The 288,358-nt window shown below is 39.8% G+C and overlaps 12 protein-coding genes and 1 pseudogene across 42 annotated transcripts in view; 4 read left to right on the forward strand and 9 right to left on the reverse strand.

Annotated features, from left to right (window-relative positions):
* Window positions 1-13,765, forward strand: part of cast (calpastatin) — a 46,229-nt gene extending 32,464 nt beyond the window's left edge. For 15 of the 20 annotated variants that reach the window (XM_028577012.1, XM_028577015.1, XM_028577010.1 and 12 more), the window contains 25 exons: window positions 141-227; window positions 462-533; window positions 612-743; window positions 832-891; window positions 1,009-1,113; window positions 1,249-1,365; window positions 2,049-2,141; window positions 2,243-2,359; window positions 3,970-4,089; window positions 4,187-4,291; window positions 4,440-4,556; window positions 4,673-4,786; window positions 7,443-7,544; window positions 8,012-8,116; window positions 8,282-8,398; window positions 8,617-8,730; window positions 8,863-8,970; window positions 9,070-9,174; window positions 9,290-9,382; window positions 9,609-9,653; window positions 9,757-9,894; window positions 11,645-11,731; window positions 12,033-12,056; window positions 12,389-12,495; window positions 12,602-13,765. In XM_028577012.1, the coding sequence (XP_028432813.1) occupies window positions 141-227; window positions 462-533; window positions 612-743; window positions 832-891; window positions 1,009-1,113; window positions 1,249-1,365; window positions 2,049-2,141; window positions 2,243-2,359; window positions 3,970-4,089; window positions 4,187-4,291; window positions 4,440-4,556; window positions 4,673-4,786; window positions 7,443-7,544; window positions 8,012-8,116; window positions 8,282-8,398; window positions 8,617-8,730; window positions 8,863-8,970; window positions 9,070-9,174; window positions 9,290-9,382; window positions 9,609-9,653; window positions 9,757-9,894; window positions 11,645-11,731; window positions 12,033-12,056; window positions 12,389-12,487 (2,376 nt within the window). In that variant the 3' untranslated portion in view covers window positions 12,488-12,495; window positions 12,602-13,765. Of the gene's footprint in view, window positions 1-140; window positions 228-461; window positions 534-611; window positions 744-831; window positions 892-1,008; window positions 1,114-1,248; window positions 1,366-2,048; window positions 2,142-2,242; window positions 2,360-3,969; window positions 4,090-4,186; window positions 4,292-4,439; window positions 4,557-4,672; window positions 4,787-7,442; window positions 7,545-8,011; window positions 8,117-8,281; window positions 8,399-8,616; window positions 8,731-8,862; window positions 8,971-9,069; window positions 9,175-9,289; window positions 9,383-9,608; window positions 9,654-9,756; window positions 9,895-11,644; window positions 11,732-12,032; window positions 12,057-12,388; window positions 12,501-12,601 lie in introns of all 20 variants that reach the window. The other 5 variants (XM_028577011.1, XM_028577013.1, XM_028577024.1 and 2 more) reach the window with 5 other exon arrangements.
* Window positions 13,766-14,221: 456 nt separating this feature from the next.
* Window positions 14,222-16,990, reverse strand: cd8a (CD8a molecule). 2 transcript variants are annotated; one of them, XM_028577034.1, is made up of 6 exons: window positions 16,713-16,990; window positions 16,083-16,409; window positions 15,883-15,990; window positions 15,686-15,793; window positions 15,378-15,417; window positions 14,222-15,000 (listed from the first exon to the last, which is right to left on the reverse strand). In XM_028577034.1, exons 1-6 carry the CDS (start codon window positions 16,747-16,749, stop codon window positions 14,949-14,951), a joined length of 672 nt encoding a protein of 223 aa, XP_028432835.1. In that variant the 5' UTR covers window positions 16,750-16,990; the 3' UTR covers window positions 14,222-14,948. The 2 variants fall into 2 exon arrangements, with proteins under 2 accessions (XP_028432835.1, XP_028432834.1); XM_028577033.1 differs by having other exon boundaries at window positions 14,223-15,000; window positions 16,565-16,988.
* A 6,724-nt stretch (window positions 16,991-23,714) lies between these two features.
* On the reverse strand, window positions 23,715-28,526 carry cd8b (cd8 beta). The gene is made up of 7 exons (XM_028576535.1): window positions 28,372-28,526; window positions 26,710-27,060; window positions 25,481-25,570; window positions 25,083-25,169; window positions 24,904-24,937; window positions 24,735-24,785; window positions 23,715-24,583 (listed from the first exon to the last, which is right to left on the reverse strand). The coding sequence occupies exons 1-6, from the start codon at window positions 28,424-28,426 to the stop codon at window positions 24,776-24,778; spliced, it is 627 nt and encodes a 208-aa protein (XP_028432336.1). The 5' UTR covers window positions 28,427-28,526; the 3' UTR covers window positions 23,715-24,583; window positions 24,735-24,775.
* Window positions 28,527-33,693: 5,167 nt separating this feature from the next.
* zmat1 (zinc finger matrin-type 1) lies at window positions 33,694-42,423 on the reverse strand. Of its 2 annotated transcripts, none has more exons than XM_028576127.1 (7): window positions 42,247-42,423; window positions 39,678-39,784; window positions 39,489-39,572; window positions 37,460-37,595; window positions 37,014-37,307; window positions 35,428-35,518; window positions 33,694-35,217 (listed from the first exon to the last, which is right to left on the reverse strand). In XM_028576127.1, exons 1-7 carry the CDS (start codon window positions 42,383-42,385, stop codon window positions 34,233-34,235), a joined length of 1,836 nt encoding a protein of 611 aa, XP_028431928.1. In that variant the 5' UTR covers window positions 42,386-42,423; the 3' UTR covers window positions 33,694-34,232. The 2 variants fall into 2 exon arrangements, with proteins under 2 accessions (XP_028431928.1, XP_028431929.1); XM_028576128.1 differs by lacking the exon at window positions 42,247-42,423 and adding an exon at window positions 41,455-42,044.
* Window positions 42,424-42,938: 515 nt separating this feature from the next.
* gnrh2 (gonadotropin-releasing hormone 2) lies at window positions 42,939-43,709 on the reverse strand. Its single transcript, XM_028575867.1, has 3 exons — window positions 43,572-43,709; window positions 43,365-43,448; window positions 42,939-42,977 (listed from the first exon to the last, which is right to left on the reverse strand). The coding sequence occupies exons 1-3, from the start codon at window positions 43,704-43,706 to the stop codon at window positions 42,939-42,941; spliced, it is 258 nt and encodes an 85-aa protein (XP_028431668.1). The 5' UTR covers window positions 43,707-43,709.
* A 7,402-nt stretch (window positions 43,710-51,111) lies between these two features.
* ptpra (protein tyrosine phosphatase receptor type A) lies at window positions 51,112-77,064 on the reverse strand. Its single transcript, XM_028575497.1, has 22 exons — window positions 76,372-77,064; window positions 67,345-67,391; window positions 67,016-67,097; window positions 66,463-66,906; window positions 62,527-62,626; window positions 62,256-62,329; window positions 61,679-61,815; window positions 60,728-60,818; window positions 59,993-60,069; window positions 59,856-59,892; window positions 59,632-59,729; window positions 59,014-59,133; window positions 58,623-58,789; window positions 58,382-58,517; window positions 58,118-58,267; window positions 57,872-57,965; window positions 57,650-57,726; window positions 57,348-57,482; window positions 56,622-56,747; window positions 56,305-56,456; window positions 55,516-55,651; window positions 51,112-53,785 (listed from the first exon to the last, which is right to left on the reverse strand). The coding sequence occupies exons 2-22, from the start codon at window positions 67,363-67,365 to the stop codon at window positions 53,711-53,713; spliced, it is 2,529 nt and encodes an 842-aa protein (XP_028431298.1). The 5' UTR covers window positions 67,366-67,391; window positions 76,372-77,064; the 3' UTR covers window positions 51,112-53,710.
* A 1,307-nt stretch (window positions 77,065-78,371) lies between these two features.
* On the reverse strand, window positions 78,372-92,020 carry idh3b (isocitrate dehydrogenase (NAD(+)) 3 non-catalytic subunit beta). Of its 4 annotated transcripts, none has more exons than XM_028576025.1 (11): window positions 91,891-92,019; window positions 86,038-86,211; window positions 85,664-85,784; window positions 85,481-85,541; window positions 85,255-85,387; window positions 84,632-84,765; window positions 84,369-84,471; window positions 84,094-84,240; window positions 83,705-83,799; window positions 83,507-83,567; window positions 78,372-78,926 (listed from the first exon to the last, which is right to left on the reverse strand). In XM_028576025.1, the coding sequence occupies exons 1-11, from the start codon at window positions 91,966-91,968 to the stop codon at window positions 78,849-78,851; spliced, it is 1,185 nt and encodes a 394-aa protein (XP_028431826.1). In that variant the 5' UTR covers window positions 91,969-92,019; the 3' UTR covers window positions 78,372-78,848. The 4 variants fall into 4 exon arrangements, with proteins under 4 accessions (XP_028431826.1, XP_028431828.1, XP_028431825.1 ...); XM_028576027.1 differs by lacking the exon at window positions 91,891-92,019 and adding an exon at window positions 88,913-89,040; XM_028576024.1 differs by lacking the exon at window positions 78,372-78,926 and adding an exon at window positions 79,100-80,860 and having other exon boundaries at window positions 91,891-92,020.
* Window positions 92,021-95,451: 3,431 nt separating this feature from the next.
* wdr1 (WD repeat domain 1) lies at window positions 95,452-105,809 on the forward strand. Its single transcript, XM_028575678.1, has 15 exons — window positions 95,452-95,593; window positions 96,801-96,922; window positions 98,163-98,253; window positions 98,353-98,500; window positions 99,012-99,192; window positions 100,076-100,153; window positions 100,393-100,473; window positions 101,016-101,249; window positions 102,546-102,633; window positions 102,833-102,989; window positions 103,607-103,694; window positions 103,846-103,956; window positions 104,085-104,258; window positions 104,394-104,538; window positions 105,238-105,809. Exons 1-15 carry the CDS (start codon window positions 95,578-95,580, stop codon window positions 105,342-105,344), a joined length of 1,821 nt encoding a protein of 606 aa, XP_028431479.1. The 5' UTR covers window positions 95,452-95,577; the 3' UTR covers window positions 105,345-105,809.
* A 9,821-nt stretch (window positions 105,810-115,630) lies between these two features.
* On the forward strand, window positions 115,631-211,686 carry slc2a9l2 (solute carrier family 2 member 9, like 2). Of its 2 annotated transcripts, none has more exons than XM_028575242.1 (12): window positions 115,631-115,741; window positions 120,236-120,337; window positions 124,144-124,304; window positions 126,243-126,367; window positions 128,010-128,155; window positions 136,515-136,647; window positions 141,416-141,603; window positions 143,787-143,897; window positions 156,870-156,971; window positions 157,961-158,036; window positions 185,101-185,228; window positions 211,229-211,686. In XM_028575242.1, the coding sequence occupies exons 1-12, from the start codon at window positions 115,703-115,705 to the stop codon at window positions 211,469-211,471; spliced, it is 1,554 nt and encodes a 517-aa protein (XP_028431043.1). In that variant the 5' UTR covers window positions 115,631-115,702; the 3' UTR covers window positions 211,472-211,686. The 2 variants fall into 2 exon arrangements, with proteins under 2 accessions (XP_028431043.1, XP_028431044.1); XM_028575243.1 differs by having other exon boundaries at window positions 120,239-120,337.
* LOC114553835 (protein NDRG1-like) lies at window positions 153,117-154,907 on the forward strand (annotated as a pseudogene).
* Window positions 211,687-273,887: 62,201 nt separating the features above from the next.
* Window positions 273,888-275,267, reverse strand: drd5a (dopamine receptor D5a). The gene has a single exon (XM_028576823.1). It carries the CDS (start codon window positions 275,265-275,267, stop codon window positions 273,888-273,890), a length of 1,380 nt encoding a protein of 459 aa, XP_028432624.1.
* A 2,173-nt stretch (window positions 275,268-277,440) lies between these two features.
* On the reverse strand, window positions 277,441-283,802 carry otop1 (otopetrin 1). Its single transcript, XM_028576396.1, has 6 exons — window positions 283,103-283,802; window positions 282,737-282,873; window positions 282,357-282,415; window positions 282,049-282,179; window positions 279,748-280,655; window positions 277,441-278,908 (listed from the first exon to the last, which is right to left on the reverse strand). Exons 1-6 carry the CDS (start codon window positions 283,470-283,472, stop codon window positions 278,738-278,740), a joined length of 1,776 nt encoding a protein of 591 aa, XP_028432197.1. The 5' UTR covers window positions 283,473-283,802; the 3' UTR covers window positions 277,441-278,737.
* Window positions 283,803-286,650: 2,848 nt separating this feature from the next.
* The window catches only part of tmem128 (transmembrane protein 128), a 9,539-nt gene continuing 7,831 nt past the window's right edge, over window positions 286,651-288,358 (reverse strand). For 3 of the 6 annotated variants that reach the window (XM_028575826.1, XM_028575827.1, XM_028575824.1), the window contains one exon: window positions 286,945-287,326. Coding sequence is in view for 1 of the 6 variants with exons in the window: in XM_028575827.1 (XP_028431628.1) it covers window positions 287,305-287,326 (22 nt within the window). In the remaining 5 variants the exon portion in view is untranslated. Of the gene's footprint in view, window positions 286,744-286,944; window positions 287,327-288,358 lie in introns of those variants that run through there. The other 3 variants (XR_003692394.1, XR_003692393.1, XM_028575825.1) reach the window with 2 other exon arrangements.

A 288,358-nucleotide genomic window follows, 5' to 3' on the forward strand; every position in this document is an offset into this window, starting at 1 on the left:
CCCTCTAGTGGAGAATCATGTTGCTGTTAAAAATGGCTAAATTAATCAGATTATTGGTGTGAAAACAATCTGATACGTCTAGGTAATGTGTTATTATCTGGTGGTGACGCACTCTGTTTTTTTTTTTTTTTTTATCTTAGAAACCAATGAGCACAGACGATGCCCTGGATTCTCTTTCAGATGGATTCATGGCTTCAACCGTTCCAGCTGCACCCAAAAAGCAAGAGGTCAGAGTCTTCAAGCATGTGGCACTCAGCTGCTAGTCCATTCTCTAGCTTTACACCCCATAGACCGTCTTGACAACCGTTCATACCTAAAATTTCCAGTTGGGCATGTCTGTTATAGACCTTATGAGCCCCTGAATATACACATACATTCTTGAATGAAATTGAATGAATGAAAGTGCTTTTTTAGTAGTCTAACAAATTCCCATCTTGTATTCTTCTTCATGAAATATGTAGAAAAAGGACTATGTTGAGAGTGTCAGTGCCTCATCTGCTGGCCCTGCTAACTTTGCACCAGCTCCTGTAAAGGTAACGTCAAATTAACTTTGAAGTCTCTGACTGAATGAGCTAAGAATTTTATTGTCTAATGTCAGGTTTCTGTTGCAGAAATCTGGAATCCCTGCTGCCGTTCCCCCTGTGGCTGTGTGTCCTGCTCCTCCAGCTGATAAAAAAGCCAAGATAGAGAAGGCTACGGATGATTTCTCTCTGGAGGCTGGGCTTCCCTCTGCTACTGCCAAGGTACAGTAAGCTCACACTTCCTTTTCTTCCCTATTGGCTGTTCAAAAAAGTTGTTGTTCTTGAACGTTGTCTCTGTTTGCTGTTGTAGAAAAATGTACCTCCTGTGGCTGTTTGTCCTGCTCCTACTGCTGATAAAAAAGCCAAGACGGTGAGATTTCGAGGAGTTTAAGTAGACAAGATACTTCTTCCCTTGTCCCTATGGCCCTTTCCTGTTTCCTGTGACAGATTAGTAGATTCTTAACTTCCTGTCCTGTTCTCTCCTCAGGATGGCTCTCTGTCTCTGGATCCTTTCAGCGCTCTCAGTGACACATTGCCAGCAGACAAACCAAAACCTGAACTCCCAAAACTCAGACCTGAGGACATCGTCTCGGTAGGAGCACAAACACTCGCGGGCAGAGTTCACACAGCTGCTGTTAGCTTATCGGTAGCATTTGTGTGTCAGCTCCTCACAGAAAGACTCCCCCGGCATTATTATGTCCTCCTCTTTTCCTTTTTTTTTTTTTTGGAGGACAAACTCAAGAAGGAGAAGGGCGTGTTTGTAGGAGAGAGGGAGGACTCACTTCCTCCACAATACAGGTTTAATAAGGACAAACTCCAAAATCTGCCTGCTCCTAAACCTGAGGTGAGACTCGGACAAATTCACTTTATGGCCCTTAAATGCACAATATGTAATGAGTATATCTAACTGTCTATGAGAGAGAGACAAAGAGGGAAAGCGAGGGAGAGAGAGTGCATCAGTTGTTGAGCGAGCTAGAGAGTGAATGAAGAGAGGGAGCGCCGAAAAAATCAGTTATTAACAGGAATGAAAATTTATTTTCACGGCAGTTATGGTCTAAAGCACAAATAAACACAGACACACACACACCTCCACGGGAAAGTGTCACATTGCCAGATTATGAGTGAATGCAGAGCTTCATCCGTCTGTTTCTCTGTGTGTCTGTGTCAGTATGTGCTGAGGTGCAAAGTGGCGGTTGGGAATAAGAGGGCTGCACAACATGTGCGCTGTTATAGGCTTGATGATGGGCACTCGGGGAGCCCAAAGGCTCTTTGAAGACCTTCCAAAACATCCCGACTGACATAAAAAAATAGAGGCAGGGTCTCCGCAGATACAGATACCACGACACATTTCTAGTGGGTCATTTAAATGATTGAGAGATAATTTTTGTATTAGTCTTTACATATTTTTTTTAATGAAAATCCATTACATATTGTACCTTTTTAAAGTATCACTGTGATACGAATACAGTAGTACAGAACATTGATAATATATCTCTCTCTCTTTCCTCTGTGTCCTTCCACCTGCAGCCCACCATAGATGCTGGTGAAGCTCTGGACTTTTTGTCTGAAGGCTTCACGACCTCCTCAGCAGCGCCTGCTGTCCAGGCTCCTCCTGCAAAGGTACACTGTAGATCTGTTACTGGTAACTGCAGACACAATTGTAAATTGCAGAAATACAGTATCTACTACTCTTCAAATGTTGTCTCTGCTTGTTTTTATAGAAAGCCCCCGCAGTTCCACCTGTGGCTGTGTGTCCTCCTGCTGACAAAAAAGCCAAGATGGAGAAAGTCAAGGATGATTTCTCTCTGGAGGCTGGAATTACTTCTTCTACTGGCAAGGTACAGCAAGCTCACGCCTCCTTTTCCTGCAAGCATCTCTTGGCTGGTCGAATCACCCAAAACAAAGCTTTGTCCATTGAGGATAAAAGTCCATATGATGGACTGATAGTCTCATTTTGGGATTTTTTTGAAAGCATCAAAGTAAGCCAGGTGCAAACAGGAACATGTAGCAATAAGGCAGGATGCAGATTTACCCAAAATATGGTCACGAGATTTCCCAGAACTAAAACGGGGACACTTTGCGCGTGACTACAGTGCTCGTGCACGCACATGCTTTTTAACGTGAACATGTGCCAGCCCAGGTCAGACATAGACACAGACAGATTAGACATCTTTCTACATTCTACGTTTAGTTAATGATCAGGCTATAATAAGACCACGTCGGCTATGTAATCGCTGACAACCGGGACAATTTCATAGTGGTTGGTGTAAACCGGGACATTTTAGCGTCCCAACAAGGCTTTTGTCAGGACTCGGGACACGCAACTGAAAATAGGGACTGTCCCGGACAAATAGGGACTGTCCCGGTCAAACCGGGACGTCTGGTCACCCTAGCCCAAAACAAAAAGGCTATATGAGTCTACTGCCATGCTAGCAGCTCTGTGAGGCTGTGCTTTGGCACAGTGGCTCTTGGAGCGTAATGCTAACATACTTTTACCTTTTGTTTTTAAAGCACTCCATGGTCAAGCCCTTCCGTATATTTCCGATCTCCTGTATACTTACTCTGCCACCAGGGCACTCAGGTCCACAACCCAACAACTCCTCGTCATCCCCCGGACACGCCTAAAAACCAGAGGGGACCGAGCCTTTTCTGTAGTAGCCCATAAACTCTGGAATTCCCTCCCACCCCATATCAAATCATGTAATACAATTGCTAGTTTTAAATCAAATCTGAAGACGCATTTTTACTCATTTGCTTTTAACTCCCTTTGGTTCCTAGTTTTTTATTTTTTTTTTTAAGATTCAGAGCTATGAACTGAACTTATTATTATTTTTTTAATCTTTTTGTATTTACAAACGTTCCATTGTTGTTTTATTCTATGTTGCATTATTTAATTCTTCCTTTGCCTAACTATATTTATGGTACCTCGCACATATGATTATGTATCTTTAAGGCATACTGTTTTTGCCTTCCCTGTTCTACCTGTAAAGCACTTTGGGTCAACTGTTGTTCGTTTAAATGTGCAAGTAAAATGACTTGACTTGACTAACATCAGCATGCTAACATGTTCACAATGACAATGCTAACATGCTGGTGTTTAGCAGGGTATACATCTTACCGGGCATGTTCACAATCCTAGTTTAGCATGTTAGCATGCTACCGTTTGCTAATTAGAACTAATCACAAAGTACAGCTGAGGGTGATAATGGGAGTAGTATTCAGTCAGGGATCAGCAGACATGAAGAGCCACATTGGTAGCATTGCTTAAAACACAGAGGTTGAGATAGTTTTAAGTTAAATGATCAATGGCAGTTAACTAACTTCCTATGTAGGCCCTCATCCATTCCTCATTATAAATCTGGTCACAGATATATTTGTAAAATTAACAAATACAGCTACAGATAGCCATTAATATAAAGTTCAATGTCATCTCTGTTGTCTGGTGTAGAAAGTTGAGTCCTGTGCAGTTCCCCCTGTGGCTGTGTGTCCTGCTCCTCCTGCTCCTGTCACAGTGAAGAAAACTGCTGCTGGAAAGGACGCCACTGAAAGCAAGCTCAAGACTGGTCAGGTGAGATATGTCTTGTCACTCTTTTACGGGAGATGCCTTTTATTTCAATCGTTAAACTGACAGACCAGTAGAACACAATCTCCTGTTCTCTCCTCAGGATGGCTCTCTGTCTCTGGATGCTCTCAGCGCTCTCAGTGACACGTTGCCCGTAGACAAACCAAAACCTGAACTCCCCAAACTCAGACCTGAGGACATCGTCTCGGTAGGAGCACAAACACTCACGGGCACAGAGTTCACACAGCTTTTGATTGCAGAAAGCCTCCTGCTCTTGGCTTATCGGTAGCATTTGTGTGTCAGCTCCTCACAGAAAGAATCACACGGCATTATTATTGTCCTCCTCCTTTTTACAGGAGGACAAACACAAGAAGGAGAAGGGCGTGTTTGTAGGAGAGAGGGAGGACTCAATTAATCCAAAATACAGGTTTAATAAAGATGAACTCAAAAATCTGCCGACTTCTAAACCTGAGGTAAGACTGGGAAAAAAAATCTATTAAATATTCTTAAGGGTGTTTGGCTCTTAAAAATGTTAAATAAACACTAATTGCGTATTATTGATTTATTCCATCACTCTGCCCTCCTGCAGCCCACCATGGATACCAGTGAGGCTCTGGACCTTTTGTCTGAAGGCTTCATGACCTCTTCATCAGCTCCTGCTGTCCATGCTGCTGGCATCACCCCCTCAGCTCCTCCTGCACAGGTACACTCTGGAGCTCTGACTACTATCAACACTCTCTGATGAAAACAATGACTGACGACAGCGTGCTCTGTGTTTACTAGGTCTAGAGAGATGTTCCATCATTTCCGGTTTTCATTTTTTGCGCGACTATACAGATTAGTGCCGCCTGCTGTTACGTGAACTGAACGTACTGTATTACTGCCTGGTGAACGTTACTGTGAACTCGTTCATTCTGGTGTCTGTGAACGGCACACGCTCTCTCAGTTTAACTTCGTTCAATAGGGTGCCAGATTTCTATAGAGCCTTCCAGGTGAAAACCCGGCTAAAACACACCATAAACAGGCCTTAATATGCAGAGGTTGGTAGTAACGAGTTGCATTTACCCAGGGATTCCCAATTACGTTCACATAAAAGAGGCAATGTTTGCACAACATGACCAATATCCACATATTTTACATAAGAAGAGCAATCTATAATTCTACATAAATATGAAGAACACAGACACGGTTTTACAGGCAAAACGCAATACAGTCGCTGCTTCTTAAAAAAAAAAAAAAAAAAAAAAAACTGCTGTCTGCATTGGCAACACACGGCTCAAGAAGCCAAAAAATAGCCAATATGTAATTCCCTCCCATTAAAATCTATATATTTCATAAATATATCCATCAGGGAATGTTCACGGGGTTGTCTGGCTCTAAATGTTTTTTGTATGATCGCATCCCTCTCTCCCCCTCTCGCTCTCTCCCCCTCTCGCTCTCTCCCCCTCTCTCTCTCTCCCCCTCTCGCTCTCTCCCCCTCTCTGTCTCTCTCTCTCCCCCCTCTCTCTCCCCCTCTCGCTCTCTCTCTCTCTCTCTCCCCTCGCTCTCTCTCTCTCTCTCTCTCTCTCTCTCTCTCTCTCCCCCTCTCTCTCTCTCCCCTCTCGCTCTCTCCCCCTCTCTCTCTCCGCGCACCGAGCTCCGCCTGATCTTCTATAAGAACGGTGATGCCGTTATCAACCGAGTATTGATTGGTCAGTAGGCGGTGCTTTTACAGCGGTTCATTTCTGATCTCCAACCTGCTCCCGACCAGGTTAGGCGTCCAGCATAAGTTACCACGGCGATTGAACCCGGTATCAAGTGATCCACCTTTGTGATACAGAAAACCCTGGGTTGAACCTGAAGTTACCTTGTTAACCCCAAATCTTGCTTCATAGTCCAGGCCTCTGGCCTCATAATGAAAGCATGTTTACCTTAGTAAAAGTGCCAAACAGCAGCTCCATGACCTTGTTCTAGTTCTGCCTGCAGAGCCTGGTAAAAAAAGTATAAAGGTTTGGAAATTTGTGTTACTTGCTTATTTATTTTTTATGTATTATTTTATTGATTTTATTTTTTAAGTACTTGAATTTACCTGGATTATTTTAATTTAAGCTATTTTGTAATTAATTAATTCATTTTAATTTATTTTATTGATTGGATGAACTATAATTTGCCTAAAGATGATTATTTTGTATTTTTGTCCATCTGATTTAATGCTTGTGTTAAAAAATAAATCAGACGTTACCAAACAGTTAATCAGTACTTGAGTACTTTTTTACTCTTACTCAAGTAATTATTTGGATGACTACTTGTTACTTTTACTTGAGTCATATTATTCTGAAGTAACAGTACTTTTACTTGAGTACAATTGTTGGCTACTCTACCCACCTCTGTTAATATGTAACGGAAAAAACTGTCTGGCAACACCAGCCACCAGTGTCGCACCGCCGCATGCGTCATCAAAACAAAAAGCAGCATGGAGGCGACGAAGCAGCAAGAAGGCTTCGTATGATCATTTAAACGAGTTTTATGACAAGGTTGGTGAGGATGTGAAAAATCTTATAGTTCTGCGCAAACTTTGCCCGCCGGCTTTCAAAAAGAAAATCTGCACTTGAGTCACATCCACAGCAAACCTGAAACGGCACGTTGAACTGATTGGATATGAAGATGAAATTTGACGCATAATTTCAGTGTTAAAACTGATAAAATAATTGCTGTCTGTGGTTCTCTATGGGCTGTGGCAATAATTTTGAAAAATAATAGCTCGTGGCAACACATGGAAAAAAAGAACTGTGAACTAGTTAATTTTTGGAACAGTGAACTTAGTTCAAAATTTGGATTTATGAACTATGAACTTTGAACTAGTTCATGTAGAAAGTGAACTTTCCCAACACTGCTCAAGTCGGCGTCGCTTCGGTGTGTTCCGAGGCACTTTTTGGGAGCTGACTGCTCAGTCCGATGGTCGGCCATCGGATTGGTGTGTCAGAGCCTTTAGCGTAGGATCAATAATGGAACCGGGGAAACCGCTTTCCTGGCTCTGTCCAAAAGTAAAACAAATCAGCCTACCAGCGACTCTAAAGATCACTGATTTTTTTTTTTTTTTTTTTTTTTAACCCATACAAAAACCGGAGTTTAAACCTACACGTTGAGCCGGGCTAGCTGATTCCTTCTGTTTCCAGTCTTTATGCTAAGCTAAGATAAAGGTCTCCTCACAGAGTGAGAGTGGTATCGGTCTTCTTTTATAACTCTCAGCAAGAAGCCAATTAAGTGCATTTCCTAACATGTTGAACTTTTATTTTTAAGACTTTGTTTGAATCAGCATGTTGCGCTTTTTTCAATTCCTCACTTTGTTATTGCTGAAAGCTGTTGTCTCTGTTTTTCAGACCAAAGTAGAGGATTTGTCAGCTCTGGATCTCCTCTCTGGAGATTTTGTTGCTCCAACTAAAGCTTCTGGAGTTAAGGCAGAAGGAGTCAAGACACCACAGGTAAAGCTTTGGCTTCTTTCTACTTAACTCACTTATTTTCTAAGAATAGCAGGAACACGCCACTGTTTTTTGAAATGGGGTTTATTCAGCGTTTCCCCAAGATTTAGATAGGTGGGCAAACACATTTTTGTCTCAGCGCATGCATTGTCTTAGCCGCTAGTTTAGCTTAACATAGTGAATGAAATCCTTTGTTGCCAGATAGCATGTCGTGAGTAAAAGTGAGCCAAAAAAATAAATAAAATAAACCTTATTATTTCTTGTGGCCTGCATATTCACGAGTACAAATAGCAATGCAGATTAAGACTTGGCGATTTCCAAGGCAGATTCATTTGGGACTATATTGGGGCGAAGCCCTGCTACTTGGGCGCAGAGATATCACGCAACACCTGAAAACCCCCGGGCGTGTTCCTTAAGCTTACCATCAGCACTATCACAGTTACATTATATGCTTCCTGTTCTCTCCTCAGGATGGCTCTCTGTCTCTGGATGCTCTCAGCGCTCTCAGTGACACGTTGCCCGTAGACCAACCAAAACCTGAGCTCCCAAAACTCAGACCTGAGGACATTGTCTCGGTATGGCACACACACACACACACACACGCACACACAAACACACTGTCAATGTTTCATGTACACATACATGGAATGCATGGATTTGGTATCAGAAAATTATATCAATGCCATTCTTTTGTTTATTTCCATGTGTGCATTCTTTTTTGTTTCTTCTCTTTTTCACAGGAGGACAAACTCAAGAAGGAGAAGGGCGTGTTTGTAGGAGAGAGGGAGGACTCACTTCCTCCACAGTACAGGTTTAATAAGGATGGACTCAAAAATCTGCCTGCTCCTACACCTGAGGTGAGACAAATTCACGTATAATTGAAAAGATGTAGTAATTGCTTTTTGGAAAAGTTTCTTTTTTTTCTCTCTTTTTTTCTTTGGCAAAACATTCACTACATTATGTGCATTGATACGGCAAATATCTCCGCCATATTTAACCTTATTACTGTGTTCCATGAATATATTTTAATCAGAGGTCCTCATCATTTCCCTTTCATTCTCTCCTCCTCCTGCAGCCCACCATGGCTACCGGTGAGGCTCTGGACCTTTTGTCTGAAGGCTTCATGACCTCTTCATCAGCTCCTGCTGTCCATGCTGCTGGCATCACCCCCTCAGCTCCTCCTGCACAGGTACACTCTAGAGCCAGCACCGCAGCTCTAAATAATAAAATATGATGCACATATACCTCTTTGCAACTTTGGAACTTTAGAAATTTAGAGTCCTACGCCGATTTTATACACTCTATTCTGTCACTCCCTCAGCCCTCTGCAGACTTTGCTCTGGATGCCTTAGCGGGAGAATTTGTTTCCTCCACTGCCGCTTCGACGGTGAAGTCCGCTGCTTGTGTTCCCACAGGAACTGCCCGAGAGGTAAACACAAGAACAACTCAAGCCTTTTTTTTTTTTTTTCGTACTCTCTAAAACCCTGCAGATACATTAGAACCTTTTTGTCTGTGTTTGTGCACTCAGCTGTCCGGAGGAGCAGGCAGTGCCTTGGATGCTCTGTCAGACACCTTGAACGATATCGCACCCGCCCCTGAACCTGTCCCACTTCCCGCCAAAGACATTGTCAAGGTAGCCAGCGTGCTTCAAAGGCATAGCCAGCACAGGAGAGAATATTTTCAATTTGTGCTTTGCGATTTGATAAGAAGTTGCCAGTGACTTCAGCTGATTTGTATGGTTGTTGCAGGAGAAAAAGGTTGTCGAAGAGAAGCTGATTAAGATTGGGGAGAGAGACGACTCGCTGCCACCAGAGTATCGACCCACTGAGAAAGATCTTAAGGTAATAAAACTCTTATTACTCTCTCTGTTACTGTTGTCAGTACTGCTGGAGAGTTATTTGTTGGAAGTGCATGCTTAAACCAATTTAAAAATTATATTTGACTTATCTAACTTTGAATCTGGGGCAAAAATATTGTGTGAGGGTGTTTTTCAGTGTTTACTGGGACATGCTTGTTAGTAGTAGTAATTCGACTGTGTGTCTAATGTTCATCATTTTTATTTTAAAGAAAGCAACAGAAGCACAGGCAAAAGCAGCTGCCACACCCAAAGGGGTAAAAATGCACACACTCACAGATTATGACATTAGACAGACGTGCACTGTTAAATGACACAGTATACAACATGCAGGTGGTTTGATTTCCTGTCTTTCTGCAGAAGACTATGGATGATAAAACAGCCATGGACCTGCTGTCCAGCGACTTCTCTAGTGCTCCCAGGACCACTGACCCAGTCACATCACCTGCTGGTACCATAAAGCTGAATCCTCCTGTCCTGGACTCAGGGCCCCTGAAGGTACCACAGGAAAAAAAAAAACTGCAACACATTTTGACATGTCATAGTGAGAAAAGCACAGTTGTAACTAATATTGGTAACATTTCATTTAGGAAAAAGAGGTATTTTGCATGTAGACTCGCTGGAATGGCTTCCTGGGACACAATATTTTTTAGTTCCCACTGTGCATTTCCTTCTAGGACAGTAAAATGTCTGCTGTGAACAAGGCCCATTATGGTGCTATGCAGTGCCCTTTGCTGTTATGTTTCAGTACTGCACTTCCCAGATATCACCTCAAACAAATGGCTTTCTTCAGATTATCTTTAGATACAACCTTTCATAACGTTGGGGCTTCAGAACAACAATGTACACCAAATTAGCATTGAAAGTGGCAAGCTGGATATTTATGTATGCTGAATTGTTTCAAATTCTGTCTTAAAGCTATAGTGCATACTTTCTGTCGCCCCCATGAGGAATTCTAAGTAATGACAACAAAACTTTCAGAGCGTCCACATGACACAAGCCTTACGTGATTGCGTGCAACCCACCCCCACCCCACGGTTGGTAATAGCCAAGGAGGACACGGCAGATTAAAAAAACATGATGGACTCTTCAGAAGAAGTCATTATCTTTACTTGAGTTTCTGCGCAGGAAAGTCACCGGACAACACAATCTTCTGAACATAGCCATACTGAGAAAGACAGAGGGCTAGATTTACTAACACTAGCGCAGTTTGCGCTGCGTCTGTTTATGCGAGTTTGGTAATAGCGCACGCTATGCTTCCACATTTTGCGTAGTATTTATCAACCCTGACACCCATCAGGCAATCAGCGTCTTTCTCCGTCCACTATACCGTAAATTGCGCTGTGGCGAAGCGGTACTTGTGCTATGATATGGCTGAGTGCAGACTGCGATATTCCCACTGCTGATGCTATGACTGTTTGAAATGATCTTGATGCCAATATTTGTAACGTAGCGAGGAGTTTAACAACTGCTGGAATGGGATGTGAACGCTGAGTGGGAGATTCAATGTCCTCTTTGATTTCTTCCAGTAACTCTAATATTGCATGGCTGCTTGATCTGTAACGCTAAATGATGTTGTGTTCACTGACAAAGTGTGATTCTTGTGTTAAAAACATTTTCAGCCTCGCCCATGTCTTCGTCTTGCTCAAATTCCTGTTGCCATTTCACCAGCGGCATAAAGGTCTACGAGGAAACTCGATTGCGGCTGGTTCAGACCTGCTTTTAAGAGGCGGAGAATTTCCCCCGCAGAATAGAGACGCGCTCTTACTGACAGTCTTTGTAAATACCACGGAATATATAATTAGGCGCACTTTGCGCTTATCCTCCCACCTTTTTGGGTGGAACTCCCACTTTCCCCGCGACCCTCCCACGAACGCATATTGAAAGCGCAACTTGTCTCTTCTCGCTCATGTGGCAGACAATCTGCGATTTTACCCAAGTGCGCCCTGTTTGTAAATAGCCCGCATCGGTTACGTCCGTCTTTGCGACCAATCAGCGCCTGGAAACAGGCGCAAACGGCTTGATAAATCTAGCCCAGAGAGAGTTGTGTGGAGCTGATAGTCTTAATTAGCTTTGTAGCAACTCATTTGGCGATGGCTTGAATGTAACGGTCGTTCATTAATATCAAAAAGTTACTAAACTGTATTAGTTCAGTGCATGAATGCATTAAGAGCTAATCATGTTTGATATGTTTGTTTATCACTTATTTAGTTATGTATGTATCTATTTATTTATTATTCTTTCCTAGCCAATGGCTGGTACTGTCCTGGAGTCCCTGTCTGATACCCTGCTCCCAGACGCCCCAGAGTTCAAACCTAAGACGGACAAACCAAAGGTAAAAGAAAGACCCGAGTGAGATCGGGATGTAAGATCGCTCTATCAAATGAAATTACTTACAGTAAAAGTTGAAAGAAAGTGAAAGAAAACCAAATGTAAATGTAGAGCTTGACATTTAATGGTAGCAATGTTCTATTAACCAATGGCAGTTCGTAAGTATTGATGTTACACACTGTTAGTCACATTGTTACATGGCGCCCTCCGCAGGTTGTTTACTAGCATTTACTGTATCAGTGGTCACCTACTCATGGAGCAACGAGCAGTTGTTGAGCCTAACCAAGGTGCCGACTTTGTTACAGGGCAAGAGCAAGTCAAAGTCTAAAGTAAGCAAACTGACTGCTGCATGTAGACTTAAAAAAAAAATGCAGTAGAATATGCACGATGCTGCACAAAATAAATCTGTGCACTCATAATGAAACCAAATCAAAAATCTCCATCGGTGGAGCCTGCACAAAGCTGCATGTGATGCTCTCTGCTGTCTCTGCTTTGGCTGATGTTAATTCCACAAAGTAATTGCATTACATTTATAGAATTATTGATGCAACGGCGCTGCTTTTTCTTTTCCTTGCTATATATATATATATATATATATATATATATATATTTTTTTTTTTTTTTTTTTTTTTTTTTTTAAACTTTTAACTTTGTAATTCAGAAACACCATGCAGAGGAGCCATCTGCCGCTGACCAGCTATCAGATCAGCTGAGCTCAGACGTTGTGCCAACATCTACAAAGAAGGGAGGCAAGAGCTAGACCACTTGGTAAGGTTCGTTGTAATCTATTGCACAATTGTACGTGATCAAAGATGCTCAACATGATAAGGAGAAACCTCTTTCCACTGACTGCTGAATATGTCACATGTTGCAGGTTGTCTGCAGAATTTGCACCCCCACCCCCGCCCGGCCACAGGGACGCATCAGTGAGGGAGCTGCTTTCTGAATAATGATTCTATTTTTCTAAATCGTCGAGAATGTATACTGGATTAAAGACAGACCTAGACGTACCCATACGACACAAGCCCATAAGACACACACACACACACACACACACACACACACACACACACACACACACACACACACACACACACACACACACACACACACACACACACACACACACACTCTGCATGCGGTGCCTTTTTTGTTTCACATGTGTTTAAGGAAGAGAAGATTTAGGTTTCAGTCTTTGGAGGAAAAAAAAGATTATAAAACAAAATGGAGAATGAGAAAAGAACGGGCGTAAAGTAAGGAGGGAAACTTTGGGGAATGAGAGAAGATTAAGTCAAGTGAAAAATCTTTCGTTTTGTTGGTTGATGTGTTGAGCGTGCTGAGGGAAGGAAGGCGTTCCTCGTCAGAGTCCTGTATCTACACATCAGCTGAAAGTTTTCCAATGAAACACTAATATCACAACATAGTGCCTGGTAAGCCTGGTGGTGTTGTGGCATTGGTTGGACCAGCGGTGACCGTCAGCTTACGTGGGAGCAGTACGGAGTGGGTGTAGGATCGGGATGTTTGTGCAATTTTAATGTACACAGAAAATCCATGTTTTCTATCATGATGTGGTCTGATGCCATAAAGACACTAGTGGACAGCTTAGTTTGCTTATATTTTGGACAATACATAGTTTACATAATTAAATATGTGGAGGATTTCCAGGAGGTGTTCTGCTTAATTCTGTATCCCTTGCAAATGCATTTTACTTTCTGTAACAAAAAATATGCTGGTGTCCAGAAGTGCACTTAGTGAACCGAGGTGGTTACAAGCTTTTACGATGCCCTTGTTTGTATACTGTACAAAAAAAAAAAAAAAAAAAAAAAAAAAGGAAGAAGAAAAAAATGATTTTTGTTCCATATACGACAACACTGTATAATTTACAAAGGGCTTTCAACTGTAAAGTTAAAAATCAATGTACTGGCCCCAAAGGTTTTTTTTCATGTAAAGGTGTTATGTGTGAGTGTGAGTCAAAAGATATGAGAGGTATTTTAGATGTGGGAAGACTAATTAAATAAAATAAAATCCAAAAAAAGTTGTAAGGGTGTAAGGTGTAGTTGCTATCTGTCGAGTCTGGTTTCTACGATTTTTACCGAAACAAAAACTAACGTGGACTGTCTTAATATGTAAAGGAAAGCTAAATAATAATAACCGCTTTCTTAAAAGGTGCAAAGGAAGTGTGTGTATATATTAGAATGAACAGAAACATAATCTACTCCAGGCTTAGTGGGTTTTCACTCTGCATACAGTCATAGCAGCCCACTTCCTTTTTACTCGGAGGGGGCTTACAACAAAACAAATGTCTTTCGCTCAAACTTTATATTTCTGTGCCGAGACCCTGAATAACTGATGGGTATGCAAATGCTTGGGTTGGATGTGTGAAACAAAATGACATGCATATAAAAATGAAACGTGAATAAAGACAAATACAATTAGTTGTTTGAGTAATAATATATTTTATTTTAGTTTTAAAATATTTCAAGCTACAAAAACTCAGAAAGTGGGATACTTTCTAAAATGCTGTACATCCAATTTTACAAAAGAAAAACAATTCCTCCTAACTTTGAAACCATATAGATATTTGAATTACAAGACATTTTTGAAAAATAAAATGATTGAATCAAAAGCTTAACTAAATAAAATGTTTCAACATTTCAAGTTATCCTGCTGAAAATAAAATCAGTGCAATTTCTTTTTTTTAAGTGGTTATTCAATATTTACAAGTTAAGGCAAGTTAAGTTCTTGTTTAAAAAAATTTCACAAAATCTTAAGGACTGTACGGTTATTAATGTCAAAAAGTCTTTGTAGGTAGACTGATGAAAAAGCCAGTGTGAAATTGGCTTTGGCTCTATACAAAAGCAAAATGAATTATATACAATTGTTTGCATGATGTTTAAAATAAATGTAAATCAGTGCTTACTTCATTTCATGTTATTTCAATAGAAGAGTTCAATCGTGATGTGATGGCGCAGCGTTATCGGCCGCAAAACAACATTCAAACTATAGATGTTGGCGAGCTTTGAAGATATTTTATAATTTGAAACCTTGAACCATTTTAAACACTTCACAAATAACTTTTTTTTTTTAAGTTGGCAGCAACATGTTCACCAGATATGTGATTAAACTGAAAAATGATTAAAAAAATTATCTCTGCAACAGTAACATTAGCCCACAATAGAATTGCCGTTTAAAGCAGTGTCCATGAAATTACCCCATTTGGATTAAACTTGTCGTTTGTCCAGTTTAAGTTTTTCAAGATCCCCCGACCGTCGTCTATATGAGATAAAACAAGGTATTTAAAATTAATAATAATAATAATAATAATAATAATAAATTGTTTATTTCTGTGACTCAGTTCTGTTGTCAAAATGGAAGTACAAAGGAAACGCAGAGCTGTAGCTACAATTGAGGGAACTGAGGTTATGTCTTCCATAATGTGTTAAAACTTGACATTTCTTTACAACATGTGAGACTGGATTTAAAAAATAATTTCAATAATAATTAAAGTAATTTCAGTTAGTTCAGTTAGCTGCATTTATGAACAACGTTTGATTTTCAGAGTCCTTTCCTTGAAAACGCTTTATTAAATTTTTGACTAATTGACCTCAGTATTCCTAAAAGAATTAAAAGAAAATAAATAAATAACTTACTTTCGTTTGTGATGGTGTGGGCATCTCCGTGTCCTTATATCTACATAAAATTCAAAGTGTTATTAAACACGTTGCAAGTCATTACACACACACACACACACACACACACACACACACACACACACACACATCACAGCCAAATCATCCAAGTTTTAAATCAAGAAAAGCAAATAAAAAAATAATAAAAATGATTAAAGAATTTTGGGAAACATTTGCTGCATTTAAAATAATTTTCAGCTTCCCAAAGACATTTATTGACTGCATATGAAACTTTGTGCAACAGCGTTCTAGATATCCGATGAACTTACGGTTGCAGTACACGGTGGTGATGATGAGGAGTAGAAGAAGAAGGCCACAGCCGCCGGCCAGTGGGCCCAGTATGATTGGGGTACAAAACATTTGAGGACTGGTTTCCCCTGCAAAGCACATGCTCATTTACCACCAGCGTCATACATATGAAGATGATAAGGGCTCACTACACACAGTTGTGATTGTGAACAATTACCTTGGCCGTTAATGTTGTTACAAACACATGGCGTAGCAGTTGTGCATAGATTTTGTTTGGTGGTGGCGGCGGCCTGTGTTGCTTCCACTACTGCAACTTCAGCTTTTTCTGAAGGGAGAAGAACAATGTGATAGGAAGTGATTCTGAAAAGCTTGAATCATATCATCATCATAAGACCAAATGTATGAAAAAAAACTCACCTCCAACCAGTCGGGTTGTTTCGCCAAATTTCAGTATACTGCCTTTGAGAGCCGCACAGCTGTAAACGCCGCTGTCCTGAGCTTTGTTGAATGACTTCAGTGTTAGGATATCTTGCTGCATCTTTGAATGACTGAAGGTAGACTGGAAGGAGTCTGTGGTTGACTTTAGGAGACCATTGTTACTGAAAGATCCAATGAATTCCATGGCAGATGTGTCCAGAACTCGAAACCAGATGACCATGCTGCCACTGTCCAGAGGCTTACATTTGATTTCAACCTCAGCCCCTTCCGTTACACGTCTCTCTTCACCAGCTCCTGAAGTCATTTCTAAAAGACGTGATAAAATATGATCAGTTATATCTCTCACCTCTCCGTTTTTTTAGGTAGGCAACCAAACAGCAAAAGATTAAGAAACAGACCACAGGACACTTTAAAGCTGCTACACGACAGTGAATAGACTTCAAAATTCAGGTTAAACTTACTTTGACAAAACACCAGAATCACCAGAATCTGAATCCACTTTTGGTCCATTTTAATGTTGCAGACGACAATAGCTGCTAAACGCGTCTTTGTGGTGTTTGTTGGAGCCTGCTAGGAGATAATTGAGTGAGATATCAAACCACGCCCCACCTGTAACCTTCTTCTCTGCTGTGTCAAATGGGATCATTGCAGCAGAGTGTTGCAGAGACCTCCTGCAAGCATGGTCGTGGTCTGCAAGATGTTTGAAGTGGAGCCCACCGATCTGCAATTCACCTTTGCTTCTTGGTTTGAAACATCGAACAGCATGACTTTATCCACCAGCTTACTGACACACAAACGCAGCAGTGCAAAGTATGTAGGCTGAGAAGGATGCAAGTAAGAAGTGTGAAAAGAGGCAGCCCACTTTACACAAACACAACTCAACACTGTTTCTGCACAAATCACATGGTGAATTTTAAGAAGTGAAAATATCACGAGACTCGTCTTTACACCCAATGCGGGCCTGTTGTGTCGTCGAGCTGCAGGGGTACACTGCTCTGTAGCTGACTTTGACCTCCCTCCTGTGTTTTATGGGACATGGAGGAGCTGTGAAAGGATTAAAATGATCCTTTGGAATTCCAAAAAATACTTGATTTTCTTGGTGGAATTACTTCTTGTAGCTGCAAATAATAGATCTACACAGAGTAAAAGTATAGTAAAGTATAGTGGCAGATTAAGGTTAAAATAATCTTAAAATAAAAAAAGGCAAGTGCAAGCAATGTTACACAAAAGTAATACTAGTAAAGGGATATAAAAGGTAATAACAATGCTATATATCCTAAACAATGTGCACTGATCTTTATGGGAATTCCTGGAATTGTTGGGTCTTTGTAAATTATAGTGTGGTCTAGACCTACTCTATCTGTAAAGTGTCTTGAGATAACACTTGTTATGATTTGATACTATAAATAAAATTGAATTGAATAAAATTGGATTGATCTCCTATTCTGTCTGCAGAAAGACATTAGATTTGCTGTGAGGTCCCTGCCTGCTGTGTGTGTAGTGTGGTTTCCTGGGAGAAGACAAAAGGCAGAGTAGTGTAGGACATCAAGAAATGGTGCACACCTGAGTAGCTTCAAGTGGTTTCTAACCTCACTTTGTCTTTTGTTTACACCTAGTCCACAAAATGCATCTATTCTATTCTATTTTAGCATAAGTTGATAATACATTTAATTTTGAACCTTTATTCATGTTGGACTTAAAGTATTTGGCTTACACGCTTACCTGTTTTAAGAATGTGTTAGGTAGTAAGAGTCTAGTCTAGTTATGCTGATTATAGCACTCCGTCTGGCGCATTGAAATAAACCTGTCAAATTGTAACATCACCTTAAATATTTTTTTTCTAAACTTATCACAATTGTATGCTAATCCAAAAAAGTTTCATCCATGTTGCACCGCTAACCACACCCGACACCCGACACCCAATGTAACGCAATATAATGCAGTCCAACATTAGTCTCGCTTTGCCAGACCTTCCTCCACAGTGCTGTGGAGGAGGGTCTGGCTAGTCCTCATAACATTCCGGGATGGGAGAAAAACGTGCTCTGGTTCATTGGCATTTCTTTAAACCAATCACGTCATGGACTGCTCTAAGCACCAGACAGAGCCACGGTGCCGCTGCAAAATAGCCTCAGGAAGGAACTTGTTTTGGTGGAACAACAAAAGTTGTTTTAGTCGTGCAACAGAAAACTCAGATTGGACAGATAGTCTAGCTAGCTGTCTGGATTTACCCTGCAGAGATCTGAGGAGCAATTAACCATAATCCTCATAAATCCACCAGAGTTTAAAATTACAACACAAAGAAAGCCTAACTTAACGAACATCCGGCCAAAAAGAGTGAAAACTAGCGGTTTCTGACGGCAACGGAGCATTCCCAGAAGTGGAACATCGTGGATGTAATCTAGTCTAACATCAATGTAGCAAGGTGAACATTTTAACCACTAGATGGCAGCAAAAGCAGGATTTATAGCTCTGTCATTGATTAAACAGTAAATCACTGAATCATGAGTCACAAAGCTGCTGCTCTGTAAGGCCTGAAACTTTAAAGTGTGTTGCATTACTGGCCACATCCCAACCAGTGATGTCACCGCAGTGTTTTACCGTTGACAGCTGAGGGGGAAAACGCTGATAGAAAACAACTGCTGTGCGGAGAAGTGCAATAACTGGCCCTCAAATAGATTTCATCAGGGTTATTTCAAATGAAATGCTTTTGGCTTGGACTTGGAGATTTCAGCTTTTTACCAGTCGCAACACTTGTATTGTTGTGTGTGTGTGTGTGTGTGTGTGTGTGTGTGTGTGTGTGTGTGTGTGTGTGTCATTAAGGCAAAATGTGGTCCTGGAGACAACTACTGTAGCAGGAACTATGTTTGCACCACAGAAGAGGATTTGAGTACTTTGCCAGGTGTTTATATATTGTCTGTCTGCGGCCAGATTTTGTCACTGCAATACATTAATACAGTGCAAGATGCAGTCACAAAACTTTACAAAGATCAAAATGAAGGCAGAGTTTGAAGATGCAAGGGCGCCAAAGTAGAAAATAATTTTTTCTTTTTTTGTGCATTTACCTTCTAAATGAATGGCTTACACTACAGGTTCAGATTACTGGACATGTTGGACATCTGATGTATTGTGGCCCATGTAAAGCTGTATTGGACTGGTAAGTAAAAAGTTAGCACACCCAATAGAGACGTAAATAGAACCCAGTATGTAAAACAGCATTTTCCATTAACAACAACGTACATAGCTTCTACATTAGCAACAATTAAGCACAGTGCTATCTGTCACTTGATGTGAAAGCTTGTCTAACAGTTGAAGGGAAGTGAAACTCCCTTCAGATGAACTAAGAGCCCGTCCTATTTCCTGTTCAGTGATGGAAAGTAAATGCACCGATTTAGTAATGGTAAGTGGGCGATTTATCTGTTCCATGGGTGGGAGGAGAGAGACAGAGAGAAACCAACAGAGGGAGACTTAAATGACAGAAAGGGGAGTGACAATATTGTGTCTCATTTACCTGTACTGTAGAGCATTTTCTTCGCCCCGCCACACAATTTCCTCAAAATGCAGATGCTAAATATTAACTTAACTTTGGTCTTTGTTATTTAATACATTATTTTGACACCCACTTCAAATGAAACCATGATGGAAACCAGGTTCAGGTGTCAGTAAGCAGGGGATTCTGTTGATGCTTTGTGTTATAGGGAAGACCCAGTCAAATCGCTCTCAGTTGGCCCACTTTACCTTTCCATTTCTCTGTTTCAGGTTTGAGTCACTCACAAACACACCTGCATGGGCTTCCCTATCTTAGTCACACAGGGGGGTCTCCAACCTGAAACTAACATATATGTGTGTGTGTGTGTGTGTGTGTGTGTGTGTGTGTGTGTGTGTGTATGTGTGTGTGTGTAGTGGGTGACCAGGGAAAGCCAGTGAGAAAGAGAGTACCCTGTACAGTACCATCGCATAGCTTGACATTCAAATGAATTTAGAAGAGAGATTTTTACAATCTGAAAATAGCAACTCCTTTAATACCAGTAAATCAACATCAATACCAGGTGCTTGTTCACCATTTCTTCATCACTTTGACTGACGCGTCACTGCTCTGTTGCTGTACTGGCGGTTCCTGGCATTATGGGATATGAAGTTATGAAAAGGAAACCAAGCGCAACAAGAGGACTAAGTAGAAATGGAGAGCTCGGAAATGGAGGAAGTTTGAACACATGCAGGTGCCTGTACACAAATACATGTTATCTTACTGTTAGCATTGCAGATGTGGGTTTCTGGAAATAATTTCCATATTTATACTTACCTTTTGCTAAGAAAAAAACATGTCTAATTGGGAAGTGGGAAAAGTTGATTGTGTTATGTTTGATTTATTCAGAAGAAATAATTCACAGTTTTTTTTTTATCATATGTGAATATACTGTGTGCAGGGTACTCATCCAGCAGACCCTTGTTCAGTTTGTGACTTTTATTGTTAAACGTGTGACAAATTAAACCTTTAAAAATATACGAAAGTTGATCCTGTGAAGCATAAGCTGACATATTACACAATATGTTGTCTACAGGATTTCACCACACGGTATTTGTATTATTCGACATTGTTGCTTTGCATTCACATAAGCAGTTTGTGTCCTTAATATGCTGGTGTGTCTTGTTTCATCATTTAAATGTGAAACTGTTGCATTTTACAGAACCTATCACTGATATATCTGATACGTCTTTTATATGTAATCTTTATAATCATGAACATGAACAAACTATCTCATTTTTAAATGTTTAGTCCCACATTCCACATATATTATCACATATGCCTATGTGAAACTGTGTCTCACATGATGAATTCACAAGTGTCTTTTGTTATATATATATATATATATATATATATATATATATATATATATATATATATATATATATGTATATAACTATACATTAAAATAAAAAATGCTTACAATAAATTGTAGTTACATGTGATTATGCTTCAGTTTAACTGATCTGCCACATATTGCATATTGCATATGCTCCTTTGTCTTTTATGCTTCTGTTGTTCTGAGATGAACTGACTGTTCAGCTGAAATTGTGACAGAAGTTAATGTCTTCATGTACAATTTATTAGTGTAGGGTGTATTTTTGTTTAACATTTTAAACTTTTAAGAGATATGAAAAGCTTTTATTGTTTTCCAGAGGGGACATTTGGTTGTTGCAGCAACACAAAGACAGAAATAAATACAGATAAATAGAGAAAGTAAAAAATAAATAGTAAGGCGTATATAAACAAAAATAGAAGTAAAAAATAAACACTTAACATTTAAACACCAATATTAACATACATATGTTTCTCTATGGATTTAACATGTTAACAGATCATTTTATTTACTATAATGTTATTCTTTTATTATATGCACAAATAAAGAACTACAAATAATGTGGAATATACTTATCAGAGGAAGATGCAGGAAACAACACACACAAAATATATTGTGTACAGTTCTCTACATGCATTTCAGTCTTGTGTGTTAATTATCCACACCTTGTCAACAGCAGAAGTAAATCATATGTATTAGACGTCCTACACATCCACTGCTGACATTTGCATTCATTCATGTTTCCTGGAACTGAAGAACACAAAAGAATTATTTTCTCAAGCATCGACATAGAGTGATTATAAAATACTATACATGCAGTTGTTAAATTATTGGGGAGACCTGGCATAACTCAAGTTGTATGATGCAACAAAATCCTACCATCATAAAGGTTATAATATTCTATTTTCTTCTTTAAAAGGGTTGATTCAACTTTATCGTCTTTTTGGAGGATGCATTTTGTGGTGCTGGTGTACTGTATTGTGTTATACTGACAGCTGGTAACTCTTGTTATCTTGGTTGTAAAACATATAGTAAACAGTTTTACGTGAAAATGAGTGTTGATGAAGCTTTTTTTGTTTGATTTTGTTCATTTAACTTAACCCATGTTGTATTTACAGGAATTCATCAAATGTGTTCCTTTACTGTCCTTATAATTGACTACAATAGTAACTTATGATATAAAAATGAACAAATACATACCCTGTCCCTCCCACACATACACACACACACACACACACACACACACACACACACACACACACACACACACACACACACACACACACACACACACAGTTAAAACCATGGGTTACATTTTACTTGAAGGTATCTACATAAGAGTGACACGACACTTTCATGAACATGTCATAAACATTATAAACAAGTCATAAACATTTATGACATAACACTTATGTCACTAGGTGTCATTTGGTTTTTGTCATGACAAGTTATGGTTAGGGTTAGGGTTAGGGTTCATGTGTTATGACAGTGTCATGTGTTTGTGACAGTGTCATGTCACTCTTATGTAGATACCTTCAAGTTAAGTGTTACTAAACCATGTACACTGTAATCAAACACATTTGGTAATATAATTTTATAATATTGTATTATAGCATATAAAACACACTGTAACAGGAGATGTCTTGAAGTTTTCAGGGTTCACTGTTAAATGGAGAGATGTCAGAGTGAAGAGGCTGCCCATGGACAGGCGCCCCGAGCAGTGAGGGGTTAGGGGTTCGGTGCCTTACTCAAAGGCACCTTAGCAGTGCCCAGGAGGTGCACTGGCATCTGTGCATCTACTAATCCACACTCCCTAACACTATTTTAGATGTCTTGAAGTTTTCAGGGTTTATTTCTTACAGTACTCATTTCAAAAGTGTAACGCTCTTTCTGTCTTTCTCTCTGTCTCACTGTGTCTCTGTCTATGCTTGTGGTTCGGTCTGTGGTATTTTTGTGGTCTTTTTGTTTCAGAGACTAGATGAAGAGCTCAAAGCTGAGCGAAGCGATAGTATCTCAGTGAACACGGCTCTGTCTCTTCTCTCTCTCCAGCACACAGGAAAGGGTCGCGCACACTCCCTGAGACCCGAACAACCACCAACTCAGTCGTTTCTTCACACTCCTCAAACTCACAGGTGTGCATATGTTACTTGTGTGTGTGTGTGTGACACAGAGAGAGAGAGAGAGAGAGAGAGAGAGAGAGACAGCACACACTTTGCTATAAAATGACTTTGTTGCCTGTATTTAGGATTATAACAATAAAGCATGTTGGCACGTACAGGAGGCAGTTTAGCAGAAACTGAATGTGATGCAAGTTTACACATCAAAGGTAAAGGAAGAAACCAAACTCTGTCACTCACCTACTCAACTTCCGCCAAACACAATATTGACAATGGATGTGTTCCAAACCTCTTTCTCTTCTTTTCCATACGCGTGAACAGAAATTGTTTACATGTACGATGCAATATTGCAAGCATTCTGAAACAGGACTTGTTAGTTATCTGAGCACAAGTCAAAGCTTTCACTGGAGACACACACAGCATTTGACCCTGAGGTTATACCTGTATCATTCCTGCTGTTGCAAAGGTGTCCCTGAGCAAGGTGTCAACGCTTTACTAATCTGTGGGTAACTCTACCTTTTGGCATTTATCTAGATGTAACGAGGCACTGAATCATTATAAAAAAAAAGAGAGAATTTTTTTATAGGATAATAGGATAACTTGTATCGCCTATAAAAAGAAGAGTTACCACTTGATTGAAAATATACAATTTTATTGATTAAAGAGAATTATGCTCACAGAAAACCCACTTCACAGTGCAGTTTAAAACAAAACACTTGGCAATACTATGAATAACAAATAAATACTGAAAAGAGAGCAAAAAGCAAATGAACATATACTGTATTTCCATGTAGCTGTTTAAAGATCTATGTGTTTTGTATGTAAATAAACAGATTAGGTGTGGGCTTTGAGAAAAAGTACTGCCGGTTTGGTTTTGATTTAATAATAATAAACTAAAAACCAAAAGCTACAGATCACAGATCTGCTGAAATGAAAAAGCACCTGGATAAATGATGATGTCATCTGCATATTGACAAATCAAAAAATATTATAGAGCAGAAGTTACAACAAAGAGCTTATTATAATTACATGTGGTGAAGCTATTGAGCTGTCTTGTAATATATGTAACAAAATAAAAAAGGCAATATATGAAGAAGAAGAAGACATACTTTATTAATCCCTCGGGGGAAATTCAAATGTTTCACTGTTTATGCACATTACACACACACATGCCCGAAATATACACACATATGCAAACAGGAACTATACAAAAGCATTAAATGGAGAGATGTCGGCGTGAAGGGGCTGCCCATGGACAGCAGTTAGGGGTTAGGGGTTCGGTGCCATGCTCAAGGGCATCTCAGCAGTGTCCAGGAGGTGAAGTGGCATCTCTGCTGCTACTAGTCCACACTCCCTAATGCTATTTTACATGGTTGCTGCTCTTGAAAACATATAACTCTTCTCTGACTGGCGCACATTTCACTGTTAATAAAGGTGACGTCAGCAGAAGGTTGTTGTAAGCAGAGGAGATCTTCAGGGATCACTTTAGGGAGCATTCCAGCTACTGCAATGACAGAGGCAAGTGTTAGTGGATGTGAAAGATTTTCAATATTCATACACTGCATTAACATTGGAAACCACCACACCGGGAAACAGTTTTGTATGGTAAATGTTTTCTATATAAATAAATACAATGACACACATTAGGTACATACTTTGATTCAGAGATTAGCTGTAGATGCAGTGTTTGGGTCATCTATCGCCTCCTTCATGGTGAAACACAAAGAAAGAGATTAAAGTATTGGACGGAATCCAGAAATTATTATTTTTTGATTATACAGAAAAAATAACTGATCTTTTCAACATTTGTAGTAATCTACCTACTTCACAAAGTGGTGCCGACATTTTTTGGGGAGCCCTATAAGCAAAAACGTGTACAAACAAAAGGAAACACTCAGATATACAACCAAATATTTTTTTTAACTCTTACATTTCAAAGCTATTCAACAACTTTGACAACCATTTGTGAGCATAATGTGCTGTATCGACCAAGGACTACTCACGGCTGAAGTAGTACAGTGTGCAGATGAGACCTAGAGCAAGGGCCGCAATAAGTCCAACCAACGGCCACAGAAACAGGGAGCCACAGCCTAAAACAAACATAAATGGTTTTATTTAAATAACTTATAACTTGTTGCATTGTATCGGCAGGTGATATAATCAATCATTAGATAGTTTCTTCTTTTAGTACAGCCGGTTGTATTTACATCATCGCAATCTAGTAAAATGCACAAGATTTGTACTTTTACATTACATATTCACTGACAAAAATGCTTACTGTATATATCAGACACATATAACATCAAATTTGTAAGCAGCAGAGCATCATACTAATTACGCACCACCACAAACGTGCGCATGTGCTATTTTTTCCTTTAAAGAAAAATCCTTAACAACTTACCCTGTGAAGAATTCTTCTTAGAGCAGCGACAAACTGACTTGACTGGTGGTTTGGTTGGTTTTGCCTTAGGAGGTAATGTTGGAGGGATCACTGTTGGATAAACACCAAACAACCATAAAGACAAGTGATGACTAAACAGCAGTGAAGCGAGAGTGTAAAGAGAGAGAATCAAGGAGAACCTAGTAATTTCTGACCTGTTCCCATTTCTCCAGCTTTATCCATCATAAAAAAAACTATCCTGACTAGGATCTCATCAACCAATTCTCTCAACAAATACTGTACATAATGTATGCTGTTTGCCTGCATGTGACTCTCCAGTACAGTCCTATTAGGGCTGTGGACAGTTCAGCTTAAATACATTCACATATTGATGAATAGACGCTACACACGTATCTAAATAGCTATGATACATCTATTGTAAGTATGTCATTTTCATTTTATCCATCATCTGGAAAGGCGGCACCAGCCAGTCAAAAGGAAGTGTTCAACCACAATACAAAGTAACACCTATGAAAACTATAATATTTATCATTCATGCCTGTTACATGTGTATTGTACTGTATCCTATTATTTAATGTATATTCTGTATGTGTGCTGTGTGTCTGATATTTTGCTGCTGTAACACCGTAATTTCCCATTTTTTGGGATCAATAAAAAATAAAATAAAAATAAAAAAATAAGATCTATCTATCTATCTATCTATCTATCTATCTATCTATCTATCTATCTATCTATCTATCTATCTATCTATATCTCTTAACAAAAGCAACAACAGCAGTCACTGTGTTGAGTGCTATCAAGGTTCTCTAGTGTCCACTGAGTCTATGTGGTTGTATAAGACAGCCGCACCGAGGTTTGCAAGACAAACTTTTAAGATTTTGGTCAGAACTAATAACTCCGGAGAAAAAGGATAAACACATCATAGAGTTATAGTATAGTAGTGGAGAGTTATACTGTAAAACATAAGAAGAGAGGGCGACGTGAGACAAACTTCTTTCGATTAACTCAACATGGTACATAGCGGCACATAATTATTTGTAGTCACAATGTCATAGATCACCAGATTTAAATGCAGAGGTTTGGTATAGATTGCACTGAGCCTCTAAAATATTTAGTCCTCGTCTGCCACCTTAATTCAGACAGATGCACTGAAACTCTCACAGCTGCTTGATATTTCACTTCATATTTAACTAATGTAAATGAAGCGCTTGAGATTTCAGCATACAAACCTCCCGGCAGAAGAAGAGTCCCAGGCTTCCATATTTCTTTGTTTTCTTTCCTGCTCTTGAGAACACAAGAATAAATCCCTGCGTCCTCTGTTGTCACATTGATGATGCGTAGCGTAAAGGACGGGCCCTTCGAGAAGAATTTGAATCGTGCCGTGTCCACATTCAACCCATATGTAGGACGTACGATGGTACATTGGCCTAGGAACTCTACTTTGCCGTGGTTGGAAATACTGCGGAACCAGTAGACAGAGTCACAGGAGATGTTAGCGCAGTCACACCCAATATCCTCTGTACTGAGGATCTTGGGATAAAGACTGTTGACGGGTTCTTGCAGCAGGATCTGGCTCGAACCTAGGAGAGGAAATAGAGGGATGTTTGAAATTTCAACAGGCACATGCTTGTACAACTCATTAAGTCCTGTATGGGACTTTAGGGTCATATATTGTTAACAGCCGGGGCTCTAACACACGACAACAAAGTCAAGGCCAAATGCCCAAACTCCCAAGAATTGTGTATTTTCTCAAAAAGGTTACTTTTTTGGATGTCTCAAGACAAATTTTCCATCATTTGGTGTTCAGAAATGTTTAAGGAAAAGCCTTAGGCAACAGCGCATGTGCAGTCTATCCTACTTAACAAAATAAAAACTAATTGTAAAGTTAAAGCACAGAGAAGTACTTGTGCTTCAAGCAAGGCAGAGTGAACAAACATAACTAGAAATACAGCATAGAAACACAACTATCACCAAAAGTGTTGCAAGAATGGAAATGAAGCCAAACTATGAAGAAACATATTTTAAACTCTGTGAAGGTGACACTTTGAAATTGCCAAATAGGAAGACATTTGACTTGGCATTTGATTTGTTTTCAGTCAGGTATGTAGGCATATATATATACCTGTTGCAATCACTAGTCTTATGAAATACCTAAAGGTAAGCAGAAATTCAAAAGCTTCCATTATTCGAAAGGTTAAGGCTCCCTGTTACGTCGTTTGGATGATCATTCCGTTCTGCCCAACATGTATGAAATGCACAAATTGCGTGACGTTCAAGAACACACCAAATTGATTTCATGTTTATCCAACGAGTTTCCCTATACAGTAAAAATATACAATCCATTTCAATGCCTTGATGGAGCTAGGATCTATATAAAAAAAACAAAATAAATGTAAATAAAAAAATGTATATAGACCTAACGCAGAGCACATACAGGTAGTGTATTGTTACCCTCATCATTTATCATCACTGAACCTTTAATCCAGATTGTACACATTACATGGATGTCGTTGCATAAGATCAAAAAATTATACTAGTACAATTGTTTAATTCAGATATATGAAATTATATTAACTGGCAGTTTGAGCATTACAGTTATAACAAATGAACAAAAAAGCTATGGCGTTGTACTTAGTGTGTTTAAACCTTCCGCATCATCTATTGGACTATTAAAAACAAATGTCACCATTCAGCACAGGCTACGGTTATGACTGCATTTAATAAATGTAGACATGATTTAAGTTAAACATCAGACAAGCTTCAGTTCTGAGAGTGGACAACAACATATCCCTCGCTACAGGCCCCTGACTGAGGTATGATGTTGAGAACGCATCAGAACGCCTCAGAACGCCTGAGGCTTACGAAACATCTGAGAAACTTAGTGGTCTTACCTGATGTCCACAGCGATACCGTCAACAGTGTCCACGCCAGCGGCAGCAGAATCATTTTGTCCGGTCTCAAGTGTGTATACCAGCCGTGTCGCTTGACTAATAGCTGAGGGACGGTGCTGATAGTTTCTTTTCCTGCTATCGGTCTGTCAGAAATGATGGGAGGAACTGAGCTGACAGGGCCCTGAGTCGTCAAGGTAACACCCCAGTGTGACACACACACACAGGGCCTATCAGACAGGGCCATACACCAGCCAAGGGACTTACACACACACACACACACACACACACACACACACACACACACACACACACACACACACACACACACACACACACACACACACACACACACACACACACGAAGTTTGAATTTTAAATGTGCATAAAACCTAACAGACAAAGCAATGCTAATCATCTGTCTTGACATTCTTGACTCACTTAAAAAGTACATACATACTCAACAAATAACAATTGTGTTTACCCCTCAGAGATGCGGGTTGTTAAAAGAGAAAGATGCAGTTCAACATACAGTGATCATGACAAACAGCTGAAATTGTGGTGAACTTTTATCAGAACTATGATAGCACATATCAAGCAATAAAGCAATAAAAAAGTTGTTTATTCACAGAGCAGACGTTTGAAGTGCTGTGGTCTCTGCCCAGGTGCGTGACCTAGAGCTCAGCAGAGTTCTACATTATGCAGCTTTGCTGCGGAGCACGGCGAGGGTGCACCAATGTACAGAGCCTAAACTTCAGGTACTGGGAACAAAGGATCAGTGAAACATACCCTAATCCACATTTCTGTAGATTACTGTTAGATATTCACTGGTGCGTGTGTGTGTGTGTGTGTGTGTGTGTGTGTGTGTGTGTGTGTGTGTGTATACAGCTTTTCAGTTCTTTATTATCACTTATTTAACTTTGCATAAAGTATGGGGTATAAAATATATCAAGACACAATTAAGAAAGCACTACAACAAAACCCGGCTCGATTTCTGTGTGACAAACTGACGCAAAGCATTTTGTCAAAACAAATCATATTCATTAATATTATCGCTTATCTTCTGTTAAAAGCTACATTTGTTTCAATTCATTAAGGAAAAAATGCAGTAAAAAAGTTCAATAGTGAAATCCTTCATTGTCAATTATTCCAACAGACTGAACATATTTCTCAATTAGTTTAACAAACTGAATATGTTTAATATTTAGTATGGCATTTTTGTCCTCTGAATTTCTCCAGTTGATAATGAATGTCCCCAACTCATTTCTTTTTTGTGTTAGGCCTATACATGCTTAAAAATATCAAATGACGACATGTACTTCCTAAATTTCCTAATGACGTAGAAGGTAATTTCGGCACAAATCTATTATAGGCCCCAACTGTCTTCATTCTGTCCTTAGTGATAACGCAGGGGTGACAGATCGATGTGTACAGTATGCATGCATGCCAGTTCAATTTCATTCGCCACTTACTGACACGACACATGAAAAAAAGACTTTTAGAAACACCTGACTTTGGAACGAGTCTGTTAGGGCTGCAACTACAAATTTTTTTCTGCATTGAGTAATGTGTCTAATAATCGATTAACCATGTCAGAAATCAGTGAAAAATGACCATCGCAATCTCCAAGAGCCTAAGGTGACGTCTTCAAATTGTTGCCAAATATCAGTCAACAAAGGCACTTTATTTACAATGATATAAAACAGAGAAAAGCAGCATTAATGGCATTTTTGCACAAGTGAGAATAAACCGGGTTATCCAAATTTGTGTCAATGAATTGTCTAACAACTGAAAAATCGATTAATAAACTGGTAGTTTTAGCATTAAAATTTGTATGTGGATATTCCAAAGACTGAGGCTGACACTGTCTTTTCATCAAGCCTGAACCTGAATATGTGAACAATATTGCGATTTATGAACAGCAATGACTTACGGAGGTACGCTGCATTAGAAAGTGCCGAGGAGGAACTGAAGATTTTGTTGCAGTTGATATCTTACTTAAAAACCAAATTTTATGTTCTTTACTCCACATTAAAAGTAATACGTCCCATTTATTGGCATTTCTAGTTATTTTGCCATTCTGCCCTTAAAATGAGGACTGACTGTCCAAATGTCGGATTATCCTCAGAACTGCCTTAATAAAGAGGATTTTCTGGCCTTGGCTAGTTGTTTTATTGTTAACCTAATTTGCGCTTAAAGAGTGTTTTCTGTGGAATTTTTTGTCTCAGGATTATTTTGTGTGTGCATGAAAGGTTAGGGTGTAGAAAGGTCTGGTGGGGGTCTTAAAGTAAGAGGATGTGGGTACCCTATAGCTCTACGGGGGTCGGAGACTCGAGCGAGACAGGGAACGAGACCACAGGATTCTTTGAAAACAGGAGATCTCAGGGGGCTTCAGAGCTGCTAGTTACACATCGCTGAGCTATCAAGCTTTTGTTGGTCTGACTGCTCCGAGTCAAAAGCAGCCTGCAGAGAAGTTTGCCTCTTATTTCATTTCCCTGCCCCTCTCATCAGCTATTTTTTAGTTTAGTATTTTCAGATAAGACACTTCATGTCCATATTATTGTAAGCGTCACAGATTTAAGAGTTTGTTTGATTGTCATTGGCAGCAACGTTTTAAACAAATACTATTTAAAGTCGAGACCTCCATTCAGAATGTTTCGCTCGTTCACGTTTCCTCTGCTATCCACACCGGTACCTTGAACAGTAACCAAGCTGACATTGAAGTTTTTTCAACAACGACTTAACTTTAAAACTCACTACGAGCTGCGTGCATGTTTTTGATGTATAACACTATTTTGGCTTGAATCTTGTGTTCTCCTGTTCCAAAGAGTCACATATTGCGCACCATTCTGCTCTCAGGATCAGCAATAAACCACACAAATGCCAGACTCTACAGTTAGTCCACGCACTGTAACACATCTTAAACAAATGTTTTTTTTAAAGATATTTAATCTGCAGGCCTGTTTGAGCAGGTTTTTAGTCGGTTATCAGAGTCCATAGTGCAAGCTAACCTAAAACCTGAATCTTCTGGAAATCTAGTTTTTAACATAGCCAATTAAGCCCTCTGTCAATTCATGAAGCTGCCTTAGATAGAAACTTGCGAAGCACTTACTGATAAAGTTTTGCAATGTGGTCCAAATAACAGCACGCATAAGTATGCTGTGCCAATAAGATCAAACAGAGTCTGGTCCAGCCTAGGCATTTACACTGTTCAGGACCTATTTAGAAATATGTTCTAAATAAAAAAAGCTATATTTTGAGTGGATCCTTATGAGTCAAGAGGACAGTTGGAAATTGGAATTAATTGCAACAACTTTGCCTTTTTTCAGTCACATTTAAATACTGTAGACTGCCTTTGTTCAATTCTTCAGACTGCATCTGAACATAAATTTTGAAGTTTGTAAAGAGCTGTCCTCATTTGAACCTTTGCACCTGTCTGACCCCAAATACTTTGTGAGCTGCTAGGATGTGCAAATCCATCCATAACACATGCAGACAATGCACTCTAGACTAGGGCAATGTCAACTCTTATTTTTTCAAAATAGTTTTGATGTGCAACAGACAACTTATTATACAACCCCAAAATCAGAAAAAGTTGGGACAGTACGGAAAACGCATAAAAGAAAGTAGTGATTTCTAAATGTACTTTGACTTGTATTTCATTGCAGACAATACAACAGCACATAATGTAATGTGTTCCTCATGATTTTTATTGTTTTTCAAAAAAAAAAAAAAAAAAAAAAATTCCTATTTTGGTTCTTGCAACACATTTCAAAAAAAGTTGGAACAGTAAAGTATTTACCACTTTGTAATGTTGCCATTCCTTTTCACAACACTTAAGACGTTTAGGGACTGAAGACACCAAGTGATGAAGTGTTTCAGGTGTAATTTGTCCCATTCTTGCTGCAAACAAGTCTTAAGGTGGGCAACAGTACGGGATCTTCGTTGTCGCATTTTTACGCTTCACAATGCGCCATACATTCTCTATTGGAGACAGGTCGGGACTGCAGGCAGGCCAGTCAAGTACCCGTATCCTTTTCCTCCGCAGACAGGACTTTGTAATGTGTGCAGAATGTGGTTTTGCATTATCTTGTTGAAATATGCATGGACGTCCCTGGAAAAGAGGTCTTCTTGAAGGCAGCATATTGTGCTCCAAAATCTCTAGGTACTTTTCAGCATTAATGGTGCCATCACAGAAGTGCAAGTTACCTTTGCCAAGGGCACTGACACAACCCCATACCATGACAGGCCCCGGCTTTTGGACTTGTTGCTGGTAACAGTCTGGATGATCCTTTTCTTCTTTGGTCCGGAGTACATGGTGTCCATTTCTCCCAAAAAATACCTGAAATACTGATTCATCTGACCACAGTACACGTTTCCACTGTGCGATGGTCCATCCCAGATGCCTCCGAGCCCAGAGAAGTCGACGGCGCTTCTGGACACTTAACATAGGGCTTCCTTTCGGCACAGTACAGTTTTAACTGGCATTTGTGGATGTAACTACGTATTGTGGTACTTGACAAAGGTTTGCCAAAGTAGTCCTGAGCCCATGTGGTGATATCGCTTATAGATGAATGACAATTCTTGATGCAGTGCCGCCTGAGGGATCGGAGATCACGGTTGTTCAGCTTAGGCTTGCGCCCTTGTCCTTTACGCACTGAAATTCCTCCACATTCCTTGAATCTTTTAATTATGTTACGTACTGTTGAAGGTGAAATAAGCAAATGTCTTCCTATATTTCTTTGAGGAACATTGTTTTTAAACATTTCAATAATTTTCTCACGTATTTGTTGGCAAACTGGCGATCCTCGGCCCATCTTTGCTCCTAAAGGCCTAGACCTTACTTGGATGCTGCTTTTGTACCAAATCATAATTACAATCACCTGTTGACATCATCTGTTTCAAATCACATCATCATTTAACCAATTTACCTGATTACTAGCCCTAAATTGCTCTTGTCCCAACATTTTTTGGAACGTGTTGCAGGTCTGAATGACAAGAAAGGATGTATATTTACAAATTAAATTAAGTTGACCAGGCAAAACATGAAGTATTTTATATATATATATATATATATATATATATTGTCTGCAATGAAATACAAGTCAAAGTACATTTAGAAATCACTACTTTCTTTTTTTATTTGTGTTTTCCATACTGTCTCAACTTTTTCTAATTTGGGGTTGTAGTTGTATCATTCCATTATTTACAACATACACATTAAACCTGTCTAGGCCATCAGAGATGAACTCTGATAAGCTTCTTTCAACTTGTGCCTCTGAGTTAAAGCACATAGCTTAAAGAAAAATAATGACTAAGCTTCTAACATCTATAAGCTTTTATTTGCTTTACTGATGCTCTGAATGAAGCTCAACAGTGCCAACCACAGGCTGCTAAAGGGATCACAATCTATCAAGTCCTTGCCAGAAGCACAAATACAGCAACATATTGATGTATTAAGAGGTCAAGAGGACTTCTTGATAATCCAAAAGATAGGCAAAAAAATAAGACATCTTAAATATTACAGCCAACAGCTAATAAAGATGTGCAAATTAATTCAATCTAAGATATTAATAAGTGTCGTAGTGAAAAATAAAGCTATTATAGTTGTGGATGTGTTTAAGAAACCCCTCCAAATGCAATTCTTTCATTCCTTACAAATACAAGTTGACTAAACATGGCTAGCCAGCTAGCACGTCTATGGAGAACAACACTATGGGGCTGTCAGAGCAGATAGTAAAAACTCTTTTGTTAACTGCTATAAAGATTATTTTAACATAGACTGTTTATGAGAAGTCATGCTCATGATAACTTAATGTTTTGCCTAAATGTCAGCAGACAAAGTTTAACAGGGCCTTCTGAGTTTAACAGCCCAGGATGGAGTCATCCCACAGCTTCTCCTCCTCTGTCCTAGTGTCTACTTTCTCCTTTGTTTTCTTCTTCTCTTTCCTGTATTTAGGTTTGGCATGCTTGTCCTGTCCATCTTCCCCATGCTCAACATTTCTTTCAGCCTGAATATGCACGTCAGTCTCTTTTCTATTGCCCATCGTGTCTTCTGGCATTAAATTGTCCATCACCCTTTCCCCTCCTTCCGCCTCAGAGTCCTCCTCCCGGGATTTCTTTTCTCGCCTTCTCCGCTCGCCGTGATTTTTTCGCTTTTTTCTCCTCCTCTCTTGCTCTGACTCTCCAGATCCCTCTCTTCTCCTCTCTTCTGAGTCATTATCTCTTTCCCTCCTCCGTCGCTTCCTCCTCTTCTCCTCCTTGTCTGAGTCCTCATGTCTTGCCTTCCTGTCTCTTTCCTTCCTGGATCTTCTAATCCGTCTCTTTCCTCTGCGTCTGTATTCACTGTCGTCACTGTCACTTGTGCTACTGCTATAGGAGGAGGAGTAAGATGATGAAGTAGTATACGAGGAGGAGCTTGACTGCTTCCTGTGCCTCCTTCTCTTTGTGGGCCGACTAGTGAACAGTGGAGAGTCTGAGCCTGGGAGGACTGGAGGAGGGCAGCTGTAATCCCAGCCACGGGACGGCCAGGCAGGGCCCTCGTACGGAGGACGCCACCCTTCAACTGGATAGTAACAGCCGGGGCGGGGGTGATGAGAAGGGTTAGAGGTGGGAGGGAGGTTGGGCATAGGTTTGTTCAGTTGTATGATATCCCCCGTGTTTAATGCTTCCTCCTCTTCTTCTTCTTCCTCCTCATCCTCTTTTTGAGTGTCACCCAGAGGGAGGACTTGACTGGCCTTGGGGATGATTCCACGCACCTTCTGAACCTGAATGTAATCTGCCAGTTCATCTGCAAACGTGTTGTAGTCTTTTTGTTGGGATTTGCACAGATCAACAACCTTCTTCTCCCTGGTCAAGAACATGTAAACAGGAATTAGGATGCTATTCAATTGGTGTAAGTATCAAAGAAGTCACTTAATAGAGCTTTCATTTTGCCAAAGATCTAGAAAAACAAGTTGAAGTACAGTATAGCAGTGATTACATTTTAAGTGCAGTATAAATTATGACACAATGACAATGGACATGAAGTGTTTGTCAGGAAATTTATCTTGATCTTACCTAATCTGGTGTTTGTTTCCCTGCATGTGGGCCTGGTACATCTGCACAGAATTAAATTGCACGCTACACATCTGACACATCAGGGAGTCGGCTGTAAATAACATAGAGGTGGGAAAGGAGGCAAGACAGCATCAGTGATCACATTTTATTATTTACAGCACAGCACAATGTTTCACAAACTGTGATCCAGAACATGAATGTTGAGACAGTGGATGAATATAAACATTTACGAACCATCATTGACAGTAAATTATCTTTTGAGAGCAACACAGATGCTGCCTGTAAAAAGGCCCAACAGAGACTTTTCTTCTTGAGGAAGATGAAATCATTCAGCGTGTGCAGGACTCCGATGACTTTGTTCTACCAGTGTTTTATTGAATCAGACTTGACATTTTGTATTTTGGTGTGGTATAGTGGTCTTCCAATGACCAATAAGCGTGAGCTAACAAAGCTGGTAAATGTAGCGTCTAAGGTGGTTGGGGTACAGCTATCACAGCTGCAACATATATATGAAAAACGGGTCAGGGGTAAGGCTAACCAAATTTTAAACTGCCCTGACCACCCACTCTTTGGGAGTTTAATCTGCTCCCCTCAGATCGCCGTTTTACGGTGCCTATGTTAAGAACTAAAGGTGCCAGGGATTCTTTTATTCCTGTGTCTATTAGGAACCTGAATTCACTTGAGTGACATCTTTTGAAATTTTTATACAGTAAATGTAATTTATTTATTAATTTATTCCCGTCATTGTTCATTATAACATAGTGACCTGTGTACTGTCCAATTGGATTCTGTCATTGGTTTTGGGGAAGGAGTGTCTCCATTGACGGTGTTAATGTGTGTCCTGTGTTGTGTTTATAATGTTGCTGACATGTGTATGTGTTTTTCTAGATATCCTGCTGCTCACCAAATTTCCTTTTCTAAGGATAAATAAAGTGGAACTTGAACTTGGTAAACGGCGCTACAGATCACAAATTCTGATGGGTCACAGATTTCGGCATAAAACCGGAAAAGCCTGTGTTAGTGTATCCAGCCAGGTAAAGGGTAACAGTAGATTAATTTTTATAGGCCTAATTGTATTCTAATTGTACTTCAGAAGTTATCTGCTGTAGTTCTGGCTGATACTGGGGCGGTGCCATCATAAAAAAGAAGGATATTAAACGAAGAACAACTAAAAGCTAAAAGGGAAAGTAAAAGACGACGGGCGAAGAGTGTGTGCGTGACAACAGCTTTTCATTAAAAACAACAATGGCGGTCGTGATAGACAGATGGTTCATCCAGTCACCTGAACAGGTGATGCAAAGATAACGTTGTCGGTAGCCTAACTGTACTAACGTAACGGTTACAAACAGGCTCTGTAACGAACGACACTCTTACAGATTCTGTGTTGTGTTTTTAGCTGAGCTGGACCAGAGAATATTCGGGTAAAACAGTTGCACGATGTTGTTTTGCCCTCATTGTTCTCTGTGTAGCTTGTTGGAAGTGATATAATGTGGCGTTTTATGTGGAGTGCGCACTGCGCCGGACTCCTGGGGTCTGATGCCCTTTGTATTATTACTGCTTTGCGGACAGCCAGGAGCGTGTGTTACCTTGTTGGACATCGTCTCCGAGCTCTTTGAGCAGCTCCTGTCTAGCCTGATTCCTCTGGTGTTTGCGTCCATTGTAGTGCTGCAAAGCCATTTGGGGATTGTTGAAGGAAGCAGCACACAGGGCACAGTACTTGTTAGGGTCCTTCAGATCAACCTCTGTGCTTGGGGTAGTTGTGGTGGCTGTTGGGTCCAGAAGATGCTCCATGCTACCTTTTGGGGCTGATTTCTGGTCAGCATCATCAGGATCCCGAGTCAGACTTGGTAAAGTACGCACCTCCGTGTATCTGTCTATAACTGCAACGAAAAATCATCAATTTAAGTTAATTTGGGTTTGAGCTAGCTTAAGCAGAGAGTTAAATCATACTGTCGACAGAATTTACTTTTAACGTGTAAATATTAAAATTCAGATCACTACAATACGTTTCCATCACACAACCCACACTTGCCTGGGGGCTGAATGCCTTGTTTACGAAGATTTTTTGCATGGACTTTGCCTTCATAGTGTGATCTTGCCACCACGTGGGAACTAAACACCATGTTACACAGCTCACAGAAATGGTCCTTATTAGTAGTCATGATCCGCTGCAAAAAACAGCCACAAGACTTGTCAAGAGACAGATATATGCTTCTTGACAAAGTATGTAAACTGAAAACAAAACAATGAATAAAGAACGAGAACATCTTCTCTGTGCACCTCTCTCTTATGTGATCATATTTTATAAAGAAGGATATCACTAAAGCTACGGCCCTTATTAGAATGCTTACCATGAAATGCTTGCAGCATTATGGTTTAGTAGCGCAGTGCCCGTTGAAAATGTGCCTGTTTGGAACGGGCCAATTGCTTGGCCTGTGGTATTGCTGCTTGTAGAATTCTTCTAAACCAAATTGAACCCCAAAATTACTTAAAGAAGGACCCCAAACCACTTAATATGCAACTCCACTGTATAGCCTATTACTGACTTACAGTGTACTTCTAAATTAGAGGACATTGTGCTACTATATTTACCTGCAGATTATGAATGTAATCACAAAATATCACAATGAAAATGTGGAGTAATCAGACATTAGTGTCATGGACTCATGGCAGTGTGCTACCCACCCGGCCCGTTATGAGAGCTAATCAGCACATATCTGCGTTCATCAACCACCAGAACTGGACCGTATGTGTGTGTGTGTGTGTGTGTGTGTGTGTGTGTGTGTGTGTGTGTGTGTGTGTGCGCGCAGAGAGAGAGAGAGAGAGAGAGAGAGAGAGAGAGAGAGAGAGAGAGAGAGAGAGATGTCTCGTGTCGTATGATCGTTCATTTAACATTTCAGCAGAGGTGTTCATTTCCATACAGGTTTAGTGGCTTGACAGTTAACGGTGAAGTAGGGGATTTGATTCACGGGGTATTTTGGCGACGGTAATGTTATTAGTGTTGTAAGGTAGCAGTAGACTTAAAGGTCCCATGGCATGAAAATTTCACTTAACATTAATATGAGTTCCCCCAGCCTGCCTATAGTCCCCAATTGGCTTGAAATGGTGATAGGTGTAAACCGAGCCCTGGGTATCCTGCTCTGCCTTTGAAAAAATGAAAGCTCAGATGGACCAATCAGGAATCTTCTCTTTATGAGGCCATCAGGGGGAAAGGTTACCTCCCCTTTCTCTGCTTTGCCCGCCCAGAGAATTTGGCCAACCCATGAGAGAGAGAGAGAGACATCATGGCTTTCAGACGAGAAAAGTGGCAGCTGGTCAAGGCCACACCCCCACCCTCCACCTTGTCCCCCCTCTTTCCTCCTCAATAGCTACAGACACAGAAATGGCACATACTAAGGAAAGCTCATTGTGGGACTGGTTCTAGTGGCTGTAATTCTGCACCTAGGCTGAATTTCAGGAAAGAGACTTCAGATACAGTATTAGGGGACCATTAAGGTCTATATATAAGCATCCAAAGAGCACCATGTCATGGGACCTTTAATTAAGCTGGGGTGAGTCTGATGAAAACTGATGTGTCTGCCCGGTTCAATTTTCTCGCATTGCACAGCGCTGTGAAGGAATAATCTCTGAGATTACGTTATGTTCTGCCAGCTCACAGCAATTAAATACAATTGCAGGAAAATACTCCCCCCCGCTGTTGTAAAGTGTTCTGCATGTGGCGTCTGCGTGTGATGTGCAGGTTACCTTCCCCCCCAACATGGACACACGTATACAGATATGTCTCGCTGCCACTTGTTGTCTCTAGCTGGTTGTGCTTTTGCATTTCTAATCCAAACGTCAAATTTGGCACTGCACTTACTCGTGCCCGTAGCAAGACACCTGTCAAGTTTGAAATCCATTGGACTAACGGTTCGAGAGATATGCGCATAACACACAGACAGACGTTCCTGCAATTTATAGATAGAAGATAGATAGATGTTGATTCTTCTGTCATTGTTTAATGTTACAGATTAAAGATTGCACCTACATGTGAAGTGTAAAATGTCTAAATGACTGCTAACCTGGGGTGCTGTGGACTCTTTGTTCATCTTTTCGCCTCTCTTGGCCTGCAGGTACACCTTGAGTCTCTGAGCGTGTTTTTTTCCCTGCAGTGGGGGATACGGGAGACATTATTACAAAGGCTCTGACCTTGCGAGGGCAATAAAACTGAACCGCAGTTCCATGACTAATGCCTGGAAAGTAGCACACACCTCGTAGTGGGACAGCCGCTGAGAATCAAAGAGCAGCACAGCCTCACACACATGGCAGTAGTCGTCGGTGAGGAGAGCCTTTAGTAGCTCCTCTTCACTCGTGTCTCCTGTGTGGCAGTATATACTCACCGTTACAATTGAGCCAGAATGGAAGATTATTTGAGCATGATGAACAAACAACAGGCTATATAATCAACATATTATATTACAGTTATTCATTAATTCATTGTTCACTTACACAGTTCTATATAATGCAAACCTATATTAGATAACATACAGTTAAACTACTTAAAAATCAGACTGGTGCTTTTGTGCCTTATTTATTTTAAAATATGAAGACAAATTACTTGACTTTTGAAAAATTAAAAGCTGCAGAATTAAATGCTAATTCCTACAATTTCCATTGTCTGAATGTGAGAAAGGTCTCATTCAACATTCAAAATCAGTTTGTCTTTGTAGGCCAGGAATTCTGCACATGACAAAAGTGAGAAAGAGATGCACCCATCCCCTTAGACCATATTTAAAGCAAGATGTTATCCATTGTATAACATTATATATACACATATGTATTAAAGGATTATTTGGGACAGCAGTAAACTAGGTCCTTACAATAATTAAAATTCCTAAATTGCCATAAAAATTGCTACTATTATTCAAACTCAACACTTCATATCCTACAGTTCGATACAACAAAACCACACTTGTAGCATATTGCTAACATGGGAGAAAATTGTGGTTTCATGCTTGAGTAAATTAATTATACTTAGTCAATGTCTGTCTAATAAATATTAATTTTTCATTGCAGTTCTGCATTGATGCAGCCTTCTCATGCAGGAAGAGGTCAGCCGCTTTGCCATGATCGCATCAATAAAGTATATTGTGCTCTGCTAATTTTCACTTGAAACTAAATGTGTAACATCTTGCAACAACACTATGGATGAGTATTATTCATAATAGCTCAACTGTATGGGGAAAGATTTGGTAATGAGTCTGGCTATCTTTCCAAAACTGCTGTTTGTGAATTTTCATGTTTAGATATTATATTCAAATGAAATCAATAAACAGGAACTGAGATGTTACTGTGACACTCAATCTGTTTACATGCTTATGGCAATTATTAATACATCTTCATAATTTGTATGGTTCGACACAATATGCTGTATTGAGCTAATCAAAGGACATGACTGGTGGCGACTGAAAATTTGTAAATAGAGCTGAAATAATAATTTGATTACTCAAATAGTCAGTCATAAAAATATACTGATTTTAAATCAATTGTCTTATATTAATTTATTCAGTAAAAAAAATATTTGTTATTGTCTCAAATGCAAGATGTGCTCGCTTTTGTTTTATATACACAATATAATTGTACATTATATATTTGATTCTGATAAATTTTCACTAAATAAATCACTGACCAATTATCAAAAACTACTGTTATATTAATCAACACTGAAATGACCATTGCAGCCCTATCTAGTGTGAAACTGAGGTTATGAAAAATAAGGCATTGGAATAAAGAGCTATGTAATACTTTCAAAATATCTTGAGTTCCAATACTAGTATGATGGCAGAATTGTAACTTTCTCCAATGTAATGCAGTACAACAATTATGCACTAAAATACAGCATTTCCCTCTGTAGCCTATCTATGTAAAATATATCTATAGCTCAAATAAACTAAGCACTGCCATGAGGACAATAATGCACACTTTGATATGTAAAGCTACAGCCCGAAATATTCATGTCTGCGGATACATTTCAAATACTGTACTTACCAAATGATAATCACAGTAGCAGTTATCAAGAGAACAGAGATTGTGGGTACTGTATCTCAACGTTATATGTTTGAATATGAGATTTTCTATTCACACCCTTATCTTGAGAGTTTTAGTATTCTACTGGTAAGCGAGACCACCAAGTGCGGGACAGATGGCCATTTTAACGTCAGTCTGAGAGCCTTCAAACTCACCACCAACCTGAAATTACATATTTTTACGCAACTACATTTTAGACTGTACATTTTGCCAATAGCTAGTGTATTGCAGTCCATTGCTTTGACTAATTCAAGTTACCAGCTGTTGCCAGAGAGATGATCCAATTGAATGTCACCCATACCCAATGGTAAAGCTAGTTATTGGTTGGCCTCCGCTACCAAAACATGCTAGCTGCCCAACCAGCTAGCTAACCTTAACCACTGGTTTGTGACTGGCGTTAGCTGCTTGGGTTGGGGCTGAGTTTGCAGACACTAGTTCGCAACACAATTAGCAACTGGCCAACTATTTCCGGACCTCGGAAGACGAGCAACCTCTTGACTTTGTATGGTTTCACTATTAGTGTGGTCAAAGGATTTCGTGGGCGATAGCTTTTACGAGTCATGTACGCACGAACCGGTTTAACTCCAAAGGTTACAGCTAACGTTATATAGTTGACATTAGCGCATTTAGCTAAGAAGCTAAATCAGCTCATTCGATTGTCGAGCTGGCTAGCCAGTTAGCTAAAAAGCTAACGTTGGCTCGGCATTAGAGGACACCATACGGCTGCATTTTCACGTTCTAGACAAAACTCACCTTTAACCTGGGTACTATCTATTTTAGTGTTTATTACTTTGTCAGCATCTGTGACAGAAGCCGCGTTAGGGGTACTAGTAGTGTTATTTAGAGCGTCTGACTTCGCAAGCAGCGGAGTACAGACACTTTTGCCGTCCATGTTTTGCCCTACGGTTTGGTTCTTGCGCAGTGACGTCACGTTGGTGTTTGCTGTGAAGGAAAATCCTGCCTGCATGGATGTGTTATACATCTATGGATAATCTTCTTTTTACAGTCACTGGGATAATCCTTAGAAAAGTATAATTTAAATGTCATACAAAATGATCATTTGCGAGACACAGCCTATAAAACCACTGGGTTAATATATGTATTTCATTTTTTTTTATTGAATGTAGGTATCCCCATGAAAAAACTAATTGAAAAATTATCAAAATATAGCCTATTTGATTGATTTTTTACCATACACATATAGACAATCTTGGACATAAAAAATGAAAAAAGTTCATATCAAAATAGATACTTTATTTTGGGACATTACAATGTCAACATTTGTTTGCCACAGGGAAAATCAATGTATGTTGGAAAACAACTTTACTGACAAACATAACAAATAGAAGAGGTCAGATGATCAACATAAAGCTGTTTCACGTCAGGAAAAGGACACTGAAGAAGAAGGTCCACCAGGTAGAAAAGCAGTGTAGAGTGGAAAGTTGTCACTTTTTCTTCTGGAGCTCTCTGGCTAAAGCATCCAACTGTGAAAGGTGATACATGAGAGTCAGATACACTATACTTAATAGACTTAATAAATAGCTATACTACAACTTCTGTGTTTGTGTGAAGACACATTCTTGTAAAGACAAAACAGATTAAGACTCCCTGTGCTGTAGAGTAGATGATGTGATTATATTATCTTGCTCCAAATTTGTATACGAAAAACATTGATCATGTGTTGATCAAAGAAATTATATTGACATGGGTTTTATATTTGGTAAATAACACATTAGCTATTGATCAGCTAATTACCTATCTACCATAACTGGTTAGCACACCCCTTTGATTACAGTGGGACATTAGGCAGCTCATATTACTTTTATTTATTCAACCTGCAGCACTGGATAGGGTACCATTAGTTCACTTACAATAATGTTTCTCAGAATACTCCTCCTCTGGGGTCTCAAGTAGCTGCATTCTCCTGCCTCACACAACTTAATCTCCTCTGAAATCTAAGAAACAAAGAGAGTGAGATCCAGAATATGAGAGAATAGTAAAGAGGTGAAGAATCTCTTCAATCTTAACGGGAAATGTTCACTGAATGAGAAAACTGGCACACAAACACTGATCCTGACCTCTGACGTGCCGAAAGAGTCCAGCTCTCTCTTGCCTCCAGGGTACCAACCATGGGACCAGTGCTGGCCGTTGGACAGCTGAGCCCCCACACATAGCAGCAGCCCAAACAGCAAAACCAGTCGAGACACACACATGGTATTCTCACCTGAAGGCAAAGATGGACACTCGATTGGCTCTGACTATAAGAGGCTATTATCTTTGATTCTTTGGTATTTAACTTAGAAAAACAAATACATTTGCAAAGCGTTTAAATACCATATTATATTTTCCATCATTAAAATTTGGAATATAGTTTTTGTGTAGCAGAAAGATTGAACTGAAAAGGCATCCTTGATTTAGCTTCTCCTGCAATAAAAACTCAACAGAATAGACCATACTGTAAATAGGGTAGAAGGGTCTGTCACCACAAAGCTCTAATTATTTTTGCAATAATATCAAAACACTTGGGCTAAGATATAATAATGCTATGAGTTTTAACATTTAGACTGAATTATTAATTTTTTTCTTCTCCATTTTGCTCTCATTTGACGAGTAAAAAAGTAAAATGCTTGCTTGCGACAAATCAGCTAAACACGTTATTGCATTTAGAACAACATTGTTACATGGGATATCATTTCAGGGATTTTAATAAATAGACAGTTTTCCCCAACTGTGACAATTATAGATACATGGAGTTCTTAGGACAAAAGTTAAACTGCTGAACTAAAATCTCAATTATTAAAATATCAAATCTTCAGGTCTCCAACAACATTCATTGTCATATTTATTCTAATATTTCCAATGCCTACTTCAGACTGAGCACAGTAAAACTATGTAGAAGTGTAAGTAAGCATCCTTACCTTAGTCTCACAACGTTATCACTACAGGTGTCCGTTGTCGTACTGCCAGAAGCTCACTCTGCTAAAGGTATCTCACAGTTTTACAAGTGTATTACTGTAGAGATTGTCTTCAAACTCATCCTCCTCCTCAATATATGTACCCCTCCCAACTCACATTTCCATTATCATTCCCTAATTGCCCCGCCCATCACTGACCCCTTTGGTCCCTCTGTTCCCAGTGGTGAAATGACCGGTCCCTGGGGACAAGAGGTCCAGAAGACATGGCCAATCCAAATTATCACCTGCAAACAGCACTGACAGCCCTGGGATGCTCATCTGCTCGCATACATCCCCCTAATCCACGTCCAAATACTCTCACTCTGGCTGAATAACAGATTTAAGTCATTTAATTAGAAGAATAATAACAAACGGAACCATTCACAATTTCTCAGGTACATTAAAGCACAGACTTAAGGAAGTAAAATATGGAAAATGTCTCAAAAGTGCTATTTAATGCATACAATGTATAGAGTAAAAGTAGAGGGCCTGAAAATGTGTGCTGGGGTTTCATAGCCTAGTTTCTGGCTTCTATAGTCTGGGCCCTGACGACATTTATGTCCATCTGATAGTATTTCACCGTATCGCTTAGATCAAAGTACAGTAGGTGCTTGTCAGAATGTAAAACTCACGATTATTTAACACGATTACTCGTTGACTTCTGGAAAGATGTTGCAATTATTGAACTTAAAAAACTGTGGAAAAAGTTAAATAAATAACAGTAAAAAAAAAAACACACACACACACACACACAACTGTGAAATTTGCCTTAATACTTTTCCTATTGAAACTTTATTTTTTCATTCAGAACACGAGAAAATATTTACTTGCAAAACGTAATGAGCTAAATAATTGTTTTTCTCAATTATTCTGTTTTTTGTGATCATTGGGAGCCAAAATCATAAATTCCGATTAATTGCACAGCCCTAGATCCAATTTCCTCTTTTTTTGCACCTGTTTTGACCACAGTGACCCACCACATCCTCCCTTCAACCCTGTTGACCCTTCCGTGTCAGGGGAAACAGGGGCATCTGATGACACGGGAACAAACACAGTGGATTCCTGTCCAGGCCACTGACGAGGAAAGGTATTTTAGATGCAGAACCAGTTCTTACTCAGGAAGTGACTGACAGCGTGACATGTTGACTCAGTTTAACTGCCACCTTGAGCGTTGTGACACAGGGCTGTTTGGTGCCACTGATTGGTTGAAGCGAGATTACTCCAAGATGAATCACCGATGAGACATGACCACCTGTCAATGTGAAGCAAGAGTAATTACCTTCAGAAGTATGTGAATGAACCTTTACAAATGTTGCATATACTCATAGGTGGTTGTTATCTGCACTTTTTTCTTCTTCTTGTTAATAGTGTAGCACGTGAAGGTTTAACATCAGAGGTCTGACCATCCTGTCACCGTGTATTTTCTCCTGAGATTTCACAGCATTAAATCAACGAAAATGTCTTCAAGCTTTTAACCGATAAACACATTGGGGTGCATCTCTTGCTGGTATGCATGTCGAATTAACCCTCTCATGATTTCCTCCACACGGGCCTCTGCAGATTGAGCTTGACAGTAAAAGGTTTGTCACTAAATAGTGTATTAATGTATGAAAGAAACCCGTGGATCAGCGTTTTCCTGATCCTCAATCATTCCATCTTAAAAGGGTACTCAGTGATTCACCATTGCACTTAAAATTAAAAGTCACTTAAACTTAAAGTTTAGGGACTCACAAGAGACATAAAAACAGGATGGTCAAAATCGAAGCAGCAAATGCCAGGATTTCCAGACTTTAAGTTTCCAGTATGAGTCAAGCTCCAAAATCCCTGGATCCTACATTTCCCTTAATGCAACTTGAAACCATCTTTTTTCTTTCAACCTCCTAAATGCTCAGTTCTTCAGGCTTTGTGTTAAATCATTTAAGTCTCAAGCTGACCCCGATGACGTCATCACCAGGGTTATTTCAGCCTGGTCTCACAGCGCATTGGTGGCACGGAATGTGTGAAATTTCCGTGTGGCCACCACGGAAAATAATGCCAAAGTAAAGTCAATGAGAAGATAACGTAGCATTAACAACGACTACGGTAGCGAGTAGTATGAAAGCCCGAAAATCCGCGTAAGTAGGTTGGTTGGGGTGGTGGATGGGTCAAACACAGGACTTTCACCCACGAGACCGGGGATAATGTCCCATTCTTGTTTTACTAAATGCAACCGTCCCGTTTTTCTTTTCCTAAACTCAACTGTAGAGATGGCCTGATACCATTTTTTGCTTCCCGATACCTATTCCGATACCTGAACTTGCGTATCAGCCGATAGTGAGTACTGATCTGATACCAGTGTGTCTAATGTTTTAACCGCTGTATACTACTATCCCTGTATGGATGTGATATGATTTATATCTCTGTTGTCGGTCTGGCTCAGGTTAAACTCTTTCTGAAACATGAACAAACAAAAACAATGAATGCCACAGAACTTTATTTTATTATGCAGTTTGACAGTCAGTTATAACGGAAAAAGAACTAAACTAACTAACGTTAAAGAAATAAACTACTTTAACGTAGATTTTCCTTAGGTCTTAATTGCGTGGTATCGGATCGGTGCATAAACTCCAGTACTTCCCGATACCAACGTTTTAGGCAGTATCGGAACCAATACCGATACTGATACCGATACTGTTACCATCTCTACTCAACTGTCCCGTTGTTGTCCCGTGTCCCGTTATTGTTTTCCTAAACCCAACTGTCCCGTTGTCCCACCTCAACCTTTTCCTTAACTTAAGGGGCCGTGTTCATTTCACGGAATTCTTCCGTGGGCCCATCACGTAATTGTCAGCGATTCCGGTAAACTGCCACAGATTTTGAGTTAATGGGCCCGGTTCATTTCACGGAATTCTGTGAGATCAGGTTGGTTATTTTTTTCAAACAATAGAAAAGTCGTCCAGAGCTGCAGCAGACATTATACAACTGGCTTAGTACTAGTCCTTGTGACGAGTAAACTGAACGGATGTAATCACATTATTTAGGATTATACTTTTCATCCCGTCTATAATTAGAAATATCACAACAGTGTTGCTGAGTTGGTATGCTACTTTTACAAAACCCCACCAACCTGAATAATAACAGGTTCATTCAATAGGGTTATACCCTAACGTAAATGTAATGTTTCCTAAAATGTCCATCCATCCATCTTCTTCGTCCGCTTATCCGGTGTCGGGTCGCGGGGGGAGCAGCTCCAGCAGGGGACCCCAAACTTCCCTTTCCCGAGCAACATTAACCAGCTCCGACTGGGGGATCCCGAGGCGTTCCCAGGCCAGGTTGGAGATATAATCCCTCCACCTAGTCCTGGGTCTTCCCCGAGGCCTCCTCCCAGCTGGACGTGCCTGGAACACCTCCCTAGGGAGGCGCCCAGGGGGCATCCTTACCAGATGCCCGAACCACCTCAACTGGCTCCTTTCGACGCAAAGGAGCAGCGGCTCTACTCCGAGCTCCTCACGGATGAGTGAGCTTCTCACCCTATCTCTAAGGGAGACGCCAGCCACCCTCCTGAGGAAACCCATTTCAGCCGCTTGTACCCTGGATCTCGTTCTTTCGGTCATGACCCAGCCTTCATGACCATAGGTGAGGGTAGGAACGAAAACTGACCCGTAGATCGAGAGCTTTGCCTTCTGGCTAAGCTCTCTTTTCGTCTAACGGTGCGATAGATTGAATGCAATACCGCACCCGCTGCGCCGATTCTCCGACCAATCTCCCGCTCCATTGTCCCCTCACTCGCGAACACAACCCCAAGATACTTGAACTCCTTCACTTGGGGTAAGGACTCATTCCCTACCTGGAGAAGGCATTCCATCGGTTTCCTGCTGAGAACCATGGCCTCAGATTTAGAGGTGCTGATCCTCATCCCAACCGCTTCACACTCGGTTGCGAACCGATCCAGTGAGTGCTGAAGGTCGCAGGCCGATGATGCCATCAGGACCACATCATCTGCAAAGAGCAGCGATGAGATCCCCAGCCCACCAAACTGCAACCCCTCCCCACCCCGACTACGCCTCGATATCCTGTCCATAAATACTACAAACAGGATTGGTGACAAAGCGCAGCCCTGGCGGAGGCCAACCCTCACCTGAAAAGAGTCCGACTTACTACCGAGAACCCGGACACAGCTCTCGCTTTGGTTGTACAGAGATTGGATGGCCCTGAGAAGAGACCCCCTCACCCCATACTCCCGCAGCACCTCCCACAGTATCTCCCGGGGACCCGGTCATACGCCTTCTCCAAATCCACAAAACACATGTAGACCGGTTGGGCATACTCCCAGGCTCCCTCCAGGATCCTTGCGAGTGAAGAGCTGGTCCGTTGTTCCACGACCAGGACGGAATCCGCATTGTTCCTCCTCAACCCGAGGTTCGACTATTGGCGAACCCTCCTTTCCAGCACCTTGGAGTAGACTTTACCAGGGAGGCTGAGAAGTGTGATACCCCTATAATTGGCACACACCCTCTGGTCCCCCCTTTTTAAAAAGGGGAACCACCACCCCAGTCTGCCACTCCTTTGGCACCGTCCCAGACTTCCACGCAATGTTGAAAAGGCGTGTCAACCAGGACAGCCCCTCCACACCCAGAGCCTTGAGCATTTCTGGACGGATCTCATCAATCCCGGGGCTTTGCCACTGTGTAGTTGTTTGACTACATCAGTGACTTCCGCCTGGGAAATCGACGACAATCCCCATTATCCTCCAGCTCTGCCTCTAACATAGAGGGCGATTAGTCGGATTCAGGAGTTCTGCAAAGTGCTCCTTCCACCGCCCTATTACCTCCTCAGTTGAGGTCAACAGTGTCCCATCCTTACTGTACACAGCTTGGATGGTTCCCCGCCCCCCCCTGAGGTGGCGAACAGTTTTCCAGAAGCACTTTGGTGCCGACCGAAAGTCCTTCTCCATGTCTTCTCCAAACTTCTCCCACACCCGCTGCTTTGCCTCTTTCACGGCAGAGGCTGCAGCCCTTCGGGCCCTTCGGTACCCTGCAACTGCCTCCGGAGTCCTCCGGGATAACATATCCCGGAAAGACTCCTTCTTCAGTCGGACGGCTTCCCTGACCACCGTTGTCCACCACGGTGTTCGTGGGTTACCGCCCCTTGAGGCACCTAAGACCCTAAGACCACAGCTCCTCGCTGCAGCTTCAGCAATGGAAACTTTGAACATTGTCCACTCGGGTTCAATGCCCCCAGCCTCCACAGGGATGCACGAAAAGCTCCGCCGGAGGTGTGAGTTGAAAGTCTGTTGGACAAAAATGTATTCCAGGTAATTCATTATTTAGTGGAAAGTGATCAGGGGTGAAGATGTTAAACACTGATTGACAACCCATATATCTATAAGGTACATACACAACAATTGGCAATTGCACCACTGTACCATTAGTCTTCATTGTAGACTGAGCTGTAATGATCTGGTAGTCCTAAAGTGAAACAAGCAAAAACAGTCATTGTCTGAAAGTTGTAATGTAACTGCACCTTTGTTTATCGTTCCATTTCAATACATAAGAAATACAAATGATAAAATGTCAAGCTCTTTATTAGGTTTGAACAGTATCTTGCTAAGAAAGGCCGTTTGGCATTATATAATTATATATAATTTTATTATATATATAATTATATATACATATATTCAAATGTTGAATAACAAAACACTAGAAACAAACATTGGCAAATTAAAAAATAGGATTTGCTTAAGACAACTATACCAAATTAAAAATGGCCGAAACAAAACATCTCTAATACATTTCAAAATGGTCCCGATACAGTTCATTATACATCTTTTTTAGGTTTTAGAAGGGGGGGCCGGGGAAGAAAATATAATAAGCAAGGCAGCAGACAGGAATGAAATATAAATAACCTTACATTATGTACAAAAGCGAGTGGGCCTTTGTCCTAGGACAAAGTAAAAAAGGAAAAGAAGGCAAAGAGTGGACAGCAATGAGTGGAGCTGGACAGGAGACATAAAGGACATTGGACTCTAGTCTTCTTCCAGTCTGACGCTCTAGAAATGGAGATGTATTTTAATTCTCCGGGGCATTCAAAACACTCCACTGGTGAAAAGCTCCAGGAATAAAGGCATATAAAACACAACTATTTGGTTTCCCTTGGTGATTATGCATAAAATATGCAATTGTTTTTGTTGTGGGGGAAAATTTATGATTTTCTGTTGAACATTCGGGTACCCACAATTGATTACTTGTCATGGATACCACATTTCAGCGATATAGAATTAAATTAAGCCATTTAATCAAGATGGCATTCATTTAAAAAGTGACCTCAATGTTAGTTTGATCTGCACAATTAAGGAATCTACAGATATGTGACTAGAGGGAATGTAAAAGGAAGGATGACTGACCCACTCTTGGTTTTGGCCCTATTGATTTGTCATACAAAGAGGTGCGTCGTTGGTCTGCAGGGGACAGTTGAGAAAATACATGCGAGTTGGGAAAATGCGAAGGACAGCCTTTAGGAGGACAGTGGTTGCAGCACATATTTGATGTAATGTTTTTGTTTTTGAAAACCTGCAAGTGAGGCACTTTTTAAGTTCACTATAATAGCAAAATAGTGGGTCTCATGGGTTGGCACAGTGTCATGTTTTGCTGTCAAATTGCAGTGAGACAGTCACGATTCAAGCACACATAATAAACCCATGTAATGTAAGCACAGACAGAATTGGCAAACAAAAAGCATCCCCTCCTCTGTTAACTAAAGACACTGTATGTGACAAAGTACATAAATGAAGAACATAATTGCACCTAACGAATAGTGCAGACACTTGTTATGAATGGAATGAAAGAAGACCTGAAATGACAATGACGGTGCACGAACAGCCAACAATTTCAGTGACTGGTCAATACTTTAAGTCCCTACAGGGGCCTTACAGAAGGCTTGAACCGGGACTTTGAGACCTGAAAGAGCTAATATAGTTGCCATATTCTGATTTCAAGGACATATCATCATTCTGACCTCATCTCTCATTTGTTCCATATTTTTAAGGGCGTTGCTTTTGGTGCAAATAGTGCATGGGTGTTCAACAATTAACATTGACGCATTACCCTTCCTAAAAAAAAAAAAAAAAAAAAAAAAAAAAGAATATTGATAGTTGTCCACTATCAATAAATTAGGATTGATTGTGCTCCTCGCGTCAGGAAAAAGTAATTAAATAAGGGACTGTTAGTGTGATTTAGACTGTTGTGGGATGCAATTATGTACCATAATGGGGCTGTTCTCTGTTAAAATAAACATTGAAATAGCTTGAAAACTCTTAAAAGAAATATCATTTTTAATATCATGTCAAATTCTGTTCAAATCCATACAAGGCTTCCTGTCGGAATATTCTTCTGGTGGGGAGTCAAACCATTTAAATGTGAGTCAGCTTTGGAGATGAACTCATTTCAATTTGTAAATTTAAACAATTCTGCAATCAGTCACTTCCTGAGCTGAACAAGATGACATGACTGACCTGAAGCCCTGCAGTTAACGGACATAATTTATCACAATTGAGTGCATAGCCTCAATGTGACCTAATCTGGAAAAAAAAACAAAAAAACCCCACTGTAATTCAAGTGTTGGTGTCCTCACAGGACAGCCATTATAAAAAGAAAAACAGAGCAAACATGGCACACCTCCACTATTTAAGTAACAATGTATCCATTTTTGAGGAATACGTTAGCAACAGCATTCAAATGAAAAGACATTCTTCGGCATCAGTTTTCATGGTGGGAAATAAAAAGGGAATCATTCTTTAAAAAAGTGATAGTACAGCGTAAAGATGCAAGGCTGATATAAAAGATGTAAGAAATGAGAGTTAGTTTAGGCAGACTCAAAGGACACCCCCTACAGAAAAGAAATGCTCAATACAATCTACAAGAAATACTGACGTGTGTCTGTAAACAAGAAAAGAAATATGCTGGGTATATAACACGTTGTTTTCTATGATGCAATAATGGGGTAATACTTGCAATTGTGTTATTTGTGTTTTGGCTTGTCGACATGATCAACATTGCTGCAGATACTGTAACGATACTGTAAATAAAATGAAAATAATTTTAGAGATTCAACATAAAAGCTTGACCAATTCTCCTTAATATATGCTGTAAAAAATGTGTATTTATTTCTACTTCAGTAATTTCCTGTTATACGGTAGTCCAGTAGTGTGTTGGTTACAGATCCTTGAACAGTAAAATAGCGGTCTTGTACTGAATGTCTAAACATGGTTTCAGACTCCAGAGCTGCATTACCAAGGGAGTGAAGGACTTTGGCACTCAGCAGACAGAAGACAGTGATGTCTAAACAGTCTTCTCTGCTAGCTTAAGCTCTAGTTCAAACAAACACACACAAATGAATGGCTCCTGGATTTTTGTGTGTGTGTGTGTGTGTGTGTGTGTGTGTGTGTGTGTGTGTGTGTGTGTGTGTGTGTCTCAACCTGAGTCTATGAGCTACTTCACAGAGATTCTGATATCCAATTGTGAACTTTGAACCCCTGAAACTTAAAGGGGATACATTTTCAAGTGGCTCGATAGATGGAACTAAATATGTGTCAAGACAAATGGCTCTGCTTGTGTGTGTGTGTACTGTATGAATGTCTACGAGTACAAAAAAAAACTGTCCGATTTTGTCTGTAAATGTTTAGGGTTCTGCTACAACACACATTGCTACAGCATGGCTCTGGCCAAGCCAACATGTTTTTAGTCTCTGTCCCTAAAAAGTAAAAAAACAAAAATCCAAAACATCATTGCCTCGACTCTGGATTTTTTGCATTAGCCTCCAAAGCGTTGGATTTATATTCATATATATTTATATATTTATATATACCAATAAAATACATTACAGGTGCCACCCAAAAATGCAGCCAAACTCAAAACTGTGTCTGAAACCAAAGTAATAAGATGCAACACAGTTAAGTATATATACATATGGGGGAGATAGCAAATAGGGGTGAAGGGCTGTATTAACAAGACCAATATTACAAAATATTCAAGAAGGCATCTCCGTTATTTTGTCTGTCCGACTGCGCTGCCCTGTCCTCCGGGCCAAGGCCTCGGTTCCCTTTTCCTGCGGGCAGTTCATCCCATCCACAGATCGAGTTGTGATGAGTCTTTTCTTTTTTTTAAATCCATCAGATGGGAATATGCAGCTTTCTGCATGGTAATGTATGCGTGTGTGTTCTGGTGCGTGCATATGCTTGTATGAAGTGTATGCAGACATCCATCCATCCATCCTTCCATGGCAGGTTCCTACTTGAAGTTGGCGTAGTCAGAAAAGGCATCGATATACTCCTGGACCACTTTGTAGCAGAACTCGTACTGCTCCTGAGGACGGGGAAGGGCACAGGAGAAACATGTCATGTCAGTTGGAACTACTAACACTATAATTTTCTGAAATCTGTCACATATCAATCAACAGTGTTTTCTGTTGGAGATGGTAAGTCCCTTTGGGGTGGACTTTGGGCTTTTTCACTTTGAAAACCTATAACGTGCACAAAAAAGATATATAACACGATAAAGTTAAGGGAAAAAGCCAAAAACCACAATATGAGCACTTTTTAATGCATATTAAATGTTCCTAAAACACTGTTTTGCACCTAGATGTCAAACAAAGAAGAATATCACGTCATATCTCATTTGAGTGGGTTACGTGTCGAACTATTACTTGGAGTCCAGTAACTCCCGCTTGTTGCCAAGCAGCTGGTCTCGGCCAGGAAATAGTCCAGCCCATAACTCACCTCGATACAGTGAATTGTTGTTTTTACACTTTGGTTTTTGTATAGAATAATCAAACGAGATATAATGTGTTTGTTAGAGCCAGGATAGCCTTTACCCTGTTTCCAGTCTTTATGCTATGCTAAACTAAGCAACTACTGGATCCAGTTACATATTTACCTTACAAACATGAGAGTAGTATCAACCTTCTCACCTGGGATCAAGTGTCTATGTGTATTGGTTCCACCGTTTAAAATAAAAAGCTGTTTAATGACTAGGGCTGGGCGATATGGTTGAAAACTGTATCATATAAGTTTTTCATATCGGTCGATATCGATAATTATTGATATTTTTTATGAGCTATTTAAAATAAGGACCAGGAGAAAAATATATTAAATTTAAACATTTTTATTTTAAACTTAACCCTGCTCTGATTATAATCCCCTCAGTTATAAAAGCAGAAATGTCAACACAACCATGGAAAACACTCAAATAATTAAAATGTAAACAGGTCAGTGGTAAAACAAGTTTATGGTATTACCAGTGTTGGTCTGACGACATTGGTCTGACTACGGTCAGACTTATAAAATCCCCAAAACTCCCATACTGACTTTTCCTGTTTTATCAACGATTTCCTCGCTCGCTGCAGCACTCACTTTCCACTCCACGCCGGTTCGGTTATTGAAGAACACGAGACAGCGATGTGGCGCAACCAAACATGATACTGTTACATGATTGGCTGTTAGAGTGTCACTCCCCACGTTGCTAGGTTGCCTGAGAGTGAGTGCCTTTGTTCATGCAACCAAACTTGATTCACAACCTCTGGTTTCTTCTGATGAAGAAAAACAAGTTGTCGAACGTTTTATTGACCGCATTTTCTATTGATATTGATTATGTGTCTATCGCGATACATATCGTTATTGTTTTATCGCCCAGCCCTATTAATGACATAAATCCTATTTTCAAATCTCTACCAAAATCTCACTAGTTGCTCCTTGGCTAGAGCCCAATTTGAATACCAACATTAATGGAAATATCCAAGTTGTTGAGATACCCTGTGCTGAGAAATACACTTACAGTGGTGAAAATAAATCCTCAGCAGTAGTATTAAATCAAGCTTTTGGTTTCATAATTCAGTCTGTTGCTTCTTGAGGAAAAAAGGGCAACATATGCATTTTTAGAAAAGGGATTATCACAAGTTCATGAATAAATGTGAGGAGAGCAAATGTCTCACTTTTTCAAAATGTTCTTTTCAGAGATTAACTAGTTTCTTATTGGGCCCTTATGATAAAAGGAATCATCTAAAGTTATTTCCTATTAAGGTTCAAAGGGCCACTCACCAGTGTCTGCACCATGTGTGGTCTCTGCAGTCTGAGGCTCTTGACTGTCTGGAAGACATCCAGGATGCCCTCTGCCTTCACCCTCTCCAGGACTGTACTCAACGCACAGAAAGTCCCCGTCCGGCCAGCACCAGCACTACACACACACACACACACACACACACACACACACACACACACACACACACACACACACACACACACACACACACACACACACACACACACAGCGTGACTTACACCAACCCATTGTCCAGAGTATCTTTTTAATAGAGCACTGACAGCACAAAACCTAAAAGTGGCACAAATAGAAGCACTTGCCCAGTATCTCATAAATTAATTATGTCCTCTGCCAATGCACAAGTCTGTTAAAAAAATATAATGCGCGCGCGCACACACACACACACACACACACACACACACACACACACACACACACACACACACACACACACTGCAGAACATACATCAGCATATGCATGTGTAACATAGACACAGAAGACTTTGTTGCGAGAACACGTTAAAAAAAAAAAGAGCATAGCACTATTTCTGGGAGCAGTTCAAATGTCACAAGGAAGAAGAGAACAATTCTCCTGAGCTGTTTTTTCCTGTGATTTAATAGCTGCGACAATGTCCCAGACACAAACTCGCACACTTGATTGCAAGAAGCATTTCCGTGTGCAACAGTAACACAAAAGAGCAATATAATTATCTTATTATCACCGGCTTTGTTTCCTATTTGTCCGTACGCCGGTACAGGTTAAAACATCAACAAGCGGTGTGTTTTACCTGCAGTGCACAGTTATGGGGTGATTGCCAGACTGCTGCTGTTGTTTCTGCACAGCAGCGATTATGTTGATCATGCCTTTACCGTCAGCGGGGATGCCCACCTCTGGCCAGCCATGGAAATGGAACTGACGCACCGCACGAGCCTTGTTCTCCTGGAAAGATGGACGAGGGCAAAGAGGAAGAGATTAGTTAGTACTGCAACCATTGCTGTTGGTATGTTGTTAGGGCTTCAAAAGGCACAATATTAGTTGATAACATTTGTCCTGTGGTGTGTTTGCATTGGGAGCGTCTGCTTGTTTCATTAAGTCTTTCGTTACCCTGTTGTTGGTGACCAGGAGGTCACGCACTGTGTAGCTCTCGCTCTCCTCCTCCCTTTTAATCTCGATGGAGATGTCCCCAAAGACCACCACTCCATCACTAGGCCAATACTGAGCGCACTTTTCCTGCAGGACCCATAATGGAGATGGTCAAATTACCAAGCTTTAACGGCATGCTAAGATTCTGAACATGTCAAGGAAATCTAAAATGTTAATGTCATCTAAATCTCTGGATAGTAATCATACAATTCTGCAGATACCCAAACAGTAATAACTATTAAAAGAGAGAAACTAATTCAAACTACCGTAATTGTTAATTACATGAGCACGAGAAGGGAACGGACATCAAATCCACCATGTTTGCTGGAAATAACTGGATTCTAAACTTCCACCGCTGGCCATTAAAGATGATTTCCTGGTATGACTGATCAACGTCAACAATTCCCAACAATTACTTTGCTGTAGCATTTCAAAACATCTGGATAACTTGGTCACTAGTACTTTAGATCACATTTTATTAAATATATGACATCATTAAGAAATGCTGGATATCCACTAAAGATCCAGACATTTTGCTCAGATTATTACCATGTTATACAAGACTGGTGGCGTCAAGTTAGCATTGAGTAAAGTGTCCAATATCAATATTCTATTTTAGCCAGTTATTGACCGGATATCTAATACGAGTGTTTGTATCCGCACACATCCACACAGAGACACACACACCTGCCCTCTCTCCTCCAGCTCAGTGAGCATGACTATGGAGCAGCTTCTCCACTCCCAGATCATCCTCCAGAAGTCCTCTATGGTGTGCTGCAGGGGGCCCTGGCTCGCCATGTAGGAGTCCTTCTGGCGGTAGCCCTGTGACCAGAAGCAGGAAATGGCAGGAAGGGATGTCCACGGGGAAGGGACGGATGAAAAGGAGGATACAAAAATAAACAGGAGGGAGAAATGCAGACTTTAAATACCCGATCGATTGCTTGCATTAATGAAATGATCCACTCTTATCCAGTTGCTATCACACTCACATCAATGAAAGAGGCATTGACGTAGTCTGTGTTCTCCTCTCCTCGTTTGACTGGAATGATCACTCTGTTGAACTCATCTGTCAGAAGCAAGGAGAAACATTAACTAAGCTTTTAGAGTCGTCTCAGGGACTATACATCTGCCATTTCATTATGTGCATTATGGTGCTCATCACTGTGTGCAGCCACATTGATACTGTATAAACCCACAGCTGCATCACTCACATGGAATGATCTGCAGGACTCGGTTCTTCTTCATGTTGGCGGGCAGGTTCCCTGTTCTCATCTTGTCATTCTGAATCTTGATGGATGTCAGTTTCTATAAAGAAGAGATCACAACTTAAGCCTTAGAGCTTTTTGCTAAATAAATATGTCAGAAGAACTTTGGATACCGATTGTTCTCACCCTAAACAGTTTAGATGCAGAGGTATGATACATGTCTCTTTGGGAGATTATAACACACAAACAGACCTTGAATTCAGCCTCCAGCCCACTGCAGCCAGCTCCAGGTGAGGGGGAGTATAGTTTGGCTAGGTGGGACTCCAGAGAAGTCACCTCCAGCTCTGTGTCTCCATACAGGTAGTGCTCTAACAACGCCTGGAAGATGAACACATACTGCATCTGTGGGACAGAGAGAAGGTGGTGAAGAGAAATTGGAAGCCAAAAACAAACAACCGCTGAAAAAACTGCATCATGGGGGGAGACTGAATTCATGCGTGTCGACACTGGACTCACATCAGTCTGGACCATCTGACAGCGCTGGGCTCTGATCCTGGTGACAAAGCCAAACACGTCCACCTTCCTTTCAGTGTTCATCATGTCCAACATGGCATCGATCACAATGAAGGTACCTGTCCTCCCCACGCCCGCACTGACAGACAGAAACATGACAGGTTGGGAGTTGTATGTGGCATGCAAACAAAGACACACAACAAACTAAGCAAAAGGCAGAGAGTGTAAGCTTCGATCCACTTACCTACAATGGACCACAATGGCCCCGGCATACTGGGGGTTATAATTCTTGACTTTCTTGAGGAACTTGAGCATGCCAATAGGGGTGAAGGGCACCCCGAAGTCCGGCCAGCTGGTGAAGTGGAACTGGGTGACGAGCCTCTGAGGCTTCTTCCCAGACACATCTCCCACCTGAGATACAAATACAACCAGGTCATAGACCAAGCCACGACAAAATTAGTAAATGACAGCATATCCAAAGTTTCAAACGTATTTTTAATATGTAGTGTGTGCCCCGATACTTTTTCAAAAGATGATTGTAGATACAAACTACACCAGTGTTTCTTGTGTACATGTGGAGGATGAACACAGAATTAAACATGTATATCCTGGTATCCACCGTAACAAGATATTACCTGTTGGATGCAGAACTTGCGGATTGTGTAGTCCACCAGAACCATTGTGTCCTCTACAGACACGCGGATGTTCCCGTATGTCCAACAGCCCTGGTCCGGCCAGTACTGGGCACACTTACACTGAAACACAGAGAGTGATTTAAGGTCGAGCACACTCAAAGCGGTGTGCAGTAACAGCCTAATGTAATGTCACTCTTATGTAGATACCTTCAAGTAAAGTGTAACCCAATATTCTAACTATGTTGCATCTATGACAGAAGGAGTATAGTGAAAAAGCAAAGAGAGATTCAGGTGAACTCGTGATTTGAAGACTCATCATGCTTGCCCTCACACAACGATTCACATGGGGGGTTTAAAAAAAATTCACAGTTTAACTAACTTTACAGATAAAAAATTTACTTTGAAAATAAAGACATGTTAAACATGAAACCAATGCGGAGGTTGAAGGTGATTTTGGTCCCTGGTGCTTTTAAGCAGGGTTAACCACTCTTTTACATCTCAACAGAGGATGTATATTCTGTCCACAATGCATACGTGTCGTTTGAAGCTGTTGTATACTGTAATCTTATAAGACACAGTGTATAAACACAAGCATCATCATCGCTCCTGCTCCCCTACCTCTTTTCTCTCCTTCAGATTGGTCACCATGACAATGGTGACTGTGTTCTGCTCCCAGATCATCCGCCAGAAGTCATTTACTGTTTCCTCCTTGGGCCCTGAGAGGCCGAGACAGATACAGAAACTCAAAGGACAAGTTATAAGCTAATAATCATGTAGTCTGTTTGGTAATTAAACTACAGCATTGTTTTTTTTTGGGCTGCCAATGAAGGCACAATCCTTACCTTGAGCTGCAATAAACTTATTTTTCTCTTGGTAACCCTGCGAAATAAAGAAGTCAAGAAGTGATGTAAGGATGTGACACAATATATTTAGAGCAGAAAAGTCTTTTTTTGTGGCAAAATGCTGCGCTTATACAAACATTTATAAAGGAGGCGTTGACGAAGTCAGAGTCTGGGACTCCCTCCAGAGATGAAAGATGCACTCTGGAGTGATCATCTGAGAGAAAATGAAGAGAAGGAGGAGCACAATGAGTAGGGGTGGTGGGGAGAAAAAAAAAATCAATACAGCATAGTATTGTGATATTTTCCATGGCAATACTGTATCAATACACAGCCGCCAAGTATCGATCTATCGTTATATATATGTGTTGGTCAGTTTGTCTGCTTGACAATTCCATTTTGCAGCAATAAAATTGAAGTGAGATGTCCAAACAGAGAAATGTATCTTTTTAGATAAAACCAATGTTGACAAAGTTTTCCTTTGGGGACATCATTTGAAATATTTGAAGTTGGGAAAAAGGTAACACATTGCAATATATCGCAGACTATTGCAATATGTTTAAAATTGCAATAATATTGTATCATGAGGTAAATATTGTGATAATATCATATCGTGAGGCCTCTGGTGATTCCCATCCCTAACAATGAGAGAGGGAATTTTAATGACACATGGTACACTACAATCTTTCCATTCTGCCCACTTAAATATAACTCAGTAAATCACTTTGTGAACCGTCTTTGATTGTCAGCCGTTTGATATTAAATATGAGTGTGCTGGTGTTTCTAAAAGCTTGAAATAGCAGATAAGAACTCAGTTACACTGAGTGCTTCTTTATTAATGTCAGACAGTGTGTCGTGGTTCTGTTGTCGCTCACATGGCAGGATGTTGACATATCTGTTCTTTTCTTTATTCTCTTCTTTGGAAGCAGCGTCGCATGATGCCTGGATGGGGCAAACTGGCAGCGACTAAACAAACGAAAAAAAAAAAAAAAAAACATTTAGATATAACAGGGAGGTAGAGCAGACAGATGCATTTCAGTTTCAAATCCTGCTGTGCGACCCTGTACATCATTTCCTTTAGGCTTCATCTTCTTGCCGCTGTGTGTCTAATACTGTGTCTAACCCCAAATGTATTTTTGTGCAAATGTGCTGCAGCATTAGGCTGATTATCTGACAAATGCAATAAGGTGAGATCTCACACGTCTAATAACATCATGGAAGCTCATTATTTCAGCTGTTTATTATTTATATGAACTAACTATTTATTCATTACTTTTAAGTAATTTTTCAAATGTTTATCTTCTTTTAGCTAACCATTTTAACCATTCATCCATACATTTTTTTGCCAACTTTTTCCAACTCTGCTAGCTTGCTAACTAGTTTTCATGCACTCTCAATTGCAACACGTGGCCTTAAGGAGTTAAACTGGTCAGGTTGGTGGGAGGTATGTAGCGTGCAGTCAGCCTACTGTAGCTGGTGGCTTGCTGGTTATTGTGACTATAAATGTACTAAAGATTAGCATCACATTCATTTGTAATCTTTTTTTTTGGATGGTTATTTTTTTCCTAACACTCCCTAAACACAAATATGTGGATCTTTTAAATCAAATCAGGCTTTCAATTTTTTCAAATTAGTTGCGCTTGTAATAATAAAAAGATTCCAGGATCTTTCCATGTAGCCAGTGGCGACTGAAATACGCCCTGGGCTACAAATAACCCTGGTTGGGACTCACTTATTTCAGCTCCAGGGATATGGGTAAAAGGTGAATATCTGAATCAGTATGTTATCAGAGGGTGTGTGTGTGTGTGTGTTTGAGTGTGCCATACATTAAACTCTTCCCTGAAGAGCTTGTTGTCATCGGCCATGCGACGGTTCATTTCTTCCTCGAGTTTGTCGACGGGAAGGGGCGGGTACTTCCTGTTTGTGCTGGGTGAACGGGCCAATAGCGGGACGCTCTGAAGTTCTGTGCGGACGAGCAGGAAGGGAGGTGGCAAGAGTGAGGAGAGGAGGGAAGGAATGGGAAGGGTGAGACAGGTGGAGACAAAGACAGGGGAGAAGAGGGTAAGAAAATGAGCTGGCTTACATCAAGTAACACCGACCATTTGGGGTCTTCTCTAAAGATGCCCACCAGATGGCGATGTGATTCAACACTGTGACATAGGAGGGAGCTAACTGCAGCCCTGTTGGTTAGGTAATCATGGTGAACAAAAGCTTTCTGCGAGGGAAGCAAGATCAATCAAGTCTTATCAGAAACAACTCAGAGTAACAAGTTTGGTCAAGCCGGCTGTACATATTTGCTGATCGAAACCAAAAACAAATAAATTAGTGCTCAGTGCGTATGTGGTCACATTTTGCGACAAATCCAAAGCGGACACAAACTAATGCATTGTGTGGGTGTTTTACCTGTATCATCTGATCTACCATTGGTCAGTCTGAAGGAGTTTGAATGGCTTCCCGCCTGCTTGTACTTCTTAAACCTGCCAATCACCACAGATCAAAGTGCATATTAATGCACACAGTCGCTCTCACATGCACACCCAAATAAACACACATTGTGTTAGTCTCACAGCTGAATGCCAATCAGTCGTTGCCATGGTAACAGGAGCACCTTAGGCCTTCACCACAGGTCTCTCGCTAAGTGTGCCGTGTGTAATATTGACTGCACTTCACCAACCTGAGCATGTAGAGGATGATGATGATGAAGATGATGACCAGCAGGGAGGACAGGGCCACCATGACTGCTATGATTGGCACGTCATCAGACTGGTTGTTGTCTACATCAGAGACAGAAAGAAAAGGAATAAAGAAAGATCAATGAGGGTGTAAGTTTGGGGTGTTATGTTAATTGCGGATGTTTAATTAAATATTACTAATGTCACACATCTTTATCAAGAAATAATACAATATACACCAAACACTGAAGAGTGTTTCTACCAAAATGTTACATGTTATATACAGGTTTTTTTTTTTTTTTTTTTTTTTTTTTTAAAAAGGCAGTCGCTCTGTGTAGCCAAGAAAAAGTCCAGCATATAACCACCCCAAAAACCACAAAAGAACAAGACACAACCTGTTAATTTGTGAGTTTCTCTTAGTCTTTATGCTATACTAAGCTACGTTGCGGCAGCTTTCTATTTAATTTGCAGACATGAGAGTGATATATGCACATTACTGACCAATTAATCTACTTATAATTTCAGCTACAATTGAATAGATGTCTAGTGGCTGTTTAGAGTCCCAAAAACACAGTTTTCATTTACAATAAAGACAAAACAGATGTTTAGCTTGTTAGAATGTTATAATGTGACCTTTTGCCTCTTTCAACACCAGCCTGCATCTTTCCTTTCCATAATGGTTACCCATGTTAATATTACTACAGCAGCTGAACACAAATGGAGATGAAGAGAGAGCGCAACAGGCTGTCCTTTGGAGTGAGCCGATAAATCAAAGTTTAACTAAAGGTGGACCCACCACTTCTATAACTGGTTTTACCCAAGATGACAGCAAACACAAGGTGACGGTATAAAGTACTGAAACATTTAGGAGGTTTGCTGTGAATTATATAGTGTGTAAATATTGCATCACATATTTGCACAACATACTTTATGTCATAAACCAAAAAACGTGATGCCACTGGCTTGTGGAAAAAGCACTGTGGTCACATAGGATTAACACTACGAATTAGATATTCCACGGACCAAGTTATCCATTCTTTGTGATGCCTCCTGTTGATTACAATAGCTGACCAATTTGTATATGTTTTCACCATGTGCACGAGTTGAAGGCATTAGTCTTCCTGGCGACCTTTCACTAACACAATTAACACAAAAGACATGAGATTTGCCTGAACATCAACATCAACAACAACAACAACAGGAGTTTGGTGTACACAAAACAGGCTGCTGTTTGTGTGCTGATGACTGGCCTGTAAGACACATGAGGCCACAACAAAAGAAGAGATTTTTCTAGAAAACTGCAGCGGGGTGATGACAATGCAGTGACTAAATCAGCTGTTTCATTGGCCGAGTCAAAATTCAAGAAAGCTCTTAACGTTACAGACAAACTATGCTGCACAGAATGCATCATTTTACTTCATGCTCCATATGACCTTTCTGGGGTAGCAGTTTGGAATGCCGCCCAGCTATGTTGCATTTTCAGACAAAATTCCCAGGACTTTTCAGTGTTCACCCTCGGACAATGTGTACATTGAACAGAGCAGCCACACAAAAGGCTGTGGGTATCATGTGGAACTGACACAGCCTTGACAGATCCAATGGCATCTAGAACAGCTCACAGCTCTCCACACGAGGTCCATGGACGGCCAGCGGGAGACAATAGAGCAATCACATAACACCTACGAACCCATGAAGTGACTCGGTTATACAATGGACATACCATATTAGCACTACGGGCACATCTGTTGCGTTTATGTTGACCAGGAGTGAATAATGCTCATCCGAACTTCTACAGCTTCCCCTTTTTTGACATACTATCTATCTGAATCAATCAGTGGCATTCCATAGTGATTTGAGTATTTCTCTAGAATCATGTAATATGAATGATTCATGTAAAAGAAAGGGGTGTGGGTCACGTTACAAGGATTTCATTAGGATAGTTAGTAAACAGACAAAAAAGATTGAGCATTTCTTAAGCTTTAAAGTATCAAAGTTAAGTGTAATGCTAAAAACTAAACCGACCTAAAAGCAAAGTTCCATAAAATGAAGACGGTGCATATAAATCCTCCCCCAACACCGGTTTCTTTCATATTAAAGTAACAGCTTTTGGAAATGTCTGGGTCGTCTAGTTTGGCGGTACTCTGAATCTTGTGGATGACTGATCAAATGCAGGTATGTCACGTCAGGATATTTCCAGCGCTGCTACAATGGAGTCTAAAAGCAGAAAAGCGTCCAACTATCTAAAATATTAAAAGGCTGACTCTTGACCAGAAAGCTCACTTGCTCGCTCTTTCTAGCTGTTGCTACTGCTATGCCAGCCTGCATGAATAACACACAGCTAGATGGAACAACAACAACAACCAAAAACACCCTGACACTCTTACGTGATTCTAGAGTATACCATCAATCCGTGATGTTTATGTATTCTAATGAAGCTTTGTTTTGTTGTTGTATCCATATTCCCTTAACCTTTTGTGTACTTGTACTTCAGTTAGGCCCTGTTCACACGTAGCAATAAAATGTGTCTTGGATGATCTGATGACTGGTGGCGGCTCTAAATTTATGCTGGAATACACCCAAAAATGTGTTGAGAATTCAAACCCAATTTAGGAGGAACACATAAGCACACACAAGGACCGCACTGTGTGTGCAAAGTAGGAAAGACCTCCCTGACACAGTTGTATACAGTTGATCTGCCAGTGACAAACAACTTGGATAAGAACAACCACTACAGAACAGTCACCAAGTCTATTTTTTTTCTTCAGTTTTACAGCAACTGAAGTTCTTGCCACAGCGAAATTCAAATGTAAGCAACAAAGAAAATCCCACAAATGACACAATGGACCTTTTTTCACAGCAGACATTTTGACTTGTCATAGTAGGAAAAGCACAGTTGAACTTGATAACCTTAACGATGGCTCAGTTCCATCAAGTGTCCCAGTGAGCTATTTCAGTGAATCAGCATGCCCAATACCAGGGCCTCTCCTATGTGGAATGCAGCCATCAGTAATGGTTTTGAATACACCTGTGCTTATCCTACTATGACATGTCAACATGTCTGCTGTGAAAAAGGTCTATCCACAAATACACACACACACACACACACACACACACACACACACACACACACACACACACACACACACACACACACACACACACACACACACACACACACACACACACACACACACACACACACACACACACACACACACACACACACACACACACACACACACACACACACACACACACACACGATCTGAACAGTGCCTTAGTGACTTCCCACACTTCTCTGATTGACTGTGAACAACTGCAGGGGATGCGAGAATGGTAACTTCTTTCATTCAGCTGTAGGTTTTATGCACAGACAAAATGATAGCAAAACCCACGCCATGGCAGGTGGGTCTTTATCCATTAAAGGTAAAATGAGTCACAGCTTCTCTAATCACAACTCAACATCTCTTTCTGTTGCTTCGTTACATTACATTACAGGTCATTTAGCTGACGCTTTTATCCAAAGCGACTTACAATTGCTACATATGTCAGTGGTCGCACGCCTCTGGAGCAACTAGGGGTTAAGTGTCTTGCTCAGGGACACATTGGCTGATGTATCGCAGTGGGAATCAAACCCGGGTCTACCACACCAAAGGCATGCGTCATATCCCCTGCGCCATCACCACCCATCGTGGCACACTGAGGCTCCCATTGGTAGCGTACCTGGCATCTCTGGGTCTTCTATGATTTGTTCCAGTAGGACTGTAGAAAGTTGCTGCATAATTAAAGTAAGTTTACCCACAAGCCTTTGCTCTTTGACTCTGGGGATAGTGCTTCAGGGGGCGTGCCCCCCCCCAAAAAAATAAAATAAAGAAGAGAGATTATATATTCTCCCACTAAATAAAGAAACACACAGTGCCCTGAATACGCACACTCACCATGTGGGCTTTTGTCTGAGGTGAACCCCATCCCAGGTTCTGTGGTGGTGTCAGTCACCTCAGCGTATACATCCTCATCATTATAATCTGAAGTCAGGTCTGTAGGGGAGGCTGTGGTCTTGTTGTCAACTCCGGCCAGGGTGGGAGGAGGGGGAGGCCCGGTGCTCGGTTGTGCCTGGAGGGCATGAGTTGGAGCTGGAGGTGAGGGGGCAGGGACTGGTAACACCCGCCCGGTGGCATTGGGACCCACCAGTTGTACATCCTCCTCACCAGCTGGGCTTGTGGTTGTTGTTGTTGTTGTTGTTGTTGTTATTGTCGTCGCCAGGAAGACTGTGGGGGCGAGCGTTGTGGGTGGGCCTGTGGGGGCTTTTGTGTGTGCGACGTTGAAGTTGAGGGAGGGTGCGGCTGAGGGGTCTGTGGGTTTGGCAGTGATATTAGGAGGACCTCGAAAGAAGAAGACAGCAAAGTATAATTTCATTTTTTCACTCTGAGCCTTTTAACCTAAAACTTTGAGTCAGTTAAGCAATTTGACATAGGTGGACATGGTTCGTACTTGTGATGGGGACATGATCCTGGGCTGAGGCCCCGAGGGCTAGACCGAGCAGCAGGAGCAGGGGACACACACCCATTCTGCCCTACATGGAGGATGCACAACAAAAGGGACAAGAGGGTATTAGTCTTTAATAAAAGTTACTGAACCCTATTTTTTTCTTTATTTAGATCAAGAGATTCCGGGTTCATGTGTTGTATAATCCCCTATATATTTTTGTAATCTTCTATCCTAATCCCACATGCTCATTTTTGGAAGGTAATGCTCTCACATTTGAAATGAAAATTAAACACTTGCATAACGTTACCATGTGCGTGCCAAATGCGGCTTACCTGAAGTAGCAAAGTTGGCATCAATCACTCATTCGCACAGCGTGGTCCTGGAACGCAAACAGAAGACATTATTTTCTTGTGCTTTAACAGTCTAGACGACATATCATTTATTTACTAAATCTCTTACTCCTTGCAAAAAGTTTTTTGCAGCGTCAGTATAAAAATTGTAGGACAGCATTATTCTGAGACACGGACAGAAATATTTGGTCTATTCAGAGACACAGGTGTGAAGTTAGCACTTAAGTTTTTTTCCATACATTTTTTATAAGGGCTTGACCATACTTTACATTATTAACTGGCAACTTCCAGTGGAAGCTTACCATGTTGATGTTGATATGCTCCCATCATATTTTCATTCTACAAAAGTTGGTGCTTAAAATTATATTTAGAGCTGGGCAATATATCGATATCGTGGTATGAGACTAGATACCGTCTTAGATTTTGGATATCGTAATATGGCATAAGTGTTGTCTGCATTACAGTAAAGTGATGTCATTTTCTAAACTTACCAGATTGCTGTAACTGTTCTATTATTTGCCTTTACCCACTTCGTCATTATATCCACATTACTGATGATTATTTATCAAAAATCTCATTGTGTTAATATTTTGTAAAAGCACCAATAGTCAATACTACAATATCGCTGCGGTATCAATATCAATGCATTTGGTCAAAAATATCGTGATATTTGATTTTCTCAATATCGCCCAGCCCTAATTATATTATATTAAAATTATAGTTTGATCAGATACATTTGAAAGGAGTTAAAAACTAACAAAAAAAGTCTTATTGTTACATAATTCAACTATATGACTAGCTCTTCTCTTTTTGCAACAGGGTATCATCCTAAAAATGTGCTACGTGTGTTACATGTGATATATTCATCACCAGGAGCATGACCAAAACAGAATTAGTGTCACATTTAAATTCCTGCAGTAACAGTGAATCAGCACTTAGGACGCTCTTCACCCACAGATGTGGGGATGAGCGAGTGGAGGCCAGAGGATAGACAAACTTGGAGAAAGCATGACAGCGGCTGGGTGGTCGGCCTGGCTGACTCTCAGTCTTCTGTATAATCCCAGAGGCCAACAACACGGTTGTCTCCCTGACTGAACTGTTATAATCCTTGGACCTAATCCCCTGGTCCTGACCCTGGAATAATCCAAACCGTCTGCCACTGTTTACGGAGATACTTCAGCACTGCACCGAGCCAAACACTGCAGTGCTACCACACACAAACGGATACTTTACATCTGGGATTATTGCATCAGTGGGCAGAGGATAAATTGGTCGCTAAAAACTCTAATAGTGCCAGTTGCCAATCTCCTGGTGTTTCAAACTAAGCTCATTCATTTGCAGTACTTACACTCTGGTTTTAGCAGAGTGCTGTTTGGCTCCGACTGCAGCCTGAAGTTATGTTGTCAATGAGAATGCTATTAACCTACAAATCTAATTGTTGCCATCCCTCTCTCTCGGTCACCCATCCATGCATCCGTTTAGCCAGCAAATGTCTGCTTCCAAAAAACAATTCATGCCTTGAGAAAAAAAAAAAGGACAATGGATAAATCTAGGATTTCATTTGACAGATTTTAGTACGATAATCAAAATGCTACAACTGCCGTTTTGGTATACACCCACTACAGGGATTTTGGAAAAGTTTCTTTTGGCACACTATTTAAAGAGAAATGAGAGCAGGGTGTGCTTCTGTTCTATACATCGACATGTTTCTAAATTTGACAGGAGGGTCTTGAATCACAAGTGTCTCTCTGTATACATTACTGATTGAATTAGATTGTCATTAGGGCTGCAACTAATTATTTTCATTATCAATTTGCAGATTATTTTGTCAATGAACTACTAGCTATGTCTATAAAATGTCAGAAAATGGTGTGAACGTCCACTGCAGCTTTCCAGAGCCCGAGGTGATGTCTTCAAATCACTTGTTTTGTCCGACCAACAGAAATGTAGTTTACAATCCTCAATGACTAATGAAACCAGCAAATATGTACATGTGAGAAGCTGGAAATAGAGAACTTTGGCTTTTAAAATTTTCTTTTTAATTAATTAATTAAAATTTTAAAATTAAGAAAATGAATACCAAAATTTTTGCCTATTACTTTTCTGTCAACAAAACTAACTGATTAATCAAATAATTGTTTCAGCTCTTATTGTGTCTTAACCACCTCAAAGACAGAATAAAACAGCCTTTACATACCCTTGTCATTTTTCACAGTTTATGAGATGCAGGTACATTGTTATGCTGGCCAAATAGTATTTTAAATTAATGTGATAAAAAAAAAGCAGAAATTACTATAGTTGCACTGTGTCTTTCTACACTGGTAGTTTGTCCAGACTTGTGTCAAGTCAGAAATCAAAGTGCATGTTGCTTCCTTTATTTTCTGTCATGTCATATAATACAGACAAAAGACAATTCCTGTTTTGCGTGAATTAACATTATAAAAAGGCATCTGGCATTTGTATTAGGCTACATTCGTGAGAGATTGAGGTATGTTCACCAACAAGCTTTTTTTAGGGTAAATTTCTTCAATGAAGCATGACTCATTGTTTTCTGCATGCCATCCTGAGAGGCTGGATGACGTGTCACTGTGTAGGTGTAAGTGATTTAAACCGGTTCTGTTTCTAACCTCCACTTCACAAATGCTGCAAGAGAGCCTGAGAGGATTTTATCTAGAGACTGTAGACCAGGGAGTATAACTCCCTAAAAATGCATTTTAAAGTGCTTTGGCCTCCTGAGAAGCAGCAGTCTTCTAGTGTGTGTGTGTGTGTGTGTGTGTGTGTGTGTGTGTGTGTGTGTGTGTGTGTGTGTGTGTGTGTGTGTGTGTGTGTGTGTGTGTGTGTGTGTGTGTGTGTGTGAAAATGCATGCATTATATTTTTTTAACAGACTTGTGTGTTGGCAGAGATTTATTTTTAACCTTTATTTAACCAGGAAGAATTTAACACTAAGCTTTTTTTTTTTACTTTTATTTAACCAGGAAGAATTTAACACTAAGTTTACATGCAGTATCAGAATATACTGTATTATTTAATATTCATGTTAGACAGTGGTTCATGTTTTATGTTGTGTTTAAACCCCCTATGCTGAGACACACAACTAATGTCCTTGCCTAACAGTGCCTAGCAGTGCCTGACTTTTTGCTAGAAGCTAACAATGTAGCTATGGCTGAACTTTGGCCTACTTTAGCATATAATAATTAGCTCACTAAGAACCTGTGAACAACAACAATCCCAAACTGGCAGTTTGATTTTCTGTGTACTGAATTGTTTACCTAAAATAAACTTCTTGGACTTTTATGAACATAGTCTTTTTTCTAAAATTATACTTTAAAAAATCCCAATATATCGCCTTACGCACAGTATTGAAATATATTGCAATATATTGAATTGTGACCCATGTATCGTGATACATATCGTATCGCCAGATTATTGCCAATACACAACCCTAATGTTAAATCTTAATACCAGTTGAGTAACAACCAAAATCTGCCCATAGCATTTTGAGCATCAAAACATTTTCTAACTTTGGAGTGTATTTTATCCAGACAAAGATCTTTATTTAATACGGATGCATTCAGTAGATTGGCATATTTCTTTAATTCAAGAAACCTGTGTTTATTATTAAAGTTTTTAGGGATGCACCCATACAGATATTTGCCATGTTGACAGGCGAATAAAATGAAATTACAACTAAGCACATACTACAAGTTCAACTCACTGATGGGAAAATCTGGCTTCACATACCATTTGGATTTTTTTATATTGAGATTATTTAATAAATATGTCAATTCGGAAAACACTTATTTGAATGTTATTAGTTTCATTGTGTATATGTCTGTTAAAGTGACTTTAAGATCAGACCACATTTTATGGCTAAATTATGCATAAATGTCAGTAACTCCAAAAGGGTTAACTTTATTTTTCTGTGCACTATATTGAACTGTAAAATCTTTATTATGTTGTGCCAAAGTCACTACTGCTGAGCAGAACTTGATGCTCAATGTGCATGCAAGTAGTGAGCCCAACCAACTAATAACGCCAGTTGCTTCTCTGCCTTGCGGCCAACTGCAGGCCTCATGGCAGCGCAATCACACAGTTGTGAAAGAGCTGGGCTGTTCCCATGCCATTTCATTCACACAGTGAAAGGAACACTTATAGGTAGAATATAAAGGAAGTCCAATTATATCTCCATGACAACGTAACATGACAAGACGTAAGATCAATGCAAAGTAGTCCCTTATTATGGAGAGTTCCCACTCAAGTCTGTGGATTTAACTAATGCTTCTGTATTTACCTATGACCCTAGGTGAAGTAATAAGTATCTTCCCCAACTGCACGGACATGAATTAATGAATACCTCAAGATGAAGATAGATTTTACAAAAGGGATCTCTCTGGGGAAGAAAACACTCTATCCTGAGACTAGAATCCTGAATATATTCCAGCTGTTTCCTCAGTTTATTAAGTGTTGTTTGATCTTGATTTCGCAGAATCCCAATGTGGCCAAACGGATACAACTACTAACGCTGCACATCTATGTTTGGATTTAGTCATAAAAGTCAACAAATTGTATTAATAATTCAAAGAGGATACCCCTAGGCATATGGGTGAGCTGGAAAACCAACAGACACAAACCCCACAAGCATTGCTGACTTGACACCAGCAGTGGTGGCCAAGAGGACCTCACCATTCATGCAGAGAAATATTTCCCTCTGGCTTTCTACAAGGCATCCTGCTTCTCTAGCTGCTGCAGCGCTAGATAATGCTTGTCTGTCTGTCTCCATTCATGGCATATTAATACTGTTTCTATGTCTTGAGGGGTGGGGGACTGGAGCAACAGGAATACTGTGAATGCTTCTCTTCACGGGAGACTGAATTAGGCCTAACCCAGGGCCGCTAGGACTGTTGCTCTGAAACAGACCACAGATTATATGTCCCCAGTGCCACATACAACAGCCACAATCCTCTGGACTTCCCTTTCTGAGGGATAGTACTCCCTGCTGGTGTGGTTTGTGTTCCTGTTGGCTTCATTCATGGGCTGGTGAGTTGATGAAAAGTCAAATAGAAGCAGAGGATTACTATTTTGGTTAATCGCACGGGCAAGAGTGACCGCTGTGTCTGTTATTAAGCCCGTAATGATGATTTGGTTCAAGGATCAAGAAAACTCACTTGTTTCAATGAGTGAACGTGGTGAGTCAGTGAACTTCTGCTCTGTTTCTGTTTCGTTGTGGGGTTTCTCACAGAGCATGCCAGGGGCCTCTCAAGCTTTCCCACATTGGACACAGAGGATGTAGAGGCACAAAGCATGGCTTCCCCACAGAAGCCACTGTGACCTCGAAGCGTGGTGTGGGGCCAAACGGCCAGCTTAGGGCCACAGCGAAACCTCATTCACTATCCCCATAAATACCAAGACGGTTTCCTACATCTAGCATGCAGCTACGGCTGGGCATCAAACCTTAATACATTTTCTCTTTTCATCTGTAGCACCAAGTGCCAAAAACTTTCAAGCCCTGAAAGTGGGCATCAAATGCCTGGTCGAATTCCTAGTCTTGTCCACTAACTCTTTGATAACATACCTGAGAAAATACCTTCCTAATTGAAAAATAAAATAAAATAAATTGCACTAATATCCAGTGGAAGAATGTTTTATTCTTTCCTTAAGTAATAATAGCAATACTACACTGTAGATATACTCTTAGAAGTAAATGTCCTGGTTTGAAAATTACTTAAGGAAAAGGTACAGACAGAGGTATTATGAGCTAAATGTACTTCAAGTATAAAAAGTAAAACATACTAAATAGAGGACACATTAACCCTGTGAGTTTTTCCTACTATATATTATATTACTGAATTATTAGAACTGATTCATTTATGTGTAAGTAGCTGTCATATTTGGCATTCCTTCTGAAATGTAGTAGAATATAAGTAAAGTGGCATTAAATAATACTGTTGAGTAAATGTTCTTTGATATATTCCACCATGGGTAATATCAAATTGTTTGAAATGATATTCAGCTCTATGTGCAGCAGGAAAACAGACTAGGTACTGCCTAATTTCCCTACCACACTTTCTGTCTTTGCTTTGGTCATTTAGGTTCTGCAACAATGGGAAACCAAGTCAAGGTTCTCATATCTGAAGTGACCATCCTGCTGCGCTCGTTCCCTCCTCTTCCTCTGAAAGATAAGAAGTCCATCCAAGATGAAGAGACAATCATCTGAGACTTAACTTCACAGCAGTGTCATGACAGTGCTTCTCCAAAATCCCTTTTCCTCCACGCCCATCTTTATTAAGTGGCTTGCTAGCATGTTCTTTGAACATTTTTTCACAGCAGGGCGAAAAGGTCTGTTGGCTCGAAGGCTGATGCCAAAGGCAAATCTAAATATTTATAACTACGGCTCTCAACTGGTTTTGAATCCGACCTAAATTTGACCTCGACAATGAAGGCATTGTTTAAGAAAAACAAATCAAAGTTTTTCTCTGGGAGCAAAAACGGACTGAAATACAATAATATGATGTGACTGAATGTGTCATTTTGCTCATAATTTCTGTTTTTCCTTAACAAAAGGAGAAAATACGGATTTTAAGCCAACACAGTTAAAGGTTGGCACATTAACATGACTGTATCTGTTACCAAGACGTACTATAGCATAGCAATCAAAGAATGTATGTACCTATAGTGAGTATGGAGGCACAGACTAGTGTAATCATTTATGTGGAAGAGTGTTAATATACTCTTTTGGCCAAACTCACCTCCCCTTCATCCACAACTCCAATATTTTTCTATCACCTTATGGTGATAGAAAAAACAGTGCCTAAAATAAACTCTGATGAAGCAATAAGGAAGTAGCAGCCTAGCTTTTCACCGACCTGGATCACACGTGAGCATACAAGATCACAAGAAACTTCTCACACATCTAAAATACTTCTTGAATACAAAGTCCCACCTAGTCTTTGAAGTCCACTGAAAAGACATAAACAATCATAAATATCCATCACAGCTGTGGTGAACAAGAAACATCAATCATCCCACATCAGGAGGATATAAAACAAGGATTTACACAATCATTTACATAACTACTACTCTGCATCGACACTGGGACAGAACAAAGTTGGATGACTCTGGACGAAATCTTCCCAGTCAGACAGACTGTCAGTCAGACAATTGATTTATGAATGGTTAGATATCAACCAGTTTAATTTTCTGTATTGTGACATGAATATCATTGAGGCCAAATGACAAGTAGCTGAAACCAGGCTCCATAATGCTTCATAATCCTCTAAATGCAGTTGTGTTTATCCTGTTCAAGGCAGAATTACAGTGCTCTTTCACAGTAAAATATGTAGGTCTGGCCCACAGGTGGAAACAAAAATATATCTCCTGCCCCACCCAAAGAGCCAACTCATAATATTGTGTCAGCACCCTAAAATTGTGAAATTTCAAAACAAAGAGGGGGGGGATTTCAAAGATCCCACAAATTGAAACTTCACGCAAAAGTTCCACAAGGCGATTTCAAGCTATACTTTATTCTTATTTTTAGAAACTAGGCCAATCATGAAAAGTGTGGTGTGAGGATTCTCTGCTAAACCCTTTCAGGTTCCAAGACGGAAAGAACTCCTTTTTCTTGAAATAGGTTGGAGAAGATATGGACAGAGCAAGCAAGATGATAACAGCTCTGCCTTTTTTTTTTTTATTACACAGTCCGGCTTTCCTAAGATGGGGTTGCAATACAACCACAGCATTTTGGGAAACGTGTCCAGGCAGGCCTGACAAACAGAGGTCAAGGTAGGCAACATAAGTTTGAGGGAGATGCAGCTTGAGTTCTGCACTTGGATGCCCCTAACATGACATGGTGACCTGGGTTAAGTGGAAAGCTTGTTGTTGAAAAGGCACAGAGATTGTGGTATGGTGGATGTGTGCTGCAGCTCAGTAAATCGGTCCAGACGGGATGAGTCAAGCTCCAGGCAGACATTGCAAAGGCTTTGTCATATATGTCAAGCAATGCCTCCTAAGCCTGGATGATGCTTCTCTCTGCTCCGACTTTTAGGCATTCAAACACTTTTAGCTGGTGCAATGTTCTTGTAGTTGATGCTTGGCTCAAATAAAGCAGCAACTGCTGTATTCATTCCTATTATTTGCCTAATAGCCACAATTTCCAATGACAAAGTCATTTAAGGAATAATCCTGTTAATAATAATAATAATAATAATAATAATAATAATGTTCTAATGAGCTAAGAAATCATAACCTACAGTCCACCCTAACTCCATAAACCTTAACACCCACAATATTGAAATGGTATGCTCGGTTAAACCCAACATTCACAAAGAGAGGAGAAAATTAATCATTACAAAAAAAAAAAAAAAAAAAAAAAAAAAACTTTGGGAGAGGCTGTAAAGGGGAATGCACACTTTAGAGAATCCATGTCCAGAGTGCAGAATCAGAACACAGAGTGTGATTTGACACAGGCATAGGCCTACATGTTAATGTTAGGGCGACCTAATTCCTGTTGTGGGTCGCGTGAAGCACCCCCCCTACACCCAGCTCCCCACCCTCTCGGAACGTGTAATAACAAAGCGTTGATCAATAAAGTGTACTTTCCAGTGAGGCAGGACCGACCCTGGACCTACTCTTTGTTCCGCTGCCAGCGAAACAAACCGAGTTACAACCTCGGACTTTCTAAAATGTTGTCGCACTCATCGTTAAGCCCCCTTTTCTCGAGAGCCCCCTTCGCCAAAAAAAATTCCCTCCCTGCCTCCGAGCTACTTCTGAAATGTCCAAGCGTTACCAAGAGGTGTACAACTATTAAACGCAGCCCTACTCTTTGCATAAGTCTCCATAAACTCCGCTGTGATACAGGTAGGCCTACCGTGTACCCTGTAAAGACTGCGTGCGGGGGGGACAAAGTGTTTGTTTGTGGGTGACACAATGTTACAGCGAGAGGAAACATGCTGCTACAGCGACATTGTAACAAGTGAGATTCGGGCTTTGCGCAACAGAACAAGAAAACTCACCACAACTCCTGTAGCGCCCAGAAGAAACCCAAAAGGAGCGGGGAAATTAAGGCCAAGTAGGTATTTATCCTCTCTTTCTCTTCCACGTTTTTTCAACCCCGGCCCCTGTCTCCACACCCCAGGAACCGAGAGTGTGAGCGGGGTGGGGGGGGCCTGGGTGATAGCAGAGGAGGGAAGCACGATCTGGGACCCACAGCCAACACTTCGCAGTCAGTTTATCTGCTAAATCCAGGCGAGGACGGCATCCCCCCAAATCCTTGATTCGCCCTAATTTATCTTCCCTTTAGAATGTACTTTCTTGGCCTTCGTGGATGTTAAATCCCACGGTTTATCCGTTGTATCCGGGCGCGTCGGCCGACTATTCTAGTCCGCCATGTTGTGTGTCTGACTGTCTGCATAGGAAGAATGGGAAGCGAACAGCAAATTCCCAGGCCAGGCCCCGTCTCTTCTCCACTCTGTTTCCCCCATAGCCCGCAGCGACACCTGCTGGAAGAGCTGGAGCTTACACGGTTCAGACTGTGCCATTATAGTCACTGCAACGAGCTGGGTTAATGCTTCTCACAGCGAGGACCGGCGGGGAACTCCAAGAGGTCCGTGAAGGGCCACTGACTCAGTTTGCTTCAGTGAGTGTTTATCAACCCATCAACTAATAAAGAACCTCGCAGATAAGCTGGCGTTGTTTTGTCTGCTTTTAGTAGGCCTATAGGCCTATGCTTGTTTGTTTCTTTTAACCTAGGCCATTGGCTACTTAATCATCAACCTGTCCAGGCTGTGCAAATGAAAAAGAGCTTTTTCGCTGAATCTGATACATGCAGGCTACATTTGCATTGATGTTAATGTTCTCCTTGATAAAAAGAAAATGAATAACGTAAAGTATAAATGTGACATTAAATGTTTTGGAGGAGGTTTGTGGTCCACAAGAACTGTGTTCATAAATAAAGTGATTGTGAGAGTTTATTGCAAACAGACCATAACCCTGAACAATAGAAAATAAAAGCTTGAATCATAAGAAGAAAAAAATGATTAAGAACAGCAGGTTCAGGAATGAAATCCCAGAAACTGAGAACATGTAGAAAAAAGTTATCAGAAAAGTAAAAATATAACTAAGTACATCAATAAATAATATTGTTAGTTAAATAATTAAGTGTAAAAATAAATATTAAGCTTTACACGTTTGCATTTTTAAACCAAGTGATTGGAGTTTGAAGGTTAGAGTATTACACCTTTATTATCTTTTTTTATTTACACATTTTAATTATGTAACTAACACTATTTTTTATGGATGTTATCCCGTAATATTTTTGACTTGTCTGATCAAATTTGAATTCATTTTTTTTTCAGTGTCAGGCTCTATACCATATAGGAAAAGGCCTATTGCCTTGAAGTCAATATAAATAGCTCAATGTGTTAAAGTGATGATTTTAATGGTAACATTTTACTACCATCTATGTCAGAAATGATGCTAGTCAGTGGTAAATGTTTATGCCAATATAAATATTGTAGTCTTTTATTATAGTAAACTAAGTGAATACCTTTGGGTCTGGACCTTTGGTGCTGTTGTTTGGACAAACCAAGCAATTTGAATTGGGTTTGGGAAAACTATAAATACATTTTAATTTCCTGAAGCAAATATTAAGTGATTAAACCATGATAAAAAAAATAATCATTAGCTGCCTGCAGCCCAAAACTATAAGCACTGCGTACTACAGTGAAAGACCAGTGCAAACATTGTGGATGTGTTCAGTTTCTTCATGGTTCTTTGTCATGGGGACGCGGATCATATACCAGAATGAACAAAGCAAGCATTTTTGTTTTGTTTATAGATTCTGCAGTCCACCTGATGTGCATATATTTGAACACAAAGGCCTTGCTTGAATTCGAGGTTCCTCGTGCTGAGATGATGCATGCGGACTGAGCCACCAACAGCGATGATAAACATTTTTTAAAACTAAAGACTACATCAGTCTTCTAATAACATTCACGCAAGGATTTAGCACACAAATGTTATATCTTATTTATTATTCATATCTCATAAATAAAGTTGCAATGAAGCTGAAACTTGAAGATAATAAATAATAAAGTATACATAAACCATGTTTTGACTTAATGTTCAGACCAGTTAGTAGAAATTACAGGATCTTGCCAGAGAACAGAATATAAAAGGATGGTATGTCCCAGGGTAGCAGCATGGAAACATGTTTTGTGTGCCAATTATAAGACTTTGGATGTTCAAGTCACATTTTTTTGCCTTAGAGGTCATAGTTAATGTGTTATGCTCAGAGTTTTTGTGTGTGGAGATTATAGCTGCACATTTCATCTGCATGTCACTGTGTTTAAGTTGGAAAAGTGTGAACCCTGTTGCTGGAATATACCGTATGTGTATAATCAGTCAGGAGATCTGTCAAACAGGATGTAAATAACAAAAAAGTGTGTGCGTCTCAGCAGCTGACAGATAATACAATGCAAATACAACACTTTTAGACTACCAGGTTAGCAATGACAGCCCGGGTGAACTCGTCGCTTGTGGCATAGCCTCCCAGGTCTCCGGTGCGCACCTGTTGCAAACATAAGGACAGCTTGTTACTATATGCACAGCTGCAGCAACACATGTCCACACACAGTATCATGGCCTGCATGTTAGAGAGCCTTTAAAAACTCCACTCGCAGAATACACAAATAGTGTGTGATCAGCTAGATGTGTACTTTTAAAGAAAGAAAATCAGCAGTGTCATTTCCTAAGCTATGTTCTCTTCTTTATTTTCTCACATTTTAATCTTTAGCAGGCTGAGAATTTAAATATATTAGTCACATAAGGTACGTCTATAAAACCGGATACAGTAGTAATGTCAACAATAGATGAAACACACTGCCATTGTCCAACATAGGTTTAGTCTTATTAGTTATTGAACCATAAAAACATCATTCAGTCCAACCGTGACTATTAAGAAAAGACAGATTATTTATTCAAAATGACATCACACTTTTGAGAAGTTGCAGGTATGAAATCTCCATAACATATTCATTAGTGAAAACTATTCCCTAATCAGGGAAACTAAATCTCATGAACAAAAAATAAAAAAGGACATGATGCAGTTTACACTGGTGGTGGTACATTCTCTAGAAAGTAAAAAAACAAAGTAGATTGCACTACAAGGTCAAAACAAGAGTTCAGTGACTTATCTTACTTTATTTCTTGTTAACCGACTACTTGAAGTCTTAAATTGTAGCACAGTAAGAAAAAAAGCATGACAGCCAAAGTGAGGAGACCGAACAGTGTTTTAAACTCTTTCAGCATTGGTGGCATGAAAAGTTCTGTGGGAATGAGCAGCACCAGCTTATACAAAACTTGTTTTTAGGAGTCCTTGGAAATGATATATAAATATTTCAAAAGTATGACAATTCATTTTTTGGTTCAAAACTAAAAACTAAGATGATACTCACAATGAATAGAGGACTGGCTTTAGGGGAAATGTGACAATCATAAAGGGAGATTTTCTGTGGCTATTAAACTGTAAAATAAATGATTATACCATTTCTAAATTGGTTATAACACCTGCCAGGTTTTTTTTTTACTCCGTCAATGGAGTAATACCTCAAAGTATAATATTTTTGGTTTTCTTGAAAGGCTAATGTTAAAATATCATTTGTATTGATAATCTCCAGCAACAAACATTAGGACAGGTTTGCCTTTGCAATACAGTAACTCACTGCAAAAAAACTGCTGGCTTTACAGCACTGAAATGGCAGAACAGAGTTTTATTAAAAACGTGAACACATTTGTAGGTCGGAAATGTTACGGTCTTATTTGATCATGATGTAGCAGTGATACCATACTGTATATTGATTTACAATGTGCAAATGAGATAAAAGTGAGGTAAGTTGCTGCTGAAGTGTGAGGCAAAAGCAGATCAGCCAATATAAACTGGTTGCTTTACAGACTGTATGTGTGATAGCAGAGAGGTAGTCTGTATGGCCAACATGGTTGATGCAACAAGCACCAAGACATCAAAATAAGTAGACACAAAGGTCCCTCAGAATGAGTAAAAAGATGATCTCTATCAGTCAAATAAAAACTGCAACAGTAGAAGATGCAAAGTGATGGACAGTTAATATGAGGGAAGATAATATAGATATGATATAAATCCATGAGAGGAAGCCTCGTGAACTGCACATATTTTAGTAAATTACAACACAAGGCACCATTGATTCCACTGGATCTTTTAGCAAATCCGGTATAAACCATATATAATGTATTATGACGCAACTGATGGCGTTTGTCAAAAATGTGTGGCACAACTGTCATCTGGCAATGAGAGGTGAGTCTTAACATGCGTCCAGTTCATGTTAAGAACAACGTCCAGATTTAAGGAAATATCAGTGTGGAGTGCGACGATACAGCTCAGTTAACAGGTTGGTGACGCAGGTTTTCCACAACAGCACACACAAAGTCGCCAGTGGTACAGTACCCGCCAAGGTCTCGTGTCCGTACCTGGGACGTGCACACAGATACACACAAACACACACATAGGGTAATGGGGTACAAGGAGAGGAGGGAATTAAAAGGAAAGGGAAGAGGGAGAGGTAGGGCACTTCAAACAACGTGCAGGCAAATTCTGCTTTCCAATGACAGGCTTTCCTTGAAAATTATATTTCCACACAGTTGCTTCAGATATAATGCTACCCCAACTTTTAAAGAAGAGCAATGAGAAAAAAAACAAAAAAAACAAAACAATCTGCCATGAAGTTGTTGCTGAAAATGAAATTTCTAGAGCTGAAAATGGGCTGAAACTAAACTTGTAGATTATCTGATTAGTTGTTTGGTGAATTAAATGACAGAATAGTAAAAAATGTTTTCTAAAGCCCAAGATGACGTCCTCAAAACGTGTCCACAATTCAAAGATATGCAGTTTACTATCATAGAGTAAATAAACTAGAAAATATTCACATTTAAGAAGCTGAAATCAAAGAATTTTGTAACTTTTTTCAATCATAAAAAAATGACTTTTATGCTTTAAAGATATTTATGATCAATCGATTATCGACATAGTTGGTGATTAATATAATAGTTGACAACTAATCGATTAATCAATTGATCTTTGCAGCTCTAGAGTTGAATTGACTTTGCATTTTATCTGAGGGATTAAGGTCGACTTTATGCTAGCGTTTGTGCCAGTGTATGTTAGTGTCAACATGGAGCAGGTGCAAAAGGCAGTTAGTTGTCCTGGTTACAAATGCATATTCCTATAAGAAGGACACAAATAACCGAGGAAGAGAAATGCAAGAGAAGAGGTAAGGAAAGATGCATACGCATACATACAGTCTCAAAAAACAGTAATTAAAGGCTCTCTAACACAGTGGTTCTCAAACTTTTTTCCAATAATATACCCCCTTTGATATATTTTTTTCATCCAACTACACCCTGACCAGGCCAAAAAAAAATTTGCTATATAAAGTGCCACAATACAGCGCTGTGCCATCAGCGTCTTGATTTACTAAACAACAATACTGTAACTGAAAAACCCTTAAATGCTACATTTCAAATGTTTAGCATCACTAAATCCATTCATTATAGTGTATAATTATTTTAGGAATTATGCTTAACTGATATTTTTTCAAAAAATAAAAATCTTTACCCCTGCAGTACTCCAAAGTACCCCTAGAAGTACCCCATAGACTGTTATTAATGGACAACGCATCCGGTTTTGGCAAGGGGGTAAGCTTTGCTTCAGAACGCGAACCTCCGATGGCGTCATTTTGTTGCTACAAAGCGATCACCTCTTGTTAGCATTACACTGACCGCCATTTTTTTTTTTTACGTCACTTGACAGCGAATAACTTTACATCTGAAGCGTTTAAAGACTATTTGTCCATTGTTTATTTCTAAAGAAACACGACAATGTATAAAAGGCTCCATTACCTTGCATCTCACGTTATAGCTCCGTAGCAGACGTTTTTGTTAAAATAAGCTAAACGATTGTGTCATAACCAAGTGACCTACTGTCGCACAGTAGAGGAATTACCGTATAGTACAGGAGAAGCTCGCAGGCAGTTTCGACTTCCATTAGCTGTTTAGGTTTAATTACTAATGTTAACTAGCATGTTAGTTAGCAATAATTAGCCTGTGCTTATGTTATCTCCTTACATAAACCTACGCTCTCCGTCTCTGTAAGATCGGGAATGATTGAGATTTCTCTTGGCACAGCTACCAGAAGACTTACAACTTTCAGACACGTTGCTCACGTCACATTATTGTTGTCTCTGTCAGTTGGAGGCTGCGCCGTAAAGCAAGAGATCACCGGAAAAGTGCTTCTAATATCCTTCACTGGTCTCCGTCCAGAGCAACGGGGTCTATTGGTCCATTTTATATATGTCAATGGGTTTTGGCCACGTACTGCAAATGCGGAAGTGCCTTAAACCTGCATTCTTTCTGAATTCCAGCAGGGGGCGACACATGCGGTTGCAAAAGGAGTTTGGTTTCTGTAGAAGTCTATGAGAAAGTGACCCACTACTTGATTTATTACCTCAGTAAACATTTTCATAATGAGTTCATGGTCTCAATCGCTAGTTTTAAGTCTTACGGATAGCAGCTCTCCACAAACCAATGGGTGACGTCACACATGCTCTGTCCATTAATATACAGTCTATGGCGTACCCCCTTTTCAGAAACACTGCTCTAACAAACTAAAGTATAGTTTGCCGGTTGTTCGATTGTAGGCATTTGTGGGTCGAGAACAGCTAAAATTACACTGAACGCGTTGGTGTCAGTGCTGGTATCTGATTCATTTGTGTGAAAATGCCGTTGCAAATTTATATTGTATTTTTCATTTTCTTAAGCACTTGCGGCATTTTGAAAATGTACATATGAGATTACAGTTTGTGAACTACAAAACTAATGAGCAACGTGTTAATTCATAAACACAAGCTGACATGAGTAGTGTATACAAATTCTGTTGGCTCCACATTTCTGAAGCAGAACAACCCGTTTTATTTTTCTCGGCTTGTATTAATGGAAAACATTCCCTCCAAGTGTTAAAAGCGTTATTATCCTGGCAGGCATCTCCACATTCACAGCCCGAATGCACCAGTGTGCATACAGTAGGTAGAACTAACAAGTAACAGACACACACATCCTTACCTTTCCCTGTTTGATGACCCTCTTGACAGCATCTGACACCATTTGGGAGTGATATTCCAGACTGCAACACAATTGACAATTAAGAGGCTTTCTTGTACACTTGTCAAAATTCAGACAAACCAGGACAGAGGATTAGGAAGTAATGTACAGTGTGAAATGGTGCACTTTTCACAACAAGACCGAAGAGTCTTGACTCACTTGAGGTGCCTGAGCATGTTAGCAGCACTCAGCAGCATGGCTGTAGGGTTGGCAATGTTCCTTCCTACAGCTTGTGCAAATGGGTGGCGTGCACCCTGAAAAAAAAAAAAAAAAAAAAAAAAAAAAAAAAATAGAATGACACGATTACAGTCCTGTAAGTCCTCTCCATCAACAAGTACAGTACCAGAGAAGAGTAGAGTTGAATTAATAGTAAAACTATGTAAATAGCTATTGCTATTTTCTATAGTGTGCATCATTAATATTTTCTGGCATACATTCTCATCTAGAGTATAAAGGATAAACCATTAACAGAGGAATCAGAATAAAACCAGAGAATGACTGGCTGAATGAATGAATAAATAAATAAATAAATAAAAGTGGAAACTCACAGTCTCAAACACAGCATACTCTGCACTGTAGCTTTCCCCAGGAACAACTCCTGCTCCTCCAACCAGCCCCGCTGCCAAGTTATCGATGATGTTACCGTACAGGTTGGGCATCACCAGCACGTCAAACTGGTATGGGTTCTGGACCAGCTGAAGCAAAGTAACCGACAATGACAAGTTTGAACAAGAAATGGAAAAGTGACACTTAAACCTAATCAGCCAATTATTTATTAATAAAGTCAGGGGAAAGAACTGTGTGGTTGTGTGGTTGTATGTACCTGCATGCAACAGTTATCAATGATTATGGTCTCATATTTGATTTTGGGGTACAGTTGGGCAATCTCTGCACAGCTCTGCAGAAACAGGCCATCACCTAATTTCCTGTAATAAGACAGGAGATGAGGACACGTGTTACTGTGACTATAATGCAGATCACAACCCAAATTAACAGCATTTTAAGAATTAATAAAAGAATATGATAAAAAAAAAAAAAAAAAAAAGATATAAAAAAAGCAAAGCGGGAGCTTTGCGATGTCCATACATGATGTTGGCCTTGTGAACAGCTGTGACCTTGCTTCGTCCCTTCTTGGTGGCGTAATCGAAAGCGAACTTGGCGATGCGCCGTGACTTAACTCTGGTGATGATCTTCAAACATTCGATCACACCTGTCACACTCTACAGAGCAAGAAGAGGGTACACACATTTGAATAAAGCCATTCCTATTTAAGCTTTGACTAATTAACAGTGCAAGAGAATGAAAACACTACGTACAGCAGACCCATTTTTCAGTTTTAAATCATATGTCTGTCGGACCAGATTCACTTCAATTTTAATGAACAAAGCTGTCTACACTAACAGCTCGTATTATTGTCACGTTTCACGTGCATCACTGCAAACTGTCTTTTTAGACTTGAAGTCCATTAGTAAATGGTTACACTGTAAACAAACTTCCATAATAAAATCTACAGGACAGCTAAAGAATCATTATATGAGTAGCAATGAACATTTAGGTCTCCTATGAGTGAGAAGTAGGAAGGAAAGAAAGAAAGACAATCTTTGGGTGCTGAAAGGAGAGCTTCCTCTCTTCAAAGAAAAAAAATCCTTTTCATGTGGGTTTTACAAACCATGGTTTATCTGACTACAGTGAGGAGGAGTGTAGTTTACCTCGTGCTCCAGGGAGCTGTACTCCCCCTCGGTCTGTTCGCGGATGATGACCAGGTCCAGGTTGTTGTGGCGAGTGCTGTAGCCCGGCAGGCTATTCACATGAACCACATTAGCAAACAGGTCCAGTTTACGCCTGGGCAATGGATAGGGAGGTATACGTTGATTTTTTTATTTCAACATCAAAGAGACACAAAGTACACACATTAAAATGTACAACTTGTTTTACCTCAGTCTCATCTCGTATGAAGCCAGCTCCCCTTTAAATTCCATGGGTGTGTGAATCTTTCCTGAATAAGCAAGCGTGTGACAAACATATGTTAGGTCCATTGCCGCCTTTTAAAGAACTCATCTTCTGTTGTTAATAACCGGGGTGAACTACGAAAGGAGACAAAATAATAAGTAAAGCTACCTTTCATTGCCACTTTGTTGGTCTTCATTGAGGTTAACACTTGCTCCAGCTTCTCGTCACTGGCCATGTTCTGTACCTCGCTCAGGTGAAACTCCTCAAATTCTACTGGGACATCTCCTGCCTGGTGACAAGACAAAAAACAGCCTACTTTATTATTTTAAAAAGACATGCCTGTAGGCTGAATAAGTGAGCAAGAGTGGGACAAAAATGACATTATGAGATGGGGAAAATCCTTTTAGTGTGGATGTTTGTGAGAAAAAAAAAGATCCTCTTCTTTTGTTTATTTCCTTCTACTCATAGCTATAGTGCCCCACATTATTTCTAAAAAGACAAAAGGGCAGTGATCGTTCCATCTCTGTCATTGTAAAATGTACCTTGAACACTTCCTTGACAGCAGTCATCAGCTCAGGTCCCACTCCATCCCCTGGCACCATTGTGACCTTGAAGGTAGCATCAGCACGGGCGGGTGGGGCTTCTGGGCCACACAAAGCAGCAGACACACTCAATGGTCGAGAGGCCAGCTGCTGCCACCGGGGGCCGCTCAGGCCCTGAGGATAGGAAAGATGACACAGTTACAACAAGCACAACACGGTATGCAAAGAAACAATAGGCTCGTTTGAGATGAGCCAGGTCTGCGCAGAATCGATCACCGCCCAATGCATGCCGGTTAGATTTGTGTCCGACTTGATCCCGACGAGCTCTGACGTCATGCACACGTGGGCAACGATAACCTCACGAGATCAAGGCGGCTGCAGGTTTGAGACGCTGACAGCGCGGTTTCTTTTCACCGACTGCAAGACCCAGGCGGACCCAGGGCATGCTGGGAAACGCCTGCCTCTCAGCGGATTGGTTCAGAATAGACTCAACATGATGACGTTTTATATAAACTTTTTATTGATTTTGAATTGGAGGGATTTTAACTGCCATTTGTCTGATTTAAAAGGCATACTCTTATAGTGACGTTTAGAAGTCAGAGAGACTAAATCCGTTCAGATTACGGATCATCTACAGTGTGTTAATTAAAATCAGCGACAGATCACATGTAGAGCTACTCTGTCATAATTAAAACAACTGGAGACTTGTGTACAAGCGGATATGTGGGTCTGATAACATTTTATTAAAATCGGACCACAGTGTTTCTGCGACTTCCTGTTCAGCTGGAAACGGCTGGAAAACTGTCCGACTTGACAGCGGATTTTTGTCACCGCTAGGGTTGGGCATCGAGAACAGATTCCTACTTGGAATCGTTTCAAAAATTACGATTCCATCGGAATCGTTTCTTTATTGAGTCGTTTGGAGGATTTGGTTTCAAATCTGATCATGGGTTCCAAATTTAACATGCGCAAGTTTTGGTTTCCGTAGCGGCCAGGCGCTTGTTGTGTTGCAGCCGTGGAGCACAGTAAGCGGTGCTCTAGCGTGGCTTTATTTTACACAGAAAAAGCCCCGTCAAACTGCAACCCACCTTTGAATCAAAATAAAACTTTCCTCTTATTTGTGAAATAAGCATGCGACCCGTTTCAACTCCACCCCTCAAATAATCAGAATCGAGAATCAACAAGAACCGGAATCGAAAGGAAGAATCGGAATTGTAATCAGAATCGTTAATATCCAAACGATGCCCAACCCTAGTCACCGCCTGCTCTCGTCCACTCTCGTCCACTTTACAGGCAAGGCGTAGTTCATCTCGAACGAGCCTAATATCAACTTGCCTACTCTCAGACATGTAGTTGTAGCTATCCCTTTTATATCGCTGGATATAATGATGATTACCAACTTAATTTGTGAACCATTAAAACAAAGCGGTGTCTGACCCCTTGTCACAGTTTAGCCTATAAGATTTACGCACTTTCCAGGATTTTCCCATCTTCCTATTCAATTTAAGGAGGAGAAAAAAGTAGCCAATAGAGAAAAAGCTTACAAAAATAAACATATTTCGGGTAGAGTTGAAATGATTAGTTGATTAGTATTATGAGAAATGTTACTTTATGGCCATACTGAATTTTTGCATCTATGTCAGATATCAAATTGGCTGGATAAACCAAACCAGACCATCCTGTCTAGTTATTTTTGTCCATAAAGTTGATTGATTTTCCAGAAAATGACCTTGATCAAAATATATATAATTGATATTACAATATAAAATAACACATACTGTGATCATTTGACAGAGGATTTTATCCATAATGCCTACTGCTAGTCACAATGGTGCAGGTTTTATTAGACAATATTGAGGTGGCAGAGATGGGTGTGACTTTTAAAAAAAAAAAATGTTATCTCTGTTTCCAGAGGATCCTGAATGGTCATCAGCCACTGACCTGTAGGCAAAATGTGATCTACAAGGCTACAATAAAATAAACAATTCACTTCAGCTGGTCTCACCATGCCATCTGTAGTTTTAAAGTGATAATATAAGCAAGTGCACATCTTTTGACTCCCACTGACCTTCAAGAATTTGGCAAGAGAGAAAACTGGAAGATGACAACTAAACAAAGTTATCAAATCACAAGCGTAATAGGCCTATATGTTATCTTAAGTAAACGGCTCCTAGGCCTATTAAGTCCCTTATGTTGCTGGGATCTGGGGATTGGCTAATGAGGACTGATGATTGACACCTGGAGCAACTGATTGCTCACCTGTCTATAAGTAGGAGTGCTTGGGCAGTCATTCTCTCTCCCTCCTCAAGGTTGCTTGGTTTGTTTGGATTTAGTTATATTTGCATTCTAGTTTTGATACTATCTACAGACAGCCATACATTTCACACATTACTGATTAACTGATTTCACGTTTATCTTTGTTACTTTAATAAATTTGGTTTAACTGAACAAACATGTGCGTCTCCCCCTTTTTGTCATGCCTTTGAGCCAGGTTGTGACAGAGGCAAACCGACTTATCTGGTCTGCTCTCTGTGTTATGCCAGTTAGCCACTGGTTAGCTCTAATTAGTTATGTGCTGTTATGTGTGTGTGTGTATACTGAACTAATAATTCACTAAGGACAAGGAGGTTACCATGTCAGTTAGCCAACGTTACTTTAACGTTAGCTCACTTTAAACAACTAGCTGTCACTAGTTGTTGATAGCTATTTGAATCAACGGAGGCTCGTGGTTAGCGACAATACACGAATGATAACAGCCATTATGACTCTTAAGATAACATGGTGCTTGAGTTTAACACATCAAACTTTAACTCCTGCAACCCCTTCCCTACCGACGAATGGTTAAAATGAGCTTGTACACCAACCATGCACTCACCTTGACCAATGTTACCAAGCTTCCTCTCAGGGCGGCCGCCATTGTTACAGATGAAGCGATTGCGACCAAAGAATTTCGGGAAACCGCCAGTTCTTCTTCTATTTCAGGGTTTTAGGGCAGTTGGCATCCCATGTATGCATTACTGCCTCCTACTGGTATAACCCGTCGTCTATTATTTTATCACATTACAACTTTTCATTTAACCGGTGTTTTAAAAAGAATTGAAATATATTTTTATAGAGCGCCAGTGGTTTAATATCATACTGATATAATACATCCATGGCTGGAAACCGTCAGGGCCCTGGGGACTAATATAAAAAAAAGGTCATCAGTTGTAATTTTATTTTGTCAATTCAGAATTTGACATTCAACATCTAACTGTTTCTGAGGAAATAAACCCTTGAAACCTGTCGGATGACGCCATGTATGGTTGCCTTGGTGTATTGGTGAACATTGTTTTGTCTTTTGTCATAAATTCAGTCATATTAATGTTTATTACGTGTATGTTTATTTATGCACCAACCACCAAGGCAAATTCCTTGTAGATGTTACTTGGCAATACATATTTCAGATATTCAGTTTGTGTTGGAATGTAAAGGGTTAAATGAGCTGTCGACATAGACTGTACAGTCTATGGCTGTCGACCAATCACAATTAAAAGTTATTGCTGCTGAGGAGGAACATATAGCTAGGACACGTTAACTTTTAACAAAATGATGGAGTTAATCACCAAAGAAAGACCTACAACTGTATGGAATTAGATTTGTGCTCTTAAATTCAAAGAAAACTTCTTAAAGCAACACTAGAGAACTTTTCTCGCTTCCGTCCCCCTACAGGTTGGAAGCGAATTGTCCATTACATCGTCCAGTTCATTCTAACTACAGATCCGCTACCCGATCTGGCAAACTTGCATAATGTAATGTAATGTAACAATTCTGCTTCCAACCTGTAGGGGGACCGAAGTGGGAAAAGTTACATTGTGTTGCTTTAAGTAGGCCTATCATACAAAAATCACTAACTAAGGATAAAAATTGTCATGCCAAAAGTAAAACTTAGTCTGTAATTTGCAAATTATTTGTGTACTTACTTTCCAAGCCCAGGCTCCTTCCCAAATCTTTTATTTGATATCTCCTTGCTTGAACCAGAAGTTGTTCTGTCCCTCCTTGTTGAAGGCCGTCTCAAAGTTCATTCATGCCCCGAGGAGCGATGCCGTGCAACCGATAGTTGTTACTAACTCCACCCATACAGCTGACAAATTAACGTGACGCTTCAGAAGAAAGGACATCTCATCCCTCTAAAAACACATTTCCTTGTTTCCTCTCTCCTTGTATGATTTCCTTACGTCTCTCCCATTCTTCCTTGGTGGGACGGACTAAGAAACAAAGAAGGGAAGCAAGTTAAAGAAACGTGGATGCAATTTAAGGACCGTATCCCCAGACTCTTGCACTTCTGACACAAACCTCTGGCGTGGGTGTGTCTTTTAGGGGCGTGTCCTCATTAGCCAATGAGTTTTTGAGTTCACTTGAGTGACAGCTCAGTGCCTGACATGCAGTGTTGCCACCTTGGCAACTTTCTAGATTTAGCAACTTTTTCTTCAAAACAGCGACAAATTTTGCGACTTTAGACAATCAGGGTAAAAGCGAGATATATTAAAGCTTTAGTGTGTAACCTCCTTTTTTTATAATAATGAACGTCAGTTACATTCAAGCCATTGCCAAATGAGTTGATACAGAGCTAATTAAGACTATCGGCTCCACAAAACTCTCTCCGTATTTCTCAGCATGGCTTTGTTTACACAACTGACTGTATTTTGTTGCCACACAGTCACCAGTTCACCTGGGTCTGTGTTGCTAGTACTTGCTGAAGACGGCTGTGCTGTTTTTGCTGAAGCTGGCTGTACTGGGTCTGTGCTAGTACTGGCTGTGGAGGCTGGATGTGTAACAGCTGAGTCTGTGCTTGTACTGGCTGATGATCCAGCATCTCCTCTACTGACAAACTTAAGCATAGCATATTGTTGCAGCAGATGCAGGTAGCATATATTTTATAAGCTGCATCAGACCCAATTAAACTGGCTCCCAATTTCCCTTTATACATTTTCAAATATAAAATACAATTTATACTATGGCTTGGCACTTGTAATATTTAAATAGTGAACTATTGATGCAGATATCAATAATCACTGAGTGATATCAAGTGATGTAATTCCTGATATCAAAAATAGACATTGGTAGGTAAAAACTAACTAAGGGGCCCTACTAGTAAAAATAATCAAGAATTCACATTGCAAATAGTAAAAAAATCGAATTCTTGATATCAAAAATGCATAAACTGTGAATGAATAAAAGCTAAAATGGCTTGCCATAGCATGTTAAAGTTTTTATTTATTTATTATTATGCATGTTGAAGCAATTCTTGATTTATGGTTATTATTTACTGAGGGATGTGCATCCATACTGACCAGTATATCCAGCTAATCAACATTTTAAATTAATAATTAGTGCAGTTGTTTAGAGTTTTTAACTACACATTGTCTGAGACTAGATAATCAGTTTCTTAAAAGTATGTATAATGTGTACTTTGATGAGGAGTGCCATCATTCACGCCCATATATTGTAGCCTACAGTCTGTCTGGTCTTCACATAAATTTCTGCTTGAAAAATGCGCGTTTCATTTCGTGCACGCGCCTAACGCATGATAACCGATAACACACCCGAGCTGCAGTAAACAAACACCGCTGCACTTTGTCGTTTATCAAACGTAATGAATAATTGTATTTTACTCTCACTTTTGTCAGGCACAAAGTCACAAAACACAGCCCTGGAAGTGACTGGCATTAGCAGCTAGACACAGACCAAGAGATGCACTGCCTGCCTGCCCAGCTAGGTTAGCAAGACCGAAAAAAAAACCAATAAAAATGCACATAAACATAACTTTACTTTGCTGACATCAAACTTGGAGAGGAGAGAACACAAGTTTACCTGATTGTTGTTCCCGCAATTCACTCTCATGGTGTTTTTTTTCCTCTTTTCGTGACCAGAAGGATAGTTTCGCTTCATTTTGTCATGGACGTTGTAAACATTAATTGACGCGCTATGACACGAGGGGGAGGCGGGGCCTCGAGTAATTTGCGGGGCCCTACCAAGGGGGTACCAGCATAAGGGTACCAGATGGTACCAAGTGATTTACTGTCGCACAGTAGAGGAATTACCGTATAGTACAGGAGAAGCTCGCAGGCAGTTTCGACTTACTTAGCTATTTAGGTTTAATTACTAATGTTAACTAGCATGTTAGTTAGCAATAATTAGCCTGTGTCTATGTTATCTCCTTACATATACCTACACTTTCCGTCTCTGTAAGATTGGGAATGATTGAGATTTCTCTTGGCACAGCTACCAGAAGACTTACAACTTTCAGACACGTTGCTTAGGTCACATTTACGTTGTCTCTGTCAGTTGGAGACTGCACAGTAAAGCAAGAGATCACCGGAAAAGTGATTCTAATATCCTTCACTGGTCTCCGTCCAGAGCAACGGGGTCTATTGGTCCATTATATATATATATGTCAATGGGCCCTACGCAGCTTGCATAGTGAGCGTATAGGGCGGATCGGCTCTGCGTCCTGCAACTTTCGCGCCGCAGAAACTCAGTAAAGATTATGTTAAAATATGTTCATTATGTCCTCAGTTGTATATTATGTAATGCAATACTGTACTGCTCTATAGTGTATATGTTTATGCCACAGGGGAGTGCTAAAGTGCAGGCAATAGAGGACGCATTTGCGTCATTATGTTTGTCCCAGTTGATTTGCCGTAGTTAAACTTGAAGCTGTCTGACCGTGAATTGTATTTTATATTTGAAAATGTATAAAGGGAAATTGGGAGCCAGTTTAATTGGGTCTGATGCAGCTTATAAAATATATGCTACCTGCATCTGCTGCAACAATATGCTATGCTTAAGTTTGTCAGTAGAGGAGATGCTGGATCATCAGCCAGTACAAGCACAGACTCAGCTGTTACACATCCAGCCTCCACAGCCAGTACTAGCACAGACCCAGTACAGCCAGCTTCAGCAAAAACAGCACAGCCGTCTTCAGCAAGTACTAGCAACACAGACCCAGGTGAACTGGTGACTGTGTGGCAATTGCAAATGGTTTACATAGCTCACGGCATCACGGGTCAGGTAGAGGGCCCCTTAGCAGAATTTTGCTTAGGGCCCCAGGGAGGTCGGGATCGGCACTGGCAGGACGACACCAATTTCTAAACAAAGCCATGCTGAGAAATACGGAGAGAGTTTTGTGGAGCCGATAGTCTTAATTAGCTCTGTATCAACTCATTTGGCAATGGCTTGAATGTAACGGACGTTCATTATTATAAAAAAAGAAGGTTACACACTAAAGCTTTAATATATCTCGCTTTTACCCTGATTGTATAAAGTCGCAAAATTTTTCGCTGTTTTGAAGAAAAAGTTGCTAAATCTAGAAAGTTGCCAAGGTGGCAACACTGCATGTCAAGTCTCACGTGTTTATGCCACAGGGGAGTGCTAAATTGCAGGCTATAGAGGACGCAAATTTGCGTCATTATGTTTGTCCCAGTTGATTTGCCGTAGTTAAACTTGAAGCTGTCTGACCGTGAGACTGATGTGTCTGCAGCTCGGAAATAAATATGCCAAGAACGGCTAAAGATGAACCATCTCTGTCGTCCACTCTTTTCCTCCAAATGCAATGTTAGCTGCAACATAACTCAACAGATTATGACCTCTTCTGAAGAGTTCATCATGTTTTTTTTTTAATCCATCGTGTCCTCCTTGGCTACTAGCAACTGTGTGGTGGAGGGTAGGAGGTGAACCGTGATCACGGAAGGCTTGTGTCATGTGGATGCACAGACAGAATTGTTGTCATTACTTAGAATTCCTCATGGGGGAGATAGAAACTATGCATAGCTTTAATGGATTTCCATGCATGCTCCTCTTAATAAATCACTGTCCATGGCTCTTCTGCCACCAGTAGGCTACAGGTCCATCTTTCTCCCTCTACTCTTGTGCCATGCAGCAGGAAGTCTGTCGACACAGCCACTAAGCTTTTTTCAAATGACACACAATGATGTCCCCGATATGCAAATGATTGTATGACGTCATCTAGCGACTTTTAGCAACTTTTGGAGCTTACACTAGAGATCATTTAATTGGAAAAGAGTCAACAAACACTGTCTCTGGGGGTCTTATTGCTCTGCGAATGGATTATGACTTGTGTTGTGGGAGGGCGGTCGGCCTGGGATAAATCCTGTTTCATCAAACGAGATAATAGAGGTCATCACCTGTTATGACTTTGGATAGGATTTTGAGGTTTACATTTAAGAGTGCATGGTCTATAGCTGCTACAAAGCAGGGGATCTTTCTCTTTTTTTAAGAATTAGAGAAATAGTGGCCCTCGACAGCGTGTCCAGTACGCAGTGATGTAAAAGAGCCTCATTGTACATATCTTTTAGGACTGGCCAAGGACACCAAAGAAAGTATAATATGCATTGAAGTCGTCCGGATCGGGCGACTTACCGATCTGTAATAATTTGATGGCTTTTTGAACCTCAGCAACAGTTATGAGTCCACCTTTTAGTTATCTTTAACATTTTGTATTGTTGTAACACTATACTTGCTGCTGCCAAGACCCCCACCCTTTAAAATGGGTCCATCCTAAATAAGTCAGGGGATTCCCAATCCTATTCCAGGCAAGTGATGCTCTGCTGACACACAGGATGACATCGGATTTTAAAATCCCCATTATGAAACTGTAGATCACCAGGCTACCCTCTGACACTTAAATAGTCCCCCTTTACCTTACTGGGCATTTCATATGGTTATTCATGCTAGCATAATTTTGGGGGCAAAGCTAGGCATCTAATAATTGGTGTACAATTTGACCTGAGCCAGGACTCTCAGGCAGTCCCTCCTCTTTGAACAAATTAGGCCTCCTAAATATTTTCATTCCTCGAATACATTAACTGTTACATTCGCGCCACAGTTTTTCTGCTATAATGAGAGTATTTCCGTAATTCATAATGAACCCCTAGAAAAAAAATGTAATCTCTTGTATGATAACAATATGTTAAACCCATTTTAATGTTGCAGCTCTATTTCCTCATCTAAATAAAGATGGTTGCCAGAAAGAAAGAAAGAAAGAAAGAACTCTGTCTATCTATCTATCTATCTATCTATCTATCTATCTATCTATCTTTATCAATATGTTTAATGAGTCTGAGGATTCGCAAAATGTTGTTATATTCTTTCTTGATTTTTCAAATGGCATCTGGGATTTATCTTTAAGAAAAAAACGAATACTGAGCTCTGTGACCTGAATGAAATGATTGCATGCACATAGGAAGCACAAACTGGGGTCAACCTGTCCAATTTTATTGGTGGAGCTAATGAATGGTGTAATTGCCTTGGAGCCTGAAAGACTGTATTTAGGGATTTGTCCACCCTACGAAGCCGTGCATGGCTAGTGGCTGACAGCCGCGGCGTAGTTTCGGAGTTTACTATATATGGGCAAAGACAGGCAGAAGGAGAGCTGCACTCGCTTCCGTGTTTGTGTGATCAGGGAGTGCACGGCTGGAGGAGCTTAACTGTTTCATTCATTTGTAAAGAGTAACGTTAAGAAAGTGACCAGCAGGGAAAATGTCGCTTGAACTGAGTAAGTCTGTGTATTTTTTAATGGCAACAGCGGAGAGAAAATGCAATGAAACTCTGTTTGGCGACGTTATTCAGCAGATCGAGCGAGTCAGACAGGTAACGTTAGTCCGTAGCTAGCTAGCCTCGCCCATAGCTGCATGATTTTGACACTTCATTTTGCATACTAAAGACAAAATCCCGACGCGATGATTTGTTCACGTTTAATATACACATGTAAGTGATCCGCACGGGTTTGTTGTGGATATGCTCTGGCCCAAAATGCAGCTCATTACAGACTGCTCATTTAAGTTAGCGTTAGCTAACGTTAGTTAAGCTAAAATCGGTCATAGGAAATAGTTGTGCTCACATCGCATTGTTATGACATGCCTAGACAGAGGCTGGCTGATAGTCAGGAACTGCTGTTTGGGAAGTAGCTAACAGAAACATGGATTGTGCCTGCTGAATAAGCATTAAATAAAGAGTTTTTGGCTGCCATTTTTATGTCGAGCTTGTGGAGATGAAAGCGAATATGCTCAATGAGAAAGCTGATTTTAGAGCCAATGCGGAAACAACCTCGTTAAAGCTTTCTAGTGTAAGATTTAATGGGCTTCAGTTACTTCTCCCATTCATGGGAAACCGCAGCAGATGGCTTTTGTTGGTGAATTTATGTATATAAAACTTCACCAAGATTATTATTATTATATTTTTTTTAATGTTAAAAGCGAAGAACCCAAACATTAACGTTACATCTACAAAATAAAGCAACATCAACCATTCCGTTATCACTAACAATCTCGGAAACCTTGACACAAAAGGCCAAAAGAGGCACAGTTTCAGGAAATGCATTTATATCCTTCCTTTTTTTTTTTTTTTTTTTTTTTAAAAAAAATGTGTCTTATTGACACAGATCCCTAAGGTCAGCAGCCATGTTCAACACATCAAGTCCTCCAAATGATTGATGAAGAACTAAGTGATGCTGTTTAACTTTGAATACTTACATCCTATCTTAAAAATATATTAGTCCAGGCAGTGCAAGAATTCAGGCTCTATTAAGTCATGTAACCTGAGACGTACAGTACAATGTAATAAAGTCCGTCAATCCCTTATTAAATACTTCAGTTTAATGCTTTTTTTCAGTGTATGCTCATTTAAACTCTGTTATCCTTTTTAATGCATGTCATTATCTGTCTGCCTGTTATGTCTACTTTTTTTTTTTTTTTTTTTTTTAGAACATGTATTTGCCAGTCTCCCACAGATGGAGAGGGGAGTTGCAAAAGTGATTGGCGGTGATCCCAAAGGCAACAACTTCCTGTATACCAATGGGAAGTGTGTCATCATCCGGAATATTGAAGTAATGTTCATCCTTTTTTAAAAGCCATATTTAACAAGTGTTGCATGTTATTTATTTATACCATTGGGTCTTGTTATGGCCATTATTCATATTAGTCTTGATGACTTTTTACTCACAGATTACAGTAAATTTCTTTGATTGTATTGAATTCTGAGAGTCAAATTTTTAAAGAGTAAAACAACACAAACCTCAAAAGCATCTGTGTTAGGTGTGGTCACAAGTGTGCTCTTGGTGCACTCCAATATCCAGTCGGCATAATGTTTTGCGTTGGTTGAAATGATACTGCTCAGTCTCTGCCAACACTTGCAAGCCGTCTGGTGCGTATAGACTGGTTTCGCATGGTTAGAATTTTGCACTTCCTTACATTGAACTATTTTTAGGATAATTGTACACGTCCTCCTCAACAAGAAGTGTTACAAGTACAACAGCATCCCCTGCTACCTGCTGCTTGACTGATCATTGATCATTCGCCAACCTGCACCATGCCACCACGTAGAACATGGGTCAAATGGAGCGCGGCCTCTGTTGCACCTGTAGCCACACCTATGGGTGATGTCAGGGTGTGTTGAACACATACAGCAAGGTGATATCTTCAAATGCCGGAGGTTAGCAAAATATGATTTTCAGCTGGTATTCAATTGTTCTTTAACCAGGAAGCAGTTGAACAAAATCTAATGAAGATTTTTAAGTGACAGTTTGGGTAACAAGTTGTGTTTTTTTCTTTTTTAGATTTTTGGGGGCATTTTTAGGCCTTTATTTGATAGGACAGCTTAAGACATGTAAGGGGAGAGAGATGGGGAATGACATGACAGCAAAGGGCCGCATGTTGGAATAGAACATGCATCTGCTGTGGCAAAGACTGATCCTCTGTATATGGGGTGCATGCTCAACCAGGTGAGCTAGCCAGGCACCCCAGTTTTTAACTTTTATTTGATTGGTGCTTTAGAATATTAAGGTTTCACTGAGCAATTGTTAAAATTTTGTGTGTGATCACTTTGATTTCTTCATCACAGGGTTGTGTCAAGCTGAGATGCTGTGTCCCTTCAAATCTCCTCAATTTATCTAATGATTAAAATGTCATCATAAGCAATAGGAACAATGGCCAAAACCTTGAAAATAAGGTCTAGGTTAACAAATGAAATAGAATTTTTCCATTTGACTAATTTGGGAGGGAACTGCCTAATGTGCCATTTGTCAGTCGTAGACCTGCTGATGGTCTCACATTTCCTGTCTTTTACAGAATCCGGCTATAGCAGACATTTACACCGAACATGCCCATGCAGTTACTGTTGCCAAGTATGCCCCCAGTGGATACTACATTGCATCTGGAGGTAAACCACCCACCTATGAATAAATGTCAACAAATGTGTATGTAGTTACCACAGTAATGTCAATACTATAATAAAATAAGTGTTTTTAAATCCTTTTAGATGCATCAGGAAAGGTCCGTATCTGGGACACCACCCAGAAGGAGCACATTCTCAAGTACGAGTACACCCCTATTTCAGGCAAGATCAAGGACATTGCATGGACCGAGGATAGCAAGAGGATTGCTGTCGTTGGGGACGGACGAGAGAAGTGAGTACGAGGGGTTTTCATACATGTTTAAGAAATGAGGAGTTATTAGCCTCATTAATCTCAGACCAGCATGACCAGCCCTCATGAGACGCTTCTTCACTGTACACAAGTCCATTGTTTTCTTAAGATATTTTTATGTTTAACATTACAAGTTGGCGTTTGGATTGAATTGTATCATAATTATTATTGATTGTCTTGCTTGATGTCATATTGTCCAAAATATAATTGTTGTGCAGTGAATGCTATTTACTGTAAATCACTGTTAAGCAGTAAAGACACCTTCAGCCCTCCAGCACACTGCTTGCTTTACCAAATATGTTGGGCAACTGTCCATCAATACAATTGTGACAAAACCAAACCATAGCTATATTCTGCGTAAGTAGTATATTTTTATTTATTTTTTCATCCTGGGAGACTTATAGACTTGTGGATATTTTTGTTTTTATTCCTCTCTCAAACTACACAGAAACCTGATACGATTGTGTGCATGTTTATCTCTTCCTTGCTGTAGGTTTGGAGCTGTGTTCCTGTGGGACTCTGGCTCCTCAGTGGGGGAAGTTTCTGGCCACGCCAAATTAATCAACAGTGTTGACATAAGGCAGAAACGCCCTTACCGCCTTGCCACTGCCAGTGATGACACCTGTGGGTCCTTCTTCGAGGGGCCTCCCTTCAAGTTCAAGTTCACATTACGAGTGAGTTGCAGAGATAACATTTGCTTCTTTTTTTTTTTTTCCCCCCGTAGGCCTTTGTGCAGCTTTTGGAAAGGGGCATTTGGGTTTTAAACAAATTACTTTGAGCCAAGCTGATTTTGCTGGACCTATCAGATTAACCAAAGGCTAAAAGCCCTCTTCAACTTGCAGTCTTAGTAGTAACAAAATATGGGCCTTCAACAAATGCAGACATAGTGGATTAAGGAATTTCTCTGTGACTTTGAACCAGCTGTCTTATTTGTAATGCCCGTTGGTCATCTCAAGTCTGTCCCACCCTGGTGGTTTTTGACAGTGTTGCCTTGTTTGTCTGTTATGTAACCCACTTCCATCATTTCTTGGAGAATGTGTGAGCCACATTCTAAAAGCAGACCTTCCCTCCTAGAAACATGTAATACACTTTTGATCACTGAATGTTGGCCTCTACTTAAAAATCCTTGTGGTGTGCTTTTAGATTTCAGTCTGCAGTTGGTTTACCTTTTTATACAAGTATAGCACATTATTTATTTAATGCTGACCTCAGTTGTGATAGTTGCATGTAAATGATGTCATACAGTAGATATTTAACCCCAAAATTAAACCTAGGCCCTGATGGTCTAAAATGAGGAAGGACTGTGCATGTCTGTCTGTCAGAGAACGAGAAATGTGTTTTTGTTCCACTTTCAAGTTTGACTTATGTGACATATGTTATGAAGTATGTCATGACTTATACAATGACTGATTGATTGAAAGTCAAACACTGTGCCAAATAAAATACAAATATGGAGTGTATTTTAATGTGCACAATCTTTCTTAATGGATAATTTTCCTCTATTGTTTTGTTGTTGTTTTGTTTTCCCCCCTTCGGTCTCCCCGGTGACTGCTAAAGGATCACAGCCAGTTTGTCAACTGTGTTCGTTTCTCTCCAGATGGAAGTCGGTTTGTCACAGCTGGCGCTGATGGCCAGGTGAGTTATCAGTGAGGCTTACCACGTGTGGCCATGTGACCATATGAACATTTTTAAAGTAAGATTACCTTTGCTAAAATAATCTAAGTAGCTATCACTATGATGTTTACAGAAATAATACAAATATAATCTATCTCAACCTAAGTGGCAGGTTTTTAAAGAGGAAAAAAATCACAAAAATGTAGTTGTGTACAAAAAGAAATGTTCCTTGTCTCCTTAATGAGTATTATTTTCCACAGATATTTGTCTATGATGGAACGAATGGTGAGCTTGTTTGCTCACTGGGTGGAGAGAAGGCCCACAAAGGAGGAGTATATGCTGTAAGTATTTTTATTGTTTTTTATGAAAAAATGAATACACCACCTTCAGTATATGATGGGTTTTGTCTATCAGGAGAGCTAGCGATGATGATGATGATGATGATGATGATGATGATGATGATGATGATGATGATGATGATGATGATGATGATGATGATGATGATGATGATGATGATGATGATGATGATGATGATGATGATGATGATGATGATGATGATGATGATGATAATAATAATAATAATAATAATAATAAAAAAAAAAAAAAAAAAAAAAAAAAAGTTGGCATGCAGTCTGCCTAGAGTGTGTGGACACAAAGTGCTTTTTCTATTCAAATTAGGAATTATTTGTTCTGAAAGCAACCTCCTCCTGTCCTCAAGTAACTGATTATTTCTTTGTCTAGATAGCGTTGGTGTTTCTGTCATTGAGTAAACCTTGATAGGGCACTTGAACAGTCTTCAAACACAAAATTTGCAACTTGGTTTACATGCATATTAATATCGTAACTTTTTCTTTCAATACCATGTGTGCTTTAAATCCTCCAGGTCAGCTGGAGCCCTGACAGTTCCCAACTGATCTCTGCCTCAGGGGACAAGACGGTGAAACTCTGGGATGTTGGTGCAGGTACGGCCGTCACCACCTTCAACCTGGGCACTGATGTGACAGACCAGCAGCTGGGCTGCCTGTGGCAGAAAGACCACCTCCTCACCATCTCCTTGTCGGGATACATCAACTACCTGGACAAGAACAACCCTGGCCGGCCTATACGCACCATTAAGGTCAGTCTCTTTACCTGGATGGAGAGAGTTTCTTGATAATGATAAAACCTTGTGTTAAAGTTCATATTACCTTCTTTTTTTAAGTGGAGAAAACATTTTGAAATAAATGGCTGCTTTTAATCTTGTTGTGTTAATGTTAATATGAAATATGTATGTCTGTATGTCTTTCCCAGCTCCTCAAAATGTCAGCGTGTTGTGGACTGACCCAGCCACAAGACTAGAGTTTATGTATTAAAGTGTATTTTATGTATGATTGTCACTGTGTATTGGGTTACTACAGAAGCATCCAAAATAGTCATGTGGCCAGTCCCTCCAGAAAAAGCGATTATGTGATCGCATAATGTGATGCATAATCAGCCAAAGTCTGCATATTCATGCGGGGGCCGTTTTTTTTATTTTTTATTTTTTTTTATTTATTTTTTTTCTTCAAATATGCCGCACTTTTGCCGCATAAATTGCCGATTTCCGCGCAGAATATGCGGTGCTTGCATGATTTCGTAATCCCTGCATTTTCGTTGCAGAAAGTTGAACATTTTTTGCATTTACTTCACACAAGAGCAGCCATTTTCCCCTGTTGCCATGGGAACGTTATGAAGTGCCGTAATTACGCGACGTGAACATCATCGAAAAGCAGGGTGTTGGAGGTTGAATTTGACATGTACTTTGAGCCTCTTAAGTTGGTATCAGAAAGCTATCTTAATATCGGATCTCTACTCAAATTTCTTTAAGTGCTCCTGCTGTCTGTATTAACGGTTTTTGAAAGTCTGTCTCTTTTGTATCTTTTATTTCCCTCTGTTTAGACTATTATTTTTACTTTATTATATTTGTATATATTTTTATATCTTATTTGTTTACTTATTGCAATGACTGAATATCTGTAAACTATTTTTGGAAATTAAGTTTAAAAAAAAAGCAGGGTGTTGAGGAATCACTTTTTTTCTCTTTTTCATCAAACCGCAGTTTTTGCAAGTTCCGGCAATTTTTGCAAGTTCCCGCATTTTTTGCAATTTCATCACATAAAATTGCATAAATATCCCGCATATTCCATCGCATTTTTTAAGAAAACGTGCCACATAATGAAGGATTTTTGCCCGCAACGATCACAAAAAGAACTGCGTTTTTCTGGAAGGACTGTGTGGCTTTTACTGGAATGAGTGTGCTGCCAGATCTCCTGAGTGCAATATCCAACATGGAGGGGGGGTGTGGGGTGTGGGGGGCGGTTTAATATTCTACATTAACTGTTCTTATGTGCCTTTTTATAATTGTATCTGAAAACATGTACTGCTCATCCTACAGGGTCACAGCAAATCCATCCAATGTCTGACAGTTCACAAAAAGGACGGGCGACCATACATCTACTCAGGGAGTCACGATGGACACATTAATATCCTTTCATTTAAAAAAAAAAAAAAAGTGCCCTTTTATTACTGTATCTAGATACCTTTTGATCATTTAAAACTGCTGTGGCTGTGTTTATCTTTTATCTTAGTGGCTTGACTTTTGCACTTCATTGCCACTTTCCTGCAATGTAAAGTATCCATGTCTACAGTTGAGTTTTTTTGTCCCCTTAACAAATGCCTCACATTACTGGGATGCAGAGACCGGAGAGAACGACTGCTTCTCTGGGAAGGGCCACAGCAACCAGGTGAGCAAGATGGTGACCGACGAAGCCAACGAGCTGGTGACATGCAGCATGGATGATACACTGCGCTACACCAACATCAACAAGACGGAGTACAGGTAGGGCTCATTACGTGTTGCTGGGCAGATAACCGCTATGATATGAACTTAGTGGGGATTGGGTTGACGTTCTGCATTTTGTGTACGTAGTAGTAATGGAAGTCAATGTTGGCAGGGCAGTGGTCTGGGAGAAAACGCATTTTTAAGTTTTGAATTGAGCTTTATTATGACTGTTGGTAATGAGTGGATCTGTTCCTTTTTTAATATTGTTTCTTCACTGTCACAAATGTATGGGTAGGACGTGTATTTATACACATTTCTTTGTCATTCACAATACCAAAACAAATGTTTTGACGTGTATCAAAGTGAATGTTTGTGAGGTAAATGGCTATATATATATATATATATATATATATATATATATATATATATATATATATATATATATATATATATATATATATATATATATATATATATATATATATATATATATATATATATATATATATATATATATATATATATATATACACACACACACACACACACACACACACACACACACTCCTTTTCTCTTGTACCTTAAACTTAATATTGGCTTTCAGGATTCCATTTAGTGTCCTCCTCTAAATGTTACAATGACTAACTTAATAACCCTTACCGGTGGTTTTCAGTGCCTCTGATGTGGTGAAGATGGATTTCCAGCCTAAAAGTGTGTCCGTAGCAGCAGGAGGGCTGTCCCTGGCTGTGTGCATTGGGCAGGTAAAGCCTTTGCCTTGCTTAGTTCAATGTTTCCCCTGTGAATGCATTTTTAAGGTTTTACTTCACCCACTTAACCCTCTAAAGTTTTGGTGTCGTAAAATGTTGTGTCCTATAATGGTGCCATCACTCCTCATCTCTTGTTTTTTTCTAGATTGTCTTGCTGAAAGATAAGAAGAAAGTCTTCACATTGGACAATCTTGACTATGAACCAGAGGTTGGAGCTATCCACCCTGGGGGCACCACTGCTGTTGTGGGCGGAGCAGTAAGTGGAAATATTAGATCTCGCCAAACATGAGATTAGTCCGCTTTGCTCTTTTTGAGAAAATGCTTTTTGAGTTCACTCTGGTGACATTAGCTTTGAGATAAATATCCTTTTTTTTTTCTCCTTAGGATGGGAAAATCCATCTGTACTCCATTCAGGGCAACACTCTGAAGGACCAGGGTAAAACTATTGAAGCTAAAGGGGCGATTACAGACATGGCCTACTCTAATGATGGAGCCTATCTGGCTGCCGTAGATGATAAGAAAGTCGCCACAACTTTTACTGTGGCTGATGGCTACTCGGTAAACATTTTGTCTTTCCTATGCATGTTTTGTGGATTGCTCAATATCCAATGCCTATAGTGGTTTTATAACAATTATAGTCATTGTCTCTTTTAAAAAAAAAAAAAAAAAAATGTCTTATTCTTTTTTCACCAGGTCAAAGATGAGTTTTACGGACACCATGCCAGACCTGTGACTTTGGCCTGGTCACCTGATAATGAGCACTTTGCGACTAGTGGGATGGACATGATGGTGTTTATCTGGACGATTGGGGATCCAGACAACAGGATTAAGCTGGCAGGTAGGCCATACACGTGCATTTGTGCATTCACTTACAGTATGCCTGGGATGCACGCAGGTATACACAGATGTGGAAGTTGCTCTGTTTGAGCTAAATAAATCCACTTTGCAACAATATGTCCAGACATGCAAAATCAAAGATAAATCAGAGAAATCATGCATTTAGTGCATGTAGCTGGGCTTAAAGTAACCGCAAATGTGGTTTATTACTATTGCAAAGACTCCTCGAGCAGCTAATAAAACCGGAAAGCAACCAATGTATTTGTTTACAGTGCAGCCAAACAAGCTCATGTTGTTTTCGATAAATGAGTCATTAAAAAAATTATACCAGGATTTAGTGTCATGCTGTGCAAGAAGTTTTCCGCACACCAGCAAGGTACAGTGAAGTTGGTGACTTTGCTGTGTAGTTGGAGGCATGTGGTCTGTAGCAGCAGTAGGAAACGCTTGGTTTGTTTTTGTTTTTTTAGGTAATTACAGAATATAAATACATAAAATAGTGACCATAAATGGTATCAAAAAACAGGGTTTGATCTTTATTAAAAAAAATCTTAAGAGTTATAACTTTAAGTCATAGCTCAGTATGTATTGATTGTTGAACAAATGTATTTTGGCTGCAAATATTAGTATTTTAATGTAATACTTTTCTCTGCCAAAGACCTTTTTTTTGTAACAAGGCTGTTTGATGCTTTGATGTCTGCAGACACTCACCGGTTGCACCATGTTAGTGGCCTGGCCTGGGTCAATGAGCACACTCTAGTCACCACCTCCCATGATGCCAGCATCAAGCAGTGGACTGTTAAATACTGAGCTGCAAGCAGACAAACATCCACATCTCCAGGGACAAGGACTACTGTAGAATTCAATCTTTCCTTCTTCTGTTTTCATTTTTTTTTTTTTTTTTTTTTTTTTTTTTTTAAACTGTATTTTCACTATATATACGGTGTTCTATGCTGTCTGTAAACATCTGAAATTGTGAATTGATATGGCTGGGGAAAGCTCCCATAAAAAATAATCCAAGACATGTCTCTTTCATGTGGATAACCTCAATTTACACAGAGACAAATATTTGAAATATATGATGTAACCAAGAGTTGTTTTACATCTCTTTGAGCTTGATGGACCCACAGTAATATTTGTAAGCTCAACATTCCATAGATAATAGCTTTCACTCAGTTTAAACCAAAATCCTTGTCTGTGGTTTGGCTCAATGCATCCTAACTTAATGGATAAACTAAAAGCGAGTTTCTTTCTTTTTTTTTTTTTTTTTTTTTTTTAAATCAACAAAATCATGTTTGGAAGAAATGAAACCTTTTGGTTTTAAGGGGTTGGGTGTTTTGCTTTGTCTTCATACTATTATGTTTCACAACTCTTCCTGTTGGACTTGGGAGCAATAATGGGAACTGAAAGGAAGGAGTATGTATACAATCAAGATGCTGTCTGTTTAGTTGAAGGTCCCGTGTTGATGCTGTGTTTCTGTTTGGGCCCACTATGCTTGTCGCACTTATTTGTTTCCCCATGTCTATATGCATCTGCTTCCAAGGTGGAAGTAATTCATGAATAATAATAAAAAAAACTTTTTATGCATTTTTCCCTTTCATACTTGCTCTTTCTACTTGTCAAACACATTTGTGCAGATTGTCTAGTGGGAATCTTCATCACCGTTCCATGGCATTCAGACACACACCAATGTTACCAGCAAGGGTCCCTCTTAAGGCTCTAACACACCAACCCAACGGCCGACCTTCGGCAGAAAAGTCAGCCGACTACCTCCCTGAGTTAGTCAAAAAAAGTGCCTCGGAACCCACCGAAGTGACGCCGACTTGAGCGTACATTCTGCGCGTGCACGTAGTACGTCTCATAACAGCAGGCGGCGCTAGTCTGTATTGGGTCTGGCTTCTCCCAAATTTCAAAGCCAGACCACAATGGCGGCTTGTTCGGAATACAATCTCATATTTTACGAAAATGGTTCACCAAAACGTGTTTCTGAAAATCTTTCAAACATCAGTTTGAAAGATTTTCGTCAGATTTTGAGAGGCAGTAGTCACGCTCCTCCCGCTAGTCATTCCCGGGTTAGCACTCCACCAATCAGATTAGTCATTGAGTCCAACTACCCCCCTTCCAATTCAACAAGTCAAATCGGCCCAAATGAACGCTGACGGCTCCTCCCGCCTGACGACAGCACGGAACACACCGAACAGACTCGAGTCCCTGACCTCACCAGACTGTCAGACGCCATCATTTATAAAAAGGAAAAAAAAAAAATGATGTCCTATTCAGGCTTGTTGTCTTAAAGGTGCTGTAGGTAGGATTGGGAAGATCCAGGACTTAGACAAAAAATGTGAACATCAACAACTTCTCAGTCCCTCCTCCCGCTTTCTGCTAAAGCCCAAAATGTTCTCCTAAGCCCCTCCCCCTCACAAGGGAGAATTAATGCATATGCACGAGCAGTGACTTACACGCAGTTATGTGAATCGAATGAGAGAGGTCCATGGCCTTGCTAATCATGGTAATTAAGCTTTACATAAGCCTAATAAAGTTAGTAGGTCTACCTCACCTATCAGGGCCATAACTTTATGTTTAATGTCCTTGTCTGAGAAGGCAGTGAACCTAGTGCTAAATGTTGCTGCTCTGCAAATGGACTTCTTACCTCAGGCTCTAATGTTGGAAATGTTTAAATGCCAATCTTCAATTTCCAACACAACTCATTTATTGTATACTGTTGTATACAAAAATACTTTGACTTACCTTCATCTAGATTCAGAGAGTAGAACACAGGAAAGCAAACATAAATTAATAATATCATACACAAACTGTCCAATGTAAATGATAGTTAACACTAGCCATTTCTTTCTTGTATCTTTAGAGAATTATGGTGGCCAAAGAGTTTATTCTCAAGTCCAGTTTCTTTCCAGTCCTGCTGCTTCAGGGAGGAGGAGGGAAATAGGGGGCCATATTTCTCTCAAAATATTTATGCACACCTTCTGCCGCCACAGGTTAGTGGGTCAAATAATGATGTGCCTATTGGCTGGCTGCACAGCATATATAACTTATTATATAACTTAACACTTTAATGCTTATGTTAGAAGAAGCAGTAGATCATTTAACAAATTGCTTGATTCCATCACCATCATTTGTGTTGGAATGGAATAACTTGGCTGGGTTTGTCAGAGCAATCTGTAAGGAAATATAAAAGGTAAGTGGATCATACACACACTCATGCAGTTCAGGTTGTAACCGTAGCATAGCATATTGTGTTAGGTTCAGTAGCCATACTATGGGATGAATAATGTGTCACTAATGTTAGTTTAAGAAAATGAACTCTGTTTCAGCCTGACCACCATGCATTTTGGAGTTAATCTCCAAAAGTTTCCAAACTCTAATAGTTACAATGTATTTAAGATAACAAAAGAGCATGTAAACATTTAACGGGTTTTATTCGATGTTTACATGAAAATGACCCAAACCACACATACAGGGATTTCACATGACACCAGTGATGCATTGCATTGTGAACGTCTCCAGTAATTTATTAATGGCTTTTCAAAACTTTGAGGATGTATTCAAAGTATAAATATACTGTTTGGACAATATGTTTAAAATGAAGTTATTTATTAACTTCACCATGCAGAATACAGTACATAGAGTAGATGATTGACTGATCAGAAATGAGGATTGCCTCTTTTAGCAGCACTCTACACTGTGCCTCCAACCACTTTTGGTTAATGTCCAGCCACAGTAAATTAAGTTAGCCAGCTAGTTCTCATGTGATAATGGTGTTTTCTCATTATATGCCTGCAGTTACTTTGGTTGTGGAATCTGCAAGAATAGCCTGATTTTGGACGGCGAAAGTCTTGAGAGTGGCATGTAAGTTTTCTTTCTCTAATTGATATCTTACAGAGTGAATTTTCCTTTGTTGTAAGAAGTACATTTAACACTTATGCTCTTTTAATTTCTCCACTCCTTCACAATAACTGGTGCGTATAGAAATGGTTCTTTGTAGGTGACACAGTGGAAGAGTCAATGTTTAACCCAGCTGCTGACATCAGTTTTAAGGACCATGCACCACAGCTGAAAAAAATGATCTCTGAGATTAAACTAATCAGAAGTTGAGCTATGGAAAGAACTTTGCAATGTTGACAATCAATATTAGATTGCCTTTTATTGCCTACTTATTTATGACACATGGCACAAGGGCAGTAATACTTAACACACCGAGTGGACCATGTTGTATGATACGACAGTAGATTATAAATATATAGCAGATCTGTAGCAGTGCACAATTGAACCGAGAGGCATACATTAGCTGTAATAATGTAGTCTGGAGTGGACTCTTCTGTAGGCATGAGTAGTGCAAGATTGTGCCCATGGATTCCTTTCCCACTGTAAGGTCTGGGGAACTTAATATGTCGGTTACCTAGACTCCAGGGCTGAGAAAATATCTCCCAAAGGGGGTGTTCAATTTACAAGCCTGAGTTTCATTACTTGGCCATATCTTTTATTTATTTTTTCCATGGCATTTCCTGACCCAAGCCTGGTACACTCTGAGTTGCTCAATCCTCCAGCCCTGTGCTGCAGCTATCAAACCATTAAACTGTCATGTGTTTTGCTTCTGTTTATGATACTGGAGGTGCTCTTTCACGCAGTTTCCACATAGCAGAAATGTGGCTCACATGTTTGTAATATAGACAGCTGCCAGCCAGTAGGTTCAACAATATAATTAATGTGAAGCCAAGGGAGAATAAAGCAGCCATTGATCAGTGAAAAAGCTGCATGAGGAGAGGGACATTTTTGGGGGATTGAAGACCAAGCTTTTGTGCTGCTTTTATGTAACACACATTATAGTGTGTGTGCAAAAGCTCCACCAGTCGCAGAAACTTATACTTCTTCTTTGTCTAGAATGCCGTTATTGCTCCATTTATCAGGAAATGAACATAAATGCTGCAAGGAATGCTGCAGTACAGTGGCGCATGGGCACGCTAGAAGTGCACTGTCCATTGTTCTTAAAATTCTTATGGTGGGAGAAACAGACATTTTCTTCCAATACAGTATCTGTATGTTCGGATTTTAAACTTTGACTCAGTGCCATAATGTATCTAAACACTACTCAAGGTAAGTACCAGGACTTCTTTACTATTAAGAATTGACAAGGCCCCTGATCCATACTATATCCTCATGACTGACTGCAGTCTTTTGATTATCAGGCGAGACCCCATTGAAAGCTAATGTCAATGTTTGTTTTGGTTCTAAGAGTTTTGAAACATTAACTCAACAGCAGTGTCCATTTTGCACATACAGAGCTGCAGTTGTAATGATTGTAGGGAGAATTTCAATATTTCTATAATCTTTTTCAAAGTTAAATGCCCCCCGGTGTTTTGAGAGAGTTTAGGAATCAAGGTGGATTTGATGTGACTTTTACGTCGATCTACATCGACATTTGTCACAATTATGCGCCGGCGGGAGTTAGCCCTAGACACAGACAGAAAGATTTAAAACTTGACTAGGCCTACAAAATGGAGAACAGTAATGGAGCAAGTCAATGGAGGGAGAGTGAGGTGTTAGTCCTAATTACTGTATGGGGAGATATTTCAATTCAGTCAAAACTGGCTCTCTTTCTCTTCATTCTTCTCCTCCTCAGCACCTGCTCATTAATGTTACGGCTGCCATTACACAAACATTTTAAAATAAAAGCGAATATGCTTAATTCCTCCATAACCTCCCTAACTTTTTTTTACTCCGAGAAAAGAAATACTCAGTTAATAAATGCTTCATAACTAAAATGAATGTGATGTTGAACCTTTTATTTGGTGGCAAAGTTAACTCATGGAGATGATGATGTATTGATATAGCTCTGAATGAAAGTGGTAATAGCTTTTGTGATCTTCTGACATTTCACAAGCACCATAATCAGGTCAGATTTTTTATTTGTCCAATACTTTGGTTTATGACTAAATACCTGCATAACTAATGATGGGCCTCAGCTGTACTTTGTGTTTAGTGCTAATTTGAAAATGAATGACCAATCAGTGGGGGCGACCAATTCTTTTCATATTTGTCTGAATTTCAGTGAGGTCGGTTGTCATTTGAGGAGCCGATTGAGGCGTCTGATTACTTGACTGAACAATCAACAATTGGGCTCTCGGACGATTGATTGGATTTCTGGCATGGCCAAACTTTTGTTTGGCTGTCTTGCAGTTTAAGCACTTCCATGACCTGATCTCCCACATGGCTGCTGTAAAAAAATCAGTTATAAACTATGGTGAGCTTGTTTTGATATTATTGGAGTAGTATTTTACATGTTGTGAGACTGCTGTGATTTGAAACTAAACAGACAGACCATATTGTCTTTATCTTCCAGCCTGCGGCTCAATATTTTTCTTTTTTTCTTCTTAATCTCCATTCATAGTAGAATAACGCAAAGTAAAGCTGTCTTTCTCTTTTTTTGTCGACATTGTTGAGGATTAAATTGAAATTGTCAGGGGACAAAATTGATGGGAGTTTCATGCTTACGTTCATTGTTAGCAGCTCAATTGACCTGTTACCCGTACAGTGTGAGCATAAAAGTCACAGCTTCTGTCTGATGAAAACACGCAGTGTAAGTTGAAACAACGTACAAGATTCATAAAAATGCATTGTGTCTGCCGAGCTTTAGTCTTCTTTTAGGAGAAACTTAACACCAGGCTGAAAAGCAGTGTTTAACTGTCCTATGTGGTTGAAGAGTTGTCATTGAACACCTCCTGGGTGTGATGTGGAAATGTGCCTTGTTGCACCTGTAACCACAGCCAACAGTGATGTCATGGGATCACATGTTCACATCAGTGCAAGAAGATAAGAAGTTTAATCACTGGAGGTCAGCAAAAACAAAAAATCAAGGGGATGTTAAGTCACTCTTTAATATCATATGGGATATACAGGGGCCATCATGGTGTGCATAGATACTTACTGCCGATTTTTACAGCTTGTGAGTATTGTTACTCACACCACAGGATCTTTTTCTTTAAAAAAAGTTGGAGAAATTCTTTTCATTCTCTTTAAAAATTCGATCATATTCCTTTACTTCTCTCTCCTCTACAAAAAAAACCCAAAGATGATTGTTCTCTGGAGGGATTTTCAGAAGGCCTTGCCATATATGTCATCAGGTAAACAGAACAGCAGTTGCTGACCAGTCATTCATTCCCCATGTGTTCTCATGTGTGCGGTACCTGTGCAGGGCAAGAAGGAGCGCTACCGCAGGTCCTTCTTTCCAGCAGCAGTCAGACTCTTTAGCTAGCTAGTAGCTAGTTAGTTAGTTAGTTAGTTAGTTAGTTATGTTGTATTTCTGTGTCATGCCAAACATTTTGGCCCATCCCACATGGGATTACAATACACCACAAATTGACTTATTTAACCAACATCTTCCTGTCGCATATACAAATCATTCGGAGAAATACATGAATACAAATATATACGTAGCACTGCTAGCTAATTCTGCAACATGAGCCATCACTTGACACTATATGCAATATGCATATTTATTACACCTCCTACTGTGCAGTATGCCATTTCTATTCATCCTCACCTTATCTCATAATGTATGTGTGTATATATGTATATATATATATATATATATATATATATATATATATATATATATATATATATATATATATATTGTTCTTGTTTACCTGTGTTTATATTAAGAGTGTTTATAGTGTACAAATTACTATTATTACTCTTATTCTATTTTTTTCTATTTCTTCTAATACTTTGTGTATATTTTCCTAGGTCTAATTAATGTGTATTTGTCTTATTTTGATTTGTGTGGAATGTTTTGAGTTGCGGTAACAATGGAATTTCTTCTTGAAAGTCTATCTCATCTTATCTTTGTTCTTTCCTCAGTACAATGGCCCTTTAAAGTTAACTCTCAGTTGACTGTCAGCTGAGCTGACTCTCATTTGATTACCCCCAAGACTTAAACACAGAGAATCACAGGCATCACCAAAAATAAATACTTCTAAATCTGAAATGTTCATTTCCCACATGACTGCGGACCACTTTACTGAATAAATACCTTTTTATTGTTGATATCACTGTCCTATTTTTTTTTTTATATCAAACCACCTCTGTGCTCTGTAAGTAAGAGTAAATACAAGTAAATACAATTTTGCAAATCTCAGTAGAGCTGTGCTCTCAAATAACACAAAAATGTAGTTAATGTTTCTCTTCTCTGGAGTGTAGCTGACCCAAATATGACTGCAAAAAGTGAGACAAAGGGAGGGGCTTATCAAAGTTAAACATTTATCAGTGTCATTATGTCTGTCATGTCTAGGTATTATTGGGTCACTTGTCTTCCTGGAAGCGTTGGATACACAGTATTTGCGTGGGTAAGTTAACCCCAGGGATACTTCTCAGTTTGTTGAAAAATGTCATGGTCTGTTGGTGTTGTAACTATGTACTTCTTGTACCAAACAATTTTCTTAGATGTTATCCACGGAACTTTATGGATTTTGAAGGATTAGCTTCTGTAGTATATGGAAGTATTATCAGTCACTGACTATCAGTTGAATTACACTGTATCAAATGTTATCATTTTACAAGGTTTAGCTGTCCAAATGAATGACTAAGCACTATATGAATTTGATGTCATGCAATGCATGGTGGATCACAGTGGTGGTGGACATCAGTTTGATTATTTTACTCTAGTAGTAGGCTATGTAGGATTTTTTGTCTACATTTGCCATATCATGATCCATATCAATATCAGGAAATATCCTTGGTCAAATCCACATAATGATTTCAACCACATCACTCAGCCCGAGCATCCTCACAAACTGTTAAAGAGTTATGGCTGTAGCCGACTTTCGTCTTTCAGTCTGGCAGAAGCGAGAGAAGGAAACACAGTTTCCGTTCTCATCATTTACCTGTTCTTTACAGGTTATTCACTGGTAAAAACGCACAGCTGTGGTTGGAATGGTACAGCTAAAGGCGTGCAAGTTAATTTCACTTACAAAACTAACAGCCTATTTTGAGGCTCCTTTGTGATATTATTTGGTAAGGCCCCTGGCATGTTAAACACTGAATATAAGCTATGTTGTGTGATTATGCTACTTTGTCATGACAAGAAATGTGAAATTGAGAACACAGTTAAAATACAGTTGTATGTGTATAATAAAGTCTGGCAGAAATGAGAAAAGGAAACGCAATACCTGTTGCCGGTCTCATCATTTTCCTGTTCTTTCCAGAACAATATTTTAATCTGACTACATGCCTCAAGCCCAGGGTTGTTACAATATACTAATGGCAATACCCACATTTCCTGATAACCAACCAAGCCTGATTTTCTCTGCATTTAAGCCAAGTCAAATCAAGTTAAACTTAGCCCATTTAAAAAAAAAAAAAAGTTGACCAACGTGTTGAAGAGGTACAAATATAAAAACAAACACTAAAGCAAACATTCATTATAGCAGAAGAAAACAATAGACATAATAATAGTAAAAGAATTGTAGCACAACAGAAGATGAAGTCAGGGTATCAAGATAAATTGGATGCCACTGAGAATGTTAATACAAACAGCAAGACAGCTGACTCTTCTGATTCCCTTGAATGAACTTCTTTTTTTCTGCTATAGACAGTGATTGCAAATACAGTCACACTATAGGTATAAGCTTAGGTAGGCTTAAATTGGCTTTCATGCACAACCACATTCTCTGGCTAAGGCAAGGCAGCTTTATTTGTATAGCACATTTCAGCAACAGGGCAATTCAAAGTGCTTTTCATAAAAACGATAAAAAAATAAATAAATTAAAAACAGATAAAATATGAGAATAAAAGTTACAGTGCAGTATAAGAAATTAAACATTGAAGAGCAGTTAAAAACAGTTAAACATATAAAAGCAGATCAAATACGAGATTACTTTTACTCTCCTTTTGATTGCACTATTGGTCCCCCTGGGATGTGTGTCTTACTCTGTTTGCCACCCATTCTGGCGTGGAAAAAGTACTTTTATTTTAAAGTAGTCGTCAGTATAAGTCTTTGTTTCTCTATTTGGAAAGGAAAAACTTTTACACACAGTTTGCTCAGTTATCACACAGGAAGTTCTTCATGTGGTAATTTGACCTTAAATTCAGATTGTATTTGTCAAACTGTTCTCAAAGGTGAACTGTCATGCTCAACTATATTACATTTGGTGATAATGGAGCCTTGATAGTGAAGGGAAATTGTTAACATGAACTGTGATTCTTTCTTTTTTTTTAAAGTTGTACTTAAACGGTTCAGCAATTTGGGTTGCAAAAAAAATCTCTGAAAGCTTAAATACAAAGGATCCAATTTGAACTGGCATTGGAATAAATGGCACAAATCAAAGCAGTGGATTAATCAAATAGTTGTAGTGAGGGAAGGTCTTCTTATGAATTCACTCCACAGCTGTGGCTTTTAATCCTGCTCCTCGGGACACAGAGTCCTGCTGGTTTTCATTCTAGTCATCCAATCAGGGACTCATTTACATTCTGGAAGCTGACCGAATGTTATTAAATGTTATCAAGTGTGGGGTAGGAGAGGAAATCAGCAGCACTGCAAATGCTTTGCCTTGTTTCCGACCCCCCCTCCACAAAGGATATAAAATGCTTGGAATACACCCCAGCATGCCTTGCACCAACTGTGTTTGGTAAAATAGTATACCTAATTTAGAGACCTCTATATTTCATACAATTTCTAGATTTTTACATGTCTGCTGTCCAGTATTTTTGAGTGTTATCATTCTTACAACCACTAGGTGGGAGACTTGAGCTTTATATTGCCTTTGTTGCAATTCTATAATGTGATGAAGTAGAAGTTCTGATTTGTTTTTATTCAAAAACTGAACAAAAATCCAATGCTTCAAAATGTAGCCAAGGTTCAGCTAGTAAGATTTCTAAATGTTGGAAAACTGATTTGACTTCTGGGTAAATCCTAAACTTGTGACCAAGTTCTGATCCATAATCCTTTGTGTTCTTGTACCAGCGTCACTATGTGCACGTCAGCACATTGAGGCACTGTTATTTCCTTTTCAGCAGATGTTACACATCAGTTTCTTAAATAAATTCCACTTCCCTCTCTTTGTTGTGAAACGTTTGTTGTCTTCCCATATTCTGTGTGAGCTAGATGTCTAATATTATACGACCTTCTCATTTAAGGTTGCTGAAACGTTAAGATGGACAAACCACAGAATGACCACCCAGCAGATCACAAGGTAAGCGACTCTAGGAAGAACTCTGAACAGGTTAGTGTCACCAACTCACTGAATATGCAATGGGCAAGCTCATATCTTTATGACTTTAGAACTTATGTTGTATCAAATTTGACTGGCTGGACAGATTGACAGTCCTGTCCTGGGTCATGGCTGTTGGACATGTTTTTGTTATTTGCTTGTTATGTCATACATTAACCAGTTATGATGGTAGTAGGCATGGACAGGATTTGTGAGCAAACTGCCCTTCAGTAAATACAGTATGTACATGAACTTTGTAATGTACATATTAACACATTTCTGTGACGTAATCCTGAATCCCGCTGTCACTTTGTGAGGCTTTGACCTGCTGCTGACACAGAGGCCCTCTCCACTGTTTGAATCTGTGCTTTAATCACATTGATATTAGATTTAAGTAATGAGTGTCAACCGGTGTGGCGGACAACATGAGAAAAAAAACCAACTGTATTGATGATGTAATTAAGTGGTAACCTTTGACACACAAAATGATGGAATGATGTTCAGTAATATAAAAATAATGAAAAATGCTATGATTCAGTCCTGGTTATCTTAAAATGTTACACTTAATATGTAGAATTATGTTTATTGTAGAGTAAAAGAAAATCGCTGGTGCAACACAAATGTCTTCTTACTTTATAGTTTTTTTATTTTTTAAGGTGCATAACAGTGACTAACGTTTTGATGTAGGATTACATCTTCATCAGAGTCACTGTTATGCACCTTTAAAAAATACATTGTAATATGTGTCCCAAGTAGAGCAACCCCTGAGTAGAGTTCTCCTTCCCATTTGCATATGCTACCACTTATGTATGCATATGCAACAGCATCTCCTTCACCACAGTGGTTTTGCATAAAAATGGATTCTCAGGAGTTGTCTTGAAGCGTGATCTTATAGAATTTGTAAACTGCATGATTGTGTTGTGTCAAGGGAGAGCGTATGGAGTCGTTTTAAAAAGTGTAGAATAAAGTGCTGTCATCAAGACATTTGCAATATGCAAATTAACATCGTTTTTAAATTATTTTTTTTGGCTTTTATTGCCTTTATTGATAGGACAGATAAAATCAGGAAAGATGACATGCAGCAAAGGGCTGCAGGTCAGAACCAAACCTGCAGCCGCTGCGACAAGGGGGGCACACGCTTGTCGCCCCCTGTACATGGGGGTGCACGCTCAACCAGGTGAGCCACCCAGGCTCCCCATGCAAATGAACATCTTATGCATATTCTCAAGTTGAGAAAGAGACAATGAAAAATTCTAGTCCTAAATTCAAAAAACACTTAGCACAAATAGCTAATGGTATGTGACTTAATCATTTAATTATGCCTAATTAATTATGCTGTTAATTTAATACAAATGTCTCATATGCTTTTTAACTAGCTAAGGTTGCAATAAATCTATGTATTTATAAATAATAATAAATACATTTAATAATAATAATAAATAAATGTATTTTACCGTCCCATTTCTTTTCTACTGACTATTCTTTTTTTTTTTTTTTTTTTTTATTGATTATTTTTTGTTCCAGTTTCAATCTCACAACTCACAACATTTTTTTTCATTTTCCTTGTAAATACTTCTCCTGTGAAAACATCCTATGAGGACATTTCTAAGTAGTTAGTGTGTCCAGGGGGAGTCGCGGTGTTTGCTTTGGTCAGCCAATGAGAGATACAGTATGAAGATACAGCCAGACTGAAGACAAATCCCACTAATTTTTATGTAAGCTACATTGACAAGAAATGTTCAGTAGGGACAATGTAAAATAGATATTCTATTAATCATGTACTACAATGAAGAAAATAACAAAAAAATTAAGAGCCAGCAAAAGATAAATGGAAGAGTACAACAAATTTGTGTTTAATTTATTCTGTGTATGTTTAAGTATTTGGAGATAAAGAAATAATCTTATCTTATATCTTATGGAGACAAAATATGTCCCTCTATCTCTCTCACACGCACACATGCGCACACCCACACCCACACCCATTTCTAACATGACAGCAGTTTATGCATCTATGCATTTTATTCATCACATTCCTACTGAGGAAGTAGAAGATATGAATAAATGTCTACACATAGGTATAGGTAGCTGTTTGATAAATGCTTTTCACATTTGAATTTAAGTGTTAATGATGCTCCTCAGGTTTAAGGAAAATACCACCTTAGTCATACACCGATACAGTAGATGTAATTAGAAAAGCAAAGGATAAGATAACAATGAGAGTGAAAGCATTAGGTAACCACAGTTACACCAACAATAGTGGTGTTGCTGAGTTGGCTCAATTGTGTGGCAAATAATGTTTGCATGCAGTTCATATTTTATAAAAAAGCCATCATTAACACACATATATAAACACTAATGAACAAAGCAATAAACATGTTTAAGTAAAAAAGAGAGAGTTCTGTGCTTCTGCAGACCACGATAATCCGGTGCAAAGGGTAGCTTTATTTCTAACATTATTCTATCAACACAGACATTTACATTGATAGTCTGGCGTTATCATTTATTTGCCTCGGGTGTACTGTGGAGGGGGTAAGACTGTTTTTAGTGGCAGGCTAGCAGATACTGTTGACTTATGCTAACCTAGCACCAGCGAACTCTGCAACTGGAAGGACAGGATGAAAAGTGTTGAAAACGGTCTCCACTGATACATAACACACTAGCTAACTTGGAAATTAGGTCCTATGTCCAAAATTCTGAACCACACCTTTAACACACTTAGTGCTATTCCCTAGGCGTTAACTGTTAGTGGGTTGCTTCCAAGTTTACTCACTGTTAGAAATAAATACAGACACCCTGCTAAATTAACTTACAGTAACCATGTTTCTCTGTTAGGCCTTGTTGCCACGACCAGTCCTTTCACTCAGATAGTTCCTTTTACTTTGACTTTTCAGGAACTAATTAAACGGATCCAACTAGGCTATACAGTGTATGACATATGCCATACCCCCGTACAGAGCCTGCTCATAGCCGAAAGTGCTTAATTTAGTTCTTTAATACATTGAATTACTTACAGCACATTCAATCTCCCTAAAGTATGAACCCATTACATTAATACTTTCACCATCTTCTGGCCTAATTGTCAACTTTGCTCACAGGATATCTAATAATCTAATTGGCACAGTTCCATGACATTTCAGCATGTTTATTCTTCTGAAGGTATAAAAGGCTTGAATTTCATGACATTGTGGCCTTTCTCTTGTGCTACTCATAACTTTATAATTTTAGCCTCTTAGGTACAATTATATTTGCATGGTATATGCTTCCCTTAGGGCATATACTTATCCAATTTGGAGATATCCATTCTCCCTTATATGCAGATGACATCCAGCTGTATGTTTCTTTTAACCCAGAAGAAACTGACCAAGTGTTGGAATTGCTTAAATGTTTGTCTTCCATCAAAACACTTCCTACAGCTTATCACTTCTATTTTATCCTTGTTACATTGGCTTCCGATCAAGTTCAGGATCCAATTTAAAGTTCTTGTTCTGACTTATAAAGCTTTGCATGGTCAGGCCCCTGTTTTATATCTCTCTTTATATATCTTTTGATCTGCTACATTCATACATTACTAATGGGTCCCTCAGGTCTTCTAACCAGGGATTACTGGTAGTCCCACGCACTCGCTTAAAAACTAAAGGTGACCGTTCCTTTGAAGTGGTGGCTCTTTGAAATGTCCTTCCTATTGTCTTCCTAAAGCAGCTGAAGACACACTTGTTTAACTTGCTTTTGTCTCATGTTTGTAACTTTGGGATTTAGGTTTTTAAATGATTTTCATTGGTGTTTCATTTATTTTTCCTTGCTTATTTTATGTTGGATCCTTCATGTATTTTAACAAATGATTATCATGTGAAGCACTTTGTGACTTTGTCTGTAAAAGGTGCTTTATCAAATAAACTTTTTATTAAACCTTTTATTAAGTGGTGAGGCTGTCTGAGTAGCAAGATCTACATTATGATTTTTAATGAACTGCTTGAGAGCCTTTATACTTTTAGCCTTGCAATGATTTCCTTTTGTACCTGCACTACCTATTCCCAGCATCCTTTTAATCTAATATTACTGTAGTCCTATGTCTTGGCAATGCCATTCACTTTTCTAGATGATCGGTTATGTGTCTCTTTAGTAGAATACCATTTTTTATGACAGCTACAGCATACTGTACATTTAAAGTACAGTTCTTATTCCAGTAAAAGCACTTGTATGACAGCTGGTTTTATCAATTTCCATCAAGTGGTCTTTCTTTGCTCACCTTATGTCAGTGCATGCATGTTGTCAATTATGCACTCAGAGGTAAAGTGAAGTGAATAACCCAGTTTCCTGGCCTAGATACCTGGGCCTATGCTGAAATGGTTTGGTTTTGGTCCAATCTAGACGTTGATCAACAACAATGTGACTGCCACTGACAAGTCCTCTAACATGTTTGTGTTTGTAGCTTAGTATGAACCACCTGTGTGTTATGTATGTGTGCTCTCTCTTTAGCAGTCAATCACAGCCTGTCTGTTGAGCGCAGCCTTCTTCGGTGCCCTTGGGTCGTCTTTCATTTACGGCTACAACCTCTCCGTGGTCAATGCTCCTGCTTTGGTGAGTCAAACTGTTAGGTTGTCTTGCAGGTCGGCTCGTGGAGAAGCCCCACGGATTTCTCTCCATTTGTTTGCACTACTAGAAAATCAATAAGCATTCATTTAGATGGTGCTTCAGAACCAAAAATACACACGTTCACGAGTTTAAGGAGACTCGGTATACTAAACCCCATTACATAGCTTATTCATTGCTGTAGAGTTGTCTATTATTTGTCAGTTAATAACTAGACACTGTGTTTTGTACAGAAGTCTTGAGAGGCAAGGTGAAATGTTGGCCAAAACCTAAAATATATCTCTTACATAATTGACTTCCATTTGTGTCGTTTACAGCACTTCTGCTTTGTGATGTATTTTTGAAATATAGCATGGATTACAGACCGTTAAATGAGCAAAGTTACGCTAAAGTGTATCCAGCATTACCTCTAGCACCACGGACAGCCAACAGATCCCTATCTGTGCAGCTCACTTAGGGAATTAGAGAGGTATTTCTTATAGTCATTTCTCATTAATTCAGTAGCTCCTGTCAAAGTCCCAGATGCTCTGCTCCTGCCAATGCAGCTAATTCACCAGTTCATATGTTGAGCTTAAACTCAATTTTCTACAGCTTCTGCTCGCAACAAAAGCTGATCACTCCTCTTTCTTCCATTCCAAATCAGTTGGAAGGTGATGAAATACTGTTGGCTTTATGCAGTTAATGTTATTGTTTTATGAGAAATCGGATTTTCTGATCTTATTTACGCAGCCATATTTCTTTGCTTTACCTGTTTTGCAATTAGCTTTTTCACATGTGTCTGACAAAGACTTCATACAGGGGTAGGGATCACCGGAAAGATCATTTTTAGAAGCAAAGCATCCTCATATTCAACATATTTTAATATAAAGTGGGACTTAAAATGACACTTGATACACTTCACACATTTGCACCAGGACTAGTCTGGATCAACGGAAGTACATTTCCAGGATATTGCCTGACGACCGACGCAATGTCCCTCATTGCTCTCTGTGTGTTGCCGTTCTCAAAATCCCTTCGCTTCAAGAAACAACATCAAACTTTGAGCTTAAAGCTACAAGCTGAAAATGGCAAGTTTTGAAGAAAATTTAGATTGTGCAACAAGGCAGGACTGCTTGGTTCTTTCAGTGAATAATTCTAAAGATTTACAAAGAATACGTTTACGTCATTTTCTATCTAACTGGGATCTTTTTGGACCGATTGGCAGGGATTGCTATGAACAAAATACACACAGCGATACACTGGTTAGAGCAAATTACGTCTAACCATGTGTCCAGCTAATTTATATAGCTCACGTTACTGTACACAGTTAACTTCAGTTAACTTTATTTAATATTGTATATGGCGTTTTCTTTTGTGGGGTGCAAATGTTCCACCAAAACAAGTTCCTTCCCGAGACCATTTTGCAGAGCCACCGTTGCTGCATCTGGAGCTTAGCGCCACCCAAGACAATTGTGGTTGGTTTAAAGAAATACCAACAACCCAGTGCGTTTTTTTTCTCCTATCCCAGAATGTATGTGTGGTGTAGCCAGACATTACTCCACAGCGCTGTAGAGACAGGTCTGGCAATGCGAGACTACACCTGGACAAACTGTGCTCTCATTACAAAGCCTTTCCTCTCTTTGTACTAATGGCCCAAATGCCGTGACTCAAACACACAAAAACAGGAAGCAGCATAAAATGCAAAAATTGCCAAAATTATGGAAGATTTAAAATTCCTAAATTAAAACAAATCAAACAAAGAAATACAGTGTAATACAATACACATTGTTGTATGAGTTTTCTTTTTATATATGCATTTGCTATATCATTAAGTGAAAAACATGTTAAAAGCATGATTATTCAGGATTTTGTTAACTTTAATAACTGAATGAATTTACAGCACAGAAAACAAAGTGAAGAGGTGTATTCCATTTCAGTGTTGTTCAGCAGTGGGCAGCTCATGTCAGTGATGATAATGTATGCCCATGGCCCTGCCCCTAAGTTTGATTGGACAGTTGATTATTTTTCACTTTGGCATGAAAGCTAGGTTTCCATTTAAAAAAAGAATTGCATATAGTATTGGCAGACCTGTTGCTCTCTGCAGGTTAATACTGAACCTACATCAACACACATCCTGGACTATTATCCTTGACCATTGCACATATTGTATATACTGTGAACTGTACTGTTGTACATCCCCTGATTAATATTTGCACACCCTGCACAAAAAGGTACATCCTTCTTTTCCTTTCTAAAACAGTTATATTGAACACATTTGTTATAGTGTCTTTTACATATTTTTATTGCAATATTTCTATTCTATATTTATGTTCTTAATTGTTGCAGTACTTTGCTTTATTGTTTGTGTATTCTTTTTTCTTATGTTTGTTGTATGCACCAAACACACCAAGTCAAATTCCATGCAAGTGAAAACTTACTTTGGCAATACATTTAATTCTGATTCCGAAATGCAATGCACCTCTCATTTAGTTTCTGTGTTGTAAAAAATTCATGTCACAGCAAAAAACAATTAGTTCCATTATTGAAGTCAAAAACTAAATTGCCATTTTAACAAATACTTTTCATTTAATTGTAACATTGCAAATGCACAGGGATTGCTTTAGCATTAGAGGGACAGTTGGGTGAACTTATTACAGACTGAGCTTGGTGTATGTTTGCAGGGAGTAACAAAGTCAGATCCTTGGTAAATATTAATCTGTTCCAGTTGGCTGCCTGAACTGCAATGAAAAAACTACATTAAAACCCTGGTAGAAACCAGGGTGGGCCCTTCTTTTAATCTCAATAAAAGTAAGGATAATGGTGTTTTTCAGATGTCATGTCAAAAGGAAGTTCAGTCTGATGCTAAATGAGGTAGTCACTCACCGCTGTTCTGCCTGAGGCTTGCAAGGACAGCCATAGCAGGCAATGGCTCCAGTGCCACTGTGCATCAGACTTTCACCACTAGGTTTATACTGTTTAAATGTCTGCTATTCAACCTGTTTCCAGGGCAGCCTGGTCTCACAGAATTCCGTGAAATATTCACGAACTGTTAACACCGCATTACGTGGTGGTGGCGCCTAATGTGTGAAAATTCCAAACAACACAGGACTTTCACCCAGGAGAACGGGAATCGTGTCCCGCGTGTCACGTTTCCTAAACCCAACTGTCACGTTCTTCTTTTCCAGAACCCAACCAACCCGTTGTTGTCCCGCGTGTCATGGAAACGTAGCCCACCCACAATCTTTTCCTTAACTTAAGGGGCCGTGTTCATTTCACGGAATTCTTCCGTGGGCCCATCACGGGAATTTTCGGCGAGTGCATGAAACTGCCACAGATTTTGAGTTAAGGGGCCGTATTCATTTCACGGAATTCTGGGAGATCAGGTTGTTCCAGGGACAAAGTTGCAGTATACCACCATTACATTAAGACATGTAAACAGACATATTAAATAAGTAAGTCTATTTCTGTACACTTGTAAATGAGTTCCTCAGATAATGTAGTACTCATTTTGTAAAAGTCATTTTTTAAAATATTTTTAACTAGGCAAATGATGTAGATTGGTTTGGATCATGAAGCCACATTGCACAAGTCAATGTGCATTTGCCTCTTGCTCACAGTTTATACACTTAGGTATGAAACACTTAATACATACACATTCTGTATTGCGTGATCCAGTCTTATGTTTTAAGTTGTCATAGTGGAACTACCTTTTGGTTACATTTGAATTGTGGGTTTTTGCCTTTAAAGTTTATTAAAAAATGGCAACCGCGTAATTAAATTAACTATGAATTTAAATAGGTGTCTTTGTATTGCAGTTCATTAAAGCTTTCTACAATACCACATGGATTGAGAGATATGGGGAGCCTCTTGCAGCAGAGACAGCCACCCTCCTCTGGTCCGTCACGGTGTCCATATTTGCTATCGGTGGCCTTCTTGGAGCTCTCGCTGTCTCTATAATCCTCAAAGTACTGGGAAGGTGAGTTGACTCACTTGCACATATATGATGTGTAAAGTAATATATGGTTTCATATTTAAAGTACATTCCTAACTCCTAAACTTCCTCCTCCTAAACAGATTTCTGTGAATTTTGTCACAAGCAAACTGCCACTTAAACAACATACTCTTACTTTAAAAACTGCCAATAGGCCAAAACAACTTGAAAACCTCCCATGACTGTACTCTTGATTTCACACTGACATCTCCTCTGTGTCAATCATGTCTTGTTTGTTACAGTTTGTTTCTTCTGGATTTTCTGTTTTTTCCTCAAGTACAGTCCTTTTTTTCACGAGCTGATACTTGTGTGTCTATGTTGGATACATAGGTGGCGCTAGATGGGCTTAAGCACCTCCGAGAATCGCAGCAGCCCCACCATGAAGTTAGCACAAGTTTGACATTAAACCTCCTGTTGATTTTGGCCCCCAAGTTGCCCTAACAACTTTCTACTAAACTGTTACTCCCTGTCTGCCCGTAAAGTCTGGAAGCTGTCTACATACACGCTGGAGTCAGTCATATGCTCACATCAACGTTTCATTCCTTTGAAGTCTTTTTTTTTTTTACCAAGTTGGATTGCTTTTGTTAATTTCTACTATCTAGACTACTTTTAGTTCTCAACACACTGTTTCAGCACCCCCTCTCCTTTCCCCTTCCACCAATTTGCCAATTACCTAATTCCCCACACAGTGAAATGATAGATAATAGATAACCGCTTTGTGGCACAGAGGATTTTTTTTTTAAGGGCTCGTGCAGCCCCTCATGTGTCATGAAAAAATGCCGCCCCGGGCGGCTGCCTGCTTTGCCCGTGTCAAAAAACGCTACTGGGTCCAACCAAAATGTGCTAAAACTGCAAAATGGCAGGGGAAAAAATATTTTTAGGTGGAAAATGGGAAGGTCTCTGTGCCTGAATGCACCATTAGTTTGAGTCTCATAAGGTGAAGAAGATGAGACTATGCCAAGATTCATATTGGCCTTATTCTGAAAGACCTGTGTTCATCAGCTGCGTCTTTTGATAGATCCAGAACCCAAATTAGGACACATACATAGTGTGGTGTGGGAGACATTGTCTGAGGAAGAGCCGTTGGCTCAAAATGTCACTAGCATTAAAATCCTTCTGACGGGAGCTACTTGGTGTGTGGAACGGTTTGTTCTTTCTATGAGGGTGACATTGCACCCACATCATGATTAATTTGGTATAATACTTATGACCCAAGGGTGATTTCATATATGTAAACATTTGTTATTATTCTCTCACTTGTTAAGACACAAAACACCTTTCAGTCTTTATCAAGATAATTCTGAAGTGATCAGGCATTCATTGTTTTTTCACACACACAAGGGCCTTGCCCTTGAGTAGCCTCCTTAGGAGAATACACATTGATTTTTCTGCTTTGCTGGCTTTGAAGAATATTACACCTCCTTCTAACTCCTTTATTATCCTCTTGAAGCCATGAATTGCCACTCTTATTTTCATTTTTCTAAAGGCTTTTTAACCTGCCAGTTTTGCTCCATAACACTTTGCTGAATACCCCTTCTTAAAATGTATTTTTAATAGAAAAATGTTGTCTAGGTTTTATCATTCCACTCTTGCCGTTTTACATTTTTTTAATGTTTTATCCTCCAGGGTTTTTGAGTGTCCCTGTTGTTTTCATTTGTTTTTGCTTTTATCTGCAGTGCTATATCAATAAATTTTATTATATACATGTTTCAGAAGTTAGTTTAGCTATCTGTGAACGATTCTGCTATTTCAATATTATATCACAAATACCTAATGGCGCTCATTTTGACAAATTGCACTGTTGTGAAGTGAATACATTATCTGAGATTAGAATGTATATAGCATTTGAGTGGAATATTTTTCACCTGTGCCAGTATGTGATGTTTCTCTCTTTTTACAACCATATTCACTTTTTGACTTTAGAAAGGGAACCTTGCTGCTGAATAACGGCTTTGCTGTGATAGCTGCTCTGCTGCTGACTCTGGGTGAAAGGGCCAAATCTTTTGAGATGCTCATCATTGGCCGGCTCATAATCGGGGTAAACTCTGGTAAGTGTTTATTTTATACTCCCCAGGCAGTGCACAAAAGACAGTGTGAAGGAAACTACTACATGTTAGAGAGAGGAAAGAAAATGTAAAAGTGTAAGTCAAATACAGACATTGACAGCATACTGAACTAATAATATCAAAAGTTGCACAAAGAAACTTACCTGTGAAAGAAACCTTAAACAGTTTGTGCTTAACATTGTACAAATACTTTTGATCCCAAGAATGCCACATACAGTATTAATGTTCCCAAAACTTAGACATGAAGTTGGGTAACCATCTTTGGATCACAGCTACAGTAAACAGAGCCTCTTAAAAAAAATAAACACACATTTACCTGAATTGCTGAACATTGCCTCAGAGAAACCGTCAACTTAAAAAATAAAAATAAAAGCTTCACATAAGTTCAAAAATGTTACCACATTTAAGTGAAAAGAAATGATAAAGTTGCAAATCATAAAGATGAATAAAGACTTGTGGTCTAAAGCCACCCCAAGGAAAACGTAACATGGAATTGGCAGATATCAAGGGCGGTTAACTTGACAAACCTGAATGCACTGATCATCTAGAGACATTGATTATTAACTTTCCCTTCTGAGAGAATCTCTCCGATCATTGAGGACAAGTTTAAAATCAATGCTCATTCATCTCTTTGGGTTGTGTTACCTGCACATACACACATTTCCAGGAGAAATTGTAGTTACTAACCAATCGGCTCCTGGTAGAAATTGATCATGTGTAAGGTGAGATACAATGATTTTGCAGAACAAGTGCTACCTACATCCTCGAGCAAGTCTGAGGTCTTAATGTTAAGAGGTTCGGGAACAATATCCAGTTCAGCACCGATGTGTGGTTCCTAAAGAAATATACTTATTTTCCACAGAGCACGATCACAATTTCTTAACCATGGAAATTGATTTGTGCAAAAAGCTGTCTAAGGATTAAATGTTCCACCAAAGCAGACCATTTCTAATGCACAGGCAAGGCTATGTGAGTACCCAGGACAGTATTTCTTAAATGTTGCTGGATGTTGAATCATCAGTCCGTGCGGGTTTAAGGTCGTTGATTTTGTCTGTGTTTGTGAATTTCTGTAGAAAAACAATACAGATTCAGAAACAATCCAGACATACAATTTCAAGATAATAGAAACATGGAGATGCTTTCTCCTGGTACCACAGCTCTACCAAGCTGCTCGCCCTGTTTTTCCTCTCACCGTTCAGGGGAGTGGTATCACATTAAAAAAAAGTGATGCTCCCTCTATAATTTGTTTAGGCCGGTATAACATGTAAAATGTATCTATAAAGCACTTTTCACAGAAATAAGTCACAAAGTGCTTTACAGGGGCAAGAAACATAAAACAGAATATGAACACGATACACAATCAGTATTACACAATAATATTTAAAGTGCAGACCAGTCAACCAAAAACGCCTGTCTAAACAGGTATGTCTTTATTGGAATTTTAAAAGAATCCTCAGAAACAGCGGAGCGTTGTTTAGGGATGAGGCAGAGCATTCCATAGTTCAGGTGCTATGGACTCAAAATCTCGATCACCTCGGCTCTTAAGCCGGGTGTGATGTATCACATCAAACATGAGTCTTTTGACCTTTCCATAACAAGATTTGAATATGTTTTTTTTTTACAGGCATAGCTCTCAGCGCCCTCCCCATGTACCTTGGCGAAATTACGCCAAGACATATCCGAGGTTCAATAGGCCAGTTCAACTCCATCCTGATCTGCTTGGGAGTGTTCACAGGACAAGTGCTGGGGCTGCCCGAGCTGCTGGGTCAGGTCAGTGTTGTTAGAGATTGTAGACTATAGGAACATATTGAAGTAATATTGGTGTTGTCACCTATGTATATACTTAACTATATAGGTTTTTCAAAGGACATTTTGAAAGACTGGGGTTTAGATTAAGCTTTTTGCAATCCTATCACTGGAATCTTACAAATGTCATTGGGAGCACTAGGAGGAGGCAGAGAGGAACCTGATATTTATTTATTTATTTATTATTATTTACAGATTATCCATCTCATGTAGTACTGTCAGGATATAGTGACAGTTTCAGTAAATATGACAAAACTTATTTTTATAAAAGTTCCAAACCCAACCTTTTAATTAATATCAAATCAGTAATAGTGTAAGACTTTGTAATAAAAGTATATGCACAGGTTAACACATCAGATTTCAGAATCTTCCTTAAATCACATGGGATGATAGGATTACTAATGTCAAAACACAAATTGCTAACTTTGAAATTCCTAAAGGCGTGAGAACAACTGAGCTTTGGGATTAAAAGTAAAACTATTATCAGTTAATTAAAACTGGCCCAAGTATACAGTCAGTTTATTTGGGGTATTTGGAGCCGGTGCCATCCCCATTTGCTATAAAGCCATCCTGATATTCCCTCGGTTTCACACCAATTCACACCTTAATTATTGTAGTTCTTGTGTCTGTCACGTCTGCCACGTGATCTAAAAAACCTCAGCGACTCTCATGCGACATCACGGTGTGATTACCTGTAATTGCCGAGGACCTTTCGGTCCGTCAGTAGAGCCGATGAAGCCTCTTGGAGTGGCAGACTTCTTCAACTCTATAGTCCAGCGGAGTGTGAGCTTGTACCTGAGAAAAAAGATAGAATCCTCTACAGGCATTTCATGATTTTATATCACTTTTTTTCTTGGCAAATGAATAGTGCGAGTCATGTTTTTACCCTGCACAGTAGTTGACTGGTTGTGTCCCTTGTTTCAATAAGATAGCAGCAGGAATTCTCACACCTTGTTTACCTTAGAGGAAATCTTGCATTGCCAGACCTACAGTATCTCCACTGTGCTGTGTCAGTGCTGCAGTATGGTCTGGCTACACCACCTATCTATTCTGGCATAGGGGGGAAAAACACTCTGGCTTTTTTGTAAACCAATCACAACCATCCTGGGTGGTGCTAAGCCTTAATAGTGGAGATAGCAAGAGGGGAGGAACATCCCATTAATGTACATCTGTTGAGCCAGACTACCCAGAGGAAATGCTATCAACTTTCCCCCCTTGTCATATTAATGCCCACAATTTAAGCATCGTTGACTGGGCCTACTGCTGAGGCATTTTCATGACAGGGATGCAGTCTTTATCTAATTGATTATTCATGCTTAATTTTAAGTTGAGCATGAATTCATTCAGGGATGAAAGGCATTAGCCTACCTTATGCTTTATGCCTTATGCTTTAAAAGCCAAATAAATTCAGTTGTGTAACGTGAACAGAAAGCCAATAATATTAAGCACTGGCATATTCTGTTGACTTTTGGCACTGTATAAAACACTAATAATGAATGCATTTCCTCTAAATTGCTTTCCCAAATTCAAAACATGCCATTTTTTTGGCACGTGTCAGTGCAGTAAGTGTGAGGGTCATGAGATTTGGCTACCCTCCATGCGAACGCGAAAACAGAGCGAAAGTGTGTAGATTGAGGCTGTAAGGGCCGGATTGGAATTGGGCCACTGTGTGGAGTCTACCAGATAACAACATTCTCAACATCAGCACATGCTTGGTTTTGTTGGAGGTCTGCCATTAAATTAAGTTGAACTTAGTGATGGTTCATAGTTGCATAAAACTCAGTCAGATTGGAAAACTGCCCGATACACGTTTCAACGCCAACACAGACGTACTGCGCATTCGTCAACACTTGGGCTTCAACACCATTTAGCAGACAGTTATTTGAACCCTGCTGCAAGGCAACACTGGTACCATCAGTGTAACAGAGTATAGCGGCACTTTCTACTGTAAAAAAAAAAAAACAGGGCGAAATTTACAACCAAGATTACAGGTTTCCCTGACGTTAGCATGTAGCTACATGTAGCAGTGGAAAGACTGTTACTGAGTATAACCGCACAATCACCAATAAAGGCTTCTAAACTACACAACTGAGAACAGAGAAATAATTTGTGCAGAGAAATAATTACAACAATAACAACATCGACAAACAAGATCACAGGTTTTCCTGACATTATAGCATGTAGCTATCAGTGTATGTAAAGTATAAACAATGCAGTAACATTTGTTGAATGGTGTTGATTGAAGCCCAAGTGTTGACACCGGCACAGTATAACCGTGTTGACGTTGACACGTGTAGCCTTAGATATGCTAACATGTATTCCATGAGCGTTTGTTATAAAACTGACAGACAGTAAAGTAATACAAGTATTACTAAAAAAAATTGGATTTAAGAAGATGGAATACCTGTTCTTTTCTTGCTTTGGATAAAACATCTGCCACCTTTCAAGCCACTTAACTTTGATGTCTGACACACAAAAATAGAAAGCAAATGTATTCCTCCTGTAAATCAATGTGTATTTTTACTTTCAAGTAAAGTGAAAGAAGACATCAATACTATTGGAACCTGAAATATGACTTGAGCTGTGAATTCCCTTGTTCCTGGTTGTAATCAAAGGATTTGACCAAGTTCTCTCCTTGCTATGCCTTTGATTATAAGACTTAAACAGGTTTTCATCTCAGTGGAGGTTTCTGTGACAGCAATGGGAGCCAGGCTAAGATGTCACTTTGTACGGTGCAAAAATAGTGATAAGCTTTGACAAATGATAATTACTCAAACCTTCATGCTTAGCCACTGACCTTCTCCCAGTAGGGACGCCTGTTTATTACAGCAAGAACAGGCTTTTAGCAGTCTGTCACTGAACTCCCCTAAGAGACAAAACTAATCAGCATGCTTCAAATGCAGCTTACGCCAGTAAGGTTATATTCAATTCCCATGATGGGCCCTTGTCTGTCCTCTTATTATATCACACCTGTCTTTAGGTTGTGTAAAAAAAAATAAAAAATGATGGATTGTTACATGTGGGGATGGTCACTGTAGTGCAATTCATTTTAGATGGTTGTCACACTGGGTATCAGACACAAGAGTAATACGTTTTCTATTTTACTGATGACTACTATTGATGTAAGGTACCGTGTGTGTATTGTACTGTATGCGTATGCTTTCAGCTCTTTGCAGTTTAACAATACAGTACACAGTATGCTGTACAACCTGAGCTGAGCACTTGGTGTTTTTGCAACATAACTCTTCATTGTAAAGGTACTGTGCATGACCTTGTGAAGACAGCATGAAACACAAATTTCTGATTAACATTCAGGCCTTGTTGACTATGAAATACGAAAATGGAAAATCTAAAGGAATAGTTGTTGATGGGTTCTCTGTTGGTTCATTGCTACCAGTGAGCCCTTTTTACATTCTCATTTTATACATTGTTTCTATAAAAATATCAATTATAGCCATGGCTATTTTTACCCCTCCTGTAAGGTTTGAATCCCAGTGGAAAACCATTTTCCCCAAACTATAAGAAGCGCTGCTTTAATATTTTAAGAAGGGGGCAGCACACACCTGCAAGAGTCAAATGCCACTTTGCTCTTCTGACAGAGCGTCAGGAAAATGTAGGCTTATAGAGCAGGTGCCATTCATTACAAACAGCTGCAGGCAGAGGGATGATGGGCTTTTCTCCTGATCGTGGCAGATCTCCACTTATATAGTATCCTGAAGGCGGAGATTGTGGTGACGTGAGGTTTTTCCCAAGAAGATTTTCATTTCGTGAGAATCAAATGTGGAAGGGCTGTATTGTGCTAATCCGTTTTACAGACATACATCTCCGGAGAAATGTTTATCTTTCAGCTGAGTGGCAAACTACTAAGTCGTGATGAGAAACAAAGTATAAATGGAAAAGCAGATTTCTATCTGTGTAGATGCCATCATTTGGCATGTCATATGCATCACTGGATTGATAAAACAGTTATTATTTATACTTACGTAACTTACCACTTATTTGCTCTTCCAGAATAGCAGAACATTTAAATATAAATAGAAGTAGAATCTCAAGGTTTTGTCCTGAAATGCACCTTGCGATCCATCTTGTATTAGTTTCTAACCAGTCAACAGTGAGTTGCAGCCAATTAAATTGTACAGACCTCTGTGGATTAGTACGGAGCAGGTTCATTTCTCACTCAAGGAATGGTCTGGCAAGGTAAAGTAATTAAGACTAACCCAAGACAGATATTAGCTTGTATAATTGGATACATCATACAGATGTAGCCACCTGACATTACCTCTCTGAGAGGTTACTTGTTCACATTAAACCATTCTCTGGCTTTGGCCGGAGTTTCATGAGGTGTCCATTCTCCTCTGTTTTGTTCCTCTCAGCTCGACACAAAACAAGATGTTTCATTCTCTGCTTATGTACAATCACAGGATGACAACGTACCCCGCAGCCTCATGCATTCTACAGAGGAGAGAACTGAAAGGAAACACGGCAAGGATTGTGCAATACAGCACTAAACCATTTGTATGCTTTGTTCAGTTTACTGTAAACAAGTATCACTCCAGGTCATAGCAGGGCCTTCTTTCATTCGGTCAACTTTTATTTTTTGGGACAAGACTAACATGCCTGTCAATAGAAATAATCAGTATGTGAGTGCAACATCAGCAGCCTATATTATTTTGCACCAGAAAATGATATAGAGGTAATAATGTGTTTGTTTTTTATAAGATGTATGTCGTAAAGACCACAGCCATCACACCACAGCTTGTAGAACATTAATTCAACTCTTTGTGTAGCAGCCTGTGAGAGGTCTAACCCAAACGGCCTCTCTCATCTCCAGCTCTGGGATGAGACAAGCCACAGCTCAGTGTAGAGTGTTTATATCTACAAAGCTCTCCCAGGATTTAGTGAACAGAGGATCAAAAAGAAGAGTTGGGCTGTCACCTTTGTAGACAAGCCCGTTTTATCAGTCAGAGGCAAAAAGGCCTGCATCTTCAGTTTTTTTTCATGTTCCAAGAAATATCAAAGGGCCTTGCAAAGAAAGATAATCAAGCTCAAAACTTCAACAGTGTTGCACAAGATAGCTAGGTAAGGATTCACTCAATCTGGTTCCGCTTCTTCCTTCCCTTTCGCATTTTTAATCATTGTTACATGTAAATGTGATATATTTTTTATTTCAGCATATTTACCTACTGCCATAGAGGTTTTTAATTGAATATACATGTTACACATACATACACTTACTGTACATACACTCAGAACATGCATGAACCCCCACTGACTCTCTCATCAGCTGATGTAGACAAAATAGAGAGTTAACCCCCGTAAGGCAGCAGGCCCAGATAAATTCCAATGGGCGGGCCCTCAAGACATGAGCTACAGAATTGGCTGATGTTTTCATCACCTCCATCTTTAACCTGTCTCTTGCAGAGGCCACAGTCCCAACCTGCAGTAAAACCACCACCATCATCATCCCAGTCCCCAAAAGGAACCCAGGCTCTTGTCAGAATGACTACGGGTCAGTTGCACTCCAATCGTAATGAAGTGCTTTGAGAGAGTGGTTCTGGGCCACATCCAGCGTAATACACCTGAGTCACTGGACCCCTACAGTATTCACACTGCCCCGACAGATCCAATGAGGACGTTATCTCTGCAGCTCTGCACAAAGCCCTCTCCCACCTGGAAAACAAAGACGCTTACATCAGAATGCTCTTCATCGATTACAGCTCATCCTTTAATACAGTCCTCCCCCACAAACGCTACAATCTTTGCCTGAAACCCACACTCTGTGACTGGCTGTTCCTTCCTTACTGAGAGACCGCAATCTGTCAGGATTGGAAATCTAACCTCTAAGAATGTGGTGACGAATGCTGAAACCCCACAAGGATATGTCCTTAGCCCTATGCTCTACGCACTATTCACCTATGACTGCGTCGCCTCACACAAGGACAACACTACCCTGAAATTTGCTGACAACACCACAGTCATTGGTCAGATCACTGGGGATGATGAAACAGCATGCAGGAGAGAGGTGGGCAGTCTGATCACATGGTGTGACAACAACAAGCTCTCTCTCAACACAGATCACCAGACCAAGGAGATAATAATGGACATGAGAAAGGAGACAAGACGTAATTAACCGATGACCATGCAGAATCTGAGGTGGAGAGGGTTAGCAGCTTAAAATTCCTGGGCATCCACATCAGTAATGCCCTCACCTAGGCACGTCACCCAGGATTCAGCAGCTTCTCCAGTTGCATCATAGAGAGCATCTTGTCCAGCTACATCACTGTGTGGTATGGGAACAGCACCACTAAGAACCAGAGAGTGATAAGGACTGCTGAGAAGATCACCAGGACGCCCATACCATATGCGCAGAGTCCACAAAAGAGCCTGCAGCATCATCAAAGACTCCAACCACCCCGACACAGGTTTTTCCGTGTGCCCTCTGGCAGGATGTACAAACATGTTAAATGCAGGACCTCCAGGACGAGGCATATCTTTCATCCTCAGGCCATCAGATAAATCAAACCCCCCCCAACCAAACACACACACACACACACACACACACACACACACACACACACACACACACTAACTGACTGCACTGCTAACTTGGTGGACAAGTTCTGCAAACAACATTTTACAACGACGAATTTACAGTTCGGGCTGAATAAATCAGAGGTGTTAAAGAAAAGTTAATTAAATTTTCTTTTTTTTTAAGTTTTACAGTCGGATATGATTTTTTTCACATAAGTAAAAGTTAGGCAATTGAATCCTCAACAGACTTTTTATGAGTTGAGCGCTGACATTTTCTCTCCAAAGGGCAGCTTCTTTCCACAGTCTCTGCATAACAACAAGATCTCTCCCTCCCGTTGGCTCAAGTGAGATTAGGAAGCATATAGATCTGCCAAGTAGATAGGGCTGTGCATCCTGTTGTCTTTCCTAAGGGCAATGCTTCGTATGAGGTATTTACTGTACGTACAGTATGTCTGTGTGGGTGATGGAGGTAGTGACCTTCATCAACACCGGCTGGTTCTCACACTCATTTTAGTTTTCATAATAAGCCCAAGAGGATGACTACACTTTCAGATTTGTGTTGACGCATTCAATAAATAATTTGTATCAAATAGGATATCTTATGTTAGAATAGAACAATTTTTTTGAGTAAACACAAGTGGCAACTTGTATTTTCCTGCAAAGATGGAGGATGATTCAAAAACCAAGGTTATTTTGAAGGACTCAAGTGCTCTTTGCTGCTGCTTCATCGACCATGTTTACTACCAGCTTCCATGAATTTAATAGGCTTTGATAAATATTTAGCCTCAGGAATTTTGTGAAAAAAATCACTGTGAAATAGAACAGAGTCAACCTAGATGATTAACAGCACTCTAATGCACTTGAGTTTGGCTGTTTGTCTTCTCTGCATCCATGCAGGCTATATTCACTCCATAACATAGTTGTGGAAAAAAAGCCAACTCAATATTTCAGTTTATCACATATATTAAGGCAGAAACGCCCTTGACCAAAATCACGTCTGAGACAAGAGGGAGGTGCGACTTAAAAACATAAACATGCTGTAAATGAATCTACGAAGGCGACCATAATGAGAGTTACCTAACAAGAATTATGATTTTGTATGTTTGTATTGGTTTAGATATGTGGGCAAAACTGAAACCACAACACTTTTTTTTCTATTCTAGTATCTATCTATTCAGTTGTAATATTATAGGGAGATATATTACAAAGTCACCGTTTGTATACATAGCAGTCCGGTTCTGGATTCAAGACGTTTTTCTATTGTTTCATGCTTGTCTTGGACTCGTAGATATTTGCACTCGGACATGTCTCAGACTTGGCCATTAGTCTCGCCAAATATTCTAGTTGGTCTCGACCAAGTCCAGCAATAAATGTTTTTTTTCTAAAGTAACTTCCTCCTTCAAAACAAAACCATTGATGAAGTGTGTGCTTGTTCAGAAAACGGGTATTAGTTCAATTCAAAATCCATCTATTAAGGGCACTGATGTTGCTTCTTACTTTAAGGAAACATATGAATGAAGAAATGCATAACGTAAAAAGCATTGTCTTATACTAAGCTTTCACATTCAAACATTTACTATGCCATATTTTCTACAAGCAATGTAACACATTGTTATTTTACATTAAAAATGATCATCATTACTGATTGCAGAAATTCTTAATGAGAATATGATGTGCATCGACTTATTCAGTGGAGCACTAGTTTTGTGTAACTTTTTTGTATAGTATGATATATATCATATGCCATGTCTGAAGCTTTGATGTAGCTCTTTTGTGGATGTTTTGACTGCAGGAATCCAGATGGAGCTACCTGTTTTCCTTCCTGGCGTTGCCGGCAATACTGCAACTGTGTGTGCTGCCCTTCCTCCCCGAGAGTCCTCGCTACCTGCTGATAGAAAGGAGGGATGAGGCTGGAGCAGAAAGAGGTATTGTATGCAGTACAGAAACACATTAGTCATCCCTCTCACTCAAGTACATCTGCAGAATGCTTCCGCACTAGGCTTTCATGTTTCAAATACATTGCAATGCTTGTTATGTTTTAAGACCTTTCTGGTCTGTACCAATCACATCCACACACACTTCTGGAGCTTGAAAAATCATTCTACAAGGCTAAGAGTGTCGCTGTACCATTGCACAAATTACCATAGTATATATGTAAGGGATTGATAGAGCTGTTTACCAAGACCACAGACTCAGTGATTACTTTTCCCATTGCTGAGATTTGTCGCATTTACAGTATTTCATGACTGCTTTAGCTTAGTTTTTACAACACAGCTTCAATGTGCAAAACTCTTAAAAAATAGGTTCACAATTGTACAAGTCTGTCTAAAAAACAATCGCCAGGTTTCCATATGGACATTGCAATCATTGTTCCTGTTCATATTGGACATTGCTTTAAAGCTGTTTCTTTGCTTCATGTGCTTTGCTATAAAATCATTATATTATCACTAAAAGTCAAACATAACATATAACATATAATTAATATTTCTGTAATATCTATAATTTAGAAATATATCTTTCTCATTCAATGGAATATAATAAGGTATTAATAACATCTCATAGAAACATAATAAGATGTTAAGAACAATACATGATGATTACACATGTATTGTTGTCCCCTTTAGAGGAAATGTTGGCACAGCATACACCAAATTCAATTAATAACGAAAATCACTTTAATGCACATTGTTCAACATTTTGGTTTCCACCTCAATGTAAATTTACCAGAGTTAGGTAATGAGCTATTTTTCATCTGTTGTCACTTTGTGGGTTAATACCATTGGCCTAATGGTAAATACTACAGTACAACACTTTACAAAACAATATAATAAAATACATAAATGCATTACAAAAGTAGCAAATATATGCAATGAAATAAAGGCAGTGCCAGGTCGTAGGTAGTATGATAACTCATGATGGCAAGTTTGGTTTGCTATAAGCCATCTCTTAAGTGTATGTTTAAAGGTTAGGGAATTAATAGGGAGATTATTCCAGTAGTGAGTGGCTCTGACTGAGAAGACTGTTTGCCTACACTTGCTACGTCGGTATTGTACAACACAGACCTCTCTGGTAGTTGCCCTTGTTGCCTGAGGCGAGCATCTGCAAAATGTTTAAAACTATTAAAATTAAATCAATTGTTCTTTTGTGGCAGGGGTGATAGCTAATTGGTGTTTCAGTCAAGTGTTTTTCTTGGGCCCAGCTTGACAGACAGTATGTTATGTGGGAGAAGATCATACAGTGCATAGGAGGTTGGCTGCTTCGGTTGCAGAAATTAGCCATGTTGAAATTGAAGGTACTGCTGGGTGGTTTGTCGCTTCAGGTACCAGTAAGACATAAAAATGGGATCCACAAAGTCGGGTTTGAGTAACAGATCTATGAGTTTAAAGGCTTATCAGACATCAAAACAAGTTTATAATACTATGAGACATGCTTTTATAACTGTGGAAGTTTTCAGCCACATTGTTTTTGCTTATTAATGCTAAAAGAGTTTGGAATTCAAGGATGGTGCTTGTACTTCTCTTGATGTAGGACTTTTATTGTTTTTGTTTTACTTGTTTTGCCATCTGTCTTTGTTTCTAGCTGCTCTCACAAAAAAAATGTTCAACCACCCTTTAGCATCTGTATGGAACGCACCGGGCAGAGCAGCTGCTCGACAGCGGCGCTGTAAAATGGCTTAGTATTAAGAGCAACAACGATAGCGAGTAGTATGAAAGACCGAAAATCCGCACAAAGAGTTTGGTTGGGTCGGTGGATGGGTCAAACAACACAGGACTTTCATCCAAGAGACCGGAGTTCGTGTCTCCGTTCTTGTCCTGGGTGACACTGAAATGTAAATTTTGTAACCCCACCCATGATCTTTTCCTACCCCTAACTGTCGCGTTCTTGTGCCAAATGTCAGTTAAACGTACGTCCCGACCCAGAGCATCATAAAGTGACGCCAAGAGTCTCGACTCGTGGGTGGGGTTAAAAAAAAAAAAAACATTTCAGTGACATGCAGGACAAGGACAGGGACACGAACCCCAGTGTCCTGGGTGAAAGTCCTTTTTTGTTTGACTCACCCACCACCCAAACCAACCTCCTTATGCTGATTTTAGGTCTTTAATACTACTTGCTAACGTTGTCGCTCTTGATACTGCGTCAGCTTACAGCGCCCCAGTCGAGCAGCTGCTATGCCCAGTGTTTTCCATACAGACGTTAAAGGGGGATCTTTTGCGTATATATTTTCTCCTTTCCTTTAAAAGGCAGGGAAACAAAACAGAAATACACACACATTTTATATTTGTGTGTGCAGAGCTAACCAGGTTTCTGGCAATCATTTTTTTCATCTGACCAAGCAGCTTGGATGTTGAAATGTGTGCTACATGAACGTGACGGACTGGAGGAGGGAAGAATCCTCTTACCTCACTTTAATTCTTTCTCCTGTAAAGGTGAATCCCCTGGCCCATGGGAATTCAAGGTGGGTACAAGGTGGGTAAAAATACTAGAAACCGACTGCCAGATTGAAACTTACAAGTGTGCTGTAAATAATGTCCCACTATTTGATATTCCATATTTTTAATCATTGTCCCAAAGTATTAGGAATGTACGTTCTGCATCTACAGGAAGGAAATAACCAATGCTAAAGAGTGACATAAATCACGTACTGTAACATAATTCCTCAACAGTGTGCGAGTGCAGAGAAAGCAGGACTCTACTATGTTACCTGGTACAATTGTAAAAATTAATTGAAACTCTTGTTTTTACACATCATAGCTAGAAGTGTTTTTGTTTTACAATGATATAGCCTATATCTATTTTCAGCCTTTTCTCATGAACCATATGTTCTAAAATCTACAAATAGATAAGCACTGTAATTTGTATGATTTCCAGTTTTTTTTTTCTTGTTGCTGTGCGCACCACATGGATTGCTGCTGTATAAGAATGTTGCTGGCCACGGAGGGATGAAGTCGGGATGATGGGTGGGCATTAACACACAGGACTTTCAAGCCAGCGAGCTGAGTTTGCTTCCCGGGGAAAACTAAAGACTTTCACCCAGGAAATGCTTGTTCCTTGGAAGTGTTTTAATACAAACCACAATCTTTTTCCTAAACTTAACTAGTTGTTTTGGTGCCTAAAACTTAAATTTCGTCCACACATAACGCTCACTTTTTCTTGCCTAAACTTAGCCTCAATCTCTTTCCTGAAATGACCGGCAGCTTGTAGTGCTCTGTACCCGGCTCACAGTCACCTTTTCTCGGGTAATGGAACCACCAATCACCGCTGACCTGACGGAGCACCATGCGGAGCACCATGCGGAGCATCATGCGGAGCACCGTAGCCGGTGTTGCAGCGCTCTGTAGCGGCTAAACACATCTACTAACTGCCTCTGATACGACGAGCTGTGACGGCATCACAAAGCTCTGTGGCGGCTAAAACAGCTAACAACTGCTGCTCTGTAACACGGAGCTCTGTAGCCGATGTCACTCACGGGACCAGCCGGCGGTCTCCTACTTTTCGTACGATATCCTATGAACCCGTTCATGAGAATGCGTTGCTATTTGATCTACTTTACCAGCACCTAAGTACATTGAAAATGGCAAATATATAAAACCCATTATTCAAAAAATCTACAGTGATTTTAAAACCATAAGAAATGAAGGAAAGGACAGAAAAGAAGAAAAAAAACACAGCATGCCGAAATCATCTTCTGATGCCAGAATAATTTGCCCACCATGAGATCTTACCTCAACATTATCATCTAGATGAGCATCTAAGTGAACATTCAATTATCAATATCAGTTGTAACAGTGGCATTGTACCCACGGAGGTATCCTCTTTTATTTTTCCTGCAGGAAGATAGTGGGGCTGCACTCCATGTCGCTGTTTTGGCCTGTTAGCGTGGCGTTATTCTATATTTTTATTTTTGTCAACATGTCTCATGAGAAGACCTAAACAATAATGCATATTCCAATGCCAATTAGCTCCAACTGATGATGTCAATCTTTATATTATAGGTAGCAATCAGTTACGTTTATGTTCATTATTCTCTTCAACATGCATTGTGTGTATCCCTGACGCCTAACAAATGTACAAATGCATTTCCATCCTCATTAAACAATTGCAAAACTAATTCTTTATTTCTAAAAAAAAAAAAAAAATCACAATATAAACATAACTGGGACTGACTCACAACATTGGTCATTAGTGCCCCTGATGGTTAACTCACACAGAACTTTTGATAGTGATTTGTTTAAATAGTAAAAACATAAAAGCATATATATAAATAAATAAAGCCATGACATGGAATAAATTAGTCTGCTAATTCTGTTTTCCACAAAAATTCTCCACCTTGAGTAGTCAAAGACTCCACTTTTAATATCCACATTGATCACATACAACCTAGGGGCTGCAAGACTGCATTATCCATAAAATTCACTTTATGAAGGCCAAAAGAGTCAAATAAAGTGGCATAATTCATGGTTAGAATTCAGATTAGACATCACAAAGATACAGGAGTGGGACACATCTTACTCACTTGCTAAAGCTACAGAAAACTGATTTTAGTTTAGTCTGAGTGTCCTGTTTTTAACAATTTGATCCATTTATGAGGAAGTCTTCATTTGCTGTGGAATAAATCCTCAACTTCTTTTATCTCAGCGTGATGGTTGTTTTTATTTATGGATATGTTTAACGCTGTGTGTATGTGTGTGTCAGCCTTTCAGAGGTTTTTGGGAAAGAAAGATGTGTCCCAGGAGCTGGAGGAGGTTCACGCGGAGGCTCGGGCTCAGGAAAACCAGCACATGGCCTCCATGTTACAGCTGCTGAGGAGCCCAGCTGTTCGCTGGCAGCTCATCACCATCATCATAACTATGGCCTGCTATCAGCTCTGTGGCCTCAATGCTGTGAGATGCACTTCTTATTTCACTTTTTCTCAGATTGTCAGTGGAATCCTGTTCGTTCTATACTATCTTATATATAAGATGTTTAGGACACATTGTTACTGTTTGTTTTCTATTTAAAAAATCCGCAATGTCTTTGGTATTTATAGAATTATACAAATTGTAAATATGAAACAAATTTTATAAAAAGAATCAATAATGCAAATTTGTGGAAAAATGGTATTAAAGATATACTGTACCTTCTTTCATCACCCTTTGCATGAAGTAATATAACAATATTAATGAGTGTAGCTTTAATGCTTAGCATGGTTTACCCTCACATTGGAGCTGTAGTTTTTGTCAAATCAAACATCCCTTTACTGCTCCACAAGGCTTTTATTGAGCTGAAAACAACTCCCGCTTGCTGCATAGCCTTAGGTTGACATGTGAATGCTAGCTCCCTGGTGCATTAAAATGGAGTAACAGATAGAGCTGAAGATCTTTGCCCGAAACTGATGGGACCCGACGGGTTTGGTCGGGTTCGGTCTTAATTTCTATCATTTTACATGGGCTTGGGCCGGGCTCAGGCTTGCTCTCCGGGTTGCGCAGTAAATGAGCGGTCAGGTGATGCGTTTCGATTAGAATAAAATAGAATTCTTTATTGTCATTGTACAGAATACAATGAAATTGGATGGCATTCCTCTTGGTGCTTTGCAAATAAATAAAATAGAATTTAAAAACATAAAAAAACATACCCACAATCTCCAGTGCATACATAAAACAATGAGGTAGCATGGATGGTAAGTGAGTGCTTACATTGCATACAGTTCGACACTCAGAGGGGCTCAGTTCCTAAGTCCTGGTGTGGTGGTGCCAGTTGTTGCAGACGGTGTGTGATTAGTGCGAAAATGGATGCTGAGAAGGTGAAATGGAAGCTGGACTCTGGAGGACTTATTTTCTTTATTTGTTCCAACTTCCAAGTGGCCTATAGCCTACGTTAGTCATGAATAAATTATGTTAAATTTTTTATAAATGACTCATTCTTGACAAAAGACAAAAGAGCTGTGTGCGTGCGCACATTTGAATAATGGTGGGCTGTAAACGGGTTAGGGTTTTTAAAAAGCTGTCAATCAAAATGTACTTGATGGGCTCTGGCTGAATTCTGTTGGGCTCGGGCCTTTTCGGGCCTAATTTTTAAGGCCCGATTACAGCTCTAGTAACAGTAGATTTAAGTATAAGCAAAAGCATTTCTAACTCTCTCATTCAATTAAAAAAAAAAAAAAAAACAATGCAGGACAGGGAATTACAGAACTGTTAACTGCAGAAACACTTGGGTGTGCAGTCCTATCACCGTCTTATCAGTGACAAAGTGACTGCTTGTCAGTGGATCACGTGTAGCAGCAAATTGCATTTCCAATGCAATTGCATTAGAAATGCAATTTGCATATAGATGCCATGAAAGAGAGTTGCTGCTTATTGCTGCCATCCGGTACTTGATAAAAAGAGTGACAGTGAACTGAGAAAAAACTGACTTAAATTATGTACATTTCATCTCCATCAGGAATGATGTAAAACAAATCTCAGTAATTGAATACTGTATCCTTTAAAAAAAACTCATTGTTTTGTATTTAAATCCATCAGAAGACAAGTAAGCTCCTGTTCTATTGACAAACAGGGGTGGTTTTTAACTTCCACGTGTCTAAGGCTCTACTAGCAAAACGGATGCAATCCAACTGGTCATATTAAGATTAAAATTAAAGTGGGCAAACACACTGACCGACATATTGTAGGCTGTATGAAATGCAAACAAATTATTAATAATTATTGTGTCCCCAAATACATCTCCAAGATGAATATCATAAAGAATAATATTTGTGCTAAATTTTCACATTTGATAGGTTGATGGACTTAATAACAAAGCTCATCTGGTTTTTCACAGATATGAACATGACTTGACTTACATATATTTTCATTTCAAGAAGACAGGAATTTAATTTAGGTCAATCTGGAGGTCTTATTTTAATCTGCTATCACCATCAGACCTGTCGAATGACAGTACATATTATAGTCTGACAGTGACTGAGTGATGTTACAGAGGTGTATTGGACTGCAGTGAAACTGATGGTTGAGGTTGACAGCTGAAAAAATATTCTGTCACAATATCAGCTCATCAAAATTCCTTAATAAATATTTAATTTTTTTCATAGATCTGGTACTACACCAATGGGATCCTTCGGAATGCAGGCTTTGCCGAAAACATTATCCCCTACATCACACTGACCACTGGGGCCATAGAGACTTTGGCTGCCATCATCTCGGTGAGTATTGTTACTTTAAATCAATCAAACGTGCGATTCTGGGCATAATGCTGCTCATTAATTTATATCCGTTGTTAAAATCAACCCCAATTTGTGGGCTATTTGAACCATTTTCTTGAAATACTTAAGCTTTTAAAGTTTAATTTCACCAGCCTCTTTTTGATATATGGATTATTTTCTGTATATTACTGTAATTGAAAAGGACTTTACTATTTACGTATGTCTCCAGTTTGTCATTATGCACAGTTGATTAAAAAGACAGCACAAAGAAACCTTTAAGGAAAGGTCTCTTATAATCTTGATGTTCAGAAAGCTGTCCACAGAACTCCACAGTGCAGGAATGTATATCTGCACTACTGGCAGTTCACTTCTGCACTAAAGATTTGTTTTAATGTCAGTTTTTCGATTAGTTTCTCCAAAATGAGACACATGAAAATGCAAAGATTTGCAGAAAAAGAGAAAGCAGTATCTTCACCATATAATTATTATATAAAAATATATAAATAATAAGTAAATACATAAATAGGCAGTAGCTGACATTGAACTACCATTGTGAATGTGGTGGTTGTGGTGTGTGGATGTCTCCTACAGGAAATAATGTACATAGAAAGACCTTTTTGATGTTTTAGAGAAGTTTTGCTAATCTGAGACCAAACTTATCTCCTCTTCAAATTGAATTTTTCCCAAACCAAATATTACAGTTTTCCACTCGTAATTTTAATGCACTTGACCAAAGCTCTGTAATGCTTGGTTGTTGTGGAGGAACCTCGCAAACTGCAAAGCTGCTCAAACATCGTCAGCTCGGTTGACATGAAAAGGCACTGCTGTCAGCAGGAGTACATTCCCGCTCTGGCAGCAGATCTGTCGCTAAATGATGGAGCAGAGAGCACTCAACAGCTCAGTAGAGTTATTAATTAGGTGGGAATGTCTCTGTTGGTAGCTTGTTAGGCAGACAATGTAGCATTCCACTCCAGAGCATTGTGTGATGATTTCTGTCCACTGACCACTGTCCTGACATGTAGCAGCATCACATACCCAAGAGACGAGTCCCAATTCAGTGTCGTCTTATCTCCATCACATCTTCCGTTCCCAAGCAACAAACTGCTTTGACACAAGGTTTCCACAGGAGAGAAAAGGAGTCTATGCTCGGCTGTATTCAATTTAAATCCAGTAAACTGCTGGTGTAGCAATACTGACCTACTGATGGCAGTGTGCTATTGATTCAGACTACACTGAGTGAGGTAGAACTGTGCAGGCTGTGTTGTGTTATCCCCTCACACAATAAGTACCTTAAAGCTTTAGTGCGTAACTTTTTGATATTAATGAGCGTCCATTACATCCAAGCCATTGCCAAATGAGTTGCTACAAAGATAATTAAGACTATCAGCTTCACACAACTCTCTGGATTTCTCAGTATGGCTATGTTCAGAAGATTGTGTCGTCCGGTGGCTTTCCTGCGCAGAAGCTCGAGTGAAGATAATTACCTCTTCTAAAGAGTCCTCATGTGTTTTTAATCCTTTGTGTCCTCTGTTGCTACTAGCAGCTGTGTGGGGGCACATGCGCGATCAGGGAAGGCTTGGGTCATGTGAACATGCTGACAGTGTTGTTGTCATTACTTAGAATTCCTCATGGTATGCACATTGACATATATAAAATGGACCAACAGAGCCCGTTGCTCTGGACGGAGACCAGTGAAGGCTATTAGAAGCACTTTTCCGGTGATCTCTTGCTTTACTGCACAGAGACAACGTAAATGTGACGTGAACAACGTGTCTGAAAGTTGTAAGTCTTCTGGTAGCTGTGACAAGAGAAATCTCAATCATTCCAAATCTTGCAGATACGGAGAGTGTAGGTATATGTAAGGAGATAACATGGGCACAGGCTAATTATTGCTAACTAACATGCTAGTTAACATTAGTAATTAAACCTAAACATCTCATGTAAGTCAAAACTGCCTGCGAGCTTCTCCTGTACTATACGGTAATTCCTACTATGCGACAGTAAGTCACTTGGTTATGACACAATCGTTAGCCTATTTTTACAAAAACATCTGCTACGGAGCCATAACGTGAGGTACAAGGTAATGGAGCCTTTTTATACAATGTCGTGTTTCTTCAGAAATAAACAATGGACAAATAGAGTCTTTAAACGCTTCAGATGTAAAGTTATTCGCTGTCAAAGTGGCGACAAAATGAATGCTAGTCAGTGGAATGCTAACGGGAGGTGATCTCTTTGTAGCATCAAAATGGCGCCATAGGAAGTTCGAGTTCTGAAGCGAAGCTTACCCCCTTGGGTACGCAATATAGCTTTAAGGGCTGGTTGATTTCCTTATGACCCTTTTTTACTTTTTTACTTCCGCTCAATTTTCATTTTCCTTCTGTATTAAGGGTGGGGGAGAGGGGGGATATTGGATATAAAAATATCCAATATGTAAAAGGGGCCGACAACGCCACCTAGGTTTTTGAACTGAGGCCTAGGACCTCTTTAAAACTACAGTAATACAACTAAGGTAAAAGATTAAAAACAGGTCCTTTATGCCGGGGGAGAGCAGTAAGGCAGTGTATTTAAAACAATGAATAAAAATAAAAAAAAATAAAAAGTTAAGGAATAACACATTTATTTTAAAAGGATAAAACAATTAAAAAACTAAAAACACAACCATTAAAATAAGGTTAAAACAGTCCAACGCAGGTTTTACACTCTCCCACTTTTTGCCGCTAGCGGTCAGTGTTGGTGTTTCCTTCGTTGTAGCTTCAGGGCTCCTCTAAGGTTCTTTTTCTTTTCTCTTCGTCTGATCTCCTGTCTGCTTCTCCACCTGTTCTGTATGCTCTGTTGTGCTTCAGCATCTACCCTGGTGTGCTTTCCTCCATGATTCTTTTCCCATCTGCCCCTGCCTTGTTCCTATTCTGTCCTTTTTATTCAATGGCCAATCAACCCCCTCTCACTCCCAGGTGAGAGTCATTAGCCTGATTAGTCAGTGTCCACAAAACACACATTTCAGAATAAAAGCATGCAATAAAAAAGATAAAAACACAGCAAATAAAACCACAGCAAATCCAATAAAAGCATGCTCAAATAAAAAATAAACTTCCGCCCCGTGACACTTCAGTACTCCGTCTGGGTTTGCGGTGTATTCGTGGGTTTTCTCTGGCCAAATATTTGGCAGTCCAATCTGCAAACAGAGGGAGTGGCTGAGAACGATGACGTTGAGGACGTGCGCTAGAAAGATGCGAGCGAAGCCATTATGTCCGTTGTGGCAGCAGCACTGCCGAATATCCAGAAGTTAAAGCCCGAGCAAGAACAACCTTTGCTGAGTTGTGTTGGTGGCCATGATGTTGTGGCCCACCTCCCCACGGGGTTCGGGAAAAGTTAGAATTTCCAACTCGCTCCGTTAGTGGTGAAGGAGTTGGCTAAGGCTAAAGCTAGCGATGCTAATGCTAAATATAAGCCAATAGTTGTTGTCGGTCTCCCCTCTTGTTGCACATGCGCATGACATACATCACAACCAAATGTTAGCGATTGGTTATGGCAGATCCAGAGTGGCTCTGGGCAGATCCAATAGTTTTAAACTTCAACGGAGTATCCGCCTTCAAGGAAGTTACACTTGTCAATGGAGAGTGGCCAGACTCTCTGGACAGAGTCTGGTAGGAGCAGACTAACCCTTTTTGACCACAGAAATACGATTTTTCAGAAACCTTTCTTGCATTTTGAAGAATATGCTTGAAAAATACACAATGTATAAAGGTGCAGGTCATTCTGTAAAACCAAAACATTGAGCTGAAAGATGATATAAGGCTCTGTTAAATTCACATATCCATCAGTTGTAAAACTGAATTTTAATTAATGAAATAGACAGATCTAATTACATCTAATTAGGGGTGTAACGATACACTCAGCTCACGATTCCATATGTATCACGATACTGGGTTTGCGATACGATATGTATCACGATATTTTGAAAAAAATGCAAAAATTCAACTGAAAATCAAATAACAGATTTATTTAAGATTAACAGTGTTCAATAACTGTCTTGTTATACATACAACTTAAAGAATGTACAATACTTCAATATAAATCAAGATTTAGTTTAACCTTCTGTATGTAAAGTCAGACGTCATATCCTATTCATTGGAGCATGAATGCAGTGAATGTAAACATGACGCGGGTACAGTAGCTCAACCAATAGGATTAAACAGACGTCATAGGCCGGGACACTGGGCCGATTTTCAGCCGTTGGACAGTCTGGCGAGGTCAGTGATGCGAATCTGTTCGTTGTGTCCCGTGCCGTCGTCAGTCTGGGGGGCTGTCGGCGTTCATTTTTCCGCCGACCTGACATGTTCGGTCGGCGGCAGGGCCGTCGGGACTCACCCGGAAATGGCAAGCAGAATGAGGTGACTAGAGTCTCTCAAAATCTGAAGAAAATCTTTTAAACTGACCTTTGTTGATCTGAAATAAAGACAGATTCAGCAACTGCATGGCCTATTTCTCGCTTAAAATGTTTCAGTGAACTATTTTAGTACAATATGAGATCGTATTCTGAACATATGTCAGTGATTCTGAACAAGCCGCCATGACAGTCTGGCGTTGAATTTCCAGAGAGAACAAACCCATGTGATGCATTCGTCCAATCAGCTGCTGGTTGTCATTTCTTGGGCAACAATACAGATTAGCGCCGCCTGCTTTTATGGAGGCGTATTACGTCTCGTCTCCTCTCGTCTTTTTGATGTGTCCCAAGGCAGTTTTTTGCATATTGTTCTATATCTATGGTTTTTTGGACCTCGGGGATGCGACTGATCATCTCGACTGGCTTTTCTGCCGATGGTCGGCCGTCTGGTATGTGTGTCAGCACTTATATGGCGGTAGTAAAAAAAAAATAATAATATAAAAAATAATTAAAATAATATCGCCATACCTCTACGATACATATCGTAACATTTTTGCATCGCAATAAATCGTACCACGATATATCGTTACACCCCTACATCTAATTAATAAATAGATTTTTGCTTTTTTTTGTTCATGGTGATATTTCTTTTTTTTATATTGAACAAAATGCTATAACCATAAACTGTACAAGCTTTCAGCCACTGTCAGGAAAAAAAAAAGCAAACGGACAGTTTTTCCTTTGAGAAAAAAGCTGAATATTTGACATCTTTCTCTTTGAGAGAAACCTCTAGAGTTTTACAGAGCTGTGTTAATAGGGCTTCAAATATTTATGCTTTTCAAATCAAAGTCACCTGGCTTTAAAAAAAGACCTTTTTCATTTAGGTGGCAAACATTTCAAAGGTGAGATTTAATCCCCAAATCCCGGGATATACGCTTCTTAATAAACCACATCCTGTATTTAGCTGTAGCTCTAACCTTATTCCATTATTAAATCCTTTACACCACATGAGGCTGCCAACACACAAACAACAATTTCTGACATAGGCCTAAACATATTTATAATTTTCAAAAAGGAAAGAGAAACATTCTTGTCCTGTCCGTCTGCAGCAAAAATAAAAACAAAAATAATCTAAAAGAAAGCTTGGTGTATGTAGGTCACCTGCAAAATCCAAGGAAAGATTACTTGTATTTTTCCATTCTGTAATTTGGTGTTAATGAGTTTTGGGCATCAAGTGCACTGCAAAGACACCATTTTACCTGGTATTATTCTATAGAAAAATTAAGATTAGCACACTAGAAGAAGAGGGCTCTTGTTTATGGATTTTGCGTGAAAATGAAAATTTTGAAGTGACATATGATTATTGTCATATTATTTGAGAGTAGTATAAGTAGTGACTGTATCACAAGTAAAACAAATAAGAGGGCATCATTTTGAATTCGTGATGAGGATTTGCAGTTTTTGCATTTCAAAGAAGGGTAGAAGTGCACATCTTTAATTTAACACGTTTTAATGATCGAGGTCTGTCGCTATCCACCATGATCACAGAAGGCAATATTAAACAGAACATCTGACTGATATAAACTGCGGCCAGTTTATATCAGTCAGATGTTCATGTTTATGTGATAATTAACAGAAATGTTCTACCCAAAGTGTAACATCATTAAACTGTGCATACAGACGATGGCTTGTCCTCGGACCGGGACAACCAAATGTGTAATCTCCTCCTGAACTCATTTACCCCTTCTGCCTTCAGCAGCTTATTAAGGGGATCTTATAGTTTCTTGCGACAATTTTGCACCTCCAATACAAGGACATTGGTTGCTTGTTGCTGGTATGATGGAACCGTACCACTACTCATCATTATCAGAAGACTATGGCATAGTATGGCATGACACATTTTTAACTGTTCGTAATAAAAATATATGTTTGACTATATTGTGTGTGTGTGTGTTAGTCCTGCTGTGACACACCGGAAAGCCGTTCCTACGGTGGCCGACAGGGGAAAACGCACTGCAACTTAATGAAACACACACAAATAGACAAAATAATTTGACAACACATGCGCAGCATTTAGCAAACGCGCTGCAAATACACATATGCGCTGCAAATACAGAAACGATGCAAAAAGAAAAGCACACAACCCAAAAAACAAAAACGATGCAAAAGAAAAACACACAATTCTAAACCCGAAAAGTTGATTACCAGCTGCAACAAACAAATGGCAGGTTTTCCTTGACCTCAAGTGCGAACCGTAACAACATCAGTGGGCATGTTAAATACTACAGGTTGGAAAGAAAGCAAGGAGAATTCAAGTGACACATGTCAGAAAAATAGAGAGTGCAGCGGTACTTAGTCCATGCTTGTTTTTTGGGATAAAAACAAATATCTGTAATAAAAAAAGCAATCATGCAGTCCGACATTTTGCTACTACTGTTTACTTCCTCCATTGATTACACAGCCTTGATTAAAATGGTTCCGCTCAAAACTGGTGGAAATGTGGATTAATTCGCAAGCTAGCACCAATGTTCCCTCTCATTTGTGCTCCCATCTCTGTGCATTAATGGAGTGATGTCATACAACTCAAGATCATTTTAATAATTTTAATTTTCTTGGTGTTAAAATGGAAACAAATTGAACATCTTCCCCACCTTTTGCGCCTCCCTGGTGTGACATTTTTATCAATTCATGTCCTTCTGGGTTTGTTTGTCTTTTCATTGGCCTTCTGAATGCACCATTTAGCATCAACCAAAGACTTGTTTATTCTGCTTTTATTAAGCTCTGTATAACTTATTTATTCTATTTTAAATCCTCTTTTGCCGCTCACTATAGTTGGATCGCAACACGGCTGTTATAGCATCATTGTGAAATACATTAAGAAAAAAGAAAAAACTGTTACAATGTACGATTACTTAAAGGTGCACTATGAGTTCCTCCATGGTCAATCACCGACAAGATGGTTGGGGGAGGGGTGCTTTTAAAGCAACAGCCTTAATTTCAGTGAAAAAGACGCACTAACCCCCACCCCTCCCCCAACCATCTTGTCGGTGATTGGCTGGAGTGGTTTGTTGTATTTTGGTGCACAGCCTGTGCCCCTAGTGTTTGTTTGACGTTTACGACCCCTGTGTTGTCTCCCGAGACCGGGCTTTTTCCCAGTGTATTCAGGGGGCAGCAGCTAGCGGATCAAAGGAGAGATGCCTACGATTTGAGACAAAAATGAAATCGCGCCGAAACCACGCAGGAACTCATAGTGCACTTTTAATGCAAAATGCTATCCACTCACCTCCTGCCCCCTTTTCTAGTGCCCTACTGGGCCATCACCCTTTCACTGCGGCACACTTTCACTGCGGCACACTATACGGCTGGCTAACACACAAGAACTGTGGAGTGTGTGCCACCCCACATTAAATCAAACACATCCGGCCGTGTCGTCACACTCTGTAGCCCTTTGGCTAGTTAAAGTCTAAAGAGGAAGAAATGATCACGGAATACAAAAACTGGAAAAAAGGAAATAGTTTCACTAACAAAACTAAGCTAATGCTTCATGTTCATTGTGATGGATTTTCTAGCATGACTAATTCTGCCTGTGGAATTTGTTTGTTAATGCTTTACAAATACGATTATCTGCAAATGACTTTCTGTGCAGGCAGGATTACAAGCCCTATTATCTTGGACTGCCGACATAAGCAGGGATAATGTAGAGAGCAGAGCGGCAGCCTACATAGATGGTTGGCACAATCTAAGAAGCAAACATATCAGTATTCTTCTTTAATCTTTGTCCTACAAGGTAATTTGTGCATTGTGAAAACAATCAAAGCATCGTTGGCAGTGTGTTTATGCTAGTCTTCACAGAACTTAGGGTTGTGTTTATTATTGTGCGAGTGCATTCATTTATTACTGTTTCAGTAGTTCATAGTGTTATTTATAGCCTCTTATACCTTTAGAGACCTTTTTGGCTGGCGGTTGCTGTGTGTGTGTGCTTCTGTCTGTGTGTGGCTGCAGAGAAATGTCCTATGCCTTCAGGGACCAGTGGGATGTACTGAGATACACACACACACACACACACACACACACACACAGAGGACAAGACAATCTTGATCATGTTTTCTTGTCGTAAGGAAACCCAGCACCTCTCCTACACCACACAAACATTCACATGGAAAAACAAGTTATCTTTTCCACCCTTTTTTTCAGAAGCCCCTCTTGTGAAATCCTACTGGTTAGGTGAGTTTGAGGGCAGTTTCATGAATGCTTTATTGCTCTGAGTGCTTGGCTTGGGGCTCAGTCTGGGCTTGAGTCAGGCAGTGAATGAGTCGGGCCTCCACCATCCATGACCCAAGTAGAAAGACACCTGGGTGGAGAGTGAGAAGTGCCTGTGAAATTATTGATGAGCCACATGCCGTATTGTGAGTAAATCTCATCATATGATGCATTATGTATAGAGTATTCTCCACCACCAGCTTTCTGTAGAATGCACTGGAGGTTTGAAGGGTTAAGCAAATAAATGTATTTATGCTCTTCTTTCAGCAAATATATATTTATTTCTGTATCTTGGACTGCCATGTCATGTTATATGACACACGCAGTATGATATGGGAAGCTGGGAAAATGCACAAACTCTTAAATAGATTGTAACATATTGATCACACATCTTCATGTTTCATCTTCTCTGAGAAAACTATTTAATATGGTGCTTAAAATGTAAGTGGGCCCCATGTTACAACAACATAACTCAACAACACACAGCATGTGTGATAAAACATACATAGATAACACATCCATAATCGCAAGTCAATCAGTAGAAATAGTTTTACAATACAAAGTATCTACTAGGAACATGCAGTTGCACATATTTGTTTGAGAAACAAAGTGCCTTGCTGGATGACTTGCAGCAAAAGTTGAGCTTGGTTCAACTTTTTTGCCGGAGCCCCCTGCAATGGCACCCTGAGCAATGCTTCTGTTACTGCAACAATTTGCGCTGTTTGAAAAGAAAAACAAAGTTATTGTGGACTTTTTTCATCTCAGGACAATCAGAAGTTTAATCCACAGGTTCTACAGCTCCTTGAAATGGATGACATCCAGGTTGTTGAGTCCAAACCCCTGCTGGTTGACAGGGAACTGCCAGGCCTGAGAGAGGCTGTGCAGCAGCTTGTTATCAAGGAGCATGATGTGGAGACTCCTCATGGAAGAATTCACTGTACAATGAAGGGGATTCCCAAGGGTGACAAACCAGTCATCCTCACCTTCCATGTCATTGGACTAAACCACAAAACTTGCTGGGACACACTCTTCAACCATGAGGGCATGTCAAAGATCATGCAGCACTTTGCTGTATGTCACGTTGACACTCTCGGGCAGCATGAGGGAGCTAACATCTTTTCCACTGGATATGAGTACCCTTCTACGGACCAACTCTCTGAGAACCTTCCGAAGGTGTTAAAGCAGTTTGGGCTGAAGAGTGTTGTCGGAATGGGCATTGGAGCTGGGGCCTACATTCTAACCAGATTTGCTGTGGACTACCCGAACATAGTGGAGGGGCTGTTGCTCATCATCATCAACCCATATGCTGAGGGATGGATGGACTGGGCTGCACACAAGATCAGCGGCTGGACCAATGCCATGCCTGACATGATCATCACCCACCTCTTTGGAAAGGAGGAGATCCACAACAACCAGGACTTAATTTGAACATTCCGCCACCACATCATGAATGACATGAACCAGTTTAACCTGCATCTCTTTGTCAAGTCCTATGAAAATCTGAGGGATCTGGAAATTGAGAGGCCGATCCCCAGAAGCAGCGTCAGGACCCTCAAGTGCCATTCTCTGTTGGTGGTTGGTGACAGCTCTCCTGCTGTGGGGGCTGTGGTTGAGTGCAACACCAAGCTGGACCCAACAAAGACGACCCTGCTTAAGATGGCTGCCTGCAGAGGCATGCCCCAGGTTGACCAGCCTGACAAACTGACAGAAGCTTTGAAGTACTTCATTCAGGGCATGGGATACATGCCCTCTGCCGGCATGACCCGCCTGGTCCGCTCCAGGACCGCCTCCGGCTCCAGCGTCACCTCCTTTGAGGGCAACTGCGGGAAACCGCTCCCGCTCGCACACAAACAAGGGCAGCCACAGCCACACTGCCGAGAACCAGCGTGGAGGCTCTCACGCGGAGGGCACGGCCAACAGCAACGTAGACCAAGCCGTGCCCAAGTCCACCGAAGTGTCCTGCTAAGTGAACCTTCACTCTCCAGGCACCCAACCCTTTCAAGGTCCCTTCGGGTTGTGCTGCGCTGCTTCTAACTGACACACACATTACTACGCACATACACACTAATGTGGAGAGGGACATTAAGATAGCATTCCTGGAATTGTAAAAATGCACAATGGACATTTGATGCAGCTGTGATGCCCCAATTTGAAAATATGTCTTTTGAGTGGGAGGTCAGGGTCAACTGTATGTTTGTTTAGTCATTCTGAAGGACTCAAACATATTTGAACAGAAAATGCTCCTGAGCTCCTTGGTCAGGTGAATGTTTAGTTAGGGGCAACGCAGCATTTGGGATCACCAAAGCCACGAATGTCAGAGAAACACAGCATGAAAAGTGGGATTTTCGTCCCTGTAAACGCCTGGAAATGCCCGGAAATCCCCCTAATTTTCGGCAGTTATCACGTTCGTCATGTTCGTCTGTGCCACATATTGTCGGAAATGAACCATGACGTATGTGGAGAGCTCCCGCAGAGGTGCTAATGGCTCAGATTAGCATATGAATAGGCGCCTGTCCAGAGAGTGTCTGGCCTGGCTGGAATGTCCTCACTCAGTATTGGATGAAACCACTACTTTTAAACAAGAGAAATCTCTCGTGATTGGTTGGCAGATCTGTCATGGATTAGGCTATTGGTCACCCTGGGCCATTATTATAATATATATATGTATATATATATATATATATATATATATATATATGTATATATATATATATATATATATATGTATATATATATATATATATATATATATATATATATATATATATATATATATATATATATATATATATGTATATATATTAGGGCTGTCAATCGATTAAAAAAAATTAACTAATTAATTGCACAATTTGCTGTAATTAATCGCGATTAATCGCTTTTTTAAATTGAGACTGAAGCTTATAATAATGGATATTTAAATGATAAATCATTTAACTTTGCAAATATGAAGAAACAAACAAACAAGGAAAGGTTCTGCTAAGTTCAGAATGTTTAATATCTTTCAGAACAACAGCAGCAACAATTTGGCTTATTTAGTCCTGCTGAAGGCTGCTGAAACGGCTAGAAACTGTCTGACTTGAGAGCAGATTTTTGTCACCGTCCCCGGCTGCTGTCGCCTGCTCTCGTCTACTTTACAGGCGAGGCGCAGTTCATCTCCAACGAGCCGAGAGTTCAGTCGGCGGCAGGGCAGTCGGGACTCACCCGGAAATGGCGAGCGGAGTGAGGTGACTAGTCTCAAAATCTGACAAAAATCTTCTAAACTGACCTTTGTTGAGCTGAAATGAAGACAGATTCAGCAACTGCACGGCCTATTTCTCGCTTAAAATGTTTTCAGAAACATGTTTCAGTGAACTATCTTAGTACAATATGAGATTGTATTCTGAAAGGCCGCCATGACAGTCTGGCTCTCAATATCCGGAGAAATCAAACCCACGTGACGCGTTCGTCCAATCAGCTGCCGGTTTTCATTACTTGGGCAACAATACAGAGTAGCGCCGCCTGCTGTTATGGAGACGTATTACGTTTCTCAGCCACCACATGGAGTAAACAAACACAGCTGCGTTAATTTCGTTAATTTTTTTTAACGAGTTAAATATTAAAAGATTAACGCAAAAATTAACGTGTTAATTTTGACAGCCCTAATATATATATGTATATATATAAATATATATATATATATATGTATGTATGTATGTATGTATGTATGTATGTATGTATGTATGTGTATATATATATATATATATATATATATATATATATACTACATTCCTGTCACTAACCGATGTGACTGTGAGTCGAGTGCAGATCCTCCTAACGTACAGCAGGCAGTGGACCAAACCACTGTGAGGCAAGGAAGAGGGGACTCAAAATGTTTCTAAACTTTAAAAGCATTTTTGGGGGTTTGTATTGTCTTACTACTTACACTAATATTTTAAGTATATGTCATTATGTTATTTACAATACACAGCATTGGTCCTGACCCCCCCGACCCTCCTGGGATTTACGCCCTTGGACATGAGGGAGGGAAGCACGGTCATTCGAAAATACTACCGTGTTTCTACTGATACACTTAATTATTAAGTTAGCTTAATGTTAAATCGGTGAAGTATCCCTTTAAGTGATCACCAAAGTCATTATGATTCATTGTCTGGGCACCATGAACATCTGCATCAAATTTCAAGGCTATCTATTCAGTACGCAGTTGTTAAGATGCCATCCCTAGAGCCATGCCTCTAGCAAAAACAGGCTGATAATCAGTCACACAGCCATTGTACAGAAACCCCTTGAAATGCTTCTAATATTATACTGTTTTTTTGTCCTTTTCCAAGGGCTTGGTGATTGAACGAATCGGGAGGAGGCCCCTCCTCATCTTTGGGTTCTCTGCCATGGCCGTATTCTTCAGCCTACTCACAGTGTTCCTCAATTTTCAGGCAAGCCACTCTTTCTCTTCCTTACTGACCTCATCACAGACACACTGTAAGTGAAAAGGTGCTCTATGCTGCGGGCCAATTATAGTGTGAACAAATTGCCATCAGGATTCCTACTCTGAGGTTATTATACATCACATCTGCATGCATATGATATGTGTATACAGTACAGGCCAAAAGTTTGGACACACCTTCTCATTCAATGCGTTTCCTTTTTATTTTCATGACTATTTACATTGTAGATTCTCACTGAAGGCATCAAAACTATGAATGAACACATATGGAATTATGTACTTAACAAAAAAGTGTGAAATAACTGAAAACATGTCTTATATTTTAGATTCTTCAAAGTAGCCACCCTTTGCTTTTTTTATTAATAAGGGAACAAATTCCACTAATTAACCCTGGCAAAGCACACCTGTGAAGTGAAAACCATTTCAGGTGACTACCTCATGAAGCTCATTGAGAGAACACCAAGGGTTTGCAGAGCTATCACAAAAAGCAAAGGGTGGCTACTTTGAGGAATCTAAAATATAAGACATGTTTTCAGTTATTTCACACTTTTTTGTTAAGTACATAATTCCACATGTGTTCATTCATAGTTTTGATGCCTTCAGTGAGAATCTACAATGTAAATAGTCATGAAAATAAAGAAACACATTGACTGAGAAGGTGTGTCCCAACTTTTGGCCTGTACTGTATGTATATATATATATATATATATATATATATATATATATAAAATAAATATATACATATAATATCTCACACGTTATCATAACGATGTATTGATTACATTTTTCTGGAATTATTTGGTGATGTTGGCTGCTTAAACATAAGCAAAACAAAATATAGGATGTAGCTGTTAATTATTAATTTCCCTGATATATTTGCTGTGATATTCCTGCTCAGAACTGAGTCATAATTGAGAGGTTTTCTTTGCCCTCATAATGATTATGGTCATTGCAATATCATTTCTCTCTCTTATCCAGGACAGGGTGTCATGGATGCCCTACCTCAGTTACATCTCTATACTGGCTGTGATAGCGTCCTTTTGCTCTGGTCCAGGTAAAACTACTGACATGCATTACTGGCTGTGATTTCTCTGTTTTCTTCTTCTCTTGATTTTTCATTTTTAATTGCACCTAAAAGAGAATGAGTAGTAGTATAGTTTGAAGACCGGAACAAAAGGCAACAATTCAACAAGGTGTGGCAGGACATATATGAAGCCTTGTAAATGTAATGGCTAAGAAATAAGGACTAGGTATGGTGATGAGAGCTGGAAACCAAGTGTGTGTGTGTGTGTGTGTGGGCGGGTGTATGTGTGGGCGGGTGTGCGTGGGCGGATGTGTGTGGGTGGTTGGGTTTGTGTGTCAAACTGTGTGTTGGTTTGTGTGTCAAAAGTGAAAGATATATGTGGATAAGTGGGAATGAATGGTATATGTGGATGAGTGGAATGTGGATAAATGGTATATGTGGATGAGTGGAAGCATGGAGAGTGTATGGTTGGGGGGGGCGTGTATGTAAAAGTATGAGCATGCATGAGTGTGGTTTAAGGGGCCATCCACATGGAAACGTTTTTTTTTGCAAACGCACATGTTTTGCATCGTTTGGGCCGACCGTCCAGACGCATCCTGCAAACGCACTGCCTGAAAACGCACTTTTTTGAAACCTGGTCTCAGGGTGAAAAAATCCGAAAACGGCTCTCGTTTGGCTTCATATGGATCGATGATGTCATCGCCACACCCCTCTTTTACACCCTCTCCCACGGCCGCTGACGCACACAACTGCGGTGAAGCTAAGCGAGCATGTCCCATCTCCTTGGTCAAACCAGCTGACTTCATCTAAATACTGTGTCTCTGCTCCCTGACCCTTCCCTCTGGATTCTACACAAGATATATTGCTAACGTTATGTAGCCAACGTTAAACATCGCTAAAGTAGCTGACCACTCCAGCAGCGAAGTAACGTTAACGTTAGCTGCTATGGCTATCTGTTTATAAAGTGGAAGTAGACAATTTATCAACTAGCTAGCTAATCTGTCTGCTTATAAACTCCTTGAACGGATAATAGTAACTTTTACCACGGCTTATTGTAGAAAGGCTATTAAAAAGACATCATTCATGGATCATTGATGTTTGTTTGACTGCCGATGTTAGAGCTAGCTAACGTTAGCTCGCTACTAGCGCGCTGCAATCCTGCTAAATAAAAAGCAATCCAACAGCACATTATACAATGTAAACAAAGACACGTTTTCTTGCGGCGGCCTTGATAAAATGAGCAGTGGTGAAAGGTATTATAGTCCACGGATGTATTAAGAGAACGTTATAATCTAGCTAGTCATGTTATGATGGGAAGTGGAAGTGACTATGCTCTTCTTCTCCGTTTTTTGTGAATGTCTGTAGCAGAAACAGCGCCGCCTATAGGCCTGGACTATGAAGTAGCGTATTGAGTTATTTACAAGTGGATTCGTTTGGACGCAACTATTCTTGAAACGAATCCAGGGACGACGGGTAAAAAAAAAGATTGTTTTGGTACGTGTGGACGGGGCCTAAGATCCTGTGGAGTAGAGGAATACTGTTACTAGTAGGAGCTGTACTCTGATTGGAGTATTAAATCACACAGTATGCTGCTATATGTATTACGTCTTGATGGAAATAATACAAATAATTATAAAAAAAAGAGAATGAGAAAATACCCTGCAGATTGTTATCAGATGGGTTCACTTTTAAAACTGGCAAAGGGACACAGAGCTGTATTTGCAGTGCTTTGTCAGACTTGAACAGTTGAAATAATCAGCCAAGTGTGTCCGTAATTAGAATCACAGTCGAAGGTGCTGTCATATGTTAGCATATTAAATAGGAGCCGTACAGTATATACTGTATATGGCACTGCACTGCAGATGCACAGGGGACAGTGTGAGTGTGCACAGTTGGTCTCGGTGGGAGGTTGACTTTGAGTTTCAAGGTGAGGCTATTGCTGTCATCACACATATACTTCACTTCTGAGTAATAATGTCTCCAGGGAGTGTTAATCCAATGAAGTGCCTCAGTGTATCAGGATGAGATGAGAACAGTGGAGCGGTAGAAATTGTGGAAAAACTTTTCACAACTATCACATGCAGAATACTAGAGTGAGCGCATTACATTTTCCTAACCGTAGAGGCCGTGTTCTTTAATAAAGACAAGAAGAGAAAGAAGACATAACACGTCAAAACATCCACACAACTGCAAGCTGCACAGCGCTAACACCAGCTTTTAATAATTCGGTGCCTTGCTCAGATGCACTTCTGTGGTAATTGTTAAAGGAAGAGAGATTATTTCTCGTTTATTTCGACCTCACAGCGATGATTTATGGCCTATTGAAACAAATGATGCCCCTCGTTGCTTAGTGATGGTAAATGACTGGGAGGGAAAAAGAAGCAAATTTGCATGAGGGATAACCCCAGTGGTGCTTTGAGCCACAAATCCTCTCAAGTCATTTTACCATGAAAACAGTGGCCCAGATATATAAAAGTTTAATGAAAACACAAAGATTATATCTGGCTGTATGAATTTAATTGGGGTGATTTTTAAATTAAAGGTAGCTTTAAATAGCTACAGTATGTTTGAAAATAGTGCTTAGTTATCAAATAAGACGTTGTATGTCAAAAGTGTATGCTTTATACAAAATATGTAGTACATACTTTGCATTTTCATTTAACTCCCCACCCTGGAGGACTATGACGATCTGTGTGTTTAACTACAAAAAACCTGAGAGATAAAACACTGACAATATTGTGTGAGATTAGTCACGTTGTGATAGAGATCTCTGTAAACAACCAATGACCTGTAACAATGTTTATATAAGGCAATTTCACTTTCCAGTTGCCAGCAAATCCCACATTTCTATAATTGTATTCAGAGAAGACAACGTGAATAATCAATCAGGTTTTGTAACGGTCAATAATATTTAAATCTTGCTTTCAGTTGGTGGGGGGCAGCTACAATATGTGTGCAGCCTGCAATCATTCCAACATTTATTTTATTAACTATCATTATATCTTACTTCCTTCTTGTCTGTCTTTTCTGAGACTTTCCGGCAATCCATAAATCCTTTTATCTAACTTATTTGTAAGCTATGTCATGAATATCTTTCTGCAACACCTGCGCCATCACTCTCTCTTCAACCTCACACTCTCTTTCGCCCTGGCCTCAATGTAAAGTGTAGCTATACCCATTGGGCCCTTTCATTGAGTGTCCTTCTCTGTGAAACACTTGACTGCCCTTACAATTAGCTCCCTGCCGGCACAGCTTCTCCTTTAGGTCTCCAATATAGATGGACATCTTGTTTGCCAGATTGTCTATTGTATGTTGCATCTTTGCTGTCGTCTTCCATCAATTTATGTAACCTACATACTGATTTGACTTCCGGTTGTAGGTGTTCTGTCAGCGTGCTGATTTTCTGAAGTTTGCCGGAGCTGGCCTACCCATCAAAAGCCTGGTTATTGAACAAAGTAAATGGCATTTTCCTCCGGTATTATAAAATGAAGTTAGATTCATGATCTTGATTCTATAGTGGAATTATAAACAGAGCAGGTGTGCTTTGTACAAAAGACATCATAAGGAAATATGAAGTTACTGTATGTATGCTTTTTGATCACGTGCTCTACAGGTTGAACTTTGCCTATACTTTGTGTTGTGGTGGTGTTGTCATACGGTATCAGCAGCTTTAATTAGTGTAGTATCCTCGTGGCTTGGATTGTACTTTGTATTTCACCAAATCTGTGCACTTAATCCATCCTAAACGTCTTGAAAACATGTAAGAGGTACATAATATTTGTTTGCCTGTTGGATATGGCTGTCATGGGCAGTAGTGTAGTTGTCAAACTTTTGCACTGTCAGAAGAATATTCTCAACACCTTCACATCAGTAATGGTACAACAGGGGTGATGGAGTAGGTGGGTGTGTGTTTGCATGGTTTTGTGGCTGCAAAACAGCCAATTAAAAAAAAGGCCGTAACATCTATCTGCATAATTTCTTAGAAAATTGGATAAATGGTTCTGTTTACACAATGCTCAAATGGCTAAATACTGTGTAGATGTATGGGTGAATGCATTTCACACTGTATAGTCTGGTTTGCTGGAGTCAGGTTTGCTGTGAATACATTATTATCCACTGTATATTATGCATTATGACCCATTTCAGATCTGCTATCGTCCAAGGTTCTTTATTTTATCCCGTGGAGCTTCACACTGAGATAATTTAGGTGTTAAATCAAGGGGGTGGGTCTTCATCAGTTTCCCTGGGAGCAGTGTTCTAGAAATGAATGTCAAAAGGACATACAGACAATTTGGCTTCAGTTTAATTTCTTCGCTGTGTCTAAGGTCCAGGTGTACAGGAGGTCTTTCGTCCTGTGACTGTCCACTTTGTCACCTACTGAGATGATTAGGTTTGGCCTGAAAAAAATCAGATGCTAAAAACTGTTTGATTAAAATCTTGATGCTAAAAACTGTAATTTCCTGCAAATTGCTGCTGCCCTCTGCAGCAGTTGGGTCTGCAGCAAAGATTAGGAAGTTGTTTTGGGTTGTGTAAAAGCTTGTTGCTTATTTAAATCAGCCGTAAAAGTGGAAAAATGCACCAGCTTGTGTTTAGGTTGGAGCTTATGGTTGATTTTAATGCAGGAGTATCCACACATTAAGTGACATGTGGAGCTTCCACTGAGCTGGCTGTGTTTTTAATTATCTTTATTGGCTTTGGCAATAAAACTACTAAACCATAATGTGCCAGTTTGTGTGTATGCTCTCCACCACAGAGATGGATGTATAATTTAGAGTTGTTGAGCCAGGAGTGTACAATACATCTTCCCCTTTTTCTGAATGAATTTTAAGGCTGTGATGACTTGTGGGGACTTAACGCCCCATCCCTTGTGGCAATTACACTCTTGGTACACATGAACTCACACATACTTGTGATGATACATGCCGTGATTACAGAATTACACGTTTTAAAATGTGTGCCTCTTGAAAACGAGAGATAACGCTCAGTTTTTTGTCATTCAGAGCTTGTGCAGAGCAAAGTGTTGAGGATGAAAAGACTCCTACACTGGGTCAATCTCAGCTTGTTTGATTCCCTCACATCATTATTACCTTTTTCATTGTACAGTATTTCATTTATCTTCAAAATCATATTTAACAGTCCTGGGATGAGACAATGAAATAACTTGGGCTGGGTGATCTCTGTTAAATGCCTCTGAGGGTAACATCACAGGTGGGCAGAGCAGTCACTTGATGATGGATGATGCTGAACCCAGGGAGTGTGGGCAAACCACTCAGATGGTACAGCTGTTATAAAGCAGACTCATTTGGATAATAGAGTAAAATGCAACAAGATGTGAGGCAAAATAGAAAATAGACAACTCATAAAACTATAGCTTAGAGGAATGTTTTTTGGAATTCATAAGTTGTAAGAAATTGTTCTTTCAGCAGTAATCTTTCTGGTGTGACAGACATTTTGAATTACAGGCTGCAGTTTATAAATAAGCTGGTTTTCTATTTAAGATGAGTTTTTCCACTGTAGGTGATAGTGAGAGTAATCTCTATAAAATCCAGCACAACAAATGACTGCAGTCAGATACAATCCATGTATCATAGGGTCAGCTATTAAAAACACAAAGGATAAAGCTGTGTTATTTTATATTTTTACTTATCAACAAACCCAACAATAAATGTATCTTATGAACAGGTAGTGTTTGTGTTTATTCCTCTGTGCAATAGAACTCCACTGTTTATATTGGCCAACAGGTGCCATTTATTTTCATTATAATGCAGTTGCAGGATTGTTTCACAATAAACTACGCTAGCTATGCTCATTGTAATAAAGATATTATTGTATATAGCACTAGAATTAAAGTATATGTCTCTTTAATAGGTTTTTCATGAGATTTTAGACTGCTTTGGGTCAAAACTTTATCCTTCAAGAAAACAGCCAGTTTTCTTGAAACAGTTTGACCACTGCGCATATTGAAAAGATTTTTTTATTGATTTGGAATAGGTTTCATTAACATTACAAGTTAATGAAATAATTAGTAATTAGTTGCTTAATTGTGTGTTTTTTCCCAATCCCTTGTCTATAATATACTAGTGAGCAGTACCCATGCTTCAGATATGTCTAGTCAAGGTTAATTGGGTCCTTTCCCTGCTGGAGGCTGTGACAGGGAGTCACTGTATATCTTCCACTGTATTTGTTCGGCTGTCACCATAGAGACAGTGAGCAAATGGTATGGAGATCATACTTTGACGTTTAGGGAAAAGGCAATAGTTGTGCTGTAGTTGCAGGATTATTCCATTCCTGTATTTCCACTTTCTTAATTCAGTGGATCAAAAACGTGCTTTCCAAAGTTCTTATACAGTATTGTTTTAAAAGCTGACATTTAGACTTCATTTTAGACAATAAAACCAATTTCCATTAAAACAAAGAAATCAAAACAGTGTGATTTTAACTCACTTTTTTTGCCTCTTCTTGCAGGCTGACACTGTCATCCCATTAAATTGATGATTCTCTCTTTCTGACTCTCCTGTTGAGTGTGTCAGATTCTGCCAACTTGTCAAACCAGAGAAAACAACTCTCCCCGAGCTGTTTCACAACCCTTATAATGATGGTGCATGTATATGAAAAACTAACGAGACCAAATATGACAAACAAACAAAACAGACCACATACGCCTCTGTTTCTGAATTCTGCACAGATTAGATGAAAGTTGTCATTTGGATTAGTGTTGTATACATTATAATTATAACACCTGGAGCTGTCAATGTAGAAGAAACCACACATGACAGAAGTCAATGAATATTAGCCTCCTGAAAATTGAGAAATCGTGGACAAATATTTTCCTACTGCCTGTCTCTTCTATCCTGGCGATAAGTAAATAGTATCAACACTGAACAGGTTCTCACTGTTCATGTGGGACAGCAGACACCAAGACTTCCCCAAGGATACACTGATGTGCTCATTAGTTTGGGACCAGAAGATTTTTCCTACAGTACTTGCTGTATGTTTCTTTAAGTGGCTGTGAGATGCTGTGTACGTCCCTAAAATCAAGCAGCTTTATTTTACGCCTTTTACAGCGATGACAAAATGACAAACACCTACAGCATGATCTACTTCCTAATGTTTAGTTTTGCATTCATTATTGAGAAACATATATATTTTGAGCTTTCTTTGGTGTCATATTGTTTCAGATTTTGAAGATGTTTTTTCCAGTTTTTCTAATGTGATGTTTCTATGGCAGTGGCATTGTGTAAATTCACACTAATTAACATCATGTGAAGAATTTACCTATTTATTAGGTGATTGGGTGATCTTAACATATGTGGAATATGCAGTTAGCTAACAAGTTCCTTTTGATTTATACTGTATGCAGTCTAATTTTGTGGTAGCCATCTCATCGAAGGAAACAATATTCTCGGCTCGTGTCTCACTCAACATTTGGTGCAGCTTCATCATACTTTATGGTCCTGCAGTTCTCTTGAAGACAGCAGTGACTCAGCTGCAGTTGCAGGTGCTAGTTGTTGCTCCACAGTTTGAATGACTTGAATTTAAATCTCAACCTTGCAGACGTCATTTGCATTACTTTTTTTCACGTAAGTGGCCATTTGCGGCCGAACAGCCCTGTGCTAAAACAGCCAATGGGGGGCTGCACTGGTGGGGGCGTGTTGTTTAAGGTATACTGTACAGCTGAGCAAATGAAATACGAACCAAGAAGCGCAACCAATGAGAAAAGGAGTAAGCCAGAAGCGATGATGATGTAAACCTGCGCTGCACTTTGCCTCTGGAGTGTCTGCACTATGCCCAATGCTAGGGGGCGTTGCACAAAATTCTGGGCCCTGTAGAAAGGCATTTTCTATGGGCCCCTCCCCGCATCCACAGCTAGTCATTCTAGCATCTTTTTGGGCCCTCCTCAAATGAGGGCCCTGGGTACTCAGTCCCCTTTTTCCCCCCAGTCCGACGCTCCTGCGCAGTGCCATTCCTCACGATTTTACCGCTCATAATGTGTAGGCTTAAAGGTGTCTGAAGACATGTAACTTGCGATTCTGTACGTTGTCTGTAAGCATGAGAATTAATGTGTCTGTATCTGTGATTGTGTGTTCAGCCTGCTCTGTCAGCAGTGCAAATCTAGTGTGGAGAAAGGTCTGGCAATGCAAGACTTACACCCAAACTCGGCACAGTGGCATTTGTTCATTAAGGTATCATATTTTCAGATCTAATAATAATGTGTTATTGGAGTGTGCTCAATTCACAGATGATAAATCATATTAATTAATTCTGGTGACTCATTTGTCTCGTAAAACAGAGTGTTGCCTTGGATAAAAATAAACTTCACACCCATGCTGCCACCCCTCACACTGAACACCTATGTGTGTTGCGGGTTTGTCATGCAACTCCACGGAGCCTGTGCCTCTTATGTGTTATACAAACGTAGTTGATTTTCCAGCATTACAAAAGCTCATACCCTCTCTCACTTTGTGTATGGGACAAACTTCTCTCTCCTCTTCCTTACGTTTTCTTTTTTGTCTCACTCCCTTTATGTGTTGTGATCTAAAAAAGTGAGCCTTTCTGTTCTTCAGTAAGAGAGCAAGGGTGAGGGATCAATGGAAACTGAAATTTATAAGCTCTTACAGTCAAAAATCAAAAGTCCATTTTTCTTACTTTAAAATGACAGCGTTGATCCCTAAAAAAAGAGGACTGGCAGTGGGGTCAGCAGTGTCAGTAAAAGAGTAGTAAACACAATTACATTCGTGGCCAAGCATTCTTTCAGCTTAGTTATTTAAAGAAACACTCACACATTTTCCATATCTGCACGCATAACTTTTTTGATTAAACATCAAAATGCTTTTGATGTCAGGATTAGTTTTTTTTCTAGAGAGCACCTAGTGTCTGACCCATGCAACCTCCCACACACTGCAGTGATTTGTGGAATACACAAAAGCATGCAAGCATTTTGTGCCCTTGCTGGAAGTAAAAACTAGACAGAATATTACTTCCCTGATATGAGCTCATATACATTTGAACTGAATTTAAATTGGTTTTAGGGACTTGATATAATATTTTTGGGAAGGTGACATCACATTTTACTTGAAACCGCATACAACCCTTGTGTTCCAAGCTATTCTCTTTTGTCTTTTTCCCTGTGATCTGTCCAAACTGCTCCTCTTATCAGGGCTTGCTGCTGGTACTGTATAGGCAAATACTTATGTGCTTTTTCGACAGTTGAGCTCACACATTACATTTTTCATGTTTTCTTCAACATCTTTACGCGTGCATGATCTGATCATGATTTAAACAAAAACATTTGTCTCACTTCATTGGGGGTTTTCTGGATTTTATTTGTGAGATAAAATGCAAATGATATTCGTTTGTGCACTATGGTGAGACTGTCTGGAGGAGAATATGGAAAAGCAACTAAGGCAGTAACTATAGATACACATTGTTCAGCGATAATTGTCACCTGTCAAATCACACTGAACCAGTAAATTGTGTGTCAACATAAAGAAAATGGCATGGTGCTCACTTTTACAGGCAGATGACGAGATACAAATGCTCCCCTGGTTTGGTTTCATTTTTCCTCTTCTTGAATACATTGAATTTATCAAAATATGATTTGAATAAAATACTTATGCACTATACTAAAGCACTTAATGCTCCTGGCAGCGGCAAATGGCCGCCCACCAAAAGTTAGGTTCTGTCCGAGGTTTCGGCCTGTTAAAAGCAAGTTTTTCCTCGCCATTGTCGCACCAAATGCTTGCTTTTGAGGGGATTTGTTGGGTCTCTGCAAATTATAGAGTGTAATCTAGACCTACTTTATCTGTAAAATCTGTAAAGTGTCCCGAGATAACTTATGTTAGGATTTGACACTATACATACAATTGAATTGAATGAATTGGTTGTGGCAGTTAATTGATGTTTGTTAATGGATTCAAGAAGCAGCTTAGCTATTCAAACAAATTAATTACTGCTTCCTCTCACTCACCAAACAGTAGAGTATGTTGAGCATTTTCAATGAGCTCTTAAAGCTGCATTAAGCAGCAGTGTGTCGGGATCTGCATCTATTTTAGCATCTCTTGCACATTACAGGGAGTCATTTGACATACAATTTACAACTTTAAGCTATTTCTAATCAGTTCCTATATAGATCTCACATACTGTATAGTACACCGACAGTACATACAGTAACAAGTGGTGGAATTAAGTGCTTTAAATGTTTCCAATTTCTACAGCTTTATACTTCTATGGGAATATTATACATTCCATCTGTGTCAACTTGTCAAACCAGAGAAAACAACTCTCCCCGAGCTGTTTCACAACCCTTATAATGATGGTGCATATATATGAAAAACTAACTAGACCAAATATGACAAATAGGCAACCTTGGTCTTATTGTCACTGGATTTTAATCATGGCCTTCCTCGGTCACGCCACAGTTAACTCCACTATCATGGTTCTTGCTGACAGGATCTTAAAGGCTGCTCTTTTCATTCCACAGCCAAAATGACCATCAACAAGTCAAACAACCAGTGGGATTAATCATCATGTTTTCTGTCTCAATGGACGGCCATGTAATATTGTTTCTAATCGGATCCACCCATGCGTGTCACAACTCTGCTCTCTCCTGGGCAACACAACAACCCTTTTCCTTTGGTTTCCATTTGCAATCTATAGTCCAAGCTGAGAGAGCAATTGCTGCAGTGTTGTACTTCAACTAGTGTTTTTCCAGACTGGGCAGAATGTGAGCTGAACTCCTTGCAATTTGCTTTCACAAGCCACGCATCTGTTTCTGAATTCTGCACGGGGAATGGGATGAAAGTTGTTATTTGGATTAGTGTTGTATTCATTATAATTATAACACCTGGAGCTGTAGATGTAGAAGAAATCACACATGACAGAAGTCAATGAATATTAGCCTCCTGAAAATTAAGAAATTGTGGACAAATATTTTCCTACTGCCTGTCTCTTCTATCCTGGCAATAAGTAGTAGTAGTAGTAGTAGTAGTAGTAGTAGTAGTTCCTGAGCAAGTTAGTAGTTCCCTCTGTGTTTGTTGTAATCTGAGCTTCTCTGTTCTGATAGCCGGTCCAGCCGCGCGTGCATGTGAGTACGAGTGCCTTGTGCGTCGGTATCAGGGGGTCGTGACAAAGCGTATTTGACGAGTTGGGGAATGGTCTGTGAGAGCCGTGGAGGCAATCCCAGATCCCTTTTTTTCAATATCAAGTACAGCAATTTAAAGTTTGTAAATGCAGCAACTGTGCAACTGATGTTTCCCCTTTTGAACAAGTGCATTTTTGCTTGAGAGCCATGCATTTTTTTTGCAGTCAGTGCACACACAGCATGGTTGAGCAGACCCAGTGATCTCGTCATATAGTTGGATGGTGCGTTAACTCAATTCTCCTGGGAAGAGAAAAGATAAGTGGAAGAGAGACAGAGAGGGGGTTACAAAGTGCTGGTGACAGACAGGCCATAGAGAAGAAGACAGAAGACCATTGAACAAGAAGAATCACCTTTCACCTGGGAACAACACAGACTTGCTGTTGTGAGAGTTAGGAAGTAATAAGAAAAACCAGGGGTGAGATGTGAACACGTACTGACAAGAGTGGCACCTGCTGCTTTTAGGAGCCACAAGCAACATATACAGGGGCAGAGGTAATGAGAGGAGACTGAACTCGAGCCAAGGTGAAGCTTAATGATGTGTGGCAGCCAGCGTTAGCTCAAGAGAAGGGCAAAAGAAATGAAGGAAGAATTAAAGGTGCACTATGAGTTCCTGCATGACATCACTTCTGTTGACGTTCCAAGTAAATACCAAACAAAACAGAGAAAGCTTGCCCCTCCACCCATGTTTCCGTAACTGTCATGACTGACTTACGGTCACTAAGCCCCACCCCTTCCCCCAACCATCTTGTCGGTGATTGGCTGGAGTGGTTTGTTATATTTTGGTGCACAGCCTGTGCCCCTAGTGTTTTCTCCCGAGACCAGGATTTTTCACAGTGTATTCAGGGGGCAAGCAGCTAGCGGATCAAGGAGTGATGTCTGCGATTTGAGACAAAAATGAAATTGCGCTGAAACCATGTAGGAACTCATAGTGCACCTTTAAATACTGATGGATTATAAATTTGTGAAAGAGAAATGGTCTCTGAACATCTGAATTTATTTGTGTGGGTGTGTATAGTGTGTTTACTACCTCATTTGGTTAATGTCTTGTTATTTATCTTATCTTTATAGTACAAAGATTACTATTTCATATTCTGGTCTTGCCATACTGTATGTGGTTTGAATAATCTGTCATTTAGATTTATCAGTGAAAATGTGCACCTTGCAACATTAACTTTTAGCATAAAAAAAGAAATTATATATATATTGACACCCTAGTACTAGTACTTCCGGTCCAAGTCGCGTGTTGCATGTGGAGTTGTGTATACGTCGGAGGTTTTTTTTCGATTAAAAAACATAACAAAGAACAAATTTTAAGACAAAAAAGTACACTGAAGGATAATTTTGTATCCAGCTTGGTTACCGTGTCAAGGAAACATCAAATATAACCAACAATGAGTGAAAAAGGTGGAAAGACGCTGAGAAGCAACGCTGACAGAAACACGGAAGCAAGCGAGAATCAGGCTATCACACAAGAGTTACGAAAATTTAGTGAGCGTATTGCAGGAATGAATGATAACTTGGAGAAGATGCTTGATGAAAAAATCAGAAGTCTACATGTATCCCTGGACAAGAACTTGACAGTTTCCGTGACTCGATAATAAAGATTGTAAAAGACAATCAAAATGCCCTAAAAGAAGAAATTGAAAACAAAGCTAGAGACGTGCAGAATAGCCTGGATATGGAGATTGGACTCATGGCAGCTCGCATGGAACAGATTGAGCAACATATCAAGAAAATAGCTGCAACAGATTTCAATCCAGAAAGTGGAATAATGGTTTTTGGCCTGCCATTCGAGGAGGGTGAACAAGTAACGCAGACAGTGTCCAGGCTAATGTTGGAGGGGCTGCGGTGTGATTCTGTGCCTAGCTTGGTGGCAGTGGAGAGGCTGAAGACTAGAGGTCGTGGACCGGGCCCGGTCAGGATCCAGTTGGCTTCAGTCGGGGACAAAGTTGCGTTTCTGAGAAGGAAATACAAGCTAAGGGATGATGATCGATACAACAAGGTATATATTCGATCGGCAAAATCACACACGGAGAGGCTTTTGGATTTGAACTTTCGTACCATTTTGAAGGAGATCCCATCGGGGAATGATTTTTTTTGTAACTGGGAATGGACGCATTGTGAAACGTGATGAGGAGCAACAGCGACGCACGCCAGATACTGGAAGATGAACTGTTTCTCGGACCCACCATGCTCAAAATTCCATTTCTTTAGTACATTTGAACGTTAACGGATGGACTGTAGGTAACTGCAAATTAAGAATTCTTATTTTGAATACTTTAAACCCGGATATTATTTCGCTGAATGAGACGCATTTATCTGATGACAAAGTAATCGACATGGAAGGTTGTATGGTTCGGTTATAATAGAACAAAACATGTTAAAGCACCTAAATTTTCTGGTGGGGTTGGGTTTTTTGTTAAAAATAACTTGGAATTGTACAAAATTGATGTTGTAGACAAACAGGTGGATGGTATTCTAGGTTTAAGATTTGTGCATTTGAAATCAGGTTATAGTTTTGTTGTTTTTACTTGTTACCTGCCACCTGAAACGTCAGTATGGGGAAAGGATGCCTCTTTTTTTCTTTAATCATGTTATGAGTCAGATTTATCTATGCTCAGAAGTTGAAGCAATTCTAGTGTGTGGAGATTTCAATAGTAGGATAGGTGCTTTTGATGACTATCTAAAAGAAGTGGATGCGATGCCACCTAGAGCTTTCTTGGATGGTTCTGTAAATAAACATGGAGAATCAATGATTGAATTCTTAAAGGAATCTAAGTTATGTATTGTTAATGGGAGGATATGTCCTCTAAGTGATAACTTCACATCGGTATCTATCAAGGGGTAAAGCAGTGGTTGATTATATACTTGTACCATATGACTGCTTACAAATATGTAAGTAAGTAAAATTTATTTATAAAGCGCTTTTCACAGATAAAATCACAAAGTGCTGTACAAAGGAAGAGGTAAAACAAAGAATGTAGTATGTATATACATATGTAAAATTAAAGTGACACTAGTGAAAACCCGTCAACCAAAAGCTTTCCTAAATAAACATGTTTTCAGATCCTTTTTAAAAGAGACAACAGAGTCTGCCAGACGCATGGACAAGGGCAGGGCGTTCCATAGTCTGGGAGCAACAAACTCAAAAGACAGGTCCCCTCGGGTCTTATAACGAGTCTTAGGGACTACAAGCAGGTTCTGGCCAGCGGACCGAAGGGTCCGGCCAGAGGAATACGGCTTCAAAAGGTCCAGGATGTACTGTGGGGCCTGACCGTTTAAGGCTCTGAAAGTCAGTACTAAAATCTTAAAATCAATCCTGAATTTTACAGGGAGCCAGTGGAGAGCCGACAAGACTGGAGTGATATGAGACCTTCGAGGAGCACCTGTTAAAAGCCTAGCAGCAGAATTTTGAACAATTTGCAGTTTGTTCAGGGCGGACTTATTCAGACATGTAAAAACAGAATTGCAGTAGTCAAGTCTTGTTGATGTGACTCTTTTGAAGTTTTAGTTTCAAATCAATTAATTAAAATGGCAAATTGTATGGATTTGATTGGAGAAAGAAGCAGAGTCCCAGATCATTCTTTACTGAGGTTAAAATTTCTTATAAAGACGGAGGCTCATTGTCATGTAGCTTACCGGGAGAGTTTACAAAATGCATTCAAAAAAAGGAAAGTTAGCAGGACTTTACCAGTTAACTTCTTATCTTCGAGTTTACAACAATCAATCCTGTCGAAAATGAAGAATGACATACAATTATGTTTTAGAGAACAAGAAAAATTAGATAATTGGTATGTCAGCCTTTGTAAATTGATTAAAGAAGATATAGAGTTTGATTTTAAAGATGGAGACAACTATAAGGTTACAAAAAAGCCATTCAATACTAAACCTTATTGGAACAAAGAGTTGAATGAATTGTGGCAATCTATGTGTAAAATAGAAAAAAAAATTCTGAAGTGTTTAAATAATAATATAGAACGGAATAAACTATTAGAAACATTTAAGAAAAGTCAGAATAGGTTTGATAAAAGATACAGATCCTATAAAAGATGTTATCAAAGAGGATTGGTATTAAACTTGAAGAGAATCCAAACGTCTGACCCAAGAGATTTTGGTCAGAAATTAATAAACTAGGGCCAAGGCGTAGTTGTAAAATACCCATGGAAGTGCTGGGGAATGACGGTAGTTTAGTGACTGGGCTGTCTGATGTAATTAATAGGTGGGAGAACGATTTTAAAGATATTTTCTCTTGTGAGATGTTTGATTTTGATGGAGGGTATTACAAGGATTTATGTCAGAGGAAAAATGTAATAGAGAGCTACATTTTAAAAGGGGAATATTGGATAAATAAGGATCTTAATAACAGTCGTACAAAAGGAGAAGTTCAAATGGCTATTAATAAGGCTAAATTGGGAAAAGCGACAGGGGTCGAAAATATCCCAAATGAAATACTGAAATCACCCAAACTATTTGATATTTTGTGTGATTTATTTAAAGGATGTTTTGAATGTGGCAAAATACCATCTATGTGGCTTAAATAAATTATTAATCCGATACCAAAATCCCAAAATGAAAATCCAAGGGTGCCCTTAAATTATAGAGGGATTAGTCTAATGACCACAGTTTATAAACTGTATTCTACAATACTAGAGGCTATTGTTGTATTTAGAGAAAGAAGAGCTTCTTGTGGAAGAACAAAATGGATTCCTTAAATCAAGATCATGCTTAGATCACATTTTTGTATTGTCTACAATTATAACTAATAGAATAAGTGAAAATGAGCCAACATATTCGTGCTTTATCGATTTTCACAAAGCTTTTGATATGATCAATAGGGATCTGTTGGCATATAAGCTTATAGAGTATGGGGTAAATGGAAATTTTTATATGGCACTGAAGTCTGTTTATCACAAGCCCATAGCATGTGTAAGATTGAATGAACTCCATACCAACTGGTTTCCAACATCATCAGGGGTAAAACAGGGCGATGCTTTGTCTCCCACATTATTTGCAATTTATATAAATGATTTGGCAAAGGAAATTAAAGCATTGAATTGTGGGATAAGATGTGGAAATGAAATGATAAGTATTCTTTTGTACGCGGATGATATAGTACTACTGTCTCCATCTGAAATAATCTGCAGCGCATGCTCTCTTAAATTGATGATTGGTGTAATAAATGGAGATTGTTCATCAATAGAAAGAAAACGGAAATAATTCACTTTAGAGAACCTTTAACTACTCGCAGCACTTATGAGTTTAAAATTGGGTCACACAAGCTGAACTTTGTAGACTCATATAAATATCTAGATTTTTATATTGATGAACATATGAATTTTAGAAATGGTGTTAAGGTTCTTGCTGATTCAGCACATAGAGCTTTTGGAGGAATTATTGGTAAAAGCAGGAATCTGAAAGACATAAGTTTTCAAACGTATTCTAAATTGTTTCAAGCCTGTGTGTGCCCTATACTTGATTATATTGTGGGTGTTAGAGGATTTAGGATTATATCTAATTGTGAATTAGTGCAAAATAGTACTATAAGATATTTTCTGGGTGTGCATAAGTATACCCCTACATTGGCGATAGTGGGAGACATGGGATGGGAATCATATGAGGCTCGCTGGAAGATATGTATGGCCCAGTTATGGAATCGTCTATTAGATATGGACGCAAATAGGTTGACAAGGAAAATATTTCTCTGGGATAAACATATTCTTGGTCTTTGGTCTAACGACCTATGCAAATTGTTTTGTAATTATGGTTTTGGGGATTTGTTTCTTAATAATGAAAAGCTGAATATCGGTTTGTTTAAAGAATCTGTGTTTGCTAAAGACAAAAAGCAGTGGGCTGATGATATATGGGCTAAGCCAAAATTGCGTATTTTTGTAATGATAAAACCAGAATATGGCACTGAGAATTATGTTGTATATAATTTGTCAAAAAGGCAAAGATCCTTATGCGCTCAAGTGAGATCTGGTGTTTTGCCTTTGACTATTGAAACAGGACAATATGTTAATGTAGAAGAGGAAATTTGGAGGAGGTATTTGTCCTATGTGCTGTTTGAATGATGTAGAAAATGAGTTCCATTTTGTTTTCTATTGTCCTTTTTATTGTGAGCAGCGTGATTTTTTGTTTTGTAGGATAAAAGCAGAGATTGATTTGGTAAATATGGATGATGCTCAAAGATTGAGATGGCTGTTCACATATGAAACATAAATTGGCTAATTATTTACATAAAGCCTGGGAAAAGAGGAAAAAAGCTCTTTATCGAGTGTAGATGAGAACTAGTTGTTTGTGTGTGGTATGTGTGTACGTGTATATACATGTATGTATGTATGTATGTCTATATATTTGTATTCATGTATTTGTTCGAAGGATTTGTATATGCAACGGGAAGATGTTTGTTGAATAAGTGAATTTGTGGTGTCTTGTAATCCCATGTGGGATGGGCCAAGATGTTTGGCATGACAGAAATAAAATATAACTAACTAACTATAACCATAAATCTCAAGAATTCCCTGTAATTTTCAGTTGCCACTGGTTTGTTTGCATCCCATATATAATTAGAGCCTCCTGAGGAGCAGAGTCCTGATGTCATTCCTTGCCTAGTTTCCCCCACAAATATTGTGGTGCTTCCCAAGGCTGATGTCTCTTGTTAGACAGACTTATGTAATATTCACCTCGTGTACACAGATCCCTGAGAGGTGTTTGTTAAAAAGCAGGAAACAATGTTTTCTTCACACACTTGTGACATTGATCTTCTGCCAAGAGCCTGTCCTCAGCAGGGAAGGATTTATTCTCCTTGGGGTCCTGAAACATGCGCTATGGAAGAGTACACTTGAAATGTCGTCACATCTGGATTCATCCCTCGCTCAGTTGCAGCGGGTTTTTCTTTAGTTGTCTGCAGTAACTTAACACAACTCCATCGGTCAACAGTAAAACAAGGGTGAAAGTAGGAAGATGAACGGAGAAGTGCAACTAAACTCCAAATCACAGCGATTCAATGACACATTTTAAAGGTACTGAGAGCTGAACACAGACCTGCTATCAAACCACAACAGTATGAGTTTGCTTGATGGTCTCCTGTTGTGAGGCCGCAGTGTGTGTTCACTGCTTGGTGCAATTTAAGTGGGCTAAACTGTGCCTGTGAAAGAAAAATGTGTATGTGGTGATGCAATTTGGTCTCGTTTCACACCCCGGATGCCTTTTAAAGCCGAGATACACCAACCAGACGGCCAACTGTCGACAGAAAAGCCAGTCGGAATGATCAGTCGGGACCCGAGGTCCAAAAAACTGCCTCGGAACACACTGAGGCGACACCGACTTGAGAAACGTAATACGTCTCCATAGCAGCATTCGGCGCTACTCTGTATTGTTGCCCAAAAAATGAAAACCAGCAGCTGGTTGGACGAATGTTTTCTCCGGAAATTCAAAGCCAGACTGTCATGGCGGCTCATTCAGAATGCAATCTCTTATTGTACTAAAATAGTTCACTGAAACATGTTTCTGAAAACATTTTAAGCGAAAAATAGGCCATGAAATTGCTGAATCTGTCTTCATTTCAGCTCAACAAAGGTCAGTTTAAAAGATTTTCGTCAGATTTTGAGAGACTCTAGTCACACTCATTCTGCTCACCATTTCCGGCTGAGTCCCGACTGGCCTGCCTCCGACTGAACACGTCAGGTCGGCCAAAATGAAGGCCGACAGCCTCTCAGACGGACGACGGCACAGGACACACCGAACAGACTCGAGTCACTGACCTCGCCAGACTGTCCAATGGCCGATTATCGGCTTGGTGTGTCTCGGGCTTTAGGATGAATAACGCCCTCCAAGAGATTCTTAACGATTTGTTTTTGTCACTCTAAATAACAAAATGGGTATCACTTTATAATAACCATCATTAATAGATAGTACATTGATAGTCAATTAATCCTTAGTTAATTGTCATTTAACTGTTAGTAAGTACTTGGTAAAGCAATGATACATTTTTTGCCCATCATTAAATTATATATTAAAAACAATTATATACATATATATATATATATATGTATGTATGTAATAACCATCCAGACAATGTTTATAGATGGTTTACCAACCAACTTGTAACCCTTAACAAAGTGTTAGGAATATCTTGTCCATCTATCTATGTAATGTTTATAGATGTTTTAAAAATGTTTTTTAAAGCAACACTAGAGAACTTTTTGTACCTTAAAATAATGTTTCCAAAATCGTTTCAACTCGTAACAGGGTGTACGGCACTTCTGCATTCGCTTTGCGGCTCTCCACCGGCTATAACCGCACAATGCAAGTTTGCCAGATCGGGTAGCGGCTCTGTAGTTTGAATGAGACATAATGGGACAATTCCAACCTAGGGGGACTGAAGCGGGAAAAGTTCTCTAGTGTTGTTATTACCCAATACCTAATATAGTATATGAGGGATATAATGTGTGTTACAATAAACTGTTAATTTACAGCACTACTAATAATTAGTAAACATTATTAATTATAATTTGTTTGTTAACAGTAAAATGACTGTTTGCTAACAGTTAAATGACAATTAACTAAAGATTAATTGACTATCAATTTACCATCTATTAATGATGGTTATTATAAGGTTACCACAAAATGTACTGTTGTCAGCAACATACTCAACATGTGCTATAATTGCTTAAAAAGTCTGGTCCGTTGTGCATTGGCCCTGGCCACTGTACCTCAAACAATTTGTGTTTTGCAAACACAGCTGCACCAATGCTCTCACTAGCAAGAATAATGCTAATTGTATACAGTGCAAAGGCTGAACATGCATTTTCAATAGTTATAGTGCAGTTGTATCATTGCCCCAGTATTGAGTATCCCTGACCCTCTACACTAATTCATAGTGGAGGATGCTTCCGAGGTGGGACATTTATTCCCTTGTGACTGCAAGCATCACATGTGCTCAGTTAAAGTCCTCCAGGCAACCTTGGTCTTACTGTCACTGGATTTTAATCATGGCCTTCCTCCCTCACGCCACAGTTAACTCCACTATCATGGTTCTTGGTGACAGGATCTTAAAGGCTGCTCTTTTCATTCCACAGCCAAAATGACCATCAACAAGTCAAACAACCAGTGGGATTAATCATCATGTTTTCTGTCTCAATGGACGGACATGTAATATTGTTTCTAATCAGATCCACCCATGCGTGTTACAACTCTGCTCTCTCCTGGGCAACACAACAACCCTTTCATTTGGTTTCCATCTACAATCTATAGTCCAAGGTGAGAGAGCAATTGCTGCAGTGTTTTACTTCAACTAGTGTTTTTTCTAGAATGGGCAGAATGTGAGCTGAACTCCCTGCAATTTGCTGTCACAGGCCTCAGAGAAAACAGGGTGTATTAGGTGATCCAGTAGCTGAGAAGTTTAAGTGCTGTTTTATAGCCTTGGCATGACCAAGATGAATGTTGAAAAGAAAAGGCAATGACAAGGATAAGCCATTTTTTTTTTTCAGCCAGCCGCTCTGTGAGGTTGTACTTATACATGCTAGTGCATAGAGCTCAATGCTAGCAATGGAATGCTAAAATGACAACGCTAACATGCTGATGTTTAGCAAGTAAAATGTTTACCATATACACCATCTTCGTTTAGCATGCTAACATTTACTAATAAGCAGTAAACACAAAATACAGCTGTCAGCAGGTATTTGGTCATAAACCAAATGGAAAGTTTGACTTGAACGTGGAACTACATGAATGTCATAGTTATTACAATTCATCCTCTAAGCACCATACATGTGTGTAGCAAATTCCATGGCAATTTATTCAGTAGTTGCCAAGAAATTTCACTAAAAGCATACAATGTCAACAAGCTGGTGGCACTAAAGGAAAAGTCAGGAGATTTCCAAGTAGTAGTAAGTAGTAAATCAACTTCTAGGGAGGGACTCTGTATGTGTGTACAAAATATCATCACAATCCATCCAGTAGTTGTTGAGATATTTTAGTCTGGACCAAAGTGGTGGACTGATCGACAGACAGACCGACAGACCTTGCGTTTCCTAAGGTAGAGCCTAGCAAAACACTTAAGCAATGTGATAAATCATTCAACCCTACGCTTAGATCTACCGTATGCCAAATCTTACATGCTTGTTGTGTGTCAGTCAAATTGTATAATTAGTCTTTATTTATACTGCGTGTGCTGTTGTTGGATAATATCACAAGCATACACCTGTGAGCAGTGGAGCAAACCACGTGAGTCACTATAAGGGCAAAGGTAGTACTACGAGAAAATCGTTTTTAGATTGATGCAACCATTTATTGCTGTTAGAATAATGTGCCAGAAAATAGAAATCCAATCGGTAATATTTCTGTATTTATAATGTAAGGTATCAAAATGTGGTTTATAATTCTAACCATCTCTCAGCCATGGAATAAGATTGCTGGTACACTGATAAACTATACAGATGAGCTAGTTAAAACATCTGTCAGAACCAATTGCGAGTGAAAAAAGCAGTGGCCTGTGGTGCTACCTTCTCACCGCTGTCCTGTCATCTGTGGCTCTTTGCCTGAGGCACAACAGATCAAGGCTCTGGCACTGGTCAAGTGTGACCGACCCACGGAAATGTGATGTCTCACGAGGTTAAGCTGAAACAGAAGGCAGCGCACAAGCTCTTGTCACAAATCCAAACCTAAAATAATTGCGGTTTCATTTCCGTCTGATCATATTTGTGTTATAATGTCATTTTGGGCTGCTGATGTGATTTATATCTTTTCTAATTGGGTTTTAAATCTGTCACCACCAGTAATTATCCGTTCACTTAATAATCATTAGGAAAGTTGTCCTTTAATCCAGTTCTTGTCCACCCCAGAAAATGAATGGCCCATTTATAATGTGTCCGTTGGTGAAATGCAGTTACAGTAATGAATTATACTTGTAAAATTATTATTGATTCCATGGCTGGAATGGAAACCATAAACGTTCCAGAGGTAATGACTTTGAACTGATTATCAAAATACAATAAAAAAATACAATACATAAAATACAATTTTTGCTATGTGGATGTCAGAACTTTGTACCAGCAACGCACTATTTGTTTGTTTGAGTCGTCATAAACTTGAATGTGTTATTTCAGATTGTGGGAATTGATGCACTCTCCGTCCACCTGCTCTGTGTTGCACTCGCAGCATTAAACAGATTCTATTCAGAGAATTCCCAGCCGTTTTAATGGATGACATTAGCCAGTTTGACTTTGATATATATGTCAATCCCTCCAGCAGGAAAAACATACATTTCTCAGTGTGGATTTGATGGAAATTAATTTTTATTTCAAATAGAAATACAACATAATTTCTAGGTTTTTAAATTTTTTTTCGATTGCTAAACGACAGTGGGCACATTCTGAAGCCACATGTGCAAAACTCAAACTACAGTCTGCACTACCTGAGCTAAACAAAAATCACCTGCAAAACTCATTCCAAGTAACACAACTCTTAACACATGTCTCAAAACAGGCTCAATGCAGCCACACACTATGCACAATCCTCACTGAGATAACACACACTGTCACTCAGAACACACTGAGAGTAAAAACACTAGCATCAAACAGAAATTACAAACTTTCTCATCTTAACATTTTGAACAATTTGAGTGACTTGATACTACTCAATAATGTCTTTAAAGAAAAGATATAGATTTTATAATATACCAATTTTCATGTAAGGTAAACATGAAGGAATGAAAATCAGCAGTTTGCTTCAATATAGTATTTTGTCTAGTAATTTATGGAATTACTGGAAAAAAAATAAAGGTACATAACAGTAACAAAGAATAGTGTGACTAATCCTGCCTCTCTCCAGCATCATGTGGCAAGTATTCTTCATCACATTGGATTTCTGCATCATCTCTAAATACAAATGAATGTGGTGTTTCCATTGCTTTCACCTCCATTACTTTCTGAAAAACAGTAAGAATGCAGTTTTACTATTGTAAAGATATAGTGTTTTTCACTTCCTCTTTTTTTTTATAGCTGTGTATGTAACCTCAGACATCTTACCTGGACATGTTGGTATCTCTGCTCTTTTACCTGTTTCTCTCAAACGGTATAGTGTATAATTGTTTCATTCTTATTTTGTGTTTGTATACAAAAAAAGGCTATATAAATACCGTATATGTTCACTAACTAGTCTAAAACAAGACACCTTCTTAGGCGTTCAGGTAAAATTGCAATCAGCAGTGTTTGATAGGCACAAGACTGATATCTATTCTGTTTTGAATGCGTGGTTAACAGTTTTGACAGCATCGTGTTAGCATTTGAACAACGTGCTGTAAATCCACAGTGTTGTGCACATTGTGGTTAAAGTCATGAGATCAGTGTGTAGAGTTTTGAAAACTGTGTTCAAGCAATGAGAAACAAACTAGAGTTTGGTCCACATGAACTGCTGCTGTGCAGACTGTAGTTAGAGTTCTGCACGTTACTCCAGTTGTGCCCACTGTCCTTCAGCAATCGAAAAAAATGTAATGAATGGTTTGTTGGACTGTTACTCTCCGCTGCTGTGGTGTTTGCCTGGAATGCCAATCTGCATACTTTCAACCCACATGATTCAACACATGCTGTCTCCTTTGAGGCCCTCCACAAACATATGCTCGCCAAATAACATATATGGCCTAGTTAGTGTACATTCCCTGGGCTCCCTCATACATTTGGCTTGACATGGAACATGCTGTAGCAACAAGTGCACTCTGTTTTAAGGCTGGAAATACCTTACAATATTATGGATCAGAATTGTGTGAAATATGACCAATACAGGTTGCAGCTAACATACATGTTTAATGCTAAGAGTAGCTTGATTCATCAGTGTTTATAAAGAAAATAACAAATGCATTTACTTTTTGGCTGACCTATTTCTTTTCTCTCTCCCTCTTGCACAAACACACACACACACACACAAGCTTCACATATTATTAGGTACACATGTCCCTGGAAAACACTATTTTGTGCTAAGCGGATTAATTTGGAACAGATCTAAACCGAACACTCAAAAACCACGCACGCACGCACGCACGCACGCACGCACGCACGCACGCACGCACGCACGCACGCACGCACGCACGCACGCACGTTGGCTAGGAACCCCACCCTCCGCATCATTTGCGAAGCAGATTTATCCTCTTCTAGAACTGAGATCAGTGTTGTTGTGGCTGCTGCATCCAGAAAAAAATCCCTTACTAATGTTTCCTGTTGCTTGCTTGTCCTACTTTAATTGGAAACGTATTACATTTATATTGATTAAAGTTGCATTTCCTTTGTTGGAGGGATTCCTACTGTAACAGTAGAGAGGAGCAGGATGTACCTACTAACATTTCCCAGATAGTGCCCATGCAATTTGTGATCCCACTTGACGTGCAGTTTTGTAGTCAGTAGTGCATGTATTATATTGGTGTACACAATGTAAAATATGACCATTAGAGCAGTACTGTGTTAATAATGACTGTGGCTGGCATTTAAACTTTGCTCCAGATTTATTCTTTTGTTAAAATTAGAGGAAAACTACTAAAACTGTTCAAAATCTTTGTACAGTGCAGTATGTGTTCATATTGCGAGCGATTTTATGTTATTCTTTTTCAGGAAGTTGCAAATACCTTGATACCTTGGGCTCATATCAGAAATTATAAAGTTCGGTTGTTTTTTTATTATCTGCTGCTGCTGTCTTTTTTGGTTGTTCCCTAAATCTAAGGCCACAGTACGCTCACACTAAGTCAGCTAAAATTGGAAATACATATTTTTCTCTGTTTTGTCTTTTTGTCCGCACTAATACTGAGCTTTTAAGAAACTCAAAGTCGGTGAATCTGAATATTCAGGCCTCAAGGTTTAGACTTCATTTACACATGACATAGGCATGTGATCCGTATCTAGTTTAGCCTGTCTGGATAAGGAAAAATGCATGCTAATCTAAGGCATACAAGCACTTGTGATCAGTATGTGACCATGCAGGCCACATCTGGAGGGCAGGCCACGTCTAGAGGTGGCCTGCTTGCCATCTGTTTTGAAAAGTCTGTCAGTACTGCAGTTCTGCCTAAATAATTTGCATATTGAGATCTGATCCCAATGCGGGCAGATTTGGGATAATGAGAAAGTTTAATAATACCAGGTATAAATGCAAAGGCCAGTGGATATGTTGTCATGATTAGAATCAGATTTAATGGAAACTTTTGTGCACAGGTTCAAAAAAGATGATGTTGTGCACATCCACGTAGTTGCTGGTGCAGGGCAAAATAATATTAAAATAAAGTGAGTGACTTTCACTTTATTTGAACGTAGGTGTACAGACAAAGAATTTGACTACAGTTTGTTGTTGCTCTTAATGTACAGTACTTACACAGAATAGACAGACAGAAATCAAAATAATGTATCCAGATTCAAACCGCACAGTTCAGAAAACTGGGGTCTTAGTGTGGACGTGGAAAACTGAGGTTCTCCAAAACTACCAGGTAGGAATCTGGTGCAGCGGAGCGCTTAAGTTAAGAGGAGACATTTCCCCTCAAACATTCTTTGTAAGCAGAGCAACTGGAGTAACCAGGCTGTGCCTGTCCCATAATGCACAATTATGGGGTTTTGCTGAACGAAAGAAGTGGAAAAAAAACGTGTTTACTGTAGGTTCTATGTGTATGTGTGAATGTATTTGATATCCATGTAGTCGTGTTGTGGTGTAGTATGTATTTATGTGACGCCTTTGTACACACAGGGGCAACACATTTGCTTGTGGACATTAAAGAATCTATTGAAAAAGAAAAGATTAGCCATTTTCATATTGCTTTGGTATTTTACTGTGGAAAAACTTTTCAGAAACGACCTAAAAACGCTAGTGTGGATACATGTTTCCGTATTTATCCTCCTCAGCGTGGTGTATTTCAGGGGAAGGACATCTGCATTTCCATTAGTGACCATTATTTAATTTAATGTATTTTTTTGTGATCAGTCTTTACTATGCACATTATTGTTGTATGCAGATGTGTATAAAGCTAAATGAGATTTTTCCTTACTCCTAACTTGAGAATTTGTTTTGAATGACTGCCCCGTGCTCTCCACTGATCTTGCAATAATCTGTCAAGATGAACTACTTTTAGATTTGAACTCAGTGGGTCAAGTTTTTTCAATTTCAGCTTTATAGTTGGATGTCATTGCCCATCAAAACATCCAAATGTCAACATCTGCTCTCGGAGATTTGAAAATGTTGGTTGCACATTGTACTCGGGGAGAGGCCAGAGGAATTTTGACTTTCAACAAGAGGGCCAATATATTAAAATGTTTAAACTGTGATTGTGGTATGTCAGCCCTTATTGAAACATAGTAACATTACTCATGGCTCTATTTACAAACTGAATTGTTTAAGTATTTATTACAAATTATCATTTTTATTTATACAATCTGAGATTATTAGCAGAGCTTGAATATTTTACATGCACTTTTTCTATATTAAGTTTTAGTTTTTTTTTTCTGGAGTGAATTACAACTACATTCTACAGTAACAGTCAAAGAAAGTTTGAAAAGTGTTTATCCACATGAATCAAACTCAACATGGACATACTGCAAGATTTCAATTCAGTCAAATTGCTGATTGTATCTTTAAAGTGGCCATTAAATGCTAATACAAGCTTTCTTTCTGATAGAAGGGATTATGTGTTGTGGGAATTTAGCAGGAGGATGCTATATGGTGTTAGACATGCACTGCTATTCATTACACTATGTGGTAAGAGGACAAGAAAAATGAGAAAATATCACTTATTAATGACATCACATATATTTTAACTGTGCCTTATCTGAATTAAACACGTTTCCCCTGCAGTAGGAGTAAAACAATGAGCAATTATTTTCATTATTTAGTTTGTAAGCACAGAATAATGCTCAGAGCGAAGCACTGTTTCTGTTATTTTCTGTAATTGTTATGTTGTAACTAATGATCTTCTCCCTTCTTTGTCAGGTGGCATCCCCTTTGTTCTGACTGGGGAACTGTTTGAACAATCCTACCGACCTGCCGCCTTCATGATTGCTGGCACAGTTAACTGGCTGGCCAACTTTGCTGTGGGTCTCCTGTTCCCATTTATTCAAGTAAGTTACCTTTACCTCCGTTTACAACGTCAACAGAGGCAAGTGACACACACACACACACACAAACACACAGAGTCATCAGCTGATTGCCAGCTAAACCAACCTAACACCAGGTTTGTCGCTTCAGCCTTTCACAGTCCATTAAAGTTGTCAGCCCCTCATTAATCCCTGCAGTGGCTGCTTGTTACACCATGTTGTCGACTGGTTGCCTGTTCTCCACCAGCACCTCCACCTCATTAGTCAACATACTTAATATTTCTGTAGTCCTATCACATTACATTATGTATTTTATATTATATGCAACTACTGAGCTCTAATGGTTGTCCTTGGAAGAGTCAGTGACTAATTTACAAGATTTTCACAATAATGGTATTAACTTAATGATAAGTGTGTCCTGACTGAACATGTGCTGTACATTTTGTTCCTTTTTAGTAAATTGAATATCAATACTGGATTATACAAAGCAAGCTGTTGCAGATGTCCTCTACTTAATCATACTTGTTAACCTAACCGTAAGGTAATATCCTCTCAGCTTTGGTGCAGAAGCTTTTGAATTCAGACCTGACCTAACAATCCAACACTTGGAAATGAAAACTCCAGTCCCACTTCCATTACTGTGAGCCAATGGGATCACCACTTCGGCTGGCAGAGCAGTGAGAAACAACAGTTAAACTATGAAGGGTGTTCCAATGGGCATTTGCTTTACATGGATTACAAAGCACAGTTTTTATTTCCCTTGTTAATGCGGCAATCTGTGAGATTTTCTCATCATAACTGAGATATTGGCAGTAAAACATACTGTAAAGGAGCACAACACAGAGATATTTGTAATGTGTTTCGTGGCTCTGCATTAAGTTTAGAAAATACCCCTTGTTATGTCACCAGGGTTTCTACCATTGAGGTGCATTATGGGAGATGTATGATATGGTGTTTTAGAGCTCATCTGTTGTAACTTATTGGAAGTGCAATGCTAAATCACTGGAGTCTCATATCTTGTCTACATCATATTACATGTTTCAGATGTGTTTTGCAACTCATTCTTTTCACCTCTTAGGCAGATTGATTTAGGTACCTGATTTTGTATTGTGTGCTTTGAGTGCCCAGCAGTACTGTGGCTGAACGGATCCAGTGTGCACACTGACTGTTGTGCTGCTGACATGCTGCTTTCGCTGCTTGGCCTTGTTAGCAAGATGTTACGGATGAAATGTGAGACATTGCAGGAAAGCTGAATACAAAGTATTATACACTTTCAAAGCCTCATAGGAGCTGTAGTCGTTGCTGCCAAAATAATAATAATTGTTGTTTATTTTGGTTGAAATAAGGAGGTGTTCAGGTGTTTTTCAGCTAGTACAGAAGTGGATATCTGGTTATCTTAAAATATAGACAGAAAACAAAACATTATAATGTTTTCTGTTTTACAAAAATACCTTTTAAATGACCACCTATAAGCAAATACACTGAGCAATGAAAAGCAGTGATGCAGAGGCTAACAGAAGTTGGCCAGGCGTTGGCGCTCTACTGTAGAATCCTTTAATCCTATTTACTTGTTACTTGATCTTTTTGTTAAAAATAATGAGCATCCTGAGAACTCCACTTTAGGGACTTTTTAAAGGAGTATAATAGGCAAATATAACAGTTTTTAGACAGAAGAGCCAATTAGTGTTTGACACTGGAATGCTTTACCAAGAAACTGCAGGGTCCTCTTTCAACTTCTAAAACCTGACTCATGCTCCTGGTGGCTTTACATCACTGCCTCCTCTCATTTTACCTCATTCATTTCTTTCCCTCTATGCCTCTCATTCTTTGGCCTCACAGCTTCTTTGGCTTTCCTACTTTAACTGTATATGTTTGCTAAAGCACCTTCCTAAGAAAACATAGTGTTTGCATAATTTAGAATTGGGTTTGGTGGTGTTAAAGGGACATTGGAGTCGTTAGTAATGGAATTGTTGTTGCCACTACAGTACAAAATATATAAAAGAGAAACACGCTAGTAAAAAAAAAAATACATAAAATAGTGCAGAGGTTCAATATAGGAATACAATATAACATATATAACAAATTCTAAATATAATACTGTGGTAGATTGGTGTATAGTAGTGATACAATGAATCAACTACTAAATATAGATGTAAACTGCAGTGTGTGCAGGTATAAACAGGTAGTAGAAGTAGTATAAAGTTGAAGTGTACCAATGCAGTGTGAGTAAAGTGTCAAGTGATGAGTTTAAGAGTTGAGGAGCTCAAAAGTTCAGCAGTCTTATGGCCTGTGGGATGAGCCTGAGCCTGGTGGTGTGGGACCGGATGCTGCGGTACCGTCTGTCAGACGGCAGAAGGCAGAGCCGCTTGTGGCTGGGGTGATAGGGGTCTGATGATCTTATTTTCCTTGGTCCTGCATCGCTGGATGTAGCGGTTTTCACTTTTCATTCAGCAATTCACTCATAGGTTGTGTCTGAAATCACTCCCAGTTTGCTATACTGTATAATTCACTATAACTACTGTCCGCTATTTTATTTCATTGTCTGAATTCTGACTGAAATTTAGTGCACTCAAAAATTTCTACTGCAGAGCTAAACAAAAGTAGTTCATGTGGCATGTACTCTACTTTTTACTAACAAACCCACAGTGAACATTTTTATAGAAAATGACCAGTGTGTGACTATGTGTCACTACACAGATTATGATGTTTCATAAGTGTCCCAAATTTCAATGTCCTGCTCACTATAGAGTAAATTATTCAGTCTCTATTTGCTGTTTGTAGGGACTAGTGAATGAGTGAGTCCTAAAAGTAGCTGGAATCAATATAATCAATCAATGAAAATATATTTATCAGGAAGTGATTTATTGAGTGTCGGTGTAATTATCACACAATAACTAAAGCCAGTACACACTTGTCTATGATGTAAGAATGATGGTAAGATGTTTGATCTTATGTTTAAAATTAGTAATGTATCGGTATCCCTATGCCACAGCAGTTGTTGTGCCACTGATGGCCAGACCTGTCTGATGTAGTGTGCAGTTTTCCACTTGTTCTACAGGACTTAATCCCCCCTCCAGGTAAATGTCCTGAGTCCCTTAAAGGTGAATTATACTAGCCGCATCCAAGATGGCACACGCCGTCGTGACATCAAAATGACGTAATATCCTGCCGAGCAAAGGTTGCGCACGGATCTTTTTTTTTTCAGCAGCGCGCGAAAAAGCGGAAACAGGTGGCCTGAACAAGTTTGCCGACAACCGGATGCCAGGACTCTCAGAGTGACTGTAAGTCTCTCATGTAAACTTACTGGGTTAAGATGAGCTCTTTTATGGTGAATGAAAGGCTTGATCTGACGAAGTAGGTCATCGAATCAAATCGAAGCATTGATGGCAATGCTGCTGTCAGTTCTGCCGTTGTTTATCTTTTTCTTCTTCTTCTTCTAGTCCGTAGAAAGAGCAACGTCGGTAGCCTTTGCTCATTAGCGCCACCGCTGTTCAGGAGAAGACTGCAACTAGTGTCGCAAGCACCAGCGCAGGTATAAATAGTCATGGCTATTTCATGACGTGAAATAGCATCACATATGCGCGCGCCAGCTGGGCTGCAGTTACTGTAAAATACACTTTAGTCTTCTTATTCCATTAATTGTCCCCAGGCCTCTGCTAAGCTTTTGCATTTGATAATGTGACAAAACATTAAAGAACACTGAGAAAAAGACATAGTTGTTTATAGTTTATTCATTGCCTCCTTGTAGTCTTATCAGTTAGATTCCAAACCATGTAGAGCAGGGGTGTAAAACTCAATTTCACTAAGGGCTGCACTGGAAAAAGAGAATCACATCAAGGGCCAGACATGTATAGTTTATTGACTTGCTTTTATTTCATTGAAAAAGTAAAATATCTTTGACTCAATTATTGCACGTCTGATATAGTCTTCTTACTTACAGTTTGGTCCACATAAAGCCCTGAAAAAGTCAGCAAAAACATTCCAAAGCCATCCTAGAATTTAGAAAATCAAGCAAAACAATGATTACATTTTCTAAGTAGGCTACCTCTTTCACAGCATGAATATGCAAACTCTTTGGTTCTGTGGGAATTTCTCAAAGTTGGCAAATTTTCCAAATTCTGCTTTGAGTGTTGCGTAATTGCAAGTTGAAAACCAGTTTCCCATGTTTTTGTTTTGGCACACAACTAGGTGCGCCAAAATTTATTGTGAACCTAAATTGATATGCGGGCCGGATCAGAATTTGCAAGGGGCCGGATTTGGCCCACGGGCCTTGAGTTTGACACGTGATGTAGAGTATAAACATGAGTAGAATCTGAAACAAGTACAAGGTAGGGAACTGCTGCCTTGTTGAAATTAATTCAGCATCTATAGGAGATAGGGACCGCTCCCATATTGCTGCCCTCCCAGGCCAACCTATCCAGATAAGCTGCGTTTTCATCAAACACTTTCGGTATAGTACCTTTAGAACCATAGTTAACCTGTACGGACATGTACCTAAACACTAGATCTGTTTTGCGTTTGCAGGAGGGGTTGTTACCGGATGGTAAAAGCTGTGGACAGCCATGTACTGAGAAACGAGCTGAAAAAACTTTTTTTTCCCTTACTGCTCCATTCAGCTCTTGCGGTATTTCCTTTTCACTGATGATTCAGAGGAACATCTGCAACAATCACTGAGTGCAGTGTTTCTAGCTCCACCTTTTTTAATCAGATCAGTGTGCTGGGTACCACAACAGAGGGGTAACAGGAAAAAAACAGGACGGAATGGAGCGGTTCTATTGGTACCATTTTGACAATGGAAACAAAAAAATAGCCATTCTAATATGTAACAAACTGAACTGAACAGGACTGCTTGGTTGAAACGAGGCTATAGCCAACCCCAAAGAGAGTAAGTACCCTTTTTAATCTGCAATGAGTCTGAGGGGTCAGATGTCCTGTATAGACACCCCATTTTAACAAGGCCTGTGATGCCCCGTCTAGAGTAGGATCTGTGGCCCATGATGACATTCACCCCTTTACACTTTTAAGCCAAAACTGTCCTCCATAAACAAGTGGGAGAGACACTGAGCTTAGCCTTTCTAGGGGCAGACTATGATCAGTGAGAGTAAAGCTAAGTTCCCACTACAAGAGTTGCTAGGTCGCTGTAAATTTCACACTACAAAACTTGCTGTTGTGACCTGCGACTGGAACTGGCACACTACTAGATCTTTCACCAGAAGGAAAGAAAGATCAGACAGAGTGCTTTTAGGGACTGTTGTGGTTGGCACACTTGTTCACAAAATAGCTTGTTTCCACATGTCTTTATTATTTATAGCCTGCTTTCTCTAGGTGCAACAACAACTTCGATCCGTGCTGCAAATGCAACACACAGTAAAGTTCCAAGCCACTCCTCCACCCTCGTTTCCCCTCAGCCCCCTCTCATTGGCTGGAGCTCCCCGGCAGAGTCCGCGACAACTCCAGATATTCAGCCTGCTAGATATCTATGATGTGTCTGCGAGGCACCAGTGAGCCTCTTGTCTTGCGTTTTGGAACAATTCACACATCATGCTCGAACGTGAGCACCGAGCCAAAGCCGATTTGCCTCCAATCTGAGGCACAATAGACAGACAGAAGTTAATTTACATTTCACTTAAAAAGATCAATGAGATTAGTGAGGCACCACAAGCTCTATTGACATGCAGAGATGGGAGGAAGTCATCACCGTGGGCAGGCTTAGCATGCAGGCACATCCCGGACAACTCTGAGACAATTTGCATTTTTCCGGCCAGCGCCAGCAGCAAAACTGTCTTCAGCAACAACACTTTCTAAAAAAGAATGTTGAATGAAGGTGTCCAACAACAAGGTCGGATCCCACATCAGTACCTGTGGGGTTAGATAATATGAGTCTGTGATGCCCCGCTACATGGAGGAAAAGTTGTCCATAGTGGCTTGCACCCACAGTATCTATACCGAACCTGGCTGATAGCCTGTGGGTTCAGAGGATTCACCCTGAACAGGAGGTCTGCCCCCGGGTTCCTGCAGATACAGTATGTGCTGCTCCACACTTTAAACCTGTGTTCATGCTCCTCAGGGTGATGTAACCGATTGTTGGATTTTATTTTTCTTCTAAATCTGGGAATTTATTTGCATGATTACTGAATCAAAATGTGTGACAATCAGACTGAACATCTTGAGGCACTGGTGCATAATCAGCAGCTCATCTGTGTTTTATCCTTATTTTTCTATTCACTTTCTATTATTATAAGCATGTTCTGAGCTGTGTGTGTCACAAGAGAACCTTGTTTACAATACCCTGCAGTGAACAGTGTCTTTATGTGGCACTTTTGGAACACACAAAATCAATGAGCCTCACCTGGTCTCAACAAAATATGACAACTGAAAACCCACCAGCAGCTCTGCCGTGTCTCTTTATTGCTGCGCTCAGACTCGACTCTGAAGACCACAGATCATCATTTCTACTGGCATGTCAAGCCAAAAAGAGAACAGGATATTCTATCACATTCAATTGTGAAATCCTGTGTGGTTTCAGAGCCATCTGGTTGACTGCAGTGTGCTACTGTGTACCACATATAGATTTGGATGCAGTCAGAGATTTGTTTCACAATCACAAAGTTCCAGGATCAGTCAATTTTACAGTTCAATTTTGAATGCTGCAGTGAGGTAGCGCACCATAACTCCTAACTGGCGAATATTGCCTGAAGAAAGATTTATTTTTCATTAATAATTCCTATACGTTGTGCCTTTTATTTACTGTATTTCCAGAACATTGCAAATCCCTCAGGCCCTATATGCTATAACTCAATATCATGTTGCCATTTCAGTTACCTCAATAAATGCCCCGTTTTTTTTTTGTATTATTGATGAGCATGACATTGGTGTACTTGACCCATTAAGTGCTGCCTCATGAGAGAAACTAAAACAATTTTTCTTTTTAGTAAGCTACTGTAAATTAATTAGACGAGCCGTGGAGAACAACAGAAGAAGGAACTTTGTGCAAATGCAACGTGAAGGAATTACTAGCACAATGTGTAGACAACATAATGAGCCTGATATACATTTGCTCGTTACTGGTTTCATTGGGATGAAGAAGAGATAAAGGAGTTTTGCTGGGTGGGTGCGTGGGGGGGAGTGCACCATAGCTTTTATGTGTATCTGTCTCTCCTCTGCCTTGTGCTTCATTTCCCTCTCTTAAATGTTTTATAGCCGTCTTTAATGTCTCGGCAGGCATCCTCAATGAGGTCCTTTTTCATCCTTACTACACCAAGTTGGAGCCAACTGGCTGTGGTGTACTTTGACGCTTCAATAATCATCTTTCACAGATCTGTTTTTTTTCTGCTGTCAAATCTTTACGTTAATCTCGGCCAAGAGGTGATGATGGGTCACAAACGTGTAAAATCTATCGAATGAATCATCACTTTTTACACTAAATTTGACGTTTTTGTGGATACCTTGACCTAAAGTATACATCAGCTCTATCAGTTTAAGTACATTCTACCATACACAAGCATATTGGGGTTGTTATTGAATTGCAGGAATGAGAAATCAATGTGACATTTTACTTTGAAATGGTGAAGTCTAGCTCTTTATTTTACTGCCCACGCACTTGTACAACAGCCCTCTGTTCTTTTTAAGTCTCCATTCTCTCGCGTCCTCCTCCTCTGCTGTTCCTGCACAGTACAATCACATCTTTCTCCCAAAGCTAAGTTGACTTTATTGGCTGTTCCTTTGACCTCTTTTACATGTGTACATCTCCACAATTGTATTTTTATTTTTAACAGATCAAACATTGTGACTGTCCTCCCCCAAAAACCATCCCATAAGTCTTTGTACAAGCATCTTATTGCAACCCATATTTACATTATAGTAGCGGAGGCCTCTACTGGGCGTAGTATTGATGACGGGAATGAAGGAGGTCAGGTGACGCCAAAGTCTGTGTAGGGAGGAGGTCAGGGAGGATGGACGGGTCATACAAACAGGACTTTCACCCAGGAGACGGCTGTTCGTGTTGACTTATTTTAACTTTAACGTACATAACGTTACCTTTTAGTTATGTCACGTTTGAAACTACGTCACATAGTTACGTATGTAAGATAAGTGACTTAACAAACATACTTAATTTAACTTAAATCAAACCACAATATTTTCCTAAACCTAATCAAGTAGTTTTGTTGCCTAAATCTGATCAAACTGTGACAGTGTTAACTATGTGTTTAAAAACTGTGACTGTTACGTTTAGGTATGAGGATGTATTGATCTGCTGCCATAGTGACGCTGATTTAGGAAACACTCCTGTTAGTAGTATTGCAGGGTAGGAACAAACAACCTGTGTGGTTGTATGGGCTGGAGGGCTTGTTGCAATCTCCCAATGTCCCAAAAAAGTAGCTTGGTGTGTGAGGTGTGTGCGTTTTAAATCAAATGTTATTAAAAGATTAACTGCCTCCTTTGCAGTTTCCATGTTTATCTTAGGGTTTTGTTCTCTTTGTGCTGCCCTAATACTTTTATATGAATGTAGGTGTGGCTAAATGTGTTGCTATAGTTTCTGTTCTCAGGGTGTAACCTGCAATGACAAGTCTTTTTTGGCCACTTCGGGGCAGTAGAAACTAGCTGTGAACACAACGCTGACATATTTTCACTCCGTCTAACTTTTGGTCTGGGCAGGTAGAGTACAATGGTTTTTTAAGGGTTTTTTGTTGGCTAGAGCTTCCTGCTACTGTCAAAAAGTAGGCTGATGAGAGTGGTAGAAGTGAATCAAAACAGTAAAGTTTAGGGCTATCAAACCAAATCATTGAGCTGAAAGATGCTAAAACGCATGAACGAGCTGAGGAGAACTGCAGAGTCAGCTGATAATTCTCTCTAGGTTCATCACTACGAACGACCTCTTTCACATACAAATACTGTAGTTACATCCATTGTTAATATCCCTTCATTTAAGCAATGATAAAACAGCACATCCCATTATGAAGAAAAACTTCTTAACAAAACACAATGTGCCATTATCTGGAAACTGTCTAAAAAAGTCTTAGGGAAACGATAAAAAAAGGCAATTAGACCATCATTGTTACCTATCTACAGGACAGAAGATAGAATTTTATATATTCAATATTATATTATGAGCGAAGTTCTACTATCTGCCTTATGATTGCCCTCTGTGCCGAGGACATAGTTTAGCTCTGCTTTTTATAGACGCACCACTTTGCCCTCGGTCATAATGTCCCACTTGTCCCTCATTAGATCCTAATGGCATTTGACATTTCAATCTTCGTGAGCAGAAAAAATATTGATATGTACGCTGTAGTTCATGCCCTTTAAATCCTAGAGTTATCTCAACTTATCCAAGCACTGCTTCACTTTTCCATTCTGGCATTCCTTTGCATAGAGACACGGGGGCTTGTTTTTAGCTGCTTACAAACAATAAGTTACTGTTAATGGAAGTACCTGGTGCAGGTTGAGAGGTTTTGCTTAAGGCTTTCATCTTTCAGAGAGAATTGTTTTGCATACCACAACAAAACACTATACAGGGGATATAGCATCTTCATATGATTAACTTTATGATTGAATGAATAAGGTACACACATTTTCTTGATATTGAAGCATGGCTTATTACATACATGATCATAATTCCAATATTGGGAACAAACTTGGAGTATAATTCTTTGATGAAAAGTAATTTGTCCTTGAATACTCCTCCCAAAACATTGGCTGACTTAAACTTGATGCAAGAAAGCATTCATGCTTCAAAGCGCTGAGAGGCAGGACAGGTAATACCTGTGGATCTACACATATCCATATTTAGTACTGAGGAACCAGACAACATTATGGAATCCAATGCGTGAAGAATTATAGTGGGTGTGTTGGTGCGTTCACCTACTTTTATTAACCACACAGGATTCTTGACAGACAGTAATGTTACAGGAAGCCCAATATGTGTCATTTCATGATTGCTGTTCCTGTATCTTCTCTTACTGCAAGGAAATTGTTTAATCCAGAGGCTATTGACATTTTGTGGCCTTATCTGCCTCTTAAGTCTTGTATTGGATTTTTGAAATATTCCTTTCTGCCTATAATGAGTCTGACCTCTAATAATAGATGCAGGCATTTAGCCCCAGTTATTCATCAGGACTTCTGCAAGCAGGATTCAGTTACAGTCACACTCTGCTAAAGCTAAGCACAAACGACATGAGCACAGGACGTAACCTTGTTAAGTTCCGAAAACAGGATCAGTGACTCAGAAATTCATTAACATATCACTGTGCTGTATCCAACAATAAAACTAATGTGACGGAACTATACAGGAAATTCTAATAACGTTATATTATAGTACATTTATCTCCTTTACAGCATGACTTATGAGGTGATGTCTCATTTCTGTTCTTGCACAAGTGCACATGCAGTTTTCAGATTACAGCTCATTTGATTAAATGTCATACTACTCCTACTGCTGCAGCTGAATACCACATATTGTCATAAAAAAAATACTGAACCACTATAAATGACCAAGCGGCAACCTCCGGGCCTGAAAAGTGAAGCCACTGTGGAAGTGCCTTAAACCTGCATTCTTTCTACTTTCCAACCTGGGGCGACTCCACTGGTTGCAAAAAGAGAATGAGAAAATGACTCTACTTCTCACTTAATTTATTACTTTAATAAACGTTTTGCCAATGAGTTTATGGTCTCAATCGCTAGTTTCAAGTCTTCTTAGCACGATGTTCAATTAGTAAATTATGGTCCCATTTATTTTAAAATAGATAGGGTAGGATAATGCAGGGTATGCATCACCTTGTGATTGACAAGTTGCTTCTACAGCGGTGTCCTTGGTTTCTAAGTCAGATCCACCACTCAATCTTCCCCTGCTCCAGGGCAAATGTGATCACTTCTGGCTCCAAAAAACAGAAATGGCTAGAGCCAAAATGCCAAACTCAAGGCTTCAAAACGACAACAAACCAATGGGTGACGTTGCAGTGGCTACATCCACTTATTTTATACAGTCTATGTAAATTATGTTAGTTACACTTTCTCTAGTCACATCTCCACAGTGCTGCGGAGGAAGGTCTGGCTAAAACAAACAACATTCAGGGATAGGAGAAAAACTTGCTCTGGTTTATTGGCATTTCTTTAAACCAATCGCAATCTTCTTGGGCGGCGCTAAGCGCCGGACGCACGCCATGCCTCTGCAAAATAGCCTTGGGAAAGAACTTGTTTTGGTGGAACGTGCAGTTTGGGAGGCAAACTCTGGAGTTAAAATGGCTGTTGAGTGTGTGATGAGAATTTTACTCAAAAAAAAGATCAATTTAATTTGGTTGTCAGTTCTAGCTTGGAGGATGTTTTTCGAATCGACCCAGAGTTTAGAATGCCAACACAAAAGAAAGAGGAAGGTGAGATCCGGCCGAAAATGAGGGACATCCGGCAGAACATCTTGTGGCAGCGGAACAATCCCATAAATGAAAACGTCATGAATATAGACTATACTTTCTTAAACTGCAGATACAGTTTAGGACATGGTCATGGTGAACAAAACATTAAAAAGGTGTCATTAGGTTGGGGAAAGGACTTGCACATAGTTGAGGGATTAACTATTATGCATCATTCCACTCAAAGACAGACATGCATGCATGCAGGCTTTGTTACTCTTGCTGTAACTTGAAGGACATGTTCATAGAGAGAAACAAGAGTTAGACAAAAGTCAGTCCAGAAGTTTGAGATCAGAGTGAACCTTTGCTTGCGGCATGCTGGACATTGTACTGATGTTGGGTTGACCTTCCGTCAAATGTTTTTTGCCTGTTTTCTCTGCAGCCCCTGCAGACAAACCTAATTTTGTCCTTTCAGCCAGCTGCAGCAGTGTGTCATGCGTGGGAGGAAAAGAGTGAACCAAAGTAACTTAAAAGGGCATATCAAATACACAGATAGTGGTTTATTAGAGGAGGAGGTTATTCTAAAGGATCATTTAATTGTTGAAGATGAAACAGAAACAGGGTACAAATGTATATAAAGAAAACAAGGGCAAAACATACCAGTACTTAGGTTTCCTGAATGTTATGGGTTAGCTCCCCAATGTTCACAGAAGGAAAGTATGTGCAATTTCTTTAAATCTCAGGTGTCAAGATACAAACACTTAAGGTACCCTGTGGACTTTTTGACCACTAGTAGTGCTGCAGAACAATGTTTTGATGATCATGTCCTTTTAATGTTTTTAATATCTTTGCTACCCTAGAGCCATGTCACTAGTGTAGCTAAAAACTAAAATTAAAAAAAGACTTATTTCATATCCAGCTAATTCAGTAGGCACACTGTCATTTATCAATACACAGCAAAAGATGCCAAACAGAAAACTAAGTATACCTGATATAGTCACTTTTCCAGTGAAAAAACACAAAACACACTCATAAATTGAAATTTGTTATGCAGTATTGAATTAAGGCAAAGTTCACCAATACAGCATTATTATTATTATTTTTACATTATGTTGCTTTGTTCAAATTGTACGATTTTGCCCAATATTTAACAATTCCTGGAAAGTCATGTCATTGAATCCCTCCACAAGTTTATTTCTTAATACAAATGTAAGTGAGGCATCCTGTTTTCAACTATATAGATACATATCTGTTGCCAGAAAGGTGTTGTTCCATAACAAGACCTTTCTGGCAACAGATATGTTATAACTTTGACACTGTAGTGTATTTGGTAGCTGATGCACTGTTTCTTGATTATAAAGGTTTATTTACAACAAGGAATTCAGCATTGATTTACAAGCTCTGAAGAGCCCGGAGAGGACCAGTTTCCAGATTTTCCAATGGTCCTCTGACTTTCTTTGTTTGAACATGGTATATATGTACTATGCTTTGGGTAACATAAGGTGGGGGTTGGATCAATAATTGACCAACGGCTACAAGCCAACTGGCCTTCTTTCTCCATCTTGGGGTCTCCACTGATAACACTTTCCAGATGTTTCCAGAGAGGTGTCCTCTGAAAGTAGGCTAAAGTTCATCACTTCTAGCTACATATAGATAGCTCAGATATGGCCTTAATACAAGTTATAGAATGATCAGATAAAATAGTATGACAATACACCTCAACACATTTACAGAAATGTGTTGAACTCCACTGGTTTCAACATGTCAGAGACATATGGGGCCTTTCCCATTTCTCAAATTTGTACCTACTCAATCCTCGATCCTCTGGCTTGTGACCCGGACGTTATTCTCAGTTGAAGGACGTCCCAGTTCCTAAAATGCACATTGAGGAGCGAGGATTGAGGAGCGAGGTGGCTCCCTGGAGGAGCTATAATCGTGGAATACGCCGAAATATCCTCTGCGGAAGTCTTTTCACCTGTGGCATGTAAAACAAAGAGGTGTGACAGAGAGAGCAAGAGAGGAGAAGAGGTAGAGAGAGATGAAAAAAGGGATGGAGAGTTAACAGACAGGGATGGGCAGTGAAGTGTCCATTCGGGTCTCTTAAATTGGAGAAAATAACTCATTCAGGTGGGTGGAGGGTGGATGATTTTAAGCCTATATGCAGATTCGGATGAAGAGCCGATCCACGCAATAATAATAGATAAGATAGGGTGTTTGTGTGTATATAATATAGCCTGCTGTATAAGTATATAGTTCTTTTCATACAAACATTTGTAGTGTTTTACACTAAAATAGCCTATGAAGGCTATATATAGCCTATTTACTGTATGTAGCCTATATTATAAAATGTTTTAAACAACCAATAAAAATATACGACATCTGTACATTCTTAACATATACGCTGTGAACTGAATTCAAAGTAAATAGGCTATAAAAGTTGTCTTAACACTGTTTTGTTCGTCTGACAGAGATCATAAAATACAGCGTATGACAAAACATTGAAGAGCTGATGCAGCTGTGCCGCACGTCATATTTAATTGACGTCACTTTTAAATGACGGCTCTGAGGTATGGGATTAGTTTTGTGACTTTAATTCCAAGCAAAACTTCTCAAGTATCAAACAAAAAACACTAACTCAAGCAAAAAAATTGTCACCTCAAAGGTAAAACTTAAAACTTGCAAACAAAACATTTGTGTAGTTGTAAACTATTGGTCTTTTATTTGTTTGATTTTATGTATTTTTGTTTCCAGTTCCCTCTACTTCTTTCTCAATGATCAGTCTTTTGCTCTCTCCATCACGTTTGCAGTCATGCATGGACTAGTTTTTCAGCGTCATTTTGAGACAGGATATTCTTAATTTTGGCAATGTTACGAAGATGAAAAAAGGCTGTTCTTGAGGTTTGTTTTAGATAGGCATTAAAGGATATATCCTGATCAAAAATAACTCCTAAATTTCTGACAGTAGTGCTGGAGGCCAGGGCAATACCATCCAGAGTAGCTATGTCTTTAGATAATGAGGTTCTGAGGTGTTTAGGTCCCAGTACAATAACTTCAATTTTGTTACAGTTTAACATCAGAAAATTATAGGTCATCCAGGATTTTATATCTTTAATGCACGCTTGAAATTTAGCTAGCTGACTGGTTTTGTCTGGTTTGATTGACAAGTATAATTGGGTGTCATCCGCATAACAGTGAAAGTTAATTGAGTATTTCCTAATAATATTGCCTAGAGGAAGCATATATAAGGAGAATAGAATTGGTCCAAGCACTGAGCGTTGAGGAACCCCATGGCTAACTTTATCGTACTTGGAGGATTTATCATTAACATTAACAAATTGAGATTGATCAGAGAAATAGGACTTAAACCAGCTTAGAGCAATTCCTTTAATGCCAACTAAGTGTTCCAATCTCTGTAACAGGATTGAATGGTCAATAGTGTCAAATGCAGCACTGAGATCTAGTAAAACAAGTATGGAGACAAGTCCTTTGTCTGCAGCAGTTAAAAGGTCGTTAGTAATTTTCACCAGTGCCGTCTCTGTGCTATGATGCTTTCTAAATCCTGATTGAAAGTCTTCAAATAAGCTGTTGCTATGGAGAAAATCACATAACTGATTAGCAACCACCTTCTCAAGGATCTTGGAGAGAAAGGGAAGGTTAGATATAGGTCTATAGTTTGCTAAGACCTCACGATCGAGGGTGGTTTTTTTTCAGAAGAGGTTTTATCACAGCTACTTTAAATGACTGCGGTACATAACCTGTTAATAGAGACATATTGATCATATCTAGTAATGAAGTGTTTACCACGGGTAACGCTTCTTTGAATAATCTCGTTGGGATGGGGTCTAAGAGACAGGTAGATGGCTTAGCTGAGGATATCTTTAACATTAATTGTTGAAGGTCTATAGGATAAAAGCTCAGTCTAAGTATATGTCGAGACTAGACGTTATTTCTAGCGACTCTGCGTTTAAAGGTGAACCGTTAGAAGTTGAGGGCAAAAGGTGACAGATTTTATCTCTAATTGTTGTAATTTTATCATTAAAGAAGCTCATGAAGTCATCACTACTCAGAGCTAGAGGAATAGATGGCTCAGTGGAGCTGTGGCTATCTGTCAGAAAATGAAAAGAAACCTTGGGTTGTTCTTGTTTTTGTTAGTGATGAGTAATAGTCTGATCTGGCCTTTCTTAGGGCCTTCCTATAGGTTTTGAGACTTTCTTGCCAATCCAAACGGGATTCTTCCACTTTTGTGGAACGCCACTTACATTCGAGGTTTGGTGAGATTTGATTTAATTTGCGAGTTTGGGAGTTATACCAAGGTGCTAATTTCCTTTGCTTCATCATCGTCTTTTTCAGGGGAGCAACGGAGTCTAAGGTCGTCCGTAGGCAAGTCGTAGCACCGTCTACAAATGTATCAATTTGAGAGGGACTGAGGTTAACATAGAGGTCCTCTGTTATGTTAAGGCATGACATAGAGTCGAATGCTGTTGGAATATCTTCTTTAAATTTAGCTATAGCACTGTCAGATAGGCATCTGGTGTAGAAGCTTTTATCTAATTTAATATAGTCAGGTAGTAAGAATTCGAAAGTGATTAAAGAATGATCTGATAATACCGAATTCTGCGGAAATATTATTAAATCCTCAATTTCAGTACCATATGCCAGCACAAGGTCGAGGGTGTGGTTAAAACAGTGCGTCGCCTTGTGCACACTCTGACTGAAACCGATTGAATCCAGTAATGAGTTGAAAGCAGTACTAAGGCTATCATTGTCAACGTCCACATGGATATTAAAATCACCTACAATAAGTACTTTGTCTGATTTAAGGACTAAACATGATAAAAACTCTGAGAATTCAGATAAAAATTCAGAATACGGACCTGGAGCCCTGTAAATAACAACAAATATAATTGGCTGTAATGTTTTCCATTTTGGATGTTGAAGATTAAGAACAAGACTTTCAAAGGAGTTATAATTTAATTTAGGTTTAGGATTAATTAACAGGCTTGCATCAAAGATGGCTGCAACTCCCCCTCCTCTGCCTGAGCCTCTAGGAATTTGAGTATTAATATGACTGGGAGGAGTGGCTTCATTTAGACTAACATAGTCTTCATGGCCCAGCCAGGTTTCAGTAAGACAAAATAAATCAATGTTATTATCTGATGTCAACTCGTTTACCAATAATGCTTTAGAAGACAGAGATCTAATATTTAATAGTCCACATCTAATTTTCCTATTTTGTTCTATTGTTGCAGTCGTTTTAATTCCAATTAGGTTGTTAAGTATAGCGCATCTTTTGTTTACCTTTGATTTAACCGATCTGAGTCGGGGAACAGACACCGTGCTTATTAGACTATGAGTGGGTGACTGCTCCAACGGAAGCACAGAGGGGCGCGTAGTACTGCACCCCTGATTACTAATATGAAACTTGGGTTGTCATGGTTTATGTCTGATAAACTCGGTCAGATTTTGTTGATATGAGAGCGGCTCCATCCCAGGTGGGATGAATGCCGTCTCTCTCCATCAGACCAGGCTTTCCCCAGAACGCCCCCCAGTTATTCACATAGCCCACATCGTTAGCTGGGCACCACCCCGACAACCAGCGGTGGAAGGATGACGTATATGTAATATACGTCATCCTTCCACCGCTGGTTGTCATATATATAGGTGTAATAGGTGTAATATATATATATAATAGGTGTAATATATATATATATATATATATATATATATATATATATATATACGTATATTAGTATAGTACATATTTCATCATTGGTCAGGTTTGGCAGGGGTCCAGAGAAAACTACTGAGTCCGACATTGTCTTTGCGTATGCACAAAGTGACTCAACATTCAATTTAGTGATCTCCGATTTACGGCCATTACCCCCTACGTGAAGTATGATCTTACTGTATTTACGGTTCTTTTTAGCCAGCAGCTCTAGGTGGGTTTCTATATCGCCCGCTCTGGCCCCGGGCACACATATGACCGTAGGTACTGTAGCCGCTGGGTCCGCCGGCTTCACATATCGCAGCATAGAGCTCCCAATAACCAGAATTGGCTTCTCAGCGGGTGTATCACTGAGTAGGGAGAAACTGTTAGAGAGGCGAAGACGCTCCGGTTTAGAGCGACCGTCATCATGTGCACTCCCTGGTCTAGATCTAACGCTACGCTTCCCTCTAACGCTACGCTTCCCTCGGATAGTCACCCACTCGCCCGGCTGCTCGGGGTCTGACGGGGGACAGCTAGCAGAAGTTAAAAAAGCTACAGAAGCTACAGTATGGTGGTCCGCATTAATTACATGGTGCTGGCTAGCTACGGAAGCATATGATTCTGATTCCATGGTGCGGAGCCGTGACTCAAATTCACTAAGCCTTGCCTCTAGAGCAGCGATTATACTACATTTATTACATGTATCGTTATCACTAAAGGAGGCAGAGGAATAGCGAAACATTTGACACACAGAGCAAGAAAGAGCAGGAGAGGGAAAGGAATTAGCCATTGCTAATGGCTAAGCTAAAGTAGCTAACAGCGTTTTAACTATTGTAAATTCAGCGAGTCAGTCACTGTAAGTGAAGCTAAGTATAAGTTCTTGAGTAAAACAATTGTAATTCAAATGCAATCCAGGCAAATAGGAGCTAATTTAAACAGTAAAGCAGAGTTCAGTATGTTTTTGCCGGAGCAGCAAACTAGCGTTTGTAACACGGGAACACCGGAAGTGACACAATACGCTCACCTTACACGTCAGCACGTCCAAAGCGTTCACCAATGAAAACTTAAGAAAAGGGTTATTGTAAGTGTTAATTGAGTATCTGAGCAAAATATGATCAATACATATGCTATTGGTCTATACCCTGGCTGTTTGAAGCCTTCGCACACAGTGTTTCCTCCACAGAGAGACCAAAGGCTCCTCTCCCTCTGCTGCTCCCACATCCTCCTGGTTGGGCTGCCTGCTGCCTGATGTGAGCTGTGATAGAAAATTATAACAAAATTTCTTACACAAATAAAATGGTAACAAAGTTCTTACTGATAACTGAGGCTTCCAAGGTTGTGTGATTTACAATTAAAATAACTTGCTTTTAAGTACTCATTAGCAAATGTGTAGGCTTTAAAAACACTATGAACATTTTCCTTATGCTGACCTGCTTGCAAATGCAACAGAAGACATGTAATTAGAGTTAGGATAGCCAGTGTTTGTCATAACTAGGAAAGTACAGATGAGCACAAAACTATAAAGATGAACCAGTTAAGCAGTGCTAACACTGCACTTGTACTGTACAGTATGTGTCGACCTCTAGATATAATACATTATATTCACAGCTTCTACATTGTACAACTTAACCAATACCCTAGCATTGTGTATTATCAGGCCAATAGCACCCACAACAATTATTAGTTAGCTGGATAATCATTTTTCCTAATAGACCATAATATAGCTACGTTACTAACCTAAGGTTACCTGGGAGAGCATCGTAGCTCTGCTCGGGTCCTGCAGGTCTCTACAGAGAGAAGACGATAATTAATACAGCTCAAGTTTTAGATAACGTTAGCAGTATAGCTAACGTTAAATGCTAACTTAAAAAAGCTTTAATAGCTAGCTAGCTAGCTAGTAACTTAACACAACAAAACAACAAATGTCTAGTAACCATGCTTGCAACGTAGATCACAGATAAAATATAAATATATATATATATATATATATATATATATATATATATATATATATATATATATATATATATATATATATATTAATAATACTTACACTTTATTAATCTTGTAGTAATCCCCTGTGGAGTGGCTTGTGTGTCCTCCAGACCAGACTCTGAGTCTCTAACGTTAGTTTACCTGCACTGAGTCTGAACTGTCACTCAAACTTTCCCTTAACACTCATTAGCCAATGGGGACGCACCCCTGTAAGACCCGCCCACGCGAGATATTTGTGTCAGAATCGCAGGCAAAAACTCAGGGAGCGCAAAGAAGAAAGCTGGGAGCATGACTGCAAACGTGATGGAGAGAGCAAAAGACTGATCATTGAGAAAGAAGCAGAGGGAACTGTAAACAAAAGGACATAATATCAAACAAATATAAGACCAATAGTTTACAACTACACAAATGATTTGTTTGCAAGTTTTAATTTTTACCTTTGAGGTGACAATTTATTTGCTTGAGTTAGTATTTTTTGTTTGATACTTGAGAAGTTTTGCTACATTACATGTACATAATCTACATTGGTACGTGCAATGGAGAGTGTCAGCAAATCCACAGGACACTAATTATACACCTCACCACTGTCTCTCTACACTGTCACATCATACTGTAATGCCTGATCGGATCTAGTGAGCATATTTATTAATTTATTGATATTTATACAGTATATACTGTATATAAATGAACATATGATGCTTTCTGCCTGGCTGTGTCATGGACAGATAGGAAGACAGAGAGGAGCGGTGTAATGTGATGATAAAATAGATGTATCCTTCAATTTGATCAATGTACAATGAGTCTGGTGGTAATAGATCAGTCAGTCAGTGAAAGGGCAAGTAGAAGTCGAGTTGAATATGTAATAAGACAGACGATAGAGGCATACAGCAAAGAGGTTGTGATGCCAAAGGAGAAATGGATTTGGAGAGGAAAAGAAAAGAGTGGGGGAGATAAGGCTGACCAAGGCGAGGAAGGCGCGAACAAGTGTGAGAGAGAGAAAGCGACAGAGGGTTATTTTTAGTCAGCCGGTGCCACAAATATTGCAGTGTTGTTTGGGTTTTGCCAGGGCCACTTACTCCCAGGAACTCACCAGCTCACAGCAGTGACTCACTGGTTACTGACTGGCCCATGAAACCAGCTCTGACTCCTGTTCAGCCAACACACCGCTGCACTGTCACATCCCTTTACCTCCATGACAGGCCACCGCTGAGGTGTCATTCTGGGTTCTGCAGGGGTGGGTTTATAAACTTTTGAATGAGGGGGTTGGACAGACTGGAGCACAGTTTTAAACAAGGGTGGCACATTTGGGAGATGAGTACAAATTGGTTGAGACTCAAATTTAAAACTCTAATTCTTGACAATAATGAACTGTATAAATAATAAATAGCTGCCATTTGTAACTCCAAATAGCCAACACCCATGGACACATTACGGGACAACAGGACCTTGGACACAGATATGCAAAAGGTCCCTTCTACATACATCACACAAAATACACGGCCGCATCGTTTTTTGTAGTTGTTTTGCATCACTTTGCAGTTGTTTGATTGCCTTTCCAAAAAAGAAACATTAATGGGATTAATGGGTAATTTTGTACAGAAATTCTGATCCTAACAAGCCAACTACCTGTCACTGTCTCTGTTGGAGGAACACACATGGCCCTGGACTCCCAGCATCAATATTCTGAGTTTAACTCTAGCTGATTACGTGATTTATTGACACCCACTTTGAAACTTTGAATTATGTTTTTATCTTTGAAGTCTACACAAATGTGATACATGTTGAGCATTATGCTCCAGGGTTACAATGAAATACCAGTGTCTCCATTTCAAAGAGCAGCTTAATAACAAACATTTTTAAAGGACTAATTATCCATTTATATAACTTAACTAAAGCAAATCAAAAGGTGAAGCAAAACTACAACATTCTCTGTAACAGGATGACTATAAACTCAGTATAATTCAATAAATGCATTTATTATTTTATTTATATTAGTGTAGCATTGTTAAGATGTCTACAATAATACCTACCTGTATCTTTGTTTCATTCTGTGATCACAAATCCACATTTGGAAGAAAATAATCCTCAAACAGAACTGATGGCACGCTTCACATGTCATGACAGATTCAGGTAAGAAAGTAAAAAGAAAAAGAAAGATGAAAGCAGGGACAATCAAGTGCAAACGCCATTAGCCTATACTCTACTTTATAATAAGGTAGACAGATATCTGTCACGGTTGAAGAACAGGCAGCAGGAGAAGGATCCAAACATGGACGACAGATTAGATCATTTAAAGGAACACGCCGACTTATTGGGACTTTAGCTTATTCACTGTAACCCTCAGAGTTAGACAAGTCGATACATACCCTTCTCATCTCCGTGCATGCTGTAAGCCTGTCTGACGGCTCCAGCATTAGCTTAGTCTAGCACAGATCCGGCAGGTAACTGGTTCCAACTAGCCTACTGCTCCGAATAAGTGACAAAATAATGCCAACATGTTCCTATTTACATGTTGTGATTTGTATAGTCACAGCGTGTACAAATAACAAGGTCATATGAGACACAGCCATCTTCTATCTGTATATAAACTGGGAACTATATTCTGAGAAAGCCGAAGCACTGCTACTTCTGCTACTTGGGTGAAGCCCAAAGCAGCTTTGCCTTTCTGAGACTAGAGTTCCCAGTATGTATACGGTTAGAATATGGCTGTGTCGCATGTGACCTTGTTATTTGTACACGCTGTGACTATACAAATCACAACATGTAAATAGGAACACGTTGGCGTTATTTTGTCACTTACTAGTTGGAACCAGTTACCTGCAGGATCTGTGCTAGGCTAAGCTAATGCTTGGGACATCAGACAGTGTTACAGCACGCACAGAGATGAGAAGGGTATTATCGACTTGTCTAACTCTGGGGGTTACAGTGAATAAGCTAAAGTCGCAATAAGTTGGCGTGTTCCTTTAATGAACACAAAGGTTTTTCATGAAATGCATGTTTTGGAATTATCTGTTGCAGTGTATTGATCAGTGTGTGGAGGGTCAATGTTAACGATTTAAGCAGGATATATGCTTCTGTGGAGACTTCACGCAGAGCTTTTGCCGTAGCCTACGTAAGTGGCCTGAATATTTTACTTTTGCATTGGCGTATGTCTTGATCTCTGTAAGACAATAGCAATAGCAGGGCCGGCATGTGTGTGTGCATGGGGAGTGTGTGGTAGAGCGAGTGAGAGACTGACGGTGAATAGCTCCGGAGAGAGTACCGACTCTAATGGCATAGTGAGAAAAACAAAGTGTCTCCCCTGTGCTTTCTGACTACGGGTGGAAATCTGTAACAGGAAAAGTTAACCCTCTCCTTGATTTTATGTTGTTTATGGAGAATATGGCCTTTAGCGTCTTGTTTGCATTAAATGAGCTTCTCCATTACTTTCAGACATTGAAATAAATACACTCGGTGTACAGATAATTGAATGGCACTATGAAATATAAAATGACAACAGGCTCTTGTTGATGACATCTGTAAAGACTAATGAGCCATCAAAGCTGTGAGTTTGTATGCTTTTGTATGTGTTGCTGATGAGTTAGGATTATCATAGCTATGATCCATAACTGTGAGGCTAAATGGTTGTATGTCATTCCTTTGTCATGCTCAAGGCCGGATTAGTACCCCCAGGGGCCCCTAGGCACTGAAGCTCATGAGCCCCCCTCCACCCCATAACACCCACGCCCTCCAAAGGAGGCGATAAAAAAATCTATTGACAACCAGCAAACTGCAGGCAGCTGATAGAACCTTCGCCCCCCAGACAGACTCCACACACACACACACACACACACACACACACACACACACACACACACGATACTAAGGCCCACCAGGTGTGTGATTTGACATGCCAAATCACTATTGGTCAAAAGATGAATGACTAGTCCAGCTGAGCAGGCATCAAGTATGCCTTTCCAGTTCAATAAACCAAGTACTGCCATCTGACTCACACATCACAAGACAATGTTACAATGAATTAAATCATAACAAAGCATTGTATGGCTCAGGACTATGGCGATATAGTATTCACTAAAAATCACCCAAGCAGAAAGCACAATAGTAATTCTGAAACGTGATTGACTGAAGATACAGCGGTGCCATCACACAACACAGAGTGAAGGTTGCAAAATAACAGTCACTAAGTCAGCTGGCAACTTCACAAACTGCAAAAGCCAACATATACTGCACTTGACAACTGTCTCATACAGGCCTATAGCAGCATCACAAAATAATGATGCAATACACGTCTGATATGCATGGCATTTCAATAAATTAAACAAAATATGAACATTATCTGGTCACAACAGATTATATTAACCTACTCAATTTACAGATAGCATAATAGCTCTTACCTTTAGAAGTTCTTCTTTCTTATCTTTTTCTTTGCAAAGTCGCAGATCATTCAAAGTCCTATATCTATATATCTATCTTTATCTGTAGTTTATTGTTGTTTACTGTCTGTTTACTTTTTGTAAAACTATTTAGCTAAAAGTTTGTTATTCTTATACTGTATTTTTTTCTATACTGTATTTTTTTATACCTCTTTATTTAAAGAGTGTTTTGTAAGCTGCTAAAATCTGCTGCTGGAAATCTAATTTCCTTGCGGGAGTCATTCCAAAAGGATCAATAAGATAAGTCTAAGTCTATCAAATCCTCAAAGTCAAGCTCCCTCACCAGCTCGCTAAACCCTACTACAAATGCGTTGCTGTGTGTTAGTAGCCCTTTACAGGTAAAGCAATAAATGTCTCCGGTGGACAGTGAATATAGAATCCACTCCTGTGGTACAGTTTCACCATTGTGAAGGTGTTGGGTCTCGTTAGTGAGAGAGCGTGTCTTTCCGCCGCCAGCCTCGTTCCCCATCCGAGATGTTGGATATTTAGCCGCCCGATTCTGAAAGGCTAATATCCCTCTGAGTATAATTTCCTCCCGGACGGTCTCTGTAATCAATCCCCATAGACATAGTGCAGGTTCTTCAGAGATGATGGTACCTGAGAAAAAACTGATCTTGAATCAGTACGATTTAAACAACCTGCTCTATGCCCACCCACCTTTACCATTAGCCAATCTACACAGTGTATGTGGCCTTCTCCCAATCATTACCTGTCCAGTCATCCAACTGACATATAAAACACACAATCACGAGACTTCATTTTTTGTAACTTTTATTTTATTCTGATTGGATAATTATCAAGACTTCGCTTGGGCCCCAAGTGTGCATGGGCCCCTGGGCCAGTGCCCATAATGCCCATTGGGTAATCCGGGCTTGGTCATGCTCACAACATGTGACAGCATTGATTTATGGTAATCCATTAAATCTCTAAACAGCCTAGGGGTGGATATTTGCATTGCAATCTTTAGTACTCTTATGCATCGCAGACACTGACCTTAAGGACCTTGAGTGTGTCTCCCATTGGGAAGATTCAAAACAATCTATACAAGCCTACACACATTAAAATAACCCCCACAACCACAGCACACAGTTTACACACCTTACCACCAATGATGACTTACTGTCGGATCAGAAACCAGTGACCATGACAATAGATCTCGCAGCAACGGACAGTCTCTGGACCAGAGGTTTATGTCCACAGTGGGTGTTTTAACATTCTCCTTTCCTTTCCCTCTGTCCTGCCCTGTCCTGTCCTGTCCTGTCCTGTCCTGTCCTGTCCTGTCCTGTCCTGTCCTGTCCTGTCCTGTCTGTCCTGTTCTATTCTATACCCTTCTGCTCTGTCCTATCCCAGTCTGTCCCATTTTGCACTGCTCTGTCCTGTGCCGTCTGGTCCTGTTTTATGCCATTTCCATCTTGTATTGTTCTATGTTAGGCTATCCTGGCCTACTCAAATGCACAACTTTGCAGCACAAATAAACATATTTACAGCCTGGTACAAAAAAATGGTTTTGGTCTCTATAGCTATGTTTTAATTATTTTTATTGTTGTTGTTGATTTCTTTATTTAAAAGGGACAACGCACATTAATCAACATGAGCACAGAGTCCAATATGTAAATATGCCAGATTTAGCCATGCAGGCTAAATTTGATCTGCAGTCCATAGCAGGTGGGACTGTCTCATTCTCCTCAATGCGTGGGGCTCGCTCAAATTTGATTAATGACAGACGGAGTAGACGCAGAAATGTCCTGTTTGTAGCATGACTCATCTCATATCACAACTGGGAGAGGAAGGCAGTGTTGTCTGTGGAAATTGCTTACTTGCAGATGAGTGTTACGTCACAGAGGCAGCATGGAAACTGGGCCAGGCCCTTTGCACGATGCTCTGTTTTTTAGTGCTATTATGAAATACACTCAAAAGAAGAAAACTGTGTCAGAGAGTAACAGCAGTGATGATATAACAGCTGAAATCAAAGCAGTAAGTAGTTCTTTATTGAGGTCATGGTTTTTTGGACACTGCATTTCTAATACCAGTTACATAGCACCACATTTCCATTCTGTCAGAGTTCTGTCCCCTCATGAGCAAAGTATTATAGCTCAGTGATACACTGGTGAGGATCAGTCAAGTCTGTCTCATACAAAATCTCTCTGTCTCTCTCTCTCACACACACACACACACACACACACACACACACACACACACACACACACACACACACACACACACACACACACACACACACACACACACAAACCCTCTCTCCAATTCTAAATCTCCCTCTGGGTAATCACTAAGTGTGTATTTTTAAATCTGTCACTAATCTCTATTATTGGCATACCACACTGGACAAGGTTAGCTTTCAGACTTTGGGGACTTGGACAATTTTTCAACATATTGTTTAAAAATCTGAAGCAGACATTTCCTCTGACTTTCCCATACCCTCATACATGAACCTGTCAGTTCTTTAAGAAAATGTACACTGTATCTTCTTGACACAGATTAATCGGATCTGTCTAATTCCTGCCTGTCTGTTTTCTGTTTGTGTAGGAGACGTTGCAGTCCTTTGCCTTCCTGGTGTTTGTGGTGGTCTGCGTCTTGGGAGCTATCTACCTCTTTGTCGTCCTACCTGAGACCAAAAATAAAACATTTATGGACATCAGTAAAAGCTTTGCCAAGATCAACAAAATCCCTGCCCCCTTGCCCAGTAATGAAATGGAGCTGGTTCTGTCCAGTAAGCCTGACATGAATGGAATAGTCCAAGATATTGCTAAAATGGAGAGTTCCTTCTAGCTGAACAATCTATACTAATGGTGGAGAAGCAAGGTTGAAACATAAAGTGAAAGTATTTGTTGTTTGTACATATTATTTAATGCCTGTGGTCAATTACATGAAAACCAATGATTTAGGTTCAATGTATTGTGGTATTTTATAGATGTTTTGTATGACTGTACAGCAGCTATTTGTTTACTGTTTGTTGCTTATTACAATGAAACAAACCAACTAGACTTTATTTTCTGTCTACAAATCAATATACAGTATAAAACAATCAAATTGCAGAAACCCTAGATTGTTGAGGTCTTTCAACAGTTACAAAAGGGATAATAATTTGGCTGAATGCGACTTGCATAAAATATTGTACATACTATTAACCTTAAACCTGCATTAACCATGAGCCATTTGAGGTAACGAAAACTTGCGGTCAACACAACACTAAACTATTATCATCTCATGGAGCATAGAGTAGAGGTATGGCTAACATGTTAGCAGACATTGGTTTATTTACACATCCAGCAGATTTCATCTCGGTTGTCGTCCCAAAGCAGCTTCATAATGAGAGGGGCAGACGTGTGTCTGAGGAGAGACATATTTTGAAGGATTATAACGCTAATGCTGATGTCTTGGTTAACTTCCCAATATAGACAACAAGAGAGAGAGAACCCAGAGAGCAGCGCTGTAAAGCTTATGTGGACAATTGTTTTGAAGCCTCTTCAAATCTGAAAGGATCCAAGGCTACTTCTCACCAGATGGTGGGAGCCAGCCGAGGCTCAGTCAGCGGTGATCTGAACAGAGGCAGACATGCATGCCATTGGACAGCAGTCACAGTTTGCTCCATAGTAGGGTGTACTCAACATTTCAGAGTCAGGCTAACACTGCTGGTCAGGCTAACACCCCACCCTCTCGTTCAGCCATGCACAGACACAGATACAAAGGTGAGTGTCATGAGATGATAAAGGGGTGTCCATGTATTCAGATGGCATTGTTGAAGAGAGGTGGGGAAATTTCAATTTCATGTCCTGAGTTTCAGTTTAATTCCTGTCCTGAGTGCCACATATTGCATTTGTCCAACTGGACAGCAGGCAGGGAAGTGAGGAGAATACTAATTGGAAGTGTTGTCTCTCATAACTCTCAGCAGCGTTAGTTAGTGGGTAATTGGCAGAAACATATGCTGGTGATTGCTGGTGGGAGAGTAATTATGAGATCATAGCAGCAAAGACATACTACAGGTTTAATTAGATGCACTGTAGGGTAATGCTGTGTGTGATAAAATACTGTTTGTCCAAACTCTTCAATATCCTCTCAGGAAATGTTGGTATATAATATATGTAGTGTAGACTTTGAAGGAATTTAATAAAATGCATTAGGAGTATTTTTTGGTGAAACATGGATGCTTCACACACATTTTCAATCCAGCAGCACAGAATATCTATACAATCCCCACAGTTGCAAGGTGGGCACCCAATACTAGTGTCACCAATTCAGTATCTAACCAAATGTGAAATATGGTTACAATTTCCTCTTCTGTTCCTGAGTTAAAGCAACACTATGTAACTTTTAGCTGCAGCTGTAGTTCTAATGAGACAGCCTGTAGGGGGACCGACTTGGGAGAAGTTACATAGTGTTGCTTTAAGGTGTTGAACAATGGCCAGCAAAGCAATTTTTGCAGAACACAATGTCACAGTTAAGTAGTTATTTGACCTTTTGGGTACAACATTTCGCTTCATCATTCTTTCATATTTGTGTGGAATGTTGTCATAATTACAACATGAATTATTAAGTTAAGGCCCAAAATGTGTTACGTGAGGTTGCAGTGACCTAGCCCTTTGACCCCCAAATTCTAAAAGTTCATCCTTGATTCCAAGTTGACATTTGTCAAATCTAATGTCTAATTTGAAGATATTGTCTCCAGGTGTTCCTAAGATACCAAGTTCACTAGAATGGAATGATGGACTTGAGGTGTACTCTAATGATCTCGACCTTTGGCCACCAAACCCAGCCACAGCTGTCACCGCCGCAGAAGCATAAAATCAAGAAAAAAACTATTTCCTACTTGGGTGGCCATAACCCATCAGCAGTAGTGTCTTTTTCTGATGTGACCTTCAGTTCAGACTACAGCTGTGTTTCCTGGAGACTTGAGGTTATCAACAGTATTCTCATGATTTGCAGTGAAAGGAGATTGGGCTCTTTACTCTGCAGGTGTGTCACTTCAGTGTTGAATGGGCTATTTTGTGCTTTGTTTTTCCTCAACATACTCTGCCTCAGCATGTAAACTTGAATACAGGTGTCTTTGCTCTCTTCATTATGCAGAAGGCTGCCTGTCTGAGTAGGTCCCACAGAAGAGTCAGAATATGCAGAGGTTTTTTTGTGCCTTTTCCTAGTCATCAAAACCATAAACTTTATGCTACATAAATTAAAAGTATTTCATCATGCGGTCTTCAGGATGCACATAAAGTGCAATTCATACAAACATCGGCATGCTTTCTTCACTATGTTTACATGCAAACTAATGTCACAGCTATGCCTCCTTTTCATGTTTTGAAGGGATACAATGTAACATTAAAAAAAACTGGCAATTCATCTCCCTGCATGAATGATTTTAACATTATCCACGTTTTATCATCAGTGTGCGCAGGCACGTATTAGACTCCTCAACATCCCTGCCACTCTGTCATTCCTGCATTGACTGAGTTACCTCAGCTGTGGAGGATTAACCCACTTTAGTTTCTCCCTGCCTGCTGCATTCGCCACGCTGCTCGCTATGGCTTCTCCATCTGATCACCAGTAATTGAAAAGAATAATCAGTTTATCATCCAAATTACAGGTGTCACACCTCTCACTTCACATCGGTGTTTAAATCACCATTATAATAGTGTATATAATATAATAACTTAATTCAGGACACAATGGAAGGTCCATAATAAAGTTAAAAAAAATAGACAATATATGCACATATATTACTGTTCGAACCTGTTGAGGAGGATTCTAGCTAGGGCTGTAGGCCTATAATTATGCTGTTTATTTTGCCAGCTTTGTCTTTGATGACAGGCACTAACAATACAGGTAAGATAGATTCAGGCAGAGTCCCATAAACTAAGAATCCTGTCATACAAATAGCAAGCAGAGGAATAAGTTTCTTGCTAGTATATTTGAGATGTTTTTTAATCAGCACTTATTGCCATCTAACCCCAATACTGCAGTTTGCACCTCTTCTGAATTAATAACCATATTTTCATTAGTATCAATATTTTCCACCTCAAAACTATTCCTCCCAAACAGTTCAACAACTCATTATAATGTTGCCGCCACATCTGGCAGATTACATCTGAGCCACTGAATCCCTCAATATTTGAGGCTAAAGATATTTTACAACTGTTCATGGCTCTAACCTCCTTCCAGAAGTCATTATAACTTCTATTGAGCATCTTACATGCCAGAGAGTCAGACCTTATTGATTTATTATTCCTTTAATAAATCTAAATGCATATTTTTCTGTTCAAATAATGGACCCCTCTACCAGACTCTATCCAGGCTTTAAATGCACTCCAAGCTTTGGCATGAAGCTCTGCCACATGCTCATTCCAGCCAGACTTGATATTATATGCCTTACGCTGAAATTTCTGGACATCTTCTATGGTTCATTTAGACCACCTTAATCTTCCTGTGTTAGTGCTATTAGCCACCATAGATAAAATTGGTAGCTTCTCAACATTCAGAGACAGAGAAAATGGTTTATGATCGGCAATAGCAAAATCATAATGAATCTCCATGGCATCCAAAGAGGCATGAACGTCAATTGTATATAGACATTGATCTAACCACAAGTTAGTATGCCATGCCTCACTGATGTAAGTATAACTATTATAAGGCAAAAACACCTTGCTTGAAGGTATTACACCAGCATCAGAGAAAAAAATGCATTAGGTGATTAGCATTATTATAATGTGTCATTATTTTTGTTTTCCCTGTCTGTTCCCCACGTCCTGAAAATATCCAGGATTCTTGTATGTTCGTAAACATAATGACTGATTTATTTGCTGGAACATGATACAATCTTTTACTTGCAAAGTTTCAAAGTAACATTGGCCTGTTGCAACCCAGCCTCCCACACCTGCGTCTTGAGGCACTTTGCTGTTTGCGTGGTATATTCATCTTCTGATCCACTTTTGGAGACTGACCTTAGAGTTGATCATTTGAACCCCTGTCACCCAGAAGGGTGGTTAGGGGATATTCTAGATACTTTGAATTTCAAGTATGTGGTGGCTGTAGCTTCAAGACCTTTGTTGATATTTGCATTTAATAAAACAGTTATTTGGCTAAAGGGCCCTTCAACTAGTGGCTCCATTAGAATGCTGCTGTGCCCCTGAAGCAGCTGCTTTCTCCTTCAGTCTCAGTAGTGCTAATATACCACAAGTGAGTGTGAGTACTTCACATACCCGCAGGTAAATATTGGGTTGAATATTGACACAGTAAATTGGTCTGGGAGTTTGGTTATGTGTTTAAGTACAAATGAGCATCTGAAGCCCCTTTCACACAGGGAATGTTGCGCTGTTATTCTGTCTCGCCATTCTGTATACGGACACGGAATGGGGGGGACAGAGTTGTTTCGTCGTTAAAATGGAAGCAAAGGTAGTAATACAGCTCAATCAACATCTGTGTAAAAGGGACAGCAGGGACTACACTCACTCACACACACACACACACACGCACACACACACACACTAGACTGCTACGCTGTCATGCCTCTTTTGTTCCCGAAATGTTGACATGCTATTTAAAAATCACACACTGGGGCAGCATTTTTGCCACCGTTGTTTGGTTCAGTGTTTAACAAGCAAAGCTTTACGGCAGTATTGGGGAATCTCTGTGTGAAAGAGGCTTAAGAGTGCTGGAGACAGGTGAGGAGAGCCTTTCTTTTTCTGCTTCTTTACAGTTGACCAGGCTAAATGGAAAGTGATGTGTAGAGATACAAAGTTTCCCATTTTAATTTGCTCTGATAGCAAGTTTTTTTGTTTCTCCCAAATATAATTATCATCTGTCATGTGAGTAATGCAAAAATGAGCCAAATTTGCTTTTGGATTCACACTTTTTTTTAATTTTTTAATGGAGTGATAGCTCAGGCACTGTGTTAACTACCGTACCCCTTTGTCACTTCACACTGCGCGGTGTGATGTGAGTCAGTGTGTGAATAAATGACTCACAGTCCAACAGCCCAATTAAATTTGTAAACTTTGCCCTTGTTACGGAATTATCTCTTTAAATTTTTGACACAAATACAGACAATTCACCCAGTGTAGCCGCAACTGAAGCAATACTGACTTTGTGTGAATGTGCAGTAAAATATAAGATTCATCATGGCACTATTTAAAATACACAGATCAAAGGAGCTACACATTGGGATCTAAAAGAAAGTTGTTGAAACAATTATGTGCCTTAACCCTGGTTCTGTTAGCACAGCTAGAGCCCTTAAAAGCCTCTGATGTTGCACCCTTTAATGGCTGTTTATGCTGGTTGGAGAAACAGTCAACCTTTATGGGCCAGATTAAGATTGTCAGTGTCATCTATCTAGCTTATCTAGCTGAAATCAAGGCTACAATAACGAATTTCGTATGAAAAGTGACTTCCCTAATAGATACACCCTCCCTACAAAAAAACGGCTTCTATGGACACAATGTCTGAATGATGAATTAATGAAGTGAAAAGTATCAATTCAGTCTGATTATCGGGGTATTTAACAGCCTCTACTACTCTACTCACTAGAGAAGTCTTATTTCCCTACTTACGATCTCTCGCTTGCTTGCACCAAGTCAACAACTTCTTGAACGACAAGGTGACAAGGTGAGAGGGCTCTATAAGCAAGCGGTTTCACACAGACTTCACCCTCTAATGTGCTCTATAAGCTCCAAGGGGGGCTTAAAGCCAGATACATGTACCCGCTGCTGTACTGCCAACACAACATAATTGAACATGTATGTGTCAGTCACCATGGCAACAGGCCACTATTTGAGGACCCAACAACCCGCGGTGGGAAGGCAGGATCCGCTGCTCCAGCTCATGCCTGACTGACCTTGTACAGTACAAGGAAGCCAACTTAGTCAGGCAGCAATACGTCGCCTCTCACCACTGCGGTGGTAGAAGGAGGGGGTTGTAATGAGCCAGTCATGCTAATGAGCATGCTGCTAGTGGCAAACAACACGTCTGCTCTTATTGTACTGCACTCAAGACCTCCGGGCAGCTGCAAATCCAAGTCTGTAGGTTCAACCTACAATCAGCGTGGATGACGGAGCTCCCATGATACAAAACACACAGACAGCAACCCTATGTAACCAAACCTACCAAATCTACCTCACAGAGTGAATCACGTAGAAAAATCAGCCCAGTATCCCAAGGCATTATGTCAATATTTGACAGAAATGCTTTAGTGCCAGTGCAGAAAGTAGTGCCCCATTTATGCAGCTATGTGAAAAGTAATGGTTTGTTCATTTGTACAGTCAGGGGTCTGCATACTCAGATGAGTTTTACACACAGAAAATACAATGCACATTTACGACAGCAAGAGGAAGAACCACTTTGTTAAAATTGACTGAACAACAAGAAAATGTCAAAAAAAGAAAATGTTGTGTGACCACAGTAGGACCAAAGGCAGGTAATGTCTGCATGGACCTGAGTGGACATGGGCAGATGATTAAATTTATGTCACACAGACCCAACCCTTGTACGCTGATGTGGCAAGCATGAATTGAGCTTAATGGTGTGGAGGTTGGGGTGGTATGGATGGGTGTACTACTGACTTTCATGGAGGGTACTGGCATTCATGTCCTATTGCAGATCTACAATTAAAGTTTGTCTATGTACTGTATCAACCATACAATTAACCAAGTATTTTAGAACCCAAACCATACATTAACCATATGTTATTATATAACCATAATTTGTCCCTAACCTAACTATACCATAGTCGCCATGCACATATAGAAAGAAGTCATTTTAAAAACAGTGACGCTGGTTGTAAAAAGCAAAAAAAAAAGTCATACTGGGACCCAAATCCACATACATACTGTATACATACACATATACTGATAGGTTTGGTATGTGTGCATGCAAATGTTTGAATGTATCTTATCTATTCTAAGGAGTTTCTAGGGACCAGTCAGTTTAAGATAATATGGTCTCACAGTAAAACCTAACTTAGAATTTGTGAACTGTCACACAGAGGAATTTGAGCCAGGAATGTGGGAATCTATTAGGAGCATGTGCCATAAAAGGTGTAGTTTAAGAGTAAAACTTGTGCTCTGAAATAGATGTCTCATGCTGTGTAAGCACAAAACGAGTTTAAAAGGGATTCATCTTGATGTACATGTTAGTCATCTTTGGGCAGACTTGTCTGTATGCTCATCGTTGTCCCAGTGTCATGAAAGTTTGTTCACTGTTTGAATAAAGCTGTATTTGATTTGTATTCATCGGACTGGTCGTCATCTTTGAGGTCTCCCAACATCATTTCTGAGTCATTACCCGATATCATATACTATTAATATAACAAAGCTAGGAGAGACCTCACCTCGCCCTTTGACCATCAGTTGATGGAGGGGAATAGCTGAGCTAAGCTGCAGAAATTCAGCTCTGACCTGGAAGGATCGATACAAAACATCCAACAGGCAATAACACCTTTAAAGTCAAGGTCAAGACCAAGACGTACTATAATGACAGTATCTACCCATGGGGCCGTGAACACCGTGGAGTGTAGTCAAAATAAAATGTGCCACCCTCTGTTTAGGAAGAAGATTTGCCATGAGCCCCATTGTTATAACATATGAGCAGCTGCTGTGAGCATCTCAGAAAGCCTGTGTGGCTCCACTTAGTATGCCGCATGCACCTGACGCAGTGATGCAATTTCTCCTCTCTCTTTGTAGCGTAATTTCAGGGGGGGAAACATTCAGCTGACCCGTCTCACATCTGATGTTTTCAGGCATAGAGCTGATTGAACAAGACAGTCAGTCAATCCTATTTTTCTCACAATACCATGGACAATCTATTCTGTATTATAAAGGGAGGAGTGAGAATAGTTTCTCCAGGTCAGCCACATGTCTCAAAGGGACCCGCTTGTCAAGGTCAGGCTCATGAAGCCCATTTGAGGACCAAACTTGTGTGAAATTGACAGAAATGGACAGTGAAATAGACACGATAGGAATTGACTCTGCTGTTTGTCAATCAAACAAAAGTGTCAGTTTTCTAAATCCCAATCAGCTATTAACTGGGGAAAAACATTCACTTTCTAATGGTTTTCCACAAAAAAATCTAAATGCATTTATATGTCTATCCAAGTTCCGGCCCATTTTAACCTGAGCAGTCTAATCAGCCAGATTAACTATAATCACCTGTGATGGTGTTCAGAGGTTTTAAGACAGCATGTAAACAGGCAAGCAGTAGCTTCCCCCAGAAACTCACAAGCTGTTGTTTCTATTACATTTTTTGTGCAATAAAAGGCCTCTGACAGTGCGTGGAGAAATCAAATCCAATCAGGATGGGCCAGCAGATGGATCATTTTAAGTCGCTCCAAAGTTACACTGGGTTACTTATTTCATAAATTCTCGGAGGTTGCAAAGAAACGTGCAGCATTCGTGTCGGTGAAGAAGATTCTGCATGAGCACCCTTCAATCAAATTCAGACTTTTCTTCCCGGCTGAACTGAAAATAACGATGCCTTCAGGTGAGGTTCACAAATTCACTGATTTGGATGCAGCAATGGCCTTCGTCAACACTGCAGTGCCTAAACTAGCAGAGTATTATAAGATTGCAGTAGGCTATGCTTTTACTGTGAAAATCCGTACCTTTGTGTAGGCTACTTTTCAGGGGCTGTCATGTGAGGGTTGTAAGTGGCACGTCACAAGTGTCAAACAGTTAGCCTAATCTTTTTTTTGTGTGTGTGTGTGTAGCCCTCATTTTTGCAAGCTCTGCGAGCATTCTTTATTTTTTATGTTTATTATTGCTAATGTGAATTAAAAATACAATGCTTTTTGTAACTTTTACATTTGGTACATTTATAGCTTGGCCCAGTGGGCGAGTAGTGAGTGAATATCAAAGTTTTCTTAGGGAGTTTGATGTTGTGTTCCTTAGGGTGTTAGGTGCGCGTGTCATGTTCAGGATGACGCTTCAGCAGTTCGTGGTTTGTCTCTTTGTCTGCATGTTTTACCAGTCGTTTTGTTTTTCAATCCTTTGTTTGTGTATGGGCCTTCTGATATATACAAAGGTAGCTTCTGACAATCCTCTGAGGTTTCAATTGCTATTGTATTACACGTTTGCTGCTTTATCTTTCTCCCCTTTTGATGTAATATGACCTCACAAAAAAAAAAATCCCATCCTCCAATTGGGTGGACACACACTCAAATTTATTAGCTGGAATATAAAGGGTCGGAATCAACCTGTCAAGAGAAGCAAAGTTATTCACCACCTTCAAAGCTTGGGGACTCCTATTGCTTTCCTACAAGAAACGCACCTGAAAACAGATAATCACTCTTTGTTGCATAAATGATGGGTTGGTCAGATGTATCACTCACACTACATCTGTAAGGCAAGGCAATTCTCATACACAAATCTGTGCCGTTTACTTCATCAAATGCCAAACTGGATAAAAAATGGAAGATATGTCATAGGTAATATCTATAAAACCCCAGTGATCCTAGCCAATGTCTATGCCCCCAATTGGGACGATGAACATTTTTTCAAATCCTTTTTGTCTACTTTCCAAGATATGCAATCTCATTGCCTCATTTTGGGAGGTGACTTTAACTGCTGGCTAAATCCTTCTTTAGACCACTCCTCTATGAATATGAAGGCTCAAATAGAATCAGTTAAATTAATTAAGTCTTTTCTAAAAGAGTTTGCTATATCTGATGTCTAGAGGTTTCTGAACCCAACAAACAGAGCTTATTCTTTCTTCTCAAATATGCACCATACTTTCACACGTATAGATTCTATTTTATTAGATAATCGACTCCTCCCTGCTGTGTTCTCCTGCACATATAATCCCATAGTTATCTCTGATCATGGCCCTGTGACATTGGAACTTAACTGGAAAGGTCATATAAAGCCATGTCCACCATGGCGTTTTAACAACCGGCTATTGTCAGATGATGACTTTGTAAAATTCATGTCCACTCAAATTGATGTGTTTATTAAGAGGAGATTTCTAGAGCAATCTGTGCTATGCAAAGTGGCAAATGTCATGGCCCAGATGGCTACCATAGAATTCTATAAAACATTTTCAGATCAATTGGCCCCCCTCTTACTTGAAATGCTTAATGAGTCTTTTACTACCAATTGCTTACCCCCTACTCTACGGCAAATCTATCTCCTTACTATTAAAAAAGAACAAAGACCCGCTTCTCTGCAGCTCATATAGGCCCATTTCATTGATTAACGTGGATTCTAAACTATTAGCTGAGGTGTTGGCTATGCATTTAGACTCAATCCTGCCTTTGTTAATATCTAATGACCAAACTGGATTTATCAAAAATAGGCACTCCATTTTCAATGTCAGACGTCTATTTAATATTATGTATGCCCCCCCTTCACCCACTTGTTCAGACGCTGTTGTCTCCCTGGACACAGAGAAGGCCTTCGACCGAGTGGAGTGGGAGTGCCTTTTCTATACACTAAGAAAGTTTGGGTTCGGTGAAAAATAGATTTCCTAGGTGAGGCTTTTATACTCCCTCCCCTCTGCCTCCGTCAGAACTAATAAAATAAATTCGGAATACTTTACTCTCCAGAGTGGTACCAGACAGGGCTGCCCCTTATCTCCTTTGCTTTTCACAATCACCTTTGAGCCCCTTTCTATAGCTTTACGTTCCCATTCACAAATCTCTGGAATTTTAAGGGGTGAGGCTGAACAAAAGGTGGCACTGTACGCAGATTATCTGCTCCTTTTCCTCTCCAACCTTAGTTCATCACTGCCAAATGTCCTTTCCACACTGGAAGCCTTTGGGGTAATTTCAGGCTACAAAGTCAACTATGACAAAAGTGAGCTATTCTATTTGAATACAGTTGGGCGCAACTTCCCATCACAAAAAGTGTCATTTAAAGTTGTTTCTAATAAATTCACATACCTAGGTATTCAAATTACAAATACCTTTTGAAAACCTCTTTAGAGCAAACTTTGAACCTTTGCTTACTAAAACCAAACAAGATCTAAAGCGCTGGTCCCTACTTCCCCTATCCGTAGCTGGATGTTAACTCTATTAAAATGAATATTTTACCAAAATGTTCTTACCTCTTTCAGTGTCTACCAGTCTACTTAACAAAAGCATTCTTACGTAAACTATATAGTTTGATATCAAAGTACCTATGGCAGGGACGGCGTCCAAGACTTTGCTAAGTTTACTTATAAAGACCAAAGTGTCTTGGTGGTCTTGCTCTACCCAACTTCCAATACTACTATTGGGCTACTAATCTGCGTGTGATGAACTACTGGCTGCAAGCCACCAATCCAGAACACTCTGCTGTCTGGCTTAGTATTGAGGCGGCTTCCTGTAAACCGTCTTCTCTTCCGGCACTCTTATACTCTCCAGGAAACTCTCCTACCGTACGATACACAAAGAACATAGTGGTTAGGACTACTCTCAAAATATGGAGACAATTCAAACTTAATTTTGGCATTATTCCCTCGTTGCTTCATGCCCCTATTAAACAAAACCATTCATTCCCCCCATCGTTGATGGACAAGGCAAGCAGGTATCACTTCTTTTAGTGATTTGTACATATAAGGAACCTTTGCCTCATTTTCCAATATTTACAGATCCGTAGCTTTGTTCAAGCTGAAATTCCTAATTTCCCCTCAAAGCCACAAACTACACAACAAGACATATTTCTGGAACCAGTTCTTAGAGAGAAGGGTTTCATTTCGTACATGTATGGTAGAATCTTTTCTGAATACAATCATTCCTTGTCTTCCATTAAGACACATTCTGGGAACAAGATCTTGGAGTGTTTGATGAGGATATTTGGGAGAGAATCTTATATCGGGTTCATTCCTCCTCTTTCTGTGCCAAACATGGACTAATACAATTTAAAATTCTCCATTGCGCCAACTGGAGTAAAGAGAAGCTCTCTAGGATTTACCCTCACATAAACCCCTTCTGTGATCGATGCCAGCAGGCTCTAGCCGCCTTAATTCATATGTTTTTAACTTGCCCAACTCTCCATAATTTTGGACTGAAATTTTCAATACCCTATCTACTATATTAAATGTGCCCTCTGACCCTATCCCAGTAACTATCCTGTTTGGAGTGCTGCCCTCTACCCTAGTGGTGCCTAAATTCAAGGCTGACTATAGCATTTCCCACCCTTTTGGCTAGGAGGTTGATCTTACTCCGATGGAAATCCTCCCACAGTTTATCACTGGCTGAGAGATCTTTTGTCCTACTCCAAGCTAGAAAAAATGAGGGCTACATTGCAAGGTCCCACCACTAAATTCTACAAAGTATGGAATCCTTTTCATGAACATCTGAAATCAATTCAGTTCCCCTCTGCCAATATGTAATCTGCACTTTATAATTCTAGATGTGTGTAGTTTGTGTGCTATAAGTAAGTTGAAGTAACATTTAATGTACACTTCCTGCAGGATCGTGTCATTTGCAAAAGCCTCTTTTTGTTAGTTTCTACTTTGTTTTTTGTTGTTGTGTTTTTTCATGTGTGTGTCTTTAATTGTAATCTATATTATGTCCATAAGTGTGTATGCGTGTCTAAGTGTATTCTAGTCCGAAAATTTGACCCAGAATTTAGACATTGAGTTTCATTGAGTTATGCTTTTTGGGTCTTATGATTCTAATGTTGTCATTGGTAAGACATTATGTGCATTGATATTGCCATTGTATACTGTCAGCTTGAAAAGAAAGCCAATAAATATAATTTACAAAAAAAATTCTAAAGCCACACATTGTTCAACTGATTCAGCAGGAATGTTGAACAGTGGTTAGGAAGTGGAAGTGTTACAGTTTCTACACAGCTGAGGTCACAAAAATCCCATCAGTGTTATAGAGAGGCCTGTTGGTATTGTGATTATACCAGAGAACCTTCCAGCCTAATCTAAACATTTTTTTAAAAAATAACCAATATTGTCTACTGTAAACCTATACATTGTCGCCTACTCTAATGGCAAAAATGGAGAATTGATTCAAGCTCAACCATCAATTAAAGTCAGAACCAATGTAAGAACCACTGACCTAAAGTTGACATATAATTATTTATTTATTTTTCAATTATTTCTTGTTGTGATTACCTTCACAGCATCTGTCCAAAACCAGAAGTTGTCACAAATATTTGATTAATATTAACTGTATGCAAATGTTCTTTATATCCTGTGCACATTCTAAGGTCTGCCTTTAATGAACTGGATTGTATATCTATTTGAATTTACCTTTAGTTAACCGGGACATTTCTTTCAAGAAATTTCGAGAAAGTCCGGGCCAGAAGGGAAAAACAAATATGTTAGACAGACCAACACAGAACCAACATCCACAGAAGGACAGAGAGTAGCACGATGTAACAAAAGTTGTATACATTAACCCTCTATGGGCATTTTCAGATATCTTCTTGAATTCTCCTTTTAAGGGTTATTGTAACATTATCCCCATGTGTTTAATATCAAAATTTTCAGAATAAACTCAGCTTTCTGTATAGTGATGACCAACATTGTTCCAGAGCAAGGTATAAAGAGATACTTTGGCCCTAAAGCGGAAATATTTCTCAAATCTCTTGTGAAAACATACCTACACTCAATTGTTTTGATGCTTGAAATGAGTTTACAAAAGTCTTGGATTCACAAAAGTATCGTAATATATGAATGAAATAGTGACTAAATGTCTAAAATGAACTTTTTAATATTGCTTTTTTGCATAGGAGTGTTGTCAAACATCGCTTGGACTCGCCAGTGCATCTTTGGCACGAGGAACTTTCAATTTGTGTGTATTCTAGCGGCCCCTTTGGACAAAAGCGGTAATGTTTTTACAGGGAGTCTACGTTAACATCATAGTACAAAACAGCGTGTTTATTAGGATACTAACACTTTCAAAAACGAACAATGATCTATAACAAACACAACAAACAAGCATTTACTTTGGATAGCCTATGATTTAACAGGAGTAAGGGAAGACATGCACTGTGTTGAGATGTATAACAACATGTGATTTTTCTGTATGGATCATAGCAGGATATGGTTTTAAGGTTAAGTTGTTAATACATATAACATTTGGGCTTAGGGTAATCAGGTATTGTATCTGCTAAACCATACAATTTATGACAAATCAACCAGATTCAACATTAAACATTTCACGATTTGACAAAGCACATAAGGCTACACTTCATCTGTATCTCTGTATCATCTGTATCTCTATTCTGTTTTTTTTTATATGTAAATAGTTATTTCTTTCTAAATTATCTGTCAATGATATGTAGTCATTGTTTTCATTAAATAGTTAATAAATCTTTTTTTGACTAGTTTATTACTGAACCGAGCCATCATATGCAGTGCCATCACATTCTGCGCCACCCACCACCACAAGTAAATTCTCGACCTGTGGGGAAACACTGGAGTACTTTAACTCAGAACCACAAATGTGAACCTCATAGTAGCACAACAGGAAAATTCATTATTATTTATCCTCTGGGCACCCTGGATATCTTTGGCCAATTTTATGACAATAAATCCAATAGTTGTTGAGATATTTCAGTCTGGTCAAAAGTAGACATTGCCATCCCGAGAGCCCTGCCGCTAGCATGGCTAAAAATACCCATTACAACAATTACACTTGCCCATGTCAGTGAGTCAAAATGTCAATAAGTTTGTATTTAAAATAAATTAAAGTGAATTGAGTCTTCTACCAAGTTGAACACACCTTTGGAGTCCTGAGAGTGCAGGCTTATAGTTTGACATTGGTAGTAAGTCAATTTGAGGAAAGCTACTGTAGTATACACTCACCTAAAGGATTATTAGGAACACCTGTTAAATTTCACGTTAATTAAATTATATAATCAAACAATCACATGGCAGCTGCTTCAATGCATGTAGGGATGTGGTCCAGGTCTAGACAATCTCCTGAACTCCAAACTGAATGTCAGAATGGGAAAGAAAGGTGATCTAAGCAACTTTGAGTGTGGCGTGGTTGTTGGTGCCAGAGGTCAGAGGAGAATGGGCCGAGTGATTCAAGCTGATAGAAGATCAACTTTGACTCAAATAACCACTCGTTACAACCGAGGTATGCAGCAAAGCATTTGTGAAGCCACAACATGCACAACCTTGAGGCGAATGGGCTGCACTATCTGTATTTATTTGTCAATTCTCCTGTGATCACAAAATACTTTCAGCATAAAAAAAATACTTTTTGACAACTTGTTCTGTAAAGATCACAGAATAATTATTCATCATGTTGAGACAACTCTGGATGGCTTCTATAAGAAACAAGATAACGATAAGGTCATGTAATACATTTATTGTCATTGATCATGTTTAATAATGTCCTTTATATATATTCCCCTTCTCAGTGCTATATTTTCATCCCATCTGCCAGTTGCAATAAGTAAATCTGATTTCCATTTCTATCTCTTCTTAGTCAACGTTGACCCAAAACTGCAGAACTGACAGAGTGTACCTCATTAAGAAAAGACAGAATGGACTCCTGTGGCTGAATGGGTTCGATGCTTGAACCCTGTGTTGAGAGCAGTTGTCTGTCTATGTGAGGGAGTGTATTTCTGTGAGCTAGCCAAGTTAGGTGCTGATGAATTGTGGGACAGCGGCGATTCATTTCCGTAAGGGACTGGACCGGTGACCATTTCTGACCTCAACGTCATCTCTCAAGACAAATGTTACTGATGTAGAGCACTGATGTAGAGCACTCTCAATTTTTTTGTCATTTTTTGAAAGCAATAACAGTTTTACACTCAGAAGTCACACTGAGAGAGATACCTGGTGCTCACATTACACTGTATATTCAAGTCTCAATCTCCAAGCGTGACTAAAAAATGTATGTTCTGTTTTTTTATAGTAGTTTTTTGTTTCACTCTCTTTCACTCATTACAAACTACTGAGGAGCAGTGATGGATGAAAATTGGCGATGTTGCCTTTTTTTTTTTTAAATGGCCATGCAACACTCGACCACCCAGACTTTGATTGAAGTGTATGTGAGTGTCTGTACTCTGTGTATACCCTGTGTTGACTTTAAGGTGTACCTGGTCTTAGTGTCATCCTCAAACTGATGTCAGTAAATGTAACACATGACAATGGTGATTTTACCTCTGTGACATGGAAAAGGTCACACTATCACAGCAAACCTGCATTATAGGACACATAGCACAGTTGAAATTACTAGTGATATACTGTAAGTTTTGCTGACAGATTTTGTGTCCATAGAGCCTGACAGATAAATTGGGCGAGTCACAGGTACAGGTAAGCCGATACTTGAATAATTATCGACAGATGGGTAAAAGAAATTGCAGTACAAACTTTTCTAGAAATGTTTGAGGTATTTTAGAAAACAGTTTGTCCACCTGAAGGCACTGACAAGTTTATTTTTTAACTGTTAAATGGATTGCTCAGTACATTCAATCTTAATGTCATAATTAAAAAACTAATCCAAGGGATACTTATCAAAATATTTGTTTGTTATGTGTTTATGTTAAAAAATAATTAAAACTCTAAAAATGTGGTTGTCTGGTTAGGGTTAGACCCTTCGCAATTGTTTTACCTTAGAGTGAATTAAAATACAGACATCGAGGGAAGTATGTCTCAATTATGAGACGTAACATTCTCGTACCTCATCTAGAGATCATAGATTTCACTTTTATTAAAAGAGTAGTTGGTTCAGTAAATAATACACTTTGAACACTGAAGCAGGGATTGATTAAAGTGTGGAATATTGATGTGATATATATATATATATATCTCAAGACCAAATAAGGATAGCGCTACAACCAACCAGAGCAACGCTAGTTGATAGATTAAACTTTTGCCATATCCGGTCGGCAAAACTCTGAATACATCTTCCTTTTTTAAGAATGACTTCAGTGCTTAACTCCAAGTCTTCCAGAGTCGCGGCCAAAGCTGATTTCGAAAGACCGCTGTTTGCCAGCAGCAGCAGCCAACTTCTTTGTTTTCAAGTAGCAGGGAATTCACGCGGAACCGTCTCAACTCTGCCGTCCTTATGTTAAGTCCGCCCACCGACTCTATACACAATGTAATTGGCCTGACCAGATTTTGGTTTTTCCAGCTCGCAAGCCAACGGAGAGTTGCTAGACTGACCCTGGCTGCAAATTACATTTGCTCCCGCTAGGGTGCATCTAGATTTCTATGCTATGCAACCATATGACTTGTGGAAATTTCAGTTTGTGTCATGTATTAATTTGGCCTTTATTATTACCAGTGAAATCTGACACTAAAATGTATCAGTGAACATTACGACCAACCTTGGCAATTCATAACTATCTTGCAGCAAATACAGTAATGAAAAACTGCATTGCAAAGCATCCCTCAAACACTGTCATTCAATGACAAATAATTACTGAGTGCTGACTGTCCCTCATAGTAGATACAAAAAGTGCTTATTTGGTATTTTGATTGACTTGTACATCCGTACCCTTATTAAGGAAACATAGCTGTGGTAACGTGCATTATTAAAAACATTCAGATGAAGGCCAAAAAGGTGAAAACTGAATCAATGTAACCATCATCAAACTGAATCAATGTAACCATCATCCTAGAATCATAGCTCCTTCTTGGTTGTTTTTCTTGCACAGCCACACAGTATGACCTTCTCGTTTGATATCACATTATTTTACTACAGGCCCTTAATCATCACTTGACCTCATGTAAAACTGTGAGGTCCGGATTCATCTGTTAGTGTCACATACTTTACTGAGTCACTAAAGTGGAAAACAGTTGTAGAAGCAGAGTAGAAGAGTATAAATCACTGAAACCATATCCAAAGGAGGAAAATAAATGTTAACCAGATCCATTTAAATTCTTGAGCAGCAGTCCAGCACCACATAAGCAACTCAATAATTGAAGCGTAGGAACGTGATTTCTGTGTCATTGTGTTGTATTTTGTGCAGTGAAGCAGGCGGACTGTAGCTGCAGAGGAAACATGTTCATACAGTCAGCAGCTGCTGACACACTGTATGTAAGATGGCTGAGATGTGCACTGAAATAGAACATCTCAATCCATAGCCCTAAAACCCAGAAATATTTGTATCACGACTGTCACCTGGTTCCCAAAGCATCTTTCAATAAATATGAAAGATCTTTCAGACATTTATTTTGTGTCAACAGTTCTATAAATACAATTAATAATTTGAGTAAGGGCGCTGTGGGAGCCTAACCTGACTCCGCCAGATGGATTGCTTCGCATTTGCTCGGCATATCCATCTGGGAACTTTCCGTTGGAGAACTTTTGGGAAGGGGCGGAATACTGGTTATTTGATTGGATGAACCATCTGTCTATCACCTATGTTGGTGATAGACGGGCCAAATGAACCAATCAGATCCACGAAGCGTATGAAAATACAACCACAAGCCCGCCCCTGCTGCTGCAGGCAAAGCATAGCTTGTTTGCTCAACATGCAAGCAACATGTCGTTAAAGGATATTTGCCATTTGTGTAACGAGAATTTAGGAATAAAAGTCACCATTTCAGGTTCCCGGACCATATTCCAAAAGAAGGATCCAAGAGAAAAAAAGCATTAGCGAGCGGCTAACAGAATTAGGGCTACCGCTGGCTGATAATACTGGTTAGCTGATTGGATAAACCATCGGTCTATCACCACCTAACCCACCTCAAAACCAACGCTGATTGGCCCGGTCGTTTGGCTAACGGCTCCAAATTTTCTCTACCTCAAGATGCCAGACTAATCTGCGAGTGGAAAACTGGAGCTCGCGAGATCAGGACGGTCTCACGAGGCTAGTGGGAGCTGTCAACTGTTGGTGAGACAGATTTTCAGCATGTGACACATTAACATTCATCATGTATGTCTGACTTATTTTCTGATCTCATCATCTGATAATGCTTTTCTGTGTAATTATATTTATCTACTGCTGTTCTTTTAAATAGAATTTTTTTTAAATTGCTTGTGTTCACTTGAAGATAGAAAATAAGATTAGCCTAGTTTTTCATTAAGGTTCCGACTACATAATTCAAAGCTCAGATGCCAGACACTATCAGTCTCACTCTGTGAATTCCTGAGATAAGCATCTTAAATTCAATAAACTTGTGACTGGTGGACATGTTTGTCTGCAAATGCTGCTATATTGATGTGGTGTCCAATAAACAACAACATTTTAAATCCAAGTGATAATGTTTTAAAGACACATAACTCACTTATTCATGAAACACTGAGAAAACAGGAATATTCACTAAAATAATCGTGATGCACAAACTCAAAATTGTAATTATAATTCTACGCTGAGCCAGAGTCAGACAAATACAATGCATGTAGGTCAGCATGTGTTTCTGTTGGCCTAATGGGAGAGAAAAATACCGTTCATCTCTTGAAAAAGTTTCAAATGACAGTGTGCCAGGACACCATCTGTACAGCGGCTGATTGCAGGAACCTAAAAAAACAAAGGTTAACGTGGAACTGGGCCATGTCTTTCCTTCCAGGTCCACAAATAGACTGATGTTCTGTCCCAGGGAATAGTTCATTCACATTTCCCTGTGAAATCTCCAAATGCTTTTTCATTATTATCCCTGCAGATGATGCGCTAGTGTGCAAATAGACTTTTATCTTGAGACAGTTTAGAAGGATTTATTCGGTTTTAAAATATATTTAAGCAACAATGATCATAAATTGTCCAATGCGTAAACATCTCAATTTAAAGGGCCATAACTGTATGAGATGAGCATTATTCGCCTGCTGGAGCACCATCTGACTGAGAGCTCTCACAGTAATTACGCTGGATTAGCTTTTGTCTACACGCTAAATCCCTTCAGCATGTGATATGCCAACATCCTCATACCTAAATGACATTGTAAGTCGAAGACTCCTAAAATAATAATAATAATAATAATTTTATTTATATAGCACTTTTTAAAAACAAAGTTGCAAAGTGCTTAACAAGACAATAATAACATGGCAGACCAACAATGATAAAGACAATTTTAAAACAAATTACAAGTTTTTCATTATTAAAAAAGGAGCAACAGGAGAGAAAAAGTATAATAGAACAATATTAACTCTTTAACATACAGGTTTAGATAATGCCATTTCGTATAAAATAGATTTAAATAGATAAAAGTACCATTCAGGCCACAAAGCCTGTAAAAGCCAACTTTTGGTGACTGTAAAAGGATACATTTACAGCGGCCATAATCACAATGTATGTAATGACAATGTGAAAACAATGTGACAATGCAAAAGGGTTGCTCGTATTGATAATATTAATTAATTATCACCCAAATTAGCAGCTCTCCTCAGCTTTACAGAGCTTATAGTGGATTTCAGCTCATTGTTTAGCTCTCTGGCCCGCTACTTTACCGTTTTGTTTCACTCTTATGGCTCTCATAGTGACATTTTCATCCCCAGGAGGCAGCTGTTTTCAAAGAAAACCCACTGTACATTACCTGTTCAACACTAAACAGCCCACAGACACATAGCGACTTGCAAATTGCTCAGAATAAGGCAGCACAATGTTTACTAAGGTGGCCATTTAGATCAAGCGTTGATGCAATGCATGGCTGCCTATACTGGTTAAGTGTAAAGAATAGATTAACTGCCTCATTGCTCAACTTTGCTAGAAATATTTTAGTGACTAAAAAGCCAAGGATGTTGTATTAGCATCTTGGTCTTAGTTCTGATAAACATGACTATAGCACTAGGCATGCTACGGAGGGCAGATTCACATTACCTAAGGTCAGTGTTGGGGAGTAACGGAATACATGTAACGGCGTTACGTATTCAGAATACAAATTATGAGTAACTGTATTCCGTTACAGTTACAATTTAAATTGTTGGTATTTAGAATACAGTTACATTGTTAAAATCAGTGGATTACAGGACGATACTTCTCTGTTTCACGAGTTTATTCACTCTGAATAAATTAAGGCAACTTAATGCATTTTCCAGAAGCCCGATATGAAATAGAAAAAAATTGCTATTTGCGTGATCAGTCACAATGGAGTCGGAACGGGCACGACAGAGACAGGGCAGCAATAAGTTTCTATCTTGGAAATAAATTCAAACAGCATTTCACATTAAAGAACGAACAGGGAGAACGAAATACAGCTAACTGTGCCGTGCAGCCTCTGCTTGCCAGCAACCAACCTCCTTTCAGCTCCAAATTACTCCACCTCCAACTTGAAGAAGCATCTTAAAGTAAGTTATTTTTTTAATTAGCCAAGGGTAGTCGTCTGTTGTAGTTTTACTGGTCACCTTGCTATTTTAACATTGACGTGCGACTTTACATTCTCCTATACGTATACGTGCTGATTTACTAGCTCCAGAGCCGTTTAAAGACTGACTAGCCCCGTTTGACATGCTAACTAACGTTAGCTAAAATTAGCTTGTTGTGGTAGCTTAGACCGTGGTTAGATTTTTGTAGTATGCAGTTCAGGACAACCAATACAATAAGCTATCTGCTTGTTCAGGTACACATTCAGCTAGTTGGAATAAAAAGAACACACCATTATAGGCCTGTTTAGTAAGCTGGATGTGATAGCCGCATTCCTACACTTATAAAACGCAATTCAATGTGGAAGTAATCCTGAAGTAATCCAAGTATTCAGAATACGTTACTCAGATTGACGGAATACGTTACAAATTACATTTGTGGGCATGTATTCTGTATTCTGTAACGAAATACGTTTTGAAAGTATCCTTCCCAACACTGCCTAAAGTAAGAACAAACAAAGGGAAAAAGACTGTAGTATATAGAGCTATGATTAATTGGAATGCAATGCCTAGTCATGTCATTCAAGAAAATAGAAAATCTCAGTTCAAAGTATTACTTAAAGAACATCTCCTGGCTGAGCAGTACTCTGTATTGGCTAATGCTCACTGAATGCTGTTAGTATCATTGAGGGCTTTATGTGTGCATTTGCTTGGTCATATTATCAGTGATCAATGTCATAATCTCATCTCTACATTCTGTGAATAATTTAAACTAGTTCCTGTGCTGTCCTGTGTTGTAGTGTGTTGTGTTGAATGTTATGTTTTGTTATTATTTTGGTTGTTTTTCTATCAGTGATGTATTGAATGTTGTTTTTTGGTGGTGGTTTTTAATGTAATAATGCACGGCAATGTATAGCTGCATACGTTTTGGGTTGACTCCAGAAAGAATAGCTGTGGCTTTGGCCCCAGCTAATGGAGATCCCAATAAAACAAATCAAATCAGACTAGCTGGTGAACATACTGTGTAAAGCACTTTTCAGCTAAAGAGACAGATATTTCCATCATGAGTGCCTTTTTTGTCAATGGGTTTCCTTAAAAGCAACCTAGCAGATCAGTGACCTCAATCTGGGTGGTGGTAATGCACCTTAACGCTGGTTGCCAACTGCCAATAAATGGGAAAAAGAAGAAAAAGCGACCTCAGTGCACTTGTCAGTCAGACAGCACAGGAGGCAAAGAGTGATAAGTGGATGGCAAGGGAACAGAATGAAAAATTGCTTTAATATTCTGCTTAAAGTGACTATGTAACTTTTTAGTGTTTCTGAAACTCTGTCATTTTTCATATAATGGTCATAACTGACCTGTAACAGCAAACAAGACTAACAGTGAAAAGAACACTATTTTTACATAGTGCCGTTGCCTGGGTCCAATTTTTCCTACAAAGTCACACAATGATTTACGGCAGGTAGATGGTGCTACAGAGCACACATTCTAATGGGTCACAGATTTCGGATGAACACCGGAAAAGCCTGTGTTAGTGTATCCAGCCAGGAAGATGGGCAGGGTAATTACAGGAAAGAAGGAAATTTAACAAAGAACAACTAAAAGCTAAAAGGGAAAGTGAAAGACGATGGGCAAAACTGAGTCAATCTCGGTCGGGCTTTCAACAGATGGAGACAATTACGGGATTGTAAATGATTCAAAACAAACCCCGAATTGGCCCTCAGGTATGTAATATGTCTATTTCATTCATAGAATAACTTTAGATTGCACGATGTGGTTGTATGTCAGTAGCCGACATTAAATGACCTCCCCCTTCCATTTAGAGCGGACGTTTTAGGGACCGTTATTTATGGATTGGACTACCGGAGGAAAATAGGGGAGGTACCCGACTCTAATAAAAAGGCAGAAAAGGGGTCATAAATCCAGCTTTTCCACTTAGCTGCTCCCTCTAGAGGTCTGGAGAACTTCCGTTGTGGAATCTGGATGCAGCGTTTTTCTTTTTGCATCGTTTTTTATTTGCATTGCGTTTATGTATTTGGTTGTGTTGTGTGTATTTGCATCGCGTTTGCTGAATGCTGCGCATGTGTTGTCAAATTAATGAAGTTGTTTTTCTTTTTACATCGCTTCTTTTTTCGGGGTTTGCTTTTCTTTTTGCATCGTTTTTTAATTGCAGCGCGTTTGTATATTTGGTTGTGTTGCGTGTACATGCAGCGCGTTTGCTGAATGCTGCACGTGTTGTCAAATTATGTAGTTGTTTTCTTAATTTGCTTGTGTTTTGTCTATTTGCATGTTTTCTGAAGTTGCAGGGCGTTTGCCCATGTCGGCCACCGTACTTAGCATTATAGCTAACGTTAAATGCTAACTTAAAAAAGCGTAACTTAACACAACAAAACAACAAATGTCTAATAACCATGCTTGCAATGTAGATCACAGATAATATATATATTAATAATACCTACACTTTATTAATCTTGTAGGAATCCCCTGTGGAGTGGCTTGTGTGTCCTCCAGACCAGACTGAGTCTCTAACGTTAGTTTACCTGCATTGAGGCTGAACTGTCACTCAAACTTTCCCTTAACACTCATTAGCCAATGGGGACGCACCCCTGTAAGACCCGCCCACGCGAGATATTTGTGTCAGAATCGCAAGCAAAAACTCAGGGAGCGCAAAGGAGAAAGCTGGGAGCATGACTGCAAACGTGATGGAGAGAGCAAAAGACTGATCGTTGAGAAAGAAGCAGAGGGAACTGGAAGGACATAATATTAAACAAATAAAAGACCAATAGTTTACAACTACACAAATGTTTTGTTTGCAAGTTTTAAGTTTTACCTTTGAGGTGACAATTTTTTTGCTTGAGTTAGTATATTTTGTTTGATACTTGAGAAATTTTGCTTGGAATTAAAGTCACAAAACTAATCCCATAAGGAGTGTGATGCGTCAGATGAGAATGCAGAGTTTTATTCATGTATGTCATGGCTGTAAAAAAACAATTGGAATTCGTATATATTTGCCAAGCACAAACCAGTCAGAAGGTATTAATAAATTGTTGGGGGAGGGTCATGCCGCTTTTCCAAATTGGTTTGGAGGGTCATAGAAATTTTTTACTGGTGAGGGCAGGGTCATGTCTATCTTGACTAAAGTTCCCAAAACTCCTCTGGTGGCCCCTTAAATAAATAACGAACAGTCCCTTATTACTTTTAGTCCGTGTTTGTGTTGGCCTACTATATATATATATATATATATATATATATATATATATATATATATATATATATATATATATATACACACATACATACAGTACAGGCCAAAAGTTTGGACACACCTTCTCATACAATGCGTTTCCTTTTTATTTTCATGACTATTTACATTGTAGATTCTCACTAAAGCCATTAAAACTATGAATGAACACATATGGAATTATGTACTTAACAAAAAAGTGTGAAATAACTGAAAACTTATATTTTAGATATTTCAAAGTTACCAACCCTTTGCCTTTTTTTTAATAAGGGAAATAATTCCACTAATTAACCCTGACAAAGCACACCTGTGAAGTGAAAACCATTTCAGGTGACTACCTCATGAAGCTCATTGAGAGAACACCAAGGGTTTGCAGCGCTATCAAAAAAAGCAAAGGGTGGCTACTTTGAGGAATCTAAAATATAAGACATGTTTTCAGTTATTTCACACTTTTTTGTTAAGTACATAATTCCATATGTGTTCATTCATAGTTTTGATGCCTTCAGTGAGAATCTACAATGTAAATAGTCATGAAAATAAAGAAACACATTGAATGAGAAGGTGTGTCCAAACTTTTGGCCTGTACTATATATATATATATATATATATATATATATATATATATATATATATATATATATATATATTATATTATATTAATCTAAATTATTATTGTGATGGTTGCTACAACAAACTCTTAATGTTTTTGTGAAATACAGTTTATGATGAATAAGCACTGGGAATCATTGGCCACATTTATTATGTACTTAACTAGAGTTGGGCTTACATGCAATATGGGCTTACATATCATAGTATGAGTCCACCATTACATTTTCTTAATTGGCATAAAATGTGATTGTTTTGCAAATTACTATCAAGAGACATTTTTAAATCCTTATTTTAAGTGTAAATCTTCTGATTTTGACACCCAATGCAGTTCTATTATTCCTTTTAAAAAGCTATTTTCTGCAATAATAAAATCTGGTTTTGGATTGAATGCCCAGGACACACCACATTACAATAATGAGAGACTAATGATGTGGTAATTTGACTGGAAGAGGGGGACTAAATATTGAGATACAAGTGAAAAAGACTTTTCAGATGATATTATAATGTGGCAGCAGCTATATAGGGAAAAGGAGAAAAGGCACAATAGACCTTTTCATTTGGACTTGATCAACAGAGCAGCATTATTACAACAATATACAAAATAAACCATTTGTCATCTAAGACAAAAACAATCACATAAAGTCACAAGTAACTTTTCATATAAGCAATTCTAGTGCAGTAGTCTTGCAGGCTCTTGGGTAGAGCCTATACATAAATTTGGGGCAAAACAAGCCACTTGTTTTCCAAATGCTTAACTCCTTTCCAAGCACAAATAATAAGAAAGCAGACCTAGAATGAAAATATACTGTTTCTGCGGGTAGTCTAGACAGAATGATGACTATGAGATCTTTATAGTCAGTCTCAGAACATTTTATAGCACTTTGTCAATATGACAACACTGATATTAAGCTTCAAGTTATACATACATACAGTACAGGCCAATAGTTTGGACACACCTTCTCATTCAATGTGTTTCTTTATTTTCATGACTATTTACATTGTAGATTCTCACTGAAGTCATCAAAACTTTGAATGACCACATATGGAATTAGGTACTTAACAAAAAAGTGTGAAATAACTGAAAACATGTCTTATATTTTAGATTCTTCAAAGTAGCCGGCCTTTGCTTTTTTTGATAGCGCTGCAAACCCTTGGTGTTCTCTCAATGAGCTTCATGAGGTAGTCACCTGAAATGGTTTTCACTTCACAGGTGTGCTTTGTCAGGGTTAATTAGTGGAATTATTTCCCTTATTAATAAAAAAGCAAAGGGTGGCTACTTTGAAATATCTAAAATATAAGTTTTCAGTTATTTCACACTTTTTTGTTAAGTACATAATTCCATATGTGTTCATTCATAGTTTTAATGGCTTTAGTGAGAATCTACAATGTAAATAAAAAAGAAATGCATTGAATGAGAAAGTGTGTCCAAACTTTTGGCCTGTACTGTACGTGATAAAATCATGGACGCATACAGTAGTAGTAGTCATTTTTAAACTTTCTGCTTGTATGACGCGTTCCACACATGTGCAGTAGATTGCTACGATACCACTTGTAGCAGCGTGGCTGTGCTGAATCAACAAATAGGCGGTACATGGACATCCACACAGAGCATTAGCATACGCCCTTTGATGATGGCCCTAACGGACCCTCGCGCACTTGTGGATGCGGAAAGTATAAATTCAGCTTTACTCCTCCCTGTGCTGCCTTCTTCTAAACAGAAGGATACTCTCCTCTCAAGGCCATCTTCTGTGCTTTCAGAGGTTCGTGGTTATAAAATGTGACGTTTTGGGGCACTGGCTGAAACTACTGATGCTGTCATTCTTTATGCGAGTACACTAAATGCTAACATTAGAATGCAGTGACTATACTGACATGCCAATGTTTAGCAGTTAAAATATTTATCATATTCCCCATCTTAGTTTGGTCATGCCAGCATTTGCTAATTATTATGCCTGAGTACAAAGGTATTTGGTCATTAACCAAAGTACTGGACAAATTAAAAGTATGCAGTGTTTCCTCTATGTTGATTTGACCATGGCAGCTCCCAACGGCAACATTTCTGCACCCCACGGTATCAGAAATAGGGCTGCATTGTTAGAGTGCATGTCGGAGAATAGCGCGGATACTTCACTCAGCAGAAAAAGGGAGAAAGGAAAAAGAGACGCTGTCCGGATGATAAGCCAGTTGAGATTGTGTGTGTGTACTGTTGTGTATAATAAGGACGCTGGAGGAGAGGTTTTAAACCGCAGCTCACTTTACTTTCAGAGAACAGGAACTACACATTTCAGACCAACACAACTGTCACTTCCGCATGCGCCAAGGCTTTACCAAACGAACACAGGTTACATCGTCCTGAACGGACATAACATTTTCCCTTCTCTGGGGGGAAGTTCAACATGAAAGGGAAACACAAAGTCATTCAGGTACTCAAGGCACAAAGTCCTTCAGATAATCAGGCCGTGCCCCCGTACGCACTGGCCGTGGAGAACACACAGCTGAAGGTGTGACAAACTGTGGTGTGGAGGCTGGGGGCCGGGGCAGTGGCAATGGTGGTGGGGGCACTGGGTATGACAACCAGGGAGTATCTTCAGGCTGTGCGGCTGATAGAGGTATGGAGTCCTCCTGCTCTTCTCTGGGTGGCATTATGTCCCCGCTGCTCTGAGTTGACGTTGCAGGAGGTGCTGGCACCTTCTTGAGGCAGCTGGCATGCCAGCGGGTGCCATCATCAAGGAGGTATGTGGCTGGTCCCAGCCGTCGGGCCACTTGCTGTGGAGTGGACCAAAATGACGCCATCTTTTCCCCCCTGTGCGGTCGGCGAGCTCTCACCCAGTCTGCCACAGTGATATCTGGTATATTGACCCTCTTTTTCTTGTCAAACCACTGCTTCATCTGCTTCTGACGGCGGGTGACTGAGGCTTCAACTGGAGGGAGTGTGTTCTGGCCTGCGGTGGGGCGGAGCCTGTCCAGGGGTAGTTGCAACTCCCTACCCAGCATGAGTGAGGCTGGGGAAACCTCTGTGGTTGAGTGCTGGGTAGCGCGGTAGTGTAGCAGTGTTAGACATATGGCTTGTTTAAATGAGCAGGCCTGGGCCTGATGCGCTCTGAGGCAATTTTTCAGGGATTGATGGAAGCGTTCCACCCCGCCATTTGCCTGCGGGTGATACAGGGCCGTGCGGATGTGTTGAATCCCCCTGTCCTTTAGGTATGACGTAAACTCCGTAGAAATAAACTGTGGGCCGTTGTCAGTGGTAATGGTCTGTGGAAGGCCCCAGTGGGAGAATAGGGACTCCAGAAAGTCCACAATGACCTGGGAGGTGACAGAGCCAGTGGTGGTCAGCTCAGGCCATTTGGAGTGTAAGTCATACACTACGACCAAGAACCGCTGATAGTGGGGGGCCCTGTGGATCTGTGCATAATGTATGTCTAGCTGCAGATGCTCCCATGGCTTTGAGGGCCAGGCCAGAGGTTGCAGGGGTGGTGGGGGTAGGCGGCCGGTTTTCCCACTCACAAGGCATGCTGGGCATTCTTTAACGAGGGCCTCAATGTCTTTGTCTATGCCTGGCCACCACACCAGGTCGCGGCATCTCTCTTTAAGCTTCACTATGCCCAGGTGGCCCTCATGTGCCATGGCCAGCACACGGGCACGAAGGGCCCCCGGAATCACAGTGCAAAGCCCATGTGCCACACATGTGTCAGTCCAACAAGAGAGCTCCTGCTTGACCCGAGAGAAGGCTAACAGCTCCTCTGGCAACGCCCTTGGCCATCCCTGACGAATGTAGGTGCAGAGCTGGGAGATGACTGGATCCTGCTCTGAGGCTGCCTTTAATTCCTGCAGAGTGACCGTGGACTCGAGCGGCGTGGGTAGCATGTGAATAATCTCACTTTCGATGTGGTTGACGCTGTCGGGTGGGGCCTGGGCAGGCACTGACCGAGAGAGAAGGCCTGCAAAGACATTATCCCGGCCCGGGGTGAACTGAAGAGTGTAGTTGTATTGGCGAAGGCGGTCGTACCAACGATGCAGTCTCAGCGGCTTGTGACCGGTGCCAGTAGAGGAGAGCAGGGCTGTCAAAGCCTGGTGGTTAGTTCTCAGTGTAAACTGGCGGCCATAAAGGTAGAGGGGCCATCTCTCGCAAGCCCACATGCAAGCGAGTGCCTCCCGCTCCCCAACCGAATATCCTTGTTCAGTTTGGTTCAGAGCCCGGGAAGCGAATGCAACAGGCCTCTCCGTGCCGTTCTGTACCTGTGACAGTACAGCCCCTATCGCCATGGCCGAGGCGTCACAGGTGACCAGGGTTTGACTGGATATGTCAAAGTGTGCCAACACTGGAGGTGAGGTGAGTTGAGCTTTGAGGGTTTGCACTGCCTTGGTGCATTCCAGGGACCAGACCCACGGCACATCTCTCCGAAGCAGCTGGCGCAGTGGGGCCATTATGGCCGAATACTGAGGCATGAACTTCACGTAGTAGCCCGTCATGCCCAGGAATGAAGCGAGCTGGGCAGCCGAGGTCGGTTCGGGAACGGAGAGGATGGCCTCCACATTAGATTGAAGGGGGGAAATGCCCTCAGTGGAAAGTCGGAAGCCTACATATTCAATCGCCGGCACCGCAAAAACACATTTTCCGCCATTTAGGGTTAGACTGTGCTTGGCGGGGGCTTTGAATACACTTTGCAGGCGACTGTCATGGATAGCAGCAGTAGCACCATGTACCACCACATCATCAAGGTAGATCACCACACCTGGTATACTTGCCAGCACTGAGGTCATGACCTTTTGGAAGCAGGAGGGGGCGGAGCTAAGGCAAAACGGCATCCTCGTGTAGCGGAAAACACCGAGGTGTGTAACGTAGGCCGTCAGGTTTTTGCTTTCAGGGTGGAGGGGCACCTGGAGATTGCCCTCTCTGAGATCCAGTTTAGAAAAAACGGTAGAGCCGTGAAATTGTGCCGTGAGCTCCTCGGACGTGAGCAATGGGTATCTGTCCAGGATAACTGCTTTGTTTACTGCGCGGAGGTCCACACAGATGCGCAGAGCCCCTGTTTTCTTTCTGACCACAACCAGATTCGAGATACATGGCGAAGCATCAACCGGCTCAATGATACCAGCATCCAGCAGCCGCTGCAGCTCAACGGACACTCAGTGGAATACGACGCAGTGGCTGGACGACTGGCGTCACTGAGGAGTCAATGAGGGGTTGATGGGCGAAGGAAAACAGACAGCCCAGCCCTTCGAACAGTGATGACCACTTCTGATGCGGTCCGGCAGAGACAGTCATGATGGCAGCCCCCCCTGTGTCAATGAGTGAAAATCCCAATGCCGTGAACAGATCCAGCCCCATTAAATTAGCCCCTCGTCAGGCCACATTGAAGACAAAGGAGGGCAAGATCCTAGTGCCATAACTGACAGACACTGTGATGGGCCCCAACAGGTCAATTTTTGAGTCACCATACCCATGTAGGACAGCAGTGGGCGCAGCCAGTGGATGGGAAAGGAAAAACTGACGGTATGTACTGTGCCTCCAGAGAGATCATTACACGAGCTGCACTCCTCATTAACATTACCTGGACCTTTATGGATCTCATGGTGTGCTTTAAAAGGTGATGGCTAGTGTTATGCACTGTGCTGCAGGATAAATGGCTTATTTAAAGACTTTGTGCCCCACTTGTCCCTGCACAGCTAGAATTAGAAATGTATCTTCTCTTAGCCCCAGACAAATGCTGACATAAGCAGCTCCCAAGCCTCCCTGGGATTGTTTTACCTGTAAAACAAGTGTTCTTTAAAACCTGGCCACAATTCAGTAAAAACTAAAATCTTGATCTAAACTTTATTTGCACTTACATAAAGTGTCATCATAAACAGCTTCCTGATGTGCTGCACAAAACTCTTTTTAGTAACTTTTCTTGTCAAACAATTGATGAAGAAATGTGTTACATTTCAGCCGTAAAAAGGAAACAAGTCTATATTCTCTTTGCTGGCCTGGAGCTCTCAAGGTGCACAATGTTGGTTGTAAAGTGGAACAAAAGGAATTTCTTTACTGGAAGTTGTCTTGAGAGTCCGTAGCAGTGATGAATAATAGATGAACCGTATTTCTGACTTTGATGGAAAGATAGAAGCAATTACACATGCCTTTGCAATGAAGTGACCCACGCTAATATTAGCTCAAGAGGCAAGCTGCTGTGTAAGCATAACAAAAACAAAAACATCTTGGCTTTCCCTAATTTGAAAAGAAATCCAAATATATCTTTTCACCTTGAAAAAAATCCCCACAGTAACAAGATATGGATGCCAATGAGGACTTAAAAGAAAAAGAACCAGGTCAATGGCTGTTCTTATCATACAACATATTGTGTAGTACATTACAAAATATTTCCCCTGCATCTCATTAATTACTGATGGGAATCCATGCAATACATATATAATCGACCATTGATCAGAGCGCACGGTAAACTCCCATGATGTGCTTGGTAACAAATGAAAGCCATCTTTGATCTTCATTTTTAATGGTAAGCCCAGTTTGTCTTTTGATCCCTTAACTCTCAATACAAGTGAAGACACAGTGAGAGAAGAAGGGAACGTCCGTTACAGAATAAAAAAATTGAGCCTTGCTGAACCTGCCAGGGTCCAACACTCTTCCTGAACTGAAATAGCTTGAGGTCCACAGAATTCATATTTAGCTAAGGATGACTGACAGCTAGCTAGGGATATGCAGCTCACGATGTGGGGGGAAAAGGGAAAGAAGAAGGCCATTAACCTCTGTGAATGATGCATTGAAGCAATGTAGCGTACAAATCCTGTAGACCGTTGGCAAAAGGGAAATAAAAGAAGAGCTCTGCTGTGATAAGATTCAGAGAGAAGAGCCTGTCACGTGACTAATGAAGCATCTAATTCCCCTTTATCTTTATTTGCTTTTTCCCCTTTTTTTCTTTTCTTTTATCAAAATGAAGTAATTCCCCAATTTGACATGACTGCATTCAACTTCAGTTGTGTCACAGCATAATTTTAACTTTAATAACCTAACATATGAGAATGTTTGACAGTCTCTACTTACAATGCATTCAGCATAAAGGGCTGATTAAATATGTGCATTCTGTTCTGCATCCAACAGCAATTAATGCCCATTAAGAACTCCCTTAGCAATAAGTCATGTTTTCTGTTACCTATTGTCTTGCAGCTTTAAGAATAAATAGGGCATCTGTAAATAAGAAGGATGAAAACATGGAAGGTTACAGGTTGAACACAGGGCTGCCTCGCACTGGGAATCCTGGAGCCCACTTTCTTACTCACGTCTCCCTCGGTCTCATCAAGAGCTCATCTAGAACAGGCCCAAGGCACACAGTGAGATCTGAGATTGAAGCTGTTTGAAGTTTTACACTTAAAAGTCATGCACCTTGACCTCGATTAGGTCCTCTGAGCACAGAGCAAAACAAAATGTTACAGTCCGTATTAAATTTGCAGCGATGGGGAAATAAGAAGCTCAAAGGCTTTTAGCTGGCAGACAGGAAAGAGATCTGTTGTTGGAGGCATGAGACAATAATGGCTGCAGGTAGTTTGGTGTTCAATCTGGATGTACAGAAAAACAAACAATAACTTTAGGGGGAAAAGTAAAAAACTATTCTTAAAGGGTAGATCCTGTGAAATCAATAGTTTTATTCAACAATGACTTATGGAGGCCTTTGTCACCGTGACGTCCACAAAGTTCTTCTTGTTGATTTTGTATTCTTTGCGAGCCCTTTAAAATAATAGTTTGAGTTTTTTTGGAAATGTGCTTATTTCAAAACAAGCAGCTGTACTATCTAGGTCATCACCTAGAAGAATATCCATTCTGTGCAAGCAGTAATGGGGTAAATATTGTACCTTTGGAACCTCTGTGCAGTCATTTGCCTTGAGCACACTTAGATTCTGCTGCACAGAGTAATTTAATGTTCATTGAGCCTATTGTAGGACACTTATGTTGTGTTGAGTGAACACTACTGTAACTGTGTGCCATAAAAAAGGCAGTTAATGATAAAAGTGGCAGATTTGTCACTCAAAATAATTTGTATAGTTTTTTTAAACGATGGGTTTTACACTACACACAATTCTCTGCATTTGGCACAATTTTCATGAAGAAAATCACAAAATCACAAGGAACACACTGCCATTCAAATTCTAAAGTTAGATTGCCCTACTATGCACACTGACTCATCACATGTCACACAGTTTTACAATTTGCAATCAGAGCTTTAGCATAAAAGGGAAACAGGTGAGCTCATCTGTTTTTCTTCTGTCTATACCAACATTGGAAAAAGAGCCAGAGCCAGAGCCAGAGCCAGAGGAGTGAGAGTAAGAGGAGGAGGAAGGCCAAGGACCATAATCTCTGATGAGATCTGAGCCACTTTGGTTGACCATGAGGTCAACCATGGTCTAACAATGAGGGAGGCTCGGCAAAGAGTACAGTCAAATTTGAGCAGGTACACTGTAGCATCCATCATCCGGACTTTCCAAAATGAGAAGAGGTAAGAAATCTACTCTCACTTGAAAATTGCAGTACTGCATTTCAATACAGTACTCAATGAGCGCGGAGGGAACATCACAACATGTGCAACGATTACCCACCATGGCATCATCTATCACCATGCTACCATTGGCCCCTACAACACTGCCCATCTGATTACATTCCTGGACACCCTACGCAACACACTCATTCCACCAGATCAGATAGACGGCCCAGAGCAGCTCAGGTACGTTGTCATTTGGGACAACGTAAGTTTCCACCGGGCTGCTCTGGTTCGTAACTGGTTTACTGCCCACCCATGCTTTTTAGTTGTTTATCTCCCTCCATATTCTCCATTCCTCAATCCTATTGAGGGATTTTTTTCTGTCTTGAGATGGAAAGTGTATGACTGAAATCCACAAACGTGTATACCCCTTCTCCAAGCTATGGAAGACTCGTGGAGATCTAGCAGTTGATGCTTTTCATGGCTGGATTCGCCATGCTAGGCGATATTTCCCCTGCTGCTTGGCCAGGGAAAACATTGCTTGTGATGTGGATGAGGTGCTGTGGCCAGACCGAAACATAAGAGAGGATGCAGCATAGTTTTTTTTTTTTTTTTTTTTTTTTTATTACTGTAACTGTATACAGTAAATTCTTCTGTTTTGTATGTAGACCACTGTATGTGCAACTTTGTGTTGGTTGGGATGTACACTGTGTACATTGTTTTTGTGGGAAAAATAAAATATATTTGTTACCGTGTATTTGTGTGTTCGGAGTATAAAAACAATATTCTCAAATATTTTACAACACACTTATGTATGTACTGTCTGTAGTAAGAGTAACACTGAACAAAAAAAGGCCTAAGTCATTATGATGAATGGAGAATGGAGTGTTTTACATTGAGCACATCAGTGTTCAACTGGTTCTTATAAATGTCTATTCATATGATGGTTTGTGTGTCATTTGAAAACAAATAGCATTTTGAGAAGAAATAACATTGTTTTGAATGTAAAGTTTCATTTTGCAGGAGAATTGAGGGGTTTCGCCCATTGTATGTGTGTGTGTGTGTATTTTTTGATTTGTGTGTAGAGTTCTGAGAGTATGAGGCATGCTTTCAGAAAATGTGTGTAAACAATCGAGGAAAAACTGTAAAGTAATGTAAAGATTTTGTTAGTTAGTTTGACTGACAGCATAAAGTAAGTTGTTCGGAACAAACAGGGAACGACGATTATGAAATTACGTTCCACCACCCCGGGCCGAGGGCTTACAGTTATAGAAGGAGGACACACACTAGCTTACAGCATCCCAAGGGAGCTGTCACATTGATGCAGTACACTCAGACAAATCGTTCAGAGCACATCATTTCCTGGCCTTTCCAGTTTCTTGGCGCTGGAGTAAGAAAAGAAAATCGTAGAGCTCAGAACGATGCCCAGAAAGGTTGTTTCATGTTGAAACTTGCACCACAGGCGTCATATACATCCCTTTTGATCAGTGTTCCTGTATGCTATGTGTGCTGTCTCCAGTGTGTTCGTGCATGCGTGCATGTGCACTGTGTGTGTTTGTTTGTGTGCACGAGTCAGTGCATCTCTGAAAGATGATAAGCCAGGGATTTAGGCCATGGTTTTCTAGGTTATACCTAAAAGCCACCTGTCCGTCTAAAACAGTCGGATGATTTAAAATATTAGTACAGAAATAAGTGCTCATGTGACTGGAGAGGAAATCTCTCTCTCTCTCTCTCTCTCTCTCTCTCTCTCTCTCTCTCTCTCTCTCTCTCTCTCTCTCTATTAACCCAAAAAGCAAACCAATCCAGTCTGCCCAAATTAATAACTTTTTGCTGACTGTTGCTGTCTGTCAGATTCTCTGGAGTAATTTTTCAGAGATGCAGGATTAAAACCCACCAGGCGCTCTTTGAAGAATGCACAAACTGCAACTCTTAGAGAACCTAAGAATCGAGCCGTTAAAATCCTCCGGGCCTGTAAAGAGACAGAGCTAAATCTAGCAGCATGTGGAGGGATTTGCTTTATTGTTGCACCGCTGCCAGTCTCTTTGCTGGCACGCAATGCAAATTTAGGCTCATTCACAAATAACTCTATCTTGAACTTCAGTGTTTTACTTTTTAGAATAACGCTAATGATAGCCTTGAATTTGGTATTCATTATAATTTATGTTCAAGACAAGGATTTTAGACACAAAAACATGTTGTTGAAAGCGAAGCTAAACTTTTTGTCACTGAAGCTGCCTCATTATCCTGTAACTTTTGGGGAAACTGCATAAGTAGTCAAAGTGTTACAACAAGACAGAGGGAACTTAAAAGAGAGGAATTCCATTTATGTTTTATTTTTTATGGATGGGATGTTATTTTATGAATTTTTAATGTGGTGGCCATCTCACTCACGATGAATCCTACAATAAAGATTAAGTAGCAAATAATGAGTTGTCTTATCTAAACACTAGACAAAAACAAAAACAGAAGAAGTTTTTCATGTCAACAAAGTAACATAGGACTCATTATGCAGTCAGAGTAGGGGCTTACCTGTATATTTCTTTGGTGTATTGCTCCTCTGATTTATTACAGTCTCTTTGTGTGCGATGCTAATTTTAGGCCACTTTATTTATGTGTTTATGCTGGCACAATACACCAGAACAAAGACCAGCAACAGACACAATGCCTACTGTTGCTTTACACAGGATTTCTATGCACACACACACACACACACACACACACACACACACACACACACACACACACACACACATTATCTAACATTATCCAAAATAAAACAGAAACAGTGGATCCAAGGAAACAATGCTTGTGAATAAAATACTGGTGAAAGAATGGCACAAACAAGTCTTTTGTATTATTATTAACAATAGCCCAATATGCTGAAAAAAACAACAAACACACACACACACACACACACACACACACACACACACACACACACACACACACTGTAAGACATGGACCGATGCCTCGGGCTAAACTCTTCCTGAAAATCCATCCTTTTTCTTTTTGATCCTGCGCCTGGGTGCCTGATAGCTATTTTGACAGGTTGACCTCTATAGTAAAAAGGAACCACTAGACTCTCAGATTTGAAATGCAGATTTCCGCCATAGGATCCAGTGGCATGACTGTGAAGGACACCCACAGTCAGCGCCTTTGGATGGCTTTTCACAGCACCTTAGCCACACAGATTTGCCACTTTAATTCAACTGCAGTGATACAATTCCAATTTGTTTTGTTTGAATAATAAATAAAACATTCAACATACTGAGCTCAATTGAAATAATTGAAATCAACTGATATGATAAACAGACATAAATCAACTTTCCCCCATCATTCATTGCTTGCAAATTCTCCAGGATAGGAGAAACATTAATATTCCATTAGAGGCATCGCATGAATGTCAAGGTGAGTATATGGGCACTTCGCATTCACATAGATAGGGAATTTTTAACTTTTTAATTAGATCAAAGAGGGGCGGATGAGATTTGCAGCTCACCCTCAACTCTGCATGAAATGCAGCACTCAGAGCACACAGAGCAAAAAAGTATCTCTGAGCTGCGAAGAAGGCTGGAGTTGAAGTTATCTCTCTCACATTCTCAAAGACAACTAGGCCCACTGTAGAGAGGCATCCAAAACATGCTGCAGCAGTCAATCACATTTTTGTGCAATTTTCCTTAGAGTTTTCAGAAAGTTTTTTTCTGCTCTGCTCGGTTGAGGTGTGTCATTATTTTCGCAGTGGTACCTGGCTAAATGCAGTATTGCCTGACGGGTAAAGTTTACCTCATTAATGTTTGGCAAATAGCAATTTAGCACCATGGGATGATTGATTAGCAATGTGTTTCTGCATAGTAAAGACAATTTGTAGAAACTATGTTGCTATATTTGGCTTTTTTTAAAGAGCATCAATTGTACACTGCTAATGTGTGCCTGCATATCAGGTACACACGCATTGAAAAGATGTTGTTGTGATTCCTGTTGCAAAAAATGTTCACTCTTACTCTTACAAGGTCTTCTTATGAAAACAGCAGCTCATAATATGCTTCAAATGGAACAAAATGAAGAGAAAAAGTGGACAAATGAGGTTCTATTCATCCAGAGTCCATGAAAGTAATACTAAAAAGTTATATTGAACTATAAAAAGTATTGTGTTAAATATAATTACAAAATGACTGGATTTTCATGCAAAAAAAAACATCATACTGGGCATTTAAGATACTAACCTTTTTACTGTTTCTTTTCTTAAAATACTTTTAAGATTAACTTTTCACTCTGGAAATGAGCAGACCAACAATGAATTACAATTGAAAGCACTGAAAAGAAGAAAGATAACAAAAGTAAAACAATATCTGCAAACAGGTAAACAGAATAATATTTCTTAAACAAATGGGACAGAAATCACTTTGGTTTGTGACCCTTTGAGTTGCCTCTTCTTTACTGAATAAATTATTCTATATTTTCAACCATACTTTGACGCTGTGTTTGTTTGGTGACTCTGATACAGTACATTTGAGTCTGATGTCGATGCAGCTCTTCACTGACCCTCCAGACACTTGATATGATGATGAGAAGCTCTTATCTCTGTCAATACAAAGCCCTCAAATGAAAAGTTACATAAAGAGGTTTTAAAGAGGCTGTGTGTCATCCACTCTAAAAATGATGTGGTTTGATTACCGCACACACACACACGCACACATACACACACACACACTGCAAGCTTTGTCTTGTATCTCACTTTTTCATTTCTCTTTCCCGAATCATTAATGTCAGAGCCTTCCCCAGTTTCAGAACAATGATCATTGTCATGCTGTAAGTCCAGGTCTGCTTTTGACTCATGATATCAACTCTGCCTTGACTTCCTGGACATTATTATACAGTCTGAGAATTGCTGCTCCTTATCTCTTCTCTATTGCCTCATCCAGCAGACCCTGCCACATATCCTCAGTGTTCACCTATCACTCCTGAGCCACTTTGTGAGTCAGGGTTCCTTAGCTTATTCGTGCTGCCCAGTTGCCTTGGACGCCACCTGGTCTTTACAGTGGACATTTGGGAAACAGCGTGCTTGTGCGAGTGTAATTTGAGTGGAGCGTTACCAGTAACCCTGTAAGACAGGGTGCAGGATGCAGAGATGAAATAACGACCGCAGACAGAGTACTCAGGATCTTCCTGCTCTCCTCTACCTTGTGACCTACTTTCAGTGAGAAATAAAAATGTCACTGCCTCTTTGTTTGGGTTACTTTAAACAAGTTTGTCGTGAGAGAGAGAGACTTTTAACCCAGCAAACAGAGTGTTGCATGTGGTTACATCACAAATGTGGATATAAAACAAAGAACACATACCCACAATTTTGGGACTGCTGTGTGATTGAAAGCTGGCTTGAGGGTTGACAGAAGTTATTCACAGCTGAATTTTTAATTATCACAGTAGTTATGCTCTCTTGTGCACACTAATGTCTGCCTAAGTCTTAATTATTGTGCTCAACCCTGCATGTTTTGTATATTTTCAATTAGTTTTTAATCAATTATGTCCATATTTTAAGCAAACAATTGTTAAAAAAAACATCAAAGTAGGAGAGCAGAGTGGCTGGTTCTTAAACAGTATTTGCAAGGTGCTGATGTTGTCTACACTACTGAATCATAATATTGTACGAAAACACAAGCAGAAGCAAACAATAGACGTGACAGAGTAGGTACTGTACATTGAAAGAAAAGCAGCGTTAGCACTAAAGAAAGCAGTAAACATTTTCAAACTTAGCTGTGCTTCAAGAACCCTGACTGTAAAGCAAAGAACGATAAACCCAAGGTGACATGACAAACCGCCAACCAGTCAGTTAGAGCAGCAGCTGAAAACAGCTGAGGTTACAATACGGTGTACGGGCATACAGGCATGTCTTTTCTTTCATTTTTTTTACTTTGGACAGAGCCAGGCTAGCTGTTTCCACAGGGTTTGTTTATGCTCAGTCCCTTGGGATTGATGCTTGTGTTACCACCGATGCTCTGGAGAACATTAGTCACTGTTGTACAATGGGTCAATTATCTAATTACAAGCTGCAGAAAACAAAATCTGTTAAGTGTTTGAACATACAGTACATGTACACATGGGTGTGTGCACACACTCTCATACTTGAATTGAAGCTCACACACACACCCACCCACACACACACACACACACACACACACACACACATGAGAGGATGGTCTCATGTTTGGTCACTGTGCAGCCAAAGTGTCTCTTGGGAATTGCTCTAAAGGGCAGAAGTTTCCCTAGTTACAGTTCATAATACTAGCAATACATGGGTCATACATACGTTTAATGATTTCACTGAAACACAATGAACTTCAAGCATTCTTTTAAAAAAGGAGCTTTCCCATCAACCCACTGATCTGATTTATTTAGAATTTCAAAAATGATTTCTACGTTGGAACGCAGCTATTGATCTTGACTGTTAGATAGAAACGGCAAAGCTTTGGTTTTAGGCCTTTGTTTGAGTGTTATATCAGATTGTGGGGAAAAAATCACTTACTATCAAGCAATCTGGTGAAGCTTAAGAGATTGTTTGGCGCAGGTCAAAGACAAAACAATCCAAAGGGATTGGAAGAATCAAAGGCGCAAAGATTATCAAAGTATTCAATGTCAAAGAAACTCACAGAGACATGGAAAAACAAGAGGATCAATGCAACACATTTTGCCTAGAGGATGCAGACAAAAAGAGATTCTTACTGAAAAAAGATCCTTGCAAGAGCTGGCAGAAAGGCAGCAGGTCTGTGAACATGATATTAAAGTGTGACCGCTGGAAGCATAAAGACATTTCAAGTATCCCTTGTTACTAAAACCACTTGGGCAAAATAGTCTCTTCTGTTTCTCGGATGAGAAGATCTTAATCAATAACATAAAGGTTCAGGGTCTCATTGAAACTTTTGTTCAGGACAGGTTTCAGAGATGAATGCTTGTACCTGGAAGAAATGACAGAATATTACATGGCAATATGCTGACTCAGTGGAGATTTTGAAGCTTTGCTTCAACAGGCCAGGCAAACAAGTGATAATAACTAATGCACTCATAAATATATGTAACCATGAATAAAATAAGTATTTATTTTGAGGAATAGTTTGAGATTCTGGGTAATATGCGTAGGTGTTAGATAAGAAGAATGATACCACTGTGTGTTAAATGTGAAGCTGAGACCACAAGACATTACCGTAGCTTAGCATCAAGACTAGGGAAATGGAGGGAAAGCTTGCCTGGCTCCACTAAATAGTAAAAAAAGAAAATTGCCTGGTGCACCTTTGAAGCTCACTAATTAATAAGAAATGTTATATCTCCTTTGTAAGCACATAATGTAATCTGAAAACTGCTGACCTAATTAAAAAAACAATGCAACTGATCTCAGCTGGTATTCTGTCTGTAATGGAGTGTAATGGAAATTTCTAAGTAACCCCAAACTTTATATATATATATATATATATAAAATCAGTCGGGGGCTGGGCTGCATAGAGAATCTGCTTAAAAACAAGGAAATATTGGATAGGATAGAACAACACAATGTAAGTCTGCTAAATAAAACATCACATTCATTATTAGTTTCCCTTGTTTTCATTTTAAACAAATTATATATCCGAATACAATATACATTTTCTATAGGCTCAGTCTGCACTGGTTCCATGGTATCAGAATTTTGGATAGTCATCATGGAAACATTAATTGATCATGTGACAAGGGCTGGGAAGATTGACAGAATTCTCAGATTGACAGCACTCTAGCCAAATGGACTGGGGGGAGACCAGGGGGGGGCAATCATATTTCAGGGGGGCGGTGCCACCCCGTGCCCACCTTCTAGCCCTGCCCCTGAGTACACGACACAATGAATAGCAGGAAGAAAAAAAAATCTTTCAAATAACCAATAAGGTGAAAAGAAGCTTAGGTAACTAAACAGTAAAAGGTCCATATAAATAAGTCCACAAATTGACAAAAAGAAAGAAAACAAATAAATAAAAATTAGAACCACTCTAGCCAAGAAGTAGCTTCTCGTTTTAGCCATGGAGGTGTAGAGACTCCAAGACGAGAGGAGAGACAAAAACAGCAGTTGTCACAGCAGGGAGTGGAGGTTAGGTATTTGGAAAGGCTCTGCACTGTGATAAACAGCCTGGCCAGTGCATCATTGAAGAAAGGAGAAAAGCCTTATCTGCCACATATGTTAAAGTAGAAATTTTGCGAGGTGTTATGTGCCAGACTATTTCTTGGCCGGGAGCCTGTCAACCTTACAGTGACAGCAAGAGAATTCAGGACATCATTGCACCCGCCTGTTTTGTTGACTTAAAACAACAACTTGAAATGTTTACATTTCGGTACATTTTGTGCGGATTAAACAAAGGTGATATAACGTGTCATACCTGCAGCAAGTAAGCTGTTTCCACCCCGTTTCCGGTCTTTATGGTAATGAGCTTAAGTAATCGTCTTGTGGCTTCAACTTCATATTAAAGACATGAGAGTAGTATTGGCCATATTAGATCCTGCCTTAATGCCCTTGAGCAAAACTCTGAAACCCTTCCTACAGCCCACTCTTGACGGTGGTGTCAATGCATAATGTGCCCTTGAATAAAGGTATAAAAAGATTCCTCTTCAACAAGAGAGGTCCATTGTTCAGTAATGACCCTAAATCCCCCCAGGTGAAGATTAGAACGATAATTTTAATTGACCAGATGAGTTAATCTCCCTACCAGAAATTGGCAATCTATGACATATCCAGGTTAGACAGTTAGTTCAATTGATTAGGAGAAAATGAGGCACGAAAATCGTGAAACCCATTGTCAATTACATTTATTTATAAAGCACAATGAAAAACAGCTAATTTTTACCAAAATGCTGTACAGAAAATCTGAATATACAATATACAAATAAATGTAATGGGTTAATTATGACAGAACTCAAAATGTGGGAAGACATAGACTGCAGATGAGTAATTAGCAGAGTATCTGTCATTCGGAGGTGCAATACTGGTGAAAGAGATCGAAGATACAAACTGGTGCCAATTCGGTTTATATAAAAAAAAAAAATCCTAAAATCAATTCTGTAGGAAAGCCAGTACAGAGGGGATGCTGGTTTTTATTCATGGTACCAAATACGGATCCTTATTGCTGCATTTTGAACGAGCGGCTGGTGAGACAAGACAATAACAGACTCCCACATAAAGAGAGTTCAATTAAGCAGATGCAAGCAAACTCCCTGGATGACTTTCCTCAGAATCAAAATGAACAAATAAAATGCTGAGGCTGTAATCACCCCAAAAGCTGGTTTAGAGACATGCCGCAGTTCCTGAAACTTGGGAGCATCAGGTATGATTTACTGACCTTGAGTGAAGAAGTCCTGAGATTTTTACCGTAATTTGACACCATCTCTAGACATGCACTTCTATTTCTGCCCTGGTTATTTCTGCAGTCAACTCAAACTCCACATTTTCAAAACAGTTAACACACAGGCCGAAACAGTGGCACTCATGGTCTAAATGACACATTTTGTTTGCAAAAGGCTCTAACTGTGCCAAAACATTTAAAATATGCAACAGAAGTTAATTTTGCCTTCAAACAACACAACTTGCAAACAAGTGTATGAGCTCTTCCAATCAACCATTACACAGTGGACAACAAAATACAAAATACAGCACACACAGAATCAGTGCACCATCGCTTGCCGTAGCCTATTACTGGACGTAGCTTTCATGCCAGTGCCATTTGTTGTCAAATGTGCCTTCTTGTAAATAATTGGATCCAGAATCAGAAATGCTTTGATGCAAATTTTATTGATTCCATTGATTCTTATTTTCAAACTGTGGCTGAAAACTGAAATACTGTAAATATTATATTACACATAATACATGTGAACCAAAATAAATTCATTAATTAAGAAAATAAAAATAAAATCTATTACAGTAAAGTATAAACATCTATTACTGTAGAGTATAAGAAATAGCCACTATTGATACTTAGTCTCTTCTGTCTTGATGATGGGGCCACATGGCCTAACCCTGCAGACTGATTGCTATTGAAGATTTGTGTGAAGGAGTGTCACCATGTGCTTCAGTGATTTCATACTGGTGTAGGTAGTTTCTAATAGTTAGGAACAGATGGTTTTTGTTTGGTTACCATAGCTAAAACAATGGCGTTTGGACTGCTTGAATGACATCCGTGTTAACTGTTCCGCAAAAGGGTGGGGAAAATGTGTCAAATGTGTTTCATGTTGAGAAAGGGTTAACACATTTGCAAGAGGTGTCTTCTGGATCCCAGTTTCTTTAAGCAGGTCAAAGAAATCAAGAAAAACTTTAATGTGTAATGTGTATCTCTCATTTACAGTGTTAGGTGCCCATCATGTTTGTTCCACCATTGGTCATTGCATTAGAATATTTCTATTTTGTCTTTGTATGAAAGTCTAAAACATGGCCTACATTATCTGACAATAAAGAGTAACAACTTACTAATCAGTTCCTCAGTACGTTCTGTGTGTGTGTGTGTGTGTGTGTGTGTGTGTGTGTGTGTGTGTGTGTGTGTGTGTGTGTGTGTGTGTGTGTGTGTGTGTGTTTCTGGGAGTCATTTTGCATTCACCTCCTCTTGATGGAAATGCATACATTTCCTCTTTTGTCGTATCTATAGTTAACATAAAATTCACTTGACAACTTGATAGAAACACTGCACTGTAGCAAATGAATATCAAGCTCCATTTTCCAATAAAATGCTTTACACTACTGAACATTGAGCAATTTGTATAGTGGCACAGATGAGAAACAAGGAGCCTATTTATTATCGAAACAATGGAACAGTTCTTTCAGATCTATGTTCCCTCTTATATCTTTCTATCTTTCCTCTGCTGTTGCTTGTGACTTACGTTTCTCTTATGTCACCCTGAAACTGATTGTTTTCCTGTGGTTGTTGTGGGAAAAATGACACTTTGAAGATCTATTCATGCCTAAAGATTCATTTACAGTATCTCACAAAAGTGAGTACGCCCCTCACATTTTAGTAAATATTTCATTATATCTTTTAATGGGACAACACTGAAGAAATTACACTTTGCTGCAATGTAAAGTATTAAGTGTACAGCTTGTATAACAGTGTAAATGTGCTGTCCCCTCAAAGTAACTCAACACAGCCATTAATGTCTAAACCACTGGCAACAAAAGTGAGTACACCACTATGTTAAAGTAACATAAAGGCAGGCAGATTTTTATTTTTAAAAGCCAGTTATTTCATGGATCCAGGATACTATGCATCCTCATAAAGTTCCCTTGGCCTTTGGAATTAAAATAGCCCCACAACTTCTCATGCCCTTCATCCTTACCTAGAAATTGGCATGGGGTACTTTCCATAAAATCATCTCTCAATGCAAATCAAACCAGCTATTAGGCTAACCGACATAAAACCATGTCAATCTCTAGGTATGGTGAAGGGCATGTGATGGCACTGAGCAGGTAGTGTACAGTGGATTTTAAGAGCTTTATTGTAATACTGAAAACAGTGCTATGAGAGTGGTGAGAATGAACCGAAACAGTAATATTTGTTCATTATTGGAACAGCAGAGTCAGGTGATAAATTATCTACAGGTTCATCACATTACACATCATTATTTGGTGCATCATTATCAGGAAAATATTGATCGTAGCCACTTTACTGTACTTTGAATGCACTCAATGACAGCTAGATTGGGATATTTCGTGCAGAAATGCAGCAGGTTCTTTATTGAACCATGAAGGTATCTGAATCACTTAAGTCTGGTTGTACAAAGCATTTGGGTATTAGAGGAAAATAAGCAACAAATACAGTATATGACTATATTTCTCTTTGCACAATTGAAGGCTGCAAATCAATCAGTCTCAGTTCCCTTTGGTAGTTTGCTGTCCAAGAGCTGAGAGGCACCTGATTCAGCTGCATGCTGCTGGAAGACGCTCAGAGAATCCTGTTTCCTATGTCTTTATTTCTTTGGTTATCTGACTAGAGGCCAGCAGCTGGTGATCACCACAGCCAGCCTCACGCTTCTGCTGCTGCATTAAAAACTGTCTCGCCTTTGCCTTACATTGCACATTTCCCAGTCGCAACTATATGTTATCTGTGCAAACCAAGACACACACACAGACACACATATACACACATATATACACACACACACACACACACACACACAAATATCCGCTGCTGTGTCAGTTGACAGGGCTTGCAACTTGATTCCTCGGTTTCAGAAGGCATCAAAGCGCTAGCCAAAAGCCACCTACCTGCCACTGATAAAAATGGCTGATTCCCAGGTCAGCACTTAGAGAGACAGCACAGCACCACAGATTCCCTTGCACCACCTCTACTCTCCTCCCCCACCACCTTGGTCCTACTTCGATGACACAGTGTGAGAAAGAGGCACTGCTTATTTTACGAAGGGATTCTCCAAGAATTATTCCCCGTCGGACATTTAATTTGCTCCCTAGCTACAGGGCTGAATGAATTATTTATACTCAGCAGCATTTCATTAAAAATACAGTGTACTTTTTTTACATGCTTTCTTTGCCATATTCTTGGAGGTGTTGCAAGGTTTTTGAAACAGCCTATCGCTTTCGCTGACATTGACATATGTGTATATAGTGGAAGAACTGCACCTTATAGACCAGTTTCAATTATCGTCAGACAAAGAAAGAGCAAGGAATGGTAAGGTATAGCATATACGTCCAACAATAGATGGTCTTTTTTTTCCATAGATCGCCAGTGTGTGAGACAATTATCTTCCACATTATTTAGGAAATTAGTTACCCTGTGGCTGTTTGCTTGGCTGCTGGATGATATTACATTTTGTATCTTGCCTGTAAACGACTAATGAACATTTCAGTTGTTATAGATTTTACAGTAATTCCATCAGAAAATGTTTTTCAGTAAATCAAAATTGATAGCAATTATGGTACCCAATCACTATGGGGACCAGGAATGTGATTGTCAACCTCCCACATCTAAACACTGCATGCTCAGTTGTGTTGGTTCCTGGTTCCACAGTAGTCCTGTGGGGCTGAATGGCAATTAGCAACTGGCAGGAAAACATCCCAGATTATAATTGCATGCATGCAGACAGCAATAAACTTCAGTCTAATCAGCCTTTATATTAGAACACCAATCTCAACAATCCGTGTCTGAATAGAGTTTGGAGAACAAGATAGCTGAGGTTTTTGATATGATGAATGTTGCTGTAACCTCTCTATAAACCTCTGGAGGATGAGCGTAGACGTGTTTATGTTGTTTTGATTTTGTGTGATTCTTCTGGAGCAGCTGTACAGCTGAGGTCCAGCACATAAACTGCTGGCTCAGTTATAAGCGTGAGACTCTGTTGCAGACGCAGAGTATAAAGACAACATGTAAAGCAGCATCTGTTCACCTCATCTCAAGAGTCACGCATTGAACCAGGAGACAGTGTTTCTGAAGCCTCCAGAGGCATACTTGCACAAATGGTCTTTGTTAGCAGCACAAAAGCAGGGTTGAAAACTCGACAATCCAATTGCAGCATATCACACTGAATAAACTCCTAATACCCTATGAGGTATACAGTACATTCAACAGTGTTTATAGTATCATAGCCAACCTGTTTCTGTCAAGAGTGATTATACAGGACAGTAACCATTGTTCTCTTCAGTATGAACAAGCCAACTGAATATGTGGGTCCATACTTAGATGGAAGTATCGTGGGAAATGACACCTTTCAAACACAGAATGTAAACATTTCCATTTCCGCCCATTGACTGGAAATATTCTTGAGAACTCATGCTAGGTAGAAAGCATTTAGAATGAAAGATTAATGAAGCTTGGTTAGCCTGACACTTTGTTCCAGTTTCTGGTATAATAAGTCATATATTAATAATAAATAGTCTCAGTGATCTGATGTATGCTGTGATGAGGAATTATAATGCAATGGACATTTCCAATTCACTCATGTAAGAAGTATTGTATATTGACAACATGTAATATGAATCTCAAATAGAAAGTTATTATATCAGAACAATAACAGTTTGGACTCTTCATGAGGGTTCATCAGGGGCAGCATCATCCTTCAAGTATATCATTTACCTGAACAGCCTGGGGGCTTACATTATAAAGCTGTGGTAGGCACTATTTTTGGTCTCGTTGGCCAAATAACATTACATAATTGACTTTGTTTTCAACACCACACCAGCAAGTGACTGCGCACAAATTCCACATGTCAGAGCCGGTCTACGGAGAGTAATTTCACTCCCTATTTAGCCTCATTGTACCGCAGGCGAGTGCAAAATGAATGGGACTCTATGGAGCTAGACGGCTAAATTTGTCTCTTTCGCCTGATTGCCGTTGACAAATCTTAGTTTTGATTGTAGTTTTTGCAAGTTCAACATGGATTATAGGTTAAAAGTTGAATGACCGAGTACTTATGTCCTTTCGATTTCTTACAGGTTGAGTCGTTGTTGTCCATAACACGCTAGCATTCTGCTAATGAATGCTGATTGGTCAGCGAAGGACTGATTACGACCAGAGATCCCGAATCCCGAGCCTGAATGTCAGAGTGAATATTTCGGCGTAGTCTTTAAAACATTAGCAAACCTCTTTCTACCACGTGTATTGACAGAGAGAGCCTAACCTGTCAGCTGTGTTGTCGATGCCTCGAGAGAACAAAGGAAGCGAGTCAGAGCTTGCCGTAAAGCAGTATCTCTGGACGTACGATGTGTATGGCGTCATTGACATTTTAAAAGGCTTTTTAGAACAAAAAAAACCTAACACCCAGCAGTGTGTAGTTCCTTCGTCTCCCCTTTCTAATGCAACATTCAAATTCAAATTATATCCTGAGAAAAGTGGATTTTGAGGGGTATAGCTCCATAGACCACCATTCATTCTGCATTCGCCTGTGAGCGCCCCCTATATGGAACCAGTATGTAACTGCAACCAGTTCAGAAGTTGGAAGTAAGGAGTGAACTTCTTCTCTTATTAGAAATCATTTGACCTTTCACAAATTAGAGCTTCTTCTGTTTGCCACAACCTACAGCTAACAAACCTTCTGACTCACTGGCTCCCCCTCGTGGACTGTTTACATAACTGTGACACTCTGGTCTCTAAAATACATGCACTTATCAACAGTGGGCCTATAAAACATTACATTCTTACTAGAATCTCTGCCAGATATCCTATTCATCACTCAAATCATACTGTTAGTGATCTAATTTAACCACAATCCCACTTCAGCCTTCTATGACCACTACTGTTCCCACTCCAAACTCTCCACTTAGTCCATGTACCTTTACAGTCACTTGAATATAATAATCCTACTCCAGAAACCAGACCATAATAATGTTTTAATTCTACAGACTGATCCTGTCCTGGTCTTAAATGAATCATGGCTTAGAGGGGCGATACATGTTTATCTTAAAGCAGCAGCAGAATTAATATTTACAGAGCACTTGCAGTGTCCTTCATCTACAAGGATCACATGTAGAAATTAAATGAGCAATGCCACATCTAGAAACTGCATTTTAGGCACTGGAGCACAGGACTTTATCTGAACTGATTAATATTCCATTGAATGCACTAAAGAAACAATTTCAAACTAACATGTAATTTGTTCAAATCAATTAAACATAAACGACAAAGCTTAATGTCAAACTATGCTGTAGAACTGAGGTTGGTTTTGAGGTGCTTTTGCTGCATCACTTGAGTGACAAGCTAACGTTACTCAGTGCTTGAAGTGGGGAAAAAAAGGTGGCAGTACTCTCTTGCATTAGCAAGTCATTATGACATTTGAGATTTCTACAGTGAAAAGCAAAAATTGGAGATATTGCTGCTACTTATACCCTTAAGAAGTGAGTATTGCTGCGTGCCACTGGTCCATAAGTTTGTGTATGTATTGTACTGCATCTGTATTATTTGTGTCCCTGTACTATTTTTCTTCATGTGGACATGTATGTGTGTGTGTGCATGCGTGCGTGAATTAAACATTCCCTCCATTCTCTTGACAGCTTCAGTCCCCTCTCTGTCTGGCCAGCAAGTGACAGGATGCTGTTACATGTTTTGCAGCCCAGTTTGTTATCGTTAAAACGAGCTAGCTGTTCGTGGAGTCAACAGCCATCCACGTGTTTCATTACTCATGTTATTGTTGACGTTGGTGTCATTGACTAAGGTAACGTTAAAGGTCCCATGACATGGTGCTCTTTGGATGCTTTTATATAGACCTTAGTGGTCCCCTAATACTTTATCTGAAGTCTCTTTCCCGAAATTCAGCTTTGGTGCAGAATTACAGCCACTAGAGCCAGTCCCACAATGAGCTTTCCTTAGTATGTGCCATTTCTGTGTCTGTTCTGGGGAGGGGGGGTGTGGCCTTGACCAACTGCCACTTTGCTCGTTTGAAAGCCATGATGTCTCTCTCTCTCATGGGTGGGCCAAATTCTCTGGGCAGGCAAAGCAGAGAAAGGGGAGGTAACCTTGCTCCTTATGACCTCATAAGGAGAAGATTCCAGTTCGGCCCATCTGAGCTTTCATTTTCTCAAAGGCAGAGCAGGATACCCAGGGCTCGGTTTACACCTATCACCATTTCTAGCCACTGGGGGACCATAGGCAGGCTGGGGGAACGCATATTAATGTTAAAAAACCTCATAAAGTGAAATTTTCATGCAATGGGACCTTTAAGGTTGGTAGCTGCAGACTCCTCATTAACGCTAGCTGTTCCACGCACATCAACGCTAACGTTAGTTTGAAGCTCATGAATCATACCTGATGTTTCTGGTTGGACTTGGACCTCTGTTGACGTGTCTGGCTCTGGCACACGCATTCTTTTAGTAACTTTCTGAAGCCAGGCTAACATAACGACTTACAAACTCGGCACACTTCTTTTTAGTTTCTAAGTTTTCAACAGTGAAAAATCTGTTACGGTCAGGCCGCAGGCATCAGACAGCTTTTTTGAACTAGTGTCCGTGGAGAAGCGAACTTCTGATAGGGTGGGCCGACTGCTGGCCTTTACGTGATTCGTCAAGATCTGAGGTAAGTCAGTGCCCTCTGGGTAGTGTAGTTTATGTAATGTTAGAGTCATTACCAATCTCTCTGACACTGATGCTTTCTCTGTCAGCGGTATAGTACCGGCTACATGCGAGAAGTAGCGGTACGCAAGAAAAAGTGCAGGTCTGCTTAAGAGTAAAATGTGGAAGTGCCGGTACTGTGTACCGGTGAGTACCGGCCCACTTCAAGCACTGATGTTACTGTAAAGCAGTAGCATCGAAGCATCCTTACTTTTTTGTTCACAATTTTTCCATCTATGGTTTGGAATCCAAAATGGTTATACAGTACACATTGATTCTTGAATAGATTTCATGTCATGATTATCTGCAGCCTGCCCGGCTAGTAGTTGTTTTTTTTTCCATTTTGTGTTAGCAAAGAAAACAGCTAGCTTACTGATGCAGTGGGTCAGGTCAACAGTGCATTTTAAGAAAGCCCCCCGCTGGAGCAGAGGTACAGCCTGTTGTGGTACACACAGTGAATTTGGATTTCTAATCATGAAAGATTGAATACTGTTTTTTCCCCAAAACTAAACACATCCCATTAGTCTCAGCTGTACTTTGTGTGTTTGGTGCCAATTAATAAATGTTAGTGTGCTAACACGCTAAACTAAGATGGTGACTTTGGTAAACATTACATTACATTTAGCTGACGCTTTCATCCTAAACGACTTCCAATAAATGCATTCAACCATTATTATTATTAAAGGTTTATTTAGATAGGGACAGATACAAAAAACATAGATAAGCTTCAACGGTCATCTGATGTATGTATCATAGTGTTTTTAGCAGAAGCTAATTCACGACACTTGTCCTTAGTAGGGCTTTTGGTTAAAAATAAAAATACAGATTTACATTATTAAAAATTTGACAAAGATGAAATAAAATGGAATGAAATGAAAAAGGAAAGAAAGTATACAGAGAGAGCACAGTGTAAAAATTAAATATGAGAGCAAGATTGTTCCTGAATTAGCCACAATTTGGTATTTTTTTTGAAGGTGGCTAATGTTGGAATACATTTCATGAAGGTACAAACTCCAAACAACAGGAAATAACAGGAATTGAAAATAAGTACATTAGCTTGAAATAAGCCAAACTACAAAGAGCCACATGTAGGTGCAATATGTTTTTTTTGTTTGTTTGTTTTTTATATATAGCATCATCTTCTTAGCTAAGGTGCAGTCGGAAGAGATGTGTTTTTAGCCTGTTTTTAACTGAGACTAATCTGCTTTTGCCTTTTGTGGAAACAGATTGCAGCACAGCAGATTATCAAGTTTGATCAAAATTTATCTCTCTGCAGGTTCCTCCTTCACACATAGATTCCCAAAATGCTAATAAAAAACGCTAAAATATTTACAAGAAGTCTGCTGCAGCCAGAATACCTGATCGACTGAGTGCAGGTGACAGAAGCTAAATCAAAAAAAGTACTTTTTGAACTAAGATTAATATTAGAGCCAAAAGACTAATTTATTAACTACAGCCAAGCATATCATCATTATGCTACATTATTTGCAAAGTCAATTTCCTTCACACACTGAGTTTGGTCTTTTCAATGCAGTTGTAACAAAGTCTCAGTCACTCAGTCAGTCACAGATTGAAATCACACCGTGAGAGACAAAGACTCATGCAGGTCTGCTCTGAAATAATAATAGTGTTTATGACAATGAATAATTGTGCTTCATGGCAGTAATTACTGTCACATTTGTCATTGTCTCATTTCAGAAACGCACCGTCATGTTTGTGTGCTGAAAAAGAGTTGTTTCCTTTGCCAAGATGGCTGACCTTACTAGGGCTGGGGGAAAAAATCGATAGAGCATAGTATCGCAATATTTTTTGTGGCAATACTGTATCAATACACAGACGCCAAGTATCAATCTTTTATTATATATGTCTTGGTCAGTTTGTATGCTTGACAATCTGATTTTGCACCAATAAAATTGAAGTAAGATGAACAAACAGAGAAATGTATCTTTTTAGATAAAACAGATGTTGACAAAATTGTCCTTTCGGGACATCATTTCAAATTGGGAAAAAGGTAATACATTGCAATATATCGCAGAATATTACAATATGTTAAAAATCGCAATAATATCGCATCGTGACATAAGTATCGGGATGATATCGTATCGTGAGGCCTCTGGTGATTCCCACCCCTAGACCTTACACCTCTTTAGGATTCAGCCAAGTAGTGATATCCTTTTTTTGTTTTATGTTTCTGTTGTCCTACAAACTACAGGCTACAGCTGGAGAAAATATCCAAAGATAAAAAAGAAAATATCCAAAGATGACAAATCAAAGAGACATTGAGTGGATTGAAAATCTAGGAGACGTTTAGGCTACGTTCACATTGCAGGCAAAAGTGGCCCAAATCTGATTTATTTTTGCTCATATGTTAATCAGATCACGATATTTTCAATTAAGATTTGGGCCACTTTCATGTGTGGTCCTAAATCAGATATAGATCAGATTTTTTGCAATGCAACCTTAGTCTGAACAGTCGTATCTGAATTCATGAACTCACTCATCCTGCCCTGTTGCCAGCCAATGCAACCCAACTCCCATGCACTTTCTCAAGGAGATGGGTCAGCTGACCTGAGTCTTTTCTCGAAAGAGTCTTGTGGAGAGACACTGAGCTGACAGATGTGGTTTAAAGTAACCCTTGACATCCTGACATTTTGTATAAAATCTGTTTCGGTGACGCCATGCAAGTCATGATCCCAGCACTCTTGGCACTCCGCATCCACACACACCTCCGTACAGAAGCAGCAGCCAATGCTCCACACGAAGCCATAATTAAAGATTTGGCTCTCTTACTCCTCATGCTCATTTTCATCTGCTCCTAAATTCTCAGTTTTCCAGTGCATAATAACTTATTAATGAAGCCGTACATGCTGACTTCTGTGGCCTCCATGTTTACATACGACAGCAAACTGCTGCTGCGTGTGACATCTTTGTTATTGTTCTTTTGTGCATGCGGGTCAGTTCAGCCTTAGTAATGCTAACAAGGTACATTTTACATTTCATTTTAGAAAGATGAATCATTGATAAATTGCATTTTCAAATCACATTGTGATATTAAAAACATATTTATGAAATAAAGAACCAGTTCAAACTCAAATTACATTAACTGAGTTTAATCAGACTGGCATCTTGTTGTTCAGCTCCTTGAAGTGCCACAATTGTGCACACGACCCCGTCATACTAACTCTAAGTTCCATCCATTATCACTGCCTGAAAGTCAGATGATATTGAGGAAATGCCAAGGCATGCGGAGTCACTGAGCAAAATATGTGCATGATGGCTGATTTACAACCCCAGGCAGGAAGTGTTAAAGTTGGTGACCTTTGTACTTACAGATATTCAGACACTCTCTCTCTCTCTTCTCGAGCTTTCATTGGTCAGCGGGGAGCATTTTCTACCTCATACAGTAAATGTTTTCATCCTTTCCATAATAACTCTTGCCTTATTGCCTTTGCTCTTCTGCCCAGTGGTGCTTCTGATGAAACAATTCACTGACATGCTATCAAAGCCTGAGCACACAATTTTCAGCCTTGGCTTTGTTCACCTTTTCCCATGATTACTTTTTATCTGATAGAATTGAATGTCATACAGAAGCACATTGCATTCGCCAAAGAAAAGAACAATGAAACCGTAACTATCCTACGAAATTAGGAGATATGAAAAAGTATTAAAGGAACATGCTTCCCAAATTGTTTATATGAGTTGATGCATTTCATATATCTAAACATTTTAAATGTGCATATTTTAGGCTGAATTAGAAATGAATTCTAGACAAAAGTGCAACATTGTTATTACTGCATTTTTATCATTAAAACTGTATATTCATACCTTGTACAAAATATGTTAGAATATACAGTAGGCTATTGCATTATTAAATTGTTCATAAGTAAAAAAAAAATATTTGCATATTTGGGCATCTTACATGAGCAGGATAGAGCAGAAGGTTTTATTCTGCAAATGTGAGAGTTTGTGCATGCCACAGGGCTAACATACAGAGCAGACTAGTGGCCTTTGGGGAAAGAGACACTGATCTTTCTCTTCGTTCAAGCTCGCTTTTGGTAAATCAACACCACAGACTGCGTCAAAGATAGGAAGCAGATTGGATGGCACTGAGAGGTGAAAGAAGGAGTTTCAAAGCAAAATGTCTGATCTTCAAAGCTGAAACATTTTTATAGAGCTAAGTCTCCTTTAACAATGCATGCAGGTTCAAAAACGTAGTCTCAGTAAGACCGTTTCTTTATCATGAGAATAAAACATGCAATCATTAAAGTAAGGACGTAGTTGAAAAAGTGTGCGACATGTGTAAAGTGGGACATGGAAGTGTAGGTGCGTTTTAGGAGGTGGCGGGACACTAATACTGGTGAGGTTATTCCCAGGACAGTCGTGAACTATCTGATAACATAGGTCACGCTTGATTTACAGCAATTAAGAGGTTCATTTACTCAGCGATCGTGCAGCTGTGAGCTCAAAGTGGTGTCACTCACAGTCTTCACTCTGCTCTTCTGGGAGGTGAGGGAAACAGGAAGCTTAACTGCCTCTCTGCTTTCCCTTCTTTTTTTGAAATCATTTGAAGATACAGAAGTAAGGAAGCAAGCTGAGAATTGAGAAGAGATGGTGAAACAACAAAATACCTGTGTGTGTGTGTGTGTGTGTGTGTGTGTGTGTGTGTGTGTGTACTGTTTGACAGAGGAAAGAGAGGTTCAGAGCAGATCTCTTGTAACAGTTGTGCATCTATGTGTTTTAAGTGTGTGTGTGTGTGTGTGTGTTTGTGTGCAGGAGAGAAGAGAATGACTTTGATGAATGTGTCCTGACGGATGGTGTAACCCCCCGAAGCCTGCCTCCACTTCCTCTCCAGCCCTTCCGTCACAGCTGAATATCGAGGTCAAACCACCTTTCATATCTGTTCCACACTGCAAGGACAAAACACAGAACAAGTAAACACCTCATCCCCTGGGAATGCTCCATGCTTTCTTATTTTGTATTAATTTAGTCAGTGTATGTTCAAAAATGCCTTAGAGCATGATATGTTTTAAATAAAACAGTATTTAATACCATCACTCCAGTTTCAATCAACTTCAAGTTACAAATTCTATGTATACTGTACATTAACATTTCAGTGATAATGTATTGTGAAAGTGAATATTAGTTTTATCATTTACTCAAGTTTGGATAACTGGGACTCTGCTCACTCTGTTCATCTGGACATTGTCAAAACTGCACATTAAGATCGCATGTTGTTTGTTAAAGAATGAAAAACAGGTCCGATGTAGATCAGATATTTTTTCACCGTTTGACTCCTAACACATGTAAAAACTGATTTGGACAGGAGATTGACTTAGCTTTTGTTGCTCTGTGTGTCATATCAATACATATCTGTGAGATTCATGTTCCGTTTTATTTATTTGTCTTTATGGTCCTACAACCTTTAACATTCAAGTCACCTCACTGCAGCACAAATATTCTAATAGCCCTGTTTTTCCTGAAAAAAAAAAAAAAAATGGTGTTCATAGATTGACTGTGGACAACAGGGTTGATGTTTTACAAGCTTTTATAGAAAATAAAACCAGACGGACCAGAGGTTGTCAAAAATCCTCCACGCTCTCTGGGTAGGGCTCATATTATGCTTTTTGGTTCTCTTTACTTTATTGTGTTATATATCTTTTTTGTGCACATTTTAGGTTGACAAAGTGAAAAAGCCCAATGTCCACACCAAAGGGACTTACCATCTCCAACAGAAAACACTGTTCACCAACTGCTCCAAACAGCTCTATTGTAGTCCAACCTTTCTGTATTTCTCAGTATGTATAGGTTTAGAACATGGTGTCGTCCGGCGACTGAAGTTTTTTTTAAAGCTATAGTGTGTAGTTTCTGTCGCCCCCATGAGGAATTCTAAGTAATGACAACAAAACTGTCCGCATCCAAATGATACAAGCCTTCCGTGATCGCGCACCGCCCCCACCCCACCCCACCCCCACGCAGTTGCTAGTAGCCAAGGAGGACACGGAGGATTAAAAAAATAAAAAAAATAATTGACTCTTCAGAAGAGGTCATTATCTTCACTCGAGTTTCTGAGCACGAAAGTCGCCAGATGACAATCTTCTGAACATAGCCATACTGAGAAACAAAGAGTTTTGTGGAGCTGATAATTGATTAGCTTTGTAGTAACTCAGTTTTTTTTTGAAACATTTCAGATAAGTTATAAAATAAAATAAAAGCATTTGAATGATGCATTTGCCAATTATTTTAAAATAAAAAAATAATGCAGTTTTTTTTAAGACAGATTTCCTCAGGTTGCAGACTGCAACATGAGGAAAAAAAGAGCAGCCACAGATCACCTTCCTCATTAACTCTTACTGCTGATTGTTTGAAAGCCCCTCTAGTGACAAATGAGTGAAAGAGTGGCCACAACAGAATACAACCAGACCTAAAAAGGATTGTGGGTAACAAAGACTGTCAGGTTTCCCACTGAGTCAAAGTAAGAAAAAAAAAAAAAACCTATGAAAACTGCTATGTATTATGACTTTCATTAGATCTGGAAGTTACTGTTGCAATATGGACGTGCAGGTGTTGTGTGGCTTTTTGCTATGGTGCGTGTTTTTTTGTTGCTCTTTATGCTGAACTGGTTGGCCACCCCTGTCCTAGTACAAACACAAAATGTAAGAATGAACCTGAAAATGCTATAATAGTTCCCCTTTAAGTACAATTTTGAAGGCAGTACTTTTAGGCAACTGTTGTAGTGGTTGTTTTACATAAAATAATCCACCTATTTAGCATTGTACTTTATAACAATGTATAACAAAGACCGTAAACCTTGCACCTACATTACCCAAAATGCAACTACTTTGCCAACAATTTGATCGTCAATTTGGGTGTGTTGCCAGTGGGGCAAAAGTAGCCTCCAGGCGCTAGTCTCAAGCAGAAAGGAGGAGCGGGCTGCAGAGGTCTGGTAAACAAACTTGTAGCCCCCAAGTGACATCACTCAGAATTTATCACAAGTTACGCAGCTCCCTCTGGAGCCGCAAAGGGCTTTATACAAAGTTCCCCTTTAAGTAACGGCTCTACTTCTTCCACCACTGCCTGTGTAGGTGGATGTCCAGTGAATAACCGTAAATGCAGCACCAGGCTAAGCATGCAATTAGGCCTACAGCAACATGGTTTCAGAGAAAGTACACACAAAGTTTTAAAAATACAAATTGAGTTAATTGTTTGGGTTTATTTCTCTTGTTTGTCAGGGGGAACATCCTGCAGCAAATGGCTTCCTAATGGTTTGCAGACAATTTAGACAACAGGGACGGTACAAACTATTTTTCCATGTTCTGTTCAGATGCAATATGTACTGTGCCTTGCGAAAGTATTTGGCCCCCTTGAACTTTTCAACCTTTTGCCACATTTCAGAATTCAAACATAAAGATATAAAACTGTAATTTTTGTGAAGAATCAACGAGTGGGACAAAATCATGAAGTGGAACAAAATTTATTGGATATTTCAAACCTTTTTAACAAATAAAAAAACTGAAAAATTGGGCGTGCAAAATTATTCAGCCCCCTTAAGTTAATACTTTGTAGCGCCACCTTTTGCTGCGATTACAGCTGTAAATCGCTTGGGGTGTGTCGATCAGTTTTGCACATCGAGAGACTGAAATTTTTGCCCATTACTCCTTGCAAAACAGCTCGAGCTCAGTGAGGTTGGAAGGAGAGCGTTTGTGAACAGCAGTTTTCAGTTCTCTCCACAGATTCTCAATTGGATTCAGGTCTGGACTTTGACTTGGCCATTCTAACACCTGGATATGTTTATTTGTGAACCATTCCATTGTAGATTTTGCTTTATGTTTTGGATCATTGTCATTTGGATCATGCCAGATTTGTGCAGTATACGACTGATTGTTGTCGTATGGACAGAGTCTCCCACCTCAGCTGTAGATCTCTGCAGTTCATCCAGAGTGATCATGGGCCTCTTGGCTGCATCTCTGATCAGTTTTCTCCTTGTATGAGCTGAAAGTTTAGAGGGACGGCCGGGTCTTTGTAGATTTGCAGTGGTCTGATACTCCTTCCATTTCAATATTATCGCTTGCACAGTGCTCCTAGGGATGTTTAAAGCTTGGGAAATCTTTTTGTATCCAAATCCGGCTTTAAACTTCTCCACAACAGTATCTCGAACCTGCCTGGTGTGTTCCTTGTTGTTCATGATGCTCTCTGCGCTTTAAACGGACCTCTGAAACTATCACAGAGCAGGTGCATTTATACAGAGACTTGATTACACACAGGTGGATTCTATTTATCATCATTAGTCATTTAGGTCAACATTGGATCATTCAGAGATCCTCACTGAACTTCTGGATAGAGTTTGCTGCACTGAAAGTAAAGGGGCTGAATAATTTTGCACGCCCAATTTTTCAGTTTTTTATTTGTTAAAAAGGTTTGAAATATCCAATAAATTTCGTTCCACTTCATGATTGTGTCCCACTTGTTGTTGATTCTTCACAAATAAATACAGTTTCATATCTTTATGTTTGAAGCCTGAAATTGTGGCAAAAGGTCGAAAAGTTCAAGGGGGCTGAATACTTTCGCAAGGCACTGTATCTTTTTGCCCTCACACTAGAATGAATTGTTAATCCTGCCATCAGTTTGCCCCATTCTGTTACCCATCTCTACGATTAAAAAAAAAGCTTTAAGCCCAAGTGTGAAGCACCTAGCATCCAGAATAATGATCAATTTCATGCAAATGGTAGCATTGGAACAAATAGGTTGAGATAAATGTATTTATTTCGATATTAATGTATTAAGTCGCACACAAAAAGATGCATATTTTGTCTGTTAACCCATGTGTGCCAAGACCTATATAAAATGGACACAGCAGAGGGATTTTTACACAGGTGGTTTTGTTTTTTCCTGGAAGAAAGACTGAACTGACAGATGCTGTTGGCAGTTCAACAGAGAGTGGTTACTGAGGTATCAGGTTCTTTCACTGGCTCACTGGTAGTTTATATATGAAAGTATTGATATTTGTTTAAAGAAAGTATATGACCTCTGGCCAAAAAGAAGCCGTCACCATGAAGAACAGAGCTGCTTCTTCAGGGTGTGCTCTTATTACTGTATTGCATACACAACTGTCTCTTATCAACAGGATGTAAGCCTCTCTGTCCCTGCCAAGAGAAATATGTCAGCTGTCTGAACCTGTGGAAGATAGGTCAGTCTAAGGAAGTGTCCTGGAGGAGCAGCAGCCTATGTGATGCACACCACCTTAACATAATGTCCCCAGTCTGAGCCCTCTGGGGACCTGTGATGCATATAATCCCTCACTCTCTGTTTCTCTGCTGACATTTCCTGTCCTTATGTCTGCTGTCAAACTGTCCAAAGAAGGCAAATTGCCAAATAAAAAAAAGTTTAAAAAGGGTCAGAGGTGGATATGCATGAGTTAAGTCACTGCTGAGTAGAAATGAAAGTTAAAGTAAAGCTAAAAATTCTTCAACCCTTCAACGTTTGTCCATTTGTGATCCCCCATAAACACTAATGTCACTTTCAGGAAGATATCAGAGCACCCTGTTCTCTCAGCATGACAGCATTTTATTAGACAAATGATGACACACTTCACTGTTTAAAGGACAGTAGTATACATTCAGATCAGGTCATCTGTACAGTACAAAGATAGAGAGAGGTGTTGGAGAGGTGATGTATGACATCCAGTTGCGTTGGCCCAGTGGCCGTGTGTGTGTGTGTGTGTGTGTGTGTGTGTGTGTGTGTGTGTGTGTGTGTGTGTGTGTGTGTGTGTGTGTGTGAGAGAGAGCTTTCTATAGCAACAATTCCTCTAGTTGCTGAAACGCTGTAGCCTTATTGTGTTGGAGTTATTGATTCACTCCTTGAAATTTTTGGTCATTCAGGACAGCCTTGATTCTTTCTTTCCTTTTGTTAGGTCAGTTAAAACTGCCTGTCTGTGGTTGATGAAGCAGAACCATTCAGTAGTTTTGGCCTTAATCAGAAATGAAAGGTTACAGAAAAGAGTAACAGTTTTGACCGTTAAAATGACTGCTGAAGGGCTGGATTGGGATAATAGTCCAGGCCAATAACCACACATTCACAACAGCCCACATATACTTTAACTTTTTTGTGTACTCTTATGATGGCCATTTGTATGCTCAATTATGTCTCATGCGTTGTTGCAGCAATTTCGTGGTTGATACCATTAGTTTGTTAGTAATTATCATAGACGTCACAATAAGTCATTTTAAACAGTAGAGGATAAGTTTCAAAAAAGTCAATTCACTACAATGAAATGGCTACTTTGGAGAGGAACATCATCAAATATGAATACAATTGGGCTCATTGAATCCACAAGAGTCTTAGCTTTCCAGTTATACCCAAATTATGCAATTTAGGGACCCCAATATGCAGAAATATTCAAATTTGCCATTTTAGAATATTATACTGCATGAGTAAAACTGCATGTTTTCCCCCAGAATGCATGGGATTCTCATAAAGTGGGCAAGTATGTAAAGGGGGGACCGGTGGGTACCCATAGAACCTGTTTTCATTGAGATATCTTGAGGTGAGAGGTCAAGGGACTCCATTTGAAAATGGCCTTAACAGTTTTTCACTCGCTACAATTTTGCTAAACTTTGGAGTGTTATTCCGCCCACCTAGTCTAGTTTCATACGATACCAGTATCTTCATTTTAGAACCTGCTACAGCCTAGTAAAGACTGTAATGTTGGCAAAAATCGCTGACCTCCAGGCGGGCCTTTAAGGGTTAACACTGGTCTGACCAGGGTCTGACACTCCAGGCCAATCAGCGGCCTCTGGCTAGGCCAGAGGCCGACGGCCAGTACGGACCGGGACTGCTAGTTCTAGTCAAAGTTCTTTGATTTGGATTTCTGATTCAAGTGTAAACAGACTCACTTTTACACGTCCATAGCATTAGGGTTTGTGCCTTTTACATCATGTTTAGCTCCATCAAAGCCTCCAGCCATCTGAGCCTTGATCAAACTGCATAATCCATGATGCAGAGGATGTGTGCTGGAGGAGTCACTGGGGTGGGTTCAGAGGGTGAACACTTTAATACTGCATTTTGGCATCATGTAACTTCATACGACACATTCCTTTCATGTCTCAAAACTCTTCCTTAAATAAGATAAGGCGCTGAAATGACTGCATTTGAGTTAAACTATCTTGGCTGCACTGTCTGTAAGGCTTCCCTCAGTTTTCATACTCAGTGGAAAGGCGGGCACTGGATACACGAGGTTTTTAAGCAGCAAAAGGTTGTCATTATCCTCAAGTGAGTTTTTACAAACATTTTTTTTTTCCTCCAAGTAGATGGAAATGAGACACGGACGCTCCGACTAAAGCCTTCCGGTAAACCACAGCTTCAACTACACCGAACACCTTTGAACAAATGAACACAGACTTCACTTGTCATGTAAATAAACACCTACACATCACTTTTTTTCAGAACAGTACAACAACATAACATCTCGTATATGACGCAAAGCGGCGGCAGGGTGGCCTGGTGGCTACAGATACATGCGTCCTGCTGAAGTGTCCTTGAGCAAGTCACTTGATCTCTCACAGGCTGCAAGGGGGGCTGCAGTAGCTCAGTAGACAGTGATCTGTGGGCTCCTTGTGGAGAGCAGCTTCTGGGACAAAGGAGTCAAATGAACGATGACAGTATTATCAATATATCCAAATACGCACAGGGAGACACAAAGTTTGGATTCAATGTAATCCATTAGGTGTGAATGGTGACATCCTGTCAAGACTGATGTTTGCTTCGCAGTCCTCCAAGTCACAAACCGAGTCGGTGGCGTTTTCATTGTTGTGAGAAAACTGTGAAATTCTGTCAAAAGTCTCTTCATTCTCAATACATTCAACCGCGTTGGGGATCATGTTGACATATGTGTTCGCGATATCCTTGTGCATTAGGGTGTCTTGATTATAGGAGACCAGCTCGTTGCTGATGTTAACAGTTTCCACTGGTGTGGAGCAGAAATTGCGACAGCCCAAGAGGCTGGCGAAGGCCTTCCTGAACTCGGCGTTGAAGGCGTAAATGATGGGGTTGAGGGAGGAGTTGGTCCAGCCGAACCACACGAAGACGTCGAAAGTCGTCTCGCTGACGCAAGGCAGACCCGCGTCCGCGTCTGTGGCCGGTCTGTCGCAGAACGGGACGATACAGTTTAGGACGAAAAAAGGTAACCAGCAAAACACAAATACACCCATAATCACCGACAGAGTTTTAAACACTTTGGTTTCTCGTTTAATTGACGTTTTCAAGGTTTTGTGGTGTTGGCACTCTATTCTGTTTGACCTGCAACTTTGCGCATGTTCTGCCGCCCTCTCCAGGGAGGCTATTCTTCTAATTTGTATTTGTGCAATCCGGTATATTCTGGTGTACGTCACAATCATAATTGCCACGGGGATATAGAAACTTATCAAAGAGGATGATATAGCATACTCTCTGCTCAGGCTGGAGTCACAGTTTTCCTCTATCTGCCAACTCGTGGAAGAGTTGTGCGTCCCAGCCATGTCGTCACCGCTGGCTTTGTGCCAGTTTAGTTGGACCGGTATGAATGAAATGAGCACAGACAACGTCCAAGTGATGCTTATCATAACAAAGGCAACTCGCTGGGTCATTTTCCTCTCGTAGCGGAAGGGGCTCGAGATGGCCCAGTATCTATCCACGCTGATAATGCAGAGGTTGAGGATGGAGGCGGTGGAGCACATAATGTCAAAAGCTACCCAGACGTTACAGAAAGTGCCAAATGGCCAGTACCCCGCCACCTCTGCCACAGCTTTCCAGGGCATCACCAGGACGGCGACGAATAAATCCGATAAAGCCAGGGAGACGATGAAAATGTTGGTGACTTTGGTCCGCAGATGTCGAAAGCGCAGCACCGCGGAGCAGACCAGGATGTTTCCCAACAGGGTCCATAGGATGAGCAGGGACAGCAGACAGCCCGTCACCGTACGCACCACCATATCCTTCCTCTGGTCATTTGTTGCCTCTGTTTCTGTGCTGTTCCACATAATCTCTCCGAGGGGTGCCGGCACAGAGTCAATCCCCTGCACCGATGAGAGATGCTTGGCTGGGTTCTCCATGTGCCTCTTCAAGTAAAACTGCAGTCCATTGCTCCGTGCGCGTGGACAAGCGCAGTTATCAGCCATTCACCGTATGGTCCCCACTGACCTGCTCGGCTGCCATCCTGATGTGGAGTGCAAAACAGACGGAAAGAGAGAATTGATCGCCTTAAAACTGAGCCGAGCGACGTGCCAGGTGCGCTGAGGGGCTGAAACACAGCACGCAGTGGCGAGCGCATGTTGTAGCCTTGCCGCTCCGGTCGTCTGACCTGGCTACCTCTGTGAATGTCTCAGTCCAAGGTATCCTGAGCGCGGTGTGGGTGCGGGAGTCCCTACAGCCTAATCGGGGTTGGGCGCATACGCCTCCTCTGTGGGTGGTGTTACGCACAACATGGCACTGCGTTAGAAAAGGGGTGTGAGGAAGCCCTAAACATTTTGAGGGACTATTATACGCTATTATCTATATTTGACATCAAACAACTCTGCAGTGACAGGAGTTACAATATGGAGGTTTTGTTTTGTGCAGGATAAGACTGTGTGTAAACTACATATAAAAAAACTGTTAATAAACAGCTAATTGGTATATTTAAATGTATTGTATATACTGTATAAAGGTTGCAGACACACCCAACCAGTTATGTATAATAATCAAGAGGAGGAACTCAATTGTAACGAGAACATCACATGCCGTATAAAGTTAATGCTGTAACACTGACAGGAGCTGTCCATGGTGCTGAAAAAGCAAATGCCTTTATAGTCCCCTCAGCAAGCAGTCTGCCTGTCTGTCTGTCTGTCTGTCTGTCTGTCCTTTAATCAGCATAATCTGCCAGTCTCCAGTTAATAGTAAAACCGCCACACTCTTTTAGCTACAGTGTAATTTAAATGAGTGCGCCTTAATACAAACATTACATTACATGTCATTTAGCTGACGCTTTTATCCTTAGCGACTTCCAATTAAGTGCTTTCAACCTTGAAGGTGCAAACTCCAGACAAGTAGTAAGTGCAAGTACATTAGCTTTAAATAAGCAACACCACAAAGAACCATATGAAAGTGCAGCTTCAAGAACTATATACATTTTTTTTTCTATGTTTATCCGAGGTGTAGCCAATGCCTTTTTGAATGTGGACAAATCAATCTTTTTCAGACCCTCACTGAATACTGGTGTTTATTTGCCCTCTGACGACTGCCTACCGGAGGTCATAGCTCACCCACTTTTCAGAGTTACAGGTGAGTCACATTCACACTCTCAGCGGACATGATGACCCAGGAGCTCCGCTTCGCCTGCCTATGCAACAGCAGCAGCGCCGTTTTCGGCTTTGAAACGTCACGGATATTTTTAGAAGCGTCTGCGTGCATGTCAAATCGTTGTGACATTACGTCAAAATAATCTCCGGAAGCCCGATGCCAAATCTCTCTGGAGTAACCTATAATCTCTGGATGTCACGAGGCAAATTGTGCTTAATTCTTTACATACAAACATTAGGTTACTACAGATGTTACCACAGCAAGTTAATTAATATGCTGGAAGATCCAAAAGCATGATGCCTATACGGATCTGTTTGTCTGAGTGTCGCCACAGAGTATACTGTCTGTCTGGAACCGTTAGTGTAGAATATCTTTGCTGCATAAATAAAATCACAGAACAATATGAATTAAGTTAGAATACTGTGTGTCAATTATTATATTCCAGATAATTACGGGACCAATAGTAATTAATATTAAGTCACGTTTTTTTTTTGTGAGAATCCCTACTATTATTCTGTATAGCCTACTTTTGTTTTTCCCCTGAAATGAACTGCATTTTGTATGTTTGTTCTGTAAGAAATGGACATTTATGAAGATGTGATGGCGCAATAATCCAAGCTGTCGTTGCCTATAGAACATGAGCTTTTGGACTGTCCCATCAAACTCTTAAAAACATAAATACGTGGCGCCACCTTGTGGTGTAAATGTGTACTACATCTGCTGTCTATTTAGAAGTTTAATGACAATATAGGAACAGTGAGCAAAGACATCCTCAGTGTGAAGAAGAGCAGATAACATAGGAGATGCGACACGTCTTGAATATGAAAAAAAGAAAAATATTCTTTATTTCAATATAAGCAAAAGATATACATTCATCACTATAGTACACATCATTTCATACGAGCACCATTTTATTGGATTTTCACAAAATCGTATCCGTGTCTGAGTGATGACTTTAATCAGCATGAGAGTATTTACAAATATTATAATATTGCAGTTTGCAGGATATTTACCACAAGTTGGCACATAGTAACAACACATACAGTGGATAGCACCACGTTGAGAACTGACAGAAATTATACATTGATTTGACATAAAATTGTACAGTACAAATAACCAGTATTTCTGTGTTTTATATCAAAAAGAAAAAATAATGTCACAGACATGGGATGGTTTTTATTGCTGATCTTTCAGGTGTAAATATACAATCTCTGATCAGTTGTGGCAGTTGTCATTACAGCAACTGTTGCTTTATATTGGTGTAATAATCCTTTTCGGATACAAGATTTCCACTTTTAACAATATAGATCCACCTGATTTGAAGAGTTTTAAACATGTGCATACATACATGAATTCAGAAGGGAAACATTTGACAGATTTATCTCACCTAGCACTTCTCACTATATTGTGGATAAAGATAACCCAGTATAATCAAAACTGTGCTACCTAGTAACATCATTTTGAACATAATTTACTATTTAACTTGACAGAACAGAGAATCAGCATAGAAAAGGACATTGATGAACCTTAAATGACAGAGAGAGCCAGAGAACTATAGTCCAACTCATAAAGATTATTCAAAATATAGTGCTAAGATTGTCAACTATCTTTGTAGCTCAGGTTTTATACAATAAACTTGAACTACTAAGAGAAGTAAATGAGAACCATATCCTTATACAGTATGAACATTTCACATGCAGTTAAAATATGGGTCAACGGGTTAACTAATGCACTTGCAGCTCTGTTGAACACCGTAAATGTTTGATACTAACAGGTGTTTAAGTGGCTTAGCTGGAGTATTTTTTAAGTAGGCTATCATATACTTTCAGCTACTAATATCAAACAGTACAAAATAAGTGTGTCAGATACATCATATATATTTTACATGATGAACCAGTGAGTAAAACCTACTGTAATGTGACTACAGAACAAAAAGTACAAAGAGCCCTTTTGAAATTCTTGAAACCAAAAGTCCTTTCCATCACCATTTTTAATAAGCCTTGTGGTAAACAAGGTCATTATTCAAGGAACGTAGGCTAATAGGTTTCGTCTTCCTCTGTAATCCCAACACTGAGGGATCTACGTTTTGTTTGTCTCTGCGGATTGCTTTCAAGTCTGTTGGAGTGTGACCCAGACTGCCTCCTGAAAGGCTGACCTGCGCTGTGAGACACTCTCGGGAGCCGGTGGTGACAAGTGTTCTTGTGCGTGTTAGTGGATCTGGCATTGTCAGTCATCTGCTTTTCTGTCAGACCCGGCGGAACACCTCGAAGAGGGAGGCGACTGAGTGAATGCGGTAGAAAAGGTTCAAAGGAATGGCGAAATTGAGAATTGTGGTCCATGTGCTGTAGCCAAATGTGTCCTGTTCCAAACCATTGTCGTACTGTGGCCGGCAGCCAAAGGCAGGAAGGATCCACAGCTGAAAGAAGAAAGAAAGAGGTTCAATTAGAAAGAAAGAAGTTAAATTAGTTAAACCTGCATTCATTGATTTCTTTGGCCAGGGGGCCAGCCATGTTAAAGGTGCTGTAGGGAGGATTGCGAAGATCCAAGACTTAGTCAAAAAATGTGAACATCGACAACTTCTCAGTCCCTCCCCCCTTTCTGCTAAAGCCCAAAACAAGCTCCTAAGCCCCTCCCCCCCACAAGGAAGAATGAATGACACGCAGTTAGACCCCCCCCCCCCCCCGGCTCTGATTGGTGCATCTGAACGGGGAGCGGTGGATTTTTGCAAAACACACTACAGGCTGTAGGTGGTGCAAGAGGAGACAGATTTTTTTTTTTTAATTACCTGCTTCATGTAGTTCTAATCGAACACAGTTTCAGCAAATATGACAGAAAGTTAGTTTTATAAATCTTACCTACTGCACCTTTAATGAGATCAGTGTGAGTGAAAACTATAATTATAAGGTGAAAGAAGCTGAGGAAAAGGGCAGAGTTGGGGTTGTCACTACCAGGGACACCTGTCACATTACACATCATCAATTGAGACATTGTTGATATAAAACTATTGATTGGAGCAGTTTAAAAACAACAATTTGTAATTTCTGCCTTTGATTAAAAGACTTTCTGAAAGACAAAAGGTACAGGAAATTTGGAAATCACATTGGTTCTAATATGTTAATATATTATTACAATAATATACAGTTTGTTAAGATAGTTGATCGCCATTATTTAGAGTTTTTACACAACGAAACTTACTTTAACCTAATTCCATCTCATCTAAATTCAATTATCAGGTTGACAAGTACAAATGCTTACCGAAATGTTGGACATTATCAGGAAGACAGCAATGTTTTTCAGGACTTTGCTCTTTATATTTAGGGGCTGGTTTACTTCGTTTCTCACAGACAGCGACACCTCAGAAGGTTTCCGCGGACATCTGTACACCTGTCTGCTCTCCTCCTCCTCGGTCTCCAGGGAGACACAGATTCTGTCTGGAGTCTCGTAGGCTTGGTTAATGATGCCGTTGTACGGTGGGGCCAAAGAGGACGTCACCGAGAAGATTTCCGGAGGAGCTGGTAACTCAGGGTCCTCCCTCTCTCCATCCTCTTGCCGGCGATACAGGGACTCTACGATGAAGAGGTTCTGGGTGTACTTCTCCAGCACAACAAGCAGAGAGTAGACCAAGTTGGTCCAGCGGAAAGGAGGATTGCTGTTGGCTCCTACCACAGCCACAATGCTGCACCAGGACATGAGCCAGGAGCCAATAGAGGACCCACACAGCAGCTCTGTGTCCAGCTGTCTGGACGGGTTCTTTGAGGTGTCCGGAGGCATGTGGTCCACTCGATATATGAGCAGACCTAAGGAACCAGCACAGCACATGAACGCCAGCATGGCAATGCCATAAATGTAGAACATGGAAATGGCTGAATTATGAGTTTGGAAGGATTCCTCTATGTTGGTGACGTAGACCACCATGACCCCGATAGTGCCGGCCAGTGCAAGTAGACCCAGAATGGGGCCTACGTGCAGGCCCTGAATTTTGGTAGCCAGCCTCTTCTTGTTTGAAGAAAGGTCAACGGTCCGCCCAATGTTTTTCCACATGACAAAGAGCATGGCAGAGACAAATATGTGGTACTCGACGTTGAAGGGATAGAGATAGAAGAGGCTTCTGGAGAACAAGGAGCAAGTGCTGGTGGTGCAGTTACAGTCTGGCTCTGTGTGCACTGCAAAACAAATAAAAACAAATGCAAATTCATGAGAAATAATGTGTATTCTGTCATACAAACTAGTAATAAATAAATAGTAAATAATTTTAAAAAATGGCAATACTTTATTGTTTTCATGTCAAATAGTAATATACTACACTTTACAAAAAGACAGTTTTGAGCACGCTGAATGAATGAAAACATTTTGTGGGGGCCTTACATCTGTATGTGATATAATTTGAACAGATTTTAAACTGCAAAATATGAATGCTTTGAGAGGAAAAATTATAACATGCTCCTGAATGTTTACTCTAATCCAACCCAATCTTAAATGTTTCAAGAGAACCCTTTTGAACTGCAGATTAGATTTGTTGACATCCTTTTGCTCCAGTGCAATCTTATTTACACAGTTATACACCGTCTGTTCTGGAACTGCCAGAACATCAGAAACCCACATATTTATTCACTAAGGTAGAGTTTCCCAACCTTTTTGGCTTGTGACAAAGCTAAAGTCTATTTGTCAACCTCTACTAGTTGTGAGCAGTTCAACCACAAAGTGATTTTTCCCCTTGTTTTATTTGACCTGAAAAGGTCCAATTATCTGTAATTCACAAGGTGTTGTTTTTAATGCTTTTAGATTTGTGATTAAACTTAAAATTGAAGGCCAGTATTTTTTTTTTTTAAATAAATTTAACCAAAAGTTATGAGTTATCTTTTGCAGCACAAAGCTCCATTATAAATTCCTATCTAACCTCTTGATGGTCAATATTCATTAGCCGCCATGTTCTACAGATTTTAATTTGGAATTTTGTACTTAGCTACTAGCTGAATGTCTGAGCGTCTTAGATGGTTATGACAATGCACTTTTTATACTTATTACCCCACCACAACAGGCTATGGTAATGCTGATGCCCTCTAGAGATCATCCCCTCCCACCCCTCACCCCCCGAAGGCCACCACTATGGTACTGCAGCCTTTAATTAAAAAGGGAACAACAGTCAGGGTGCAGCCAGCCTCACAGTCAGCCGGATATGAGGAGGAGCAGCCGAACCCCCCAACCCTAGGCTTAGATATATCAGTTACTGTAATTGCAGCACCCTTGGGAGTAGGTAGCCTGGGGACAAAACCGTCTGAGGTCAAGCAGGGGGTTGCCAAGGAGGGTGGTGGTGGCTGAAGTGTGGGGAAAAGGTTGGGGAGGGGGCCTCAGCACTAGCAACACTGCGTGTCTCCTGAAACCTAATAGAGAGACGTTCGACACAAACAAGACCCACTGGGCTGCCCAGCTAACCTCACTTCCCCTCACAAGCCCTCCTCTCCTTCCTTTTCCTTTCATCCATTGAAGGGAGCTCTCAAGTGGACTATTGTATTTGTCTTCTAGGTACAAGCCAGCAATCAACCCCTTGGCCCTTACTTATAGTGAGGTTTTCATAGCCCAGCGCAAAGAGTCTACTCTTGTGGTTGTTCAAGAAGTGCTCAGCCTCTGACATTACACCGTTGCACCACAGGAGGAGGTTGGTGAAGACTGCATGGATTACACCAAATCTGAAGAGACAAACAGATGAAAACAAAGCTGATGAGTAGTCATCTAACAGCATGCGGCAGTGTTATGATGCAGGTTGCTGTGATGTGCATGCATGCAGATTTCATATTTTGCACTTTTAGTCGCTGGTGAGATGTTTCATGACAGTATTAAATTATAATATCCCATATTTCACATACCTCTCAAATGTTTCAAAGCTCTGGATGACATCCTTGATGTGAAACCAGAGAAAATGCACCTAAACAAAACACACACAAAACATTTATATTAAAAAAGACAGTCAATATATAGCTTATTAAAACATATTTTATAGACAGGAAAACAGTGACTTAAAAATTATTTAAATTCCTTTACCCCTTTGTCCTATGCAGTTACACTCAAATAACATGGACAATGACAGGATTATATTCTTGCAGCAACTCTGTACTCGCCTCAAAAACAAAGAGCACATTATTCAAAAGACCTACCTGGTTAAGTGGTGCACAGGAAAAAAAGATACAGTGTCACACTGCTGAAAGAGTATCACTTTATTGAAATAAAAGTGGGGTTGCAAACGTACCTGTGTTATTGTGTGAGTTGCGTGGATGACAGGATATACCCCGAGCACAGCTGACACACAAGACTGATAGCCAATATAATACCCGATTCGGAAAGCGTCCATAATCAGTGAAAGGACTGCAAGGAGTGTCAAACCACCTTCCAAGAGAAAGAAATAAAGATCAAGTTATTACTGCCACACGTTGGCTACATGGAAAAATAAATCAATTTAAATTAAAATGTTTTTTTTTTTACTACAAACCCTTCGTTCTGGTAAAGATTAGGATTTTGGCCTGTGTCATCACCAATACACATGGAAAAGCATAACATCAATTTGCTATTTTACGCATGCACTGCTGTAACCTTGCGCGTAATCTTACAAACTCACCTCTTATCCAGCATGTTGTGGCATGGACATCTTTATCGGTCCGCGTGTTCTTCTGTCTGTCCCGCACCAGCATGTACCACAACATCCAGATCAGCTGGAGGATCATGAGGCAGGTGACAAAGGCCAACAAGTGCTCTTCCCTGACAGCGGGGTCACCTTGGATAGCCAGCATCATCGCCACCCCGAGCAGCAGCAAATTGGTCCCGTATTGGCCGCTAAGGATCTCTCCGTTCTTCCTCGGATAATCCCCTGACAGACTTAGTTTTAGTTTGGCGAACATCTTTTTGTCGTGCTCGGAGCTGGAAGACGAGGAGGAACTGTGACAGTACTTGTTCAGACACTGACTATCTAGGCAACTGTGTTCCACCATGGCGGGAGAGGAAAATCGCTATGCCGAGAGAAGAATAAAGTCAAAGCCGCGCGCTATAAGAGCATTTGGGGGAGGCCAGATGCCTAACCTGTTGCTACAAGGTGGGGATTCAGACGAATAGGTACCGTGCCAAACATGCTCATTCAATCTTCAAGGTCCGGCTCACTGGTCACGCATCGTTTCAATGTCCAGCCTCGCTGAGGATGGACTTGATAGACGCCATTGTCATCTTGTAACCCTGAAACTGAAATATCTGGTCGTGTAACACGCTCGCTGAGTCATTGAAAATGGTAGATTGCGTTTCAGTCTTTGGTGATCCCAGACCCCCGTCCTTTTGAAACTCCCATAGCATGTTTCAGATTAATCACTGGGCTTGTGCCAACCATTCTCTACCTCAAGCAAAAACACTAAGCACGGAATTATCTATAGCAGAAAAAAAAATGAGCTTCGCCCAAATCCACCTCCTTCGGAGCAGCTGGCACACAGTCTTTCCAAGTCTACTGAAATCCTCTCAGGGTGGCTATCGGGTATTAAGCGTACAGGCCTGAATGACATGAAAAGGAAGATGACATGTCACAAACCTGCGATTTTTACTGGCTGGAGCCAAGTGACCTGTCATGGCATCGCTTCAAAACTAAGTGCCACCTCCTCAAATCCTTTTGTCCACTTGTGGCTTTGCTTTCAAGTTTTAAAAAGAAAAAGGGAGAATCAGATTTCAATGGTCAAATTCACAAGGGCTTTTTTGTGAGTGAATGTCAAGGAGGAGAACACAGAGACCATCAGCACTGAGAGCTCTTATGTATATGATCATGTAACCTCTGGTGCAATAGCTTGGGCGGAAACGCGCAATCAGCACAACAATAGGACTGCTCACAGAGGTGATTAGTGCGATGTGAATTTAGGAGGGGATAGAAATGATTATCAGTGCATTTTAATGATTAACTTAAAAAAGGCTCATTTTTTTAAATACCGCCTATTAATTAGTGAAATGGGTACACGCAGCACAGTGGCTTCACAATAGCGTTTATTCTGCTTTACGAGACTCCTGAGTCAAGCTGCGTGGACTCAAAAAAGCATTTATAAAAACAAACAAGTGGTTGGGTGATGGTTGGGTGAGGGTCACATTCATATTTGAATCAGAATACTTTATGGATACCCTCAATGGAATTGTTCGTGGTTTTGGTGGTTTATAAGTGCAAAAAGAAATAATGGTAACTTTAAGTGTCAATGTGAACAGCAACCCTGATTTTATATTCATTTCCGAAATAGTTTTTTATACGCATTAATGTCAATTTCCCACATACATGTAGGATGTCAAGGTGTGTATATATATAAAAAAAAGGATGCAACTCTAAAGTCAATTGTTCTCTATTTTCAGTCTTAACTCCCTAACAACTTCTGAAAAAGGTTTAGGAGAAGATAACCATTTTGCAGTCTACAGCATTCGCATACACACACAAGACCGCGCGCAATTGCGCATACGAGCGTGCCACCCGCGAGCATATCTGTGTTGCATACCGACCGTTTTACAACATATCGATTTCTTGATCAATGAGAATCAGAGCGACACAGAGAAAAAGAGTAAGATCTATTCGTTATCAGGGACCTTTAATGGGCGACTGACTAAGTGTGAACGTTATGATTTAATCTGGAAGTATTTAAATTAGCTCTCTGTTGTTTGCACTTCCGAACATCAATCGGAAGTTGAATGTGAGTGCACTTCGAGGACAAATCACTAAGTGTGATTTTAGATTCATTGTGATCTTTATAGCTGAGTTACAATTTGAGGTGTGCACGTCCAGTGGTGAGTGGTTTCTTTGAAAATGGCATAAACATCGGTAATCAAAAAATATGATGCAATATTATTTAATAAAGAGCACAACACATTCAAATGTAGCTCTACTTCGGTCAACTACACGATTAAAAATTCCGGCCATTAATAATCTAAGCACATAAAACATGTAGGACACTCTGAAAAGGAGCCACGCTGCAGGATTACTTCTTGAAAGACTTCAGTAAAATTTGAAATGCAGTACGCTTAGTATGTTTATGTGGCAGCATCATTAGCTTTATAAGTAAATATCTGACTACTTCATCCACCATGGTATTAAGTATACTGCTGTATGCGAAACATCTATCAACACACTGAAGAAAAAAAAGTAAGACTGAAAAGGGAAAATGTAAGAAGCATAACTTTTCAAAATGTGTAATTTCCAACATATCCATTTCTGTTTTCTATAAATCAAATTTAGAAAAATCAGCGACAAACAGGCCTTTAAAATCCAGTCAATGGGCTTTTAAAAAGTTCAGATAATATTGAGCAAGACTTTTTTTCTATATCTGAATGACCTTTTCTAAATACAGCGTAACTTGTTTTACTGGTGTAATGTAATCCTGCAGCTCCAGTGAGTAATGTTGTTTTGGATCACATTATATTGAGAGTTGCTTCTGCCGTGTGTGTAAACGAGAGTGGATAAAACTTAGAAAGACAAATATACAGTATAGTCACTCAGTACCTAGACATGGTCCGGTGGTTTCAAGGTATACTGAGGTTTGAAAAAGTCACGGTTTCAAAACGGCTAAAATGTTCCGTCATACCGTTCATATGAGCCGTTTATGAGTCGTCAAGGACAGAATGTGCAGTTTAGAGATCCCTCTCTCTGCCAGTGTGTGGACTATTTAAAAATAAAATACATTGTGTTCAATAGAGAGAAACATTTTTCTTTTTCCCAGGCATTTCAAAATAATTAATCTTAAAAAGTTGTAATTGCAATACGTGAAACCGTGATATTTTTGCTGAAGGTTAAGGCCCATGCCTATCAGTGCCACCAATAACAGCTTCAACATTTAACGCACACCTACATCAACATCCCTCGGACAGGATCAGAAAAACTCAGCATTATGTAATTGGCAACATTAAATGTATTATTATAATTAGGCTATACCACGGTTTTGGATTGATAACAGTCTGTATTATAGGGTTGATAATATACGCAATATAGAAAATGAAATGGTGAGCAATTTGGAAGTGTCAAGTAGTATCAAGTTGTGCCAAGATTCTGGACGAGTTCTTGTTGAAGTCTCAGGTCTTACTTTGTATCTCATACCTCTGCAGTTTTTTTATTATTTGTTCAAGGTTATATACTTTATCAAGCAATGACAACATTTTTTTCGTAAGTAGGAAATTCGTTATCAAAGTTTATTAAAGAAAAAAACAACATTTTTACAGAATATGAGCAGAAGTCTTTGCATTCTTCACCACAAACTGCTTCTGAAAATATAAAAACAAATTTTAAGTCTTTGTTGGTTTCCTCAACAATTTAGTTAGTTATATTAGTTACGCATTTTTCTACGTATAAATACAAAAGGCCAGTTTCAGGAAAAGCATCGGTGTCAATTAAATTAGTTTTGGCTGAATGCCATTCAGCTGCTTTCCTTCCGGGTGCTTGTAATGGTGTCTTACTGTCATGGCTCATTCAAACACAGTTAAACAGAACAGAGCCATCGTTAACGTTATCAGTAACATCTGTTATTAAGGAACATCTTTTCCTACTACAACAAGCCAAAATGTCTGCTGTGAAAAAGGGCTGCTATTCTCAAAATATCCATTTCACTCCTAAGTGCTGTTTGCCAAACACTCAAACACAATGCATCACATTTCTTGACACAGACGTGATAGTTTCTCAAGGAAAACACAACAGTGACGCATCATAAATGGAGATGGTTAAACAATCAGTTCACACCGCAGTGATCCTACAATGCTGACCTGCCCCCACCAAAAGAATCAATACAGACAGACAATAGCCGTGTTGTTTCCGTAGAAGGGTCTAGATCAATGTGCTGCAGGTGTACGTCTGGAAGGTGTGAGAGACAGAGAGGGGAGAGAATGGCAGGGTCAGAGGAGCATGAGTAACGAGGCAGATAGGAAGACAGAACACTTTCACCATGATGACGTTAAAGTGTGTAATGCAACAAGTCCAGTCACACTCTACAAAAAAAAATCTCATGTCATCTTTCGGTTTTCTACAAAGTGGTGAGAAGATCTGCAGGAGGCGGGACAAGCCGCCTCTTTGAAGGAGCAATTATCAATATGGTAGTGGTCAACAATGCAATAGAACTTTTGAGAAAATCAGGTAAGACAGGTTACTACTGCAGACAATGAAATGTTTTCATATACAGAGTAAGCACAAAAACCATGCACAAATTCCCTTTCAAAGTCTGGATCAAGGAACCGGGACAACAATATGTCCAAGTAAGTGTGTTACAGGTCATTTTTGTGTACAGCATGAACTGCATGTATAAGTTTTATGTATTGTAATAGTATATTCTTTATGTAAACCTTTATAATATGCAGTGAACACAGCATGCCTTCATGTATGTGATGAAGCAGGCTTCTACCTAAACACCAGGAGGTAGGGGTGTGTGTGTGTGTGTGTGTGTGTGTGTGTGTGTGTGTGTGTGTGTGTGTGTGTGTGTGTGTGTGTGTAACATGGCATCATGACGTCAAGTAAACATACACTGCCACTTTCTTAAGCCAAGTGGCGTGTTATGTTGAGTTTAGGAAATGTGACACTACGATCCCCGGTCGCTTGGGGGAAAGTCCTGCGTTTTACCCATCCACCACCCCGACCAACCTCCGTACGCTTATTTTCATACTACTCACTACGGCGTAAATTCACACGCAATTACAAGGTAATGTAAGTCAATGGAGGCCAAACGGCGGTGATAAACACGCTAAAAAGTGAGTATGCGTCTTTATAACACGGCAATAATGGCATACGAATTGGCGTGTCATGCATACGCCATTTCATGAGATCAGTCTGGTGTGTGTGTGTGTGTTTTTATTTTGGTGTTGGGAGTGCCTATGTTTTTTCAGTTTTTGTTGC

This window comes from Perca flavescens, chromosome 4 (genome assembly GCF_004354835.1).
Source record: "Perca flavescens isolate YP-PL-M2 chromosome 4, PFLA_1.0, whole genome shotgun sequence".
Taxonomy (NCBI): Eukaryota; Metazoa; Chordata; class Actinopteri; order Perciformes; family Percidae; genus Perca; species Perca flavescens.

Coding starts and splice junctions, on each gene's coding strand:
- cd8a (XM_028577033.1), bottom strand. CDS start 16,613: ATGGACCAAAAGTGGATTCAGATTCTGGTGATTCTGGTGTTTTGTCAA. Junction 15,794..15,882: donor TAACAACATTAACGGCCAAG/GTAATTGTTCAC, acceptor TGTGCTTTGCAG/GGGAAACCAGTCCTCAAATG. Junction 15,418..15,685: donor CACCACCGTGTACTGCAACC/GTAAGTTCATCG, acceptor AATTTTATGTAG/ATATAAGGACACGGAGATGC.
- cd8b (XM_028576535.1), bottom strand. CDS start 28,426: ATGATTCTGCTGCCGCTGGCGTGGACACTGTTGACGGTATCGCTGTGG. Junction 27,061..28,371: donor GGTATCGCTGTGGACATCAG/GTAAGACCACTA, acceptor TTCCTCTCCTAG/GTTCGAGCCAGATCCTGCTG. Junction 25,571..26,709: donor GACTCTTCTTCTGCCGGGAG/GTTTGTATGCTG, acceptor TTTATCCAACAG/TGATCCCTCCAACATTACCT.
- zmat1 (XM_028576127.1), bottom strand. CDS start 42,385: ATGGACGGCAAAAGTGTCTGTACTCCGCTGCTTGCGAAGTCAGACGCT. Junction 39,573..39,677: donor AGCGGCTGTCCCACTACGAG/GTGTGTGCTACT, acceptor CCCCCACTGCAG/GGAAAAAAACACGCTCAGAG. Junction 37,308..37,459: donor ACAAGGCATTCAGCCCCCAG/GCAAGTGTGGGT, acceptor TTTTCGTTGCAG/TTATAGACAGATACACGGAG.
- gnrh2 (XM_028575867.1), bottom strand. CDS start 43,706: ATGTGTGTGTCTCGACTGGTTTTGCTGTTTGGGCTGCTGCTATGTGTG. Junction 43,449..43,571: donor ACTCTTTCGGCACGTCAGAG/GTCAGGATCAGT, acceptor TTTGTTTCTTAG/ATTTCAGAGGAGATTAAGTT. Junction 42,978..43,364: donor GTATTCTGAGAAACATTATT/GTAAGTGAACTA, acceptor CACCTTTCACAG/TTGGATGCTTTAGCCAGAGA.
- ptpra (XM_028575497.1), bottom strand. CDS start 67,365: ATGCCAACTTTGCTACTTCAG. Junction 60,070..60,727: donor ATATGTCAACATCCTGCCAT/GTGAGCGACAAC, acceptor ATTTTCTCTCAG/ATGATCACTCCAGAGTGCAT. Junction 58,790..59,013: donor GCAAGTTCTGCATCCAACAG/GTAATATCTTGT, acceptor TTTGTATCTCAG/GTGGGAGATGTGTCTGGGAA.
- idh3b (XM_028576024.1), bottom strand. CDS start 91,968: ATGAAGCGAAACTATCCTTCTGGTCACGAAAAGAGGAAAAAAAACACC. Junction 84,472..84,631: donor GTTCACAAGGCCAACATCAT/GTATGGACATCG, acceptor GTCTTATTACAG/GAAATTAGGTGATGGCCTGT. Junction 83,800..84,093: donor AGTATGCTGTGTTTGAGACT/GTGAGTTTCCAC, acceptor TTTTTTTTTCAG/GGTGCACGCCACCCATTTGC.
- wdr1 (XM_028575678.1), top strand. Junction 96,923..98,162: donor TCATCATCCGGAATATTGAA/GTAATGTTCATC, acceptor TGTCTTTTACAG/AATCCGGCTATAGCAGACAT. Junction 101,250..102,545: donor GGCCTATACGCACCATTAAG/GTCAGTCTCTTT, acceptor CTCATCCTACAG/GGTCACAGCAAATCCATCCA.
- slc2a9l2 (XM_028575242.1), top strand. CDS start 115,703: ATGGACAAACCACAGAATGACCACCCAGCAGATCACAAG. Junction 124,305..126,242: donor ATCCTCAAAGTACTGGGAAG/GTGAGTTGACTC, acceptor TTTTGACTTTAG/AAAGGGAACCTTGCTGCTGA. Junction 126,368..128,009: donor CATAATCGGGGTAAACTCTG/GTAAGTGTTTAT, acceptor TTTTTTTTACAG/GCATAGCTCTCAGCGCCCTC.
- drd5a (XM_028576823.1), bottom strand. CDS start 275,267: ATGGAGAACCCAGCCAAGCATCTCTCATCGGTGCAGGGGATTGACTCT.
- otop1 (XM_028576396.1), bottom strand. CDS start 283,472: ATGGTGGAACACAGTTGCCTAGATAGTCAGTGTCTGAACAAGTACTGT. Junction 282,874..283,102: donor CACAACATGCTGGATAAGAG/GTGAGTTTGTAA, acceptor TTCTCTTGGAAG/GTGGTTTGACACTCCTTGCA. Junction 280,656..282,048: donor CTATGAAAACCTCACTATAA/GTAAGGGCCAAG, acceptor TTTGTTTTGCAG/TGCACACAGAGCCAGACTGT.